Source organism: Phalacrocorax aristotelis, chromosome 1 (genome assembly GCF_949628215.1).
Source record: "Phalacrocorax aristotelis chromosome 1, bGulAri2.1, whole genome shotgun sequence".
Taxonomy (NCBI): domain Eukaryota; kingdom Metazoa; phylum Chordata; class Aves; order Suliformes; family Phalacrocoracidae; genus Phalacrocorax; species Phalacrocorax aristotelis.
In genome coordinates this window covers 85,960,847-86,200,232 of record NC_134276.1, presented here as the reverse complement: position 1 = coordinate 86,200,232, position 239,386 = coordinate 85,960,847, and the positions used below count along the sequence as shown (strand labels likewise).

General features: G+C 40.6%; 3 protein-coding genes, 1 long non-coding RNA gene and 1 other non-coding gene across 10 annotated transcripts; 3 read left to right on the top strand and 2 right to left on the bottom strand.

Moving 5' to 3' along the window:
- Nucleotides 1–4,504: 4,504 nt before the first annotated feature.
- Nucleotides 4,505–35,186, bottom strand: PPEF1 (protein phosphatase with EF-hand domain 1). The gene is made up of 16 exons (XM_075096518.1): nucleotides 35,013–35,186; nucleotides 30,342–30,469; nucleotides 29,502–29,553; nucleotides 23,689–23,858; nucleotides 21,858–21,972; nucleotides 19,754–19,800; nucleotides 15,634–15,800; nucleotides 14,060–14,096; nucleotides 13,432–13,581; nucleotides 11,101–11,301; nucleotides 9,475–9,660; nucleotides 8,706–8,848; nucleotides 7,975–8,081; nucleotides 6,819–6,982; nucleotides 5,931–6,015; nucleotides 4,505–5,457 (listed from the first exon to the last, which is right to left on the bottom strand). The coding sequence occupies exons 1-16, from the start codon at nucleotides 35,074–35,076 to the stop codon at nucleotides 5,264–5,266; spliced, it is 2,010 nt and encodes a 669-aa protein (XP_074952619.1). The 5' UTR covers nucleotides 35,077–35,186; the 3' UTR covers nucleotides 4,505–5,263.
- Nucleotides 35,187–46,790: 11,604 nt separating this feature from the next.
- Nucleotides 46,791–46,863, top strand: TRNAV-UAC (transfer RNA valine (anticodon UAC)). Its single transcript has one exon. It is a non-coding gene; the product is annotated as a tRNA-Val (tRNA).
- Nucleotides 46,864–52,502: 5,639 nt separating this feature from the next.
- On the top strand, nucleotides 52,503–67,410 carry RS1 (retinoschisin 1). Of its 2 annotated transcripts, none has more exons than XM_075081940.1 (6): nucleotides 52,503–52,568; nucleotides 60,768–60,803; nucleotides 61,111–61,216; nucleotides 65,639–65,780; nucleotides 65,924–66,119; nucleotides 67,258–67,410. In XM_075081940.1, exons 1-6 carry the CDS (start codon nucleotides 52,518–52,520, stop codon nucleotides 67,408–67,410), a joined length of 684 nt encoding a protein of 227 aa, XP_074938041.1. In that variant the 5' UTR covers nucleotides 52,503–52,517. The 2 variants fall into 2 exon arrangements, with proteins under 2 accessions (XP_074938041.1, XP_074938042.1); XM_075081941.1 differs by having other exon boundaries at nucleotides 52,518–52,569; nucleotides 60,778–60,803.
- A 4,405-nt stretch (nucleotides 67,411–71,815) lies between these two features.
- On the bottom strand, nucleotides 71,816–214,022 carry CDKL5 (cyclin dependent kinase like 5). 5 transcript variants are annotated; one of them, XM_075096438.1, is made up of 18 exons: nucleotides 213,872–214,022; nucleotides 162,169–162,400; nucleotides 161,581–161,615; nucleotides 129,357–129,402; nucleotides 126,327–126,463; nucleotides 123,177–123,297; nucleotides 121,474–121,533; nucleotides 115,268–115,358; nucleotides 110,608–110,797; nucleotides 106,260–106,340; nucleotides 102,238–102,398; nucleotides 98,879–99,905; nucleotides 95,362–95,467; nucleotides 93,242–93,365; nucleotides 85,229–85,331; nucleotides 81,381–81,503; nucleotides 80,120–80,239; nucleotides 71,816–79,048 (listed from the first exon to the last, which is right to left on the bottom strand). In XM_075096438.1, exons 2-18 carry the CDS (start codon nucleotides 162,230–162,232, stop codon nucleotides 78,662–78,664), a joined length of 2,976 nt encoding a protein of 991 aa, XP_074952539.1. In that variant the 5' UTR covers nucleotides 162,233–162,400; nucleotides 213,872–214,022; the 3' UTR covers nucleotides 71,816–78,661. The 5 variants fall into 5 exon arrangements, 4 of the variants coding, with proteins under 4 accessions (XP_074952539.1, XP_074952548.1, XP_074952557.1 ...); XM_075096447.1 differs by lacking the exon at nucleotides 213,872–214,022 and adding an exon at nucleotides 198,281–199,418; XM_075096456.1 differs by lacking the exon at nucleotides 81,381–81,503.
- On the top strand, nucleotides 213,275–219,077 carry LOC142058750 (uncharacterized). The gene is made up of 3 exons (XR_012661098.1): nucleotides 213,275–213,806; nucleotides 214,736–214,983; nucleotides 218,329–219,077. It is a non-coding gene; the product is annotated as an uncharacterized LOC142058750 (long non-coding RNA).
- Nucleotides 219,078–239,386: the final 20,309 nt, after the last annotated feature.

Below are 239,386 nucleotides of genomic sequence, written 5' to 3'. Positions count from 1 at the left end.
GGCATAATTGCCACCCTTCCAGTGCAGCGTGAATTTATGGAAGGCTTTGATGTTTCTCTTTGTGTTTTGGGTTTTTTTTCCCCCCCTTTCCCTTTTTATTTTTTTTTTTTTAAGTTTGAAGTTGCACTTGCCACATGTCGTTAGGGATGGGCTGCCTGGAAATCTCCCTTCAGACAGTTCCCGAGTTAGTGCCTGTGCCTTGAATCTCTCCACTGGAAAACCCAGTTTCTGTGGCTGCTCTGAGCTGCTGCAAGGAGAATAGGTGTGTCCTGCAGGGAAATGGCTCCGTGGCCATTTAAACTGGAAAGAGAGGTTGGCTGCCTCTGGAGGGGAAAAGCCTGCTTTACCCCAGGCATCGGCTGCAGTTTTCCTTGTGCCAGCACTGCTGGTTTTGCCACCAGCCAGCACACGTGTGGCTGACAGCTTAGGAAAATGGCTGCAGCTTCAGCCTCTCCCACAGCCACGGCTCCCTCAGCGGCGTGGAGGCGTGCTGGCACTGCCGCCGTGTGAGCAGAGAGGATCAGAGCAATTCTGTCTTGCCAGGTAGAGGGGAAAAGAGCAGATGTGGCTTGTAAAAAGTATGTATTTTTTGTGCTAATAAGCCTGATAAGCATATTTCTGTGAGACGCCCCCCTCCACTCCTTCAAAACATTAACTCTGCCATTTTTACAGGATTTGGAAACTTTTTTTCTTTTGTAACAATAATACGTGGTGCTTTTGAGAACGAGGTGTTTGGTTCCAGTTTTATACAGATATCTGAAATACCTTGATGAAAGGAGGGAAGTAAGCCCGTCTCACTTGCCAGTCACCAGCACCCACGGTCCCGTGGAGGCTAAGCTCCCGATGGCAGCGCCACCCCGCCCGCTGTCCTTCTAAGGAGTCGCTGCTGCTGTAACAACGTCTGGGCACTGGCGGAAGAGAGCGAAGGTGTGGGAGGCCTTAGGAGGTGATTTTGTGTTTTTGCAGAGACGGGGAGTGTCTGGCAATCCAAGGGCCTAGGAGCCTTTGGGCGGGATGCTCCGGGAGAGGCACGTACTCTGTTAACCACTGTGAAAACTGTGGGCCTGTTGAGGGGCTAGTATAAAGGTGCGCTTCAGGTACGATTAGCACTTGGTTGTGGAAGTCATTTTATTGGCACGGTGCCTGTTTTGTGGGGTTTTGCCTTCATTATGTTGGGGTGGTTTTTTTTCTCCCCATTTTCATGTGTGTTGTGAGAGATCACTTAGCTTGCGCCCCAGTCAATGGAAGTAAAATCCTTTGTCTAGTTTAAGCAGACAGATGTGACAGAGCAGAGTGTTGAGCACACAAGAGCCTGTGCGATGGTTTCTTGTTCTATCCAGTGTCATACGAAAAGTGAGCAGTAGCAGTTATTTTTGCTTTTCTTGTTGAATCCTAGATTACGAGAGATGCAAGATGATGTTCCCTCAGACTCTTATTTATGTTTTCTACCTATAGTGTGATCTTGTTTGCAGAAACAAGAAGGGTGATGTAGTTGGTTTTACATGCCGCTGCATTGAAGCCTGAAGCAATCGAGCCTATGGCCAAACATACCCGGATGCCCCTTAACACATGTGGGTTTTTTTATTAATGGGAGTGTCCTTAACTTGAAATACATAGCATGACTTAGGTTTTGGTATATTTATGATCATAGTGATCAGTTATCACACGGAGTGCAGGCGCTTGGAAAGTATTTCTGTGGCAATTTGAAGAGTTGAGGTAGCTGTTGGTGAAGGTTGGGATTCTGAAACACAAGGCTGATAGAGGGAAACTCATGTTACGTCCAGGTCGGGCGCTGCTGCGTTGCTACTCAGATGGAAGAACTCTTCCAATTGCGGAGTCACATCTTAGTGCAAACCTAATTAAGCAAATAAGGTTTTATATAGACCCCTTGCTTCACTGAGGGTCCATGTGCACGTGGGTGTGTGAAGCTGTTGCAGAGCTAGCATTTGTGGTGTCAAGGGTGTGCTCCCAGTTAAAATATGTGACCACTTTGCCATTTTAGTGGGGCTGAGCTAATTGGCAGAGGCTCAGCTGGGCTGTCGGGCTTCCCAGGGGAGCCAGCAGAGGATGACATGGCCAACTTGTCCCTGGAAGGTCATTTATGGGAAGAAGGCAAAGGCAAACAGACACGGTGAGCCTCAGAAACAAGGGCATTAATGAATTAAAATAGACCTACCTGAGACCTGGTCGTTCCAGGCTGACGGGCACTGCTGCCCTAAGCAGTTTGCAGCTGCGGGGACAAAAGGACCTGCACAGCTCTGGGGGGCAGCCAGGCGTGCCTGCAAGTGGGAAATGGGGCTGCTTGGGTGCACTGGCCAGAATAATGAGCTGTGTCCAGCTCGGAGCACGTACCGTGTGCTGGCCCCAGCTGGGCTCCCACAGGCCAGCGTGCCCTCCCTGCTCGCTGCCTCACGGCTGCTTCCTTCTCCCTGCTGCTGTGCGAAGGACACGAGTTTGTCTAACTAAACAGACCAGAAGCAGCATCCATCCCCCTCAGCTGCTGCTCCTACAAATAAATGTGAAAAAGTCATGGTTAGGGTACAAAGTTTGTCTGCCTTCTGTCCTGCTTACTGTGATCTCCTTGCTCAGGGAAAGAGCCCTGCTTGTTCCTGGGAGGCGAAGGTGAGCCACACAGCCCCTAGCACGCCTAGAAAGGGGTGGTCACTTTCCGTGGTGGGTAGTGAAGCTCCTGGGCTGCACCGCTGCGGGCACGGGGCCCCGCAGGACTGTTACCCCTCCAGCAGCAGCCAGGGGCTTGAGTGAAGTAGCAGCCTGGGTCAGTCCAGGTCCAACACCGAGCACACCTGGTGTGGTCCAGATGTAGGAGCAGGGTTGTCCTGAAAGTGGGAGAGGTGCCACCAGTGCTGTAAAGGCTCGACTGTACCTGTGGGGCAAGAGCTTGGGCACACAGCTGCAGGCTGAGCCAGTCCCTGCTCATGGGACTGCTCACAGCTGTCATTAAACAGCCGCTGCATAAAATTGTGGGATTAAAAAAAAAGATTGGGGGTGGGGGTTATGGAGGAAGAGCCTCAGCTCGAACAGTTTGGCTGTAAGTACAAGTAGCCGGGCTCTCTCTCCCACTCCCAGTTTTAGTCTCGCGTGGCTTTTATTCCTGGCATCCAATGTTTCACAGTTACTCCCCCCGCCACCCCCCCTTCTTCTGTCAGGGGTAAGGGGCTCCTGCGTGCAGCTAGCAGCCGGCAGGGGAGGCTTTTTCCTTTTTCGGCTCGATGACTCAGCTCCTCTCACACTTCAGTGCTGCGTCCCTGAAAGCCTCTTCTCTCTGCCTACTGCGTGAAGCATTGCGTTGCAGCCTTCCCTTTACGGCCCCTCCCGGGAAGTGATCCCTCAAGGCGAGCGTCCTTCATGATGGGGTAGCCGCAGGAGTGTGTCGTTAGCGGGGGCATCGAAGCTGGAGGCTGTCAGCTGTGTTTCTGAGCTCCCACGTCTTACTGCGCACCCCAGTTTTGCCCTCTCTTCTGGGTGGGGGTGGTGGCAAAGGAGGGCTCCAGGGCCACGCTGTCCCATTCCACCTTGTTGCTTCATGCCCACAGCAAGGAAGTCGATGGTGGGAAGCGAGATCCCGCCCCACACCGTGGGGTTTGTCCATCTTAGGTGGCGTCTTTTTGTCCCTCCACTGGAATAGGGTGGGACCGATTCTCCCCCCAGGCCATAGATCAGAATAAAGGCATGTTAATAATACTACCTATACCATGAAAATTTTATTGTAAATTTTGTTTGTATTATTAAAGTTTTTTCTACACCCCCCCGGCAATAGACATAAGTGTGTGCATGTTTGTTCACTCATCTGTCAAGTTAAAAAAAATACTTCTGGAGACATACTTCAATTGTAGAAAATAAGATTTAAGAAAAGACTGCAGTACCTTAAGCTTGGGCTGCTGTTACATTCTGTGATGATAAACGGGGAAGTATGGGGGTTTTTAATGTACTTTCAACACTTTATTTAATAAACCCCAGCTACTTTACCCGGCTTGTCTTTCGCCATTAAAATTTAAAGCTGGGCAAGGCTGGAACCTTGCCTACCCAAAAAGCACTTTGTGCACATTGTATTTACTAAGGCTGAATTGGGTAACTCTGTTTTCAAAAAGCTCACGATCTGGCTGCGCTTTGCTTGATACGGGCGTGTTGCTCTCGGGGTGTAATACGCGGGAGAACTGGGTTCAGCTCTCCCTACCCTCCCTGCCAGGAGCAGGATCGGGAGCACTGGCTTGCAGCCTGGGAGGGGGCTGGGGGCACTGGACTCTTCCATCTTGCGGTGTTCCAAAAACTCAGTTTCAGAATTTCTCAGTTTACTTGAGAAAGCACTTATGCTTAACTGTATCCAAGAATGTTTAGGTTTGGCAGTATCAAAATTTGTTTACCTTTGTGTTTTTATTCATCTGTCTGTTTTAAAGACGTCCAGTTAGTTAATCTTCAGGAAAAGCATGTTGCGCACTGTGTCGGATATGAAAATGCAGGCAAAAAGACACCCCCACCGACATGTCACTGTGAAAGCGAAAGCTTTATTGTGTGCTTTATCGTACGTTACATTAAGCATGCAATGATTTAGTCTTCATTAAGGTGACGAGTGATGACTGTTGCTTAGCTCCAAACCCCAACACGCACAGGCAAAAGTAGCCGGTTGCAAGAGGAAAGCTAGCGCAGTGCCTGTCAGCTAAGAGCCTTTTAAGTTGTGTCTGTAAACTTCAAGGAGTATAGACAGTGACCTGGAATGGTCTGAGCTCACTGCATCATGCAACGAGCAAGAATAAATGCAGCACCACCTATTTTCTTGACCGTTCTTCCCTCTTTTCCTCTCCTGGATTGGATGCCACGCCTGTTACATCCTCAGGAAGAGGCTGCTATGTTCTTTGGTCATCAAGGCTATTTCTCAGCTGTCTCTAAGGGCCGATGACAGAAACGTACCCAAGTTTCTTTTCCCGGGGGCTTGTAGGTGTGACCTTGGCAGCGCTGACGGATTAGATCGATGGGGAAGGTGCCACCAAGGGAGACAATCAGTTGTAAGGTACTGATGTGGCAGTGACAGTAATACTGTAAGTAGCGGGGGTTTGTGTCTCCTGTCTTATCGCCAGCAGGTATGTATCATCCAGAAGGGACTAAATAAAGGCTTACGCGGTGATGGCAATGCTTACCATATCGAGCAGCCCGTTTATTGTCAGTCTGGAGATCAGTTTCCCAGACTGCTTATGACTAATGACAGGAAAGTGAGCTTCCAAAATAGCCCACAAGAAGTTCTGTCATTTCACGAGTTTGCCTTTTTCTCTAGTCTATGAACCACGTGAAAGGCCTCTAAAAATTCATTGAAGTCAATGTGGCCATCTTTGTTGTAGTCTATGCTGAGGACTAACTTGTCAATGTCTTCATCATGCACATCGATGCCCAGGTGAGAAGTGAAGAGTTTCCACGTCTGGCCAAACTCCTCAAGAGAAATCAGACCTAAAGGCGACAGACAGCAGATTGCTTTTTCCAGCGCTGTTTCCCCTCCCCACACACGCACGCATGCACACCCCTCCACTGCAAGAAAGTTACCGGCCTGCTGTGGCTTTGGTGTGTTTTGTGATTTCACAACTGAAGTACATTTTTATTTCACGTGACGATCTAATGCCTTCAACAGTGGAACTGAGAAAGCAGTAAATACTGAGAGTGAGAGGGGAAGGGAGGAAAAGCCCCCCAAAAGAGCGAAGCTGGTACTGGGGATGGGATACGTGAGATTTTTTCTCAAGTTCGGCTCTGTGCACTGTCCCTTATACGGTTACAGCCTGACTGCTTAAATTAGTCTTCACTAAACTGGAAAAATGACATCACCTCTGGTTCCTCTATATTTAGAAGCCTTAAGGAGGAAACACAGCAGGGAAAGATAACTAGTATAGGCGTCCTAGAGCTGGTGCAGTGAAGTTACCTGGACTTACCTGAGTGATCTTTGTCAATGATGTTAAAGATGATCTCCAGATCCTTTCTGTATCTGCACAGCGTTTCCACCAAAGCGGGCTGAACCTGGTTTTGAAATTCCATACAGGAAACCATTCAGACCTTGGTTTGAGTCTGAGAATATGTCCTATCCACAGCTCTGTTCCCAGTTTAACTTCTCAAATGTTTTAAAAAAAACCACCAAACCCTTATGCTCAAGTTCCCTGGAATGATACTTTGTGGCTTGCCCTGAGGAATAATCAGCTGAAACCTGTCACTTTCAGATGACGGGGCATGGGGGGAAGGAGCCCTTCACACCTCCTACCTTCAGTAATTATTTGTGGAAATATGGATAATCTAGGGAAGATGCTGTACACCATGCACGCATAGAAAGCTGTTTAGAAAAATGACGGAGACAGCGCAGTACCAAAGCACTCTGCAGCCGCTCAGTAGCAACTGGAGTCTGTAGAAGAGACCTCAGCTACTACTAAACATCTAAAAGTCCATCCACGACTGTGACTCCCTCCTACGGGTGCCTGAACTGGCTCTGGAGCACATTTGGAAAGCTCATCTCAAAGAGTGAGGGTTGAGTGCCCTGGGTAGGATTTGTTGCATCCCCTCAGCTCTGTTATCTAAGCGCCCTTGAGAGTCAACGGGAAATAAGGAGCAGTTCTAGCATGTGATTCATCCAACCTATTTTAAGCATCTACCTTAGCAGGGAGCAATGATTCGTACCCTAGCAGTGCTCATTTCCCTCCAGTGACTATAAAAGGAAGCTCGGCAACTAGTTCAGCTGCAGATGTCTACCTGATTGGCCAAACCACTGTCTCATGCCTCAAGATGCACCAAAAGCTGTTCCTCCAAGACTTGCAAGGAGGCGTTTTCCTCACCTCTTTTATAGGTTGACCTATTTTCAAATCATAAAAACATGACATGAAGTCAACTCCTCCATCTGGGTTCATCTGTACTAAGTGAGGCCGCAGCATCCTCCAGGGCAGCTCCAGCTGTAGGACAGACTCCATCACTGCAGCCCAGTCATTGACAGAAATCTTACCTGCCGGAAGGGGCCAGTTCATGGTTACGACTGGTACGTGACACAGCCCAAATCAGTCACCAGCATGCCTTCTGCTGTTTTTAATAACAATTGCAAAACATAAACATTTTCTCCGAACCCTGGGATAAAACCCTTCATAACAGTGAGCAGCAGGGTTGGACTAGACATTTCCACAGGTCCCTTCCAACCACAACTACTTGGTGATGCTGTTACGATGTTCAGCACATTTTAATACCTTTTGAGAAAACCAGATTATGCCAGAAAGAGTGCTTCAGATGTGAGCGGAGCTGCAAGTATAGAGACCTATGTCGCTGAAAACCCAGCAAGACAGAAATATGCTAAACAGTTGTTCAGTGGCCAACAGAACAGTACAGTCACTTTTTGATTGCCCTTTTAGGGACAGCGATGACAACCCCATCAAGTGAGACGCCATCATGAGGAAAAGTTGTATTCGTGCTACAAATCCCTAACTCCTTGCTCCTACGTAAAAGGTTCATGTATCAACTTAACCACTGGCTTGTCTGCAGCTGATGGGTGAGCGCGTGTCTCCCAGTGGCATAGCCAGTCAACTTCACTCAGCTATTGCCCAGACTCAGAAGGCGAGCCCTTCCCCCTCACCTGAGACCCCAGTTCCTCCGTCTGACATCTGAAGGTACTCCTGAGTGAAGGTGGTGATCTTTGAGCTTCTGGAGCGGGACTTGCCCAAACTCTCTGCCCAGCCACAGCCACCATTTCCTTATTTGCCCATGTGTTTCAGTTGTTTTCTTTCACCTACTTAAAGCTTCATCCCCTCAAGTTGCTTTCTGGGGCTGAGCGCTTGCTAACACCTGTCCTCCTTTGTAGTCAGGAAGAACATAAGCTCAAACAGCCTCTGGTGCCCTCCAGCCTGACACTGGCAGGCAGGACCCTTCTCCGTGGGGTTTGTCCCCTCTGCCCCCAGGCGCACATGGAAGCTTCCCCGTGGCAGCAACAGGGCAGAGAGGTAGTGTTACCTGTGCCGTTGAGGTCATACTGTGCAAAAGCCCTAGTGAGTTCAGACCTGTGAGCATAAATCTTCTCTCGTAAGGACTTTAAGGCAGATGATTCAATTGTACCCACCCTAGGAGGAAAAAAATGCAGAGCAGATCAATAAAGGATTTAAATCCTCTAGCACTTCATGCTTTTCAACATTCATTATCAAATTCTTACATCCCTTGAGGTGTAGTACGTTTAGGGTTGCCAAAAGACAACACTGGGGGAGAAAAAAACCCCACAAACCCAAACCCAACAAAACCCCCTAAAAATAATCTGAATTTATGAGATAATAGAGTTTATGCAGGTAAGTCTAAGCTGCTTTGCTTTAGTAAATCTGACCACAGTGCTAGGCATGGCAAAGCTGTCATGATAAACTTTTTGGACTCAATTCTTAACAGGATTTGTCCAGATTAATGATGCAGCATTAAAGCAGACCTGACAGACAGGGGAGGCCCTTTACTAGTCCCTGGCAATTGTCTGTTCTAACCGCTTACTGCGTCTAATTACCTTTGGGACTCTCTCAGGAAACCAAGTTAGAGTACTTAGAACATGTTTTGTCTACTGTATCAATTTTTGAATTGTAGAACAGAAAAACAAAGACGACCAAGGAAGATGGGTGCCGATTCAGTTATTCAGTCAAACTGTAGATCTGTGGCAGGTACTCACACACTGAGTGAGTACATGCTGACTGCATGCAACACAGCTTTACCTCTCCCAAAGATTCTGCCTGCGCGTGTACTTGCTGACTCGATACTGTACAAACCGAGGAATCAGTTCAGGATTCAGTTTGATGTATGCTCCCCGGTTGCTCCCTTCTTCGTAATAGTTAGAGGCAGAAAATATGGTGATAACCTGATCATAGAAAACAAAGAAGCTAAAACAACCCTTCTTGAGACTGAAACTGATCCTAGGAAAACATGCAGGTTACAAAATTAAGCATCTGCATATAAAACCTGAGATCAACAACTATGTCGTTCAGATTGCTTGTGCTTTTTGAGTCAGAGCTCCAAGACTGTATTTTTGGCCTGTCATAGGAAGACTTCAGTTCAGAGGGCAGTGTGATATAACATGCTGTTAAACAGAAACCTCTTAGAAGATGGACCTGGTTCTTGGGATTCTTGCTGGCCACCTGATACAGCATGTCAGAAAGCAGGGCCAGAAGAGAAATGATTAAGTTGAAAGGCTTCTAGAGCCTTAGAGCATCTCTTGTGCTGCATTTACACACAGCTCTCCTCTGGGATGTTGTTGATGTGCATTCGTTTTCACATGAGCAATAGGCCAGTCCCCACTCCCTGAAGTTGTAAAGCACTTTGTTTGTCAGAACTCCATAATATGTTCTAACGTCTACCTAGCACACAATTCCCCCAAATCCACTTTAAAGAAGTCACTCATATTTTAATGAACTTTGCAGACAAACCTACTGTGGATGTGCCTGTGAAATTCACAGGAGAATTCTACTTTACATGGACGCATCTTACCTTCCCATTGTGACTGATCTCATAACCTTCTGGCTTAAATTCATGAGACCTGATGAGCATCTTCAGATTATACCTTTTAAACAGCTTGGCAGTGACATCAGGGCCAAAGTAACAACCTCCTCCTCGACCCTTGTTTGGTCTACAACCGTTTTGGCTTCGTGGATCACTCCAGAGAATGTCAAGGATCTGTAAATAGCAAACTCAAGCACATGAGGACTGGGAGTAGGTGAGGACTGACAGGCTATGCTGTCTGAAGTACTGGCCGTGGCAAAAGCCCCACAGTACAGGGAGAAAACGCACCTGAGCTAACAACGAGGACTGCTGTTTTCTTCCTTCCTTCAGCAGGGCATTCTTTTGGGCTGAAACTTGTTCTACCTTTCTTAAGAAACATTATCTAGATTTTGAATGAACCTCTTTAGATGAAATATTCCAGAATTGTACCTCCTTTTACCAGCTGAGGTTTCCAGACTGGGGTAGGTGCATCAGGAATAGTACCTGGTGCCTGGGCTATTTCAAAGAGAGCAATAGATGCCGCCTTCGCATGTAGGTGTGAGAGGCATTTGCTATTTCCCAGCACAGACCTGATAATCACATGGGTCAGTGGCTTTACCTAAACTAAGCTTGGGAGCGCCTGCTCTAAAGGTGACAAGAGTTGCCTTTGGCTTTATCATCTTGGGTTAGCTCATGTTTCAAAACAACATTTTACAGACATGAGGATGAATTACCATGGTTTAAGGTCACCTAACCTAATAATTCTAGTCAGTATTAAACATTAGGTGAAATGTGTTTGTTTAAACCTCACTGCATAAGGTTTGCACTAACACATTCCACTTCTCGTTTGTGAGCGTGGCTCAGTGGAGGCTTGGTTAGCTGGGGGAGTGCCAGATTTCAGGGGTTGCTTGTGCCCATTACATCAGTTTGTAGGTCAGATATGTATCTTGGGAAATAACATTTTCAGAGACAGATTCGCTTCTTCAGAAGCAAAAAAAAAGTGTGTGCCCCTTATAGCAGCTGTCTGAAGAGAAGCTCCGAAAAATAAACTTACACACAACCCAATTTTGAGCTTCTAAATTGCTGTGAAAATTAAGCTTTTCAAATTGTCACAATTTATTAAATTACAACATGACAAGAGCTTCATGTTGCCTCTAATATTCAAGAGGAAATGAACAGCCAGAGGACAAAAAAAAACCCACCCCTGAGTATCAGCCTGTATGTCTCAGGAGTTGGGTGTTTTGGGGCGGTATCAGCACTCAGCTGCCAAAACCACAGCCAAAAAAAGGTGCTCGCTATCACCAACAATTGCAGTGTCTGACCTATTTAAACTGACAACCACGTATGTACCAACAGATCTAACCACATGAGGGCATGCAGACACATCTCATACCAAGCAGTTTCCTCCGCCTAACAGCTAAGAAAACACTGGGTAAATTGTACTTGGAAGGTATAAAATCACAAGCCTTTATTACCAGGTCTACAAAAAGCATCCAAAGAACTAATAGCTGGCTAGTGTACGCCCAAGGTTTCTTATTAAGAGAGTCCCTTCAGACTCAACACACTCCCTGAACAGAGCGCCTGCCAGGTTTGTGCAGGAGGGTTCAGTATCGGTCTGTCTTTGGTTTCACCTACTTGTTTCCATTCCTTCAGGGCAGGGTCTGAAGACAAAGTCGAGCCTGAAGGCTCAGTGGAGCCTGATGAAGAGATGTGTTGTGTTTTTCCTGTGACATTCTGGTTGACAGTGTGTTTACTGGGTCTGGTTGTGGGAATTCTCTCCTTCACTTGGTCCTGTCTGTCTCTTACTGATTTTGGTGGCCGCATCAAAGATTTCAACTTTAAAAAAAATCCAAAACATTGAAAGAGTTACCAGAACAAAAAGACAATACAGAGATACGTGAAAGGCACATCGGTTCCCATTCCCTGTACTAAGCAGTGAACTCTCATAATGTCCTGAACTCACAGGTTTGGTGGGAGCTGCAGGTGTTTGGCACTTGCAGAAACTTTGCTTTATATCTATCAGCAACCAGCCTCTTCAGAGCTGCTCTCGTACCGTTATCAAGACATATAGACTCATTCGAAGCCAGTCAATCACAAGGTCTCACTATACAGCAAGTAGTGTCTGGGCTCAGGGCAGACGCTGAAGTGCCCAGCTTCACTGGAAACTGAAAATATACGCGTACACTGTACTGAAAATGAAACGGCATTCACTACTGCTCTGACACAGTAGCATGCTGCTAGGTTAATTTGGCTGAAACCAATGGACTGTCACAAGGATAACAGGGAAATTGAGGAAGTATTACGTCAGGCCCTTTTATTGTTAAATCAACCTCCTCCAATATGCATGGGCTTTTGCTTTTTTGGAGCTGTGTGCTATGGCTCCATGAATTCTCGTTAAATACAGACACTTCTCCAGGGAGTATCTTTTCTTCTCATTTGAAATTTTCTCATGCTAGTTCATTTTTTGAACAAAAAAAACCCCAACAACAAAACACCCCCCACGCCAAATTCTACTCTTCAACAGAAAAGGACTTCTGCAAAACAAAACACAGAACACTGGGTTACTCCCCAGGGCACTGACCAGTATTTGAGACCTGTCAGTTGCCAGCTGTACCAATTAAAATACATCAGCTGGCCTTGAGTGTTACTTGCCCTGAGTTGTGGCACACACACGCCTCATTAGCAACGCTCTCCTGGGGCAGCAACTTTGACCTGTTAATTCTGCACTTCACAGGTATCACATCAGTAACACGCTGAGCCCAGCCTTGGCAAAAGCGTGGGCAGAACTCAGCTCACAGTTAAGACACCTACATCTGTAGCTAGGCACCCAGTTTTAGTGTACGGTGGTATAGCCAGTGGAGCCTAAGACTCAGGCGACCAGAAGTATTCATTGCCCTTTTTAACATCTTTAAGAAACAGAGATACACCTGCCTGTCCTGTAAAGCAGTTACTTCTGTATTAGAAAACATGAGGATGAGAGAAATATCTCTGGATTCCACAGATGCTAATCACAAGGTACACAAGGTTGCTTAAATATATGTATCCTGTGCCATCTGGGATGCTCTGCTATGTCTGTGAGTTAGAGTGAGGTGGGCAGATATGAACCAGACCTAAAGGAGACCGGTAGAGGAGACCTGCAAGAAGACTTTCTCCAGAGGCAGCCAGAGGGGCCATTCCTCAGCTACAGGGTGCTTCCACAAACAGCACTGGAGACCTATGTCTGAGCAATGGTAAGACCTGGATCTCCACCAGGTCTCCGGGATCTCCATTGATTACAAGGGACCTAAGCACCCCACTCACAAGCGGACATCTTGATTTAGTTGTCCAAATTCAAACCAAATCCCACACCATTTTCCACTATTTGAAAGAGCTGTGTTTGCTCACCATTTCAGAAAAAAAAAAAAAAAAAAGGATGTTTCTGTCTTCTAAATCCCTGAAAAGCAGTAGTTTCCGTTATCTCAAGGCCAGGTCCTGAAGTTTGATCCTGCTGGAAAAGCTCTCCCACATGTGCAAAGCTCAGCTGCTGCCAAGGGAGTGCCTCACAGGTGGAGAACTTCCCCCACACCACAGATGGCAGAAGCACAGCCCCAGGACAAAAGGCAGTGCTAAAAAGATGTGTCTAGATTGATTTCTAAAGTGTTTAGAAATGCCTGAGAATTAAGCACTTTTCATCCTTTCTGGCTAATGCGTCATCATGGCAGGAAGGAGGCATCTAAAGTGTTTTTAGCTATTTTAAAGTCAAAGGACCCATGTTATTTTACAGCAGCCAAACAATTGGCTCCCAACATCTACCAAAACCTTCCTTCCTAAACACTGATTTTGATGAAAAACAAGACTCTTTTTTTCCTGATGTGCCTTATACAGCAGCCATTTCCTTTCCTAATGCAAACAATTTGATATCAGCATTTGTACTGCAATTTTTTTAAAAGAAAACAAAATCACCCCCACATGAATATGATCTCTGACCTTATTTCTCTCAAGAGCATTCAGGAAATCCAAATCTGTGGTGTCTGAAATCCCTCCGTGTAGGATAAGAACTTTGCTATCAATTATAGTGGCAAGGGGAAGCCAGCTAAAGACATCTCGCAGAAGACACAAAATCTGTTTCCCATGGTCCTGTAAAACATACTGTTATATTAGAACCTATTTGGCAGATTCTGTTGCTTCTAAGCTCAAGATTTTGCTGAAGCATCTGCCACAGTCCGTATGAACAGTTCCATCCAGGTGACACCCTGAACTGCAACACTGACAAACATGTTCTGACATTTACTTTAGGGCCATTTGGTTGTCTCCGACAATCTCCAACACCAAAACAACATTTTGTTTTTCTTTCAAGTGCACCTCTTTTTGTGTTCTTGAGTCACCTTACGGATGTCTCCTATTTTATCCCAAACATCTCTGAACATAAAAGGCTAACAATTAAAATTGTTTTGTCACTTATTCCACTGATAATCCAAAATAATTTTAACTACATTACTAAAGTAATTCTGTACTTCACCTATATAAACCGGCTGGAAGTTTCCTTACTTACACAGGTCTCATTTTACTGTGCAAGACTACAAAGAAAATATAGGGGAAGGAGGAGGAATCCTACCTTGTACTTCTTTGAAACTTCTTTTGTGAAGCCATATCTGAAAATAGGACAACAATGTGAACTGGTTTTCAGTATGACCCTTCTGCATCACCTTCTGTAGTGTTTGCCAGGAGTTTTCTATCCTTTTTCTCCTGCCATTCTGTCTCGCCTCTGTTTAAATGTACTTTCTTCTGCTCTGCCTCAATAATTGAGTTAAACTGGTTTCTTGTACATAAAAGAGATCAGGAACAGAATCGTGACCAATAATTAAGTGGCCTTTTCCCCATCTGAAAGGGAATAGCTTAGCAGTTTTACCTTTTAGATACCACAAAGAAATTTCAAAGGAACCTAACTGATGATAGGCAAAAATTCCCACAAAACCTCCACAGGGTTTTTGTTCTAAATCACTCAACTTTACTAGACAGTGTCATCTGTCTTGTCTTTTGCCCCACAAGAGACAAGGATTTCGACACCTCAGTCTTTTCACACCAAGATATCCTTGGTACAAGGGGCATTTTCACAACACACTGACTCTCGGCTTTCAAAATTACCGATGTGCAGCACTGCTAATCCAAAGGCCCGGCAAAGAGCCATACACAGGAACGCATCTTTGCACTCCATACCATCACAGACTTAGTTAATATTTTCCACTATTTTGGGTGGGAATTTTCCTACCTTGTAGATAAAGTAACTGATCTGGGGTTTTTTTGATTGGGTTTGTTTTTTTTTTTAAAATTAAGTTCTGAAAAAGGAAGTATCATGTGAAACTGATTCTCTTACGTGGATCTTTAATAGGATTTGAACCCAGGTTTATGCCTGGACTAAAGAGCAATATATTCTGTGTGCACGCATCAAATTATAGAAGGGCTACAGCAGGTTACACACCAGTCAGTCACCAAAAGACCTACTGGGGCGGCTGAGAATTGTAGGGACTAGGACTGAGGAGGAGTTCTATCATCTGTGAAATGCATTTGTCTGCAAGTCACACTTCCACTACAGCCAGAAACACTGACTGTGCCTACTGCCTTGGCAGTGCGGTACAGCTGAGTGCAAATACCTGTACTAGAAAATAGGGTCTCAGCTGTTCCTGCAATGGGGTAGACTGCCACCTCGCAACTAATGGACCTCCATGGTGTGGAAGCTAGGATATTTACCCACCCTTTGTGTTTGGGAAGTGACATTTTATTCAAAAGTTAAATGAAATACCAGCTCCTAGTTTACTGGTTCCATTATATTGCATACTATTATGTCTGTTGCTATGCTGTGGAAAAAGCCAATGCTTTAACTAAAATATAATCCTTCCATCCATCTCCTTTCCCCAGATTTGGTACTCTGGATGGAAGCTGCGCTAAGCCCATTGACTTCAACGGATTGTGATTAGGTCAGAGACAAGATATGACTCCCTTTCAAGTGCCTGTGTGTAACAGGGATGTTCTTTGCTCCCCTCACGCACCTTGAAGATGCAGACTACACCGGATTCAGAATAAAACATTATTTATGGTTTAGAGTGTCACAGTAGGTAAAGCAGCATTCAAAAGCTCCAACATTTCTAGTGAAAGGCCAGATACTCCCTCCCCCAGCCCCCTAAAATCTACCTCAGGTTCATGATGTAGTCTTCATGGTTTCCTCTATTCAAGTGAAAATCATTGGGGTAGATAAGAAGAAATGCAAACAGGATTATAAGTATTTCCATAGAATTTTTCCCTCTGTCAACAAAATCACCGTTAAAGACATAACGGTTTTGTTCCGAAGGCAGACCATTCTGCAGAAGGAAACAAAAACAAGGACATTTAGAGACGCTTCTGTGCTACTGTAATAAAGGAAATAGCATTTCAAATGGGATCATAATGCTAGAAAATCTGCAAAAAACCTGCACAAAACAGAGATCTAAAATGCAGCACTTCTTTATTTCCACCGCTTAGAACAAAAATCTCCTTATCAATCTGTATGAACGACCAGGGAAGAGGTGACCTCTCTGACTGTTCTTATGATGCCATCTCTAATCCTCTCCTCTAGCTATTGAAATATATTGAAATGGACCAATAGGAACATTATTATTCTATTAAAATATACTTTTCTGTTAATGCAGCTGCTGCCAGGAAGTTAGGCGCTTGCAAATAGGACGGACTCGTTCATTTTGAATGGAAGACAAGAAATCCATGAAAAATGATCTTCTGACACAAGTCTGAAGGTTCTTACGTTTCCTTACACAGTAAGAAAAATGATTTAATATATTTACATTGTTTGCAGTGTATGCTTCTAAAACTACTGAGAAAGACTATAGTCCAGAGGATGCCAAATCTTAATCCAGAACTCTGAAGACCCTGGATTGCAGCTGCTTTAATCCTGAAAGCAATACTTGAATTTTATTCACATTACACTTTGCCCCTGCCCAGGGCAAAGATATACTTGAGTGCTCACAAACCTGAGAGACTGTACAGGTATTTCTTACCTTATTTTTTTTCTGAAGACATAAAGCAATGTTTTACTATGAATGGTGACTTATCAAAAACTAGTATTGTGAATTGATGGTGTGTTTCATTAGATTAGTTATCAACATGTCAATGGGTGCCATCAGCTTACAGAAAGTAAAGCAGCAATTACGTGTAGCTACATAATTTCTGATCATGAGTATCAGAAATCTTATTTCAATTTTGACTTGCCAAAGAAAGGAAACCTCTGTTTTCACAGTAGGCATACACAAGAAGTATCAATAGAACGTCTATAAAATCACATTACAACTGTGGAAGCCACTCTACACAGGTTTGGCAATGTTGCAAGACATCCCACTCGCTGAATATAGCTGCTGCAACAGTGTCCAGCACTTGCTATGTTTCTATGGCATTCCCTGGTGTACTGCCTTAGCAGGTTTATTGCCGGATGCATGATTTGGCCAGAGACTCAATTAAACGTTGAATTTGAATCCATTAGGAAAAATCTCTTTCTTGACCCAGTCAGCGTCCCATGCTGTTATGTCGCATGCAGTAGTGAATCCTGCTCTCTCAATTCCCACAGCAGCACAATCCTGACTGTTGTAAATACAGCTTGCTTGGGTTTTGCCATAGCCTCTCCCCAGCTCTTTCTAAGTTAACTTAGAAGATGCACGTGCCTGCTCTGCACTTACAAGAGCGGCAATTTGTGTGACTGTGCAGTGAGTTGTAGTGGTTTTAAAAAAGAAAGGGTGGATTTCAGGAGTGGAACAGGCAGGAGAGACTCAGCAGCAGCTCCTGGAAAGATGAATTAATAAAAGCTTTGCCTTTTAACCAATAGGCATTTGAATCATCATCAGATTGTCAGTATACACACAGCTACTATGTAACTGCAGTCCTCATGGAAAGACAGATCTACTGAAGCACTCTCCGGACTCCATCATTCTTCTTTAGGAAAAGCTTACCCACAACTCTTAGTTTTAAATAAGAGTTTGTTTTGGACTTCCAATTGCAATGTGACATTTTAATTTAGTTCCACACTCATGCAGTTTTTATTTCCTTTTCTGTGGTTTTGACCAACAGTAAGCACAAAACTAGATTAAAGGCTGTTGCAGCCTCTGACATGTCAAAGAGGCGAACAAGGCCCTCTAATGTTTAGCAACTTGCTGCTGGGCATCATTACAGTATCTGCTGGGTTAGCGATTAATTAACTTCCGTTTGTCGTTTGCATTTTCTACAGCTTCAGGCTATTTCTACCCATAGCATCCATTTAACAATCTAACTTAGCAACACATAATTAAAATTCAAGGGTTTCAAGGAATTTCAGGAAATGCTGTAATTTAATGGAGATTAATGGAGGGACTGAATGAACCTTACAAACTGGCTATTGAGAAAGAAGTAATTATCTTAGCCTCACCCAAACCAGGTATAGGAATTATGCACACTATTACAAGCAGCGTTGTATCGATAACCTGTAGATTGCTAGCTTCTCTGTGTTTGCTATTGGCAGTTTGTAGAAGTGCTGTGATAAAGGTTCCCTGGACAGAGCTCTGCGCTCAAGGGACCCGGTCTGCATGCAGGCCTCCAAAATGCTTCAGCAGCCATTTCAGCTCTGGACAGACCTGATCACTACACTCTTCATGGCACTGTTTAGGATTACACCCTCTTTTTAAGGTTACAGGTGGTTCGTACCAACTTGGAGGAAGAAATCCCTTCCACTGAAACAGAATTGGGGAAGCAGAAAAAAAATGGATCCCAGAGGCTGACTGGGTTCACTGCTTGGATGAGTAAACTGCTCAGAGGGGAGAGAAAATACTGTGTTATTTAATTTGCTTCTAAATAACTAAGCAGCTCTATCATGTGCTCTCTATTTTCTCAACCACTGTGAAATGAAGAAAATATTTGTCCATTTACTCAGTTTGGTGGAAGGACTCCCCATGAAGCTTAACAGAGAATGACTTGGAGTAAACATTAGTGCCTGAAGTCAGGGGGAGTTTTGGCTCCGAATTTACAGAAGTCAGGATCTAGTCCTTGCTTAGAGTTTTTTTCTCTTGGTAACATCGATTAGAGAGGGGAAAAAGAATCATCTCTCATTTACTCCAAAAGAGTAAAATTCAGGTTAATTGCAGTTCTAAATATATCCGAGCATTTATCTTCAAAATAGCTTTTTTTCCCATTCCAGGTCCCATGTATGAAACCAATCTTTATCATACTCTTATTCCAGTTTCAAAAAGGAAGATTGTCTAATTAAAATAACAGCTAAAAGACTAGAAGCCAAGGGCCAGCTAAACGTAATCGATTGATTAATAAGAAAAGCAGAACTCTGTGAAAAGGTCTGATTATACTTTGACAGGCTTCGGGTGTGCACTTGGGCAAAACAGCTGAGTTTCTATTCAACAAGTGTCAGATAAAGTGTAACAAAGTTGGAAGCAAGGGGGAATTGCATCATTTAAACACCTGGTTTAGCTCACTTCAGTCTCCATTCAGTGCAGATGGATGCAAAAGGATCAGACATAAACCCTTTCCCCCGGAAAGCTCAAATCAAAGAGAGTATCTGCTAAACAAAAGGTGGTGATTCATGCTAAAGATAAATGTGAAACTAAATATAGGAAATTCCCCACATCTTCACAATTGTGGAAAAGATAGCCTGGAGCTTAGGTTTTTTCACATCAGTAAAACAGAGCTATGCTTTTTTAGCATTAAAAAGTGAGCAGCTGTTCATGGATACATAAAGGGTGCCCAAGGTACTTCCATTTTGTGCAGACTATGAGATTGCTTCCAAGGCTTAAAAAGCTTTTAACCAGATAGCACTCTTTTTGTGTTTCCTGTAAGCAAATAATAATAGAAAACACTTTGCATGTATCAATGGAAGGCCTCAATGAAAGCTTCTGCATTTTTTTCTGGAGGGCCAAAATTATCCGTAGTGTAGTGTCACATCAGAAACTAAGTTAGCTCCTGATTTTAGAAGACTTTAGTCAATATGAAATATAAAACAGTGGCAGGACTTTGGAGACATTGCGAGGGACCCTCAAGTTTTGGTTCATGCTCCTGTTCAACATTTAGGAAGAGAAAGATCTCCTGGATCTCCTTCTTCACCGTGAGCAGGAGGATACAAAGAAAGAAAAGCTACAACAAAGACACCATTCAAATTGCTCCAGGATTTGTGTGTGTGGTACGTGCACACCACATGTACAATTCTAACAGTGATGAATCTATCAGACATAAATACGTGTTCTTAACAACAAGTCTCGAAGAGAAAATGCTACACCACAGACTGCCTACTTACCTTATAGAATATCAGCAAAAGATCATCCAGGTTTCCATGCAAATCTCCTACAGGAAACAAAAACATTTTTTTCCCCTTAATTTTTCTCACAAAGGAGATAAAAACTGGAATAATAAAACTAGAATTAGTTAGCCCTAACAAGTTTTACCCCATGTTTTCCTTAATTTGCCTTGTATTAGGATTAGCTTCATTTTAAGGAACATGCTGAAGCTGCTGGCAATTAAATACTCAATAGAGTATACAATTGTCTTGCATAAAGTTTTTGTCTTTTCTTTGCGGCTGGACCTGAAGATCAGACCAGTCACACAGCCAAAGGTCCACTCAGGGAAGTGAGAGTAAGATGAAAAAATACATTATGAACATGAAAAAAACAGGAAATTTCACTAAAAGACATTTAGAAATATGATAAAACTTCTACCAGGTTTAAATTTCCGAAGTAGCCCACTACATACAGCACAACTGACATCTGTCTGGTTCAGGGCCAGGTTTTGATTATTACAGGCAGGATCTGGTGGAGGGTGTCAAGAGCTGTCCGTGTTTGTATGCCTCAGTGCTAAGGCCACAGGAATGACAGATTTGGCCCTTTCCAAGAGGCTTCTTTTGGAGCAGGCACGGGGGTTTCACCCCAACACAAAGGATCACTGCAGCATAGCTTCCCTCTGCATATGACTGAATTTCATGCTCACAAAACCAACCTTCTCATGTCTGTGACTCACCAACACAAAGTCACAGAACGGTTTCAAAACCTATCTTGTGATAATATGATTTCACCACCAATGAGTAGGAAAGGAGAGAAGTGACATTTTTACCCTGTCTACATGTTTTCTGTGCCACTTTTTATTAATTATGAGCCTGCTGAAGTCATTCTACGGAGTCCTTCAAGCTATGATAGATTTTCATCATGTATGTGGGTGCAAACATTTCAGGTGCGTATTTAATCTGCATTATTAATTTGAAATTAAAATAAAATGGGAAGAGGGATACTTTATTTTACGGAAATCAACTTTTTGGACCAATTATGTCTAAAAATTGGTCTTTCATCTTCTGCAGAGGATCTTTCTGGTTACAAAAGCTATTAATTTCAGCGGCATGAAGGGGACCACTTTCGGTGCTGGTTACATAGTGCAAACAAAATACAAACATGAGAAGGTATGTTTTGCTTAGTAAGATCACCCTGTGTAGCGAACAAGTATGAATCCATGTTTACTTGGTTTGGAGAGAGGTTTTGTTGGTTTGGGTAACAAATTAGTTATACAAAACCTCATTTAACCCTTTCCAGTCAGAGTAGGTGCATAACCACATCTTAAAGAACATTATTTGTTTTGCATGTGTTGTACTGTTCTTCCTTATACCACCCCACTATTACACACAGCACGCACTGCTAGCTGTCAAGAGTTAATGTCACCATTACTGTTCTGTTTTGCAGCTCCTTCACTCTGTGGCAAGTCAGGGTACTGCATCTCTATCTATAATTTACAAAAGCTTAACAAAACGGATAGGCAATGAGCTCTTAGTTCTTTACCTTGTGACACATCACATCATTCTGTGAGACTAATTTGTTGGTCGTATAAAGACTGACCCATCCTCTTGGGTCCCTTTAGAAACAGAGGTTTATTATAATTTCAATTTGTTCTGGATAGTCTTGCTGTCAATGGAAGGTCTTGTTTGCCACCCCTATTAAGCCCTCACTAAAATAATTACTGAGTAAATTATTATGGTTAAGTCTTTTTCTCAGTAAGAGGAGGAAGTGGTGGGACTTGCAGCCAGTGAGCAAAATACTCGGTGGCATTTTAGAGATGGAAGTGCAGGAATGTTTAAGCTATACTGCAGTGTTAGCTGAATTAATACTGACTCATTCAGAAATGTTTAATGAGAAAAAGGAAGAGGAGGCGAGGGACTTTCTTAAAATACACTTAGTGTGACTCAGAAACTTTTTTTTTTTTGGTTTGTTCCAATTTATTCATTTGTGGGGGAAAAAAAGAAGAAAAAAAACAGCATCCAGAACTTTCTTGTAATGGCAGCATTTGGAAATGTTTGTGTTGTTCTCTAAGCACTTGGAATATCAACCCATAGCCCAAAGCTGTTATCTCCTCTGGCACCTTACCACAGACAGTTATCTCCCTGGAGTAGGAAGTTGAAAGATGTGTGATATTTGGCATCTCCTTGAGAACTCTCCTAGTTTCATGTAAGAGCTGCAGTACATAGCGGGCATGAAGCAGCTGTGAGAAAAAAATGCAAGGAGAAAAGGGACACTTATTAGAAGTAGCGATATGTCTGTCTGCTTTATTAATATCAGTCACGTATTGCCAAGATTATTTATACTACAGACCTCCAGACATGATTACAGCCTGTACGGTTTAGTGCTGGGAATTAGAAGTGTTCATAGCTTTGCACTTGCTTCCTGGTGAATGGATCTACAGCCCTTAGTGAACTTGCTTTACATATTTTCCCATTTTATTTCTAGCGTACTCTTTCTACTCTTCCCATCTACAGAAAGGATAAGAGACTGAGTAATACAGCACTCGGAATCATTGCATAAGGTCATCTGTTCAAAGTAACTGAGGGGAAAAAAAAGGGATGTAGTTCTAGCTGTGAGTTAAAAGGAAAAAAATGAAACACCCACAAACCCCCCAAAAAACCCCAAAGGCCATAACTGATATTTCAGCAAATTGCAAAAATAATGAGAGGGGAACTCTGGCAAGGGTTGCCTTGTTAAGAGCTATCTGCCGGTTTGCTGTGAAGATGTTCTGAGAATGCAGCCTTGAAGCTTCTGGTCTTCTCTGCTAATGCTTTTTACGATAATTTTGTCAGTCAGTGATTTTTAAGGCTTTTAATTCAAACACAGCTCTTCAGAAGTTTGGTAGAGGAGATAGATGAGTACCAACTGACTTTTCAAGATTCATGCTTCTAAAGCAAACAAAGCAGGCCAACTACATATAATCATTTCCTTAATAAAATGCCAACCATAGTAAGAGAGAGAGCTGACAGTAAGGTGAAGTCTGGGTGGGCTCATTTATCATGCTACTTTTAAGATCAGCCACCACAGAAAATTACAGCATAAAACCCACCACCATTATTTAGTAAATTGAAAAGCAAGATAGATGCTTAGCCTTTCTATACAGTATATTGTTAAGCACAAATGACCACAAGTTCAAACAAAGCTGTGCCATGTAATGCCTCCCTGCCCCATCCACATCTTGTAAGAGGGCAGCAAAGGGTCTTGCTCAGGAACACAGAGAAAGAATCAGCAACAGCCTTCTCAGTGCCTTGGCAGCTGCAGCAGCAAGCTCCTGAGATTTGTGCTATCACCCTGTTCCGCTACATTAGCGATGCTTTGTATTCAATCTTCCATTATGGTGGAATCTTGTACACTGGAACGAGGTGATTAACCCTTGCACCTCAATTCCTCTAAAAAGAACGGGTGGGGGAAAAAAGAGAAGAGGACCACACAAGGAGCACTTCCAACCCAGAAAAAGATGATAACTAGTTTCTAGGTCAGCTTAGGACATCTTCCCCAGTCCTGCACCCTCACTGATAACCCCTGTCTAGCAGCTGCTAAGGGTTTCCATTTCATGATCACTGTAATCTCAGTGCTAGAAGAGAAGGTCCCCACTAGTCCCTGACCCTTCCCAGTGCTGCCTCTGGTGGTCATGCAGCCAAGTAGTGAATCAAATCTGGGAACTGGTCTGGCTGAGAACTGACTGCTTTTGATTTTGTTGTGTTAGCTTCCAGCCAGATTGGTTTCTCCAAGACAGCTCACCATGTACCTGTATGATCACATGGGGCTAGGTGGAAAGGGTAATGGCATGGAAAAGAAGGGAGAAATATCTCCTTGGGTACCACCTTAGCCTTACATTGGATTCAACTGATTGTGGAGCTACAACTTGAGAGAGAAGTAAAATAAGTAAAAAGAAATCACACTAGTTACAACTTACCTGTTCATTCCTGAAAGCATGAAGAAGAGCATTGGCATCGTCAACAGTAAGGGGAAATGAGAGCCGTGGTCCATAATAGGAATCTGGAACATCAATCTTTTCAAAGTCTGGTAAATATAAGCCTTCATCTACTACCTGAGAAACACGAGGGCTGGTGAAAATGTGAGAAACTGGAACAAGAGGGAAGAAAAACAACAATGTATTAACTCCACCGGTCCCTCATAGGGCTGTAACAGCATGTCCAGAACTGGTTGAATGTAACTGATGCTTTACTTGCTGCAGTATTACAGTGGCTAACTCCTGCTGTGTAGAGTGGACGAGCTCCAGGTCTCCCCAGATATTTTCACAATACTAAAAACAAACAATCAAACAAAAAAATCCAAAACCCAAGCAAATGAAAAAAACAGGTAAAAACTCTGCCCAACAGCCAGTATCTGTGGTCAGGGTACAAAACATTTTGCACTGAAGTTGTGAAGCAATCTGCTATCATAGGTAATGAGAAACATAACTTGTTATAGACTTTATTCTCCTTGCCCCACAAAGCAAGGAGATTCAAAAGCCATGTCTGATCATTCAATGACCATCATGTGTTTAAAGTCCAATATTACACTTTTAATACAGGTTTTAAAGATTCACTTTTACTGCTTTTATTTTCTATGTAAATTTTTTGGGCTAAATGCCAGCAGGCCAGTGATTATTTAAAAAGTCATCAACAAAATCCTATTTGTTCACAGTGGATTGCAAAGCATTCCTTTCTGATACAACTAGGAGACAATGCCAGCTTTTGGTTGGCTGCCATAAAAGCATTGGATGAAATAAAGTAAACAAAAACATAGTGGTAAAAGTAGAGCAGAGCTTCTAATTTTCCTGGAACATGGAGAAAGCAGGAACATTGCTAACCGCTTCAATCAGGTATTTTCTTGACATGGCCTTGAAATGTAACTGAGTGAACAGTAGATTTCAGGTTTTTTTCTTGCAGATTGTCTTTATCATATATTCTACTAAAAGAAAGAACGAGACCTTAGAGGACAGTGTTCTGGCAGCTGCTGTTGCAGAGCTGGTCCTGTGAGATGACTATTGTAAACACTTTTTGCTGGGCTACAGGTAAGTTTTCTGTAACCTTGATTAGATGCAAATGGAAATAAAAATGTATTATTTATTGCTGGAGGAACACCCGTGGCTGTGACTCAAAACTCACAGCAGCCAAAACCAGCATGAGGCCTCATAAATTATGAGATTCATAAAGGGCAGCTTGTCTTGTAACTCGATAAAATCCATATTAAAGAAAAAAATAGATAAAAATACACTTTTTATCAGCTCTGGATTACGAAACCCCCCTTTTTATCAGCTCTTCTGCTGTTAGCTGATTAGCACATTCAGTATACAGCCATGTAAATGGATTAAGGCATCAAGTAACAGCAAGGTGATCAGGGTTCACCGTTTCCCACAAATACAGTCTGATTTTCAGTCTTCCACCACAGTTACAGTTTTGTCTGGCCAGATGCCAGAACATCACCCATGGGCTGAAACTGCTCAGTCCCACATACTGATCAGCCAAGCACATATGCACCAAGTCTTGTCCCAGCTCTAGCAGCAGGTCTCTGGATGGCATCTCCCTCTGTGCTCTACTTCTCAGGAAGTAGGTGGCTGCAGACCATGAAGCCCGTTCCTCAGACCACCCCAATTCCTCATTGCTTGCCTGTTCTAGCCAGAGGCTCTCCTAATCTGACATGACTACTTCAGAGTCGGCAGTCTCCTCAGCATTTCAAGCCAGGCAGAGGCCTGCCTATGCCTGCTCCTACCCCAGCCCTCCCTTCCTGCACACAGCAGGCTGCCTTCCCTTTACCTCTGAACATGAACCTGCCTTCCTCGCAGTCTTGCTTCCTTTTTGGCACATGCCCAGGCTGAGAAACCCAATCTCCTTCCCTGTAGTGCATATCTCTGCAAAGTACACCCCATTTTCCACTTCTGGATGAGTCGCCAAAAGCCACTCATGGTCATTAGCCTTAGAGTGTGCTTACACCTCCTCAGGCAGTCTTTCAACTGTCAGAGGAGTCAGTAATGGATGCCCTAATGCAGAATGGGGATTTGTGTGTTGGCCGACAAGTACCCTAGCTCACCACAAGCCCCACGCAGGACTAATTCTGAAGGATTTGGCACCCTTCTCATTTTAGTCATCTTCTAGTTGAAGCTGTCAAGGCTATTTCAGTCCATATTGAAAGACAGGGACAAAAACTCTTGACATGCCTAGTTCAGGCACCCATCTTAAGACAGAATGCAATACAGTCTGCCAGTACCTGCATCTCTCCACCGACTACAGAGAGTGCAGGGAATGACCTGCTTTGTATTCTGACACCAGAAGTCTAGCCCAAGCACAGTGAATTGAGCCTTCGCTATTAGCGGACTCCACACAACTATCCTACAGGACAATAGCAATATTCCATGTTAAAAATGAAAGCCCAGAGCTACATGGAGTCAGTTTCACCACAGAAAGCCCAGGGACCTGGGTCTCCTGACAAGACCACCTCACCATAAGAGTTGTTCAAGGCAAGACAAAGACGCCACTGCCAAGAATGTATTCACAATCAGGGTAACAGGGAATCAGCTATTTCTGCTGCTCTGAAATAAGGTCTGTTCTGCCACCATCCATGTGCCTTCAGACTAGCCACTGGGGTACCTGAGAGCACCTCTGGCTCCTGAGGAGTGCTCTTACATCTGGCAGATACTGATCCGCAGCCAACAGGTCACAGTCAGATGGACCTTGAGCCCAAGAGGATAAAGATTTCTATAATGCTCCAAATATTTATTCCTTCACTCCATTCCTGGCGCTGTAAGCTGCAAGCAGCTGTGACTTATTGCCCACTGCAAGAATCACGCTATGCAAAAAGCCTTTGAAGGGTGTTAATGCTGTAAGGAAGGCATCACGGGCAATGAAACTGCAGAAAACAGCACCTTCTCTTTTTTTTCCCTTTTGAAGGAAGGCTGCAGGAGATGTGGCTCCTACCCTGGTGACCTTGAGAGGCATAGCCAGGGGTGCCTTGGACTCCCAGTCCCACCACTTTGCCTAGAACATGTTTGCAGCCTTCTCACCCTCAATATGCCAACAAAAAAGTGAGTAAATAGGTCACCTTTTCCTGGAAAAGCAGTTTCCAGCTGTCTCTGACCAGAGATCTTTCAATTGAAAGGCTGAGTAGGTATGCAGATTTTTTGGAGGAGGGAGAAAAGAGTAAGGTGGAAAAGTTTTTAATTCTTACTTCCCACAAACCCTTGGAAAATAGCCTTTAATCAGAAGCAGAACAAGAACAAGACACGGCTATATAATATCCCAATCACAACTTAAACTGCACTGACATCTTAAGCAGGATGAGAGGATGAAAAAAGCTTCAGGGTACAACAGATAAACAATCACATCAAAAGCACTACTGTGTTAATGAGATGGTGGCTGCTTTCTTTCTTTGAAAAACACATTCTGAAAAAGATTAAAAAGAGGAAAGTAACCAGATGAATAGCGGAGTCTGAGTGGTTTATAATGTAAGGAAAAACACCGATCACAAAATCTTCAGGTAGCTTTCTCAACACATACTGAGAAGAAGAGGCAACCTATTCTCTGGTAAGAATATTATATACTGTCTTCACAGAGAGAGCTTTTGAACCATATGCTATCACTGTAATTTAAGTGAGTACTCACCGATGAAAAAAACCACAGAGAATCGTGGGTTTAGAAAATGCTTGGGAATAGCAAAGCCCATTTGAAGCCTCTCTGCTTGTTATGTTTACACTTATCATGGCTCACATCTTAAAACCATGATTCAGCAGAATTGGAAGCAGTTCATTACGAATCACTTTATTCAGCAATGATTTTGCTTAAATCAGTGGAGCTAGCATGGGTGCTGCAAAGGTCACTTAGAGGGGCAAGCAATCAAAAGCTTGAAGTAAGGAATGCACAGAGTCAGTAGCTGGACAAACATAACCAAAACCCGCAAATTTGATAAGCAAATCCTAAAAAAAATCCCTCAGTCAGCTCCTTGCATAGGTGGCCTGGGCCATCTCACTATTAAACATGTACCTTTCAGAATCTTTCTGTTTCTTTTCAGGTTCTGGTAGCTGCAACATGGGGTGTTAGAAAGGGGGAAATAACAAACAAAGACAAAAATACAGCCTTTGGAGCAGTTATCAATTCTTAACAACTTCAGCCCTAACAGATAAAAGTTTTAAGCAAGGAAGACAAAGGGGAGCTTTACCATAAACCATACACTTTATCATGTGTTTCAGCCTGAACCACGTCCGCAGCTCCCAATATCTGCAAGACCAAGACACAGGTCACCCCCACAGTGGTGACAAGGGGTAGCCCTCAGTAACCTCCGTCCCACCCCGTGCACAGGTGGGGCCTGGATCTCCATCTGCCCACAAACAGCCTATGCATGTAGCAGTGTGCTCTGTACCCCAGCCACATCCTGAGCCCTAGCAAGTCACCTCACTCACCCTTCTTCCTTCTGTCAACAGACACAGTTAAGAAAGGTGGATAAATCATATCTACAGTGAGCAGCTGTAAAATTTCCTTTTATATTATAATGAAAATAGAGATTAATACTATTTTTCCAAATCTCAGACCTAGCGCTACTATTTTCTTTCCCACTCAGGTGGAAAAGCTGAACTGAGGTGTGCTATCAGCATGCAGAAGAAGCAGATGAAGTGAGCAGTGTCTGATTTTGTTCAAGTTTGCCAATTCCTTCTCAGGAAGTTAAATGACTAAAACAGATTTTTTTGCAGAATACAGTAGTAATGGAAAAAATCAAAGGAACGACTATTGTATCATCTGCCTTGGCTTTGGAGCAAGGCTCAGACATAATTTCTTTCTCTGCAGAGCACAGAGAGCATTAGGCACTCTAAAGTATTTAAGAGAGAAAAATTGCCATTTCTAATGGTTGTCCTTGGAACACTGAACCACTTATGGTTTTGATGGTGGTTTTATCCTGCTATCAAAGTGTCTTGTGCAAATTTTAATTGGAATAACCTGTGGCTGGACCAGGTGAAAGAGAAAGGACATTCTCTTGTAATTCAATAAGAACGGGACAGCCTCCTTTTTAACTCTGGTGGGATTAGATCTATTCTCAATTTGTTCGGGGAAGTCATGTTTGTTTTCTGGACTTAGGAAGTCACTTTCAGTCTGTCCTTCTGTTGAGCCTGACCTCAAAAGTAAGTTTTGTCCAAGGATCTCAAAATACTTAAAAAATTAAAGGTTATTCTTTGAATTGAGATGGTTCCTACAGATTTGTCTCCAGCAGTTTAAATTTATTTCATTTTTAGTCATTTACATACTGATAAATGTTTTGCAGCAAAATCTAGAACAAATTAAATTTCCGGCCCTTCAGGGGAGGAAAAAACCAAATCAAAACAAACAAAAGAAGAGCAACTTCTCTGATTACATCTGCCCTAAACCAACTAGACACATTCTTTCTGGATAATCACATCTCACAGTTTAAGAAAACATGCACAGAAAGCTGTGAAAATTGGAGTCAGGAAGACTGCCATGAGAACAGCTTTAGGGCAGTAACATATAAGAAAGCACTCTGAGCACCTCTGAGTATTCTCATAAGGACAACAGGTATCTGTCCTGTCTTACATCTTGACTCACTGAGTAGATATTGAGCAGAGTCAACACTTACAGAATCAAATTCTTATCACAGTATTTGGGAAATCAAACCTCAGTCCCAGCAAGTGCCATAGGCTGTAAACATCACACTAAAAATTAACTTCCCTCACATCAGGTTTTTGAAACAGAATCTCCGTATTTCTTTGATTTTTATCCTTACCTGAATCAGGATGAGTACAGTGATCCAGCATGAAAGTAAAAAAGTTGGACAGCTGAGAATGGAAAAGAAAAGAAGAAACACACACTGATCAGTTTAGGGGATCCAACAAGCATTAACATCCTCCTTCCTTACTCAATTACTAGCAAATTCCCATTTAGGGGGAACTAAGACACTACTGTAGCATCAGCCCACAATGATGACACAACTTGTGCCCTACTTCAAAAATGGCTTACTCCTTTCCTTCTTTGCTGCAAATTAGCAGATTGACACTATATGAATACGTACAAAGTTCCAGGGCTGTATCAATGCGGCTGACATTTTTGGGTGTAATTCTTCTTGCCATCTTGCAGACGATTTGTCTAGATTTCCTTTGTAGTCAATAGAAAGAAACTACTAAAATGCACCGATCTGACTTTAGACACTGGTGCTAGGATGAACACAAAGCCCTAGAAGTTCCTAATTCCCTGTATTGACCCTGAAGGAAGACTGGGCTGTCATGCTGAGACATTGATATCTCTGTTGCATGTATTTCGCCTCACAGCCACAGTTAAGATCACTCATGTAGTGGGATGACCTGCAACCCCTAGCTAACAGAGCTGTTCTACAGGAACCTCTAACCTAGGTATTGTTGTACAGGCAGAAGAGCGTTCTGCTGCTTATGTAGTTATATATATATACACACACAGAGGCACAACTTAATTAGTTCATGTGTGAGGCAGGGAAGCAGTTTTATTGTACAGGACAGAGCTCCGTAGGTAGAAATAACCACATACCCATTTTGTTTGTGCAACTTCAGTCTTCTGGGTGTAACATGTACAGGAATAATAGAAGATTACAAACCTGTAGTTGATCTTGCTCATCAGCATATTCAATTGACTGAAAGATACTCAGAGAATAGCGGCGCTTCATCTCTAGCCGGGCCATTGTAAAGCGGTACCAATTCTGTATGAGGATAGCAGCTCTGATGACTGTCAAAACAGAAAGCAATGGAGCACACGTGGATGCAGTGTAATCTACAATGAACGTACACACGCTACCTTTGCAGAATTTTGCAGACAGATGACAAATTCAGTCCATTGTGCGCGGTTGATATTAAGATGAAGCTCTGTAAAACTGAGACTTAAAAAGCATTTTCTGATAATGAATACATGGTGCATTTAGTGTTTCCCTCTTTGAGTACAGATCCCAAACTAGCTGACTTGCTCAGGCCTTTATTGTTAGAAACCTTCCCCATTTCATTGTCCTGAAGACAGTACCCATGTAAGAAGTCAGCCATGTTCAGCTGATGGGCAGTATGTGGGTTTTGGGAAGGTAAATAAAAAAAGAAAAGCAGTTTGGCCTACCAACAAAATGCATTTCTTTACCAAGCTGCTGTAAAAAGCTTCAGCAAGCTGTAACATGAGCATTGTGTAATGACAGAGTTTGTAACAGCCTCTGTTAAATGAAAATTTTTGCCTGCACAGCTTGTATCAGAAAGCCAGCAAAATGCAAGCCTTAGCGTAAAATGTTAACAAATGGTATTGAAGGGCAGATTAGATGCTTAAGTAGTTGCCTAATCTTTGGCTAGGTTGGTGAACAAAGGAACACTCACCCCAAGAATTCAATGGGACATGTCAGAAGACTATTTTGAACTATGTGCAGAATACATATCCCACTCAGTGCTTCAAGAAGTTGTGTCTACTATTGTCCCAGGCTGGAAAACTGCTGGAAACTTCACTGAAGGACAGTGGCCAGGACTGGAGCCTGGGGTGAAGGACCTGCTGCCTACAGGCCCCAGTCACACCACAACCAGATCACATTCCCTTAGCTGCTCAGATAAGAGGCTCTGGGGAGTGCGTTGCCCTGTGGGGAAAGCTCCTCCCACCTCTGCCAAGCAGTTAGTGCTGCGTGAACAGTGGCCACAAGTGAGAGCTGTGCAGGAGGACAGGAGCTCTGGGAGCTGATGCCCACCTGATCCCTCTAATCCCCCCTGCTACTCCTGGCACCCAAAGGGCAGCAGCTCTCAGGAGACAGGGCATGAAATGTGGATGGCAGAAGGACTGCCAGCAGGACGACAAGAGGAAAGGCAGGCAGGCATGCACTCAGCATTACAGGTGATCACTGCAGCTCTGACAGACCTGGACGGAGGAGAGAAAACAGAAGGCTGGAGGGGCTGTGCTCAGCCTGAAATAACCATGGGCTTGGGAGAGGAGGAACAGATGAGCTCAGCAGTAATGTCTGCTGTTTCACAGAGCTGTGACTCTCTAGTGCTTTAAGATGCTTATGAAGAAAGATAAACTACCTTTGCAAAAAGAATTCCTCAGTTGTTTGTTAACTGTTTTTGTTAAGATAGCTAGAGAGGAATAATAAATGCACGATTCATATACTTAGGCATACGTAAGCATGGATTTATCATCCAGAGGAGGACACCATTTACTATACAAAAAATGGAACAAAATGCAGCTACTGCCTTGAAAATTTAGCAGCTGAAATAATGGCAAATTCAAATGTAGTAATTTGCTCACATTATGGTCCGAAGGGGACTCTGTATTAACATGCTTAGCCCTACAGAGCACTAACAGGGGCAGTCAAGAGGCATTACATACATCACTGCATGACAGTGAGAGGAAGACAGGGGTATTGGATCCTGCACCTGTTCCAATGCAACCACATCACCACCACCATATTGTTGCCTGGTAACAAAAAAATACAGTAAGGTAGGAGGCTGCTCTCAAGAGATGTCACATTTACTCACTTAAAGTTGAACATAATTCTTTCTTGACTGGTTCCTTACCTCTTTCTCCCTACCTTTCTCCCCTTGTATTGTCAGCAGGATACCAAATAAGTAGACAGGGCCAGAAATGTCAAGCTTTTGCCTCCAGCCCTACAGCTAACACCTCACTTCAAGGAGTTTCCTAAGGAACTCAACCCTGAATAGCTCAGCACAGGACACAGAAAAAAGGTCTATGCTTCTGATCTTGCGAGACCAAGTCAAAGCAGCTGCAGGGCAACTCTATTGAAGGTACAAGGACCAAAGGAATATACTGATATCTCCTGATGTTCCCAAGAACTACAGCTCATTTCTGAGCAGGTGAACAGACGACCAGGAAAAGCAGGGAAACAAAACTGAGACGTTCTCCTGAATTCAAGAGTTTGACACAATCACCACTGCACAGTAGTGCAAATTCATGAAAAAGAAAAAAAAAGAGGAAACTAAAACCAACACTAATGTCTTAACACAGATATGCTTACATTTTATTACAGTTGCCAAAATGAACAGTTGATACTGAAAAACAAAACAAAACAAGAAATAACAACCAACAATCCATACTAATGTGTTTTCTTCCCCTGCAAAACAGCAAAGAAAAGCTCTGTATTAGAGGGACAACAGCTTACACTCGTCAATTATTTTAGCTGATCACAGATACCAGGGATTTTGAGACTAGGATGAGTGGCACCCACTGAGTGAGAATGATTTTTTTCTTAAACTGACATTTATGCAGGTAAAGAAAAAATTCCACGAAAAGTGAGTCTATTAATAAATATATGGAAGCTTTTTTATACAAATGCTTACAGGTGCCATAATAGCATGTTGTTTGCTTATTTCACCATTAATAAGTACACAGTATAGTTAAAATGGTACAGTTTTCTAGTCCAGACAAGTCCAAAATCAGTAAAGGCTCCCATCCTACAGATATTGCATCTGTCCTAGAAAAATCCTCCTGCCTGAAGGAAATGTAGTACTTGTATGACTAAGAGCATCCTTGGTACCCTACATAAACTCTGAGATATCTTTTCTGTCCTTTCTGGAATCCCCACCACCGCAGACCTGAAAGCCTGACACATCACAGCAAGGCTGTCATCAACTTTTCTGTTTAGAAAGAGTACCTAAGGGGCAAAGAACAGCCACCAGCACAGAAACTGATTTCCAGCATCAGAACCATTAAACTTCCCATTAAAGCCCCCCTGGGTTGCTTAATGGTCCTGAGCACTTAACATGGCACAGTTCCACTGGCATCACATAAGGCAGATACATATCGACCACTATGGTTAATGTTGCAAATCTAACAGAATATTTCCTGTCATTTTTTTAAATTGTACTTATTACAGCACTGTTGTTCTCAGGACTGAATCAGACATGACTTTCACACTAGGCTAAACTGCGTTTGTAAAAGAAATTATCAGTTGCAGAAGGTCTCTACACCAGCAAGCACCTGTTAAATGCATGTTATTGTTGCATTAGAGGGATGTACAGCCTCAGGCTGCAGATAGAATGATGGTTCAGCATCATTTGACTACTGCTGAAGTACAGAAAGAATACCATCCAGCAGCTGGAGAGAATAAAACATTGTCAAACAAGCACACAAAATTATAAGCCCTCTTTGGGGTAGCAAAGCCTGGCTCCATATCAATGTGTATTGATGGTTGTAGACTGAGAAAGAGTACAGCTCCTCATGCCCACTCCAACCTACTGGACCCTCAGAAATATTCCCAGCTAACTCATCCCCGAGGCCTTGCAAGGCACACATACGTGTAGCATGCAAACCCAAAGAAGAAGGACCGCTTCCCAGTTACAGTTAAGTCTAGGACCCCAGATGTTTCCATTCTACTTCCACTGCTGTGATACAGCACTGACGCTGCTGTGACTGCCAAGTAGCGTACACAAAGCTGAGGGCCACTTTTAGACCAGTCAGCTCGGATCCCTGTAACCATGATTAAATAGTCCTGCTTCTTAGTCACCAGTTTCCTGTGACTTGTATCATGGCTTGGTAGCCAAAAAGAGCCTTCCTTTTCAACCATGGCTGTTCAGCGTAATAATCTCCTGAGACTATGCACAGTGCCATGTAACAGGGCTCTCGGCAGATCTGTAAATTCTGCTTTAATGACAAACCTTGAAGGAGGACACAAAGGTCTGAGCCAATTCTGGAACCCACCTGCCTGTGCAAAGATTGGTGTGTTCACACCAGGGCATGGTATGATTAAAAGCAGGGGGATGATGCATTAGTTTTTTAACTAAACATTTAACCAGGTACTGTGGAGACTTTCGACTGACAGCCTCAGTGACTGTCAGGGAGAATTTCAGGCCAGGCACTTGATATGGCAGAAAATTGATTCTGAGAGTCATTGTAATAGCTCTGCTTTATAACACTTGTTTCATAATCGGGGCCACTGAGCAGCAGGGAAAATGGGGGAGTTTCCCCAGGAATCCTGTGCTGTGAAAGGCCATGAAAGGTTGCCCTCAATACCTTACCCTATATGCTTTGCCAGTGACTGAACGAGCACAGACACATTTGAAATTTAACTTCTGTCCCAGATGATGTGAATCTTTTCTAACCCAATCTCCAGGTGTTAGAGGTGACCTCAGCCAGCATCTAACAGCTATGCACTCTTTTAAAAAGAAGATAAATAGAAAATATTTTTTTCTGAACAAGTATTTTGACAACAGGACTAGGAGGAAATGTTAGCTTGCAATCCTCTTCTGCTGTTACAGAGGGAGCAACAACTGACCCTGAAGGCAAAGGCAGTACTCACCTCTCTCTGACCTTCTGTCAGCTACAGAACTGCTGCACCCCATGGTTCCAATGATGCTGCCCATCAATTTTAGTTGCTGCTGATATGAAGCATGTTTCTCTCAGCTCTTAGCATTTCGCACATTTCCTGTGTTTTTCCTTCCGTGATGAGGATTACACCCTCCTGGGCTCCTCAGCTCTTCCTAGCACTCCTAACAGGGAAGGGATTGGGAGGGAGGGAAAGGGGACAAAAAAGAAAAAAAACCCAAGTGCTTCACAACACAGAATCTAAAGTACCTACAGCTCATAACAAATTACTGTACAGCATGTGCTACACAAACTGGACCTGATGAACCATACTAGGTTTCTTTTTCACATCTGATCACTCTCAGCTTCCATTCAAGACAAATTAACTCTGTAAGTAATACAGTTTACTCCTGACACATTAGCTGAAAGTTAATGTGCACCAGTGACTTCTTAATCTGAAGCGTAGCTATATAAAGCCTTACTACTAGGGACAAAGGACTACATAGGCATATTTCTGTGATTTGAAAATCAGAACTGAAGAATTTTAAGGACTTTAAATTACATCTGATACTACTGCTAAAAAAAAATCCCAAACCTCAGCCCTCCTAACACTCCATTGATTTGAAAAGCTGCCCTATCACCCCATTTGTCACTTTATCCCTCAGGAACACCACCATCAAATTTACATGGAGACAGTGCCATAGCAAATTGCTTCATTATCAGATTTCATTTAAATAAAACATCAAATTTTCTGTTGCATTTCTACTGAAACATTCTAAAGAAAAGATTGGTTTCATTACATAAATGAACAAAGTACATTTTGCAGTGTGGCCTTTTGCATTTTTCTCCTGGCACTTGCTCAGCTCTTCACTAACTGGTAATATTCACTAAAGCAATACACTTCCTCCTCAACAAGTTCAAATGAATACAATTCCTCTGAGATACAAAATGGGTTTATTTCCAAGTCTCAAGAAAGTCACTGATGCTCTTAGAGAGACTGAACTTTGTTTTAGCTGAAGATTTCTTATATGACCACACTAACCCCTCTCCCTGTCTCCAGGAATACATGTTTCTCTCTAGCATGCCTGACATGTCTAAACTATTGTATTTATTGTTTACTGATATTAATTTTCTGTTGAGTTTTAAAACAAAGAAGAAATTAATCAGCAAAAAATGAATGCTTAACTCCTATTCTTTTCCTTTGGCTTTACCAGCAGAAGTAAAAATAACAGGAGGATAAAGGAGAGGAAAATATAAATGCATAACTAGCCTATTTTCAATTTCAATAGTTAAATACATTTTTTTTTGTGGGACTATATACAGGTTTTATATATTCATTATTATATATTATATTAAAATCGCACAACTGTTTATAGCTGTGGGACTATATTCAGGGTACCACAACACAAGGGTATCTGACAGTTGAGCTGGGTCTGTCATCATCTGAGTCAGTATTTATTTCAGGAAAGAAGGATGTTAGGGTTTTTTCCCCACAATGGACTGATTTTCCTGCCTCTGAAGGAGCTATCATGAAATTCAAAAAAAGTGCTGTTACATTAATTTTGAGCCAATCAAAGGCTTTGACAGCATCAAATACAGCACTGAGATTGCTAATAGCTCAGATTTGTCTTCTCTCCAAACAATTGTTGTTCTCTGAATACCATCTCCTCACTTGCCCTCTTAGGAGAATCTCAAGTCTTCATTAGTCCATCTCAAACCAGCCAGCCATGACTTGAATTGTGATCTGAAGACTAGGACCAAGAGCAAAACAGAGCTTACAATCTAAGTCCTACTGCAGTGAGACCATCTTCGTTAAAGGGCAGGTCAGCATGTGCCCAGCAACCAGGCAACGGGAGCCCCAAACAGAAGCATCACGCCTCTTGGGACTCCACCCAAGCCATAGCAAACAATGGGCTGACCCAAGAAACAGGGATCTGAATCACTATCACACCCTACTTTCAAAAACTTAAGTCTTGCCCCAGTCATCCCCACTCTTCCCTCCACTTACCTCTGAATTCATGAACTTCTAGCACCTCCTTGAGCAATAATAAAAATGATAAAGACAGAGGAACAGAAATTTTATGGTGATAGTAGTAAATGAAGCCTGAAAAATACACTCAAAGTTTGGAGGAAAACTTGCACAAATATAGCCTATCATCAAACCTCATAAAAAGGCCAAATCTCACCATCAAAGAGCTAGTCCAGGAGAATAATAATCCACATCAGTCAAAAATGTCTCCATCTGAAAGTGGACATGGTGAACATTCAAACTACTACCCTATTTCCAGATGGAAATATTTCCTATTTCCTGTTGGCTTCTCAGGTGGCTTACAGAGCTGTCATGGTTTTAGCTGGAGAGCCAACCTGCATGTCCAGACTCCGGACCAGCCACACCTGTTGAAGACTCCAGCAAGCAGGGTCTCCACCCAGGCCCAGCAAATGCACTTTATGCCCTTCTGGTCTGACTTAAGAATCATGAACAAGGGCAACAAGCCACTGTGGAAAGAGCCAGTGTCTCCCCCAGGCCAGGGCTTTTCATTGCTCCTAACTGAACTGCTCCAAAGAAAGCAAGCCCTCTCCTCCTGCCCCCCAGGCATGTTGGTCCAAGCCAATTCCTGCTCCATGCCAAACCCTGCCTCCCTGGGCAAAGGCATAGAAAAATACCAGGCAGAGGCCTTCCATGGGCAAGAAGGTTGAAAAAGAAGCATTTAAAACATTAGAGTAATTTCTGTGAGCTATTTATCATGCAGTGTAGCAATATCTGGTGAAGAATCATTTCCCGTTACAAAATTCCCCCAAACGTTGGCTGATGAAATGGAAAGCTGGGCTTTTACCAATGTATTGAAAAAGGCTTCAGAGATACAAGGTAGCTGGATGAGAATGTGGGACATAATGCCGTGTTAGCATTCTGGATACTATACCACTGATTTACCCTTCAGAGAGCATGTGTCATGTTCACTAAAAAGCTGACAATAACTCAGTTTCTCCAAGCGGTGATCTGTCCCATTTTTAGATACAACTCCAAGAAATTGCTACATTTCTCTCAGTTCAACAAAAAGGCAATTTTGCGACGGACAGGCACTGACTACACAGCCCATCCACTGAAGCAAAATAAAATGTCATTCCAACCACGCCAATAGACATGCACCAAACTACACTGGAGTGGTACATGCTGCTCTTTGAACAGGAGTCACTGAAGGTTACACTGCAGCAAGTGCTCAGAAATTCGGGTTTCAGAGCCTGAGCTGTCGAGAGCTTGATTTACAGAGATAATGAATCAGCACCATTTGATCCGGATGTAATAGGTGCTGCCCAAAATCAATCATGTCTTCAGTTTGTCTGCCACATAAAGACCAGGCTGCCTCAAGAATAATGGAAATCTTGTAAAGATTTATAGCTGACTTTTAACGAAATCAGGCTGCAGGTCCTTTGGGCAGAGAGCCATCCTTTCAAGCATACCTTGTCTTTTAAAATTAGATGAGCTGTGCTACTGGCAGACAAGTGTAAGCTAGGTCAATCCTGAGGATAAGGAAGCCAAACAAATAGGAGCCACTAGGCTTTAACTTCTTATTCTTGCTTTGTTCCATTTGTTTCTTACCTATGATAAACAAAGAATGAAAGGTTCCTCCTTCTATTTTTGTTGGTATGGGATTTCCACAATTATGCTACTTCCCCCACCAGTTGTTTCAACACCTGTCTCCAGCAACATGCTTCCTTTCCCTACTTGACCCTTTCTCAACCATGTTTGTGAACAGGTAGTTATGATTGCCTCCCATGACACATTTTAGAAGGTACACATGGTCAGAGAGATGATGAGATAGGGACAGTCTTCTCAATAAAGATCAGACGCAGGGATGGGTGGATGCTTCCAAAGGGGCTTTCCTTTGATGTCTTTTTGCTATCAATTCTTTAATTTTCTATGACTCATAGACTTCCCTTAGAGTTGTTTTCCTTTGGAAATTAGGACTGCAGCAGACTGAGAAACAGATGCTATAACATGGGTTTATGATGGATTTGCTCTTGTGCATTACTGAGGGAATGAAGCAGGAAAGAGTAAAATACCCTAGAGAAGAGAACCCAGAGATTAAATCACAACACACATGTTAGCACCTGCAGAGGGACAACTCTGTCTTGTTTCCAGAGATGGGATTGTCAGGGAAGGGAATCTAGAGATGAGTTAAAGACTTCATTAGCTAAAAGACCAACCCTGCAGAAAATGGGATGAAGCAGCCGCAGCCAAATAACAGAGCGAAAGAGAGCCTGCTTATGGCACACAAGAGCTGTAATTTTGACACCAATGCTGAATTTGGTCTGCCAAGGGGCTGATATGAGAACATCAAACATAAGCAAAGCATTACATGTTCAGGTCTCTCTTATTTTACATCCATGGGACAAACTGACATTTCTATTAAGTGACTTCCAGTGATTATATACATGTGAAAGAAATAAATGAGAAAGCCTTTTTGTTTACAGATAATTTCTTCAGCCTTCTCAGAGAAGCAAGGCTAAGCTTAATATAGAACTGATGGAATAATTTCTAGCAATGGCCGTGTTAATAGATCTCAGTGTTTGGGCCAGGAATCAATAGGGAATGGATGTAGTAAGATACCGCAAGGCCAGCAAAGCCTGAAAGAGAATAGGCTGAAGACAGACCAGCTCATTCAGGTGAACTCATATTCCTGAGCCCAAAAATACACTGCAAAAGGAAATAAAAGCAAAAGCTGCAAAGGTGTGAACATGCAGAGATTTTTCAAGCAATCACTGAGTTCAGGAACTGCATGCAAATCCAAAGAGAATGCATAGAAAAACTATGGAAGAAAGCCAGCTCATGTTACAATCAATAAATGATACATTTACAAAAAACATTTGCACTTTTTTTTGTGTAGAAAATAAACAAACAAAGCAAGCAGCCTCATTTTTTGTGCAGCAAGCATGTTTTTATAAAAAAAGGAAAAGGAGCAAATGCAAGTGCACAAATGGGGTGCAGATCACCTTTAAGTATAAGCAAAGCCAGCATATCCCTTTCCAGAAGCATTGAACGCCTCTAGGGGGAGATTCCTTTAGGACACAAGGAGAAAACTAAAAATCCTGAAGCAAAGTTAGTTCTAGTAAACTGGACCCAACCAAGGCATAAAATTAAACAACAGTTGTAGCTTATTATCCTGAAGAAAAAGGAAAATCTGCATCACACGTCATCCTGCAGATAATGAGCAGGGTCCTAACAACATCACATTTAACTCTCCTTACTTGAAGGGGGAAAGTGGTGAAAAAGCAAAGCTCCAGAAGAGAGTAAATACGTGTCAGAATCTGAGCCAGCTTAAAAATTAAATTCATGCTTCAGCTGAAATTTATATTGGTTTTAATAACGTCAAGCATCAGAACAAGGCTCAAAATCATCATAATAAAAATACTTTTTCCTAAAACAAAAAGTACATGAAATGCAATAGTCTCAAAGCTATTTGATCTCATCTGTCTTCAGAAGTACTGTATAACTGATCCAGTCCAGGTCAAACTTTATAGCTTGAAGCACACTGGTTTTTGTCAGGGTAAAATCATAAATAGTCCCACATACACCCGTCATTCCCTACACAGACTTAGGATGAAGTCAATTTGCTCTTTAAAAGTGACCTTTTATACATATATATGTATATACACCCCCCCACCCAAGGATATTACCTGTTTTTTCTTTCTGCTTCAGCAATACCGAGTTTTTTTCCACAAGAGTACCTTTAGAAGATTCTTTTTTTGAGAGCAAGCAGCCCCTTTTTGGAAGCAGAACTGCACAATGAGGGGTGCAGTTCTGCAGAACAGGTGCTCCAATTCTCTCTGGAGCTCAGGAGCTGCAATGCACTTGCTCTCCACCTATTTATACAGCTTCCCGAGAGGAAATTTCTTGAGCACCGCTCTTCAGAAACAGTCGGGGGAAAACATCTTTTTCATCGTCCAGCCTGATGTGAAAGCTCATGGCTGCAGCCCTCCAGCTGCACTGTACACATGTTGTTGAAGAGCTGTTTTGTCACCATGCCTCCTGAATCTCAGGCAGGGAAAGGGATGGGCTGAAGTTATCTGCTTCACATCTGAAGTCACATGATCTCTTTCAAGAGGAATGGCCTTTCTGCTGTGTTGAGGCAATGATTTGCATTTTAGCAGATCTAGCACACTGGAAAAAAACATAAGGGCTGTCCAGGTACTTGGTTATCTGATGTGACTGGCTTGGTTATGAAAGCCCATAAGGGAAAAAATACTGAATTTACCACAAGGCTTTGTATCTGCGTGCAAGTGTTATAGGTGTTCTCCAAAACACTCAGTCATACCCAGATAATGTGGGACAAGTACAAAGCACTTAAATCTTGCACTCAGAAGCACTGCACTAATGCCTGTACATTTCATTTCTTCATGTGCATGCACATGTTCTCCCCATAAATGTGTGGCTGGAATTCAGTGGACTTGGTTCATGTTTCAGCTTGTCCGCTCCTCGTTCAACTACTGGAAAGGGATCAGACAAGCCAAAAACACTGCAGCATTGCTCCCCTGTGCGGTCAGGAAGCCGTGGTGCTGCATGCTTTGAAATCAAACCCTGACCCCTGGCAGCAGGGCCTGCACCTTGACCTAGTTCCTTGTCTTGCTGACCAGGGGCTCTCAGTCACTGCACAGGTGCCCAGGGAAGGGCAGAGCCATCAAGCCCAAGGTGATTTGTTACTGCCCACTGCTAGCACAACAGCCCCTGAGGAATCTGCTGCTTCCGGCATGGGGCAGTATATCAATAGCACAGGGACACTGTGACTTTGAACACACAACACCGAACCACTCAAAAATATCTGGTGTCTGTAGAAGTACGGTGTTGTAATACCACCAGTATAGGTTTGGGCCCAGTCCTCAGCACCACTCATCCTATACTCCACCTTTACCCCCAGTCTGTCCTTCCACCCCTCTATGAAAGCTGGTGAGGGGCTGCTTGCTGCTGTGCAAAGTGACAGAGCACAGCAGCCACTTCTGTGGGGTCAGTGGGGGAGGCTGTGGGTCCAAAGAGGACCACAGGTTATAAAGCATGCTGTGGTGGGAAGAAGCTCCACATGGGTGGGCACAAGATGGGGATCACCATGCCCCTTGCTCTGCTGCCTCTCCATGTGACGGAGGCCCACCAGGACTGGATAGGGACCAAAAGATTTCTGAGAGCAAAGATAAACAAAGCAAGATCTTTTCCCTCCTGCCCCTGCCTCAAAGGCCTAACAGTACTGTAAGGTGGTCTTTTCAGGAAATTTTTGCCATCAGACTGGTGACAGTTCTAAAGGCATCAGCCACCACTGTGAAGGACAGAGCAATGAAACTGTCTTTTGGGACAGACTTGGATACACTTATTTAAAGTGTCAAACCAGCAAAGCAGAAGGCACTGTGTGAATGCACTGGTTTGACTGACTGAGACAGTCCTTTGAGGTTCTGGAGTCCCAGACGCAAGCTTCCACTTTCAAAGCTGTTCCTCTCCTGTGAGACGAGACAGTAAATGGAACACATACCAGGCGCGATAATTCTGCATGACCCAGAAGAGTTTTGATGTTTGTTTTTCTGGTAGGATGCACCTTCCCCAATCAGAGCTACAGTAGCTAATCATTTATGTATGATCATGCTGTTCTGCCAAAATGCATGCAAGCAAAAACACATCATAACCTCTTTCTACTGCACTCTGGGGATACACATTATTTATAAAACATTCACGGTACCTGATAAATGAATCCATATTACCATTTACCAAGATCTCTGCATAATGAGAGGCTATAAGGTTTGTTCCAATGGCCAACAAATCCATCAGAAATGTTTCACCCAAGATCAATGGGAGAGGGATCAAACCCTTAGATGTTAGTTCTGTAGGACTTAAAGCCTCCACTGCATGTTTTCTTTTGTTATTCGTAGAAGTTTTTCGTCTGTCCTCTGTCTCAGTGGTCTGACATGACCAGGCAACCTGATAAAGAGTCAGTCTTGCCGGGCTGAGCCACCTCTCCAGTTACCTATGGGGATCACAATAACATGCAACTTGAGGAAACAGAAATGTGCTTTCCAAGTTAACCTTTCCCATTCAAGTCCAAGGACATCGGCTGTACCAAACAAGACCATTCTCCTTTCTACATAGGGCAAAGAGAACACACCAGTCCCACCACCAAGGTCACACATACTACCGCTTTTTTGTTCAGCAATCATGTATCACACGCACACTTAAGATGCTGAAAAGGTTTTCAGCAAGCATCAAGAGCTGCAACAGAAAGTAGGCCAAAAATTTCTGATAATATGTTGTTGAGCAGTCTAGCATGAAAAAAACTGTTATTTTGCTAGTGCAGAAATCGGGACATCTCTTTACAAGCAGGCCTTCTTGATGTAATAGCACAGATTCTGTTTTCCAAATACTTTGGAAACATTAACTTCCTAAAGAAGCCTCCACGCAGGCATTCCACACACATAATTCAAATTCTGCTTCAGATCTATTTCTCAGAAGCACCCACTATGAAGAGATGTAACTGATATTTTTCAGAAAGACTGAAGATAATTATAGTTGAAATGAATATGCTCTTTCTGAGCCCTGGCTGTGGTTCCCCCCTCCTCTTACCCTACCAAGCTCAAAGAAGTATTTTTAGGTGACCCAACAAGGTATTTTAAAGTACTAGCCACGAGAGACCCAGATGTCCAGTCACAAGCAGAAAGAATAAAAAGAATACAAGAAATGAAGAAAGAAATAAGTGTCCAGAATAATTTTAAACGTTGTCTCAGTCAGTGAGATGACAGAAATCTGTTCTCACAAATCAGGAGTAGGTTAATTTGGGTGAACAGGAGAAGAAATCTCACCCCCACTGACAATTCTGGATGAGATGATGAAAAAAAGACATAAAAACTAGCATCCTTGGCAAAAAGAACACAAAATCAGAAATGTCAAAAAGGCAGCTGTAAGGCCTCCAAACTCCTGAAGGCCAAGCAACTAGACCAGAACACTATGAAAGCATCAGGACACCTTCTGAAAGATGGGAAAAAATTTCTTAAAAGATGAAAATTTCTCGAATTATCATCTGAATGCAGATTATTCTGGGAAGCAATGACTAATGACCTAATCTGCACAACTCTACCTCCCTCACAAGTTAGCTTCAGCCTCCACTTAGAGCCTATAGAGACGATAGCTATCTACAGTACTCAGGTTTTGCCAAATCTTAGTAAAGCTATATGAGGAAAAAAGAAATGGGGACAAGAATTGCCAATTGCCAAGACAGCTTGATCTGCATTTTGTTGGTCTGGTGAACCATAAGCTGTAAAGACAGTGCAAAACCTACATCCTGAAGCCTCAAGCCGACCAGACTGTCTCTTACCAAAAGGCACCTCTGGGTTAAATCAGGCTCTCCAGGTCAGGAGGTACACAAACTTGACTCACAGACTAATGATCAGTATGTAAAAGGTTTTTTGTTTATTTTTAATTGTTTTTTAAATACTGGGAACTGCCAACTACTAAGTGCAGCCATCACATACATGGTAGGGGGTCAGCAAAGTCTATAGAAATAATTTTTTTCACCTCTATTTTCATCTTATCTTTATGAAATTGCTTCTAATGACAAGATGACAAAATATTCTACCTTATAACAGTAAGTCTGCTTCAGCAACATATAATTAATTTCATCTGCTGCTTCAGCAAAATACTATTAATTTCAAAAAGTCAAGGAAACTGTGATATTCAACTACAAACAATACATTGTTTTGCTTACAGGCACCACATGCTTCTGAAAATTAACAAACACATATTTTATATTCCAAATAATGATCTACGTTCATAACTTTCAACCACAGTCTTGTAAACACTGTACAGGTGCCTTAATTTGTACTTCTATAAGCTGCTCCCTTTGGGAGGTGAGGATTCAGTATGGTGAGGACTCAGGATAGTGCAAATTGCACAAAACCCCAGGTATAACAAATGAAACAAGGCAATTGTTGCATGGTCTAACAGATGAGACAAAAGTTCTGGCAATGAATGAATACCTGATGCAGACAGGCACAAAACTGCACAGAAACAGCTGCACTGCTCTGTACCTTCAAAGAGAGTCACCTGCTGCAAGCAGACACACCATGAATCCATAAGCTGAGTAATCTCGGGGATGGCTGGATGGAGGTGGGGGGTGAGCAGTTAGCATGAGCAGCTCAATAGGCTTCACAGAATCATAGAATCAAGGTTGGAAAAGACCTCTAAGATCATCAAGCCCAACTGTCAACCCAACGCTACCATGCTTCCTAAACCATGCCCTGAAGTGGCACATCTACACATTTTTTTAACACCTCCAGGGACGGTGACTCCACCACCTCTCTGGGCAGCCTGTTCCAATGCCTGACCACTCCTTCAGTAAAGAAATTTTCCTAATATGCAATCCAAACCTCCCCTGACACAGCTTGAGGCCGTTTCCTCTCCTATCACCGTTAACTTGGGAGAAGAGACCGATCCCCACCTCACTACAGCCTCCTTTCAGGTAGTTGTAGAGAGCAATAAGGTCTCCCCTCAGCCTCCTTGTCTCCAGGCTAAACAACCCCAGCTCCCTCAGCCGCTCCTCATAGGATTTGTGCTCCAAGCCTTTGCCTTTAGGAAAGGCACACCTACGAACACTTAGTCCTCCCCGTGCTACACCCACGTGTAACAAAACTTTTTTTTTTTTTTCCTTTTTTTTGCAAACACCCGGTTGTGAAGGAGCGACGCCCCCCGCCCCCACAGGGCGGGCCGCCCGCGGCCAACCGCCGCTGTCCGGGGCCCTGTCCCGCGGTTGCGGCGGCCAGCGCCGAGCGCCCCCTGCTGGCGGCGCCGAGCCGCCCCGGGGAGCGGCCACAGCCCCACAGCCCGCCTCCGCCGCGCCGTTCCCGTCCCGTCCGGCCGCCTCCGCCGCCCGGCTCCGAGCCCCCCCAGCCCGCCCACCGCCCGCCCCGCCGCCGCGCCGGCGGCAGGCAGGGGTTTTACCTGCTGCGCGGCCAGGCGCAGCGGGGTGGGGAAAGTGCCCTCTCAGGGGCCTCTGCCATGTGTTTGAGGGAAAAACCCTCGCTCCTCGCCGGGTGGATTTTAGGAAACAAATAGTCTCTCGTTCACGGCTCATTTTAAAAAAAACTCATTAGCGTGTCCCGCGGTGTGTCCGAGGGGATAAATCATAACTTTCGCAGGGCCGTTAGGCACCACGCAACGCCTTCCCCAGAGGCATTACCGACACAGACCTGAGGCTCTGCCTCCCCTCTCCGCGCGATATTTTAAACACCGTCTCCTGCGCCGAGGAAATCACCTACACCTTCCTCCGCCCCGTGAAAAGAGACGAAGCACCAAGCAGCGGAGCGCCTTCCCGAGACCGATTCACGCGGAACCCACGCAGCCGGGTTCCCCCGAAGCAGCGGGGATGTTGCTGCCCCTCTCACGGAGCTCAGCCTGCCGTTCTCGCCGGGGACCGAGCTGCAATGCGCCAACCCAACGGCCTCCGTTCTCCCCTTATCTGGGAGAAGAGAGCAGCCGAGCAATCCCAAGGAGCAGCAGGATGGCGCAGGAGGGCTTGGCTGCCGTGTCCCAAGGGGGGGCCACAGGCAACGACGTTAGGAGCGCACAGGCTGAAAGCAAAGTTCTACCGAACGACTGCGTGTGCGGGAAGGGAGCGTTCGCAGGAGCCGCTACGCGCGGCCTAAGGCCGTAACGGGGGTCCCTCGCCCCCCGGGCTCGGTACCGGGGACGGAGGCACGGCGGCGGTTCGGCGATAGGAGCCGTGCCGCGGGGGCTGGTTTACGTGGCGGTTCCATAGTGTAGTGGTTATCACGTCTGCTTTACACGCAGAAGGTCCTGGGTTCGAGCCCCAGTGGAACCATCGCCGAACATTTTTTCCAGCCCATGGTTTTTCATCGTTTCTTTTAAAGAGATGAGGCTCGGTTTGGTTTTTTTTTCCCCCCCGCAAGACGGGCAACCTCGTAAGCACGTAAAGAGAAGCGCAGGGGCGGAGAAGGAGTAGCGTGTAATAAGGGGAGCAGAAAGGCCCCTCAAGCAGGAAACCCCAGCCTGGCAGGATCCTTTCCACAGCCCTGTGCAGTAACACATTTTTCTAAGAGTATGAGCATAATTTAGACCATGTTGCTACAGCACTTGCTTTTTTCCCCCTAAAAAAACTATTTCCTGAAAGAACATCAACCAAAATGCAGAGAGACCCGTCAAGAGCTGGCTTAAGCCAGCACCCCGATGTGCTGAAGCAGCCTGTGCTCTCTCTACCTGCCTGCCTGGTGCGGCTCTGCAGGGCAGGATTTACAAGGTTTTAATTTGGTTGCTTACCGTACCGTACTCCCTGAGTGCCATTTTGTGGTGGCCGGTAGCCCCCGTGTCTGTGGTGCGGAGGGGAGGCCCGGGGTGGTGCAGGGGCTGTAAGCCTCTCTGTGCTGAGGCCATGCTGAGCTGCATTGCCCAGGCCGGGGAAGGGGCAGCTGGAAGCCTAATAAAAGTGTCACCCTGCCTTTTAAGCCTACCTGACCTACAGGCCGTTTTGCCTCTCCCTGCCACAGGTCAGAGGCTTCGCCCTTGGCGGGGCTGAACTAAAGAAGCCTTTCCCCACCAGTGAGGGTAAAGGATCCCTGCCTTACTGCAGTCCCTCGGCCAGTTACCCAAAGAGACCAGAGAGATCAGAGGCAGCCATGGCGGGACTGAGGAGAAGCCACGGCCTGTGACTCCTCCCAAGAGGCACCCATGCGGCAGTGATGATGAAGGCTGCCATCCCCAAGGAGGTGTCTCAGCAGGGCAGACTGGAGCACTGTTGCTTTCACCTCTCTGTTTGGGGAAGCGTTTGGGCACTGGGGAAAGGCCAGCACTTTTCACAGCGCACAACTAGTAAGCACGGCTAACTCCGTCCTTATTTTCCCTTGTACTGTGTGTAGTGTTGGTTTCATTAATTGGGAAAAAGAGCCATGTCAGCATGTCTCGGAGCAGCTTAACTTCTGAATTATAACATGTAGTCTCATTTGCAAGTGCAAGCCTTTAGAAAAAGGTAACCCCTGGGCTTGGATGCTGCCACGGTGTCTGTCTGTGCATGGGAGCCCAAATGAGTGCTGAGGCCAAGGCGTTTCTGCAGGAGGAGGAGAAGGAGGAGGGTCCCTTAGCTCTGATGAACTGGAGTTTTCTCCTCAGTCTCTGCAGGATCAGAGCAGGAGGGCGTGATTTGCCTATCTTAAAGATGAAAGAGAGAAATTGGCTTAACTTACTTTAATCAGGATCTTATTAAGAAACTTACCTTAATCATCATCATCTTAAGAAAACTATTAACCTGTGTCAGTGCTTGATCTTACTAAAGAAACACTCTAGGGTATGGGCAAGCTGCAGTTAGAGATTGCGGTGCAATGCAGGGATACCTGGGCTAGGTTGTAAAAGCACTTTTGGGCAGAAAGCACCCATATATAACATAGTGAGACCTAGCAGGATAAGGTCATAACATTAAGCACTGTAATGACACTAAGGGCCTGTGCATTCTGCAGCCTGTGAAAACACAGACATATGTAGGCCTGGCTTAGCTTGGTTAGTGGCATGCGCGCAGCCTAGGGGAAGTGCAGCCAAAATTACGTATCCCGCTTCTCAGGTAAACTGCCTTCCACAGCTGCGGTCCTTCAAGGATACAGGCTCAAAGCTGAATCAGCTAGAGCCAGACTTCTAATGTAGTGTATGCAAGCCTTCAGTGTAGGTATTTCCCATCTAATGGGGATGGTGATCCCCTGGTGCCTACCCTGCCAATGACAGCCACTGCTCCCCCAGGTGCATGCATTACAGAAAGTGGGCCTGATTCTGGTGGCCAGCACTGGATAACTATCCGTGTCGTGTTTTCTTACATGTAGGAAAAAAACTCCTTTACAGAAGAGGACTTAAGCTCATACTTCACACTCATGGAAAGAATATTTTATTTCAAGAGCCAAATCTTCAGCATGTGTAGACCATCGTAGTTCCATCCATTTCAAGGGGATCCAGCTCCTGATGGTTTGACTCAAGCTCTGAAAGCGTTGGCAGCCTTGCTCTCTCGGCATGTCAGTATCCTGCTTCTGAGAGATGCCTGTGGTTCACACGTACATGTATAAATGTGTACATTCCCTAACTGTGCTAAAACCAAAGCGCGCCAGTCACACATTTGCGCTGAGACATTGCACGTCGTGTGTGTTCAGCTCCCAGCCACATGAATCCGTGCGTGCCGCTCTGATTTAGCTGTCTGGCACTCTGACTTTGGGAGAAACACGAAATCGCTATGTGGAATTGCACTTCTCTCTTGCACGTGAGTGCTTTTGCCTCCTGCTTCCCCTCTGAGGGCACATGCTTGTGCATGCTGCCGGTCGGTAAAGTTCCAGGGAGGGCTCTGTGCCCGTGTGTGTGTTTTGAGAGCTCTGCCATGCTCAGATGCAAATGCATTTCTCATAAAGAGAAAGCTATAGGCAGAAAATATTAAGTCTGCGCAAGATGCTAGCATGGGGCTCCTCAAATGGTGCTGAGCTATGTCTATACCGGTTAACAAAGCAAGGCCAAGGTACGGACTGGAGCACTGGCCTCTGGTCATCCATGCTATTTAATTCTTAGCAAACTCCTGGAAAAATTGTGGTTTGAGCCAGCTAACCCAGCTGGAGAGGGACACGTGCCAGGGAGCATCTCCAGGCAGGGTGTAAAACAGCCTCCACTCAGCTTTGTTCCCCCTGCTGCTACACCAGGGGCTTTGCACCCATATGTACCCCCGTGCCTTCATGTCGCACCCCTGGAAACACAAGCTGTACTCTCAACCTCATGGACGAAAAGCATCTCAATGCTGTGGGGTGGCCTTTGTGTTATTTCCCGCAATATGGGGGAAGAAAACACACCAAGGTATCAGAGGGCCATGAAAGCATACCAAAATGTCTTAAGGCCAATGGGACACTCACTGGACCTGGAGAAGATGTGTGACCAGAAGAGTGAACCTGCCCAGGCAGTTCCTGCCCCTGTTTTATGTAGCAGTGTGGATGTCATCAAACTGTCCTACATTGGACTGTTTGTACCAACCACAGTTTTGTTCCATAATCAATGCCAGGCTAATTTTTATCCTTTTTTAAATTTTATTTTTTGTGAAGGGCAAATGTAGCCCTTTCTGGTGCTGTATTGTGTACTGGCTTTAAAATGTTTTCTGTCTTCTGCACCTGAAAGTACATTTGTATGCTTGCTAGGAATTAGCTACGTGATACATTTAGCAATGTTGTCCGCAGTGGCAGTACAGTTTTGCTGTTTACAGTTATTAAAATGAAGGACCATCAACACCAATAGACACAGAGGGTCTGAACTGCACAGTATTTATACAGAGTTTAATTTTAAGGCTCTTCTACTCTTCATGTGAACCAATTTGATTTTTTGAGTGCTGCAGACACATTTGTAAACAAAGGCTACCTTTTTTTCTGTGGGGAGGGAATTTTGTAACTGCAGAGCCACCAGTCTTGAGGGTGTCCCTTTGGATGAAATGTTCTTTGATAATAGCTGTGCTATTTCTGAACATGATCCCTGAGCTATTGCATTTCTTACACAAAATCAAGTCCTATTTGAAGGGTGGGGCTGACTGTAAACCAAGCTGATTTTAAACTACCTGGGGTGATGGGTGAGAATTTGGTTTTGCTTTTTTAAAATACAGGAGATGATTTCACTCCGGCTGGGCAGCTCTGCCTCCTGGTGACCTGTGCTTATGACACCGTAAGGTGAGAGGCTGAAGCCCTGGTCTGGTTTTCCAAAAGATATGTGGATGAAGGTATTTAGGGATTTTTAAGCCAGGATATTCAAGCCCATGGGGTTTAAATATCAAGTGCTCATCGATGCAGAGAGGGAATAGTCATCTGAGTGTCTTCAGCAGCTCTGGAAATCTCTGTCTCTGTGGCAGCCCATTTTAGACCAGATGGCAGAGAGGGAGGGAGAGAGAGCCTTGCCTGGATACTGTGTAGAGTCTGGAGGGAGATGCCACACAGCAGCGGATGCCCAGAGGCTGCCCTGGTATCTGTAATGAGGCTTATGTTTATTCACCCGCTAGCTGGGCCTTCTGGTGGGTCTCACTGCCCCGAGAGGGGTGCTGCATATGAGCATGAGGCCTCTGAGAAAAAATCAGGAGCAGTCCCCTGCCCGTAGTAAAATCACCCCGTTCCTGGTGCCTGGGACAAGCCACCCTGCTTGCTTGCCCTACCATGCATTGATGCTCCCCAGTGTTTGGGGTGAGCTGGCCCAGGTCCATGAAGCAGTAAGGCCATGTACATGCAGGGCTCTGCTTGTGATAACCCACCCTCTCCCTGAAGGTAGATTGAAGTGGGAAAAGTGTTGGGTTGAGGAGATTACACTGCTCGAGGCTGAGCAAAACAGTCAGCCCCCTTGGCAGGAGACTCGTCCCATCCCTATCGCACACCCTGGTGAGGCCAGGACACATTGGCACTGGAGGTGCAACTACAGAGTGATGCCGTACCTGGCATCCTGTTTACAGGGCATTCCAAATTTGTGGGTATTCAAAGGCAGGTGAGAAAAATCCCGCCCAGGGGACTGTTTCTGAAAAGTCAGCATCCTTGTTTCACATCATTTTTTTGAATGGATGTAGACCAGAAGGCTATAGACAGGTCTAGGTTAATTCAACAGCAGCCCACATGATCTGTGCATCACTTTAATCTATTCCCTGTGCATACAATCTGAGATCTTTTGAAACAAAGGAAGCTGCTTCTGAAGCAATTGCTTTCAAAAACCTCCATTAAAAATTCACTGCTAATTGCACATAATTAACAGAGATTGGTGGAACGGGTGCAAGATCCACTGGAATCACTAGCAGTCTGTTGTTGTCCTGAATCTTTCAGTCATTTTAAAATCAAATGTATAACTCTTTTTGATGTAAACTGGTTGAAAGGATACTATAGGCAGAACTGTTAGTAAAGGTAGGTTTACTTTTTTGGTTTGATATTTTTACAGCTCAGGAAGTAAACAACTGAAATGTGCTATTTCTGTTTGATCTACTAATAGCAGTTTTCAGCCCCTTGCAATTAGGTGGCTGAAAGAGCAGTAAGGCCAGGGCAGATTTCTACACACAGCTATTTTTAGGAAAGGCATTGATAGTGTAGAGGTAAATAACTGGGGTGGAAGATAATGAATACATACTGCATACAATAGACAATATATGCTACATATATTTTATAAGCGTTAGACATCTGCATTTCTATGGGCATATATGTGGTTTCTAGGTAGGTATATCCTTGTTTATTTGGACATATGTCTGCATATGCAATCAGATTTGCACTCAGAATGTCAGTACCTCAGTACTTTTTACCTTTTAAAAACCGTTACACATGACACATCCTCTAGGATGGAGCTTGACAGAAATAATTGTGTGGTTGGCTTGATGGTGCTTGATAAAATCATGAGAATGGAGGAGAGTAAGGTGCTTAGGCAATGCTTAAGTTAATCTCATGCCTTCCCAGCATGCCAAACAGCACATTAAGGAGCTATTCCCAAAAGAGGAAGGAAAAGATGTGGTTCAGGATGGGAAGCGTCCTGCTGTCTCTTCTCTTCTGGTACAAAGGTACGCACTTTGCCTCCTGAGAGGCACTTTCAGATGTCCTTCTTTGTATTTCTTGTTTCATCCATGCTTCTTTCTTCTGCCAGGGGCTGTGGGCTACAGAGCAAGCTCTTCTCTATGTTCTCATGGAAGCATAATAATTAGGGGAAAGGCAAAATTGTGGAGGAGATGTGTAATTTATGTACGTGAGTGAGCAGCGTTCTTACAGCTCTATGAATATTCAGTAGTAAAACTCTGTTTCACAAAATAATTGCAGTGTAAAAAAATTGCTATATAATTTGTCAAAATATGAATTTGCAAAGAAAATTGTAGTGCAGCTGAGCCAGTGAGTAAATAATAATGCTGATTTGAAAAATGAGGTACAGTATAACATGAAAGACTGGTTCTTCATTAATCAGAACTCTTGATTAATCAAAACTTGATCATTTTCCTTAGCAGCAAGACATTGCTGATGGAGATCTGCCTTTTTTAAAAGGCTCTTTCAGGTATTTTGGCCTGGAAAAGACTTCCAAAGGCACTTTAAGAACAAAAAGCAATCATAAGTCTGTAAAATGGGAAAAGTATTTCTCCATTTTTAGGCTTTCTTAAATTTACTTTTCAGAAAAGTAGCAATGATAGCAGGTAGGAGCTAGGAGAAGCCAGAAAATTCAGGGTCATGGTCTCCTTCCATTTTAATTAACCCAGCTGTGGAACAAGATGATCATTGTCTGGTTTGTGTTTGAACTTCTGGCTTCATCGAAGCCAATGGCAAAGCTGCTATTATCTTAGACAAGGCTGAGGTGCTCTTGCTGGGCATTATCTGCCAATATTAACGTGCGAATAGAGTATGATCTGTCAGAGTGTTTCCCCCATGGATGTTGAATCCTCAGTGTTTTGCTTTGTCTAGGTTTTTCTATCCTCCTCTGTTTCCATTGAATATTTTGGTCTACCAAATTTCATGGGTAGGGAAGTGTTCCTCAACTAGCCATGCCTTCATTTCATCCTGTTATGCTTGGCCGTAGCCTGCTCTCTCTAATTAATAGGTCTTCCCTTTCATCTTCCAGCAAATATTTGTGTGTTCTCCTTATACCTTATCTCTTCGCTCTCCTTTGTTTTACTTGGTGCCTGAGCTTCTTGGAAGGCTGTTTTTACCTGGACTCCAGCGCTTTTTTCCCAATGGGTGGCGTAACTGCAATTAGTCTTTGGAATGAGTTCATACCTTGCTCTGAATCCCAGACACAGCTTGCTTTTAATAGACACCCACACATCAGGATATTTGCGGAGGGCCTGCAGTGCAAAACTACTTGCAGGATCACTTTCCAAGCATTGCTCCTTTGGTATTTAATTTAGTTTCTTATTTTACTGTTTTTCTCTGCTTCATGGTCCAAGCGTCCTCTTCTGGATAAAGAGTGAGCAGCGACCCTTTGCCCAGGTCCCCCTCACACTCCTGCCTCTCCCAGCACGGAGGAGGTGCCACTAGGTCAGTCCTGTGAGCCACATGCACTGATGCCGTGATAAGCTCCTTAGCTTATTTTCTCTGGCAGAGCAAGTGGCTTACAGGAGCACCCCCAGCCTCTGCGCCTTGGCTGGGCTCGTGTTTGCCGGGGACACCACCGCAGCAGCAGCAGCATATGGTGCAGCAGGCAGACTCCTGTGACGAGAGCCGCAGCAGCTGCCGGGCCCCCTCCATATGGTGAGGGGGAGCACCCCAAGCCCTGGATTGACATGAATATGCTTTTAGCACATTGAATGTGACATGCCTGCACTGCATCACTCCATCCGTGCTCACTACACGTTGGGGAATAAGCACGTCTCAGCAGTTTAAAAGCGTGGATTTCTTTTTTTCCCCCTCTGTTTTTTGCAGCTTTGAGAAAAAAACCCAATATCAAAGGCCCAAACCCGCCTTTGGATCACAGTAAATAACATCTTTAGTGCCACCCTTTGGCATAATCGATAGATCTAAGGAAATTACTGTGCAGGCAATGTTCTGCAGAGCTCTAAGCAGGAAGGAACACACATGTCGATAAGATCAGAAATTGCCAAAAATTTTCAAAGGAACACTTTGGGAAAAAAAAGATAATTGTACATCTCTTAAGAAGAAAAGGGGAAAATGTTGATTTTTTTAAAAAATTTTTTTTTTTCTTCACATATTTTCACAACATAAAAAAAATTTATAGAAACATTATGGAGACAGCAGGCATAAAAGACAAATTAATATGAATTAAATAGGTATAATTGTCATTATTTAAATATGTTTTTTATGACTTTCACGCAGTAAATACTAAATGAGACACAATACAAATGAATGAAAATGGAAACCAAATAAAAATAATTCAAATTAAAAAAAAAAGAAATGGACATGAAAATAATAAAACCATGAAAAATCCCCACCAAATGAATGAGGAAAACAGCAAGCATGTTAAAGCATGAGAGAGGAGCTTAACACGAAGTACAAGCCCTTCTCCCCTCCACAGGCTGATGCTGGTGCTGGTCCTCTTGCCTTCAGTCTCTGGCTCAGACCGTGCCTGTCAGTGATCAGCAGAGATGAGCCCTCGCAGGCTGATGTGTGCTGGGGCAGTGCCGCCCTCCTGGGGGGTGCCAGGGCCAGAATGTCATCTGCAGGGGAAACAGGCTGAGCGTTTGGCCCAGTGCAGCTTTAGGTGGTGAAAGCCCCTGGATGAGCGGCTTCCTTTCAGCAGGCCAGCCTGGCTCCCACAGCCTTTTGGTGGACACAGGTCTGCATATGCCCTGGGGGGTCTCTGCCTGCCAGCATAGCCCCCAAGGACCATTTAAAGCCTTCACTTTTTAGAAATAAAGGTACTGTTTGCGTGACATGGTCCCGGCAGATCCTGCTTAGCATGGCCACAGGAAAATACCCTGGGGGAAAAACAACAAAAGCAACCATGAAGCAACTGGGTGAGGGGGCTATGCCTGCCAAGGGGAGCTGGGGACCTGCCACGGCTGCAGCAGATGTTCCTGGGGCCACTGCCACTGGCGTAGGGGCAAGGAGAGCTGGGGAAAATGCCACGTGCGACAGTGGCCAGGGACACGGCAGCTTCCCCAAATGTACCCTGCTACTGAGGCTGGTGCAGCCTGATGTGAGTCACCTCGCTCGCCTGGCATGATTTCCAGGGCTAGGATGTAAAAATAGCCTAGATTAATAATATAGCAACCCACAAACTAGCACCTGATGGGCACAGAGGTATCGCAATGCTTTTTTTCAGTGTCTCAGCCCTCTGTGTTGCTTACATACCTCTTTACCCGACTCGGCTTCCTGGTGCTCTCTAATGTGGCACTCAAGAAAAACAGGGACTCACAACGGTGTGCCTTTCGGAAACCGTGATAAAACCAGTGCCATTCATTCCAGTCACTTCATTCATTTCTGTGACAGCTTTTCGGGGGCTCCAGTCACATACTGCTGGTTTTTAAGCTGCTTTCCTTTCCCCTGCCCCATGGGCCGTGGGTGCAGAAGGGAAGCAGGTGACTAGCTGCGCAGCAGGAGCCACCATGCCGGTAAAAGTGCTGCATCACGGAGTGTGTGCTCTCCACTGGGAGAAGTGGAAAGATAATAATTTTGCTCATCTCCCTGAGCTCTGTTAAACTGAGATGTTGCTTGCAGAGATGAGAGATGAAATTAACTATTTTCCAGCTGAAGCTTCTAGGCCACCTAAATCAATGGATAAACACCAATAAATAAACAAAGTTATTAACATTTTTCACATACTTTGCCTGCAGTTATCAGGTTTATGTGAACTTATCCTGGTCAACCAAGTGACTGACATTTATTCTGTGTTATCTTTTATTTCTCTGTTTTATTTTATAATGTGCTTTCTCATGCTTGTACTTCTGTCATTAATTCTAGCCACACTAAAAAAAGGTGGATTGTTGTCATGGCTCTACAGTCAAGATATTCAACATGATTTCTCAGAGTTGACTTTATTGAAATGTGCCCAGCCTTTGGCAGTGTTACTTCTGCCCTCACTTACATTCCTCCTTTCTTTCTCTTGTTTAACCACATTCTTAATGACCACAAACTTTCTGAGACATGTAGTTACCTATTCCTGTCATTAAAATGCCAGCAGCTGAGCCTCCTTACTACCACTTGCCCCTTCCTTTTCCCAGGTAGCCCAAGTTGTGGCTGCTGCTTTATCCCACCTCCACCTCAGGAAAGCCATATCCTCCCAATCCCGGCATCCCAGGACTGCCTTTTCCAGCTCTGTTCCTTGTCCCCCAAACCTGGGACAGTCCCTGGGGTGTCTTTCCCCTCCATCCTGCCCAGCGGTGGGTGCCAAGCGGGGCCACCCTGGTGTCCATGCTTCAGCTCAGACCCACTGGGATGGGTGCTCCAGCACAAAAATCATCCCCTGGTGTTGCCTAAGCCCTGGTCCCCAAATCCTGTGCTACGGGGTGGCTTTTGGGCATGGCAATGCATTGGATGCACCACACTACAGGGCAGGATGGAGAGACAGGAAAGGCACATCCTCTATCTCCTTGCCTCTCACAAACATGCACAGATAGTAATTTGTATCACTGAATTGATGGTTTGCTGAATGTCCTGGGGCACTGCAGGGGCTGTAAATAGGGCTTTTTCCTTTTTAATGTTTTGGGGTTTTTTTTAAAGTCCTGTACTTTTAACACAACAGCCCCCGGCAGCCATGCAGGACTTATGACTCTCCCACGAATTGTAGCAATTCGTTCTGTCTGACCTACAATTACCAATTATCTTTGTAACCTTCCTTGAAGGCAAACACGCTCACTATAAAAGCATGCTGGCCATCACATTTTTAGACTATTGGCAGCCAGCTTTCCTCTTCATTTCCTTTGTAGGACAGGGTCCGTCACAGCTGTAAACATACCAATATATCAATTACTACTTTTTCCAGCTGAATGCAGGCAAGGACATCTTTTTCTCTCCTTTCCTCTCCCGATGCCAAGGGTTATCAGGCCACGCTGTCCAGGTGGGATGTTTGGCCTATCTGCTGCCATGCTTACCCCTAGCCAAGTCTGCCGCTCCCCTGTGCCACAGGCTGCGGCTGCCGGCAGTCAGAGGGCCGAGGTGCTCGTGGGAGCGAGCCCTTAGCAGATAACCTCTTCTAGCTCAAAAAGGCAAAACTGACCTCCGATCTGAGATGCCAGTGAGCAGTGCAGCGAGGTGTGGAGGCCCCCAGCCCACCGGGGATAGCCAGAGGGGCGGCATGTCAGCACCCATGCCCTGGCACTGCCTTTGCACCACTGTGTGCCACAGGGCTGACCCAATAATACATTGCATTGAAAAAAGGGCTTTTGTGCTTGAAATTCACACCCTTGCTTGATTTGCAGTGATCTCCCCTGGCTGACAAGACTGAAAAATCTAAAAGCTGCTCTTGTAGCTCAGGAGCAGGCATCGTTGGCTGGCTGCAGCCACCCAAGCAGCGCTGGGTTGGCCAGGGTAGGAGAGTTTATTCCTGGTGGTTGAGTAGGTGCTAGCTTACACCCACTCACCTGAAAACTATTCCTTTTTTACCTGTTGTTTCACTCACAGCTGTTGGGTTTCCAGCTGCATCTCTCAGTGAGGTGCCAAATTTTGATTTTGGCTCTCAGATACCTGGGCAGGGACTCGGGAGGTCTGCTGAAGGGCTCAACATGGACTCGAAGCAATACCCCTACATCAGCCTGGTAATTCTTCACATCCGCCTTCCCCACCACAGGCACATGGTGCTCAAGAGTAGGCTTCACCACAACACAGTCATGTTGTGTAAATGTACGTGACACACATGTAAGTGATCTGCCAGAATGCACTGGAAGTGAAAAGAGGAATATTTTATTCCTATACAAAGTATATTCATTTGCTAGTTTGTTTACCAGCTTTTCTCTGTAGACCCTAAAGCCCCGCTGCAGCACCCAAGGTGCTGCAGGGGTGCCAAGGCAAATATTTATGCAGAGAGGTGCAGGCACCTTTTCTTTCACCCCTGCGTGGCTCCGCTTACTTCTCAGGTGATTGCCAGGCCAAAGTGCATTTAACCACTGGGGCAAAAACAAGAAATGTCCCACAAAAAGTTTTCCACAAAAACCAGTCTTCCAAAGGTGAAAACAAAGAGGTTAAGAAACATGTACTGAGCACATATCTCTAAATGAAACCTGAACACCTGCAGGCTGGAGGAGCCAAGGCTGCAGCCCTGTGACTTCAGACCTGGGCATTGGGGTTGCTTGGGGGCTGCGCTGGCTGATGAGGCAGGCTTCCAAATCCCAGGGTAACGAAGCTAGTCCTTGCAGCCAGTGCTCCCAGAGCAGGGCACCTGTCCTGCAGGGAAAGGCCGCAGTGCCATGGGCTGGAGGGACAGAAGAGGCTCCCGTTGGCCCAGCTCCCATGCCCCCCGTGCCAGGGCTGCTCCAGCTTTGTCACCAAACAGAATGTCAAGCAGGCAGGAGATGTGCTTGCATGGTTTTATTGGCAAAGGCAGTACAGTTTTGATAGTTGAGAATGTCTTGGTTTGTAGCATATTGATCTGACGACAGGCAGCATTAACTTAAACCACCCTCATGCCGTGTGGCACAGTGCAGAGGTGGCAATGCGCTGCGTGGCCTTGGGCTTGCACCTCCGCCTTGGTTTTCTTGTTGCACAAGAAGTCATGGGATGTGGCTGGGAAACACCTCTGTTGGGAAAGGTGGAGCGTGGTATTGCGCATGGACCCCAGCCTATGTTTTTCAAGAGGCCAGATCTGGAGATGTGCACCCACATTTTCCTGCTGAGCTTGATGGGGTCTGTGTGCCCCACTGCCTCCCTCTTGGGTCTGACTAAAAGCCACGTCTTGTTACTGTAGGCTGATGTTTACTTCTTCCACCAGAGCCGATGCCTTGGATTAATTCAGTAAATTCCTTATGTCAGAAAGGCTGCCCTGGGACACTGAAGTGGAGGAGACCATCTCTGCATTAAAGAAAGGAATTTTTTTTAAAAATTTCTTTATTATTTTGTTCTTTGCTGGGGTCTTTCTTTCAGATTCTTGATACATTTGGGCTCATTGTCATACCCAAGGAGTAGTTGCATTTCAGTAATAAACAGGGCTTTGTATACAGTTTATATTTCAGCTGATTATAATTGCCCAGTGTTTTTTGAGTCTTTTGAGATGAAACTTGCTATAGAAACGCGGGATGTAAATTCCCAGCATTAGCTGGAGCTTCCTAGGCTCAGCAAAGCGACAGCATATGAATGAATAACTCATAACTGGATTTCAGTGAATAATTCAGCGTCTAATTCGTTTGGTGAAAAGATCCTCTTTTCCTATTCACAAAACCTCTGTTTGGAGATGGTGGGTTTCTCATGGCTCCTCTATGTACGTTTTTACCTGCTCAATAGCTTGGTCCTTTGTGGGCTGCAGGTTCCCTAATGGTATTGAAAACACAGTGTTTAACGTTTGACTTATGTTGATAAGTTATCAGCAGTCATGGGACTATTTTTTAAAATTGTTTTATTGTCATAGTCATCTGAGCACTATTCTGCCAGTCCAAATGTTATTAACATGGTCTGCTTTGGACTTCACTGGGAAGAGGGAGGGCCCTTTCAGCAAGGAAAGGGCTCAAAAAAGCCATTGCTCAGTGACTGGTAGGAGCTAAAACAGGTCAGATGTTACAGAAATAGCAGCTCTTCCTCTACAGCCACAACAACTGGTTTTCTCTAAGAAAGAAAAGAAATGGGAGTGTTGTATGTAAGATGGATTGGGAAGACCTATTCACATTTCATTTTCCTCCATCCTGTCCGGGGGAGTGATCTCAGGCCAGGCACCTCATGGGATGCCCCATCTCTTCTGAAGGTGCCAGTGGTTTGTGGTGGGGCCAGGCTGGGATTTCACCCTTGGGGTTCATCAGTTCACATTTTAAGGGCAAAAGGGGGAAGGGAAATTGTGGAGCAGGAAGACAGCAAAAAGGGATACAGGCAAAATTAGGGGGCTGGCATGGGTTTCTCCTCAGGATGTTTCAGGTGTATCCAATCAGAAAGAAGAGATGCCAAAGGCATCAAAAAGAAAACACAGTGAGGGAGTAGCACTGGCATGGGCACACACAGTGCCCTGTTCCTGCCCATGTCCTCTTGCTTTCCCCTGGCAATCACCTTGGGGATATGTAGTAGATTTGACAGTCCTTCCTTGATTTATTTGTCCCCCACTCAGGAGTAAATGTTCATTGCATTTTCTGATGTTTGCTTGCAGCATCTTTGTTTCTGATCTCTCTCTCTTCTTCCCTCCATGCCTGCTGCCCCAGCTGCACTGGCCCTCTCCCCAGGAGAGGTAAGTCTCTCCAGCTGGTTTGGCTGCTGGGTAAATGCTGGGGGCCCAACACTGCCTGGCTCCGGTGCCTTGGGGCATAAGGAGGCATGGCACCTGGGCCTCCAAGGCCAGGAACATGCTCTTACTTCTGAATCCAAGGCAGGGGGTCATCCCACCTTTTGTGCTGGTCTGGCACAAAGAAGGGGGCTCAGAGAAGGTGCAGCAGCCTGGGCAGGCATAAGTGTCTGTCTAAGCTTCAGGATTCAGCCTCATGTCACTATTGTCAATGACAATGTTGATTTACTATTGTTTTTTACCTTCCCTTTAGGATGAGAGACTGGAACTGTGGCACAGCAAGGCTTGCAAATGCGATTGCCAAGGAGGTCCTAACTTGGTGTGGTCCAGCAGGACTAACAGCTTAGAGTGCATGCCAGGTAATGGGCCAGCGTGCTTTTAGCCATGTTTGTCTGGTGATCTTCAGCAGCTTCCCCCGATGCACCCTGCGCTGCCGAGGTGGCATGTTATGGTGGTACTTGTTCCAAACACAGCTTCTGGTGGGGCCAGGGGAGCTGCGCTGGTGGGAGGTGCGAGGTGATGCTGCACCGTTGGGCAGAGGGGCAGCAGCAACAGCGACTGTGTCTGGGCCTTGGGAGATCACCCAGGGTGGCCCAGGCTGGCTGGTGCCGGAAGGCACTTGCCTGCCCCGTCCCTAAAGCCCCCTGCGCTGGTGCTCCCAGAAACTGCCGGCAGCTACCGCTGTGTGCAGGATTTGCTGTAGGAAACCTTTTGTGCAACTTAGGCTGATTCTCGCTTGCTATAGTTTTATCTGTGACCTCTTCTCCTCTCCCCAGGTGTCAAGGAAAACAGTTTATTCTTTCTTTGAAGCATAGTTTTAAACAGTGAAAAATCACAATTGTGTTTCCTTTGAGTTTTCTCTGGGTTGCCTATGCCCAGCTCCTTCAGCTGTTCCTCACAGACCATGTTTTATAGGTTTCTGATCAAGTTCTTTCCTTGTTGTTCTCTGCAACTGTCACATTTTCCCTGACATGTTGCCCCAGCAAGGCTTTATCAGTGCCCAGCTGATCTTCAGGTTTGGCTCATGTGTCCCACAGAAGCTGCACTCTTGTTCAGGCCTCTGTCATGCATATGTTCAGAGGTGTTTGCCCTCACTGGGCTAGGTGACGAAAGTGGTGCCTGCCTCATGCCTGCTAGGAAGCATCTCTTCCCAACTCCTGCAAGAGGCTGTGCAACAACTTGAGGTGTGTTTTGCTGCTCAGCATTTGGCATGGCTGCCCTGAAGGAGGAGGTTAAATGAGTTACCCTGGAAGAGCTCTGAGTGGAAACTAGGGTGAGTTAGAAAGCAAATAAAAATGAGTATCGACAGGAAGATATTACACCATTGGCAGAGCTTGCAGGCATAGCAAACAGAAATGAGAGGGGGAGTAAATGCCAGGCGTTTCTATCCCACGCTTGTGTTGGACCTGAAGGGTTTCCTCCCATGGCACAAGGCAGCTGACAAGCACAGAGGTTTCCAGTCATCCTTGCTGGGCCGTCTGTTTCCCTTGAGCTCTCCTTCCATGCACCCCGCTCCTGTGGAGGCCGTGTCCACCTGGGGCTCGCCCAGCTTGAGTATTGCCCATGGGATTCTTCCCTGCCGAGAGAAACTACAAGGAGAGGATTCATCCACCATGCATGGGTGGTGTGTCGCCCCCGGGGCAGTGGCCCCAGTCATCCCCAGTAAAGGGTCACGGCTTCTCAGGCTGTGTCCTTCCAGTTTCTGCAGCCAGTATCTCCACAGGGCTGCCTGCCAGGGCAGGTGTGAAGAGGAAGAAGGCATTTTCTGGAGACAGCCCCTGTGATGCAGAAGTATCACTTGTAGGAGCCTCAGAAACAACACTTTGTATCTCTTGTTCTGAGGGTTTCCTCCAGTCTTCTACGAAGGAAACCCACATGCACTGCGTCAAACATGAGTCTGAGCTGGCATGGCTCTGCCTGAGCTCACTGCTCCCTTTCAGAGGTCTGGCCACCACAAGTCTTTTTTTGTTGCAGCACCATCACGAAGCCCACCTGCAACAGGCAGGTCCCTGCAGTCCTTGCATCCTTGTCTGAGTCTCTCCGTTTGGAAGATGCCCCCCTGCACCTGCGCATCCTCCACCTGTAACTGTATCCCTTTGCGTGGAGCTGCAGTAAAGCATATTTTTGACAAATGGAGATTACTGCACACTCCAGGTCACCATGTAGCATCCCCTTGCTTCCTGCAGGGGAACCATTGCAGCAGAGATCCTCAAAAAAACTCTTGGGAAGTCCTTCTTCTCATGGTGGCTCCCTACCAGCACCTACACCTGGCATGCCAGCCTGGTCCTGCTGCACGTTTTCTTGCTGTTTAACCTTAACAGTGTACAGTTCTCCATCTGAAGCCTTGTTACAGCCTGGTACCACCCTGCTGCCGCTTGCACCAAGGAATCACAGAATCACAGCATGGTTTGGTTTGGAAGGGACCTTTGAAGATCATCTGGTCCAACTCTCCTGCCATGGGAAAGGACATCTTTCACTAGACCAGGTTGCTCAAAACCCTATCCAACCTGACCTTGAACACTTCCATGATGGGACATCCACAGCTTCACTGGGAAACTGCTCCAGTGGCTCACCATCCTTATCATAAAAAATGTCTTCCTTATGTCCAATCTAAACATACCCTCTTTCAGTTTAAAACCATTGCCCCTTAAAGGGAAGGGAAGGAAAGGAGACAAGGCAGGTTTGGTCGATCGTCCATGGCTGAGAGAAACCTGTGTGAGAGGAGCAGCTCTAGGTTTCCTGCCCAGGCTAAGTGTGAGGGGTGCCCTGACGCATTAGCATTATGTAGCTCAGTGATGAAGGCATCTTTCTTGACTAATTAAGGCTGTTCTCCTGAATAATGAATGTTGTCATCATATCTCCCAGCTGTCTCTCTCCCCAGGCAGGGGGGCTTTTCCCTGTCCTCACCCAGCTCAGCCACGGTGCGTGGCCTGGCATCCCAGCTGCCTGGGGACGGTTTGCCGAGCAGCCGCGCTGAGGTGTTGCCGAGCTGGCACGGCTGGAGGGCAGCAGCCGGTCTCGCAACCGCTGCATGAGTTTTCTCCAAGTTGGCAGCAATGGTGTTAAATGACTTAGCTGGCTTGGCTGGGTGGGCACCAGGCATCTGTTTTGTGAGCCCCTGCGCGTGGCGCAGCCAGACATGCCAGAAGGTGACCTGCTAATTGCATTGCGGTTGTGTGGTCTGCGGATTAGTGTTGCTAAAAGTAAAGTTACGTGGTGTTTGAGATAAGCCTGCCAAGTAGTAAACATGCAGGGCCACCCCAGCCCAGCTGCCCTCTTGCACAATGGGAGCAAGGGTTTTTAACGCGGTAGAAAAGCGTGATGTTTCCGTGCCTGGAGGAAGGCGGGACAGCGTCTATGTGTTTTTGTGAGGAAAAACATGTTAATGGGGTACCAGCTGAGCAAGATATGTTAATGAGATATTGATGCATATGATATCGACCTGGTAGAGCTTGCTAATGAGACATTGACCACGCCGCTGCAGTGCTGGGGCGTTGCACTGGGAAGGCCATGGTCACGCTGGGTCCTGGGCACCTGCTGTTGCTCCTCATGTGACAGTCATTTTTAGCAAAAAGCATCACGCTGGTCGGTCAGTCATGGCTAAGGCGAAGAAACGTCTTACCCATGAGTGAACCCGCACAGAGCTTTACTGCTCCTTTATTGCCAAAACCCATGAAACAAACTACACTAAACTGGAAAATGTGACAGTGACCCTTGAGGGACCACATGTGCTCCACGGGCCACAAAATTAGAAAAATGCTGCCCATAGATGTTTGCCCAGGCAATTCCCGTCTGACACTTGTGAGCACCTTCTTTATGTGTCTAGATACATAGTGATAACCTGCTCGCATAAAAATAATCAGAACAAAACAAAACAAAAAAACAACTAGGTCCAGGTAGCACGCAGGTGCTCTGCATGGCAGCATCACCAAAGGCTTGCCTTCCGGAGCACTGTGTGGTGACCCACCGCAGAAGGTTTAAATAATGAATGAGTATTTCTGCCCCTAGTGGTTTTGGAGCCAGCGGGAGCCTTGCTGAACTTCTTGCTGTCACAGAAGACAGCTGTGGGATCAGGTTTGGTAGCCTGAAGATCTGAAGGCAAAAACTCAGGAGATTCCTGAGCCTTTGGCAGGGCCAAGCATTACACCTCACTGCCACCAGAGAACCCGCAGGTTTTCCACAAGGCCATACCATCTCCAGATACAAAGATAATCCCTGTAGCAGAAAATGCAGAAGATCTGAGGATGCTTGTGGAGGGACGATCAGAGCAGGCTCAGCAATTTTGCTGTGCAGGCGTAGCCATAAATCAAGACAGTGAATGGTGGAGCGGAAGGAGATACAGCTCAGCAAGAAAAGCCATACCAGCCATTTCTCGAGGACCAGGCAGAAGCTGACAGCCTGGAGGCTGGATCCAGGTCAACAGATCCAGTCTGGATTTTCTTCTATGTGCTTGCAAGAAGCAGACTCGGACTGCAACATCTGAATAAAACCTTCCCCCCAAAATGCTGCAGACAGCACAGGTTTATGAAGTTTGAGAAAGAGAGAGAAGAATCAGAAAATCATACAAGAAGAGTTAGAAATTAAGACCCCCGTGGCCCCTGGGCAGCAAATACTGCAGGGGTTGTGGTCTGGATTTAAGAGCATTCCCAGCATCCTGGCCAGGGAGGACAGGGAGCAGCGAAGCCACAGAGGTTGTTGACAACAAGCATGCAAATACAACCAGGAAACAAAGCCAGGCACTCGTGGCCTTATAGTAGCATGTATTTTCCCTTTTTCTACAGAGTGTCCCTACCACAAGCCCCTTGGCTTCGAGTCCGGCGCTGTCACCCCTGACCAGATAAGCTGCTCCAACCCCGAGCAGTACACGGGCTGGTACTCCTCCTGGACAGCCAACAAGGCCCGCCTAAACGGCCAAGGCTTCGGGTGAGTCCGAAAATGCCTCCACAAGGGGTCCCGTGGGCAGGCGGGTGTCGGAGGCTGGGGCACCCCCAGCAGCGCGGGGGCAGGAGGGACCACCTGGGAGGGCAGGGGCGGAGGACGTAGCGGGGATGGTGGTGTTCCCCCAGGTGCGCGTGGCTCTCCAAGTACCAGGACAATGGGCAGTGGCTGCAGATTGACCTGAAGGAGGTGAAGGTGATCTCAGGGATCCTCACGCAAGGGCGCTGTGATGCTGATGAGTGGATGACCAAGTACAGCGTGCAGTACCGCACTGATGAAAATCTCAACTGGGTTTACTACAAGGATCAAACTGGGAACAACCGGGTCAGTAGACTTTATGCCTCAGCCGTTGGTGGAGTGGGGGGCACATTTGGTGACACAAAAACACTGGGTCTTGGCAGGGAGGTTCTCGCCCCAAGAGGGGTTTCCGTGGGAGCAGTGGGGTGGATGGGGCCTGGCGGTCACCCCACCTCTGGGGGCAGCATGGAGAGGGGTGTCCCCTTGCCATGGTAAGAGCAAGTGCCATGCTGAGCAACTGCAGAAGGACAAAATACATTTTTTGCTAATGATGACGGTGGAGTCTAGACTAAACTCAGCAGGACAGAGCCGACATCGCAGGGGAAGCGGCACCCGCGTGATAAAGCCCCTTTCTTGGCCAGAGACACACTATGCCAGCTGTGCCTGGGCACTGCAAAAAGGGGGCTCCTTCTTTTGCCCTAAGTCCAGGGCTAGTGCATGATAACAATGCAGAAGAACCCCTGAAAGAAAATCTGCAGCTATTTAAGTCACAACCCACTGAACGGTACACATGCTGTACTTAGTGGGTGGTTTGAAGCAAAAAATTGCACAGGGGAACATAGAGTGGTGGCTGTGGTCCCTGTGCAGCCGAGGCAGGCTAGGGGATGCCATGCCTGCTGCCTCCCAGGCATCGTCAGCGTCCATCCGTGGGGATGGCCCTGTCCCAGCATGGGAGGCTCTGGTGGCTTTGCTGAAGCACTGGTTCCTGCAGCCCTGGGCGGATGCTGAGCTTTCCCAAAAAACAGGTCATGGCAGCAGGAGACAGGGCAGCATGGCCAAGCAGTGGGGAAGGGCCCCCAGATAAATTTTTTTGTCTATATCAGCGTGTCTGGGAGCCTGGCTTGTGAACTGCAAGCAGCCAAGGTCAGCCACGCTCACTCCAAACACATGGTGCCTTGCTGCCCAAAGACAAATGAGAGAGAATGGGGAGAGATTAAGTCTAGCCTAACCAGAAAAAGCAGAGGAACAATGTGGGGAAAGTGACTTACTCAGAAAACCCACTCAGTGTGACAAAAATTGCCTGTGTCTGGCTATTATTAGTGTCTTTTATTTTTTTTTGGGGGGGGAGGGGGACCCGCCTCCTCTTCTGCCCTCCACAGGCACCCCAAACTCATGGGGCAGGAGTTTCAGCCCCCTAACCACCTGCCCACACCTCCCTCCCCAGGTTTTCTACGGCAACTCGGACCGCTCGTCCTCAGTGCAGAACCTGCTGCGTCCGCCCATCGTGGCCCGCTACATCCGCCTCATCCCACTGGGCTGGCACGTGCGCATCGCCATCCGCATGGAGCTCCTCGAGTGCCTGGGCAAGTGCGGCTGAGCGCCTGCCCGCCCCACGCCGCCTCCTGGGGTAGATGCAGAGGTGTCCGCCTGTGCAGTCACCCCCTCCTTGCCACCGACGCTGGCTGCAGCCGCGGTCCTGCGGTGTAAATGCCCAGCCTGCAAAGGGAAGGGCCATCTTGAATAAAATGTTGTTTCACACCACGCCTGCTGATAAAGCTAAACCCTGCTGTGAAGCTGACAGGTGTTTATGGGGCACATGCTGGGGAAGGCAGGATGGTTCATTGCTGCACCTCTGATCCTGTGAGATGTGGTGCTTCTGGCGCTGGGTGTTAGGCTGGGAAAAAATCATCATCACAGCATGCTGTGGAGGCCAAAGTAAATGCAGATGTAAGTCCAAAGGCAGGGCTTGGACGCCCTCAGGGAGGGCAGATCTGCAAGTGATTATTTGTCCCTGAGCCTGGGCATCCCCCGCCACCCCACTGGAGCCAGGGAGGGATCTCCTGCCGGGGCAGACATCTCACCCTGCTTTTCCTCATGCTCCTCCTGCCTGTCTCTGCCACCCCTGAGACAGGGTTGGGGCCAGATCTGGCCAGTCCTCAGTACAATGGGCCCTGCCTGTATCTCACACTCTCAATCACCTTGTGTCCCCTTGTATCAGGTACCCTCTGGCCCGAGCTACTGTGGCTGGTTTTGGGACAGCCATTGATCCCCCGTGTACTGGGTGGCCAAACCCTCTCCATAGCCTCTCTGGTTTTGCACTGACACATCCTGGGGACCCCAGGGCACTTTGCTCTCCGTAGGCATTTGGGCATAGGAACATTTAACATTTAACAGGAACACTTGCTCCCATTTAACTGTCTTGATCTCGATGGTCCAGCCCCTATTGGGTGCTGAGTTCCTGAGGCATCTGGCGCATGTGGAGGCTTGGATGAATCCATGTCCCTGGTGTGACCTGGGTGGTGTGGCTCATGTCCCTGCCTCTGCCCAGGACCTGATACCCAGCACACCCCAGGTGGGGGCTTGTTCGGCTTGTCATACGTCTGCAGCAGAAACCTGGCAGGCACCAGAAGCCTTTTCCCTTTTTTTTTTTTAGCAATCCATGCATCCCAAAGAGTCACGGAATTGGCACCTGAACTAGCTCTGTGGAGAGAGGAACAAAGAGAACGGCACCAAGGCAGGCCATCTGCCTCTCGTGCCCTCTTCCTACCCCTATGGGGAGAGAGGTGAACGCTTGGTGTGCAAGGCAGGAGATGAGATGTGGCTAAAACCAAATGAGATGTGAGAAAAAAAAACATTAGAAAAGTCTTTGGATGTCTGTGCAGTTTGTCACTTTTTATTCATTCAGGAGGGCAGATGTTTCTGCCTTGTTTTTTCCTGTATATAAAGACAAATAATAACTGTCAGGGAAATATGCTGTTTTGGTGAGTCTGAAGGCTTCTGCTCCGCTATACCAACAGTATGAAGTCTACAATCCCCATCTGCTGAGGTGACTGTTATTATGTCACCATCACTCCCTTGCTTCTCCCCACACCCCACAGGAGTTTTGCCTATCCACAAATGGGTGTAGGGGCACATTTTCTTAACAGGAAAGCAGCGAATCTGCATGGCTCTCTAACAATTATCAGTCCAGGCAAGCCCTACTGAAAACGTCCACTGAGCTGGAGGCGTGTCCTCCATGCAGCCAAGCTTTGGGACTAGCATGGGCTAACAGCCTCCCTGGAGGGGAGACAAGGGCTCTCCACCAGCTGTCATAGCTCTCCCGTTAGTGACACCAACACAGAAAGCTGAAGCATTTCTAGTCCCTGGACACAGTTGCCACCATGTTAACATGCTGCTCTTCCTTCCCTAAAAGCAGCCCAGGCAGCTCTGCTCCATGGCCTGGTGGATGGTGACTAGCAGGGCGGAGGCTTGGCGCTGCTGTTTTGTTGCATGACTGAGGAGCAGTGGGGTGGGGTTGGAGGGGTGAAAGGATGGACTGGGCACCAGCTGATGAGTATTTGTAGCATACCACAGCAGTTAAGCTTGACTGTAACCACCCAAAGCCGTGGCTGTGACTGGCCTCTGAGCTCCCACACGCACTCCAGGGTTCTGAAAGTTGTCTGGTTTTGGAAATGCACCCTGTGGCAAGGGCCAAGGGTTCCCACATACTTTGGAAGAGCTTGCAGGCTTAATCCACAGCCTGAATGGATGGACCACACGCCATTATACACCAGGGCACCACACTGAATTATGTGTCTTCACTTGACTGACCCAAGGTATAGGATATAATAAAACCTTGGAGGGAGAAAAGACTGTCCAGGTAGTAAGGACCTGCGCTATCACTCTTCCAGCCTCCCAGCTTCAAAGAAGTCACTAGACCCTTTTTCCAGATTGAAATGTACAGCGCTAAATAAGGAGGGACTAGCTGGCATACACTGAATTTCACAGTGCATTTGCTTCTTGCCTCTCCCTGTCTTTTGCCTGCAGTTCACCTCTCCAGCTTGCACAGGGAAAAGACCTACTTCTGGCTTTGATCTGCAATGTCAAAATGGTTCCTGATAAAGCAGGAGTTTCTGTTCTGCTCCTGGCTATGCAGCTCCTTTGCTAATCGACCTTTGGAAATTCTTCTTAACCTCTGCCTCTTTTATCTAAAAAGAAGGATGCTGAGAAGCTTAATTAATTAAGTCGTCCTAAAATGCTTTTAGAATTGCACTTGACTTCCATCTCTACATAAATGCGGAGTGTTGGAGTAACAGTGCGACTGAGGGCATTATGAAAGCGGGATAGAACCAGCCAAAATACAATTAAAAAAATACAAAGCTTTTCCTCATAAAGCCTAACTTTTCCTAGCATATCACTGTCATTTTATTTTAGTGGCACAGATGCCTCCAATCGCAATTAAACGGAACAGAGGCAGTAACTGATGCTGCAGGAGATGATGCCAAGCAGCGCTGAACAAGCATTTATCTTCTAGGAGTGAAAATCCTGCAGGTATTTACCTGCAGAAGCAGGGAGACCAATGCATGAATTTGCAACCGTGTAAAACCCGACAGGTTTGAAATAGGAGGCAGGACCAAGAGCTGCCTTCAGCTTCGTGACCTGAATTTTTAGCCTGGGATGCTTGCAGAGAGAAGTGAGGAACCATGCTGAGAAGTCAAGCTTGCCCAATCTAAACTATGTGATAAGAGACTGTCTCAAGCCTCCAGAGCAGCCACACCATTTTAAAGTCAATAGCCCCTTTTTCTTAGTGGATACCTGCAGGAATTATCCCTTTACAGCTGCCTCAGAGGAAAACGCCCACACCCACTCTGCTCCCCATCCCATGGGGGACCAGTGCTGACTGCACTGGGGCTACCATGATGAGGTGCTTGACCTGTTCAAAGAGGTGGCCACTATAATTTTTGGGAGCCCTGCAGGGAATACAGAAAAGGGCACCGAGTGCCTGGGGTCACTACAACAAGATCCTTGAAAGAGTAAGAGTGAAGTGAGGTTGTAGAAGTAAAGCCAAGTCCCCAGAGAGCTGGGCACCCCAAAGAAACAGGCATTTCAAACACATTTCTGGCTGGTGCTGTTGAAATGCTGGACCGCTTGTCCTGGTGGAAGTGGAAGCCGCTAGCTCAGGCCAGCAGTTCCCTGCTTGGGAGGTGATGGGTGCAGCTCAGTGAAGGCACCAGGCAGTAGCCTGGTCTCAGAGCAGCTGTGGCTGCGGCACACCCCACCAGGCAACTGTTTGGGAAGGATCTGAACAGACTGCAAGTCCTGGCTTTCAGCAAGTCTGCTGCTGGAGCGCAGGGAAAGGAGGGAGGCCAAGGTAAAGTGGTCCCTACTCCTCAGTTTGTTTCCAATTACCCTGAAGAATGAGGGACCAGCAGAAAAAATATTTGAAGTGTTTTTAAAGCTGCACACCATAACAAAAAAAAGTCATGGCCAAGACACATTAAAGAGGAACGCATCAAAAACTGTATCGCTGACACCTGAACGTTTGCCTAGAAGAGTCTTGGCTTATGTCTGGCAATGGTGAAACGCCAACATGCCACCCAAATGGTGGATCCCCTTCTGCAGCAAAGACAAATTAACAGCTGGAAACTTTCGGGGCCTTTTAATTTCTAGCTAGTGCCTGCTGAGGGGATTGGTGGGTTGATACTATTCAAAAGGGAGAATAGCAGAGATACTTGCTCTGAAAGGAAGAAACCCTGCCTAAGGCCAGCAAAGAGACTACAGGAATGGTGGGCAACAAAGCGCTTCAGAGCTGTTTTGCCCGTGCTCCTGTGGAAACACCAGGCTTGTGAAGGGATACAAGCTGGCTTCTCAGATGGGGAATTAGCCAGGACCTGGCAGCGACCTGTCGGGCAGGGTTGTCCTGCTGCGGTTCTGGCCCGTCCTGCTCATCTGAGCCACGCTAACGTATGGGGAGGCGCTCTGGATGCATCAGGAATAAGATCAGGCGTTGAGCAATGGCAGTGTTCTAGTGCAAAATCTGCATTTTTATTAAAGACATATTTTGGAAGGCCCATTCAAAAATACATTGTGCTCAGTAAAAATTAACCATTTCCATGCTGATAATTAAGGTTACCACAGGATTTTTTTTTCTCTTTTAGAATATTTACAGCAACAATAGAAATTGTACAGAAGTTAAGAATGGAATACATGCCCAAAAAAAATTTGGTAAGGTGTACCAACAACATGATACAAAGGGTTGTATACAAACACTTTACAAATGGTTTATTAACTTGCATGAAGTAATCCTTAAATATTCAACACATTTTAAAATAAATTTGTATTCCAGGATTAAAAAGGTTAACACCACATCACATCCCTTCCACAACAGAAAGCATGGTAGATTTAAAAGTTTGTGCGCTTTAGATTTCTAGTAGCTGTTAAAAAACATCGGGGAAATCTTATCCATAAATTTAGAAGTTTTGAAAGCTACCTCCCCAGCCTGTTATTTTTGGAATAGTCTGTACTGGCAGATTGTGAAAAAAAGATCACATTTTTCTAGACCTCGTTCTTCCTTCCTCCTCCCAAATGACAAAAATTCAGAATTCAGCATTTCACAGTGGAGATCTAAGCAGTCCTGGAAGTCCTTAGCCGATTAACCAGATTTTAAAATGCCTGCATAGAGTTTCCAACAAAATTATGGTTTCATGGAAGATTTTAGCTTATTGTTCCATATAAACCAAATATACAGAGATGTTACTCCTTTCGATATCCTTCAGTAGTACGAGTCCAAGATGTGCACTAGCAAACAAAAAAAAAGTAAGAAGTCGAGACAGTCACCTACACTTAAAGTTTTGCCTTGTTACTAAACAGTTAAAAGCTCTGCCACTGCATTTATATGTCAAGAGTTTACACCAAGAGGCTCGTATCCTACAGGAAACTTGAATCGCGGCTTGTGCTATGAACATGCTTTAAGCTTGCTAAAGGAAAGCTCTAGGAAAGCAGCTACTTCACAACAACGCATTTCTACGGCTGTACAATTAAGATGCCACCTTGCATTTCTCAGAACGGATCCAGAGAAACAATGCCCTGTGAAAACAGAGACCTGGTGGAACAAAGCACGTGTTTTGGTGGGGGCACGACGAGGTAAGGTATCTCACCCGGGTGAAATGGAAAATCAAAATGAAGAAAATCCTGAGCAAGTCTAAGGATAGCTGTTTGAATAAAACAGCAAACAGGGTGGAGTAGTAGATAAGGCCTCTAACTCCCTGATAATCTGCACTAGAGAAACAACAAAGAACAAGGCAACTGCAATATCTGAGAACCACAAGGGGAAGGGCAAGGGAAGACTGCGAAGCAGTGCAAAGGATGGCATTGGGATTCTAGAGGGAGAGCTCAGATGGCTTGGAGGTTTCAGAATTACATCAGATGAAGGCCCATCAAGATCTTATTACTTGGTTGCTAACAGTACCTAGAGGAAGAATCTTTTTGTATGTCTCTTCAAAATTTGGAGTCAATAATAAACTCAGAACAAACAAACCAAACCTCGACCACATTCTGCAAGAGAGAGGAGGTAGATTGACTTGCAGAGAAGACAAGAGATGTGTAGAGTCGCTCCTAGCCTAAGTCACAAATTCCATGTTCAGACCATTGGGCCACGTCTTAAGAGCCACGTTTGCCCGGCTGCATATTTTGAGCTGCATTCTAAAAGAGCCTGAGAAGCAATCTGATTCGGGGGAACGAAAGCATCCAAACACAGCAGGGCTGGTCCTCTCACTTCTCATGCATCTTCCACTTAGTTTCTCAGATGCCAACTTTTGCACCAAACAATTGGTTGCACACAAGGCGAAAAATAAGCATCCAAGCAGAACATGGAGAAAGTCAAATTCAGACCTAATCCATCAGATTTACCTACGCTGTCTCATGCAGTAGCTGTTAGTCCACTGAGAGAACAGGTGACCTACCACAGCTTTTCTCTTCAAACTGAGAGAGCATCTCCTATAAAATTTGCTTTGCTTAGTTTTCATGAAATTTGCTTCATGCCTGCAGAATGAAAAATCTTGTTTCAGTACAACATCTGGTCCAAGTGATGTGCACAAGCCTTCACTTGCCTGATGAGCCTGAGCATTGATGCACTGCTGCTGTTGGACCCTTTGAGAAAGGAGCCAACATCTAGAACTTCCAAACTCTGTTATATTAAAAGGGCTTACTCAAATTGCTCCCTTTTTAACAAAGGCCAGAAGTTAAATGGCTTTTCTCCTCCTTCACTACAAACCCAGTTAATGAGTGATTAATATCATGACACCATTAAAGAGAGCTGTGTAGGGAAAGGCACCTGTTCTTCAATGGTGTCCTGATTTGAAGGTCATTTAAAAATGGTTAAATAGGGCACATCAACCATCCGATCATCTTCTGTGACACTCCTATCAGATTTCGAATGGTGGGCCTACTCACACGACCAATAGCCCAGTTGCATGGTTTATGATATAACCCCATTAAAAGATGTATTACGTATGCTAGCTGGAATGGAAAAAATAAACATTCATTGCCACCCCACAATTTGCAGTATATTATATATGGCTATCCTTTTCAAACTCTTTCTGTAACTGGGATTCAAATATTCTCCCAGCTCTACTCTGACAGTGTTCAACACATACAGAATTAATTACATGCAGATATTTTTGAAGCATGTCTCACTACCAAATCATTGTAAGACAACAAAAAACTGAAACATGAATAAAAACCCCAAAGAATTCTAGAGCACAGCTCCCCTCAAAAGCAGCTGCGTTTTGCCATCGCTAAATAGATCACGAAAGTTCTTTCAGAGCTGTGTAATCTGTATGCCCTTTCCTATCAGGGAGGTCTACAGCACTGAACGGTTAAGAAGTCATAGCTTTTTCTGGGTGAACACAGGAGTCTACTCAGCTAATACCAACAGCAGCTTTTGAAGAAAAAAGAAAAATGAGTTAGTATGTAGCTTTTTTTACTAGTAAGATTCGTCTGTTAAGAAACCTAACTGCAATGACAAGGAATGGCTAAAAGCCTGTCACAGGACACTGCTTCTTGAAGAATCACTCCAGCTTTGCTCCCAAAACCAGGTAGGGGGAGCAGAGAGAAAGGCGATAAGCCTGAGGACAACCTGAGGGCGTCTCGTACATTTGGAAGTTCGAAGCCTGCTAAAAGAGCGAGTATCTGTAAATAGAGTGGAATCAGGACCCACACATTCAGGTGGGTCTGACTTGCTATCAGAAATCCAAACTTGGTGTCCGAACCAAGCCCGGTGGGATGGGGAACGTTTTAGGAAGAAGGGACCGAATCTGAGATCGCTGACTTCCTGCCAAGAACTCTGCCTGGTGCTCTGTGCTGGCGACCTCTCAGAGGAGCAACGAACCTTGGGTTGCGATAAATGGAGCAAAGCGTTAAATAGCTCTAAGGGACTGTGCTCTGTGGTCAGGCCTGTTGAAAAAAATGTGTTGCTTCAGGTTAATACATTTACATGGCAGCTTAAAAGGACAGCTTAAACACATATACAGTTTCAGTTAAGATGAGCTTAAGGTGCTTCTTTTTCAGTTAACAAGAGCTCCAGAGCTATAGTAAAAACGTACAGACAAGTTTAGGCAGCTTGAGTTCTGCAAAATGACTATGATTCATTTCTGAAACCTAGTTTCTGTACTATTCACATCATTAATGATGCCATGAGGCAAAACAGACTGCCAAAGAACAAAATGCAGTTTAACTACGACACTTTGTACTAAGCAAATCTATAGAACATGTAGCACAAGACTCACAGACCAGTGAAGAGGAAAGCTCACACTTACAAAATCGTTCGCTCTGTAATTCTCTTCCCCTTTATTGAGCCAGAAAATCTCAGCTGCTATAGTAAGACTCCTTCAGAAGCAAAATTACATTAGCGATATTCTAAATATTGGGAAGTTATACTGGGTTAAAAATACACAATCTATCCCAGCACCAGCTGGCTGAGCTGCTGGAAGTTCTCTCCAACAGAAGGAAGAAAATACTAGATACGTCCAACACAATTTAGTATTCAACTGAAATCTACTACGGTTTGTTGAATGTGAGAAGAAAATGCAGTATGAAGTAAAAACATCTTTCTGTAAATATGGGCCACCAAATACTTGAACATTCCTTGGGTCACCCTTGAAGCTTTGCTAACTACTTTAAACAGCTATATGTACAGTCAGAGATAACTCTGATTTAACTTAATGGGTACTGAGGCAAAAAAACCCTTTGGAAACTTTTTTGCTTGCTAGAATTCGGAGCAACCACATACAGCCCAGTATCATCAACCCCAGCATGAGGCTCTTACCAGCAAGCTAAAAGTCTTGCAGAGGCGAAAGGATAGGTATCCACAAAGTACGGAAGAGTCTAGTCTGAACGCTCCCTCGGAGACATTCAAAGAGTACTGCTTAGAGCCCCACTCTCAGACGCTGCTTTTGTGAGGGATATCAGTGGCATCGGCCTATTTCAAAGCAGAGAGCAGGACTAACCTGGTTGTGACCAACTGGTGAATCCAAAAGAGATTGCTAAACTATGCTGCTAAACTCTAATAGCGGCGACTAGGAAATGCCACAATGTCTTTCCTGGATGCCCACTGAGTTTATCGAAAACCGAATACCCTTTCATGTCTACAGTATTTATATATGCTATATATATGATATATCAACACAGTATATATCATATATATCTAGATATCATATATCATATATATCTATAGAAAGTCACATGCACATTTCTTGCAGGCAATGGACAAAGAAAGAATTCTTATTTTGTAATTTTTCAAATTTACCAGACTGACTTTTAGCCCTAGACAAACCTGATGCGACGTCCTTCCATACCGTACTTTCTGACAAAGATTTTGAGAGTAGTGCTGCCAAAATTGCCGTTGTTAGAACTTTGGTATGACTCGAGAGCTACTGAACAGCACGTCCCGTTTGCATTGTTATCCCAGTAGGAAGCTTGGCTCTTACTGCCTGGCTGCTTCTGTCAACTATATCTATGGCTAAATCATCAGATTTACCTTCAGGTTAATCTCTTTTTGGAAAAGACAACGTACTTGCAAGTGCAAGTCTCTTATGAGGACAGCATCTAGAAAACGAACTATGCTGCAGAGTAATGAGGGAGTTGAATGAATGTGTTTAAAAAGGAAAGACTGTATTGTTCTGACACTACAGGCCTGACTCTCCTCTTATTGCACAAAGGCGAGACGGGCATAACTCTTTTGACTCCTCCAGGCTCACCTTTGATTTAGTTTACCAGTAGCGACAGAGGAATCAGGTTGCGTATTTGCCACACTTGACGTTCACCAATGTAAAGGCAGTTTTAACAATGTTGTACAGGAGACTGGAACCAAAGACCTAGTATTTTGCTGAGACTGGTAACTGAACTGTGTACGGGAATATTCGGATAGTAAGACCTAAGGAGAAACCAAGCTGCATGACAGTCATCTCCCTCAATATCCAAATATCAGATTTGTAGCTTTAAATACATCCTGAAATATAACAAAAAGTGCAAGAGTAGTTTAAATTTAAATACAGTGTTTATCTTATTAGTTAACAGATTGCTAAACAAGATGTAAAATACACATATGCATAAAAGCTTATACCATGATCTGCAGTGCCATGCTATGCGTAAGTGTCAAAGTTTGGCATTTCACTTGCAATTCATGCTATGTTTCTTTGGTTTTCACCCCTGCTATTAAGTGGAAGAGCACCTGCTTTAGCTTGTAGTCATGGGGCACTGTATCTCTTTAAAGGAAACAAAAATTTGGTACTGGGGCTCTGTGCTCTTGATGCAGATGCAGAAATCCCATTAATATTACTAGGAAAGCTAAGGACACAGGGGAGAACATACCACATTTAGATTACTGTACAGTTCTGCAGTCTCTTACGTTTAGCCAATACTTCCAACAAATTAGACCATAATAAGCTTGGAATTGAATGTTGTCTTTTGTTTGTTACCAATAATGCCTATAATACCGGGCTCTCATAGCTGAGCAAGATTCATACTGTTACAGTCACGTTTATATCCACATCCAACTTCCTTTTATTAGAAGTATAATACTGCACTTTATATCACAAATGTATAAAAATATGGCAGATAGTGTCATAACAATACTTTTCTTTTAAATGAGTATATTTAAAAAACAGACAGTTATTTTCCATTTATATATATATTTATATATAGAATAAAATACTCCTGATGCAATATATAAATGTTACTGTTAGTTTTTTATAGAAACTACTGTAGCTGTTGCACTGCTTCACAATGTTTCAAACAGCTCAAAATAACTTTACATTATAACAGAAAAGATATGATTATAACAGTACGATATTAGGTCATCATAAATAAATATTACAAATCCTATCAAATATGGAAGTTTAAAAAACAAATTTAAGACATACAATTTAACTTTTAAACCCTTAACAGGGATACACTTTTATCACATAAACCCCACTGTTTTAACTAGGCAGCAAAAAATGTAGTAAGGGCATAGGTCTAGACATGAACGTTTTCACCCTTCTAAGTGCCAATACGTACCAGAAGTCTCCCAGCTTTCAGACAGGGATGTGCACTAAGCTGGAATGTAAATGAGAGAAAACGGCAACCCGTTTTTCTCCCTGACCGGCACACTCTGCCTGGCATCCAGCGACATTTCTGATGACTGGTAATTCGTACTTCGACTTGGTTTACTGTATAATCCCTGACTCTCGCTGTGGTGCCAAACAGCATAGTTCCACATGTACACATTGCACACCTTAATAAAGCTGAAAATGCAGTCTTACCATCACCGGAACCACCACCACTCCCCTACGCTGATCTCCACCTGAACTGGCCTACTTTCTGGAGTGCAATTACAAGGCTGTCTCTTTTAAATCATTCAGATTTGGCATTCGCGATCGGTTTGTTCGGTTGTACGTGTGCCCGTTTTGTCCGCTCTTGGAAGGCAGCTGATCGGAGTAGGGAGGCCCGTCACTTGCGCTCCTGTTCACCGGGGAGACATGCCAGGTAGGTTCCAGCTGGCTCGGTATCTGCAGCGTCGGTCTGCTTTTCGGCTGAGGCTCTTGCCGCGCGTTGCTGCTGCTGCTGCTGGAGCTTTGACTCATGGGGTGAATTCGCACCTCAGAAAATGAAGCTTTGGCTGGCTGACTTGGTAAGGGCTGGAAGCGGGGCTCAGCAGGGACAGGATGATTTGAGGAGGAGAGGTGTAAGAGCTTTCGAAGAGATTTTAATGGCTGGCTCTGAAAGACATGGGGAAAAGCGCTTGACCTTCTGCTCTCCACCCTATCAGACTTCCTATTACAAAGCTGTCGTATCCTAAACTGAACATCTTGAACTTCACAGGACTTCTTCACTTTTAATTTGTGTTCATTTGGAATATTTCACTCCAAGCTATGTAAACACACCTGAGATAATGTCTTCTCATTATGATTCAATCTATTAGCGACCTGAAAAGATGGAATCTTTTCTACATTGGAAAAAAAAAAAATGATCCCATCAATTATTTTAACCTTGTTTCCTATGAAAATGGCGGCATAGACAATTGCATTAGCTGTCCATCTGTCACTACTCCTATCAGGTTTAGAACCTCAGCCACATTTTATGAGGCACAGATAACAGAAATACAAAGTTCCTAAAAAATTTTTTGAAGGTCAATGAGGGGTTAAAGAGTCTTGAGTAATCATCTGCACTGAAATAAAAGCTGGCAGAACTCCGCAGTTAGATGTTTTCTTTGCTGGCAGCTGGGTCATAAGCTGCTCTAGTCCCTCACAGCTTCTTTGACTGGTGAGCAGGCTGAAGGAAAATGCAGACATGGGGTTATTGAAATGGCTAACAAGAGCCTGGGGAAGCCTGAGTACAGCCTGTGCCAGCTGAGACACAGCCGCACTGTAACGTGGTCACAATGCTCTTCCTGTGACCCCATCAAGTATCAAACTGTGTCAAGTAGCAGTGCATCCTCAGGTTGCACCACTCCTTGCAGAGCTAACCTCAGGGCTTTTCTACAGCGCTGCACAGCTACCACGGACATGCATCGAAACGTTGCTGGCCTCTGATACAAAAACATAACCAGTATTTTGAAAGGCTCCAAGACTGACACAGCGACATTTAGTCTCTCTTCTTTCCCTTGTCATTTATGCCTAGATTTTCAAAGAATTATGCAGGACTGCTGGCATATGATTTTTCACATTCAACGAGTGGGGAATGGGGAGGTTGGGAAATAATGTCAAATGCAATTTTTCTATTCACCAGTGAAAAAGCTGTCAAGATACCTCAGTGATGCTAAACTACAGGGAACTGATAACGCCACTTACATGAGGCTGGATTTCTGTCATCTTCTCAGGATGCCAATCCTTCTGCCTGCTGCTCTGGTGATTAGAAGAATGGATGGCTTTCTGTAATGCCAAGAGATCCTGACCGTCACTGCTAGGCATCTGCAACAAAATATTAAGATACTGGCTTCCTAAGATATTCTTAAGAATAGCTGTACATCATTTCCCCCTGTTAATTACAGAACGCAAGTGAAGCCCATTACTGCAGCGGAACTGCAAAGACCTTTCAATATTTGTCCCCATAGTAAGAGCCAGTGGCTGTGGACATCATGCAGATTTGCTGTATATACCCTTAGCCCCTAAAGCATTCGCATGCTGTTAGTGTTATATGCTGTAAGAGAAAGCAGTTAAACAAGGCTTCAAAAAATAAAAAAAGAAATTAAAAAAAATTGTTAAGCCTCATCTTCATTTAAAAAGCATTCCATACTGCAGTTAAGACCATGGATCAGTTCTATAAATTTGTTCCTGCGTGAAGCAGACCACAATTTCTCTAAGCTGATGTCTGGCTGATTTTGCCATCACAAAACCAAGAGCTTTTCCTTTCCCCATCTTTCTCCTCCTCCACAAATATCCCAAACTAAAGCAAAAAACAAGGAACTCCCCACACATCCCCCCATCCCCCAACAAGCTGAAATACGAGAATATTTATGGCAGAAGGATAATTTTAAACTTAGAGTGTTATGCCATTTTAAGAATTCTAAGCAAAAAAAGGACAGTTAACATTTAACCTATTTTTAATGCAAGCTGTCTTTTATCATGAACAATCAGGACAAATGAAAATGCAGCAGAGGCATGAGCTCAAACTTAGTTTTCAGATAATCTGTTGTTAATCTTTAATTAATGAAATTTATATATAAAGGAGCAGTTTGCATAAAAAATGTACTTCCAATATAGCTAAAGAACAAACCAGGTTATTTTTTTCCTGATTGAAACAGAATGAGGCAGTATAATTTTAAACGTACATGATTTCACAACTATTCTCCTCCTTTAGGCTTAGTCTCAGGGCTCATTCTCTCTGGAACTGTGTATGTTACATTTTCAGTATATCAAATACTAAAAACCCCCTACCTTTTTAGGCACAATCAGAAATGCCAATTTTAAGTAAAATTTATTGAACTGGCCCAAGATACTTAACTGGCATGAAGAGAAAGTGATCCCATGAAAATAAAACACATGCTGCTGTAGTCAGTAAAACATGTTTACTGGAGCATTTGACAGTGCTACTGTACTTAAAAATTAATACCATGGGTAGAGTGACTACAGGAAGCTTTTTCAAAGAGGAACTATGCTTTAAATTATTCTTTGAATTAAAAAGAGGAAAGAGGGATTTCTTGATGCTTGGATTCTCCCCGTTGGTTGAGTCTGTCTGCAATATAAGATACAAAAACTAAATGCATAGTATTTCCATTCAAGAGATCTGTCCTTACTGTATTAATTCTTTTTATTTTTAAATTCTGACAATATATGGTATCAATCCTATAATTTGCTTTGGGAAAATACAATAGTGATTGAACAAAAAAAGCATATGGAACAAATTCAAGGAACTCAATGCATACAAAGCACGTAAAAAGAGATCAGTACACCTATTCTTATATCCATGTTCATTAGGAATGCTGAGTGCATTTCAAAGCTTTTTGGAAGCAACTGGTAGATCTTGTTGACTTTACTGAGCTTTGGATCAAATCCTGTAATTCTGGCAATCATTTGTCACTTATGATAATGTCCTCAAGCGCTATGACATGTCTTATTTTTATATAAATAAAATATCAAAGATATACTAGCAATAATAGCAATCACTTTTAGAATGTGCAGCTGATAGTTACCTCTAGAAGAAACAGAAGTATTCTATTTTTAACTTGTAGAAAGAGTTAGGGCTCCAAGATTAATTATTTCAGTTCTGAAAAAAATATGCCTTCCGTAACTTCATGTCTATCTGCAAGGGCACTGGCTGTTTTATTTTAATTTCTGTAACACCATCAAAGGGCATACCAATGGATGCATAAACAACAAACAGAACTATCAAGTATTAAAATTAATAACGGGACTATTTCTCCCCTGCTCAGGTACAAACAAGCCAGGACGCATACGCTGTGTCTAGCATTATTTTGCCTACCAAAAGAGTATAATATAATGAGTATGTGACTAAAGAGAATGATGGCTGCACTACCAATAGCAAGGGTTTTCAAACAGCTTTCTCAGCTTCTAGATTCCATCCAAGTTAATGAAAGACAGAGTCACTAATTAGCATAGCTTGTTTAAGAACTTTATGGTCAGAGGAGTTTCCTGTCTGAAGTAAATCAAAAAGGAACTAAAGTATCACTAGGAGGAATGCTCACCTGCGACTGTTTTTTCCACAGCAGATCATTTCTTCAGACCCACAGCTTGTAATGTGTGCCAAAAGCTGCAAAACTCGGGCTCCTCTGTAGATAGTGCTTATTGACACTCTGCACAACCCTCATGGATACCAAGATGTTTGGTGGCAGATGACAGAAAAAAATTGTGACTCTAGCAATCCTCAAAACCTTTTGCTACCTTACTAAAAGACTCCAGACAAGATGAAAAGGAGAACGGGTAAGAACAGCTCTGCAAAACACTATTGCAAAGAATTCTCATAGCAGTCAGTAACGACTATTATCCCGCAGGGAACTAGTGGAGAACTATAGGGAGAATGATTAATGGGAACAACTCTGCAGGAGGAAGTGTCAGGAATTGGGATCAGCACTGAGCTATTAGAGATTTTGAGAATGACATTATGAAGAAGATGTCTTCAATCCAATTCCAGATACCTTTTATGACTCTTATGACAATCACCAGCAAAATGAGACTTGCCAAAGGATATCAGAAGTAAATAGTAGCTAGCAGATGTGATATTAGCACTCTCTTAACAAACACTAACTCTATGACATGCTTCCCAGCATTGTAACAGTTCTCCAGCCTAGTTTGTTATTTGCTGCAGAAAGTCAGTGTCAGAGTAAATAAGTGCAATTACATACTTCTAGGACTCCATAAGTATTAGAAGCCTCAGAAAAAACCTTGGGTGGTCACAAGCTATATGTTAGATTTTTAATATGAATTCATAGAAAACACTATTCATGTAGTTGAAGAGCTAATATTACAGTGCTGTTAAAAGCTTTTACTACTGAAGTCAAACTTGGTGCTGAACTGGAATTAGTAATTTTTGTTTGTGCTGGAAGATCCTACTGAACATCCCAATGTTTGTTAGGTAGATGTCCTCAACTAACAGACGAAGAAGAGCAAAGAACAGTGTCTGAACCAGACACCTGTACACACATTGGTGGGTACAGTCTATCCCTAGATGCTGTCCTGTTAAACAGCTCTAAGTAGAAATGAAAAGAGGTTTTTCAGTCTCTGTTTGGGTCCAAAAATCAAGTTGATGTCAGCAAACATCTAGCTGAGGATGCAAGAGTTTTATCACTATCTCATTTCACTAATTTATTCATCTTCCTGTGAGATACTAGCTCTAACTAGCCAACATAATTTTCCCTTATGCAAATCCTCTCTCTCACCCCCTACCCTTCTATCCCTCTTCTTGAGAAGAAACAGGAGGAAGGATTATGTATAAATCTGTCCTGTCTTGTAATCAGTGATGGCCTTGGTAGCTATAGATCAAGGTACTTGTGATTTAGATGTTTTGGAAAGTGCTGGATTTTGAGATGCAACGCAATACAGTCTATATTTCCTTCACACAGTTTAATCTGGAAGCAGTTGATACACCATCTATCAGCTGGGCTTCTGAAGTGTTCCGGTGTTCCTTGCCACTACGTCTGAATGGCTGCCACCAGAGTAGACTAGAACAGTGAAAATTTAACACTTTTGGTTTTTTGCAGGGGAAATGCATCACTGGAAACAACACCCTTAGGTGCACTATCCTTTCAAGGACATTTTGATATCAAATAATCACAGAGTTATAATCTAGGTATTTTGTTCAGTTGTGTAATGCAAAAGATCATATTTGAACTGGGTACAGGTATCAGGATGAACAAGTTCAGAAGGAGAGGCAGATGCCACTGCTCTAAAACCTGACCAGCAGAAAGGTGAGGTGCATTTCTGAGTGCTAGTTAACACACACATGCGCATGTCCCATACAGTTCGGTTCAAATAAACAAAACAAAAAAAGCATCTGATAATCACTCCTCTCCCCCAGTTTTCAACAGATCAGACCTCTACCAATACCCAGAGTCATGCCACCTCAAGATATTTTGATTTAGTTATGCCTTTTTGCCACGAGTGAGTGTGTTTTACTCCATTCTGAGAACATTCAAACTATAACTACAGTTACACTTGCAGAAACATTGCAAGTTTAGATAAATGAGATTGTAAATATTTCCAGAACTGTCATTTGAGAATGAGACGAGATGATGTCTAGGTTACTTCAGTTCTTAGGGAGATTTTCATTATAAAACTTTGTGACATTTAATATACCACTGCTCTCTGATAAAAGAAAGTTGTTTCTCCCTCCCAAAAACTAGATGAAAACGTAAACCTGTACAAAAGACACCAAAGGCTTATACCAAAAAAACAAAAGCCACAATCCATTCTCCCAGTAAAACATGAAATGTTAAGAATGGTTAAGACACATCATCCTTATTCCTGCCACGGGGCAGAGGAAGAAGATGGAGGCTGTTATTGAGACACCGCCATGAAAAAGACTGGAAAGAATTCTCATTTATAACAGTTTGATCTCCTCTAACTGGTGTCTGAAATTATTCAGTCTCTGAGGACACACAATAATGCATTTGCTATTCCTGGAACGGTATCACCATATCCTGCAAAAGAATTTCCTGTAACATCAGCTTAAAATGTGCATCAAAACTGGCTCTCAAAGGGTCTGAATGAAAACAAAGATGCCAGGACTAGTAGCTGAAGAAATATTTGAAAAAGCAGATAAATAAATCCTGAACAGGAAAAGAATTAGACTTTCTTTTAATGAAGGGAGAAAATAAAAGAACAATTAGATACATGTGGGCATGATCACAAATAATACAAAGGTACTGTACTAAACTAGCATCTTAAAATGGTATAATTCAAAACTGATAAACATATTCTCTTTTAGAAATACTGTATACTTACGGTTTGAGATTTCTTCTTTTTCTTTTTTATGGCCCTGAAAAAACCTTGCTTTTCTTTCTCCTTGAGCTGTTCTGAGTGACTGTTAAGGTTTTCAGGACTCTTCCTAAACATGAAATAAGGTATTATAAGAGAGATTTTATTTTGATATTATGTAAATTCTGTGTAATAACGAGCTCTTATGCCAAAGAATGCAAATTATTGATTAAAGCAAAGAGGTTCTTAATGTTTTAGCATTCGTTGGTTTAAGGGTTACTTCGCAAATACCAGATAAATAGTCTTATTAAATGGGATAGGAGGAACACAGTGTTACGGTAAAATGTTTAGTTCAAACCAGTGAATAGTTATTTAGGGAAAAGGAAAGCATGCATGTCTTTTTTTTTTTTTTTTAAGCCAGAGTTTAATATTCAAACCAAAATATCACACACAAGGTCTTTTAGAAAAATGAAAATCATATGTGAGAGAACATACAAATGGTGATGAGATATAAAAGCACAGGTCCAGTTTATCCATTGCTTGCTGGAGAGCCAAGAGTTGCAAAGTTCACCAGAGAGCCCCAATTTCAATCGAACTTCCTGACCTTTGCTGACATGGTTCCAAATTTATCACCGGGGAAGCTGGGCATCTACTGCTGTCCATGTCAACTTAAAAACTTCAGTTAGTTTGGTATGCGTGGGCGAGACAGTGCTGGCAAAAGAAGATCACCCGAAAGTGGAACAGGTGACTTGTCTGAAGATTGAATTTCCACCTTTTAACTCGTCTACACAGCTGAATTAACTACAGCTGATAAACAGGAAGTTACTTTAAGTATACACAGTAAACTATGTACGTAAAGTACCGATACGGGGTAAAAAGATGCTTTACGTAGGACATTGGTGAGACATAACTGAATGCAGTTCTAGTGCCCTTTAAAAGAGTTTGAAATTTGGAAATGGTGCAGGAAAGTGTCACAGCAATAATTTCAGAGATAGAAAGAATGTCCTACGTTGAAAAAGTCAGAGATTTCAATCTCTTCAGTATGCTAAAAAGCACAGCCAAACCAGCTCCAACATTTAGTTTCCTTGATTGCGGCGCACAAGTACTCATCCAGGAAGAAATTACAGAGTACTAGAAGGATCTTTAAAGTAAAGGGCAAAGCCATAACAAGAACAAGTAGGTGGACGATGAAGCCAGAGAAGTCATATTAGAAATAAGGCACTGATTTTAACAACGAGAATCATTAACCGCCAAAACAAACTCCTCAGTGAAAGAAGTAATTTCCCATCTTTGACATTCCAAATCAGGACCACGTGCTCTTCTGGGAGATACATGTTAGTCAGGTACGCTACTGGGCCTCGACCCCAGAGAACGGATGACTTTTAATGGCAACTAACATACAGAAAATCATACTGGGTGATTTAATAGCCCTTTTTCAGTCTTAAGTTGTATGAAAACGAAAATGAAATTATTCCATTGTCTTGACAAAAAACCTAAAGGAAAGCCACAGTTCTAAGGGCTCTGGATGACAAACAGGCGCAGCTTTTCTTGGAGTAACTGTAATGTAGCAACATTTAGCTGTCTGCTATAGTTATCTTTGGCTTCTAATTCTGGCTTATAAATGCTATGCTATCAGCTGGTGATTCAGCTGCTACTACATGCCAAGCTGACATTTTTTTCCAAGCAAATGTGAAACCCGTAATTGGGGTAGGAACCACTGGAGTCATCCTGCTTTGATGGGTATTCTTTACTCTGATAGGTGGTTTTATCAATTCCTCAGCTGCTACACAAAACCACCTCAAGCTTGAAACGTTACCTGGTTCTAAATAGAAATGCATGCAGTAATAAAGTGCAATTGTTAAATAAGAGAAAGGGCTTAGAAGAAAGGTTTACAGGCAGACAGGATGGCAGAAATTTTCCTAATTTAGATTTTTGGAACTGCCATCTAGATCCAGGAAATACATTCAGGTGCACAACAACATAGATTTCATGTGAAAATAACAACGCTTAATAATAATATTTTAAATACATTGGATTGCTAAGGATTCCTGTTACTGTCATGTTGCTGTATTTGGTACCACTACATAACAGCAGTAAGGCAGTCTTGTATGAGTCAAAGCACCAAGAAGAAAGCCTGAGAGTAAAGACTACTAACAGCTTTACAGATTCAGTGAACTCATGAGACTGATGTAACACAGACCAAACTATTTGGTCTCTTTGGAAGAAAGCATGCACCCCAAGTATCCTGCTTGTACTCTGGAAGTCATACGAATGGAGCTGAGAATCTTCCAAGCTTTTCCCCAAAGGAGCTACTGTGCCTCCACATCTGCAAACATACCCTAAACCACAACCCCAGCACAGATTACCAACCCAGTAACTATGTTGCCTGCTGAGGAACCAGTGTCAGATCATAAGGAAATCCCCATACGGTTACTCTATATTGTCCTTTAAAGTTTTTCAATGTCTGGCTGTAGCTTTTCTGTTCTGAAGCCTATTCGAAAACGGAGATGCTGTATTTTTAAAGGTGAACTTAATCTTCAGAAGAAAGTTTGTGACAACTTTTGCCAGACTTTTAGAGAAAGATTCGCTAATATGTAAATTCTTTACTTTGGTCCAATGAACCTGGATGAGAAAACTGCTCCCTACAGCAGATGAGCAGAGAGGAGAAAAGTGAAATTCTGCACCATCATTTCCTCTTTATGACTATAGTGACCAGACAGAGGAGAAAAATAAGGGGCTGAGAAGTCTGCTCATTTTCAATTGCTGCTTACCCAAAAGCCAGTGGTTTTACACCGACTGGTTTATGTCATTAAATCCTATGACTCATATTTCAGTAGTTGTCTGAAAAAGCATTGACCTTGAAAAGCAACTGCTTCAAAACACATGCTCATTATGTGAAGAGAGTGAACATATATAGCATTATAGCAGGAAGCTTCAGCACCAGGATTTTGTACTGAGTAAAAATAGAGCAGAACATTTTGATCGATGACATGAAACACTGGGATATTTTAGGCATCCCAAAAGATGATTTTCAGACAATGGACAGTACAGGAAAAAATTAGGATTATCAGAAAAAATCTGTATGGTATAGTCACTCAATACCAAACTCTCACTACATAACTGGAAGTATCTTGGTATTTTGCATAATGCTTCAGCTCTTGAAAGCAAACAGTTACACCAGAATCTGTTATGCAGTGTCTCTCTTACTAGCAAGTAAGGCTAGCCATAGAGAAGAACCCCCACTCAGAGAGCTCGCCCTCAAGCAGAAACCAAAGGCAAAACGTGCTGTTCTTTTTTTTATCTTTGTGTGCCTTTTGCATGCTTAGGACATGTAACGTAGATCACATCGATTTTTCTGGTCCGAGACATTGGGAAAAGGCATAGATATAAACAGAAATTCTGTGATTATCATAGCTTTTATTGCCCCTGGGCAGGAAAGGTATCCAACTTCATGCAGGAACAACGAGGTGCAGCAGCAAACATGCATGGGGCAAGCAAGCTGATGTGCTTTAATATTAACTAAAAAGAATAAATATGAAGCACGCTGCATTCATGCTGCCATAGATTCATATTGCAGACAGCTCTTTTTGGGAGGCAATTCCTCATGCTTGTTTCAGTTATTCTTCAGCAACCCTAATCTCAGCAGGCAGCCTGGCTTGTAAATCCTTTTTAACTGCCAGTATCCTACTCCCTTTACTGAACCACCAACAATTAGACAAGGAAGGATTTTGGTCTAATGGAGGAGTTACTGAAATGGCTGAAGCTTTCTTCGGGAGATAAATGAACAAACACTAATTCTCCAAGCTGGCTTTTGGTTTTGCTTAAAGCAAAACCCTTGGCAGTTGTAGTTACCATAAATGAAGGCAAGAAAATGTCAGAAACCAGTGAAGCACCTCAAATAGATGGTTTACTTAAGGTAAGAATCTCAAATGCACAAGCTGAAGCCCATAGTAAAAGTTCTTGGTCTACAAGCCTGGCATTGAATGCTTAAAAATCAGAGATCAAATCTGAACTTTGCTTGGAGCTGCAAATGTTTGTGTTTTTTTTGTTCATGTGGTTTATTAACAGGAATAAACCCCAGATCTACTATCTTACATACAGAATGGCACCCAGAAGCCACTAGATCACCTGAGGTTAGGGCATCAGTAAAATAGTACACGTACATATGTTTTACACTCCCGCCCCAGTATCGTTCAACAATAGTAACCATAAAAATGTGGAAGTGGTTGGTTTTGTAAACTCATAAAGCATATACTTCAGTAGGCTTGTTTTTTGGACAGAATATTGACGACTACAAATTCTGGAAAGCTTCCTTGCAAATAACATTAGTCTGCATCATCTAATTTTTAGTACAGAACAAAACCACAGATGACTGGGGAAGGGTCAGGGAAGAGGCACCAGTTACTAGAAAAGACTGGCAGGGAGGCTTACGTTGCCAAGCAAACATATTGGATGACAATGCATATGCAAGAGTGTTGTGCAGGAAATGTCAGAGGGAAAGTTATACCATTAGGAAGGTGAACGTGTTCAAGCTATGCAGAACAGATTCCTAAAGCCTCAACCAGTGTAACATAGGTGATTTTTAAAATTGCATGTTACAAATTTGTGATTTCCTGATATTTTCTACAAATTCAAGAATTCTGTAAATTAACTGGGAAGCATTTACAATGCAGCAACAGTTGTACTGCAGACAGCCGAAGAAGCTTTAAACTAGCTTGCTCAGATATTGGTAACCTAGTTTCAGGAACATTGTGACTACATTGTTACACTGATACAGCGATATTATAGCCAGTCATGTAATGTTTCCAAAATACTGTGTTATTCTGGTGTCATGAAAATTAGTCGTAGATAGATAATTGTAAGCCTTTGACACTCCTAAGAGCAGGATGTTCTCTTTTTTCTTTTTTGTTATTTTATTGAATGACAGTTTGTGTGTGTTTATATATATATATTATATACATATAAAAATTAAAAATTATATATATTTCCCCTTTTTATTATTTTTTCAGGAAAGTATGACACATGCTAGAGAAGATATGACAAGCTGTTTGTCATAGAATGACTACATTTAAATGGACATAAAAGGTCTAAGTAACAAAGCTTTCCAGAAGCCCCCGGATATCTTGTAAGCCATCAGTGCAAACACTTCCAACATGATGTGAGATAAAGCACTGCATGGAGGAGTTTATTCCAGAGAGAACCATAACGATGGTGAAGATAACTCAGGCCAACATTTTGGCACACTGGCAGAACACGGTTAAGCATCTTGCCTATACCTTCTGATTTTGCCCAGCTCAAGACAAAGCTCGCACAAGTGAAAGAGAATAAAACCCATCTACTCTGGTATCAAAAATGAAAAATTGAGCGAGTTCAAGGGCATTTATAGGAAATTAAACTCTGGCAAAGATTTTCTAGAAGGATGAAAACTGCATTTTTTTCAAATCAAGTTGTCTAAAGTTCAGACATGATCTAATCATTTAAGAGTAAAACCTGATGACAAAAGTCGAGTTTATAATATCTTTATTTTTAAAGAGGCAGGACAGCGGGGACAGAGTGGAGAAATGCACACAAAGACAAGGGAACATCTGTGACAATTCAGTCTAGCAAACATTCACAAAATTTTTGACAGAAGAAAGGCAACACAGAGCAATAGTATGAGAGAAGCAGTATTTTACAGTAGTGGCAAGTCCAGGTGGAATACATGTCACTCATAATTCAAGATGAATTGTCACATACCAGTTATGTATGTCAGTCAAACATCAAATATTTACTTCATCATAAAATTGATGTAAGCAGAATCACATTCCATTAGAGCTTTCAACATTTTCATAAGCATTTACACAACTTCTATACAGAAAATTAAGTAGAGGAACATCGACTCTATGTCACTCAGGAATCTGATTAAGCTGCATTTATGGCACAGAACAATTTTGCAACAACATTAGACCAGTTGCCAGGACAACTTGCACAGAGTTAACATGTAGAGCTGGGCAGGAAACATTTCAGGAAAATAGGGAGTAGGAAAAGCGAAGAGAAAGAGAAACACATGCCAAAATAGCAGTAACTTGGTGTTGCAGGCACTGCCATTCCTCCCATTTCACAAGAAGAAATGCTTATTCTTCTGTGGGTTCTTCTCTCAAAGGAGCTGTTCCACTTTGTGAAAATATTTGAGTACATTAATTGGAGCAAGGACTTAAATCTAACTGCCTTGAAGTTAACGAAGGGCTTTATTCACTAGGCCATATTCAGCATCTCTGTGGTCCTTTCACTATTTCAACAAGATGAAACAGCTTCAAGAGAATACATTGAAGGAAACGGAGAATGTGCTCCAGAATAACCTCTAACTTCTGGTTCAGGGCGTTCACTTGTTAGATCTAAGATCTTGGTTCAAGCCTCTGGTTTAAATAATGAAGAACAAAGGCCCTGCACTCGAGTTCCTCACATTCCAAAAAATAATGCTGACCCCAGAATATTTGCTATTTTGAGTGTATCTCCGGTTTTGACTGGGAATTCCATCCTGGAGCTGAAGAATCCTCCCAACAAAAAGTTAGTGGATATTAGTCTGTCCCTTTGAAAAGTTTTGGTTTTGATAATTTGGCATTGTAAGCAAAACAATACTTAGTAAAAAAATTCCCAACCAGCTCTAATAACATATGCTATTATTTCAGTTCAGAGCTAAAATAACATTACATGTTTCTCTGCAGTGACCACATAATAAAAGGTAATATATTGCCAAATGATATATAAAGCAAAACAAGATTCCAGTTAGCTTATGTTATATGCAAGATAGAAAGATTCAGACATGAAGGACAACAAAATATGTAAAAGGATTCAACAGTAGGAATAAATACCTTTAGCCACACAAGTCACAACATAAGTACCACCTTTTTACATAAATGACCGGTTTCCTCAGCTAACTTCCACAAAATGGATGTAGGTGGAGCTACTGAAGGACAGGAAGCAGACTCTAGTGAATCAGAGCAGGCGACAAGCGTTCTGGAGTAAACATCTTCTATTACTGACACGGGTATATAACCTGAACACAAGCTGAAATACCAGTTGTTTCCCTTCCCCACTCCCTCCACCCTCTTTCTTTTTTAAGCAGGTAATCCACAGGTTGTTCACATGAAAACACATTAGGTCAACAAACTACTGAAGCAGTTCTTTAGATAGCATGACTTTATCGCACTTTCAGAGAGCAGTGTTTCAGACAGTAGTACAAAGCATAGTCGAACCATGCGAATGCATACAGTCCATTCCTCCCACCAATCCTCTGAAGCTCCATTTGCTTTTTTTTTTTTTCAGTGTGCTTTATTGTGATTGAACAGAGAAGATTAAGGGTATTTTAGAGCTGAACAGCTCTCAGAGCAACAAAATTAAGGTATTTCCCTTTAAGTCCTGCAAAGCTATGCATATGCCATCATTCTATTAGCATAATCATAGCTAATTGTTCTATGTTATATAATGGAGCCATGTGATGCTTTTAATCTTTTAAAATCAATATACACCATTAAGATGTTGCTTAGTCCATTTTCCCATAGAACGTACTCATTTCCTTCTGTAGGGCGTAAGCAAAAAGAGCAGCAGTCCCCACTGCAGGGTGAATATCATATTCTTCATTAATACAGTCCTATTTTATATATGGAAACATGCATTTTGATATTTTTTCCATTTGTCTGACAATTCATGCTTCTGGAATCCACAGATGAAGCTACAGCCTTGCTATCCATACTCTATGCAATACAAGCACTTAGTATTATCTTTAACCGAAGATTAATAGTGGAAAAATATCAGGAAAGACTGAAGAAAAGTATATAATCTTTAATGCATTCAGTGTGATGGTGTAATGAAATATTTTTTGTTGCTCAAAAGGGGACAGCAAACATGCAATGCTACACCAGTATAGTCAGAGTAAGCAACTAAGCATGTATAGACAACTGCAAATTTTGAAAAAAATGTGGGGTTTTCTTTTCCCCTCCTGTTAAAAATCCCTTTTTTTTTCCTGCCATTCTCTACACATCTGTGTAAGTAACAACTCACCAGGTGTCAAAGGTGGTTTGTCTCTTTGAGTGGTTTCCCACCGTGCTGCTGTCTGCTGGTAACACAGAGGCTCTGTTTGACACATTGTTTTCTATGTAGGTACTCTCTGGACGCGGAGATGGAACTGAACAGAGAAACAGCAAACAATGTACACTGAGCTCTGCCAAAAATCACATCTTTCACTTGTCTGCTTCCACTCTACCTCTTTTACAGAAACATGAGTGTGAGGACACAGTTGTACTTTATGTATGACTGAAAAAATGCATACTACTTTACAGTTTGGAAAGCTGTTGTTCTGTGATACTTGCAAGGTTATATTAGTTGTAAAATGAGACCATCATCAGAACTTGGGTAAGTGGTTACTAGATTTGAGAACATTTCCATCTGTAGGGAGCCAGAAGTGCAATCAAAATTTTAGAACAGTTAACAGAATAAAAGGTTGGAATACTGTTATTAAAGGCACAAAATACTACAGTTTACACTGTCTTCACTTAGACCTTAAAAAAAAATAGTACCCATCCTGAGAAAAAACTGAAAATATCAAAATCAGATATTATATATTTTTCAAACCGACATACTATGCTTTTTAATATAGGTTATACATACCTAGAACATACATTTGTTAGAATTATGAATATCACCAGAAATACCTGTACTGGATTAAAAATTGATTGGACACTAGTTGCAGCATTACTGCAGCATCGCCCTATACTATTTATCATATCGAATCTAAGGCTTTGTTTAAGCTGTAGTACAAAAAATACAAAAGTGCATTCTAATTTTTAAATTTAAATATAGTATCATTTTTCCTATGCAATATTTAAGTCTGCGAACTAAAATATATGTTTTTTCATAGATATAATTAAAGAGGAAGAAACCTCCCATTGATGATAAGGAACTGAATGCAACCCCAGACCTACAGTTTCCTTAGCACATGACTTATGGAAAGTCATTCTTCCTTGGCACTTCTGTTTCACTATGTATAAAAAAGAAGGATAATCCATGTCCAGCTTTAGGACTGTTTTAAGGATTAATAAAAGCAGTCAGGATTGAGGATTCTTAAGGATTTTCTGTTGCATGTGCTACAAAACCTTACACTCAAAAGCACTGCTCAAAACAGTACAAGCTTTAATGTTGTTCACAGGTTTTAATATTGCAATGGGACACTTGCAAGGATTGGCAGATTTTAACATGTCTAAATCAGGTCATCAGCCAACTGACCAACCTGCAGAGGATCAGAGGGAGATTATGTGACTCTACTTAAGGTTATTAGGTGACTCATAATCGAATTTTAGCTGATTGGGACTTCTTAAGGTTCAGGGGACCCCCAACAAGCCTCCTAACGCTTGCAGGACAGCAATCAGCTTCTTATCATCCTTGTCTTTTTCAAAAGGATTAGCCAGGTTTAGCCATGAGGCAGCTGCTCAGAAATCACCACCTTTTGTGTACCGTAATAGAACAATATCTGTGTGTATGCACACACATACATATATACATACATATATATGCACATACACCATCCTGTGTTATTATTTATGCTGAACTGGGATTATGTAAGTGCACTTTTACTTGTAGGAAACCCTGGTCTTTAGTAAGTCTGAACAAAAGAAATGAATATAGGTTTTGAGCAATGGAAAACTAGCATTGCAGTTCCATGCACCACAGTATCTGAAATAGATAAGTAAGTATGTCAATGTGTTACAATTACAAAGGTTTTTAGCTATAATGCTAATAAGAACTTAAAATAGGAATTAAAAAACATTAACAAACTGTTCACTCTGGTAATATTAATTTATTTCATTAAACTGCCCCTGATAAATTATTTTCTGCTTTACAAGGTACTGCACTGGATATACTTTTCAAAGTGAGTTATCATTTGCAAATAGATAATATGATACTATAGATAATATGATATATGATAGTATAGATAATATCATACTAATACAGTTACTGCATAAAACCTAGCAGGTCAACCCAGTCTCTGGAAGTGGTGTAACAATTCTTTCGCCAATAAACTTTTTTCGTTGTTCATCTTAGTTCTCTGTATCCATTTCCACTACTTCATTTATATTCCATGTTAAAATTCTGGTTTAATTTTGAAAGATCCACCATAAAATTACCTCTGTAAAAGCTGCCAACTCTTCTTGGAACAGGGTCATTATACAGAATTCTATTTTCCTTAGTAGATGCTCCATCTTCTGTGTGTGGATCATGATATGCTCCACCCTAAACAAAAGAACAATTAACTATTTAAAATGAAAGACTATAAACTGATTTGCAGTTTTTAACCAAAATATATAAGCAAGAAACCCCGAGCTTAACCACACACAATTTTCCTTTCATGTTATTAATAACTGCCAATATCAAATGACAGACTACGTAGTCAATAATTCTTTGGTTTTGCTGTTTGCTCGCTTTTTCCAAAATGGCATTAACAAAATTTTGCCTCTCATTTGTAATTCTAAAGACTTGAGCATGATTCAGACCCTCAGATTTTTGCCATGAATGAAATGCAGTTGTAACATCTCTACAGGAATCTTTTACTGGAGGCCTTGTTAAATTAATTTATGATGGAATCTGGTCACTCTGCTACTGGCAAATTCTAAAAAGCAAACAGGAGATGCATACAGTTTGTGATAACTGCAACACCAAAGCACTGTCACTTGCCAGCTGTTATATGGTAGTACCTAGAGGTACCAACAGTCCCAAAATCCATTGTATGCAAAATAAGAGGTAGTCCCTGAACTAAGAAATCTATGAACTAAATAGTTAAGTCAGGCAGGATAGCAAAAAGAATATCATTACCACTAATTTACTGTTTTCCTGAATACAGTACTTCCTAGAAGGTACTTCAAGGAAAAGCTTAAGTATGCCCTTAGAAACATCTATATGCATGTAATTTGCCACCAAATATGACCGAACTCCACTCTTAAGTGAGCCAGATGCTGAAATTTTTCCCACAGTATGGACTGAGCAGATGAAATGCAATACTCTCTACAAGACCCCACAAGAACTTATACTGAAACCCCTGTGTGAATTTAAATCTAGAATGTCCAAGAAGGACAAAGGTTAAAAAACCAAAGCCACAAAAAACCCAACCAGAATTAAAAATTGGGATTTGAATTCACTCTATGAATGATTTGCAAAACCTATTTTGCCTTTAATTAATGAAGATCTGGCCTCACTGTCACAGATGAAACAACCCTTGAAAATGTGCTGAGACAAGAAATGGAGCTAAAACAATGCTTTAAATCACAGTTTGATTCTTCTAAGATTTACAAGAGGCTGAAGCATTTGATTAAATTACCACTTGTGTAAGATACCTCTTTTTTTGTCAGCAGTTGCTACAAATATGAGACAGTAATAGCAACTTGTACTTGATTTTCTTCTGCTTGCCCCCTTTTTTATTTTAAATTAAACGTACACAAAAGAAAGCCTAAAACACGTGTTGTACTGAGACTTGAAAAGTCCCAAAACTAACATGAATGTGAATCTTTTTTTTTTCCTTTTTTTTTTTTTTAAAGTAAGATTTAAAGCCTGGCAAAAAAAGAGAATGTTTTTCTTTAAAAAGACTTTATAGAGCTGAAGAGAAAATCAATCAGAAATTAGAAACATGGAAGTGAGGTAACTTCACAAAATATGAGCAGAGAGAGAACTGGTAGAACTGAATGGAAAAACTGATAGGAAAACAATAAAGAATCTTTGAGAACACTTATGTTAATCCTGATTTTTTTAGTTCAAAAATCCTGAGGGAAGTTAAATTTTTCTGATTTCTAAGTCAAAAGGAAGAGGGAGGGGGTAGATAGGAAGAAGCGAAAGAATGACTTCTTTGTGAAAACGCCTTTATGAGGCATAAGAATATTGAGAATTTAATTCTGATTTGTTACTGAGAGTAGTATAAATGAAAAAAACCCGGCTTTGTGAATTTACAGACTTGCCATCCAGTTCAGGAGAGTATTTTTCCTTTCAGACTCCTGATGGTTGAAATACAGATTTAAAAGCATTAATTGAAGACTTAAGTTTAAAAACACTGATCATAAGAGATAAAAAGGCAAGTTCTTTACAAATGATTAGACATTCCAAAGCAAACCAAAAATCAACAAAACCATAAGCACTAAGACACACATCAATTTTTCTAATTAAAATAAAAATTTGTCAAGCAATTATCCAAAGACAAAGAATTATCTAATAAAACCAATCTGCCTCTAGATAATAAGAAATAAAACTACTTATTAAATGAGTGTCTGCTACATAATGCAGAAAAAGATCCTAATGCTCTGAAGATTACAATATAGCAAGGGCTTCTGTTATCAAAAACTCAAATGTTGGTGTTATTGCCCCTCTGCAGTAACATCTTGAAGAATAAGTAACATTTAACTTGACAGAAATGAGAGAGAGAGAAAAAAGACTATACAAAGGAAAAATAACCACCTGATTTTGAAATGGAGCTGCTGTAATCCTTTCTCAGTACCTTTTTTTTTAATTACATTGTATTTCTCCTGTTTTGATGGGATCTTTTCTCATGTGTGAATACATGTAATCCTGAATGGAGGAGTTGTGGTAAGTACAAAAAAAAATTTATGCCTTTTTTTCCCCTACTGGACTGAAGAGGCAACCAATACCTGAAAACTCTCTTTTATGATACTTGTAGACTGCTATCAAGTCAGCTACACATTTTTCTTACCTAAACTAAGGAGGCAGAGTTTTTTAGTCTCTCACAGTAAATCATAATTTTTAGACCTTAAATAATATTTGCAGTTCTTTGACTTCCTTCAATTTGTCAGCCTGTCTGAACTGGATGTTCTCTCCTTAGAGGTCACTTTATCACAGACCCATGTATAAAGAAACAATTAAGCATTTTTTGTACTTCTCTCTGCACCATTTTGCTCCAATTTGTATCAATGGTATAGCAATTTAAAGATCTGGGCACAGACAGAGTCATCTTTATACATCTGATGTGTAAAGCATCAGATAATTCAGAAGTGTAGTGCAAGGACTGTAAATCAACACCAGAACTAGCCCTTCCTCTACTCATTAAATAATGCTCACAGTAAAACACAACAAGATATCTAGTCACAGTAATCACTGTAAGGATTCAGTTTACCCGTGGCTTTTGCAACATAAAACCTCTAGACTACCCCAGCTATTTATCATACTAATCAAGAGAAATATTGCAAGTTTTTATATTCCTCTAGTAAATGATGGCATTTCAGCAATAATGTCCTGCTATAAGCGAGTGAAAAGCTCACTACAAAAATTAGCAATAGCATTCGTAACAGAAAGACATACAAGAAAAGCTAAATAAAAACACAAATGAGAAGGTTAATTAAGCCAAACCAAAGACTAGGAACTACTGATAAAATTTTAGCTTCAGAGACAAATTTTTCTGTTGTCACATTTCAGTATTTTAAGAGAATGGTATTCATAGCCCATTTTAAAAAGTTATGTTTTAAATAGCCTCTCATTTTGCACTTCCGGAAAAAAACCCCAACACCCCTTGCCTTGCAACAAGACAAATAAATAAATAACGACGCAAACTAAACAAACAGAAGAGAGAAAGCAGGACACTGTCTCCACATGAAATAGCTGAAGGTAAGCTAGGTAAGCTTTCCATAATAGGCAAAATTTTGAACTAACCCTATTAGTATCTTCTGTACAGTCTTCTCGTGACGAGCCAACAGATCTTGTGAGTGACTTATGCTGCACCTGTGGAGATAACAGTTGCAGGCTGTTTGCTCTGGCTGCCATCCCTTGCCCTATGCTTAAGCCACCCTCTGAGCCCTTTGACCTCACTCTGTCCCGGCTCACATACATAGAGTGTCTATGAGGGCGCTGCTGTGAAGAAAAAGGACTGGTATAACCTAGACCATAGGAAAAAGATTCATGTGGAGCAGACAGAGAGTGGGAATGGCTTCCATCCATGTGATCGGGCAGTTTTAACTCCTCCATTGTTTTGGAGTGTCTTGTTGATGGTCTTCGGGTATCCAGGGTACCCTCGCTGCGGTTATTCCTCCCGGACGGACTGAGCAAAGTTCTGTTATCACCGTGTCGGGGAGCAGTTGGACTGGTAGGAGAGTTCAAGTCCATACAGCTGGATGGAAAATACCTACTGCTGTTTGGTTCTGCAGCTTGGGCCCTGGCCTCAGAAAGGTTGCCCACGGATTTCGAGTCTGTCAGAACCCCATGGCTCTTTGACTTTGTCCGATACGAAGGACTCTTAGAAGACTGTGGGATAGTATCAATATAGCTGTGGCGACTGTGCTTATCGCCAGGCTGCAGTGTCCCAGTTTTGCTCTGAGAAGTTTCCATGAACGAGTGCCGGTTCTGCTGAGATCTGGTGTTAGACTTCAGATACTTTGTGCCTGGACCATCAGAACTTTTTGGGTCCACATTAAAATCAAATTCTGTTTTTGTCTTTGTTTCCTTTGGGCTGAGGAGATGCGGCATGTTATTATTGGCTAGATCCTTGTTGCCAGATCCAGGTGCGTTGCTTGATTTTTTTGTATGCATTGGACTATGTGCAGCTCCAGGAAGGTTTCCATTTAAAAAGCTTTCATTTGCTGGAAGACCCTCTTCTCTTGGGCCGCCAACCCCTAGTGTCTGTATATCCTTGCTGTTTGATCTGTGGTGTGACTGCAAAGCAGAACTTTTGCTGGCTTGATTTCTACATTAAAATGCATAAAGAAGCATTAATATACCAGATTACATATTAATGTATTAACAACTTCAACAAAAGTACACTCATTTCAGAAGGGGGTTGCCATTTAAAAACACAAAATTTAACTGCAGTTAAGATCAAATACTGCCAACTAGGCATCAGAAGTTCCACTAAAATAACAGACTTGCAAATGTTAGTACATTGTTGTTTCTTTCTGGTTATATCCTGATGGACAAACTCAGCTTTGATTAACGGATTTTGCTGACAAAAATAATGAGGATATAAAATCCAATCATAGAAATTCCAACATATATTTACACATTTATGCACGTGTGTGAGTAATATATGTGCACACCAATAATGTAAGCACTACATTATGAAAATTAGCTGTATATCCACTGAAAAAAAATCTTAAATACACCTGGCACATCAAAGGGAAGGTAGAACAATAAAGTATGCCAGCCCTGTCAAAAAACCCCGCTACAATCAATGCTCCAGGCCATTTAATCTATGTCTGATTTGTAGGGGGATGGGAGAGAAGGGGGAGAAGAGGATGTTGTGCTGATAAGGACATCCAGATGGAGTGAGCCTGAGCTCAGTGCAGCAGAGCAAGCCATTAACACCAAACCCAAAACCAGATCTACCACAGGAACCCCAACTTTTTGGAACTTGGCACTATCCCAGTTCTTGGCACTAACTTGGAACTAACTCATCCCCAGAGCTGCACCCAAAATGCTCTGCAACAAGACTGACTTGGTGCAGGGCCACTTGGTGATGTTCTTAACCTCTACTCTACTTTCCAGCTCTCCTGGTTTTGGGATTACGGGACTGAGATACATGTTGGCTTTGCAAACACTCAGCCTGAATGTATTTGAGCAGGATTTATTATCTCCGGTTTTCTGGCATAAAATCAGTTCTGCTTCTGGACTTATGGTATCATTGCAAACTAGCCATGACTGAGCAGTAATGTAGCTGTACTTGTTAGCCTTGACGGACCTAGGCTGGCTGCAAGCAGTTAACTTATTTCTGTATCAAATGTATGATAATGTAACTCAGATATATTACTGAGGGTTAAAGTGAGAGCTCACTGTACAGATGAGTTTTTACCTTTGCTGGTAATTATAATTGGATAATGCTAGCCATTTTTATACTCAGGATTTTTGTGTTACCCACTTTCAGGGATCTAATTATGTACTCTATTACAGTTTCTAGAAATTTAGCAATTTTAATGCCAGTTTAAAATACTTTTTAGTTAAAAGGAAGTATATTTTTTTAAATCTTAGAGATATAAGGAACCTACTAATTTTAAGCCAAGCAGCTAGGCAAGCCTTTGTATTAGACATGAGTTTCCCATGGATCTAGGTTTTCCTTTTTGATGCCACTTCTCTAATGGTATCCTAAATACTTATAAGGGCAGCTAAAACTTTTTGGTGTTTATCTCCAAACAAGTATAGATTGTAAACGTCATCATTGCAAATCTTAAAATGAGGAGTAATTTTTTGAATCTCACAGGAAGAGCTGAAGAAAAACATGGCTAGGATTAAAAGCCACTACCATTCTGCATGCTTCAGAGGGCAACCTTTAGGAAAGCTTTTGTCAGAGGAATACCATGAGGCTTTTGTACTGAAGTATTTTATCCACCAATAAGCCTGGTTCGTTGATGTATTAAAATCAAGTGGTTTCTCTCAAGCTATGTTGGTTCAACAAGGGAGAGTCTCTGAGCAAATACACCCTGCTTTAAATTCAAGGAGACTAGACTTGATTCATAACTGCAACTGCAGACAAAATTCCATTCATCCCCAATTTGGAGCATGATCAATAAGCACAGTTTTCAGGACATTTACCTGATAAATATCTGTGTGAACTTCGAACTTTCAAATATTGAAACCTTGAACAGATTTGCACATGTACAGTAATGGTGGCATTCCAAAGAAAAGAGCATTCCTTTGGAATCTCAGGCATCCTCCAAGCCACACAATTCCTACTGTTCTTCAAGAAAAAGGCTAACATTTTTTTAAGATGGGTAAGCCAGCTTATTTTTCCTTTGTCATATGCAGAAATGACTTGAATGTTGTCTCTGGTTTTTTTTTTTTTTTTTCAAGAAGCATTCAGCCTGATGCAGAAAGTAAAAATTTCAACTTGAATAGCTATAATACAGTAAAACTGTGGCTACTTCCTTTATTTGGTGAGGCAACATGGAGTATATATGTCTCAACATGCCTAAACTGTCAAATGACTACTTTTCTTTTCTTGTAGATGATGATGTATGTAAGCACGATGGCAACTCACTCATTGGCAGAGCAAACATCACTGATGACGGTGACATGACTACGTTTACCTGTTAGATAACGTGTTGCTGTCTACGTGGTAAGGTTTTCTCTTAGCTGACCGTGAAGGTGAGCTTCCACAGCGATCCAAGAGTCTTTGGGTTTGAAACGAAGGATGGTTCAAACATTGTTCTGTCAAATATCTGTCTGCTGGATCTAGCTTCAGTAAGTTCTTTGGAAAACAAATCCCAGAGTTTAAATGTTAGTATCTGATTTCGCATCAGCAAAAAATATAATAAAATAAAGAACATTATTGGGATAAATTTTTAATCTCCAAAGTTTCTGTGATTAGATGTAACTGCTAGAATAATTCCATGTTGCATTTAACTGCATATGTTACAAAATAAACCCTTACAAAATCTATGTTCTACTGAAGAGATGGAAGGCCTCAGCCTTGCTTATTATGAAACATATATATGTATATTTATATACTGAATATATATACACATACATATACAATTATATATGTGTGCTTAAAAGAAAAATATCTAAAATTTTAAGAATGTTTTATGTATATACCTATATATGTTTAAAATATATGCATTTCAAACATATATTTCAGGCTATAGATTACAGCAATATTGTTTAGAATGAAAAATATGAAATCTACCAATAATAAAATACTAAAATGAAATAGGCTTTACAAACAAATAGAACAAGCATATGGGAACATTCTCACATAAACAAAAATAGTCTCTTAAAGTTAGTATTTTTAAAATTATACAAATATAGTAGTTCTGTTTTTTACTTCTACAGTTCAAGTCCACCCATATTTTTAAAGAATCAGCTGAACTGTTTACAATGCACTCAGAATAACATTTGCCTTATAATTCTGGTAGATCTGCTGTGATTCTAAACAAACACACTTTCTGACATGCAGAAAATATTTAATCACAAAACTGAAAACTAGGAGGTTGGGTGTTTTGGTAAGTTTGAAAGGTTTCTTGCAGGAACAGGGCAATACAAAACTTAACTTGGAATATTTGAACATGCACGATTGTCAGCAAGGATAAAAGTTTGAATGGCTATTATGTAAAAAGAATAGCTAGTTTTTAAGGGTTATATAGGTTGCATAGAGAACAACTCTATGTGTAGATAGGTGTGTGCATACACACACACCCCGCATATCTGTGTATGTATTGAAAGTATTCAGCCACTTGACCACAAACTGGTTTTCCCTTCACAGGATCCCTGCACTTCAAAATAGAAAATGCTCAGGAAACAAAGCAAGTGGTAAACTACGTTCCTACGTGGTTTTGTCATACAGTATGCAGCATCTTCCTTTCTCAAGTGACAAACTGTGTACTGAATGATTAACTTTTTCTTCCCCCCTTTTTTCTGGTGCTCATCACCACAGTGGCTCAAATGGCCCAAACAAATAATAGAAGGGCACAGGTGATTTTTCGCATTCCTCCTCAGAAGAGAGGATAATCAGAGGCTTCCCTCAGGTGCCTGTACACTAATTTGCAGAGCTTGGACCACAAGCAAGGAGAACTAATAGTCCATAGGGAATCACAAGGCTGTAAACCTGCCTGGAATCACAGAGAAGTAGTGGGACAGGGCTCATGGCTGAGGCATGGTCACTGATGGGTACAGCTGGCTTCAGAAGAAAGGGGGTGGGGAGGGAGAAGAGTGACACTCCATATAATTGAGTTCCCAGTTGGTATCAAATGGCAACATGAAACATCAGGTATATCCATTGACAGTCTCTGAGTCAGCATTAGAAGGGAAAGTAACATTTGTGATGTTATGGTGGGGGTTTGCTACCAACTACGCAGATGAAAAGCATGAGGAAGATGAAGAGGACAACTCTCTACAACAAGAAGCAGAGGTGTCCTGATCACAGGTCCTCAACCTCATGGCAGACTTCAACTATCCAGACATCCAGCCTGTGTAGATGATCCAGGAGATTTCTCAACTATGTTGGTGGCAATTTCCTAGTGCAGCTGCTGGAGAGGTAAATCAGCCAAGGGTAGGACTTCACTCTACGTGACCTGCTGCTCACCAACAGTAAAGTACTGGTGACAAATCTCTTCAGAGAAGACAGTCTGAGCTGTAGCAACCAGGAGATGATTACAATTACGATTCAACAAAAGGTGGGAAGATAGGCACCAGGACTTCACGAGAGCAAACTTCAGCTTCTATAGAGAATTACTGGGCAGAATCTCCTGAAAAACTGCCAGAGGAAAGTTGTCCAGGAGAACCACTTAAATTTTTGAAGAAAGTTTCTTGAGAGTTCAGGGACAAAGCATTCTTATCGTACAGAAGACCACAAAATTTTGCATAAGGTCAGGTTGACTAAACAGGGAGTTTCTTAATGAACGAAAGCGCAAAACAGGAGTGCGTAAGAACTAGAGTCAAGGACAGCATACAAAGGTAGACTATAAAAGCACTGTATTAGCACAAAGGATAGGCCACTTCAGAAGGCCAAAGTCCAGCTGGAGATAAGGCAAGAGAAGAACATCAAGGGTAAAAAGAAGGAGTTCTACATGTTCTATTCTAGTAGAACAGAAGCTCAGAGAACATGCATGTCTGGTGCTGAATGGGGGAAAACGACTGAATGACAGATGATATGAAAAAGACTGAAATACTTGGGTTTTTTGCCCAAGCCATCACATGCAAAACCAGCTCCCAACTCTCAAATGCATGCTTACAAAACAGCATGATCTGTGAAGGAGAGGGGAGAAGAGGAGCAACAAAGCAATTGGGCCACATGAATGCTTCTTCATTACGCTAGTCCAGAAATGCTCTCTAAATAGATATAAATCAAGTACTTATTACTTTAGCTGACATAAGTTGAAGAGTGGGTTTTTCGATAATTTAATAATCAGACCTGAGGTTCCTGAGAATGCAGATAATGAGGAACACACCAAGCATGTGTGCCATGACATGTGCCAGACTGTCCAGCATCTGGAGAAGAGACAGGCATACAGCAAAGTATGTGCAGCATTTGTAGCATGCAACTTAACCACAAGTCTCTTCTGTTCTCTTCTTGTATCCTTTTGCTCATTCTTTGGTGGATTTCTGCTGGCTACATCAATACTGCTAGAAGGAAGTAAACACCCAAGTATACCACAAAGCAGACAACCTCTGGTTTCCAAGACAACTGCCACAGACGGTCTTGGGACCACACAATTAATTTGGATTTGATTAGCCATATCCACGCTTCAGATTTGTCCCAGATTGCCTTTAATTCTTAGGTGTACCCCTGTTATTCTAAACCTAATTTTTGACACTACGACTTTTTTTTCTTCAGCTTACTGTGGATGAAATAACAGGAGGGTTGTACTGCAGCTTACCAAGGTGACACTTTTATAGTATAATAATAAGGACAACAATATGTGTTGCACACCCAGGAATACAGCACAAATACATAGCACAATGCTTTACAGTGTTTGGCCATTTTGAAGGGAGCCAGCTTCTCCTGATCCCCTGTAAGAAACTATCTCAGGACCATATCCTACTTTGGCCATGGGTAACTTGCTGACTTACTCCAAAACAGGACTGAAGAGTAACTTAACATACACGATGTGTAGAGGTGAGTGATAGCAAGCAGATTAAGTACTCAGGTTAAAAAAAATTACTGCACATCAACTTTGTTTTTGACAACTGTCCACATCCTCATGCTATCCAACAACAAATGAACAACTCAGGTTAGCCTAACACACTGTGGATTTATCTATATTTCTTATGGGTTGACAACTCATACTCCAGCATTATTAAGGTAACCTGTGCACCTGAATATATGTCAGTGCAAATGTGTATTGCTGCAAATGATGGTGATTCTTTTGTCTGGACTATGTATTGTTTATCAAATCAGTCAAATTTGAACCGCCTCTTCTGGCATTTGCAAAGGATGTTTCCCGATTCCTAGGAAATATCAAGCCTTGCTACAAACAATAGTGATATCAAAATATCTCAGAAGGAAGTTAAGAAGTACTTTTAAGATGTATTATATTAGGAAACAAAGATGAAAAGTCACTTAGATCTTTCCCTACACAATACAGACAGAAAATAAAATACATTTTCTTACCTTCATAAGATCAAGCAAAACACCACTTAAAATTCCCAGGTATCTTCTCTCTAAAGACTGTGGATGATTGACTGCTGGAAACTGTAAAAATAATATAGCATAAATATACTGAGAATGTGAACAAGGTGTACATGAATACAATGTTTCAAGAATAGAAGCTACACAGTGAATAAAGGCATGCAGTTAATAGGAGTCATACACACTGAAAAAGTTAGTGGTTTATTAAGTATTACAAAACATTATAATGAAACAAATAACTGTTGATGTATGATATACATCTAGTCAACCAAAGAAAATCATCTTATTAGTAGGGCAGTCAAGGAACCTCTCTCAAATGAGAAATAATCAACTTAGACTGATAAATGTGTTTCTGGCGTTATGACTGACAGGAAGTGGGAGGTTTAAAACAGATTCAGAAATAACATAAGTAAAATATACTTTAAAAAGGGATTAAAAATAGCTTTGAGAGAATTTGAGAGTGCCAATACAGTACTAAGTGAAAACCAAGTATTAACAGACAATTCTAAAATGTTTTTAGTGAAAAAAATCAAACCCCCAAAGGTTTAAGGTTCAGGATTACTCCTGTGGTCAGGCTGCAATAAGAACTGGCAACACCATGAGAAGCAGTGCACATTGCTGGAGGGAATCTTTTGTCACCTAGAGTCTGGACAAAACCTGATGAAGGCAGTATTTGAAGCTAATCCTGTCTGGGAAGAACAGGACAGGCATGGATGATTTGAAGAAAATAAAATAAAGCACAGAATTGTTGTGGGGATTTTTGTTTTGGGTTTGTTTTTTTTTTGCTTGCTTTGTAAACAAGGCAAGTGTCAAACAAATTGAAGACAGAATCTCTTCTTTTTATCAAAGTAAAGAAAAAGTTGCTCAATATTTCATTGCTATAACATAATGTCAAGTATAATGAGTTGAAAAGAAACCGAAAACAGAGATCCATTTCCAGACTGTGGCACATGTTGAACCAACAGCAAACAAATAGATAAACTCATTTCAGTGAGGTAAATCCAAAATTTAAAACTAAACAATATGCCAGGGTTTTCAGAATTAGAAATTAAGGCTGGGTTTCCAACAGAGGCATAGAAAAAACCTCATGGATCCAACTTATGCTGATTTTAGAGGAAAATTATGCATTTGAATACCAGAGAAGCCTCTGGAAAAAAGCAAACCAAAGCAAAACAACAATCATCCAGTCTCTTGGCATTAATCAGTTTATCCAAAACTATGCAACTGAGATCCAGACACTTTGTTAGCAGTTCCCAGGGTCATGGAATTTGCCTAATACTATGCAAGTGTTTCAATTGCAGCCTGGCTTGATCCCATCCACATCTATGTTTTTTTTCTGAGGAGTTCTCTTAAGCTAACGCACCAAAGCAGGAATACTGACAATAGGAAGCACGCAGTGTTCTCATCTACCGGTACATAAAAGCCATCACTATATGTCCAGATAGGCTCAAGTCATCCATAAAATATAACCTCATAAAATACTGCCTTATAGTTAAAAATCACTGAAAATACAAGAAAATGGCAAAAATTAAGTCAGGATTAAGACAGACAACAGCAACAAAAATAATCAGCAAACATGAAGATAAATGAACGTTTTATGTGGAAGTTCGCTATAGTATAAAACCATATGAGAACTATGTTTGGTCTAAAATATCAATGAGCAGGAAGTCTTAAGAACTTTTATTCCTTTACTTTTACTTGTGCATTTTTCAGCTCTCCCTTACATTTAGGTATTGTAACAGTTAGGTGCATATATTTATATGTTCATCTTCCTCAGATTAAATACTAACTTCAAACCTATGCTTTAAAGAGCAACCCACTACAAACACCCATTTCCAAAAATTCATTTTATTTGGAAGCAAACTGCATTGCATGTGCACCATATGCATACAAGTGTTAGAACACTACGAATTGCTGCCCACCATTTGTATTTTCGTTACTTTCCATAAAACACATTATGTGAACTTTGAAGGAAAATGAATGAACATTTGTTTGAATGTGTTTGTTCCTAAATAGTGTCTGTATTTTTCTTCTTACTTCGCTTTCTTTTGAAGTAGCTTACTAATGATTGAGAATTTTAAGTCCGAGTCTGCTACGTTGATCTTAGATAGTAACTTAGGTGAACCAAGACTTCCGTGCCTCCACTTTTAACATGAACCAAATGGCAAAATATTCTTGTCTTCATACAGAATGACCATCATAAAGAAGATTTTACATCTGGAATGATCAGAGAAAGGTGAAAATGTGCCGAAGCCATGCAAAGCAGTAATATGAGATGACTACTCACTGTGATCGTTCAGATTCTCCAACTTGTGTGTCTGTGTGTATATATATATGCATGGAGGAAATGAGCAGGAAGAGAAGACAGGAAGTTTGCAAATGAGCATCCGTATACATGTGCATGTGGTGCTGGAGCATGCATATTAGAATTTTTAAAATCCTGTCCTACAATATGGTAGTACTCACAGTTACAGTAATGTAGACATTCACAAAACCTAAACATATGGATAAACCATTCCACATCATGGGCTAGTTTCTGTCTTGTGAACACTCAGCGCCAGATCCAGCTTGTAAATAATAATTTGATCACATGATCACAGCATACCTTCTATCAGCTATGCAACAGAAAATCTTCTGCTATTAAGCACTATGATACATTCACAAAAATGTACTATTAAGGTTGTCTTATAGCATGGAATAATTTTTTCCCATGAGATAACTAATGAATATCACATTCTGAACCAACATTTTTTGGTAGTATTTTTCATTTTTAAGCCATTATTCAGACTTTGCTTCAGTACTCAAAAACTACTCTCTATTAGAAGGCATATGTCACTGTCGTCATCATTAGTATCCTGACTTTACAGATGGGGCTAAGAAGGCAGGAACATGTCTGAGGCCAAGTAATAAACCATTGATCCAGGATGAGAACAGTGACATAACTCTCAACTCTGTGCTAGTCATATTAGGTCCATGCTGTCTTCTTGAATTACTGTATTTTAAAGCTACAAAATAAAGATACTTCATTTTCATCCTAAGACACTACAGAGCATTTATCCAAGTAAGATTACACTGCACAACTAGAACTGCTATGAAATAATGTTGAAGAGGCAGTAATTTATTTTGCTTATGACTTTTAAAGCATTACTTTCCTGATAAGGGGTATAAATTTTTTAAAATAGAAAATCCCATCCAGCCCACTGTTCTAAACAGGATCAAATACACGCAGGACATTGCAAGAAATGGTTGTCTAATCTTTTTTTAAACCCTACACTGATGGAGGTTACACAAATTTCAACAAAAACTCTTAGGAGTTAGCTATCCTTGTAGCTAAAATAATTATCCTAAAACCTTAAGCAACTATTTCTTTTCTTACCACCATCAGCTAAACCCAATTTATGGTGATGATTAACATGTCTTAAGACTACTAGGTCCCCCTCTTTCCCCTTCTCATTCTCTAAGTTTTCTCTCTACAGAGTAAAATTCAAACCTCAAGTCCTTAGCACAGATCAGGTCTCCTAAAGCCTTGGTATGTCTTCTTTATAGGATTTTACACTAACAATTCCAGACCATTTTACCAAGATCATAAATTCACCTTTCTAAGCAACATTCATTAATAAAAAATGACCACCAAAACTGAGTTACAAGAAAACATGAGTACAATCACTGACCAGGTATTGGTTAAGATAACAGAGCTACTACTTTTATATCACTTCTGGGATTTTGCCATATCGCATGTCCCAACTTGGCCAGTTTCTCCACACTAGTGAGCCTCTGTCATTACATGGTACTGGCAAATCCCTGCAAGGAGAACAATGCTGTCAGCAGGAAGAGCTTTTTTACTCATGTGGCTATACCAACTCCCCAGGAATACATCAAAAGCCAAAAAGCTCTTCTGCCATAATAGCTGCATCTATGGCCCAGATTTTTCCAACATACTAGCCTGAAGACAGCAGGCATGAATTTTCCACACCCTGAACTGACAGAGCTATGCCACTAAACTCCACAGTGCAAACCTGGCAGGGTAATGCTAAACTGGGTTGTAAATGCTAACTTGCATGCTAAAAAAGTCAAAGAAATGAAATTTTTTAATCAACAGTTAACAGTAAAACAAAGGTATTTATACAACTCAACACTAGTGTAATCAGAATTTTACTTCGAATTATGAATGCCTTATAATCTAAGTATCCTATACTTACACAGAAACACATGCAATAGATAATGCACAACATAAATGGAATGAACCTTCACAGCAACAATGACAACAGTGTAAATATTGTGTGAATAAAAAAAAAGAAAAAAAATTAAAAAGAACAAAGCTTTCTCTTACCCGCAAGCCATGGAAGCGTGGGTTGCTGTAGAAGAGCTTCATCTGCTCGGCTGGCAGCGGGCCTAGCACCTTCTGAATGGTAAAGAGCTGGTCAATCTCGCTCTCACCAGGAAACAAGGGCTGCCCGTCACTCAGCTCTCCTAGGATACAGCCTACAGACCACATATCCACAGCCTTTCCATAAGGGGCTCTGTAAAGTGAACATACAATGTTTTTCACCCACTGACACTGTTTCAATTTATTGGCCATGTTTCCTATGGCCTGCTTCCTTACAACACAGAAGAATAAACTTTGATATTAAAGAAACTACCTCAAATATCAAGCCCTCTGTTTCTGCCCTGGATTGCCTGATGTATCACTCCTTGAAAAGGCAGGAGAGGAATTCTCAAGTACCCCAGGGATCTGGTTACCTTTGTGAAAAAACTTACATAAAAGAAAATCTTTTTGACTGAGAAGCCATTACTATTCCACGTCAAACTAGCACTAACTTCCCTTCCCTCCAGGGGTTAATGACTGTGCTCTATTTCTGCATTACATTTCCTTTTCCATTGTGCTTAATAGGTGGATAAGCATACTGGGTCTGGCCACTGGGAGAACAGAATTGTAGGAAATCTTTGTTTCAGCATCCATGCAGTGAAAATTTAATTAGAAAACAGAATGCCCCTGAAAACTATCCCTTAAAAAAACACAGGTAAGGAAGCAATGACAGCATCATAAAATAAGTAATTCCTGTTTTGGAGCAAAGCCACAGGTAGGGTTTTTGGGAGAAATTCTGATGGATGGTCTCCGTGTATGCAGGCAATGTTGTGTGGTGGGGAGAAGGGCACCTGGTATTTTAAACTGCTCATGACAAAAGAAGCTAAGTCAGAAATGAAGAGGTAGAGTAAATTAATCAGAAACAAAACTGAATGGCGTGAGTGTTACACTGACCAGGGATATACCAGCTTTTCTTGAGACTACACACAAGTGTATTCAACGGCAGAACAGGCAATGTGGGTGCTCTAGTCAGGAGAGACTACAGGCTTGTGGATGGCTTGTAAGACATGTAGGGCAGAAAATCAAAATACAGAAACCAGAAGTTTGTATGAAGAGGAGAGAGTGGTAAGACTGCAGAAATGTTCAATCTAAAGGCACGAACACTGAAGAAACACAGTATCTTTTTGGACAGTTTCTGATTTTCACTCTAAGGTTCTGTTCCTTGGCAAGCTTGTTTAGGCCCCTACCTCAGTTGTGCAGCAGCTAGCGCATTACATCCTTTTGGCTTTTCATTGTTCCTACTATAGACTGAAGCAACTCTTTCTGTTAGCACAAGCTCTTGCTTGTTGAATTTGAAAAACTTCTGTAGCCTCCAACCTATTCCAAGAATCTATTCTGGATGTTTAAGTTTTGAGCAGAATGACTGGAAAATTCTTCGCATTTCAAAGAAAAAGCATATAAAAAGAATAAAGACTGGAACAAATACTGAACTGAACACGTATTTCACTAAGTCTCTTCTTTTTCAAACGTGTAATCCGTCAACTCAACCTCTGTTTCAAGAGATTTTTGAGTTACAGCTGGCTTGCCTATTTCTGCAATAACAGAGCACCAGGAGTTGCAGGTGACAAATCCTGTCCTAAATCTGTTCCCTATGGTGCTTCCTTATGCTGATGGTTAAAGATGTTTAGAGAGGGAACACCCAAAAAAAAAAAAAAAAATTCTGACTTTTCCCCATTGATTACTCATGATAAGTTACTTCAGTTTATGGGAGGGCATTTGACCAGGGGACACTGTAACCCTTGTGATGATTTAGTTAGGTGAAGGTGAGAAAGCATTTCTAGCTGGACAATAGCCTGAGTGAAACTACAGGCCGAGATGCCTAGTGCAGGAGTCTATGGTAGTGAGGACAGCTGAAGTAGGACACCAAAATTTCAATAACCGCTTGCCCTTCAGGATCTGCCATGAGACATTGCAGTCCTTTCAAACAATAACCACAAAATCAATGTTTGCCCTATTGGAATAGCTGCTGACAAGCAACCATCAGTGGCAGAGCATGCCAAAACTCCTGAAGTACTACCTCTACAATGGCTCTGTGGGTTCATAATTCCTCTACTAATCTTGCGTAGTGACTACTTGTGGGTGTGCTGAGAGACTCAATGTTTGTTCTTTCTGTGATGCTGCCAGTCCAACCCACCCGTTAGGTCAGGTCTGAGTGACAAGGAAGGACTAGTTTTTCTCCATGCTGCAAAAGGCAACACGGATGAGAACAGACTCTAAAGCTAAAGAGCTGCTCTTAAGTTATTTTGTGCCTGTACTGGAGAACTGAGGGTCTGTAAGCGAAAGTTCGTGAGAGTGCAACTAAAAAACCTACCTTTTTATTACAACAAAAAACCAAGCACATCTTATTTGCAACCCCTTTGATCAGCAAGTTTCTCAGCTGAAATGTGAAATGGGGAAAAGGTTGCTGTGTGTTGGGGCCTTGGAGAACAAGTTAGGATTACAACTGAGGAATAGGCTGAAACTCCTTCGAGGCAGGGACTATTACCTTTCCTCGCTCACAAGAATAAAGGAAGTTGAATCACAGCTTAAGAAGTTTCCACTATTTACTCTGTAGAACCAGAAACAAATCAGAAAATGCCCATTTCTTAAGGCAGTGGCAGAGTAAGCTGCAACTTTTTTGTTTGAAAAGGCACGCTCAAGACTCCTGTTCCACTGACTCTCAGGATCAGTCTTGTCAGATCATAACAGGCAAACAATGCAAGAGTGATGTGGCTGGATAAATGAAATAACTCCTGTAGGACAGAGACCACAAATCAGAACTACTAGAGTCTATTCCTGCACAAATTAGATTCTTCAAAACATGTTTTCACCTAGTAATTTGGTGTGCCTTTAAATCTACTGGCTTTTAGCAATATTTTGTCATCAAAAAGTGCAGAGTAGTCCACTAACAGTTACCTGAGGCTCTCTGAAGTGAGTTGACTTTGGATGTTCTGTGAGTAATTAGGCAGCAATTTCTTTCCTCTCCTGAAATTTAAGCCTCGAACTTTATTACAAAACAGAAACCTCCCTGGGACCCATTTTAAAAATAGGAAAAGTGAAAATGTATTTAGTAAAATGTATATATTTGATAATCCTGGGAAGACCTTTGAATATTAGATGCTTATAAAGATTTGGTAAATGCAGTGGAAGGAGGAATGGGTAAGATGAGTGTCTGGGAAATAGAACAGGATTGCCAAGAAACAGACATCACTTTGTGCCAGAAAAACTTGGCATTAAAAACATACACTAGCAAAGTTGAAGTCATATGCATTAAATACACATACCCACTCCTTTCTCTACAAGTTAATCAAACAAATTTAGTCAATTACGAACAGATGTGATTCCTGCTAAATTTCCTTTGGTAACAAAACAGTTTTGAAAACTACAGGTTAGATTAATACTACATCTGTCAAGCTTTTCAGATCTTTCCTCCTAAATCCTCTTTACTACTATAGACACAGAGTAAAATGTGGTGTAACTAAAAAGGCCACAATTGATGCTTTCTTTCCCAGTCTTTTTTTCTACTTTATATATAACACACACGCGCGCACACTTTGCTGGAAGCTTAATATCTGTTTTCTCCAAAATACAAAAACCTGAGCTTTGAGGTTTTTAATGGCAACTTTAACATACTATTTTACATAAAACAATGCAACTGCCTACCAATTTTATTAAGATTATCACCGCTCTGGGAATACCAGGATGACTTTATTGATGGAATAATTATTACCTAATGCTTTACCTATTCAAGAAATGTCTAGTTCAGTGTGGCAGCATGGAACATTTTGCTTAAAGAATCTTATGAGTGACCAGTACTTTTTTGATTCATCCTGTGGCTAACCATTCCTTATTTCTAGAATATGTATATACAAATACATATATGCTATACATACAGGAATTGTATTCTATGAGAGTGATCGTGTAGTTTAGCATAATGCAGTCAAGCTTGATAGTAATGGGAAGATCACGTTTAGTAGATCTACAGTAATTTTTGTCTCTTCCTTTGCCCTTTTGGGTCCTACGAATTTGTTCATACAGTATCTGAAAAATCACTTCAACCTTGTGAGGTAGTAAAACACTCATTTTACAAATTAGTAAAAGAGTAAAACTAAATTGTCTAGCTGAGGCTAGACAATATAACTACTGCTTTCACAGACAATGCAACACTAACTTATCAGTGCTTTATTAGCAACACCCTTCTGAGCCACTTCAGCAGTGCTGGTAAAGGGTAACTGGGAATGAAAACCATAGTTTTCATAGTTGGTCATAGTTTTGACCAAAGGATGAAAAGAACTAGGAGTGTAGTGTGGTGAAAGCTGGGCTGCCATTGCTACGTGATGTCCACTAGGCTGATGGAACACTTCAGGCTGCAGGACTCCCGTGGAAACCTCTTCCAAAGGGAACGGAGGGGACAGGAATCTGAAGTACATTTGTGGTAATTCAGCTTCATATTTTAATCCGTGAAACACTGCTCAGCTCAAGACAGGTCAACATGTCAATGATTTATGCTGACTTACTGGAAGCCGCTTAAAATCTTCCTTTTAAATCAACCACAGCTCTCCACGGGTAAATCTTACAAGAGGTTCTTGAAAAAAATGTAAAGAAGCAGTCAACTTACCATGGCAGTTCTACAAACTTTACTTACCCAAGCAAGAGTTCAGGTGAGCGGTACCATCTGGTAGCCACATATTCTGTATAGTTAGCATTGCTTCCTTCAGAGAGATTACGAGCAAAGCCTGTCAAAAAACAGCGTGAAGGATTATATCCTATTTTAAATACAATATTTATATCAGCACTGATTTTGGCAGTAAGATCACACCCATTTATATAAAAGCAAATTGTTTACAACTCTTAGTGCAGAACAACTTCTCCAACAATTGCTTGTCTACTGAAATGCAAGCTTTTATTGATACAACAGTGAAAGTCAGCATGTCTGCTTTAATGACTTTACTTGTGTACTCTTCTCAGAAGTCTATGGGGTTTTGCTATTACTTTTGGTGCTTTGCCATAATCAAAACAGATTGATGAAGGTTACCTGTCAGTATGCCAAGCTATTGAACTATTGCCACTAAATTTCACTGAGATGCTGTTTGCAGAAGACTCATAACATCAGAAATGCAACGTACACATGGGGAGTAGACTCTTCCACTGATCTTAAGTACTACACTCTCACTGCATTCAATTTTTTAAACTGGGCAAGAAGCTGCATATTATTCTCATCTAAGGACACCTAAGGACACCTGACCTGGCAAGGAACAGGGTTACGTCCCTAAAACTACAAAAGGCAGGAGTCTACCAAAGATCAGCAAAACTGATTTATATCTGCATTTGGTGCACTCCACGTGTCACTTCCCACCTGCATTAGCATCACATTCATAACAAGGTTCTTAGTGAATTAGGATCAGAAATCAAGTCCAAATTAACTTCCTCCTCGACATCATTTCATTAAGAATTTTTTAAAAAGTATACTTATTTGCAATTGTACCAAAACTTAACTTCTGTCCTAAGGCACAACAATTAAGACCACCAACCATGAGAAGAGTGCATACACTGGAAAACCCAGATGTGGGAGCAATTTATATTTTTTTTATTCTCCTCCATTTTTAAAAGGTCAGCCGAGCACCACAGTAATGATGTTACTGGATTCTTCATGTAGAATTACTCTAGGGCAGATGCTGGCAATGTTTTCAGAAAAGTATCAAGTGTCTTACTATTTTCAAATAAATGGTTAATAACAAGGTGAGACAGGACAGACAGATCTCAGCAGCAAGACCCCAGATGCATAAGATCCTTACTAGAGCTCAAATCAAGACAATTTTTGGGGACTGAAATGCCAAAGCAACATTTTCACAATGCTTTCTTACTGGGAAGTGGCATTAAAACTTGGTCCAAAATTCTCTTCAGTGAAATCACCATGAGTCTTTTCCATTGTTGCACAAATGATGAAGAAAGAATAAAAATTCCAAAGCATTGCACAGGTCTAAGGCATAATTTCATTTTCAGAATCAATAAGGCTACTTAAATGTAATAGTAATTCTTCTTTATATCTGATTTGTTACGTAGAAGCTGCCAAAATTGCTTTTCCCTCATGACTATGCTTGTAAGGTTGTAAAAATTTATTTTTTTTTTTAGTATTCTGAAAGTATATCTCATTTGGCAGCTTAGTATGAGCCCTGCTCACCCCCGTGAGGTAAAGGTTTGAATGAGATTATTATTATTAAACTAATGATTTGAGAAAACAATGATAAATTTGTTACTGACAGAGGTTACAGCTGTTACTTTTTGCAAGATACCTCTACCTTCAAGAGTTAGTAAACTAAAAGGCATGTAAGATGAAGAACAGATAATTCAAAGTTGTCCCAAAATAATAATAATTCTGATCTGTTCCATAAAGTCTAATGAACATTACCAATGCTGCTGGAGAAAAGCTGGAAAGGAATTTTTTATTACATGTAACATTGGGTTTGGGTAAATTTCTAAACATTACTATATTTAGAACTGCTTAGGCAGTCCTGTTTCTGTTTCAAATTACATGACCCATCTGATTAATCTTGTCAGCGAGAAATTCATTCATATATTTAAAGAAGAGAGAGAAGATAACCAGGAGCTACACTGAAGGCAAAATGAACAGTGGGAAGTCCCAAACTGAACTGGGGGGACGGAAGGAGGAAGGTATCACATAATACAAATAAACACATGTGCTGACATAATGCACAAGGCTGGCAGCCCAGCAGCCCCTGTGCACCAGAAGAACCAACAAGTCAAGAATGCATCCTCCTCCCTCCAGGCCAGTCTACTGGAACTTGGTCACAGTTAGCAGCTACTATGTCCAGAGATCAGCAGCAGCAGCTATCATAGCCTGAAAAAAAGATCAGCTCCCAGCTTTACAGACTAGGTGCAGAAGAGATTTGATGTGGCAAGACAGAAAGGAAAATTATTATCATAGGCTTCAATGTCACCAATATATTGTTGGGTGATGTAAGAAACCATTTTATGGATTCACTAGTGCTCTGACTCTATGACAGCATGCTGAATTAATAATTCAAGAAAGCATAATACTGTTCTAAGGGCACAATTACTTTTTTTTGTCATGGTGGAGCTAAGCTAGCTTATTGTTCCTTCCTCCAAATTATGCTGGGACAAATTTTTTAATATAAAAATGAGAAGGTAATTCCAGAGAAGATTAGACCAAACTCCAAACAGTGAGAAGGAACAGATTAGAACACAAAGATAGAAGGCGATTTGGGTGAGAGCAACTATGAAAGCAATTGAGCTTACAAATGCATCACGATGCAAGGAAGGAGAACAAGTGAAATAAGAGATTTCAAGAAAGGACTTAAAAACAACTCAGAACAGGGTAGGAGAGATGTCAAGGAAAAACGTGTGAGGAAAGAAGGAGTTTCTTATAGAGAAATAAATCAAATTCAAGTTAGACAAAGTAAAGCATTCTAACGTTAATGACATGTAAGTACTTGAATAGGTGCCTAGGAACATTAGGGAACCTCCATTACTGAGAATTTTAAGAATAAGCTAAAGAAACACCTGTCAAGAATGACACAGACATGCTTAATCCTTTCTTTGAGTAGGTGGAAGAACTAGACAATTTCTTGAGGTCTTTTCCAGGCCTGTGTTTCATGATTTCTACACTTACGCATCATACAGAGATTAAGAGATTGCTAAAACAAGTAATTTTGAAGCCCTGGTGTTGAAAAAGCAGACACACTAGTTAGAAAGCCTAACTGTTTCCAACAGGAATCAGCATTTTGTACTGTTCTCTTTTTTTACTTCTATTGGCAGAAATGACACCCACACAACATGTGTCCAGGCAAGCACCACATTCAATCTAATTTTTATCTAGCACGATATGTACAGAACACATGGCACAAGGTTTTTGAAGAACTATCTTGTTAAAAATTTACAAACTTTTCTATTCAAACTGTTTTGTCCACTAGGCTATTCGGAAACACCCAATTACTTCAATATCTGCATTGGGATAGATGCACTTTTTGCATTTGTTATCACATGAGGAATGTCGCACTGTGTGCGACAAGCACCTGTGTTCCAAAACATGATTTAAGTTGGGTAGGCAGACAGCATACATTAAATCATGTTAAAAGGTGAATTCTTATACCCTAATCTGTACATGTTCAGGAAACACTTGTGGCTAATATTGTTCTGACAGACATTTTACAGTGATAGCTTAAGCTACTAGCAATAATGTCAATTAGCAACAAGACTAAAAAATTAAAATTTATCCCAAATTATAAGAGTTGTTTGGAATTTTAAATTCAACTAAACCTGAGAAGTTGATCAAAATTCAAACTAACCCACATGAACAATTAGAACAGCAGCAATTCCCATAACTTAATTTTCCTTCCTCGAGGTTGTGCTGAGCACTGTAAGCACGTTGTGATTGCATGTCTTTTCCAACAGCAGGAGAATGTGGCTGGAGCGCACAGTGTGAGCAAGCCAACACATGAGAACATCCCTGCTGACAGTGCTCACATCAGTGAGAAAACTGCTGTCCAGAACACGATTGTATCATTTGTTGGGCTTTTTATTTTCTTGTAACACTTCTGCACAAAGGATGAGTTCACACGGCCCAAAGATTTGTTAGCTGATGGCATATGCCAACTCTAATGGTGAATGTTACTTTCAGGGTGGACGTCCCCCCACCAAAAGACACTGAAGGGAGGGCAAGGGCCATGGCGGACTCTGCCCCATGGTCTGTCAAGACCCACTCATGCCCCTATTGGCTGTTCCTGCTTGTGATGCCTTTAGCTCTGATTGGAGCACACATTGATCGGGGGCAGGCGCTTCCCGTTGACTGGTCGTTAAGCCCTGTGCAGGGCAGCGATTGGGTCCCCTCACCTCCCAAAGCTGGTGCAGGGAGTGACGGGGTGGAGGGGGAGCAAGGCATATGCCACACCAGCCTTCACCCCTGGGACAGCCCTGACCCTGCCAGCCCCGCTGGGGGTTGCTTTGCACAGGCCAGGGCCTGCACATAAGTGTGGTGTTGTCCTGGTTTTGGCTGGGATAATTTCCTTCATAGCAGCTAGCATGGGGCTACATTTTGGATTTGTGCTGAAGGTGGTGTTGATAATGAGGAAATGTTTTAATTGTTTCTATGTAGTGCTTACGCTAGTCAAAGACTTATTCAGCTCCCCATGCTCTGCTGGGTGCACAAGGAGCTGGGAGGGGACACAGCTGGGACAGCTGACCCCAACTGGCCAAAGGGATATCACACACCATATGGCGTCATGCTCAGCATATAAAGCTGGGGGATGAAGAAAGAAGGAAGGGGGGGAGACATTTGGAGTGATGGCATTTGTCTTGCCAAGTAATTGTTACAGGTGATGGAGCCCTGCTTTCCTGGAGATGGCTGAGCACCTGCCTGCCCATGGGAAGCAGTGAATTAATTCCTTGTTTTGCTTTGCTTGCATGTGTGGCTTTTGCTTTACCTATTAAACTGTCTGTATCTCAAGCCATGAGTTTTCTCATTTTCACTCTTTTGATTCTCTCCCCCATCCCACCGTGGAGGGACTGAGCGAGCGGCTGTGTGCTGCTTGGTTGCTGACTGGGGCTAAACCACAACAGGTAAAGGAAAAATCCTGCCCCACCAGCTCCAGGCAACGCTGCCAGGGCAGCCTGGGCACAGAGCTGCCAGGGGAGGGCGGCCACAGCAGTGCAGGGAGGAGGCCTGTGGATACTGAAAAGGCAATGGCACCAGGGACACCACGCAATGGTACCCTGGTATTCTGTCAGAGCTGTGCAGTTCCTTACACTGCAGAATAAATTGCTCTTAATTCCAAGAACTCATATGAACCAAAACTTCTAAGGCTTTCCCTAGAACAGTTATTGTTTCTGAATGCTTAAGCAAAAATGCCTTTAGGATTAAAAGAAATAAGCAGCACTGCAAACGACAAACGCCTTTTTTGTCTTCCTAAAAAACTACTTCAATCTATTTTTTAGCAGTTGTTCTTTTCATTCTAAATTGCAGAGGTTTGAAATGACAGCTTTCAAACTGCTTTCAGTGAAAAGTGCCCATGGGTAGCACTATGGAATTGTTTTTTATTTACCAAGCCAAACTGTAAGCTTTTTAGAGGGAACAATATTTTATTCTGGTTTATGTAGCATTTAGAATAAAAATGCAGATTGTTGGAACAGTGTATACTCTGCCCTGGTGTGTTCTGGGGATTACTCACATGGGCAAAGTTCGCCTTGTGCTTGGGTGCTGACTCTTCAGAGCCTGAAAACTGACATTATTAATTTAGGTATTAATAGGTCAGGAAACATCGAAGTTAGCATGACATGTACAACTCTCTCCTCCAGCCATTCTGTCATTAATCATATGTGGACACATGATTCCCCGATTAACATAAGAATAAAAGTTGACCTACTACACGCACAACTGTCTATGAAAGCCAGTGGTTCAAAAAGTACACAAAAAGTATAAGTCTTTACTAAACAGGAAGAACCATCTTTTATTTTAATATGCCAGCCAGATAAACCTACAGTTTTGCTAGCATCCTAATCAGCTTATCATCTGTGCTGTTCTCAGCGGAGTGCCAGTAACACTGCTAGTAAAAACCTTGTGAAATATAGGAAGAAATAAATGTAGCATTTCTATTGACATGTTAATACAGGTATTTCACAGGGTATGCGAATTAAACCCAGAGATCTTTTAAATTAAAAGTACTAGTCACAAACCTGAAGAAGTAATCAATTCTGACCACTAAAAGGATTTGAGACGGTACATACTGTAGAACTCTTTCAATAATAAGGCAAAACTCCAATGCAAGAGATTTTCTTTAAAAAGGTAAGAAGCAGGTATCTATCTCTTGAACTTACCAAAGTCACACAACTTCAGAACATCATTGTGGCTTATTAGGAGATTCTCTGGCTTTATATCTGGAGTATCAGAGTGAGACAGGAAAAAAATTAATGCTGTTAACGTCTCTTTTTAATTTTGAATGTTGTCAACAAATATTATTTCATTATAGCATATTTAGAGATATTCATGGAATCATAAACGAAGCATTACAAGAGCAACTGCTGAAACAGCTTCCAGCAATTCAGTTTGTGAACATGCAGAATTAATCTTCTGTCTTTTGAAGTCTTTTAAAGTGTTTCCCAACAAAATACAGAAAGATAAAAGGTGCTTACAGATACTGCTGGGCAGCAAAGCAATATGCAGAATATTGCATATTGCAAAATAATAAAAAGAACTGATATTTAATTACCCAGGTAACCAATAAAATGTTAAGTGTGTTCTGCTCAACATTTTCAATCGTGATGATCTTCTTGATCACCTCTTATTCGTTTAGAAAAAATGTTTTGTTTAGTTTTAAGCCCTTGTTTTATTCCTATATGGATATCATGGTATCCATATATGGTATATTTTTCAAACTATATTTCAAAAAATATTTTGACTCTAGCTTATGTTTCATCAGTCTCAAATATAAATAGCATATTGTATGAGAATTTTAATTTACTGGAAACATTGATTAGAAATGTTACTCTTGCAAAGCCACAAAGCAAAATAAAATTCTATTAAACCAGGATAAAATATGTAAAACTAGATAAAGTCACACATCAAGATAGGTACTGTAAGTTCTTGAAGTTTAGGGGAGAAAGGAAATATACAGAGCTGAATGCATGAAAATTGAGAGGAACTGCCTTAAGAAGTAAACCACAGGGGACCAAGCTTTAAGTTCTGGGTTATTTTTGTCCTTATATTCTAAGATTCAAAAGTGAAATGAGTGAGCACCATGAAACGTTTAAAAAAAATTCCTTTTCCTTTGGCAACATTTGTACTGCAGTTTCACTTTGCTGTGTGTATGATACAATCTTTATTCATACCCCAAGGACAGCTGACAGCAAGCTTTATATGTAGATGAACTTACTTTTAAAATGATCTGAGGTCATGCAGCAGACTTCAGACCCAGTCAAATTTAGATTTTTTTTTTTCTCCTGTTGATAGAGGATCGTAGAATTGTTTAGGTTGGAAAAGATCTTTAAGATCGAGACCAACTGTAAACCTAGCACTGCCAAGTTCACCACTAAACTGTGTCCCTAAGCACCACGTCTACATGTTTTTTAAACACCTCCAGGGATGGCGACTCAACCACTTTCCTGGGCAGCCTGTTCCAGTGCTTGGCAACCCTTCTGGTGACGAAATTTTTCCTAATATCCAATCTAACCCTCCCCTGGCACAACCTGAGGCCGTTTTCTCTTGTCCTATTGCTCGTTACTTGGGAGAAGAGACCAACACCCACCTCACTACAGCCTCCTTTCAGGTAGCTGTAGAGAGCGATAAGGTCTCCCCTCAGCCTCCACTTCTCCAGGCTAAACAACCCCAGTTCCCTCAGACGCTCCTCATAAGACTTGTGCCCTAGACCCTTCACCAGCTCCGTTGCTCTTCTTTGGACACAATATAAAGCAATTCCTTATATTCATGTTAAATGCAAATTAATTCAAGCTGTAACATATTTCCCTTTATAAAGCAAATTTCTACCTGGGGCTTGTTTCCATGTGGAGATCTACACACTTACCTCTATGAACAATATCATTCTTATGGCACCAATGAATTGCTTTAATTAGCTGGTAGATATAGCTTTTCACTTTTTCTGGTGGAACTCCATTTGGCATTTCTTCTAGCAATTCAAGCATATTCTAAATGTTTAAAAGACACATTATTTAAGAGTTATATTGTAGTTGCTAGAAGAATACATGCTTTCAGCATTCTGAAGTAACATAGGCCAGCAAGCCTGGCTATGAAAAATCAGTAGTTTAACATTCAAGGAGTATATTTTAATCATAAGCATACTACTAGCTGTTTTCATTCTACAGAAAGCACTTGTGAAGACAATCCTTAAAGGTGAACCACAAATATAGCACAAGTCCTTAAAACACTGTCATCAAACCACTTAGCCTAAAACTTCTAAAGAGTCATTCAGTTACAAAAAGTTGCAGGTCAGTGTGGCTATAGGAAAAGTTTAGTAGAGCACAGCATTTTGTAAATATACAACTGTGCTTTAACGTACCCTTTTCTTCATTATTAAGGTAGTTCTGCTGCTTTGACATAGCAAGGGCATGAATAACCACAAACCGTGCCTGTATGTGAATGGGTATAGTTAAAACAACACAAGCCTGTTAGTGCAAATGAAGTTAAAGATATAAAAATGCCTCATAAGGGCATAAGTAATAACCTAGGGAGTATCCTATAGCTATGTATCAGCTACATTGATCTTAGACATATTTGCACTACAGTAACTGTAGCCATATCAACTATCTTATGGATATACCTAGGGAAGAAAATAAACTGTTTGTTTATACTAGTAAATTTCCTCTTTGAAAAAGGACATTTATATTCCCATTATGTTAGCAAGTGTCTCCAATTTTGCACAATTAGAAGTACAATGGAGCTTGTACTCTGAATCCCAAATGAATAATGGGCAGCAGCAGCCCACTTGAAGACAGAAAGGTCTTATTTACTGAATACTGAAATAGAAATAAGTTTTTGTTCTGCTATATTGCCTTAGACAACTCATTTAATTATGGATTTAAGCATTTGTAGCTTTTTTCATTTAAAATACATTTACCTTGTCTTTGATAAACATTTTCTTTAGCTGTATAATAAAGTTTTTGAGGTTTCTCTTGTTAGATATAAGACATATACAAATATAAGATATACAAATATAAGACAAAACAAATGGAGACTTTGATAATATTTGAAAACATTTCTAAGTTTTGTAATCTGTGAATAAGTACTGGAACTGATGTGCTGCTTCTGCAACAGTAAGAACTGCTTCCAAGTTTCCTTAGAAATACACTTCAGATCTGAGAAAAGGAATTTCACGTTAAGGAGCAAGATTGATTTTAGTTAGACTCTTGTCCACACAGAAGCCTGGGGATCTGGATAAGTCAGTCAATAAGTTAGTGTTACAAATACAAACTAAAATAGCAGCATAAATGCAGTGAGACATAATCCCATACGAGGACATTAACTGAGGGGATCATGAATAAAGGAGATTAGACTAAATGCGTATTTAAGTAATCTGGATTTGAATATTGCAGAGCTAAGATTCCCTAAAGGACACAACGTGCTCATCACCAGCTAAAACAAAAATTAGCCTACTATGCCACATTGTATTTAATCCCTTCTACTCTTCCCTCACCCAAAAATATAGAAATCACCCTGGTCTTCAAAGAAACTGTTGCAGAAACTATTTGACATATCTGAAAATGAGAAACATTCATGGACTATGAAGTCTAACTGAAAGTAAAGGTGACCATTAATACAGAAATTACATTAGGCACAGACTATACTTGATGTCTACCTTTATCATCATATCCTTTTATTCTGATGCAAATGTTAGATATTGCAGCTTGTTTTTACCAGCGTTATGGAGTATACTTTAAAAATTGTTATCAGATCAATTAAATGTCTTTTACTTATACTGCTCTTCCAACCCAACAGTGAGCTTAGCCAAGTCAACTATAATACAAAATTAAATGTATGTTGTAAGTTGGTGTGTGATCAAAGACATTCCACGTGTCTGAAACAGTTACAAGGAACATGGGTGGAACAAGTCAAGCTTTAGATGTTAGATCTAAGCAAGATCCACCACATCAGAAGTTACTTATCTGCTGGTGAAAACCAAAACTGATTTCTGCCAAACTGTGGGCTAATATAGCTCACCTCACATTATGCAATAAAGTTATACAACATCATAAATTGTAAAACAGGGTAAAGGAGACACAGTATTTAGGGTGAGGAAACTTTACACATGACAGAATTGACTGAAGAGGACTAGCTCTCAACTAGACTGCAACATCACACTGGCAGGATATTAAATGAAAATTTCAGTTGAGAGAACAACAGCTCATGAAACCTACAGAGATACATATATTTAAGCTTGCATTTGTTTTTACTGTGTGTATCTGACTGCCATCTAATTATTTCCAGGAAGAAATGCTAAACGGTTAGAATACAGAGAGAAGGTCTACCTTTATCATGAAAGTTGCAAAAATAACAAAAGACCTATCTGTTCTAGGTTGTTTCACCCTGGAAACAGACCAGGATGCTTGGCAGTAGTAGGCCAATCTAAGGAAATTTTGGAACCATTTCAAATGAGGTCAGGATTGGAAATAATGACAGTGATCTTTGCCAAATCTCTCTAAGCAACTATTGATAGTGGCCTTGTTACAGAAATATACAAACAAATCCTATTTTTAACAGGGAAGTATGGAGAAAGTTGGAATAAATTCTAAGGTCAAAGGTCTACGAGCTTGTTTTGAAAGACTGTGTCAAGATTCATTATACAACATAACACAGAACAGTTAATCAGCTTTACAATGAAACTGGACTATAGAGTTTGGATGGAATTTTTTCTTCAAATGATATTTATTCCCGACTACATACTTTGAACACATTTGTGTCCATATATAGATTTTTTTTCTTTTAAAGACCAACACAAGTAGTAAAAAAACAGTAAAGTTATCAGGGTTGCTTTCTCACAATAAATGTCTACATTTACAATTTACATTTACATTTAATACAATTCAGATTGTATTAAAGTTTCTGCTGTTCCTCTTTATAGATTAGAATAGCTTGATTTTTAAAAGTTATAGTAATTTTAAAGACTTTTCCAGTAAGCTGATGGTTTAACTGTGGCAAGGATAGTATAAACTCAACTCACTTTTTCCACATATTCAAAAACTAAGTACAATTTTCCTCTTCTTCTGAAGGCTTCCTTCAGCTCCACTATGTTCTCCTGTTTCAAAGTGCGAAGCATTTTAAGCTCTCGTAAAGTGGTTTCTTTGACTTCTTCATTTTCTAGAGCGCAAAGTAAAAATGACAGAGTAAATCCTATTAAAACCAAAACAAAAACCCCAAGTAATAAGTGTTATAAATCTTTATTTTGAACCCCGGATTAAATTCTCTGTTTCTAGATATTACAGAGGAAAAGGCTTATTATCCACTGTGGACTGACTCTGCTGCCTGGATGCTTCTGCTCAGTACGAGAGGTAACCGAGACTGTGCTATCATCATGCAACCCTCACAGACTTTGTGGCACTACCACCTATGTTTTCAGTGGAAGAAAAAGTCATAAGCAGCAAATAATTTGTATTTCTATCTTTTTCATTATGAAAAGCATTAATATGCTTCAAAAAATACGCATAGATGTGTGCAGACACATCCTCCACCCCACAAATATGTCACACGCATGAAGGACTGGTAAGGTTAACACATCCTCAGCAGAAACACTGGATGCAAAGCTCATGTTTGAGCAATGTCTGAGAAATCTACCTGATTCTAAAATAATTTTATTCTCCAAAAGCCAGACTGAAGCACTGATCTGTAAGTCCTGTAAGTTTCCCCATGAGACTTTTAATGGAAATTGCAATGCAGACCAGTGTAGTGGCCACAGAGGGCAGCAGAGCAAGTATTGATTCAATGAAGCCTTGAATCTGATTCTGAGTCAAATTCAACTGTTGTTTTGACAATTTAGTTGTCTGAAAGTTGTTCAAGAAAGAAGGAGTGTTTTACTAGAGTTTTGCACACTTCTTATCATCATGGGGCCCTGAACTGACTGGGTTTTAGAGCATACTAATGTCAAGTAAACTAGATTATGTTAGGCTTTATTTTTCATTTAGTAAAATGAAATCCATTAACTTGGTAAATTTGCCCATGCACATGTAGAAGCAGGGTTCTTAATCTCTCAGAACTGTTATCCACAACAGAGGGATATTAAATGGATATATTGCATGACTTCAGAGCCAAATCACGTTTGTAGGTCATGTACCACAAAGACAGTCAGAGAGAGAATAAGAAGACAAAGGAAGAGAAATTGTTTTTCCAAGCAAGCAAAAGGCAAAAACAGGTTTGCAGGGGAGAGAGAATACACAGGTCATGCAAATGCATATAATCATCATCAGAAGAGAGAGAAGGAAAAAAAAATATGAAGTGAAGCAGGAGGGAAGAGGAAATCAAAATACTATCATCACAAATGTTTTGATTAAAAAAATATATAATTTAGAGCAATTGAAATCATTTCATTTTAAAACTGAGTGCTCGGTGTTGGCTTGCATCAGCCTGATTACATAATTTCATCTATAACTAGACACTCTCTTTCCAGTGTATTTAGCATGCATATATCAAACAGCAAAAATTCAGTGGAACAAAAATGGCAATAGAAACAATTACAGTATATTCAGACTTGTAATGAACTACCATATTAACAAGACAGATGTGAAATGGGCTGAATCAAATCCGTCAAAAGAACTTCTGTCATATTTCCAGAAACTTGTAAACAACTAGCTACAACTCTAAAAAGCAGTCATCAGTCACGTAAACTGATATTACGTAATACTCTTGGAAAGCCAGACCTAATGGCAGTGTTACATTTTTTTCTTTTCATTTTTTGGTAGACAGGCTAACATAATAATCCTGTACACCACAATTAAATTATCTCCTACATTCTTTAACAGGGATTTAAAACAAATTTCTGAATAGCAGAGCTAAAAGATTCATCAAAATTACCCTTCAAGTGTCTGGCAAAATCAGTTGCAAAGCAAGAGTTTGCATTGCATAAAACAACAGACAAATCTGACTTTTGTGGGTGTAACTAACTGAAAATTATGGCCCTTGTAGCCAACCACACCTCCATGGCCACCAGCAATTCTGTAAGAATAACAAAAAAGAAGAGTTTGCTAAAATAAAGTTCCTGCTGTTTCTTTAAACCACATTGTTAGCTTTCAGCTAAAGCCTTGGTATACGGCAAATCATAGCAGTGACGCCTCAGACTGGGGTGACTCCTCTTATTGCTTCATACTTGGCCTCTCCTTCTGTTTGTCCTAGTCCATTAGGGATCAGGGCTAGCTCCTGGTCTACACAAGGCAGACAGGTTGCTCTTGTGGTTGATTGCTAGTTTTGCCTATGATAGGATTCACTGTCCCCCAACAAATGCAGGTCAGAGACCCAGTCTTGTTTTATATAGATCCTTGGTTTTATTACTGCTGGGTGAGGAATAGGTGTGTGCCGCACTGGCAATAATTTCCATGTGCCCTGCCTTCTGCCGTCCACTTTGCCAGCAACAGAAAGCCTTGCAGGAGTCTGCTCTTCCCTCTTCCTCCCCAGCAAACTCACCAGAGTACACAGAGGCTGCTGTGAGGGGGCAAAAAGCAAGTTTCCTGTGGAGTGTGGAGCCTGCTGAAGGGAGGGCAGAGCTGCTGCCTCACCGCCCAGCTCCCTCAAATCCTCCCATGGATCCCCAAGAACTCCCAGATCCCTCTTCCACCACTGACCTTCTCAGTGACTTCCCTCAATCTGCTCCATTTACCCCTTCAAGTCCCCCTAACGTTTAGAACCCCTCCACACATGACAGGTGATAAAGCCCAAAGGATCTTGAAGCTGCTACTACAAGGGGAGTTTTTGCCATTTTCTGATCACAACCAGTTTCCAAGTGATAGATCTTTCTACCATATGGCACCACAATCTGAGCCTTATTAAGATAGATGCACCAAGAAAGAAAGGTAGTTATCTAGTTGGAGTGTATAATGCAGTCCCTGGGCAGGCACGACAGATCAAGTGCCTTGAATATTCACAGAGCTAATAAATCATGATCGTTTTTAAATCATGTCTTGATATATCAGACTACTTATTTTAACCGGAGAGATATTAACAATGAAGTTATTGACATGAAACATTATTCAGCAGAAAAGGTTACCTTCACTGTCTTTGAATTTCTTGATAGCCACAATTTCATGTGTCTCCTGTAAAACAAAGGCAAAGAAAGGGAAATGAGCAAGTTCTGTTTTCTTTTGGGGTTTATTCCCCACCCCCCCCCGAGTATCAGACAAATAAAAAAACAGCCAGAAAAGTTTCACAATGCAAAACAAGATTAATTAAATATCTGGTTAATACCTCAGTGACCAGGCCAAATGCAATACAAAACCACACATAGCAAATACATCACAATTAGGAACCCCAGTATGAAAAAGCAAAGTCAAGTGCCAAAAACTCATATTTAAATACCTTGTACCAGATATCAATTACATTTTCAGAAGAGTTGTTCCTGCGACTCTTGTTGGTTAGTTATTCTGAAACTCCAACAATCTTTTATCTCACCAAAGTATGAGTGTGGGTGCTTATCGCTGTGAGCTGAAATGAAAATACTGTCCCAGTATGTGGGTAAGGCTTACAATGAGACCTTGTAATTTTGTTTGCCAAAAGCTTTTGGGTTTCAAAGTTCAAATATCCACAAAGAACACAATTTTAAGAAAGTAAATTCTCTGTGCCTCCTTAAAATAATTGTCATCTATCTAAAACCAGAATCACTAATTGCATTTGAAAGTGTTAATCTGTGCTTACTTTATGTTCATAGGAGATGACACCTTAATGCCTGCCTGCCTTTGTATTCCTCTGGTATTCTCTATTCTCACCAAACCTGCTCATAATAGGTCATGTTCTCTTAAATGAAGATGTTTCTCGTCATGTGCGCGGGAATGCATTTAGCGCATGGCCAAAATGTCGCCAACATGACATGACTAGTGCAGGTCTGTTCATAAAATGATGAAGCACCTGAATTTTAGTAACATGATGGGAAAGGAGCTTTAAGATCAGAGTAAGTGCATGTGAGCAGACGTGCAGTAGGCTACCTGAGTTATTTGATGAGATAGATCTAGCTTACATGCCTTTTCCAATCTTCACAGTTTGGAAATATCCCACTATTAATAACATACAAAGGCTGGACTGGAGAAAAGCAATTAAAAAATGAAGCCCTTGTGGAACACCTGAAGACACATGCATAACCAAGTATTAAATAACACAAATGTCTACTCTGTTTTTCACTTCAAACCATCACAATACATGAGCCTGTAAAACACTTGATCCCATTTAAAATAAAAACACCTGGAAAGACTACTGTAGACAGTGAATAATACTTTTTAAGGCCTTTAAACGAAAATCAGTACTACTATGAATAAAAAGCTGGAAAGTATTATAACGTAGGGCAAACTTCACCAGGCTGAGAACCTTGTGGTTTGTCCAAAACAAACATGAGAATATTTACGTGTGTGTGTGTACAATTTGCACGTTTTTAGTAAAAAAAAAATTCCTTTTATCATCACTCATAACTTCCATCTGAAAAACTGGGAACATTATGTTGTGTATTGTGTTAACTGACCAAACTATATCTACCCCTCTCTGAAGGTTAGTTCAGTAGAAGCGGCACATGCTGCTAGCTCTTAGAGGGGACTTGCGTTGCTCTTCTGCTACTGAAACCTACCCTTCATACACACTGGTCTAATACGAAGGCTGATAACTTTACATAAATTCAGCTGAGACACTACAAAGGTCCAAGCACTACCCTTTGCTCTGCCAATTTTACAGAACAGAAAAGAGAGGGATGTCAAAGCTAAAGAGATAATACACATTTCGGGTTCAGAGTGATTGTGAAAGGCTTGTCAATAGCTTTTATGTCAAATATAGTTCCTACATATTTTTGTTTTGGGAAGCTTATAAACTGGATAGGTCTAAACTAAACTGAACAGACTACTAATTATATTGTTACTACTAAGTTATAGTATTGTTATATTTACTAACTATAATAATAACAGCAATAGTTACTAGCACTATGAAGAAACACTGCTAAGAGAGCAAGTACATTTAGCTCACTGTTAGGTGTTTTGGCTAATTAAGCCTCAAAGGTTTTTCAGAAAAGGAACACCATAATTGCTCTTAAAAGTCAGTCAGTCAGCCAGCCTCTGCTGACTGTAACATGCCTATGTTTAGATAGCGTGCATGCACCACTTTGCAGATGAGCCAAATTTATCCATTAGCATTACATTCCTATTTCACATGAAGGAAAAGGAAAATCCATAGATGTTTCAGCAACCTTCGAAAGGCTGTATTTTTATTCTCGAAGTAATGGCGAAGTACACTGAAAGAAATGTAGGAGTTAAAAGCTCTTGCCTCACACAGAAGGCAATTCTGCACTATTCAAGAAAGCTAGTCCATGTAGCTTCTCTGCCATATGCTGCTATCCCTGATGTGTACAGTGAATGTGATTATTTTGGAAATTAAGTTTTAAAAGCTCTTGGGTCACAGTCTTGCAAAGACTTATGTAAGGTATGCTATCAAACGCCCTGTAGGATTTTGACTGCTCACTGCATTTAAAGCACCAGTGGCTCTCTGAAGAACAGGAACATAAAGACTTTAGCAAAGAATCGCAGAATCATAGAATGTCCCGAGTTGGAAGGGACCCACAAGGATCATCGAGTCCAACTCCTGTCTCACTGCACAGGACAATCCCAAATTCACACCACGTGTCTGAGGGTGTTGTCCAAGTGCTTCTTGATTATTGTCAGGCTTGGTGCCATGACTGCCTCCCTGGGGAGCCTGTTCCAGTGCTCCACCACCCTCTGGGGGAAGAACCTTTTCCTAATACCCAACCTAAACCTCCCCTGGCACATCTTCCTGCCATTCCCTCTGGTGACCAATGACAGGACTCGAGAGAAGAGATCAACGCCTGCCCCTCCTCCTCCCCTTGTGAGGAAGCTGTAGACCATGATCAGGTCTCCCCTCAGTCTTCTCTTCTCCAGGCTGAACAAACCAAGTGACTTCAGCCGCTCCTCATAGGGCTTCCCCTCCAAACCCTTCACCAACTTTGTGGCCCTTCTCTAGACACTCTCTAGTAGCTTTGTATCCTTAATGTTCTGTGGCGCCCAAAACTGCACATAGTACTTGAGGTGAGACCAGACTAGTGCAAAGTGGAGCGGGACAATCACCTCCCTCAACCGGCTGCAATGCAGTGCTTGATGCACCCCAGGACACGGTCGGCCCTCTGCTGCCAGGGCACATTTTGGGATCATGTTCGACTTGCCGTCAATCAGAACCCCCAGGTCCCTCTCTGCGGAGCTGCTCTCCAGCCTCTCGTTTCCCAGTCTGTCTGTACATCCAGCGTTGCTGTGCCTCAGGTGCAGAATCCAGCACTTGCCCTTATTAAACTTCATATGGTTGGCGATTTCCCAGCTCTCTAATTTGTCTAGATCACTCTGCAGGGCCTCTCTGCCCTCGAGAGCGTCAACAGCTCCTCCCAGCTTTGTGTTTTCAGCAAACTTAATTAGTATTCCTTACAGTCCTGCATCCAAGTCATTTATGAAGGCATTAAAGAGTACTGGCCCTAAGATGGATTCCTGAGGAATCCCACTAGTGACTGGCCAACTTAGCAACACACATATGGAAGAAAAAGTTATCCAAACAATTCTAAATAATATAACATTTAAGAAATTTTAATTTGAAAAGCTTTATCACTTGTATTATTTCATTAAACTAATTAATGTTGCCAAAATTAAGCAATCAAGAAATTACGCATAACGTATTCCGCACCTTGAAAAAAATCCCCAACAAATAATGTATTTAAACAACTTGAAGTGAAACAACACCGAAATCCAACTAGACAGTAAGTGCTTTGAGGAGTTGCACTAGTAACATTTTGTCCCTCCTTAGGGAGGGACATTCTTGTGTAGGTTTCTTGGAGGACCTCATCCTACCTAATGGCATCCTCTAAGAATCAGCTACCGGTGAAGCAGTCAATCCAAAGCTAAAGGGGATACAGGGACACTGAAGATTACTGTGCACAGATTTTTAAATAAAATGCACCTGTTTGTCAAAAAATCTGTAACTTGCCTATGACGTGGAACACCTCCAAAACTGTAGGGTTTGGGAGTGCTCCAGCAGGCAATACAGAAAATTGAAGCTGAGTGCACGTTTCCCATTTCTCGGTCGAGTATTCTAAACCAACTAAATAGTTTCTATGAGGTGATGTAAAAAATAGTAGCTCCTCATTGATCATGTTTTAAACTAGTTTCCAAAGGAAGAATCCATCTTAAACACCCTGTTTGTCTGTCTCTCTGTTTGCCATCACCACTAGTAATTTTGAACTAGATGTCCAGTTTTAACCAAATTTTACAGAGGAATACGAGTTTTAAAGACAGAAAATCTCAAAAGAAAAAAAATCTCAAATTTGTCAGCCATATATAGAATATCCTTCCTTGGGGGAAGAAAGGAATAAGAACTCAATCTCCCGTACATTGTATGATGTTGCAGACAAGTAGCATATGTAGACTCTGCAACGAACTAACATGCATAGCTTTTGATCAGCCATTGTACATGACTCTCATTTACACTAACTAATACAGAATGAGATTAGAAAACATAGAGTACATTTTGTATATGGACCAATACAGCAAGCATATAGAAGGGGTGGTAAGAGTATGCTGCCTGGATTAGGAGACAGATGGTAGCGCTCTCAGATGATTCAGGCCCAATCTGAAGCTTCAAACAAGGACTGACACGCACGTGGTGCAAAGCAAACAAACAGCACCTCGCTAAGCCCTGAGAAGATGGACAGAATTGAGGGTATGAGGAAGCGCTTTGAGCAAAGAGGGAATTCAACAGTGAAAATGCAGATTCCTGTGGCAATCTGAAAGGTTCTTTACAGATCAAATTTAGACTATGTTACTTAAATCTTTACTTATAAGTCCTTTTGGAGATCTGAGCTCTTTTGTGGATCTAGTTCTCTGCTCCTCAAAAACAAGCCAAATTGCAATTCTCCAAAATAAAACTGTCATTCTCTAAAATATCTATTTTTTGCATTTCAAAAGGTTTTTTTCAAGACTGTACTCTGAAACAGAGCAGTAATATTCAGTCTGATTGCAAAACCCTCGTCAGACAATAGCTTAGTATCCGACTCCTAGCACTGAAAATTCTCACATCCAACTAATATACTGTCTACATAGATAAGCTGTTACTAGCTGATTCAATGTTAGAGACTTCAATGAATATCACAGAAAGAAAATACTCAGGTATCCTAAATATTCTGTGCTCTTTATGAAACACAGAACACCCCTTCTGATCTCTACTACTAGTTTATATAATGAAGTATAAAAATTTTAGTTCACTTAGCTGTAGTTTTACCTCACTCAACTACATTTATTACTAAGCATCTCATTATCTTGCTCTACTAAAAAATTCTGGCCTCAATATTTCACTTTACATTCTGAGGCAACAGCAAATTTGCAAATGCACGAGTCAAATCTCTGTTAGCATTGGCACGACCTCTGCTTACTGAGCACGTATATTATAAACATTCTATGTTATAAAACTATAAGAAAAGCACTGTTTTACAGTTAAGTATGCAATAACAGATAAATGTTACTGAAAAGACTTTGTGTAAAAGTTAAGGATGTACACAAACTCATTATTCAGATTCTATGATTACAGGTGTCTAAAATGGGGCAAAATCTCTTTCCCATGTACAACTCTGCTAATACCATTTAATGAGGGTAAGACAAAAACGTCTACATCTGGGTCTGTTTATTTGCTTTAATATAGAGGAGGAAGGAGATACCTGTTCACAAGAAAAGGATATCTCCAGTCCTGGAGATGGGAATGACTCCATGCTAGGGCTCAATCCTCTGCTTTACCTAAAAATACACACGGGAATTGCTTCTGCAGAAAACATGGGATTTACTGTCTGTCCACTCAGCCACAGATGAGAGATGATTATCCTTATGGGAGCTGAGCAGTTCCGACAGCTCTTCTGCTAGGTACACAAAAAGATTCTTGAAAAATAGTTAAGATTATGTCCCTCAGAATGTTACATCATTAAGCTATAATTTTACTGCCTCACTGTATACAATTACAAGAATTTCTCAAGCATGGAATTTTTTAAGCAAATGAAAGAACAAATGTTTATAAAAATCAACCAACATGAGTCAAGATAGTGAAAGTCAAATACTGAGCAAGAGCCGTGGAGAAGCAGCATGTTGCTGCCTTTACTCAGGCAGTGCTGCTCCAGCAATATCTAGTACATCACACCAGGGTTTTATGCTGATATATCAAGTGGCATATTAAGATATGATGTTGCATGTTATATGATTGGCTCACATGTTCCATCTGTACAAGGCTATAAGGCCCAAACAGAAATGCATACTTAACTTCTGCTAGAAAAAGTTAAAGGAATCGCATTCTCTACTCACAGATAATATTTACATTTTATAAAAATAATTCAGAAGCAAGCAAGCAACTGTGATTTGATCCTCACCAATGTATAATTATACTCACATGATTTAATTTGCCACAAAGACACATATTTTAAAAAGTCAATAATATTGACACAAACATATCCTATGGCTAACATCTCTTCTGAACAAAGTACGGTTTTACTTTGACTTGCATAGCATTATTATTTTCTTCAACATTTAAGTATTTAGAATAGATCTTTTGGTAATCTTGATTCCAGCAAAAATCACTGAATATTAAGCAATCACGAGCGAGACAACAGAAGCCCATGAAACCTTTACAAGACAGTAAAGCATTTATTTTTCATGAGTCACTTAAAATGAAACCTTAAAAAAACCCAGCAAATTAATTTTTCAAAGTTATTCTCAAAACAAGAACATAAAATATTAACATTTTAGTCAGTATCAATCAACGTATCATAAATGTAACGTATGCCATCATAGAAGTCTTTAAACTTCAGCCAAGCTACCTCGCAATGCAAGTTCTGAGACGTAACAGGCATTGTTACCTGCATGTAAATCAGGTCATTAAGACATTGTCCAGACACTGTCCTGACTCCATTTGCTTTCTGCCTTAAAACACTGCTACCTTTGGACAGCACTATCAGATCAGAACACAACTTCCTTTCTTCTCAAGACTTCTAACATTAGGTCCTCGCAGTTTTGCAACATTACTTTCAAAATCTAGTGGAGTATCTTAGAATATTCTCTGAAGAAAAAAGAGTGTGCAAGATGATGGATTCAATCTATTTTTTCAAGCAGTTTGACATTGGGAAGTATAAGGCATAGCACTGCATATTCTTGTACACCTAAAATACTTTGGAGAATTTCCCTGAAGAGGTATTTCTCTATTTTAGTCTTACATTTCTCCCTTGAGAAAATTGTAATTCTCCTATTTTTCAGTTTAAAAACCCCACACTTGGTTTACCTATGACATATCACTCTTATCATAGGAGAACTTTCAGGAAATTACTTCCTAACCCAAGAGCCCTATTCAATTTTAGGGAGACAGAGCTTCTGCAAAATAATGACAGAACAGTAGGTCTGGGTTACCACAATGTCTTTATTTACTGGAAAATTGATAAGAAGTTTTCCAACACATACATGTTACAGTTTACTTAAGAAGCATCATCTAGAATGAATTACCACAAATCAATTTTGAAAGCAAAATATTATTTACTAACCAACTAAGAGCAGGAGAAGACTCTTGATGGGACAAAGATTTATGTACTTCCCATGCCCATTTTAAAGAAGATTGTCACACTGTGTCCTAGCTGAGGAAGAACAAAAGGAGGACTAAAGAATACTTAAACCACTCTGGACCTGCTAGAAGATTTCCAAAGGGGTGCAGCTATAAAAGCTCAGCTATTCCACTGGGTGATGCATAAGAAAAGGATGAATCCTGCAGCTACCAGGTTGTCAGGAAACTACCAGTAAGTATGTGCAATGATGAAACGAGACTATTTAAAAAGATACAAGCAGATTGAAACTGTTTCTCCAATTTTTTTGTCTTTCATAAACACTTACAACAACTGTTATGTCTGTTCAGATCTTACGAGTAAATGCATGCATAACCAATTTTACTCATCTGGTTTACATCAAGAGTAATTTAAGGGAATCATAAACTGCAAGCATTTCTCACCCAAGCATTGGACAAATCTGTAAGCCAAGTGCGTGGCCCATCTGTATCCACAGGCTCACAGATTGGGGTCCCCCCTTGAACTGCCCCAGCCCCCATGGCAGGCTTGAGAGACACCAAAGGGTCCCTCCTTCCCTCGTGGCAGAGGCTCTCCAGACTGCAGTAAGTTTACAGGCTTGCAGGATGGTTGGGGCTGGAAGGCACCTCTCAACCAATCTTGAATGTCCCCATCCCTGGGGATATTCTGAATATCCTTGGAGATACTCAAAATTCACCAGGACAAGATTTGGAGAAGCCTGCTGTAGCTGACTCTGCTTTGAGCAGCTATTAGGAGGCACACCTGAATCCCAAGAGGACTGTGTTACAATGTCTGCATTTTATATTCTTCAAAAACTTGAATTCTACCAATTTATGGGGTTTTCCTCCTTGACGTTCCACAAAAGTTACAAAGACCAACCTTAGCCTTGCAGGCTAGTCCCCACCACTTTCATTTAAGATCAGCAGAGGTGCACAGAGTGATTCAGAGCAGGACTAAAGTTAAGGTGCCTTCAGTCACCTCTGCATAAACAAAGGAAGCAACTTCCCTAGACTTCCAAGTAAGCCTAGGGCAGCTGATCCCTCTAGACTGAAGCTGGCTCTGTGCAAGTCCTCCCTGCATCCTCTTTTACATCATGCTGAATGCTGGCTTTTCTTAAACATCGGGAATTAGCAGCTTCTTTAACCCACGGTTATAATGTTAGCAATTTGAACAGTCCTACAACCCTAAAATACTACCCTGAGAACAACACTTGAAGGAAGTGAACCTACTCAGTATTTTCTATTAACCACTGGGCTGATGATAGCGGTTAGCATTGAAAATGTCATTCCAAATGGGTTTTTCGTATTTACTTACAGTTTTCTCCAAGCAAAAAAAAAAAAATAAATATATATTCCCAAAGAATCTGTACAATAGTGTAATGAAAAGGATCTGGAATAAAAAGCAGCCTTTAAATACTATAAATGAAGCTATACTGGCATTTGACAGTAAACTAATATTATTGTAGCAATTTTTTTTTTATAATCTGGCCTTCATTTCATCCTATTTTAGCACTATTGTAACACTAATCTATATAATTTTACAGTTTGACAGTATTGTTTAACCCCAAAACAGAACCCAAAATCAGTAAATAGCTATGATTTTTTTCAGATTCTGATAAGTCAATAGTCATTTCAGTTTCATACCTCAATCCTTTTCCTGCTCAACTTGATATTTTTTGCCTCAGTCTAGAAATTGTGAAAATCTAAGGAATAAAAATAAAGATATTTATAAATAGCATACTACTGCATTGGGCAGATACCAGTATTATTTAATGACTCCTTTAGTAAAATCTTGTCACTTGGAATACAAGTAATAAAGCAAAAAAGCAGGAAGGCAACATGTATTACCTTTACAGCTTCTTTTAAGATATTGCTGATTTTTGTAATTACATTGTATTTATTAATTCTTCATAATTACTCTAATGTAATGCTCCTTCCCTGGACACCTCATAACTCAAGAGTAGGTAGAACTTATCAGAAAATACTTCTTTGTTTTCTTTTGCTGTGGTTTTTCGTTTGTTATTTTTTTTAAACATGCATGAACATCAAAATCTTCAATGTTGTTCCAACTTTGAGCATCAAAATACTCTCAGTGTGATTGGCTAAATTTCAAGCTTTAATTCTGAAATCTTTACTTCTGCAACTGATAGAATCTATTTTTTATCTGGTACTTTCACTTTTTAAAGTTCTGCCTTTTTTCTTAACAACAACCTGACAGGCCTTTTTTTATTCTGTAAAATAAGACCTACTATGAACCAAAGGCAGACTTGTCAAACAGGTTCCTGAGGCCAAAACTCTAGGTGGAATTCAGTTTCAGATTAATACATCTAAATTCTGATACCTGTATGTGAGTTGGGTGTTCAAGTTTCTACTACAACAAGCAGAGCCAGAGAGCTCTAAGTTGACTAGTCACTCGAGGCATGATTCAGTAGGCTAAACACAGGCATCTAGTAGCATTTAAGATTCCCTAGGTATCTACAGCACTCACGTGGTATTGGCAGAAATGACAGCAAATTTAGATAGAGATGTACACCTCCTAGAGAGGAAGCTAGAGGTGGAGTTATAACATCCCAGGTATTGCCAACAGCAGCAGGCTTAGGCAACTAAAGCGCATTGTTTATCGCCAAAGAAGTAGGAATTGAATTTCTCTCTATTCCTTAACTAGATTTTCATTGACTATATTGGGAATTTAGACACTTGTACAGATGTATACATATATACCTAAATTTGTATCCTTATTATGTCACCTTTCCAGGTCTAGCAGCACATGAAAAGAAAAATCAAATCAAAGCATATATTCAGCTTACACATGTATGGAAATGCATGAAAATCACATCTGGATTTTCCAATCGCATGTAAAATCAGTTGGAGTGGTTTGTTGGTTTTTTTTGTTGTTTCTTTCTTTTAATTAAAAAAAAATGTTGGTTTCTTCTGTTTTTATCAAGTACCTCCCCCAGTCTCCACAACCTTCCAGAGACAATCAAGAGCTGTTCTGCTGCAATGACTCAGTACCTTTGGATGCTCCCTGCCTCGTCCCATTAAACTGTATGGGCCGATTTCTCTTGTGTAATTCCCAACTCAATCCTCACCCACTACATCATCTTCCTCTACCCTTTCACTAAGCAAGCACAGAGACCTGTGAGACTTCGCTGATGAAAACCAAGGCAAAGGCGGCACTGAGCACCCTGACTTTGTCTGGCTCTTCTGTCACTAAATTGCCTGCCCCGCTCAGCAATGGGCCCACACTTCTTTGTTCAGCCTTTCGCTTCTGAAGTATCAGTGGAAGCCCCTCTTGCTGTCCTTGCAAGTCTCAACTCCAGCTGAGCTCTGGCTTTCCCGATAGCACCAACATCTACCCCAGCAACATTTCTAAATTCCTCCTTTGCAGTCTGTGTGTGCTTCCACTTCCTCTATACTGCTTTTTTGCATTGGAGGTCCATCATGAAGCCCCTGTTTAGCCAAGTCAGTCTGAGAAGTCTACTTGCTTTCCTAACCACTGAGATGGTCCATTCTTATGGTTAGAGGATGTTGTTCTTAAAGGACTGCCAGCTTTCCCTTGCCTTTTAGAGCTGCCTCCCATGAGCTTCCCACCTACCAATTTCTTGAATACTCTCTGTTCAAGGTCTGTACTCTGTCTGTTACTTTTTCCCCCTCAAGGTACTCATGATCTTGCACTCCACTATTTCATGGCCATTGTAGCCAATTATTACAAGAATCTGGCTGGCCCTTCTAGCACCTATATCAAGAAATTTTTGCTGACATCCTCCATCAATCTCTGGGATCACTTACACTGCACCACATTGCCCTTCCAGCAGATGCCAGGGAAGTTAAAAGTCTCCCATGAAAAAAGGTCTGTGATTCAGAAACTTCATTAGCTGTTTAAAGAAGGCTTTGTCCACTTTTTCATGCTGATCAGGTAGTCTACAACGAAGTCCCAATACAGAGCCACAGTTTCTGGTCTCACTTCTAATCCTGAACCACAAGCTCTCAACTGTATTGTAATCCACCCCAGAAAAGGCCTCCATATATCTGAAACACTCCTTCGCACAAAGGGAAACCTCACCCCTCTTTGTCTTTTGGTCCCATCATTCCTGAAGTGCTTGCATCCATCCATCACAAAGCTCCAGTATTAATTTTATTTTAATAATTTTAAAATACTAAGTAAATTTTAATTTTGGAATGCAAGCTAGAATAGGATTTCCCAAGCTTAGTTTGCTCAGTTTACCATTATCTTAGCAAGGAAAATTGTCTATCTTGGTGCTGAAGGAAAAAAAAATAAAAATAGTAGCAGCTGCTGTCATTTCCATGCTGCAGACTTACATATGAGGTTTGCCCTAGCTTTAACTTTCCCTCTTGTGTGCAAATGGCAGCAAGAACTCCTCTGTATTCTGGAGCAGGCCTTAAACCACCAAAGGTGGTCATCATCTATTCAGGTAACAAACAGCCATTTCAGATCTGCTGTGGAGCAGAAGCAAGAGCCATAGTTGAGGTTACTTTTGGTTTTAATACATTAATTTGAAAAAGAGTATATAGTAGTAGTGATAAACTTCCTGCGTCTGGGGGAAAGACCAAGCTACAATTTTGTTCCTGTCTAGAATCCCAAAGACCAGAAGTTTTATATTTAGTGCTTCCAATTCTTAAAATGTTTTAAGCTGAACACTTTTTCCCCCTGCCCATTTTGGGCACACAAAATAGTGTAACACTGTTTTGTCCACAGAGTTCCATAGGTAAAAGGTGTTACTGAATGTAACACCTGGTTAATCCGGTCTCAGCTCGTTGGTAAGTTTGGCTATAGAACATTTCACAGATGTCTACATTAACCCTAAGAGTCTACCATTCCCTGTCCTCTCTATCATACAGTATCTCCTTTCTCCTCAAGTAGGACTAAGGCTCACAAACATCCCTTTCACCTCTTTTGGATCTTTAATGATAATATTTTTGTGTTGTTCTCTAGCAAAAGGGTGATAAAATTGAACAGCAAATGTCACCTTATTTTCTAGCCTCGGTTTGTTGGCTACTTCTTCCATTAGACACCACTATTATGGAGAGAAACTAATTCCGCATACACACACCCCGCCCAAGGATTTTGTGGCATTTACAAAAAGACATCTTCTTGCTCTCTAGGTTCCTCCCCCCACCAAATCAAGAGATATTTTTGCTGATGTTATGCTCTTTTCAAAGCAAAAATCTGGGGTAATCTTATAACAGGGAAAGCTCTATAAGTGCAAGTTGTTACTGTTTTCTTGTCCTAATTTTTTAAATTGTTTTAGCCTTATAGATCAGAATAATTTTTCCTGACATTTTATTGATGAGTGCTCCTCACATCTGGCTCTTTCCCTACCAGCCTGATGGACGCTCTACAGAACTGTAAAATCAATGTTCTTCCCTACTTCCCTTTCAATTTAGATACTTTTTTAAAAATATTTTTCAAGTCTGTATATGGGTCTGTATGCATTTCAGTGGACACCATTTCTTCTCAAAGTTTCTACATTCAGGTTTGCAGAGAAAGAAAGGCTTTTCTTCTCTAGGATTACACAGACAGTACATTCTTTGGATAATAAGAGAAAAATTCTTGTCTCTTAAGAAAACTGCCATTTTGCTCTGCCAAGCATTTAAAAATGCATTCCTTTTAGAGATTTTTCTCCTCTTTATAGGATAGCATTAAGGAATAAAATTAAATCCAAACTGCTTAAAAAAAAAAAAAGACAGCAGGGAAGATTCATACCTCACACATACGGGTTTTATAGATAGCTGTTGCAGAGGTCAGAGGAACAGGAGGGCTGCCTCTACACAAGTTGCATGGTAATTTAGTTAACGAGAAGCAGAATGTACATGAGAAAATAAAGGAATCTGCACCCAAGGAAGGCTTCTGTTACTACTAATAGATGAAGAAGAAATGGCAGCTAAGTATTCATAAAAATAACATTTCTACAGAAGAGATCTCAGTTTTGAAGCTAAATTGAAAAAAAGAGTCTGTGGACTTATTTCAGACAGTTTCTGCAGCATCCAAAGACTCATGACTAGATTGGTATATTTTCTCTTGTATCTCAAAAAGGAGAAAAAAATCTAAATGTCACACAAGTTCCAGGAAAATTAAAAAAAAACTACTCCAACAAAATCTGTCCCTACTGATAGGACTATCTGACATACCCCACTTTTAAATCTTGCACTCACACACGCACTTTTGAGCCAGGAATAAAAAAATATCATACAGAATTTAGCTTCACTGTGAAAGTTTGCCTAAACGTGACAAATGAATATTTCTTGGAAAAAGGGGAAGGAAAACAGTGTCTTGATCTCACCAAGTTTATTGTGCTGAACACTGGAAACAATTTGTGGGGAGAGGGAATAAAAAAGTGCAGAAGGAAAAGCTGAGGGCCAGGGAAGACATAGGCTAAAGGCACTAGGAAGAGAAGGCAGACAAACGCAGGCTGAAAACAGACTGGAAGAGGGAATTGGGATAAGGCACCTGGCACCAGAAGTTAGTATTAAAAGCAGAATAACAAATAAGCAAATGAACCTGTGAACATCTAAAGTTTTACTGGAACCCAATTTTACTGAAGACAGAGGAATGGTGAGAATTCAGAAATAGCTGCAAACCCACTAAAACCACAGATGAGTCTCATTCCACAGCATTCTGGTACGCATGGGGGATGAAGGCAACAGGTTACAAGCTACACCATCTCAAATACTAGAGGCTGACAGCTGTGTGACAACTGCGTGGGTATCCATATGGTGTTACATGATGAATTTTGTATTTGAGAAGTCTAGAAAATTACATGCAAAAAAGTAAGTTTATCACAGCGTATCTAAGCAAAGCAGTATTTGAGGCGAAAAGGTAGCATTCTTTTATTAGTACTGGTACATGCAAAAGAAACTGAAGCCCTTCTCCAGGTCTGAAATAGAAACAGCAATCTCCAAAGCTAAATTTAAACTGAGAACAAGTATATTCTGTGTTTAAAAAGACTCAATAAATCTACAGAAAACCTCAAATATTTCCTAAGGTAGAGTCCACCTCATTTAGCTTTAGCCAGCTAAGAGTTACGTATCCAATGTGCGTTGTCAAGGCTTTCCCCGCAGCTAGTAAAAGCAGGGGAGGGAGAGAGGATCCAGCCAGAAGGTTACTGATTTTAATCATTTCCAGATGGTAAGAATTGCTTTTTGCATGTTGGACAATCGCAATTTATACAAAATAGGGAGATTGGTTACGCAAGACCTACGCACTGAAGCAGCGAGTGAGATTAATTCCACCCGAGTTACTTGACTTTGCAACCCTTCTGCCTGTATGTTATATTTTTTCATGCACACACAAACTTACATGCATGCGTGTTTTTAAGGTACTTTTCAGAAATAGCAATGAACAGTAGTAACTTCAGAGATATTACCTCCTCTGTATCAGTATTGAGTTCCATTGCTACATAAATATCATCCCAGTCCACTGGATTGTATTTAATACACAAGCTAGAAACACAAATAAAGTATTCCCAACTGTGCTACTGAAGTAAGAACATCTCCTTTGCCAACGTAACTGTGCAGCGTCAATTCTCACATCCCACAAAGCAATCTGGCATAGCTAGTGGCAAGACCAGAATTTCTGAAGCTCATCCTTCTTTAACCTGCACATTAGAGAATAAAGTACATGTTCTCTGGTGAGCACCTCCATTAAGCTATAAATATCTCTGCTACGAGCTCTGCATTTCCTTTTCCTGGTATAATTGAAGGTACTACCTAAGATCAATATAGCTTTAAATAACTTGCAAAGAAGGTCCCATTAGAAGTAGCTCCTTTCCTTATGTTAAGCTTCCAGGAGAATGTTTCAGAGAAGATCCTAGAGTATGAGCACAAAGATTAACATGAGAGGTTATCATAAGAAAAATACGGATTTAGAATTATGTTATAAACCGATCTCCTAGAGCTGTATTTCTCTCAGTTCCAAAGCACTATAAAGATTCAATTAAACAGAAGGGGAAAAAAAAGTTGCACTTGGAAAAGCTTTAAGATTCTTTGTGGAGTAAAGGTTTCAGATCTTTTACTTAGTAAAAGTTCTCATTAATATTTAACAACAGCACTGTTACTTCAGATTTGGCTAGGGGGATACAAAACATTTAAAATTACTGAAAGAATCTACAAGCTAAAACTGTACAAGTGAGCTTGGAGCTTCATTGCAGCACTTGGTCTAGACTAGATGCAGGTATGAAAAGCAAAGCTTCTTTAGAGGAAGGCTGCCTTCTGTCCTTTGTAAACTGATATAGTAGCAAGCCTTTTGCTGGTACAGAGCATAAACAATAGCTCTAACGGGAGTTTGTTGACTAGCATTTGTGTATGAATACACTAAATCTGACTTGGTTCCATTATAACACAATTCTGGATGTGATTTTGGGTTGTTTTTTTTTTAATGAAATTTCAACATAAGATTATATAGCCAAAGCTCTGGGTGTGACAAGTAACATAAAAGAAAGTTAACACGTGACTCACTAATTAGTCTAAATACAGTTAAAATACTAATTAAAAAAAAATGAATCAGTCACCTCACACAGGTTTCATTCAGGTAGCACAGTGTGAATAGTCAACTATGGCCACCTCTGCAAAAAAGAAAAACGTGGCCTTGCAGAATGTTAACAATTAACCTACCCTAACCTAAGAATCAAGAGGAGAAATAAAAACAAAAACAGGAACCATGGACAAAAGATCCCTGGACCTAATTATTCCTCTGCTTTTGTCTTTCCACAGATTTACTCTTTGCAAGAATAAATGATGGCCTCATAATTTGATTACTAGCCAGATATTTTCAGAAAAGGCATGTTCTCCCATTGAAAAATTCTAGGACTTATTGTTTACCATAGAAATAGAGCTATCAAAATTAAATAGACCCTTCATTTTCACTTTTTTTTAATAGCTCAGAAGTGGTAAAAGATTGTCTTCCTTAATGCAAACATGTTTAGGGAAAAAGCACAAGATGCTTTAGCAATAAGGATAATTTTTCAGAAACTTTCTGAAACATGATCTTCATCTGAAGAGTGAAAGCTGAGAAAATATAATCACAAGACTTCCGTTGTGAAGTTTTTTATTCAGATTTTGGTTAAATACTTGTACACTGCTGCTGAATACTTGGATAAACCAGAATCATTGCCATTCATATTTCATATTAAGGCACAAGTGTTCAGTTCTCATATTCATAGAAAGGACCAGCATAACAGTGTGCAAACTAGTACTTAAAAAAAAACCTGCTAAGATGCAACAATAGGAATGGGCTGGTATCAGTTTCTAAAACTGACCAGGAGAGACCATTTGCTGTAACTCATTAACTAAACAAATGTGTGTATATACACTTGTGCAGGGCTCTGTACATGTACACATGTGAAATTGAAAGGATGTTAGTCAAGCAATAGAAGCCCATCTTCAGTAACATAAACTAAAAACTATTAATTTCATTGAGAACCACAGTGAATAGAAAGTGAGAAATACTATAGACAGGCCTATCTCCCTGGATTTGTTTCTCTGATACTGACACCATCTGAAAGATCTGGTTTGTAGTCTCTATTTTATGTGGTCTGGGGAACCTGGATGAAGGGGACACACTACTTCCCAGAATTTCTAAGTATCACGCCTCTCCCTGTCCCCTCACCCTTTTTGTTTTTTTAAAAACAAAAAACAAAACCACACACACAAAAAAATTAAAAACCACACACACACCCCCCACCAACCCTGCTAAAGTCCATGGGACAAATGTGGTTTGGCCTCTCTTAAGCCTTCCTAAAGGTCACTAGTGAAGTTCCTACTGATTCTCTTTTGCTCCCCAAATAGTTTTGATTTCTTAGCACCACAGCAACATTTAGAACAGTGGAAGCATGAAGACTTAGCAGATTCAGAGCCCAGGCTGCAATTCCACCAGATACTATCTTGTATACATTTCTTAACACCATTCTTCACTAGCTGGTGCTTGGGGGGGGGAGAAGGTATGCACCACTCAGATGAATTTTTCACACAAACAGTCACAGGAAATTTGATCCTGTAGAAGCAGCAGCTAGTCAGCTTTACTCTGCAGATGGCATTGCCTGTAACATATTTCTGTGCATAAACATGGCATTACTCCATCTCTGTTGGAAATGTTAATTGATTTCAAGAAAATAGCTTGCCTCCTGGTCAAGATGTGTACTGTAAAAAAGAAGAGGTAGGTGTATCCAGCCAAAGTAGTTTTTTTGGTCCTACAGAACTTCATCTTTCCACACCTCAGTGCATGATTACACTTATAAATGTCACCTCCCTCTGTTATACCTGAAAACTTACAATGTAAAAATAGTCTCTCTACACCCAAAAGGAAAATTGATAACTATGGCAACCTTGTTCAGCCAAGGTTAAGTCTAAGAAAACTGCTTCGCAATTAATTTTCAGCACAGTGTATCTGTGGTAATCTTCTGTTATTAGAACTGTATGTAAAAATACGCTCCATAACACACACTTGGGAAGCAGTTGTTCTCAGTATTACGAAGACTGTTTGTAGTCTGAAAGATTAGGAGATATAACGACACCCAAACTAAGCTTTCCCTCTCGAAGCGTTTTATGGTCAACTGATACTTAGTTGTTCAATAAGGCAGCACAACTCTATACTAAGAGCTGAAAACACAATAACAACAAACTTTCCAGAAACATACGCATTTGCGCACCTTGTTTCTGCTGCAGAAGTATCTAACAGATCAGGGTAAGAACAAATAGGATACTGGGGGGGGCACTGAGAGAGAACGCACACAAGCATGCACAAGTACGAGAAAAACTGAAGAACAAGGTTTCAGGAATAATTTTTATTGATAACAGAGAAAACTGGATGGTGCTCCAATAGTAAAATTGAGTAAAACGTTATGCCAAGCCCAGAAGATTGCAGCACAGCTGACTCACAGGCAGACCCTGCATCCTAACAACAGGAGGACAGCAAAAAGGTTGCAGATTATAACATATACCAGCCTTTCTCCTGTTAGCCCATCAGGGAAAGAGATTATATACATGTCTTTCAAACACAAATTCCAAACAAGGAAAACCAGATAACAGACTCATGGAAGTTGAAGTAAGCAAGACTGAAGCTAAAGACCATCCCTTAACAACAGATGACTTCTAAACATAAAATACATACAAAAGGTGTAAGAACTACTTTGTCATCACCACCACCAAGAGGAACTCCAGAGTTGTTGTGGGGACTTGACAGCTACCTACAGTTGTCCTCCATCCTGCACATTGGAGATACTGCCCAAATCAGATACTGCCCACGTGGACACACACCCCCTCTTTATACTTCTAAGTGTGGGTATGAGGGTACCAGTGAATTAAATCATGGAAGAATGGGTGTTGGTGAGTACAATCATTTCACTTCAAGAACCTGCAAAAACTCACCTTCCCCTTTCATCAGATTTACACTGAATTTTGTTATACTAATCTTTCTATGCTACAGTACTCTACAGAAATTAGTATTCATATGGAAGAATAAATAGAAGATGCGTTATCAAAGTTTTTAAGGTACAAGCAACTATAAACCAGACAGGAATGTTGGTATCTGTTTCCAACCTGTGCTGCTCAGAAACAAATCCCCACTTTGCTACACATCTGGAAAAATGAAAATAGGATTCCATAAAGTGGATGATTTTTTGTAATGGGCAACGTTAAGCCATTATGTTGTAAGGTGTTAGAATTTAAAAGGGACTTGCATGAAGATCGGTCTAATTTAGCAATCTAAGCTAAAATAATTCAGGGATAATATAATAAAAATGCAAATACTTTATAAATCCAGAGTGTGTTCTGGTTTTCCTATTAAACTAGAAGAAGCTCAAACAGATACCCTTCAGGAGAAGTTAGCATGCAATTGGACTATTCTTTATCAAAATCAAGCAGCAGACTCATCGAGCTTTGCTGTCCAGGTACAGCTAAATAGAGCAAAACAGAAGTATGTGTTCTAGAGAGTTTCAGAATTGTAATATATGTATGAGGGATAAGATAGCATAAAGAATGCTTCCAGTTCTGTGCAAAACTGTAACAATTCCTATCAGTTGAAGAAAGACTAAGCACTATGCAGTTTTAACAAAATGGCCTCTGTTCTAGAGCTCAGTCTGGCCTCCCGCTGTATCCAAAATTTCTTGATCACCATACTCTGATGCCAGGCTTGTCTAGTCCCTTAGGCTTTTAGCTGAGATCAAACATGACATACAGTAAGTGCAATTATTAAGTTCTTTGTAAGAAATTTTACACATAGGTACACATTTTAAACAGCTGTAATGTTATAAGTGGAAACTACTTTCCTTTTTTCCCCCCATTTATTGTTATCCAAGCTTTGAGAAGTAAAGACCACTATACTTGAAAAGAAGTTACCTATTCCAGGAATTTTTATTCAAAAAGAATAGAAAGTTTTCTATATTTTTAGAAGGATGTTCCACCAATTAGGAATTACATCCAACTGGGTATTCATGGAAAATTAAATTACTTTAACCAGGACATTCAGAAAGACAACTTACTAGTTAAAAAGACTGTAATACTTTTTTAAATATATATATATATATCTCCTGATGAAAAATACATGTACCAAGAGAGCCTATAGCTTTCAGACAAAGTGAAATGCTGGAAAAGTTTTCATTGTTATTGTACATAAAACATCAACACTGTCAAATGTTCCTTTTCCAGGACTCCTGGCTTAAAAAAAGAGGTTTTAAATTCACAAAAAAAACCAATTAAGAAAATAAGACAATGTAATTGGCATATCCAAGACACTCTAGTGTTATGTAGTAACCTTTTAGTTCAACTTGGCTTCTACAAATAATTTTTAAAGCCAGCTAGATAATCCAGATCCATTTTTACCATGGTACATTGATCTACATCAATGATCTTCCCAAACACTGAGCTGTGCTCTATTTTACTGGCCTTTAGTTAAACACACGGAGGATCCAGAAATCAGTGATTAACCTAGAGCTCTTAGAGCTGGTCACATGTCCTACAGAAGTTTAAGAAGTCCACAAGAACCCCTTGCATGAAAACAATTAGCCTAAAATTTAGAAATACAATTTTCTTTGCATCAATTATGCTACACAGTAATTTGCAATTTGATGACAAGACTAGACTGTAATCCAATATTCAAGCAAGTTCATACTACTGCAGATGTAGTCCTATAATTAGCCATATGTTGTTACTTCTCCCATATATTAATTTGCATTAACTATAAATTCCCTAGTCTGCACCACTACTTTCCTAATGATCCAAGATCCCTACAAGAGGTCTCAAATCCTCATCAATCTAAGTTTCTTCTGCTGCTGCTTTTAAGAAATATTGCAGCCAGGTTTGTAAACTTTAATTTTCAGCATAAGAGTTTCAACTTTTTGCAAGAAAGAATAATATGTATGGATAGTCTTGCTTTGTGTGCTCACATTACACTTAAAAATAAGATTTCACTTACAAGTGTATTAGAATAAGATAGCACTAAAAGCTGTTTGCAATTAAGAGCCATTAGGGACAGCCACAGAACACACTGCTGCAGGTCTGAATATGATTCCTGTATTATTACAAGTGTAGTGACATATAATCCATTTGCAGATGGGAGTATGCAGCAACTACTAAGCAGCATGTTTATTTATTGGCAATATTCCAAGGAAAACTGTTATTTGCAGCATAAACAGTAACCTTTCACTTAGTCAAACCAGTACCCATAGCAGGAATTCATGCAACATATTATGTAAGAAACTATCAGAAAGACACACAGTTTCTTTAAGAAGGAAAAAAAAAAAAAAAGAACGAGTGCAACAGATGTCCAGTTAATCTAGAGCCATTAGTATGACAAACTGGAAGAAGCTGTGTGACTAGAAGACATACTGATCCGAGATACCATGACTGTAACGGATTACTTATCTTTGACTTAATTTAAACTGAAAACCATCAGTAATACCTTGGGAAGGATATGTGAAATGTAAGATGATCCACTCTTGTAGTTTTTAATTCAGGCTTCAATGCCTCCTTCAGTTACCCGCATCACTGAAGTATAAGGGTGATCACCTGTTTCTCTCCCTCCCCCCCTTCTTGTTTTCAAGATCACCTGCAATATCAGGTCTCTGCATCCCAGCTTTGTGCTGCATGAAATTCCATTACCCAATGTTATAACAGCCAAGCCAACTGAAGCCATCCTAATTTGTGGCACTGAAAGTAACACCCTCACACTGTCCCGCTTTAAACTCAACACGCCTGGAAAAAAAAAATCTTAGTATCCCCTTCCACAGCAACTTCGTTTCTCCCCACTGAAAGCTCGCTCTCATCTTTCCCCCGCACCTTCCATTGCTAAATTAGCCTTTGGGGAGAAAGGAAGGAGGGAATGCCAATTTTGAATACTGAATACTGCCCACATGTGAGCAGGGTTCATCACATGGCAAGTAGAAAGGAGGTGGTAAGGGCAGGGACTGCCCTACAAAGTAGCTTTCATACAGCCATCTGGATTGTCATAAAGAGACTCAAAAGGGACACAACAACTGCTGGCATCAAAGCAGCACCATTCCGTTGATATAGCTACAGGCAGACCGACCAATGCGAATAATGAAAACCATTAAATTTAATACTTTTTTTTTCATGCCTGCTTTGTATAGCCATGGCCAGGTCCTCTTAAAGAAATCGCTGTATGTGACTGAAAAAGATACCAAGGGTTCTTATAAAACCAGATTTTTAAAAATCCTTGAAATAGAGCATACCGTAGCAATCTATAGCAGAAGTAACAGACAGAAGACCACATAATGCAACAAAAGCAATCAAAAGGAGACCTGGGACTACTCTACTTTATCCTCTCATCCTATATAGCCTTAAAAGTGTGAAAAATAAATGTTTACTTCAATTAATCCCAGGACTCAGACTTCTAGGAAACTGGGACAACACCAAACAGATCTAATTTTTTTCTTTTCTACTGGAGCAGGTAAGTAATTTTAGAGTTGGATAGCTTCCTCAAAATTAGTGCTTTAATGGCTTTTATTAAGAGATACCTTACGAAACAACTCTTTGAAAATAAATAAAAGGCAGAAAGAGACAGATTAGGGAACAGGACTGAGGAAAAGAAATAAAAGGCACCAACCCACCTTGGGGGTGGGAGGGGAGGAGAGACCAAACAGTCAGCTGTCTTCCTGACCTGTGGGTTCTCAGCAACTTTGTTTCTAACCTCCATTCTCCATAACTGTCTCATCTTTGGTGCAATAATAGTACACATATGAATCTTCCACTTATTTAATACAGATCAGGGCTTCATTGACATCAATGACATTTAAAACATATTAATATAATGCTAATTATGCTTAGACTGTTTCCCCCTGCCACAGGAGACTGAGAGGACTGTGAAAGAGGTTCAGGTATAGACAAATACTACAACACATCAATGAGAAAGGAGAGCTTTAGAAACTTTCAGTACCACATTAGCATCTACTCTGCATAGCAATTACAGATTATACATTATAGTGAATTAGCACTAATCAAGCTTGCCTCTCACTGCACTCACGGGAACGCCATAGAAGCAGAATATGGAAACCCATAAAAGAAATACTATATTCCTAATACTTCAAGCCAGAATTCTGTAAGGAATTCAAAAGGTTATTCATTGCCTAATGGTGAAGTTGAAGCAAATGGTTATTAAAGAGTTAATATGATTTTGCAGCACTACAGCTTGCCTAATAGCTCTATTTTCCTCACATAGCACTCAAGACAGATCTCAACTCCGACTGTTGCAAACATTTACTACCAGCACACTATTTCAGAAGCTCCATACAGGTCTCATGTTGTTCACTGTATGTATTTCACACAAGTTTTGGCACAAACACACATCAGTGCGTTGGTGCTTTAGCCAGAGGAACAACAACATTAAGTGCAATAATCCTCCACAGGTAAGCTGCCATTACTGAAATAAAATGGTATGCTGCACAGACATTTGCCTTCAGCCATGATTAAAAAGAAAAATCTTGCCACAGAGCCAAAACACATTTGATTAGTGGCAAAAATTAGCAATGCTGCTTTTAATTACATAGAAAAAAAAATCAAATAAAAAGATGAGCAAAAAATTTGAGGATGTAACCAAATAGAGGCAGCAGTGAGACAGCAATAGTAATAATGAGAGAATGTGACATCTTAGACTTAAATCAGTAGGATTTGGCACTGTACTTTTTACCTGGTTTTAGGTGAAGGATACTTATATGTAAACTGACAGTATATTAAAAAAGGCATAAGGACAGAACACTTTACACAGTATTCAGAAATATCAGTGAAAACTTTAAAGAGTACACACAGGCAAGCAGAAGACTTAAAGGATCAATGGCTTTAGGCACAGGATAAAGTAATAAAAAGTACACTGCTGGCATAATCTGTGCTAGAATATTCTGGTGATAATGACCTTCCAGCAGCACTGACCAATTAGAGACTGTGAATACTGTGGGGAGTATCACAACATGCCTGCCCTATTCTTCATCTGTTGTTTAATTCTAGAAAATCACTTTTAAGGTACTGAGCTAGCTGAACTCATCTGACTCAAAATGACCATCCTTGTGTATATCAGGGTCGTAGACTGGAGAAAGTCTATGCACTACTCAGCTTTCAGCTTTACTCTGAAATGATAAAACTGAGTCCTCAAAATGCTCCTAATATAATTCCAATTTTGCTGGAAAGTTCTAATTTTGAAAGTCAATTGTATATGAAGAAATACAAATATTTAAAATATGCTTTGCCTGAATTGAATCACTTGTCACGTAATGCTAAGTGCTGTCCATTATTATCTTCTATTGCTTACCACTGCAGTCTGTTTTCCGTAACTTTTAACAGCAGTACTTTTCATATTTACCTTCAGATCACTCATTAAAATGTTGAATAGCAATACTGTACCTAGTATCTATCTCTGCCAAAATCAGATAGAAATACCTCTCCTTAACTCACAGTATTACAAAACATTTAGTGAAATACAAACACCAAGAACCAGAAACTTTCAGATCAGCACAGATAGTGTTCCGGTGTTCAAATACCAGACAGTGCTAGCTTACTCTCTTCTAGAGTAGTCAAAAATCTAATCAGCTCATACTACCTCCATCACATGAAACATTATAACATTGAGGAGAAAAAAATGCAGACAGCAATCTGTGCTCATTTTGAAAACTCAAAGGTTTTTCATTTATTCGTAATTTTATTTCTCAGTCATCCAAACAAGAACTACTGTCAAATTAGTCAAATCTGAAGTAAAGAAAGAGTTGTATGAGTTGTATCCATTTCAGTACTGTCCTGGTTTCAGCTGGGATAGGGTTAATTTTCTTCCTAGTAGCTGGTAGAGTGCCATGTTTTTTATTTAGGATGACAATAATGTTGATAACAACAACTGAAACATCAGTGTGTTAAGTAGTGCTTACGCTAGTCAAGGACTCTTCAGCTTCTTGTGCCCTGCCAGCGAGAAGCTGGCAGGGGGCACAGCCACGACAGCTGACCCCAACTGACCAAAGAGCTATTCCATACCAAATGACATCATGCTCAGCATATAAAGCTGGGGAGCAGTGACCATGGCTCGGGAACTGGCTGGGCATTGGTCAGTAGGTGGTAAGCAACTGCACTCTGTTTCACTTGCTTTGTATATTCTATTATTTTTATTTTCCCTTCCTTTTCTGTCCTATTAACCTGTCTTTATCTCAACTCACAAATTTTACTTCCCTCCCCCATCCCACTGGGGGAGGTGGGGAGCAAGCGAACGGCTGTGTAGTGTTTAGCTGCCTGCCAGGTTAAACCACAACTAGTACAGAAGATAATACCAGAAAAAAGTTGAAGATAAGCCAAGTGCTTGGACTGAAGAATACAGTTTGTATTGCAGTTTAACACATGCTGAAGTGTTAAGGAACCTTGAAAGCCAGACCTAAAGCAAGAATGTCAGAAAACACAACACACTAAAGATAAACACAATTTTTACAAACAAATACACTTACTTTTTAATTTTGACACTGAAGAGAAACTCATATACAAAAAGAAGTGTTAGCAGATTTCCAGCGGGAAGAGTAAGACAATGACAATAACATCAGCAGATATGAGGTGGAGAAGGGATTGTAATATCTACCAGGCAAATTCAGAACTCTGTTTTTATAACATCAGGTGAGACCCCAAATCTTCCATGACTATGAAGCTCTCATTCCGTCTGTGAAAGCAGCATGACAATGACCCCAGGTGCCTGTACACAAAATGCAAGCATCACGGAAAAGAGACAGGAGGAACTAGGAGTCAGCCAGTGCAGTTATAGCAATATGCATTATCTGAACTACCTGTCATCCTAGATGATGAAATCACTCATTAGGATTACAGTAAATGTGGTGAGATAGCTTGCATGACCAGAGCACTGCCACAAACAGACTCAGGATATTTTCAAGAGGACAAGTTAAGAAGGCAAGGAGATTCTTGCAAAAGAAAGGAAGGCTTGAATGCATGGACATTTGCTTTGGAATAGGCAAGAAGCAAGTCAAAAGTTTTTGCATGAGGGCTAGAAGACAGAGCAACACAGATGACATTAGGGTGGGCACCTGCTTCAAAGCACCTGATCAAGAGAGCAAAATAGATAAAGCCTTCTTAAGGGAAGCCTTACAATAAAGTCCAGTTTTCACAGAGAACATAGAGCAATCCAGCATCTGCTGCAAGGGTAATACAGCATGATGAAGACAGAGGAGGTTTTTGGAAGATGCAGAAGGCAAGTTCTTGACACAAGTTACCAATGAACCAATAGGAAAGTGAAGGTTGACGATAACCTAAGAGGCAGTGACAACGTGCAGTCACCCTTACCAGATGATCATTTTACATAAAGGAGCGAGTTAGTGATCCACATGAGGGTTCACCTGAGGAAGCCCAGGCCTGTGCCACACAAATCCCTTGCCCGCAGGACAAACTCACCCAGCTTGTCATAACAGAGGAGCCTGCAGGCAGCTCCCGCTCAGCACCCGCAATTACATCACCTGCCTGGCCTTGCCTTTAATCCAAAAGCACAGCAAGAAGCTCACACATCAACATCCCTTCTGTTTGGCAGTACAAACAATTAATAGAGTTTTATTGTAAGAAAATCCTGTAATAGTTTGAATAATGAAAACAGGGTAACCCCTTCTTACAGACATGGTCTGCACAGTACGCTGCACCCCAATCAGAAGCCCATTTGGTGCTGCACCACTCAAGGTTCCCAGCGTCTAAAGGAATGTAAGATTACCTGTACTGTTTTCATTTATTAAAGCTAACACTATAAAGAATTAGCACTTTAAATTACATTTTACAGAGTCTGAGTGCCCTTGCTATTGTGATTACAAGAGACCAGCATCTCCTGATGCAAAACACCATGATATAGCAGCACTGAAGATTCTGAAAGAAATAAGAAAGAACAACAATAGAATTACAACCCTGGACCTTCAATAGAACAGATTTCACCTTGTTCAACGATCTGCTTAGAGACAGCCCTAAAGGGTAGAGGGGTCTAGTAGGGCTGGTTGTTCAACAAAGACGAACTTCCTCAAAGCACAGAACAGCCCACTGCAACACACAGAAAGCTGGGAAAAAGTTTCTCGAGTTGGCTAGCATTGGTAAGCAGGGAATTCCTGACTAAGCTCAAATGCAAGCAAGTAGTGCGAAGAGTGCAGAAGTAGAGATGGGCTATCTGGAGGAACAGGAAAACATTGGTTTCAAAGGGAAGACTAGGGAAACTGAGACCCTGCTGGTCAGTAGGGGATCTAGTGATAAAAGACATTGAAAAGGTTGAGATACACAAAGGAAATATGATTCTGTTACATACACATATCCATTATATTTTCTAATGAGTAAACTATACCTTTCTTTAAGAGGTCTGTAAACATTTCTTTCAGATATTCTGAGACACACACAAATCTTATCAGAAGACAATGCAAGAATATTACTGAAGGCTCAAACAAGACAAAACTAAATACTGGGCTAAGAGGAAATTGCCTGGAAGCGTTAAGCCTATTAAAAAGGTTATTCTTCATTATTCTCTCCAGACACACCTCTAAAATAAAAGACAAAAAAACCCATCTTATTAGGCAGGAGATATTGTACATAAGAACAACCAGCATTAAATTTTGAGATCATTAAACTGTATCCCCTCAGGTTCCAAGGGCTCTGATAACACACAGCACATAGCAAGAGAAAGGGTAAGTCTAAGAGAATCCATAAATTTCTGCTGTGCTTTTAGAGAACCTGCATTACAACACACCCTCCTGCGCACCTAGCTAACCTTAAAAAAAAAAAAAAACAAACAACCCATCCATAAATTTAAACATACAGATACATGCAAGCAGGTATCCTTCCTTTTGCATATTTTGAGTGTTTTTCCTGCAAGCTTCTGCCAGCTCCCCACACCAGCAGGTCTAAAAGTGGAAAACCATCAGCTACCACAGTTTGTTATTTGTATGATCAGCTTTAGGTGTCCAGGTGTTTCATGCTCCCTTCTTCAGATGCAGCCTATTCCTTATTTGCCAGATACTAATGCAATCCTGCAGCCTTCTCAAACATTCACCTGAACATTGATAAAACCTTGGTTAGATAAAGCAAACCACTATGTGTGCTCTGTGGATGGGAACTAAAACAGATATTAGATTCATTGCTTTCAAAGCAGTAGTGGAACAGCTATGGTTTGACTCCCTGCTAGTACGCATCCTTCTTCATCTCTAGCCTGGCCCTGTGGTGAGCTCTGCCTCATTCTAATGAATGACCCCTGGGTTCCAGTGTCATCACCTTGTCTACCTAGACACAGCCTCCACTTATCTCAGTTGTCCAAGGATGTATTCACCACATTTCTACAAACTCCTACTTGCAGCTACAGTTCTCAACATCCCCGCCTTATATACACAGTTTATTATCTCACAGTGTATCAATACATTCCCTTTTCATACTTTCAGCTTAATTTTTTCCTCCAGGCTTGCTTCTTCAGTCTGCCTGCCTTTGGACACCTATGACTTTCCCACAGCACCTTGCTATCATTTTACTGATTTTAAGTCACAATATTGTCCTATTAGCTTTGTATCTGATGCCAGAGTCCTCCTAATATTTGTGCCCAAGTCTTTGTTAGCAAAGGATAACTCTACGTGAAGCTGCAGGCCCACATTGCAAAGTAAAGGGGATAGTGGTTTTATTTAAAGATCAAAAATTTGACAAGTCTTAAACATAAGCAAAGATTCTTCTCCTCAGCCATGATCTCTGATGCTGCTGAACTGTTCAAGCAGCTTTTCTTTTCAGAAAACATAACTGAGGTCCAGTAAATAAGCTAAGACAGCCTACTTTAACAGTTTATGAATATAAAATATATTCACAGTATTTGCAAACACAATGTACTCCAGTATATTCCCTTACGAAAAGTCTTCTCATCAGAAGAAAACAAAAGAAAAAAGCTTTACATAACATCAGAACTGCTTTATCTCAACATTATTGTATTAGCTTCACATCAGAAAAAACCCTGATAAACAAGTGATCTTTATGCAAAAACCACAATTAGCAATAAAGGATTTGTGATAAAAATATGCTGTATAATAATGTAAACACAGTCATTCTAGAGGAGCTACTTTAGCTTTTCTGATAATGTTCCCTTAGCAAAGAAAAACGCATATAATAAGGTATTTGTTCCTTATGCCATTCTCTCCAATTTAAATCCATATACACATGCCAATGAAATAGACTGGGGCAAAAAGCTACATATTTATTGAAGCACTAGTGGATTATATGTTGGAAAATTGTTGCTCCTAATTTCACACAAAATCTACCCTCTCACCAACACAACAGAGATATATTCGCTTACAATAGCTGAGAATTTTATCCTGGCACGTTACCACTATTTATAATACTTCGGTATTCAAATTCAACATAATTGCTACCTTTGCACAAAAAGGAAAGCCGTTCATGCTGAGGGAACATGACCAAGGATAGCCTAGTATATACCATACATAGATTAAGAACACTGCAACATTCTCTAGTTTCTATGCTGTTTCTGGACTACTTAGGTGGTGCTGAATAGACTTACTGTGTAACGCACTCAAAGATCAACTCTGCTACCTGCCGACTGATCATGTGCAAGAACTTCCCACTTTCTTCATCCATACTAAAAAAGTATGCCCAGCAGCAGCCAAACAGCAAAACCCCCCACATATCCTTGCATTTCCAGTTAATTCTGTTGAGACTTCATGAAAATTAATTAAATCTTTGTTTTCCTATACAAATAGTAAAGTTGTATTAAAAAAACCCACAGTTCTTGACTGAGGAGAACTGCACATACCATCCTGCAATATGTTTTCTTCTTCCTTTTATAAAAGTAACTTTTCTTAATGCACAATCTTTGTTACCATGGTTTGGTAGAAATTCCCATTTGAAGCTAATTAGTGACTAGTTTTAGGCCTCACCTAAAACCCACCCCTTTAGTTTCTAAGGTCTTTGATGTCACAGGAATAATCATCTTCTCCCCTTTTCTAGTGGCAAGGGGAAGGGAGAAAGAAGGGTGTTTATCTACAACTTCAGTTCTATCACATTCATTCTAGTCAATGATTAATATCAGAGCCTTAAAATTTCTGTCTATAATTTGGATCTTTCCTGTCTTAAGGTAAATGAAAACCTGGAGCAAAACAGGCAGCATCTTTTTGCATCGTTAAGCTCAATTCATACCGTCCCTCCAACTCTCCTCCTTTATAGCCACTTTTCCTTCATATTTAAAAGGAATGAGCCAAGTAAAAATATAATTAAATATATCAAGAACATAGAAACTAGTAAATAATTCTATTTATTATGATGCCTATAATTAAACATAAACTTGTGGCAATTATCAAATGTTTTCTTAACAAACTTGTATATCTAGGCAACAAGCAGGACATGTCTGCTCTGAGTATGTGCATAACCTTGCAAAAGTGCTGGGGACAGGTGTCTCTCAATGTATTTTACCAAGACAAAAAAGGAAAAAGTTAAGATAACAAACAGCCAGGGGAAGAACTGGAAAAAAGATCCATGTCAAAGTTAAACTTTTAGATAGTTATTCTTTTTTAGTAAAAGAGAGAGCCTGTAAAGTCATCTGCTCTTAGAGGTTGGGTGCAGTCATTTTAAGTAAGCAAGAATCATAAATCAGTAAACTTAAAACAGCAACATATCTCGCCTTTTCTTCAGATCTCCAAATACTGGAAAGCCTAGGTCTCAGTAAATCCACTTGCTAGAAGCTTTAATAAATACCACTTTGTTTTAGAACTTCAATGCAGTTATTTCGATTAAGCTTGAAGCTGCAGGAAAAAAATGGTGCGTCTACCTAAAAACTTCGATCCTCACAAGCAGTTCAGCATCCTTACACAGGCTGTAAGAAGAAGCACCTCCCTCTACCAAAGGAAAAGCCTTTCCTTTCTAGTCATCTGGTGTACTGCAAGGTATTCTTATAGGAACTCAGACCCTGCCATTACACTATACTATTGGAGTACTGAATTGTTTTGCACAAGGACATGACTAAAGACATGCAAAAGAATTTTAGACATAAGCTTAAATTTCACTCAGCAATGCAGGAAATCCTAGAAACTTCTTGAGTCTTGGTGAGGTCACCTTCCATAAAGGAGAGAGCTGCCTAGTATAAACTGTGTTGTCACCACCCAGGTGGTCTCCAACTATTCACCCTGAATTATTATTCTGTAACTATCCAAAACTAGCCAACCTACCAAAGCCATTCTGTTGAGCCTCACAAGGCTTCAGCTTGAAACAGGATCTTTCCAAGTTCTAAATTGTTTTTCCTTTTTTAACTTTAAGTCAGTGTAATAGTCTAAGCCACTCCAAGTATAACTATATGTCCTGTGCAAAAGTCCTTCTGTGTGCATGCAGGAACACAGGCCCTCTGCACAGTATTAACTTTTTCTAGAAAAAGATATAAAAGTTTTTGTATGGAGTTCATACATTCTTGGATCACTACAAATGAATCATTCTATGATTCTGAAATGTTTTGCTTCAGAGAAGTAGAAGTTATTTTGTTATATGACTACACTACAGCTCCAAAGACAGCAAAGTAGTTCATGCCAGAGTTCCCTGTTGATGACCAGCAAGTTCAGATACATTCAGCTTACACTGTAGTTAAAGTAGTGTAGACAGGTTGCCAGACTTCATTTTTGTCTGAAACAGGGTATTTTCTTTCCTTTTTTACTCCTTCCTCTTCCAAATTAAAATCACGGAGCATAAAAGTTGGTGCTTTTTTACTGCAGTTTGATTGTTCAACAGCTACAGAAATTCCACATGGATCCTACTCCCTCTCTCTCCCTCCCCAAGACAGGTAAGTGCTTATACAGCAGTGTTTGGCGAATAATTTCATATTCTAATTGAGGCTGTCTGAGCATAAAATGCATTCCAAAACAACTTTTCCTCTTTTTTAAAAAAAATCTCAGTTGAGATTAATGAAATGTTAGTATTACTTCATATATTTCAGACAAATATTAAACACTAAAAAAAAAAATGGAGGTTTGGTACTAGGTGTAGCCACTTCCTCTGACAGCATTACAATTAAGAAAACTCAAAAACCTGAATAACTGTCTGCAAGGAAAAGCCGACCCCAGCCGCCGCATCTCATACATAGTAACATCTCAGTTCTCATCAAAAGTCATTGTTTCACCCAAATAGGAACATTTGTCTCTGACTTAAAGCAATTTACTTACCTTGTGTCTGCATTTAAGTACAACGCCATAGGCTCCTGAAACAGAAAAGAAAAAGAAAAAAAAAAAAAACAAAAAGAGAAAAATAAACCATCTCAAAACAGGAAAAATGCAGCAAGGTAACACAGTCTTCTGGCTATAGAAGTAATATTGTTCCCAGTATTGTTATCCAGAACTTGTATATACAGGGACTGTACTAAATTTCTGTGCACTCAAACAATTTTATAAAAATTGCTTGAAAGTAAATGGATTTTAAAATGCCAAAATCATTTTTTTAAATATACTAGCAGAGTATTTTGGTAACTTACACCTCCCTACTATCACTCAGAGAAATTAATATAGTAAACTTTGAAATAAAAAACAACACCTCCTCCCTAAACCACAAAACTGTTTTGTTTCTCCTCCTTCTCTTTCACCTTCCAAGCTTCTCCTTCCATCTGAGAATGGAATTAGAAGGAGCTGTAGAGAATAAACTGATATTTAAGATTTTCATACAAACAATACTTAGCCAATGAAAACTTACTACCCTCAAGAGAACTAAGCCAAATCTATATAAAATTCTAATTATTTTTTTTTTAAGATACTACTTACCTTCACCTACAACCCCAAGGATCTCAAATTTATTCATCACATTACCAATGTTAGGAATCTTCATCAAGACAAATTCCTCTTACGGTGAGAGCCACAAAACATGGCACAATGGGGAACGTCCAAAGATTTTGCACAAAGCACTCGTGAAAAGGCTCTTGGGGGGAAGAAAATTCCACCTTGATCAACCAGACTTCTCACACCCTTTCTTAATTTCTAGGCAGTCGGTAGCTTCCTGCAGAAAGAAAATAATTTAATTAGTACTTTATTTTATTTCAGTAAGAGAGTGTAGTGGTATATAAGATCACACCAATATAATTTAACAATTGCAACAGACAATTTATTTCTACATTTTATGATCAAGAGAGCTTAACAGCATGCATAACAGACGCATCCTATTGAGAACATATATCTGATGGAACAGCTGGCCTTGTCATCCCATACTTAGGATGCCTATTACAATAACAACTAACTTCAAGTTCTTCTCTACAGTACAGAAAAACAAAAATGTTAATAGGAACTACATCAGTGAGCAAAAATACATCTATAATTACTTATGTTCTCAGTTTGGTATATGTTGACAGCTACGTATAAAAACAAATTGTGCTTCATCAATTTATTATTTGTCCACTGTAATGACAAAAAGGATAAGGTAGAAAGAACACTAAACAATAGAAAAGTCTTCTATTTTCTGTGTTTGTTTTTTTTTTTTAAAAAAGGAAGTTATTTGCTAGACTAGCAATCATCTTTAGAAAATTATTTTCATTATCAGCTTATTTAATTGAAATGTAATAAACAGGAAAAAAAAATGTTTTCAAAGGTTTTTTTTCCATGTTTCACAAACATTGAAGTCATCTGTCAGACCAAGCAACCATACACAGGCAAAAGAACAAAGTTTTTTGTGTCTGTTTTAGGCTCACCACATCTCTGCTATAACCTTAGAAATCTGATAAACTAAACACATCAAAGTTTGGTTTTGCTAATTCAGACTGCATTTCCCCTTCCCCCCCACCACCCGCCCCTGAGCATTAAAGGCATACATCCCACATTCAGAAACGGGAAAAAAGCTAAAATAGCTCCACCATGAATTGGAAATATGTCATTTCCATAGTTCAGTGCTCCAAGAACAGGACTACTCATGATGAACAAGGTGGCAGGAGAGAAGTGAATTCATTTAATTAATTTGTGTAATGGGTGAGCATGACCTAATGATATTGGGTTCGGCTCACACAAATGGGAAGTCTCATTGCTATTTCACTATAAGCTAGGGGTGCTGGCCAAAAGCCCTGCGTTGACTAAGTCACACATAACAAAAAGGACAGCTCAAGGGTGGAGGGAATTCACAGCAACACTAGCCTCAAAGCCTCAGCAAGACACGGGGACATAAGCTGGGGGGGTTCTTATTTTAAAAGCAACTTCAGAGTTAATCAACCACAGTATTTTGGAAACAAACTTTGAAAATAAAGCAGTGACTTCCGAATTAAAGGGATGGTTAGGGGCTTGCTTGGTTTTTTTTTTTTTAAAAGTCACCCACTCCTTAATGGATTATTTCAGTGGTTTAATTTACTGTTTTAATTAACCAACTTTTTCTTCACTTGATAATTGTATAAAATACTCTTTTCTTTCCCCTCCATATACTTTCCTCCTCTCACTTGGCATCTCCTTCTCACAAAAGCCTTTGTGCTGTTTGTCCAGGCTTTCTGGTTACAGTAACGACCTAAAAAAAAGAGCTCGTGGAAAAGCAGGAGCATCTGCTCAGTTGCACCCATCAGCATGAGAACAGAGCCTTCTCTGAGCTGCTTTGGCTTTCTATTGAAAGAGGCCGGTGCCAGGCACACAGGCGCAGCTGGCTGTCCCTGCGCTCCAGCTGAATGATGGCAACAGCGCTACAGAGACCTTGAAAGAGCCATTAATGCCACAGTGTAAACAAGACAAGAAAACAGGTCAGCCACATTCAGAACAGGAAAAATACTTGCCAGAAAGAAAGGAACAGTCAGAACACATATATTCTCATTGAATAGTGCCAATACAAAAAACATCACCAAATCCACTACTTCAGTTCTCAATATTATTCATTGACAAGCCCTTCCAGAAATTAGTTTGTGATAACATTTATTATTTATCTGCTAATGTTATTACCAAACAATGTCTTCCTGCCTTGGAGTGTACACAACACTTTTTGGATCCACAAGAAAACAGTGAAGCAGCTTAGGAGATAATGTTTCAAAAACCCAACAAGATATTTAGATGCTGTTTCCTCTTTCCCTGATTAATAATTTCTAAATTTCTCATAAACTACCTAAAGCTATACAAGCCTGCAGCTTGTGATCCACTATTTTTAAGACTTCTGCAAGTGTATTCCATACGTATCCCATTTTTTATTGGGAAATAAAGATTAGATTTGCAAGCAGCCGACCTTCCTTTCTGAAATTCAGCACTACCCACCTTCCTCTCCCCACCGATCATGCAGTTTCCCTTTTCACTTCATTAGAAATAAGAGCCACAGAAAGCTGATCGCTTGTTACACTGGTGCTCCTGGCCACACGGCACCTGGAGCAGCATTCACATATAACTCCCTAAAGGTAAAAGACTGTCAACTCACGTATCGATGTTCCTTCACCACCAGTGACACACTTCGACTGGCCCAAAGAAACACACAAACCAGCTCCTCGAATTCTCCCCAAAGTGCATCACGACTGACAGCAAAAGTAATACAGATGCATATAGGAGGACTATATAGGATGCATATAGGGGGACTCCCAAAAGAAAACTGCGCTTGAGTGACCCACCTGTTCTGCACTAGCTCCAGAGTCACCTTTGTGCATAACTCCACTGAGAGCACTTCACAAGAAGTGAAATGAAGAGTAGAGCAAATGAAAAGACAAGTGGCATGCAGCAGTAGGATGGATTCATACCCAAATGCTTTTTGCCCCAGCTCTTCTGCCACATCTCCTCAAGCAGGGCAGTAACTGAAACTAGTTCTCTCCTGCAACATTAGTGAACTCAGACTAGCTAGACGCATCTGATCCCTACGCAAGATGTGTATACTTGTCTGAAATCTTCGCCTTCAAAAGCTCCTGAAAGATTGAGAAGAAGCTGCTAAAAATACTTGCTCAGTGGCAGCACCCACTGAACTTTCTGGGATTTTTCTGCTTTTCAAAAGGCACTGGCCTTGTTAAGACTGCTTTTAAAATCGCTGATTCTTGCAGGGAATCTGATAACATGGACACAAACGTCACGAACGAAACAGCCTTGTGAATGGCAGGAAGAGTAACTGTAATAACAAAAATAAAGAATAAAATCTGAAAGTTTTAACCAGTAAAGTAATTTCAAGAAAGTTACCCATAGCAAGAATTACATTATTCTGTAACTTAGTGAGCTGGAATCTTTCCAGCTGAACACTGGAAATAGCATGAAAAACCTTATTAATAGCAACCACAATTTTGTTCCTTGCACTGAGCACCATATAGGTCTGTTTTAATAAGTTGCCTGCTGGCTAGGACGATAACCCTTGCAGAAGAGGAAATAAGGCCATTCTTTACCTCTCAAAGGTTCTCAGCAGGGACATAGCACTCATTCTCCTAACATCCCTTTCTGAGGCTGCCAGATTCACAGCGAATCAACAACTTATGAACTAAGCCAACAGATCTCAGATGGTCTTAACGCTACCATAGCATTCTACAAAACACAGAGCCAACTCAGCAAAATGAAACATCATGAAATGAACAAGAACAAATTAGTTTTACTTAATCCAGAACTATAACAGTGTGAGATTTTAATACAAACATAGTTGTTTTTCGAGAGCATGTAGGGCTTGTATATAAAAACCAAAAACTGTACAAACATTTTGGGAGTAACATACAGACTATTACAGCATTATGGTACCTGATCATTTGCATTTAAATTAAAACAATGGGGGAAAACCCTAGCTCTTCCCCAATTCCTTTTCCCTTCATGACCATTAAGAATTCTAGAGCACTCAAAAGCATCCATCTTAACCACTCACTCCAAGGCATCAATCCTAAATCAAAATGCTATTCATTATTTCAGAATCATCAATAGCTGGGGGGGGGCATTTTTTACATAGTTAGTAGAGACATTTAGTGAGAATTATAGAAAACTTGAGGTAGACATTTTTCTTCACAAAATCTGGAGGAATAAAATTCTGTTCTAGAAATACAGTTAGATTCACATATCAGTATATTGTATATCATGTATACAGTTCATTTCATATACCAAGACAGAAAGAGTGCAATTTGCACCCTGCTGAAGTCAGTTTCAAGCTTCTAATTGACTTCAAAGTCATCCATCAACTTTTAAACAAGCTCCCTGCCAGTAGGTAAGACACCCCTCTTGCTCTCCCAAAACAAGCAGTAAACTTAATCTTTTTACTTATTTGTTTATTCTTTTTACTCACTGAGAAGATACAACTAAGAATTTCTTGAGGCTGGGTACATTTTCATCTGCTCACTAACAAAACAGTGGGTCACCAAACAGATGTAAAGAACTTATACCGTATCTGTCTTTGATGGTTATGCATCAATCCAAAATGCACGTCTTCTGTCGTACAAGGTACACACATGGAAAGAAGCATTAACTGCCTCTATTAGTCATGATGTATCACTGCTACAGCACCTCTTCCCTCTCCTCCCCTTGATATGTGTAGTTCTATTACTGAGATTCTCCAGAAAAAAAGCCTAAATAAAGTTACAACCACCTGATTCAGTGTTACAGCAGAATATATAAGTGACAGGATTAAGAAAATAGTTTCAGAAATTTTTCAGGATTTATTGGTGCAGAAGAATGCGCCAGAAATATTATAAGGAATTACAGATTAGGAAGAACCAATTCAGTATTTGAAAGGCTGCGACGAGGAAGCTAGTAGTAATACTCTGACTTTAAGAATGGAGAGAAAGAAAAAAATACAATCATGCGCTAGTGAAGTTTTGTCAGTCTCACTCCTGCATTTGGAAAAATCTATCCCCTGTTGTTTTCCCGTTTTATGGGGGGACAGTAGACCTTCTAATGGGACAACGTTCTGGAGGAAGATCCGTCAAGATTTTGTAATATGAAGAAACATACAATGTGGAAGTTGAAAAAAGAAAATCCTGAGCAAGAGATAAAAAGCAACAAGAACTTGCAATTATGCAAGCCGTTTTTCATACTGCAAGCTTCAATCTATCCTCCTCTGCTCATAAAAAAAATTAGGAATGAAAAGAACAGCTGATGAAAATAAATACAAAGTTTAGAAAACTGTCAAACTTGAACAAATTATGTAAAAGCAAAACACCAAGGCTGCTTGCACAAGCTCAATAGGTTTTAAAATTCAGCTCCGGCAGGCTTTTAACAACATTGCTAGTATCATTATTGGAACTTGACTTCACTGTTGCTGGTTTTGGAGGAGTTGTTTTGCCTTTTGTTTTTTATTAATAGCTGAAAACTGCAAGCTCATCTAGGTGAGTTACATATCAAGGGAAGTCACTGTCACATTAACTGGCCTAAAAGCCAGCATGCCTCCACAGCAGCAGGGCCAGGGGTGCAGGGAAGCGTGGAGTGAAAGAACCTGAATGAAGTTCCCATCCAGCAGAAAGCATACAACTGGGAAAAGGTTTGAATCAGCTCCCAACTATTACAGATACCTGTTTGGTTAAATTCCTAATGGCAAACTGAGGTTGAAGGCCAGGGCACAAATAATGATTTGGTTTGTTTTATCTTGTTCTGGGAGTGCTCTTCCTTTTGTATGCAAGTACAGATTCAAAAGTAAATTCAGCCCATCGTGGATACAAGAACTAAATTCACTCCTCAGAGTTAAAATGCAGGATTTATGAGCTTCTCTAACAGCTGTGGCCAACTCAAAGGAGTGGGTGCTTAGCAGGATGCTTCTAAGACCATAGTGACAAATAAGCAGACTGATTATCAAAGCATTGAGCACAAAAGCAGCTCCCATGAGTCATAACAGAAGGACAGGAAAGACAATTTTTCTTCCATTTTAGTAATCTTCTCCAATAAGAACCTTAAATATGTCTACTGTGGGTGTGACAGCTTCTTACGCAGTTTCTGCTGGCCCTTACGCATGCTGGGCTGTCTTTGCCATACCTGTAGCAGCTCTGAAGGAAAACACCAGAGTTCAGAGGATAACACTCTCAACAGCAATTTGTTAAATCATCTGGCGCAAGGAGCCCAACACTTATGCATTCACTTCTACAAAATGGAAGTGCCCAACATTTGTACTTGAAGTAAAAGCACACTTCTGCTTACTGAGATACCCTTAAGGCAAGGGGGGGGGGGGGGGGGATATTTTTTTTTAGATAAAAGGTCTTATATAAAAGGTCTTATATAATAGAATATCTTCCTATGGAAGAAGCTAATGATTCTTTGACATAGTATTTGTAATGGTCTCCTTGGAAGCTGGTTCTTTCGTTTTAATCTTCCTTTCTCTCTTCTCACAACACCAGTCTCCAGTAATATCCTATATTCATTTGTCATGTTGCTTTCCATTTCATCCCATATTATCTTTGACAATCTGCCATGAACTTTAAATCCCCAGGCTATAAAATAATATTACAGGCATAGCTTTTTCATCTTTAATAATTACCAAAAAAAGCTACTATTTTCAAGGAGTTACACGTTAGGACTCACTTTGTGACTCAATCCCCACATTTATGTTTAAAGACTCATGCTTAGAAGAAAAGGAAAAAAAAAAAAAAGTGTTGAGTATACAAGTCTTCCTCCTTTACCACAGAAAAAGGGAACATGTTAGAAGCATTATGGCCAGTCAGTTGAAGGACTGCTCTAAAGTTTGAGCTCAGCAGGTTATCTGTGGAAAGAAAGGGCCTCTCAAGTTCTTCCATCATGCTCTCTGGTCCCTCTATTCTCTGGCAGCCTACTGTCAAAAAGCGCACCGCTAGGTTCCTCTCCACAATGGCAGCAACCACTAGCTCTGCACCAGCAATCCTATACCCACCATGCTGTCAGCAGACAAAACAACAGAGGCAGAAGACCTGGCCACTTAGAAAAACATCCTCTGATGCACTCTTAACTGGATCAGCCACCAAATCTTTCAGACGTGCACACACAAAGCACACTGGTGATTTAAAAAGATTGTCTCCCAACAAAAAAAAAAGACCAAAATTATTTTAATCTGACAAACTTTCTCCCTCCTGCCAACCCAGTTTTGTCTTCATTGTTCTAAAAATAACTCCCATTCACATTCTAAAAGTCAGATGTTCCTCTCTGCACTGGCTTTGGTCGGCATGGAGCCTTCTCATAAGAGAACAGAAAAGTAAAGGTGAACATAAAGTATTTATAAATAGTAGATGAATGCTGAAACTAAATTCCGTGGGCATTCCAATGCAGATCAAAATAACTGCAATGACTACTCTTCCTTGTAATCTTCAAACATACCATTAAATACAGATTACTAGTTCACTATCTGAAGTCCAAAGAAAAAACCCTGAAGTCGTCACTTTTTCCTTTAAAAGGATAAACCAGAGATATAGAACAAAAAAATATGAGGGGGCAGCCCCCCAAAATTTAATATGTCCCCCCAAAATGAATTAATAAGAAAATAAAATACCTGCAAATTAACAATTATAATCTAATTACACTATAAGATTATTTATCATTTCTTCTTGTTGTGTTTTCCAGGCAAATAGTCAGAGGCATTTTCTTTAAATAATACTGACCTATCCTTTAAAAAGTTAACCTTGCAAAGAATGCCATCAAAAGCTTTCAGTAAAGAACAACAAGAAGCTACTCAATTACTAAATGTCCTAACAACCAAAGACAGGTAATTTCAAGAATAATTTCACATTAGTATGCAAGCACATGTGCAGGAAACATTTAAAGAAACAACTCAAAGGCTTCTCATTACTGGTTCTTTCACAAAAGTAATTACAAGTGATTAAACCACATGGCAGGCAAGTGGTGTACAGCAGGGGTTTTTTGGGTGACTGTTGGGTTCTTTGGGGTTTTCTTTCCTGTTTGGGTTTTTTTTCTTTAATTAGAAGAAGACTAACTCCATCAACCTCAAAACAGCTTGCTTCAAAAAAAAAAAACACCACCAAATAAATTGAAACCTATAAACACATCTCTCCATATAAAGTTCCATCTGAATTTGAAGGTATTGCTACTATTTCAGTGTGTGAAAGCCTATAAGACATTTCCTCCAATTTTACAGATTTCAGAGATAATAGCAAGTAATTAATACTGAAGATATCTTAATGTGCTTATTTTAACACTTTATAGAGTTTTTTAATTATGTCTATTATCAGCGTAACCGAACACTAACCATGTTTAAATAAAAGGTGAGTTTTGCCACACTTTCTAGTTGAAGAAAACCCCCAACATCAAACTTACACAGGTGAACAAATCAATTAAGCAAAATCCAAGTCAAGACGACTAATGTCCAGTCCAGACTAATACTGAGACTGCATTAAGACCTTATGACCATTATAATAAGCTGAAGTTCAATTAAAAAATACACATTCCAAATAAAGAAGAAAAAAGAAAAAGAAAAGAAAAAATACCAACAATTCCTCTCTCAATTAACATACACTTCCTTGAAACAGAGGATGAAAGCTTTGAGTCTTCTGGAATGCAGCACCACAGAAGTAGCAATGTATCAGGTACCAAGGGCAATTCTAGTGAGGACTCTGAACACAAAACTGAAAACCCTGAAATAAATTCACGTTTAGTGCAAATCCACTGCAGAGAAAGTACAGCAACACAGCAATCAACTTCTGCTGTTATGACAGATGCCCTCATGATGAGCCACTTAGAACACCTTCAGGTAGGAGAACTTCAATATACTACGTAAATTACTGCAAACATACTTGCAAGATGTATTAAGGTAGCCAAGACAATTTGCAAAATGTGTAAATAGCTTTCCTGTGGAAGGGGGGAAGAAAAAAAAAAAACAACCCAGAAACAAAACCAAAACCACAAATTTAATTTAGTGATCTCGTCTAAAAGCAGCAAAAATCGACTTGAAAACAGAGTCAGGCAAGAGCAACAAAGACCAGAATATTATCTTTTGCACAAGATCATACGCTTATTTCCACCACTAACTACATCAGTGAATGGATACTAATGAAGAGTTCAGCTGTATACAAGAAAAAAAATACACTGGAAGCAACACTTACTCATATTTATTCATGTACCATTTATTTGACCTAAACACAAAATTTATGTTCTATTGAAATTATAGTGAAACTGGTGGTGGTGGTGGTGAAAACAGGCTGTTGTGATTTTTATCTGCTTTTGAATCTTTGTGCTCAAGAATCTCTTCAATGATCAAAAGATCCACTTTCACCTCATACAGCATGAAATAAAACTACTACAATCAGGATAGGTCAGAGCTTGACAGCTTAAAATTATAAAATCTAGTGGTTGTGGATTTAAAACAACTAGAGCATTAGCTAAAGAAAGATTTTTTTAAAAACTTTTTCCCCTTCAGAAAGAAGCAAGTGAGCCACTGCCGTGCTTCGAGCCGCCGAGTTGGGAGTGAACTCCCAGCTGGAAGAGGTACACTTGCATTAGTACGCTACAACGTAGGGGGCAGTTCTGCTACAAGGAAACCAGTAGAGGCACTGCCTTCAGTAATGATGAAACTGAGAAACTAGTAACATAATTATAAAGGCTGACAGTCTGCCATCCTGTAGGTATTACCCAGGGATTGCGGTGGGTCACAGCAAGGCTGAATGGGAACCCTGGGCAGGCATGGAGCACTCAGAGACTTGTTCCCTTAGAGAGACTGTTTGAGAAAACTACTGAAGTTTATAGAATACTTCCCGCTGTACACCCTTCCCTCTTACACTCAGAATTTAAGCTACAGTGGTAAAATTATTTGCCATTTCTAAATTTGGTATCTCTAATTCTATATTAGAGCAGATGAGATTCTGATTATTATTTTATTTCTCAAACTTAAAGGACTCCAAAACCCCCCTAATGAAACCTAATTGCAGAGACTTGTAATTTCTTATGATATTCGCTCTTCCTCTCCTGTTTACTTCAAATCTCAGATGCATTCTTGGGTCTTGTCTTTAATTAGATATTAAGCTCTTTGATAAGGAAACTTTTTTGTTATGTCGAAGGCCTCTGGGTGTTGTTACAAAATAAGTTATAAGGATGTGATGTTTGAAACCATGCTATGGTACTGGTTCTTTGCATGAACAGGATTGCTGTGGTAAAATACGAGTCTTAATATAAGTGGAAGTCTCACCAGATGACTCAGGAAAAAGCTTCAAAAACATTAGGAGGCAATTTGATTCATCTCTGGAAACAGGATGTGGTAATATTTTTTTTTTTTAATAATAAGCAACATTGTTTCAATGCCAGCCTTCATAATGACTTTACAAAATAAAATCAAGTAATAGCTTCTCTTGCAATTTCAGCCTAGTAGTTTTCATTTAACAGTTAAAAGAAATGTTTAAATCTCACATAACATAAAACCTATCCTCATAACTAGAAATAATGGATGTTCAGACAAACTTTCTTAACACAAAATGCAGCCTATACTTATTGTCTACCTTCATCCACTGCCATCAATATACTGGCAAAACATATATCCAACCAACCGTGCTTAACTAGTATTATTGTTAAAAAGCTTCGTATTCAAAATAAAAGCCCAATGAAAGAATGCTGCAGCACTATTCAACATTATTATTCTGGCAAAAAGGTCTCTACACTTAATAGAAGAGTTTTCTACTGAAAGGCACGAGCTACCTCAAAAAAAGAAGTGAAAGACTTGTATTTACAAGGTAGTCCCTATAATCTAAAGTGAAGAATCATCCAGATTAGTTTATGTATCAGTGGAAAAAATATTTAAATAAATAGGAAATGGCAGGTACATCGCCTTTCTCCCAAGCAGACTGCTTCACAAGTACCAATAGAGCTTCTCTCTGGTACGCTGATGACTTCTTGCATGGGAGATTCCCATGGCAGCAAAAGCATGTCTGGATATGTAAGTGACCCAAAAGAAGACCTGAAAAACAGGTCTTGAGAAAAGGGAGATGCATCTAAACAGTAAACAATGTTGGCAGGCCTTCCAAAGGCAAGGTAATAATAAAAAAAAGCTCATAATTCCAATTTTCATCCTTCATGTGTTCCTGTATCCTTTGAGCCTTCTAAGTTTAATTATAGAGTGGGGAAGGTGGAGGGAAGAGAAGGGAAAAAAGAGGGAAGGCAGTGCCTCTGGCAGAGGGTATGAAGGGTGGGTGAGGGAGGAAAGGAAGGGAAGGCTGCTCCAGGGAGTCACAGAAGATGACAGTGAAAGGCTGGCATATGAAGTAGTTCTGGAATGAAAGGAAAGAGGAAAACAAAAATCTAAGATGATGCTTCAGGCATGAGCAATGAGTTCATCATGAGATTTGAGATTTATATTAGCTTACAGAAAAAAAAAAAACAGATTTGCAGCACCCAAAAGTCAATATTTGCATAACTGACTTTCCTGTTTCTAATATATCTAGTTACTTCTTGTACAAATAGTCTTGTAACATTAAGGGAAACAGAAGTAATTTGGGAAATCTGAGCACAGAAGTCTACTCCCAGCGAATCATTATTCTTTATTTCCTGTAAGAGGAAAGTAAAAAAAAAACCTAAGGAAAGAAAAAAAAAAAAAGGGCTGACAAAAGTATAGGGCATACCATGTCTCAGAGGATTAAAAAGAACTTCCAGAAGCTCAGTTATACCTAGTGACAGAGGCTGCTAGGGAGCTTCCAGGGTGACAGACTTTAAATCAGAAAGATGGAACACCTGTCTCTTGTTTACAAGCAAGCAAGTTGTACAAAACCATATACAAAACCACAAAAACATATATATATGTGTGTATATATATACACATATAATGACAGGCCTAAATATTGGTCATCAAGAAACTAGAACTGAATGCGCACGTATCGAGACATTTTATCACCCACCACAGGCAGGAATCACAGAGCAGCAGCACACCGACCCTGTGCCTAACCCAGCACACGCAACCAGAGAAGCCACTGCCCAGCAGGTAGGGAGACAACACATAAGATTACAGTTTTAACTGAACGGAAACATTTCTTTCCACTACCATTCTTTTTGTACCTTTCTAACATTGGAAGAGTAATCTCCATTTCCCTTTGTAACCCAGGTAGAACGGGGGATATGCTATTGACTCAAAAACTCAGAAATAATTCTTGTAATCTTTGGATTATACCACTTCCTTTGCTGCCGAGACTCCATACTAAATGAATCTGAATCCAAGTTTAACACTTACACCTCTTGTGGTGCTAGATACACATTTCCTATTCCCATCTACTCACACCTCAAAAAACTACAGCCAAACCAAACCAAATCTACCAAAACACCAATTTACAGAGCTGAATACCTACTGCTAAAAGGAGATTTTTGTATGTATAGGAGATGTCCCTCCCACCCCCAATGAGCAGAACTAAAAGACCATCAAGTAATATAAAAGTCTTCATTCTGAGCTGGAATTTCAAACATGGATGTTAAATACATTTCATAGTCTATTTACATCCATTTTTCAACCGATCAAAATACTTAGTAGTTTAGAACAACTCCATTTCTCTGCTAGCATGCTCAGATTTTTTAAAAAGCAAAATACTGTTAAGACAATTTGCTTAACAGCATTTTGCAACAAATCACGGCTAAAATATTTTTCCCACTGCAAGGTATTTACTAGACTGCAGTAATTCTCTCAGCACTTCTAAAGCTTGAAACACACCTTCTGTCGAATGCTATGAGTCAGTTTTAATGACAGAGTTATGTTCTATTGCTCTGTAGCTTATGCAAGAGAATGAATTTGCATTAAGTACCCAACTTTAGAAGCCACCTTCTCTTTTCCATTGTTAATACTGAATAATGGTAAAAAATAGGCTATATTCCCTGCACGCTTTCTTATTGTTTTAAAAGAATAAATCTAATTAGCTGTCTGTAATGTAAAATGGACACAAAATTTGTTACTGTCACCTTATGGATATCTAATTTTTCTCCAGAAGGCTAGTATACAAAAAAAAAGAAAGAAAGAATAATTATAGTTTTCACATTTAGTAACATTTCAAAATTTCAACTGTTACCTGATTACTGTTATTCTCCTCCCTTACCCTGCTTGCAGGAAAATTTACAATGATACCTTTAAGTGGCTTCATCTGGAAGAACACTAACTGTGAACTTCACAAGGAAGAGGATAAAACAATCCAACATGATAATTTAAGGGAGGGGAAAAAAAAAAAGGAGTAAAAATTATCAACCAGTTTATAGATCAGCTTCTGAAGATTGTCACTGCTGTCATCGGGGGCAGCATGCAATAGCTTTGCCTTTTTCAAGAAATTCAACAAGAAAAAGTTATAACTCGACATCTCTTGCTGTCATAGGTCTTTTAGTCCAAACAGTGGTCCAATCTAAATATGCTTTTCCTTAATTGGCTTTGTCCCCTAATTCAAAATCCCCCAAGCCTCCTACCTCTCTAGAACAGCACATTATACTTACATTGGGGCTTTTTTTTTTTTTTTTAATTGCAAACATGATTACATTTTGTTCAGCATGTCAAAATGAAAGTTTGGCTGATTGGTTTCGAGAAACATGGCTGGCAAGTTTTTTAACTGGTTCTCATGCAAACCAATGGTCAAAACCCCTCACAAATACACTCACAAGTAGCTATACAGACATACAAAGTTAATGGGGTTTTTTATCTCTACATACATAGAGAGAGAAATGTACATACACCTGCTTCTAATGACAGAGGACAAATTCCTCCTTCCAGTAAAGCTATTTTCTTAGAACTTCAGATAAGGGATCACCCTTCTTTTCTTTACGGAAAATGAATGCAAATAAAACAGATTACCTCTTTCACTCCCTCTACTTTCTGGAAATGAATCATACACAAGCCAACAGCTTCTTCCAAATGAAAACTTTCTCTCTTCTTAGCACTTTTAAACAGATCCCAAGTTGCCCAAGCAGAAAGAGATCATTTAAGGTTGGACTAGATCATTCCTGAGGTCCCGTCCAACCTGTGATTCTGTGATTTCATATATTTAGTGTAAGTTCACAAGATGAACTCTACAAGAAAGAAGAAAGGGTCTGATGGGTATCTTCATCCATGGTTGGAAGGTCTGCTATGAAAGGCTAAGTCATTACAGTAATAAATGACACCTTTTCAGTACACAAAAAACACCAAGAAAACCAAGAGAAAACCATAGCCCTCCCACCCCACCCCCCTGTGGACTGGAAGACTGATACAGACAACTGCTTTCTGAAAGCTGTACATAGAAAACACATGTAAAATAAAGCAACACTTCAGACTGAAGAAACTATACATTTACAAACCTGTAAAGATAACAGCTCATGAATTAAAGGAACTGCACCTGCATGAGGGTATCACACCACAATTTGCTAGAATCTGAGTAGCAAGAGATCTGCCCAGCGTATTGGAGAACAATACTCACTTTAATGAAGACAACTAAGGAAAATGTCAAGTGTCTCCACCGCTACGAGGCAATTTCTCAAAATATGAAGTCTGTCATTATTGCCCTAAGATGTGAAAGAAGATTATACTGGCATTTTTATTAATTTGCAATTAAAAACAGAGATGCAAAATCTAATACCATTCTCATCTTGTTTGGGGGTGTGAGGAGGAGGTATCAGCCTTTTTCTTTTACTTATGTAAAAGCAACCCTTCTCCTGGCTTTTTTTCTTCCCTTAGAAGAACTTCTCCTTATAGTACTTGAATCTGCTCCAATAATAAGCTCTCAATTCACTTCAGAAATATATTCTAGCTCTCAAAGTTCAATTACTTGGGGGTAAAGGCGGGGAGGAATCCATCAGCACATTTTCCAACTATTAGAGATTTGTTTCTTGGCAAGCTGAGAACTTGGCCACTGAGAACTTAAATAATTTTATACCCTTAGCTCCAGTGGTGGTGAAATGCAATGATCATACTTCTAATTCAGCTTGCAAGCAGCAGCAGCTAAGGAACACTAGAAATAGAACATGGAACGTGGTTAACTTCAGGCATTCTGAAAGACTCCCCAGCACACATTAACACATACATCCATCTCACAAGAAAAAGGTTAGCAAAATATTTAATCCAAGATTCACAGATACTCATACTGCAAACAAAAGCAACTATTTTAAGCCTGCTGAAAGAAGTGCTGATGGACTTTTTCTAAATAAGGTTATGTTAGTTTGCGTTCAGTATATAGTTTTATTAATAATTAAAAAATAGAATGTCAAATGTCATTATTAGGAAGACAAATATATTTGCACCCAAAAACCTGAAGCAATGAGATTTTGCAATACTTGATTTTAAAAACAGAAGTAAAACACTTCTTATCTTCACCCACTTTTTAAATACACCATGCCACCAAGAACAGTTTGCATCCTCTTCTTTTGTAGGAGAAAGGGAAACCCCCTTCCCAGACACTGTCCACAGTCAAGCTCTCCTCAAAGCTGTTTGTAAACTGGTGTCTACTTCCTCAAACATGTTGAATGAATGTTTAGTAAAAATAAAAAGCAGAAACAGTATTTAAATGCATTTCAAGCATCCAGTTAAAGTGGCAAACCATTAAACTTTGAAAGTGCAAGAATTTAAGAGACAAAAAGTTTTAGGCATAATGCAACACTTATTTTAGCTGTAACAGAGGTACTGTCAAGTGCCCACTAGGCAAATATAATTCACACAAAAACCCAGAGCTAATTTATGTCCTTTTAGCAGTTCTTCACCCAATTTAAATTTATCCAGCTTAGTCTATGTAAACTGTTTGGACACAGAATGTGCCAGTTTGAATTTGGCAACGAAAACATGCTTTTTTTAACGTAAAGCCTGATTTGTTTTCATTTCTAACCTTATTAGTTAAAAATAAGTTTTGTGATGGTAGATTTACACTAATCTAAAAATCAAGATTTTCCCCAATAACATTTATACAATATTTAAAGGTTTCAAGAATATTTTAATGAAAAGCTACTGCTATTAGAAGTCAAACCTGTCTAGTACTGAAAATATTCTCTGTAGTAAGATTATGTAAACTACTTAGGAAGAGCCTACAAACCAAAGACACCACAACATAAAGCATCAGCCACTGGTGGTGTGTTCCAGTTCACTCACAGGTGCAGAACTATAGCATTCACTATCCTCACTAGCAAGCTACCTACCAACAGGAGTAAGGACCCCAGCACCCCCATCCCACCAAAGTATATGACCATGTTGATCTCAAAACACCATTTCTCCTCACTCACAGAGCTTCAAGTACAAATGGGGAAAAAAAAAAAAAAAAAAAAAAACCAACCAAAAGCACCAAAACCCAAGATTACTTCTGTTTTTCTTTTTGATCTAATCCAAGCCAGTTTTTGAGATGATAAATACTTTTCATCCTCAAAAAAAACCTTCTCATGAAGAGTGTTACACCAACTCTGCACATAAATGAGCAAGGGACCACTAAGAACTGAAAAGCAAAGCACAGCCTTGTCACTGGAGGCTCTAATGTCTATTAAGTTCCACAGAAGTGAAACCAAAACCTTGACAACCCTCCAATTAACACCAACCAATTAACTTTTGCATAGCAACTCAAGGTAACAGGAAACAAGAGCACAAGGCTGTAGCCCCCTCCATTGCCACCTTCACTAGACAGCCAGGGTCTTAGTCCCAACATTCTGCTAGGCCTCTAACCTCTTTATCACAAAGATTTGCTGCAGTAAGGAAAACCAACTTCAGAAACCTAGCTTTGAGGAGCCATACAACCTTAATATTCCCCTGAATAAGCTACTTTAAAAGTGACACACTAAGAGAGGTTTTGGGTGGTGGGAGTACAACAGTAGTAGAGTTTTACAGCACCTTTAGAGATTCCATCCAACTTGATATCATGTCATTAGGGCACAAGAGATAAGAATCGATCATTTCAGTACGATAGCCTCGCATATTTTCCCCAGAGCAAATGAGGAAAATCTTTCTAGTTCTGTGCACATGTAGATACAAGAAAAGGAAAAACAGCAGTGAGACCACACCAGAGAAATGTCAGTCTGCCAACGACATCTTCACTGGGAGTAAAAGAAGTACCTATGCTCATGCTTGTAACCAAAATACCAAGCTTCAACAGCTCACCTGATCTGAAGAGTAGAAAACTCAGATAAGAGTTTTTACAGCTGGAAAGAAGGAATCAACATCTGTTAAAGGCTTGGCTTCCAGAAAACCTACACCTACACTGAGCTTCTCTTTCAACAAGTCACTTAGATCAGCATGCTTTTCAACACTCATTGGTTATTTGGCATCAGTATGTAAACTTGCTACACTCAAACATACTACCTTAATTAAAAATGCTCACCTTTATAACATGTAATTTAATTCACCAGAAAGCACTCACCAATTTACTAACCAGCTTCTAAACACCCGTAACTGAAGCTGCAAGTATCAGCTTTTATATAATAAACTCTTGACACTACATAACTTGTCAGACATTAGAAGCAAAGATTAAAGAAGCTCTAGATACATCAACCAAGTGTTAGCAGCCAGAAATGCACCACTTGTTATATATATACAGTATATATTTTTATACAGGCACATATATATTTATAAAAATATATACATACTATATAGAACATAGTTATATGGAAAAATAATAGGAGAGAAAATGTAAAGAAGCATCTGTCTCTCATAATGTCTGGATGTTTCCAGAAGTGAGCAGCAGAGCTATGATGGAGGCGGTGTACCAGATTAGAATCACAGAACAATTCTGTCTGGAAGGGACCTGAGGAGATGCCTGGTTTGCTCTTGTTCAAAGCAGGACAAGAGCATTCAATCAGGTTGCTCAGGACTTCTAGTCTATAATCCTTATTAGGATTGCAGAGCGTTTCTAACAAGACAGACTAGGACAACATGATGACAGAAGTGGTTTGACTGTAGCAAAAAAATAATCCTGTATCACATTTACAGCCAAATCAGTAACTTGTAGGAAACAATCCACACAAAACCCAAACCAAATCAACAGATTTAGGAGTGCAAGGATGAACAGATAATTATACAACAGTCTCAGGGGAACTTCTGTACTGAATGCTCTTGTATTCACAGATTTACATGTAATAAAAAGCTCATCCAACTGCCCAAAGTTTGTTGCTTTTTTGTTGTTTGTTTTTGTTTTTTACTTGTTGGCACTATCTCCCAATACCACACCAACCTATTACAATATGCCTATGATAAGAAAGCTGAAGTCTACAAAAGTACTTCTAAGTTTCATTCCATCTTCCCCTCTTAAAAGCTTCTCTAACAGCACCCAAATAGTCTTGGAAAATCTCTAAAGGAAAATCAAGTTTTTCTTCTCTGCAGTGATACGAAATTGAATCCCATCTATTTTCTTTAGTGCCGTTCTGGCCGATGAATTTCTTTTTTACACTCAGGTAAAACCTCAGTAGTCAACTAGGAACACCTCCAAGCTTGCAAAACAACATGCAGAAAGGAAAGGTGCTTACCAATCTTCAGAAGTACCTTTCTAAAAAGCCTTGTGCTTACCTGTTTTTTTCTGTTTAAATGAGTTCAGTACACAAAAAACATGTTCCAGAAGGATAAGTTAGGGCCCAGGTGAGTTGACTAATCAAACAAGATCAAATGAGATTGTGGGACACCTTCTCGGGCATTCCCCCAGAGCTAGCAAGTTTTCCATAGAACTCGGCTCAATCCACCTGAATAAGCCACAACAGAAATGGACAACCGGAAATTCCACACAATATTTTATAAAGCCTGTACTTTCTCCAGGCCCAAGAAAAATAATCTGCCTTTAGTGTTTTCATGTTGTTCAATCCAAAAAAAGTAACATTTTTTTTAAGGTAATCTTTTTGTCTACCTAAAAGAACTTAAGAATTGTGCTCTAAAATAACTTCATCAATAGCCAGAACAATGACTGTAATGAGGGACTACAGTAAAGTAAATTCAATAGGTATCAGTAAGCAAAGGCATTGACAAAGTTTCTTTTCAAAAGAACAGATGATATTTTACAAGACATATGGGATTTATTTTTAGACATTAGTCATACAATAATACTACAGATTTTCTTTTTCTTGAAAATAGCACAGTATTTTATGTTGAGGTACTTTGCTGATATTAATTTTGTTCAGCTTAATGTTTATTTTTGCTGTTACAAAGTGTTTGACTATATTTTTCAAATCATTAACACACTATACATGGGAAGAAATATTTAGTATACATATAGGTATGCAGTGCACCTTTTAAAAAAGAAAGCTTTCATAAAAAAGCAAAACTGAATTCAAACACAGAAGGAGAAAAATGCCATATGCAAACACATGCCATTTTTTTAGTATCTATTACCTTTTCAATCAAGTCTCCAAAAAAAATCTCATTATACATGAAACAGCAACAGATAACTGGCTTTGGATTGCTGTAATGACTGTCAGACCAGTACAGTGCAGGCAAAAAGGCGTAAAATAGTATCAGCAACAGATTCCATCTGGACTTCAATATATCCTTGTTGACTTTATCTAAGCAAAAAATGTTCCAAGGCCTTACAATTTTTAATATTCTGATCTTTTATGTGAGAAAACATATGAAGGAACATATCCTGTACTGATTATTCCCCTTAGATTTCAGTTTATGTGGGTTTTTATTCAAATCAACACATTACTTTTCCAGTCATTTCAAGGATATTTCAAAGCTTATTTATTAGAATTAGTATTAGTATTAACTCTCAGTTAATGTAATGTATATTCTTCAGGTGAAGTTGTTTAGGTATTGTCTACATAAATTTGGTATAATTTATTTTCAAGTCTTCACCTTTGTTTTTTCCCCTCCTCTTTCCCTAACATACTCTCCAATTAAAGTATTTCAGGGCTCTACTCTATGAAAACTTCAATGTAGCATCAAAAATAACTCATAGGACTACATTATCTATTCCTTAAAGGAAAAAAAACCAAAACAGCCCCACCTAAAAAGCCCTCTGTGCCAGTTCTGGCTGGGATAGAGTTAACGTCTTCCATAGTAGCCTGTATGGGACTATTCTGGATCTGTGCTGAAACAGTGTTGATAACGCAGGGATGTTTTTGTTACTGCCGAGCAGTGCTTACGCAGAGCCAAGGCCTTTTCTGCTCCTCACCCCACGCCACCAGCGAGTGGGCTGGGGGTGCACAAGGAGCTGGGAGGGGACCCGGCCGGGACAGCTGACCCCAACTGACCAAAGGGATATCCCACACCATATGGCGTCATGCTCAGCATGTAAAGGTGGGGGAAGAAGAAGGGGGGGGGGGGGGGTGGGATGTTTGGAGTGACGGTGGTGTTCGTCTTCCCAAGTAACCATTACGTGTGATGGAGCCCTGCTTTCCTGGAGATGGCTGAGCACCTGCCTGCCCATGGGAAGCAGTGAATTAATTCCTTGTTTTGCTTTGCCTGTGTGCACAACTTCTAGTTTACCTATTAAACTGTCTTTATCTCAGGCTATGAGTTTTCTCACTTTTACCCTTCTGATTCTCTCCCCTGCCCCACTGGGGGAAGTGAGCAAGTGGCTGTGTGGGGCTTAGCTGCTGGCTGGGGTTAAACCACAACACCCTCATCCCAATTCAAAGAAGAAAACCTGACAAAAATTTGTGAACCTTGCAGAAAACTGAGTTTGTTGGTTTGTAAAAGCAGTACTTTCAGGGGTCAGCCTGCTCAGAGAGAAGATAACAGAAGTTGGCTGAGGCCTCACCATTAAAAATCACTCTCTACCATGGCAAGCCCAGCATGTGCTTGAAAGAGTGAAACATGCTAATATTATTTTATGGTGTTTGAGCAGGGTTTTGTTTTTCCTTAGGTAAGTGTTATAGAAGCCTGTAGAGTACACTAGGGTTTTTTTTGTTTGAGTTTATAGAAGGTCATAGAATTGGAAACCAAAACTAAAGTGTCCACAAATACTTGTGAGGCAATATTAACATGTTTTAGGATACAATCAGATACTCAAGTTCTAGCTTCTACTGATCCATATAAAATTATCAGCAAATCCAAGTATCCATAGCTGATTGCAAATCCCTATTTCTACCACCTCTACCACTCCAGGCTCAACAGGCAGTTCTTTAAGTTTTTACACTAATTTATTTGTTTTAATAAATATACATATTATTGAAAAAAAGGAAATTGAAATTAGATACTATTTCCAAAAACTTTTGCAGTAAAACTACTATAGGTTGTTTTGTTTTGTTTGGGTGCCTTTTTTTCTTTTTTTTTTTTCCTGTCTTAAGCCCAGAGAATTTTACACAATGAATGCAGAGTAGATTCCACACACTGCCCCCCACCCCCAATGTTTTCCTATCCCTTTAGGCCACCATCACAGCAGGCTCAAGGGGACACTCACAAATAGCTTTGCCATCTGGATCCCACGTCACCAGATTAATAATGTTCTTTCATACAATGACTCCAAGCAAAGAGACCAAAGCTTTTACAGAATCCTGCCACTGTTTTCTCTTGCTAGATGACAATCCCAGCCTCATGTCACTAAAGACAATTCACAGATCAAGCTACCTAGATACATGGATTCTCACACACCTCCTCTTAACGCAGCCTGGGTTAACATTTAATATTTCAACACTAGAAATTCATTCAAGTTTGTCTCTTAACTCTGTATCTAAAAGAATTGACTAAGTTTCCATTGTATTATTAACAGATTAGTAGCATGACAATTTTTTTTAGTAGCATGACAACTGCAATGGTAAAACACATACCTGCTGTTTAAAGAGAATAATTGAATGTTTGTGTTCCAATGCAAAGCAAATTAGCTTGAACAAAGATTGAGAAAGATGGAAGTACTCTTAAAGAGGAGTAAATGCACTTAGTTTTAACAGCTAGAAACGTGATTGCCATGTCACATACTTAAATCTGGGTATATCATTACCTCACAGTGTTTAATTTAATGCCTATGGATACTAAATATAGATCATTAAGGTACTGTGATGGCGGAACTGGAGAAAGCAAGAAGAAAGCATAACAATTGATCAGCATCCCGATAAATCTATACAAGAATACGTCTACAAGGTAACTATCATCAAGACGCAACACTGATCCCTCCCTTCCTAGTGTAAGGGATAACATTATTCTAGTACTTGAGGTAGAATATTCTTATGTTAAGTTCAATATTGAAGAGTTGTAGAATTATATAAATACACTGAAGCATTATGAATCATCCTGAGAAAACAGATACATTTTGTTTTTTTAAAAAAACCTTACAGCATTCAAAAAAGTGGAAGTTTATCTTTTCTTCTTTATTCATGGTGAGTTAAACAAATGTATGAAAAAAGTCTATTTGGAACACCACCACTATAGGCAACCTATTAAGGAAGAGCCAAATTTCCTAAAAATCATTTAAGAAAAATTAAATTATCTTCACCCTCCCACTAATTAACTATACCCTCTAATAAACTAAGGAATTCAGCACAAATAAGCCAGTTACATGGCCAGGAAGTTTCTGGAATTAAGTTCAAGAAGCTCTAGCATGACAAGTAAATAAATTTAATTATTTCCAAACAGACTACATTGAAACTCCATAAAACAAATGCTACCAAAAAAAAAAATCTGTACAGCATGGAAAAACTCTTCTGTCATTCTTCCCTGTGTTCCCATCTCGATAGCTCAAGCAGGTTTTTCCAAGCATGTTTACCACTCATGGCTGCAACTGATTTCAAGAGTAAAAACAAAGTACTGAAGTAATAAAGGAAATGCTAAAAACTGAGATATCTAAAATAAGATACTAAATACTAAAAAATGTTTTAAACTTTGTGCCCATTCAAGTCTGGCCAAACGGGAGCACCCACCCTTCCAAGTATAACACAAAATCAGAGATTTGTACCGAGTGCTCATAGCATACAGTGATCAAGGCACTCAGAGCCTATGAGAAAGCAAACAACTTTGCTTTCCTGTCAGTGTTCAAACACTGTAAATACTGTTTTCTCTACCATTTTGTTCACTCTGCACAATGTCCAATGCTCACTTAATAATAAATTATTGAATGTTTAATTTTTAAAACTCCTGCTCAGTGTGGGTATGCAATCATATGATTATTGAAAAGCAAATATAGTAGGCTGCAAATGAAGAAGACAAAGGCACCTCAGTTTTCTCATTTATTAACCGAATACTCTAAATATATTAGAGTAGCAAAATAATGATTTGCCTATGTGCACACATGCATACCTCTATGTAGGTTCTCCAGATTGCGTGCACAGAGTTGAGGAGCAGGTTAAGTAATTTTGCATGATGCTTGTAGATAGTTGAACAGCCTGTCAGAATCTCTGACTGCCCCAGACATATTGTCATTCAAGCAAAGTGAGCTTTCACAAGAAGCTTTGCAGAGGTGCCCAGTGGCAGGACCAGAGGCAACAGGCACAAACTGAAACAGAGGAGGTTCCCTCTGAACACCAGGAAACACTTTTCCACTGTGAGGGTGACCAAGCCCTGGCACAGGTTGCTGGGGGAGGTTGCAGAGTATCCACCCTTGAAGATACTCAAAAGTCCCCTGGACATAGTCCTGGGCAACTGACTCTAGGTGGCCCTGCTTGAGCAGGGGGTTGGATGAGATCGCCCTCAGAATTCCCTTCCAACCTCAACCGGTCTGTGATTCTGTGAAGAAACAGCACTAGAAAGGGATAAGAGACATACTTTGCTACTGTGCTTCACAGCAGAGGGTGAGTGAAGAAATTCCCTTCCAAAATCTGGCATTCCAGCAGGCTCCAATTACTATAATTTTCTTCCAACTTTGTTCTCTTCTATCCCAATCTCAAGAATCTACCTCTACCTTGTCCTCAAATACCTTCTCTTCTCCTTCCCTTGCCCACACTGTTATCCTATGCCTTAAGTCCTGTCAACATATCAAGTTAGATCAATTCTCCACTGTCCTCAGGATTTTCATCTCTGGATCCGGCGACTGCTAAATTCCAAGCAGCAATAAGCACATTCAAACAGGAATTTTAAATATATATATTTATAGATATTAAAAAAAAAAAAGGAAAAATACTTAAGTGTATGAAACCTGGACAGGTTTTTACCATTATTTGTGAAAACTTGACCAAATACATAAACCATGAGAAGGTGACCCTTCCTTTCCTTATTAAATATTGTAACAGTACTGAAGGTGTTTAAAAGACACCTTTTCATTTTTTCTTCTGAAGTAGCTTCTTTCTCAACAATTAGCTGTTTTGGCTTGAATTAAATAAGAGTCAGAACCAAACCACATGTAAATCCATAAAATAATCAGGCTGAGGCAGTCATCCAGTATAGGAAGGGTGGAGAGAAGAAAGGAAAAAAAAAAAGAAGCCAGCCCAGACACATTTGGCAGAAGTTATAAGCAATTTAAAAGCTGGGTCTTAAAGGGGAAGCTTTAGGAACCTTAATTACAGATAGTAGTTCCTGACCTGTCTACTAAAAAAAAAAAAAAATTATCACCCCCACCCCCACAAAAAAAAAACACTTCAGCAAACCAAAAAACACCAGAACAACCACCCCCACACACAATCCCTCCTCCCAAAATGTAGTAAGACCAGGTGTTTCAATGTCTTCTTTTAGTGCATTTGTTAAAGAAACATTTTTTTTTAATAGGCTTAGTAACTCCCATATATATCAACATCTATTCTAAGCTAATTGATCTAACATTTTATTTCTAAATCTGTATATATCACAGAATCGAAGTATTGTTACAGTATTCAATTATCAAATTTACCAATTTCAAGCTAACAACCATTATATTGATGAAGGATTTGTTCCATTTAGAGCAGAGATTGGAGACAAAGAGAAAGGGTTGGATTCAGTACGATGTATATAGTGTGGAACTGGTGGTTCCCTTGCTCTTAGTGACAAAACTGACACTGCAAGATAAGACTGCTTTAAATGTATATGCTTTGATCTTTGAAATAAAAGAAGTTCTTAAAATGAGCCTAAAGGTTGCAAATCATAAATAGAGTAGCCAGTGGTCTCGAAAAAACAAAGAACTAAAAAACCCCACACCTTTGCAGAAACATTGAAGAAGGATCTGTGTTTTTTGTTGTTGTTTTAATTCCTGAAACTGTCTTCTGTTCTGCTGTTAGTTTAAGACCATATCAAGAAGCCCATATCAGTTACCCAAATGTTTCTCTCCTGCACAATAACTCTTCTTCAGAAATTTCACTTAGTGAAATGAAACAAAATGGGCTAAATCAAAAGAGTTCATGCAAAATCATGGATACACTAGACTTCTGCTAGATCTAATAAAGGAGAGAGACCTGCAATCAAGAACAGATGAGTTGCTCCTGGTGATCAGGAAAGGCTGAAATAACGAACTTTAACAAAACAAAAGCTCAATACAACAGGAAAAAAAAAAGGAAAGATAATGGGCTACAAAATGAAAGGCAATTACCCAAGGAAAGTGTTTCAAATCCTACTTATGGGGTGGGGGGAACCACGCCCTTCTGAAGTACTGCAATTCATTAGATATGGCATAGGTATAATTCCTTTACCACAAAACTTAGATCAGCAAACTGATACAGACTTAAAACAGATGTGAATATAATTTAAGTTGAAGACTGCCAGTTGCTTACCCAGTAGGACATTTTCAGGATTACCTGAAGGGAACAGAAGTTTCATTAGTAAAACTGGCATTTTCTAGAATGGTAACTGGAATAAACCCCCTCAAATGCTAGCCTTTTATATCCATTTTTAATCACAGCTTCTTATTACTTGAACTTTCTAGGATTTTTTAAGTGAATGGGTTTTTTTTCTGTCACAACAAGAAAAATAAAATTCTACAGCTTGAGAAGATGCATATTAAGTGTTTAATATTGTTTTGTACTAAGTACAGGCTCAGCATACCAGAGCCTTCACAACTCATTTCTGGGTGATGCTATGTTGTCATTTCATTACCATGAAAAGCATTAACAAATTCTGCTTCCTGGATTAATGCTACAGATTAAAATTGATAATTGGATTTACATATCTTCCAAGAATATGGTCATTCAAAATACTTATTTCTCTTAAGGCTTAGCATCATTCGCTGTATCCACGTGGACAGTAGGGACCATGTAAGAGCAAACGAACAAGTTACAAAGAAATGCTTAATTGTGACAACACGCTTTCAGAATAAAATTTATAACTTCTACTTGTAATGATATAACTTAAAGTTATTAGATTCAGTTTTGGAACTACCTTTGTGTTCCTGTGAAATGTTACACAAACAATTAAAGAATGGCATTTGGGACCGGCGTACTTAGCAGTTAAATATTGTTTAAATATAGATCATGGAACCTGCTTTGCAGCTTAGTTAAACTGAAACTAGAAGTGAAAGCCTTGGAGAAAAGCAAAATATATTTGACCATATACACGAGTTAATTACTGGCAATACTGTTTTCCACAAACCCAAATTTCAGCAAAATCCTGAGTTTCATTTGTATCTCAAACTGTACTGCAGTAGTATCTCTCTCAGTTCCTACCTCCTTGGGCCACTACAATTTGGTAGGCAAGCCAGTTGCACACAAGGAGGTGAGCACTAAGCCTGCATTCCATCCAGTTATCAGTTTTAATAGGAGATTCTTCAGCATTCACATTTTTCTCTACATTGCTTTACCCTGAAAAAAAAAAAATTAGGGATCCCAATAATCACCTGTCTTCAAAATAATTACAGATTGTCCTGCTCTGGCATGATGTTCACCTTTAAAACCCAGTATATAAAAGTAGTCATCACCTCATTAATTTCAGCACTGTACATACTCATTTTACAGGTGAAACTATAAACTTCTGAGAATGTAGACACTATGTTCTTTTTAACTTGGATATTGTTAATGATAAGAAACCAAACCACTGTTAAAAGGCTTATGTCTCCAGCATATGTGCTGAGCTTGCCCATACAGAGCAGTAACAATGGACTTTATAATACATATAATATTATTCCCCTCAGCAACTCTAGCATGGCCACAGTTAAGTCTAATTCATTGCTTATATATATATATATATATATATATATATATATAAGCACTTTTGCTGCATTAAATCCCCTTCGATATGATCCAGTTCCATATATCTTTAACACCTACTTTAAGGATTACAGAGCAGAACGTTGCAACAATAAGTGAACATCTAAACAGATTCATAGTGCAACGTTGCAATCAGAATACTAGGAGTTACTTTTTTCTGTACCAACAGCAGCAACTGATAAACAGAGTATTGTTTTGACCTATACTATCCCACAATAACAGTGATCACTGCAAATACGCTGTGGTTTGTAGAGACAAACATAATGCCTTGCAAGTCAGCTTCAGCAGTAACAACCAAGTTGCAATAACAGCATAAAAGTTCTCAGACAAATTGCTGTAGCAATAGGAGATAATTTAAAAATGTTCAACTGAGTGTGAAGTATTTCTCATGTTACATTCACGCTACTTGGTTTGTATGCATTTAGGAGGTACAGTAGAAATGGCTGAGAAGGTCAAATGGTAAAAAAGGCTTACTTAGAAGCCTCACAATTCCAGCAATGGCTGGCAAGTGCCGCAACAAAAGACAAGACACTTGCAGAAGGCTACGCTGAGGTTAACTAGTTACTCAGACATGCACCACCAGCACCTGCAAACTAAGGTACACCATAAGCTCAAATACTAGCAAGCATTAGTTAGCCAATTTCACAGTGGCAGAATAACACCAGGGCTACTGTGCTCTGCCCTCTGCAGTTTTAACAACAGTAGAATCATACTGGCAAGACATGAAAAATCCTGACAGCTTCGGATTAGCGGGGAGTTCCCAAATTCCCATTTTCTCCTAAGCTCATAAATTGAAAAAAGGTATTTCTTCACTGTTCTCCACAACCTACCTGATCACCATGGCAATCTCACAAAAAATAACATTGCTTATTCATGACTAGAGTCTTTAGCAACTCACACCTCGGAGATGAAAAAAATCAGCATGCTGCCACAGACTAATCCATTTGCTCTCATCATCATGATCGTATCAATAAGACTGTGATGTTCTCTTGTCATTTTGTTAATTCAGAAGCTTAATCCACGGAAACAGAAAATAAGCAGAGTTTACCAATGAATTAGAGAGGAACTGCTTGAAGATAATTAACCAGCTGCAGGTTGAACGTGTATTCACGAGACTGAAAAGGATATGGTAGCATCTTGTGATCAGATTATAAGCTGCTGAGCAACATTGTTTATAACTGCATAAGCAACATCTGTGAACCTCACTGATGGCTGAGAGAGAAAAAGTGCTCAACATTCTCAGTCATTCAAAGCACTTTCAGAATACAAGCAAAATTAGCACAGTTCATCTCACAAGTTGGAGAGCAGAAACTTTTTTCCTTTAAATCTGAAACCCAAATGAAGTATAGCAGATCAAATGTCCTTGAAAAGTTGAGAGTTAAAGGATTTTGTGAAGTATTCATGTTTTTTTCATAAATATGATTTAAACTTCAACTTTCATTTTTTAAAATCCCTCCTCTTAGTAAAGATCCATAAACACAATAATGAGATTTATTTATTATTAAACAAAATTGCTCTAAGAATCAAAACAGTGAAAGTTTTGATTAAAAAAATCTAAGAGGCAGTATAAATTTTAACTACACAAGCCCTCAACTTGAGATGGTGCAACAGGAACTCCAGGAATGCCTGAGTCTTCAGGGTGGTTTTAGGAGTCAACAGCACTCTCCATACCCTACCCTAGGGTGCCAAGGACATTGGACAGGTGACCAGAGGGGGATCTTACCAATGTTTAAGTGTCTGACAGGAGGGTGTAAAGAAGATGAAGCCAGATTCTTCTTGAAGGTGTCCCTGAAAGAACAAGCAGGAATGACATGAACCACCACAAGGGAAGTTCTGTCTGAGCAAAAGAAAACACTGTAACAGCGAGGAGGGCTAAACACTGGGGCAGGCTGCTCTGAGAGGTTGCGGAGTCTCCATGATGGAGACACTCAAAACACGACTGGACATGGACCTTGGGCAACCCAGACTGAGAAGGGGGTTTGGATTTCCAGAGGTGCCTTCCAGCCTGAAGTACTCTGATTCTTTGTCAGTTTCGGAGTTATCTCAAACTGTAACACATGATGTATCTGAGGGTATTACATGACAACAGGAAGGCATTTCCCAAATTCAAATAGGAGTACAAAACTTCAAGTTACCCCTTTTTTTCCTGTAGTGTCCCTGTCTGTGGTTAAGTCTTACATTTTAATTTGCCATAATTCTCCTTAGCCCCGAGATATTCATTTGCTCCCGCCCACATTTCAAGGAAGCTAGCATTATTCCAAACATGTTATCCACTGTGCCTTCAGATGTGCCTAAATTAAGACATTTCTTAAACTTAGTATTGCTTATCTTAATCTTAGCTCAGATGCTTATTCTGCCACAAGTGAATTGCCTGTTCTGTCTTTCAATGCAAAGTGAAGTGTCTCCCGAATCTTCAGATGATGCCTTTATAGATTCCTATTAAAAAAAAAACTTTGCTTCTTTGTTCACCGTATCTTCTACATTAAACCAATTGTTATGTTGTGTAGTAGAAGACAGCTGAGACAGCGATATCCACAGCAGTATCAGCAACAGAAACAGTTACTTTGGTGAACAGAAATTCACAAATGCCCATGAATATCAGGGATGGATCAGCAATTACAACTTTTGTTTTGAAACTGTTTCAATGATACATCGCCAAAATGCTAATAAAACTAAGGCAACAGATTATTCATCTACACAATGCCTATCAGAGGCCCCCAGGAATGGGATTATTTCACTGGGCTAACTTCCTATACTGGAAGAAGCAACAGGAGCTGTGCCATCTTCCTTTGGGACCATAAAACAAAACAGAAATGCAAGATGAACTTTAACTTCCCTTTAAGATGCTGCACACATCCTGAAGTGACTCTTCAAGACATTCTAGGTTACCAGTGTTTGTCTCACCAGTGGATTATCCCTCCTTTGTGATTTTATTTGTATAGCAAGTGACTTATTAGCTGCTTAAATTCCTTACTTTGTATTACAAAGCGAAGACTGTCAAGTCTAAAAAGCCATGACAGAACACTGTGGAGTGTAACTCAGAGAATACTATGATATAATGCTCTAAATCCTACAAGCAGGACATTGATCAAACTGTGAAGCAAACATGTAAAAATGCATCACCATCTCAGGTTCTCCTTAGGATTTTAGCCTTTTAATTTGCTGTGGAGATGCAAAATGATGGGGAGAAGTTTACTAAGAACACTGAAGAGGAAAAAAAGGTTTCAGTGAGAAGTTACTGAAAGGAATCAGACTATTTTCGTTCCCACAAGAACAGGTTTTTGTCTTTCCATTGCTTGCTTAACTCTAAGCATACTTATGATTTCTCTGGAGCGTCCAGCGCTAAGGAACAGTTGTTCAAATTAGAAAGGATAGCCTCCTATAATCAAGGAAGGATGATTGGCTTCTATTCTCTCTCATACTCACCACACTGAATAAGCTGGGAAACTAGAGAAAAATCCTAGTTTACAAGGTCCATTCCCTCTAAAATCCCTCTCCTACTTTCACATAGGGGACAGCCAGCCTGGCACTCAGTAAAAGACATAGCTCTAAGAAAACAGATTAAGTTTCTTAACTCCGTTTCAAAACGTATGCCTGCACTATTTGCCTTTTATGATTAGACTCACAAGGCACAATTTAAAGGCTCCCAAATCACATCCATGTATCAAAGAACCACTCAACATCTCTTCCCCCCAGTGCGGCCCTAGGGGAGGAAAAAGCCCAAATGAGCATGTCCATTCAAAGACATCATGTGCCTATTATAAAATTTAATACTATATCAAATAAAACAATATAAACCAGGAAGGAAAGATAATATTTGTGGTCCTTTTCCCAGGTACATAGTTTAAGTGTAACTGGCGTTGAAATCTCTGACCTGCCTAAGGGTCTTCCACCAAAACAATTTAATTCATCATAATGGATTAAAAAAATAATCTCTCTGTCTCTGAGCTCCTGAAGTCTTCAGTGGCCTCAAATTCCTCCACCTTGTTCACAATAAAATGTGATCTGCTGATGACATCCTCTAAATGTTGACAGACAGGACAGCGAAATTATTTTAGTGCACCCTGGTTCTGGTACAATACAAAATCATGCAAAAGCAAGTAGAGGCATGAATAAAAACCTCCTCACATGGCTATCTGCCCACAATTTATTAATCTGTCCAAAACACATTGTTTTATTCCACGTTACAAATGCAGATTATGCAGTATGCAAAAAAAACTAATTTAAGAGCTAAACAACTGTCATTACTGAATTCCTTATCTAGAATTGCTTGAGGAGTTTTTCTGAAGGCAGATACACTACTTCTCACCACTAGAAAAATGGAAAATATCTTGCTATCACACTCAATCATTCAAATATTTGGAAGAGACGGGCACAAAAATATATACCTTCCTATTTAAAACAAAACTGTCATAAAACCAGTCATTCACACAGTGAATAGCCAGGCATAAGACTTGCAGCTTAAGCAAAGGTTAAGATGCGTACTTCCAAACATCGTAGTGAAAAAAATAAAACAAAATGCCTATTTATTGCTGACCTTCCAGTTAATGAGCAGGGAAGGATACTGTTATTTATTCCTCCTCTATTTGCTTCTAGTACCGGTTCTTCCCCCTTCCTTGAGAGTCACCTTATGTTTTACACAAGTCAAAAGATTTCCTCACAGCTACCAGTTCAGATTTTAAATGAAGAAGATAAAAATCCCATCTGTAACACTAAAAAAAGTGCCTGCTAAAGACAGAATCAGACTAGGGATCCAAGATCCAACTAACACATCTAAGTAATCAAATTTTTCTTTTAAAAACCCCTCCCTAGCCCTCCCAATCAAGTAAGAATACAGGCAGTCTTCAAAAAAGGCGTTACGCATTTTTCATAAGCATAGGGTCTGTGCCTTTAAAAGAAGCAGTGGAGGCTAGATATCTTTAGATGCTCTGAGTTTATTTTTTAAACCAAAAGTAGATCATTAACACTAGTAAGACCTGCAGACCATACGTATTTTAAAGATTTGCAGAACTGTTGACATAGTATGAGTCTCTGTGAATTATTGTTATCTGCCTTAAAGAAAAAAAAATAATTTTTACTAAGACCCAATCTGTCAAGAATATTAAAATAGTTAAACTTGTTTGACCACAGGTCTACCAAACCAGCATCTGGTTTCTGACAACAGCCAGGAGGGAATACAGAGTATAGCATAAGAATGCTACAAGCATGTAAAGGCAACGCTGAGCATTCTCCCAAAGCCTCTGCCCCATACAAACACCCACTCCCCACCCCCTGCCCAAAACATCCTATTGTCCTCACTGTGTTCCAGTCAGATAATCTCTTCCTCGGATCTAGATTTCAGTATAGGCCTGTTCAGTGCACTTTGACAAAACAATATCTATTTAGCAACACAGCCCAAAAGCTAAAAAGGGCATCATTTCATGCCATATTGAAAATAAGACAGTTGTAACAACAAGAGTCATTTAATACAAGAATAATTTACCTAATGTGGATTAGCAAGTAAAGACTAGTTTAGCTCAAACTTGATGTTATCATCCTTACACACAAATTACTGGATGGAGTTTTAGAAATCGGTTTGTAGCAGACTAAGGCAGTTGATTACAGTAGTTACTCCAGGACTTAAAACCTGTTAGCCTTACCTTGTGATAAAAAGAATATAGCTCTAAGGAACAGAACAAGCTAAAAAACAAACTGCTTTAGCTAACCAAGAGTCACAAGAGTTAATGCAAAGAGACTGAGTAATATTCAGCCATATGTTCAAAATAATTTTTTTTTCTAAAAATGTCACACTCATTATTAAAAGGCCACAAAGCATGTAGCTTGTTTGAAGAACCTGAACTGGTTACACCCAAATGTCAACATAAAAGATTAGGATCCCAGAGAAACTAAAAGGGCTATAGGATTTTTCACCTACAATAGCTCACATGGCGCGCAGAACAATTAGAGCACTCCAGTTCTACCATGTCTTCAGATTGCTTTCACTGAATATTGAAAATAGTGCCAAGTGGTACCTGTCTGAAAGAACACAGGAACTTAGAAATTTCAAAAGTTATGAAGTTATAGCTGTAGTCACAGTTTATCTGTGTTCTTATGACTGCATCTAGTCAGGAGCAATTATTTTCATTTTATCAGCCAGTGCCGTTAAGTGCAGCAATTCAGCTATACTGATGAATTAGAACTTTTACTCCAAGAAAGGGAGCTGAACAGGGCAGGGAGAGAAGGAAAAATAGCACACTTTTGTAGAATTGTGTTTCAAGTCAAAAAGACTTCCCTTTCTTCCTCTCAATTGTTCCAAAACTCAAGAGATTTCAATATTGTAAAATCTCATTTAAATTTACTAACAGAAACAGAACTTCCCTTATCTGCTCATGACTTCAAAGAATTCTCTTGCCCCTTTGGTTTTTGCAGATTTGTAACATCCAAACAGTAACTACCTTTTGACCTTTGCCCTTTGAAATACACCACTGTTATACTGATCTGATAGCTATTAAGTGTAATATCCCTTTTCATAGAATGTCCTGAGTTGGAAGGGACCCACAAGGATCATCAAGTCCAACTCCTGTCCCTGCATAGGATAGCCCCAAATTTACACCTAAAGGAAGGAACCCTGACCACTAATATCAAGTTAGTACACAGCAACAGTCCTATTTGTTCTTCTTTGCCTTTTGATTTATTATCAGTTTAAAGGGAATTAGAATGAAAAATGAATATGGTGTGTTTTCAGTACTCCGAGGAATTTGGATTACTTGATTCGTTCATCTCAACACTCATTAAGATTTGTAATCAAATTGCTTTAATTTCTATTTTTAGAAATACAGGGGTTTATATTTAGAAATTGTAAACAAAACATATGAAAGTCTTTCTGAAGAGACACTTGTTCTTTCTGGTTTAAAAGCAACTCTAACTGATCTAAAAACACAGAACAATAACGAGTTTCTTATATTCAATTTTTTTTTATCTCCTTCAATGTATTTCCATTGATTAACAAACACGTGACATTAACAGAACCCTATACTCAAGACCAAATAGAATATCTGTGCCTTGTAAAAAGAGTTGATCCTAAACAACACACCTTTTCTTTACTAGATCTTGTATATGCCATAAATATGCAGAGTGAACAAGTATTACACAGACCCAGTTGTAGAAAGACATTGCTAAAGCACTAATATTGAAGATGGTCACATGATCTTATGCTGTAAACCAAATCTTATAGGCAGTAACAGTGAATTTTTATTCTCAGGCAAGTAATAGAAAGTAAGAGTTCATACGCGTATGAGTTCCACCTTGATATCAGAATTAAAAATCTCCTTAATACCACCATGCTTTAAGATGCTAGCCACAGGGAAGTGCAGCAGAATAACAGTAGAACTTCCATATGTAGAAGATCACTAACAAAGTGTAACTTGCTACACCTAATACTCACTAGCAGAGCCTATTAAGTGGTGTTAATTTTACATATACATCTCAGACTTCTAGAGGTGAATGAATTCTTGTGTGTTCCCTTCTTTCAAAGTACCTGACCAATGCATTGTTGTCTCATCTGAAACAAGAAAATGAGCACCAGCTTTTTCACTTAATTTGGGTTAGACTCCCTATGCAAAAATAAGATTTACTATTAAAACACCTTGCATCATTCTGTGTTTTCTGGGATATCTGACAGCAAATAAGACTTTGGGGAACAGCTCTGGTTCAGTATTTCATTTTATTACTGTTGCCATTATGGATAAGCTACCATAACCACATCTTTAAACCAAAATAGTAAGGGGTATTGTAAATATCTAAAGGTAACTGTCAAAAAAGCAGGAGGAATAAATGACAATTAGCTAACTAGTTTCAGTCCCTTTTTTGTTACTCAATTGATAAAACATAGTTCACCGTGATTTTCAAAAGACACTTTCCTAATATTAGAATTGAAGAGCTTCAAAACCATACTTGGGGAACAAAAGTGGGCAATGTAAGACAAAACCAAAAAGATCAAAATCTCACATACTATAAAAAGACTTCTTCCAAGAAGGTCACCTTGCATTTATAAACTATACACACATAGCATTTCTGTATCATAGAAGTAAACTACTTGTAAGAATGTAATCATCTAACCTAATTTGATAATGGGTATTACAAAACTCAATGCAATTCTATTTAAGAGTAAAAAAAAAAAAAAATAGGTAGGCTTCACTTCAGAGTGACAGAACTTCAAACTTCAGAGAAGCAGAAATGGATTGAATCGAGTTTACACATGTGGTTTTTTTCTCTAGTGAACATGTATGTGCAGTGCAGACTGACATTTTTCTCTATTTCACCTTCACACAGCACACAACTGGCACCTAAGCATGAAGTTCTTAAATTTTATTGCTAAAATAAACACACCAGTATTGGGCTTGATATTTCACCATGATTTTCTCCCAACCGAGACTTTTTTCTCCCTCTCCCTAATTTACTGCAACATTTGCAGAAGTCCCCCAAAAAAATCAAAAGCGTAGAAGCCTACCCAACAGAATAACCCATACTGGAAAATTCAAGAACTACAGAAATTGTCTTTAAAACAGAGTGTAAGAGCAGATCTCCCTAGAAAGTGTATTTCCCATTGTTGAAAAAGCACATTGGCCTGCTGTTCCTGAATTACAGTATTTGTAAAATGTGTTTATAGCTGTACTACAGCAAAACATTTCCCTCTCCTCCCCCAGTCTCACAAGCAATGCTTCCCCTCTTGGTAATTCCACATTCTATCTCCTCATTTGTTAATTATTGCTGAAACCCAAATACACTCTACTGCATATTTTATAAATAAGAGATTCTCTTTAACTTCATTTATTTTCTCATATGCAAGAGTGCAACTGAACTGCAAAGCTAGAAATGTAAAGTTTACAAAATTATGACTCAATTACTACCAGGCCTTTAGTCTTCAAGAGAAAAATATTATCAAGATCGTACAGGGGGTTTCTGTCCGAATTAGAACAAAACTGTTAAACGTATGACGAAAACATGCATTACACAGTTGAACAACTCATACTAAATAACTGACGGGTTTTTTTCTCCACTTGAGCATATTATATAAAGGACAGCTTGAATTCTGAGGCGCTCACAATAACCCAAATTTAACACCTTCCCTCTCACAGCAAACCATGTTAAGCGACTATTTTACTGAAGAGTCATGAAAGAAATGCTTTACCTTTGCAGAAGATGAGAGTATTGTAACCTAACCTCCAGATACACAAAAACTTTTGAACACTATATGAATTCAGGACTCCAACTTCATTTCGTTATGGTGCTGGGGTAGTTATTCGCTTTTGCAAACCAGGATAAATTAGGTAATAAATCTCAATCTCTCTCTGCACAGAGAATTTGGGTACAGAATAGCTGAGATCCAACTCCTAACGTTTGCCGCATTTACTAAGTAAACACTCACTGCAAATAGAGTTGTTAGAAAAGAACTCAAAGGTCTATGGCTGATATTCACTAAATACACATTACAATATCAAGGAGAAAGTCTACAAAAAAAAAAAGGCAAAACAAAACAAAAAACCTTAGTTAGATCCTAAAAGATCAGCTTATTTTCTAGAAAAAGGACTACTATCCGCAAATTCCCTTCAACAGTAATTCATCATAGTCTCAAACATTTCTACAAGTCAATGGTTAAGCTATGAAAAGCATGTAAAAAGCCATAATAAACAAAACCAGAAAAATGTGGCAAGTAACACCTTCATTCTCACATTAAAATAATTGTTAATACATAAAACAATCCCCATTCACTTCCTAAACATACCATATTCAACATTTGCCCTCCATGGCAGCAATCCTAAAATAGAACCATGACACTAAAGAGGACCATTTCTACCACTGATCCTCATCATACCTTTCAGAGGTTCACTGGAAGACACACCAAGGTCCTAGAAAAAAGCAAATTCGTTCAAAGCAAATCACAGCATAAAATAGTAATCTTCATTAAAATGCATCACTAAGCAGTTAGCCATTTATAGTTTGAGCAATATTTCCCAACAAGAAATGAGAGCCTGCAAGATTCCATGAAATTGCAACAGAGAACAAAAAAAAAAACACAAAAAAAAAAACCACAAAAAAAACCCCAACTTAAAACGTACACTATCGCAAGCAAAACCCCTGAAGCACCATCCTAACCTTTCATCTCATTAATACAAATGGACAAAACAGTGAAGGACATGTTACTGGAACTTCTAGGGAGAAATGACAAATATCACTGAATACAAGAGCTCAGCATACTTCAGTATTCTATCTTAAAAGCAGTCTACAACCCAGGGAGTCTTTTTTGTTTTGGTTCCTATTCAGTAATCTCAAATGCTGAGCCAATGACTCTACAGTCCTTATAATGAAGAAGAAAGTTAAGTTCCAAACAACTTCCTGTATACGGAAGTAGGAGCAGTGACACTCTGAGGTCTGCTCAAAAGACCCCACCTCATGTCATTGACAAAGCTGCAAAATCTACCTAAAATGCTTTCTTAGTATATCTACCAGTGAAACTCATTCCACTTAAGCTTTGCCTTCAGGTTTCTTAAGTAGAATAGATGAAAACTTTTGCTGTTCGCATCCTCCAGCTCTGATTCAATTAAGCTGTGCCCCAACGGCAAGGCATACAATACAGGGATAGCTTACAGTATTACCATATAATTTGGGGGTGGGAAATCATGTTTGTTATTTTGCAAAAGCGTTACTTGATGATTATACCCTTTAACTAAAAGAATCATTGTAAATAAGTGTCAGTGGTGTCTTTGACCACTTTTCTACCTTAAAATTGTATGAACAACAGCATATGAATAGTGGTGCATGAAAGAATAGAGGCACCACCCTGAATAGAGCCAAGCAACAAAGGCTAAAACCACACAGCAAGTTCGGATACAGCCCAGAATATTCACAGTTTCTACCAAAAGGCATAAGTGTGCTATAGATTTCTGTTTTCTCAAATTTTGCTCCAATTTGTATTTCTCCAACTTGTTTCACAAGTCTCTTAAAATAAGACAAGCAAAACAAGGAAATTAAATAGGCCCATTCGTGGAACTCAAAGTATTGTTTCAAGTCATGCTCACCACAACACCTTATACAGCACAGATTTTTAAACCAAACCTAGTTTTCCAACCCTTTCCAAATTTAATATATTTTATTTACTCCACTTAATATCTTTGAACAATTGGTTATAGTCATTTATACAATGGCACACAACGCTTTATTACCTAAACTCCTTGAAGGCACGAGGGCCATTAGAAAAAAAAAAAAAAGACATAATTATGCTTACTTTATGTCCCATAATCTTGGTAGAATTTAAAACAAAAAGCTCAGACTACTTGTTTGCAAAACTGACTCTCAAAAGTGCTGATAGAGGAGATACAGCTTTCAACATATAACAAATTCAGGTAAATAATCCTTAATTATATGGCAATTTAACTGATCTGTTTCACAATACACAAGGACCCGGTCCTGTTTTCACCTAATCCTTCTCTTCTGAAAGGGAAGGGTCTTAAGGATGTACATTTAATAGTGTTTAGATTTTAATTTGGGTATGACATTCACAATATTTTAGAAGCAGAGTAATGAACCAAAATAAGCGTTAGTCAATGGCTGCACACTAGAACTCTTATCCATCTGGAATTTAGACCAGTTGCTACCTTGACTTATATACCACTTTTTCAGCACTCCAATCACAGCTGTACCATCTATGGCTAGCACTGGCACATGCACAGTATTCTCTCATGCCACTACCAACATCTTAACTCAAAATCAAATTGGATTGTACTGCAGTGCAATTGCTCAGCACCTGCTCTCATCTTGTTTTAGATTAGTTTGAGCTATGTTTCTCCTCCTCCGATGATTTGGTTTTGCTATTAATTAAATGGCAGTATTATTTTCATCAGGTGGAATTATTAGAAAGCATCTTAATGAACTGTAACAACTATAAAACTGATGAGCACAACATAACATTACATTATTCTGTATTGTTAAGGAACAATATTTGAAAGAGAATATCTACTTGTTTTCATTTAATCAGAGAAAATGGAAAAAGACTTATCAAACTGCAGAAGCTAGTGGAAAAAAAAAAATATAGTATGCACATATTCCAGGAGAAGACTTTCTTGAAAATTATTTAAAAACACTTCCCTTCATATTCCAGTATTCCATATACCTTTCTGGTAATTTCTCTTCAGTTCATGTATTTTAGAAGCATATTGACATTTTTATTTTATTTTAATTATTATCTGCGGCCTTTGTACAAGTGCTTTCATTTTCTAAAAAAAACAATCAGGAGAAAATAAGCTGTTAGCACGGTATCGTTTTCTCTTTTTCTTAAGATTACACATCAAAGGTACAAAAGGTATATTCCTTGTGTTAAAAAATCCAAGCAACCAAACAGCATTTTCCCAATACCAATACATCACCATTGGCAGTCCCACATAAAGGATCATAAATACTATGGAAGTGGTCCATATGAGAATTGCTGCCATGTAGTAATACTAGAAACAGCAGCAAGACATCCCTAAAAGCTACTTTTTAGCCAAGCTAGATTAAATATAGTATGAAATAAGGCTTCTGTAATTTAGAATTTGATTTTGTAAAAAATAATTTGTTTCATTTATAATAAAACTATACAGCATTAACGGTATATTTTGTATATTTTTGTACTCTTAGAGTCAATCTTAATGCAAGCATCATAGGAAATTCTCTAGCCTACAAATACATACGTGCCCAGCATCATTTGCTTTTCAACCACTAGCCCTACAGAACCTAAACACAAGCACGTACTATGCTACAGTAATATACTTGTGCTTTTGCTTGCAAAATGCAACTAGACAAAAGTATTTCATGCCAGTGTTATTACACGTTAAAAAACGATCTCGGCTTTCATATTTTGCTTCTAGATCTAAACTCCAAGTTAAAGCATACTATAATGCCACTTCTGCTGTGGTATCATGAAGAAAATCTGCTCTGTATAACTACCAGGCATTGGTAGACATTAAGCCATTCACATGACGTTCAAATTTATTTCTGGTTTTCGGCAGAGGAACTTTACCACCACAGTCTGCCATATGCAATGAATATGAAAGCCTACAATTTCTTTTAATCTGTCCTGTAGTTCCTCAACAAAATGGTAAATTCTATCAGGCAAGGAAAAGGCAGTTAGGGAAAATTCACCATCCATCTCACAAATGTAATTGATTCTAGAGGTCCATTGTAATCTTCATCTATCATTGCACCTGAAATAAAATCCAATTATTTCGGCTTCACAGGTGGACTGGATTTGCATCCCAAGAGATATGAAGGGGCCATGAAATGATAAAGCCTATAAGTTAACATTGCACAAATTATATATCCTACATACAGAGCTGTGAAATCCCACACTTTGAACACTAAACTGAATCCACAGCTCCCCAGTTTAAGCCTTTAGCATGACATAACCTCTCAAACATTAGTAGCACAGCACAAGGACTGCTAGCCACTGAATAGTACCATATTTGGGTAGTACAGCTTGCCCAGGTGGTGTTTCACCTCAAGGAGGAAGGCACAAAGCTAGTGGGAGCCCAATCCAAGGGGGCAACCTCTCACCACAGCACTGTGCCAGACCCTTCTCCATCACACGGCCCAGCATAAGGCACTTAGACTCCACGAGACCCAGCGCACAGGTCTCCCAGCGACAGGGCTCCAGAGCAGATGAAAACAACATGTAAAAACAAAACAGTCTCGTTTTCATCCCTGCCTCCATTCCACTACTGCAGTCTAGATTCCACTATTTATTTCTCAACATTGTATGCAAAGCCACCTTTAAGGATAGGAAAGATACCGTATTTGCCTTCCTAAGTATTAGTTACATTCAAAACAGGTGGAAGAAACTGGAACTGGTCATTTATCTGTACAGCAACTTCCATAAGCAGAAATTAGGATAGAGGTCCCATCATACAGCCCCTACCCTCAAGATTCATCACTATAAAACCATACTCTTATTTTCATGCATTACATGCCCTAAACTGTCACCCTTGTTCATTTCATGCTACAAGTCAGTCCGCAAATTTGGGGGGTACATATGTCTGTTGCATGGTAAAGGCGCACGGGGCTTGGCAGCTTGTGCATTTTGGTGGGCACCATTCTGTTCTAACTATTGCAGTACTTCACAAGGTAAGGAGACCAAAAATAAAACTAATGATCAAAATTAGGAAGTGAGCAAGAAGTTATATTAAACCCTAAGCAGTGTAAGAAAAATCTAGAAAGGAACTGGATAGTCACAAAGTGAAAGGTACAACCATTGTTAAGAAATTCTGTAAAAAGCTGAGATACTCAAAGTGTAAGAACTAGTATTAAAAAGAATAGCCATTGATTTTAGAGGGGGAAAGTAAATTTACCAGAGTAAAACTGTGTATTCATATTTTTTATAACTGAACAATCTTTTTTCACTAGCACTGAAGCTTTATGTAGTCTAATTATTTAAAAGGACAGCATACTTCCTCTTTGCTAATTTCTTTGAAGAACAGCAAGCTAACAAGCTTGATCTGCCATTCCATTTTCAGTGAAACAGCCAACAATAGCTCAAATGTTATTTTAAGTGAATATAACTGGAACAGTCAAACAAAAGGTCACCCATTTTACTGGTGTGGAAAAATACAGGATAGGCCTCCTAGCCTCCCAGGGCTGTTCAGTACTTTGTACAATCAAAGACGAGCAGACTTTGGCCTTAATACAAATATCTTCCTGTCTCCCCTCATCCATACATATTATTTGCAACACAATTTTAGTCGCTGTACTTCATGGTGACTTGTATAAACAAATTTGATTTATCCCACAAGAAAAATAAAAACACAAAAAACAAAACACCTCCCAGTACCCAAACTTAGTTAAAACAATCTTAAGTTTCAAATACATTAATTAGAAATACACACAGACTGTTTTTCTGTGAGTTATATCACATAATTTGAGTCAGCAGAAGCAGCTGAAAAACAACTAGGTTAACAGAAGTAAGGACATGATTTTTTTCAAATATGCTGTTCACTCACAGAGCTTTAGGCAACTAAAATGTCAATGCGTATAGAATTTACTGAAACAGATTTAATGATCTCCAAATGACAGGAATAGCTATTTGGTTAGCAAAAGCAGAGTCAAGGTTCACCTTCTGAAAATACTGTTTTGTTACTATTATTGTGGTCATCCCACACCGTCACCTTCATACTGAAATCTGTTTTTATTTATAGCAGTAGTACAGTTTTTAAAGAAAGTCAAGCAACCCATTTTTTGTGTTGAAGTTGCAGAATTCTTGAAATCTTAAACTGAACACAACATTTCAGCCCTCCAAGTTTTTCAAGGAATATTTCAGTGATTTTGATTTGTTTTGCTGTGCTACAGCACCTCTTTTCTTTCTAATCCCCTTCTGTTATATATACGAGGTTCTATAGTTGAAGTTCCACCTAGCTGGCTGCCACTCTCCTTCCTGCATCAAGTTCATATTTCTGTCTCTGACTTTGCAGGCTATGTACAACCTCTTATCCACATACATCAGATGACATGTTTTCTATTCCACCTACAATTCTCTCCTTTTTCCTTGCTCTTTAGGATAGGTTTAAACTGAGCAGCTCTTCCCCCAATTCATTTAAAGATAGGAAATTCACATAAGTTACACTTCTGCGTGACCTATATCAGGGACTGTCAAACAGGTCTCCCACAACAACTCTGCGCCCCGTGTCCACCCCTTACTTCCCTCCTAGAATTTTTCCCCAAATTATTGCCCCCGTGATATCCCCTCATTAAGTGCAATGCAATAACCTATGCCATCAGCTTCATGGCTCTCCCTTTCCATGCTACCCTTCCTTTGAATGCTAGCCTGGCAAAAGGCAGCAAATGCCATTATAGGTATTACTACAGGCTGACCAGAGAGACAGAACTGAGTTCCCTGTTTCTTGCCCAGTCTTTTCGCTAACCATCTGCCTGTTTCCATAAGACCTGTATGTCTGCAACAGAGCTGGACAACACTGCCCCCCCACCAAAGCTGACTGGGAATTGAACGAGTGGTTCAGAAGTTAGTGGCCAGGTGGGAGGACAGGCTAATGGACAGATGGATGGACAGATGGAACAATTGCATAAGCAACCTTCCCTCAAACTAAAATAAAACTTTGAAGTCCCACCTGTTCCACAAAGCATTTCATCAGCACTAGCCACTCCCATTTCAAGGTTTTCTCTTTTATAATAGGCTACACTGCATAAAGTAGTAGCTTTCGTCTATAGACTTACCAGATCAACACATTACTGACTGTACATCACGATGTACAGCTACAGTGCTCCATAAATAACTGTCTTTAAACACAAGCTGTACCCAAACAAGATTTCACAGTTAAGTAGAAAAATAATGGTTGCATAAAAACGTTATAACAGCATGTAATTTAAAACATCCTTCGTAATAATAATGCCAACAAAAAAAGGAGAAAACAAACACAAGATTTGGAGTGGGGCTTTTTAGGTTGGGGGGGTTGTGTGGGGATTGGTTTTTGGTTTTGTATTTTTTAAAGAAATACTAAAAGATGTCAAGAAGTAAAAATAAAGACTACTACCAATTAAAGGATCTGCAAAGGCGTCTTGCATTTAAACAGCCTAAGATTGTGTGAAGGGATAGAGAAGAAGCTGTGCTAGATGAACAGATGGATCAGGAAAGTGTGAAGAGGTCCATAAGGTAGACTCAAGTTTTTAAAGTACAAAACTTCTGAAGCGAGCATAGACTCATCGTATGTGTTTCCATACAAGGATTAGTTAGGGTGAGGGATTTTAAGGGTTTCTATTGGCTTTTTTTAAAAACTTACTGATGTAGGTAGACAACAGCATACTACATATGCATGTAAGTGGAGGATTTGGGGATACTGCAACTCCATCCTTGCCTGACAAGCAAGGCAAGGAAGACTGGAAGCATTTTGCAGACGTTAAGCAAACAACCAGATGGTAACGTTGTGGATGTGGCAGATAAGAGTAGAAACAAAAAAAAGGAGGGAGATCAGAGTCAAAAGGAGAAAAAAACCCCAAACTGCTGGCACCAAAGACCTTTGCTTCATTTTAGCTGGAATTGTCTTTTCAAGTGCTCAAGATAATGATCAAAAAGATAATGCAGCAGTGTCATTAAAATGAGTTAAGTATAATGAGAGGAAAAAAAGATGCCCTGGAAATAGAAGAATTATTTAATTTTACACAAATTCTTCCTAGTGACATTTTAGGAATAATTATATTTTTAGGAAAATACTGCTTTTGAACAAAGGTCTAACTAGACAACCTCCTGAGGTCCCTCTTCCATCCCTGACGTCAACTATCACTTCAAAATACCCTAAGCAATCCTTTTAAAAACAGCAGCAGAAAGTTGGGGAAGAGGTATTCCATATTTATTAATAGATTCAGCCTCACTTCAGTGAACATCCATTTTGCAAATAAAAAAAGGATATAATTTTAAAAGTGTATGTTCGAGGTTCATAACTGAAAATTATTAACATCTATTGTCACTGCTGCGACATTTGCCTACTCTTTGACTAATAGACAGCTTTAACTTTTGGATTAATAATTCTATATATAAAGTAAATCATACGCAAATTAAACTTTTTGATCTCAAATGGTACATAACATAAAAAGCAAACTTGTTCTCAGTTATCATAACTATGTCCATCCCCTATTTTTCATCCCCAAAGTATATTCTAACAACACAGAAAACACTTAAGAGCTGCCAGTGCATCCACCAACTATTTTGAACATGAATTGGAAATATCAATTAAGATGTAAGATTAAAAACAATTTCATATACTATATGAGGCGCTGTATGTTTTGACATTTTTAAGACTTCTCCACCTCTGAAGGCGGTCACATAAAACTGAAGTCAGATGGGCCCCAATCCTGCATACTCTTCTACATAAGCCATACAACTGAAGTTAAACATATGTTTAACTTATTACATGAGCACAAATATTCACAGAGAGGGCTTAAGTGACTCCAGGGAATAAACAAAACGCTGCCAAGTGTTCAAAATAAAAAACAGAAGAGGAAACTTTTCCTGCAATTTGTTTTCAGCTACTGTAAAGTTTTACTGAACACAGCAGGCTGACAGGAATTTAGAACAAGTGTAACAGCTCTGACAAGAGAAGCTTTACAAGGAGCGGTCTATGACATATCCCCACTTTCCATGCACCTCAGTTTTGCTATTACTATTTCAGATAACAGCCAAAAATGCCATCTATAAAAAGCCCTACCATCTTGGAAGATGTGGAACAATCAAACTACGTTACATTTATTCATGGAAAACCACTCTGATGAACCTGCAATTAACATGATACGCTGCAGCACGCAAGATACTCTTACTCTTGAAATTTGTTGTAAGAGCCAGAGAGTAACATCCAAATTGTTCCAGCAAGCTTTTGAAGCTTATCTACTACAGCAAGTCCAGTGGAGAACTACCAAGATGATCAGGGGACTGGAGCATCTCCCTTATGAGGAAAGGCTGAGACCTGGGTTTGTTCAGCCTGGACAACAGAAGACTGCGGGGGGATCTTATCAATGTTTATCTGAAGGGCGGGCGTCAAGAGGATGGGACTCAACTCTTTTCAGTAGTGCCCAACAACAGGACAAAGGGCGATGGGCACAAGTTGGAACACAGGAAGCTCCACCTAAACATGAGAAAAAACTCCTTCCCTGTGAGGGTGCCAGAGCAGGGGCACAGGCTGCCCAGGGAGGCTGCGGAGTCTCCTTCCCTGGAGGCATTCAAAACCCCCCTGGACGCGGTCCTGTGCCCCCTGCTCTGGGTGTGCCTGCTCAAGCAGGGGGCTTGGACAAGATGATCTCCAGAGGTGCCTTCCAACCCCTACCCTTCTGTGATTCTCATCAGAACACAGTTTCCTCTTTGCCATCATCTAGAAATGTTGTCCAGATGAAAAGGGAGAGGAGAGAAAAAAGCAGTGCATGCCACCAAGCATCGTGAGCCTACAACATTCAGGGCACACTGGACCTTCTGCTCTACCGACACAGCATAGTGCCAATGCACATGTAGGCAAACACTGGGAGTTTCAGAGATGTGTATTACACAAAAACTAAACAAGACCTGCTTAAGATTAGGAAATGTAGCACCAAGCAGGAAGCTTATAAACACAAATTTACTGTGCTCTCAAGTTTAATTCAAAAGTTTCTATGCTTTAAAGATAAATATTTACATACAAAGTCCCACTTGTGGTACAAAGCTTAAAAAAGTTACCAGCTGGCAGCTATTTTGCTGACATGAAATGAGATTGTTCTAACAGGTTAAAATGTCACCGAGTCTATCGCATACAGGCCAAACAGAAAGCTCTACCTTCTCAAGGTCAGAAAGGGATGAGACTGTAAAGCAGTGAATTGTACACTCAAGCAGCTACTCACTTACTTCACATGTAAGTGGAGCTTTACAGCCGAGCAGTCGCTCATTCATAAGCGCTAAGCTCAAAGTAAACCAAATGTACTGAAAAACTCTGAGTGATTCTGTGCCAGATAGTTATCCCAGATGACCACAATTCAGCAGGAATTTAAAAAAAAAAACATTTCAAGATCACAACAACTTCTACAAGTTTGAAAACTAAGGGTTTCCCCACAAACACAAGGGCTTCACAAATAGTTGTTAGATGATGAGGTCAACCAAAATATAGCTCTAAGGAGCTAAGCTAAATAAGAATTCTCCCCTATAAATAAATCATTGCGATAACTATTTCTCTGAGTTCACTAGGAAACATACAGTTCCTACAATACATGATGACTTTTAAACACTGACACCTAATTATGAAGACAAGTGGAGGAGGAGGTGAAAAAAGTTGTTTTCACATTCAAGGTCCAATAATAATAATTATTATTTTATACTTAATAGTTGAATAAATATTTTATTCTACTGAACCTTACAGCCACATCCTCCCTTTCCTTCAGCTGAATGAAGCAGTGTATTACCATTAACATCTGTACTTCTACAACTATCTGTAAGAAAAGGTTAACAGAGACAGCAATACAATTCACCAAAATAATGGAGCTCTATGCGGCTGGTATAATAAATTCAGTTTAGAACTTATTCACATTTTTGTTTTTCAGAGAAGTTTGGGGTTTGGTTTGGGGGCTTCCCCCCCCAGTCTTTATCTAAAATATTGCCAGGCAAGTATTTTTCATGAATGCCACCCCTGGGAAGATTACCTTCTTTTTCCAAAGTAAGAGTCAGTGTTAATTTAAGTTATCCTACTGTTAAAAAAACATCGACTAAAGGATTAATTTTCACGACATTAATGGGCAATTCCAACACTAGGAGGTTCAACCAGCTTAGAAAGGGAATACAAATCTGAAGCCAAACTGGAACACACTGACATCTCTTCTGGAGTAATGTTAGAAAAATAAATCTAATTGCACTAGAGCTAGAATTAAAAGCTTCTGGAGACAAATGCTTCAGCATCACAGATAAATATTACCATTAAAGTTCATATATAATGACTTTCTATCCATTTGTTCCATACACATTTTAAAACAATCTTCATACAAACAGAGAAGCAGAACACAACTCTTACTTGAGAACTCACATATTCATTTCTGAAAGTTATTTTGCCTAAAGGAAACAGGCATAGAAGTTCTCTAAAGGCTAGCTTATTCCTAGGAAATTCTCATGGTTGCCTCAGAGAAGGGAGGAAAAAAAAAATATATGCAACATTTCTATAGCAACAGATTTTAAGACATGCAGAACCTTATAAATTTATTTTGTTCTGTCATTGTGATTTCATCAAGATATTTAATACAATTATTTCTGACGTGCTAAAATATCTTAACACAGTGACAAAGAAATGCATTAGCACATTCTAAATAAAAAAAGCTTATTTTTAAAAGCTGAATGCATTAGTGTCATGAACATTCAGCGGTTTAACATTTTTCCTTCATCCATATTTGATATTATGAAACTGCACAGACTCGGCAAGAGGGCTGATGTCGTAATAGTGATTTCCTCAGTTTACTTATATATTGTTTTAATGCTCATTTTAATTTATATAATGACATTAATTCTTACTACTTCCAATACAGAAAGCTGATATTGCAATTCACAAACAAATCTACTAGATACTAAAGTATTACAGTTAGAATACAGAATTTGGAACCAGGAAATAAACTCTATTACTCATTATATTACATACATTCTTTAGTGACAGCAAGTCACTGACCATTCTCATGCCTTGATGTCCTGATGTAAACACCAAGATAAAAATCTAGGGTTGCTAGGCTTAGCTCATGAGCAGTGCTAAAATTCTTTAAAGTTCTCAAATAGACATTATGGCAAATGCAAGCCACTCTTGTTCCTTTCACACGAGGAGCACACACAATTCACAATGACTTCGTTTATCCTCCATGTCAACACATTTTCAGGGTAGCTCCCTCTCATTACTGTTTCATGACCCATGTTCATGCTCTGCTCAGCGTAAGCACATAAGCTCAAGAAAATTCTTATTTATAAGAATTCATATCCCACCCAGAGCTTAAATAATACCTAGGAGAACCATTGGTTGGTTTTTTCTTTCCAGATTTCTACTGCTGAGCATTGTGCGTTCAAGAGAGAAAAAACTAATGCTTATATGTGAACAGTTTTCAAGAGCATCCATATATAGTCAGTATTATAAATAGCTATTTTTATAACAGAACTGAACTAGCTTTTCGTTATATATAGAGGAGGGTGTTTGCTGCATACAGAAATTATTCTTTTATTCTACCTTGTACTTGCAGTCTTTGCTCTCCTCCCACTCACATAGTCCTGCTCCATACAACAGAAATAGCCACCGCTAGTGTCAAACCATGCTGGCACTATAGTCAACTGTACCAGTGCTCCAAAAATAGTTTCAAACAGACTAGCCCAAAACTCTTTTTATAAAGAAGTTCTCCCTATATTGACCATGCAGTTTTTTACATTTTCCTGTAGCTCTTTCACTAGTAAAAAGGGCTTATGAAATTGATATTCTCAAGGGTTTTCTGAGGAATACAGAGCTACAGTAAGCATTTCAGTATTTGAATCTCAGAATGTATTTTTTTCCTCATCATTATTACACTAAACTGAAAGGATCTATGAGAACATTAAAATGGAGCTGTAATTTCTTTGTTTCAACACTTCAAGTTTTGAAAACTAAGCCAAAGCGGATCAGCTACAGCACTAACAGGCTTGTTACAACTCTCATGTTAATGTCAGACAAAAGGAATCAAAACAAATTTCTAGTTTCAGCTTCCAGAACGTCCAAATCTAAAACACTAAAAAAACCACCCAACTTTAAATAACATAAAGCAGCAATAGATTATGTATCAGATTCATTAAAACTGTCAGCATTCAAATAAAGTTAGAAATCAGGCATAATTGCAAGCATTTTTACATGTGTGTTTTTGAATGATGATAAGTGCTTTCAACTGCAGGTCTAAGCACTGGCTGAAATTAATTCAAAGGATCTAGTTCCAAAATACGGTATAGTACTCGCTCCTTGCAGCACTTGATTGCTACAGCTTTAGATTTCTCCCCTTCCCTGCAAACTGTGGTCTTTCACCCATTGTAATGTATCATCCAGTTTTTCTGCATGGCAGAAAAATCTAAGGGGCTAAAACATGGCGACAAAGATTTTGATACAATTTTGATTTAAATCTCTAAATACCACAGTTTTAGGTAAATACTGACAAACAAGGCCATACTCCTGAGAGTTATTCAATGTGGAGGCTTCTTTAGGCAGAGAGGTCTCTCCTTGCCAGAGGAGAGCATCTTGCCAGAAGTACAAAGGGGGAGATTTTCCTTCCTATTGCCAAATGAGCAAAATGAGAGAAATCTTAAAACACCCACACAACCAGAGGTAGCATTTAAGCCTGTACAACAGAAAAAGCCAATACTTCTCTTATTCAATCCACCTATTAAAATGGGGCTTCGTGTTTCTACTTCAGGCAGGTATATTTCACAAAAAGCTTGCTTTTCTTTTTTTCCTCAACTGCAGATCTCCTTACTGTTAAGTCAGAGCACACACACATACAAAGACATGAAAAAAATCTTAAAAATCATGTTGTTTTAGGCAAACCCAACAGACTGTGTGAAATGTTAGATTTGACACCCTTACGCTGAGATATGGGAAAAAAGATAATGAAGTGTCCTCATAGATAGTAAAATGAAGTGGGAATTGTAGGTTGTATTAGCCAAGAAACCATTATTAATGGGCAATATACGACTTGAGCACTCGTTATACTCGAAGCTGGCGGTGCTCAACATCTCCCTGAAAATCAGCAGAGAGGCAGGACAACAAGAGAAACTAACAGGACAATTTAAAACTTCTGTCCCGCAATACTGCAGAATCTGAAGGCCATTCATGATCTGCATCTATCGGTATGCCAATGGATTTTCCTAGCCCTCCTCTGTTTTATATTTTCTCACAGCCTATTTGAGACCTTCCAAATCTTTCCTAAATAAATATATATTTGGAATAAATAAGAACTCTTTTAGGTATACGTGTAGACTAATGTATTCCCATCTTGACAAGTCTACCGAGCAGAAGTCAGGTAATATCTTCCCTCACCCCAAGGCACAGCACACAGGGATTTGCATGATCATTACTGATTTCACTATGGCAGTTTTACGCTGTTGCTGTTTCAGACAGCTACCTGCCGCAGCAATGGTAGGCAGTGCACAATGCAGACAGAAGGAGGATCTCTGAGAGCGAGGCTGGAGTAGTTCAGCAACAGCAACAGCGCACAGAGCCCTCGCATACACCAGAGAGAATGGAATAGGAGCAGAGCTTCTTGCTCCTCCAGCCCAGGAAGAGGCATTGCTGCGAACACACAAAACCCTGCTTGAAATAAAGCCTTTTCCCTTCCACATGCTCAAGTCCAAGGATAGCAACCGAGTTTTCCCTGCTCACCGACCATTATAAAAGATGTAACCTGGGAGGAGAATGAAGGAATATCCCAGCAATGGGAATCCCGGCATCCCTCTTCCTCCCAGCAGCTCTAACTGAGGAACAGCCTTCTCTCCTGGGTGTTGTCCCCTCCGATGCTCTCCATCACCACCTACCTACCTGGTAACAACTAGTATATTTTCTCATAACTGGCACAGAAAATGCACAAGCCCAGCGACGGTGTGACCGATTTAAAAAAAAAAATTAACCAACAACCCAGAGAAACACTCCTTCACCCAAATCACAATAATCTAAGGGGTATCCTTTTTGAAAAAGCCAGGAGCCCTCCCTGCCAGAGGGAAGGGGGTGTCAGGGAAGCAATGGGGAGATCCAGCCCCAGGCAGGGAACACAGGCGGGATCCCGCAGCCGCCCCCCTCCCACCACCACCTCCCGGGGCACCTCAGCGAAACTGCGACCCGCGGGACCGCGGCGGGGCCGCGCCCGCGGGCTCTGCCCTCTCCCGAGCGGGCACCGCCGCCGCCAGACTCCGCCTGGCACGGTGGCGCCGCCGCCCCCCCCCCCGACCTCACCGGCCGGACGCACCTGGGCTGCGGAGCGGGGCGGGGCGGGGCGCGGAGAAACCCACCGGCCCCGCGCCCGCCGCGGCAGCGCCCGCCGGGGAACGGCTCCCGGCGGGATGGGGGGGGGGGGGGGGAAAGGAGGGGGACGGGACGGAGCCGAGGGAAGCGGGTGAGGCGCAGGGCTGCCCCGCCGCTGCCGCCGCCGCCGCAGCAGCAGCAGCAGCAACGAAAAGCCCAACAGCCGGGAGGTGACAGGTGAGGGCGGCGGAGGGCAAGGGACGACCGGCCAGCGCTCGCCCGGTCCCGCGCAGCTCCCCTACCTCCGCTCCGCCGCTGCTCTCCTTACACCCGGCGGCGCGCGCGCGCGCGACAGTCAGTCAGTCAGTCCGCCCGCCGTCGCCCCCTCGCTTCGCTTCGCTTCGCTCCGCTCCCCCACCCGCCGCCGCCGCCGCCGCCCCTCCCTACCGCCGCGCTCAACCGACACCACTAGCCGCCCGGCCCCGCCCCCAAACCTGCACTGACACCTCTTCCCGCCAGTAGCAAGGAGCTAGCTGGCCCCAGGCCACGCCCACTCCCTCCTAGACCAATAGGAGCTAGCCATGATCCTTTCCCCCTACCCCCCCTCCTCACCGGCACCGCCCGCATCCTCGGCACCGCCCGCCCCGGCGGCAGGTTCGGTTGACTCGCAGCTGCTGAGCAACGGGCGGCGGGGCCGGGCCCGGGGTCGTGCCGGGGGACAGGCGGCGGCGGGCTGCGGCGGGCTGCGGGGGGAGGTGTGGCTGCAGGGGAGGTGGCGGCAGCAGCGGCAGCGGTAGCTGTGAGCGACACCTCCGGCGGCGGCGGCGGCGGCGGCGGCGCAGGCAGGTGGCGGTGCGGGGGGCAGCCCCCGGCAGCAGGGCAGGGCAGGGGGGCTGTGAGGGACGTGGCCCGCCCCGGACAGGGAGTGGGGCAGGTGGCCTCTCGTTCCGAGGGGGTCGCCGAATGGATGCGCTTTTTTCCATTTTTTTTTTAATTTATTTTTTTGGCATGGAAACCGGTGCACGCCCCCGTCACGCAGCGCCGTTAGTCACCCGTGTGGGGAACGGGGAGGGGGCGGGGAAGGGCCGTAGGAACTGCCTATGGAGGATGGAGGGAGGGAAGGGCGGCGGGGATGCTAGAAATCACTATCTCCTTTTTTTTCTCAGTTCAGCTCGTGAAGCGTTGAACATGTCCCCAGCACTCAAGTGTTTCTCCAACCTGTACAAAACCATAATCTCCACTCGCACTTTGTGTTGCTGGCGTCTGTGAGGCTTGCACTTACCAGCTTTGCTCACACAAATTAAAAATGCAGTTAACTAAAGCCACTTTCAAGGAAACATCAAATATCAGACCCACCATGGCAAAATGCTGTTCTGCAAGTTATGGATGCTTCAACTCTGCTCCCATTTTTTTGGTATGAATCACAGAATCACAGAATGGCAGGGGTTGGAAGGGACCTCTGGAGATCATCTCGTCCAACCCCCCTGCTTGAGCAGGCACACCCAGAGCAGGGGGCACAGGAACGCGTCCAGGGGGGTTTTGAATGTCTCCAGAGAAGGAGACTCCGCAGCCTCCCTGGGCAGCCTGTGCCCCTGCTCTGGCACCGTCACAGGGAAGGAGTTTTTTCTCATGTTTAGGTGGAACTTCCTATGTTGCAACTTGTGCCCATCGCCCCTTGTCCTGTTGTTGGGCACTACTGAAAAGAGTTCAGTCCCATCCTCTTGACATCCACCCTTCAGATATTTACAAGCATTGATAAGATCCCCCCGCAGTCTTCTGTTGTCCAGGCTGAACAAACCCAGGTCTCTCAGCCTTTCCTCATAAGGGAGATGCTCCAGTCCCCTGATCATCTTGGTAGCTCTTTCCTGGACTTCAGCGGTTATTTAAATTAGAAAAATGTCATGAAGCTCACTGGACATAACATGCCGTAGGACTCAGTGATGGTTGGGTATTGCTAATCTAACACTAACCAAAGTATATTTCTTTTGTAATGATATGAACCTTAAAAAATCTGTGCAGACAGATAACAGAACTTAAGGCATTGCAGTGCATAAAAATCAGGCTAATCATTTCCATTTGTCATTCCACACAGACTGTTTCATGAGCCTTGGGGCACTTAAGTGTTTTAGTTTGGATCAGGGATGCACTTTTGAAGTAAATGCTGTCATCATCTCTGCTTACAGTGCTTTGATTCACAGTGTGGAGTGGAGTGCATGAAGTAGATCCCATTTGAATGAAGCTAAACTGGCAGAGGTACTCCAGGAGTGCACCTAATGCATTCCAGCCACAAATGAGCTATTGGTGGGACTCAAACTGAACTAGTCGAACACGAGGAACCCCTGAAATGTGTATAGCTTGGAGATAAGGTCCTCAGCACCAACCATTGCAGGTCTTCTGTTAGGCCTTGGTGCTTTGCTAGTATAGTCAAAGACTTGGAGCTTTGTAGTCAGAAGGAATGTCCCAGAGGATTTCTAATGTAATATCTGAAAGACCTGATTCATGGTTCACAGCAGGCAGTCAAACTCATATTCTGAAATTTTGATGCTTACAAGTCTGCCAAAGCTCCCATATTGCTCTGTCAGGAGTACACCACATATTCCATAGCTATAAGGATAACTTGAAGGTCAAGATGTGATGCTGTTGTCTAAAGGGTAGAAAATGCGCTACCAGTGTTGCTACTCCAGATTTTGTCAGTGGCTTTTGTGGTCCTTAATTATCCCCCTGTGCCTGTAACTGATGCCAGGACAGAAGGCAGTGGTGCCACAAGTTAAAAATTAAGATAAATGACTAGGTAACGCTTTAATGCTTAAAAATAACTAAATAAATTTCCGGTAACATATGCTAGCAATTAAAACAATTTTTTAATATCAGTGTATCTTGTCATTTTAATATGAGCCCAGATTGTAAGTGATGTAGTACATGGTGAATTTTTGAGAGAAGGCATAGACAGAACCACTGCTGTGGCAAAATCTGAGCAGAGAACTGTGGGTTTTTTGTTATAACGTACACAAAATCACTTATCCTACACTGCTTAGGATAAGAAGCACTTCTCCTACAGTGCTTCTCACAAGTAACTGGTTTCATGCACTGACATGATGTACTTACTCTTTTTACTAAGATCTGCCTTCTTTTGGATGTTTCTCATAATATGGTATGTGATAGAGAAGATAGAACACTTGATAATAAACTTTAATCTTGAGCTTTGCTTCAATAAGGACAGCAGTCCATAATTTTACATGCCTGAAATCAAAGATAATAGCTTGCTTGTCTTCTGGGTTTCTTCAGGATTGATCATCAGATTCTTCTCCCTCATCCTGTGGTTATAACAGAAATGTTAAGAGTACAAGAGATTTTTGTTCACTGCATCCAAGAGTTTAAGGCTAATTTCACTCAACTAAAAAGACGGGGTTTTCTAATGTGAAATCTGGCAAATCAGCATGGCTGTGGAGGCCAAGCCCTTTTTCTGTGACACACACATCGTGGTCTGTAATAGAGATTTTGTTTTGAGAAACTAGACTAGGCTCCACCGCATCACTAAAATAAAATAGAGGAAAAAATATGATTTACCAGGTAAACCAAGCATATATGACTCTGAATACAAATAAGTAGCAGGTTTCATTCATAACAGGATACCATTTTCAGACATTTTTCCCCATAAAAAGAAGGGGAAATGCCCAAGTTTGGGCCACCTAAGTGTTTTTTCCAGGGACTCCTACGGGGGTTGCGGAGTGATCCAGGCCAGAGACAAACACTTGAAGGCAGCAGCCAGATTGTCTTGGCTTCCTTTTTTGGTCCCACAAGCTAGCTGGCTCGGTGTCAGGCTGGCCCTCCAGTGCAGATCAGAGCAGTCTGATCTGTTCTGCTGGAAACGGCGTGAAGTGCCAAGTCCTACATGTGTCTTCTCTAGGAGCGCCTATGAGTCATCGTAGCAGCCAGGCGTACAGGCAGCTACTGGTCTGATGGCTAACCAATGTAATACAGTCTCGGTAGGAAAGAGCTGCTTACCCACTGCATCTGTATCAAGCCACTGACACTAAGAGCCAAGCAGGAATAAATTTGATGTAAGCATCAGTGGAAGTGGATGGCAAGAGGGTACTGAGTAAGTAGCATTATCCATACGGTTTAGACAGGTATAAATGTAAATACATGGGGCAAGATACTACCACAGTGTTTTAGAAGAGCCTTTAAACAGGCAGAAATCAATGGCAGTTTTGCCTAGCTGAAAAGTGCAGAAATTGGCACATGGATAGGAGCAGATCATTCATTTATTCTTTCTTGCAGTGACATTTCATTACACAGAGAAGAAACAAAAACCATGAAGAAGTGAATAGATATTGTTTCCTTCCTAGGGTCTTGAGAGAAAACAATGCAACAAAAGGGAGTGATGCTGGTTTTATTATTATTCTCTCCAAACTGGCTGTTGCTTTCCCAGGAACCAAGCTCTCAGCTGAGCAAGCAGTAATTTACAAAGAATTTTATCATGAATTTTCTATACAGCGTTGCATGTTTCATACATACAATAAAAGGCGACAGTCACAATTCTCGGGTGGTAGAGTTTGCTACAACTGCACTGACACCCTTTTACAAAGCTTTTCTTAAGATCTATATTTTAAAATGTGTAATTTGCAAGTATTGCTCTTGAATGGGATAATTTAATTTTGAAGACTGGGCTCATGATCAGAGAGTTATGGCTTTATTCCTCCCTCTGCAGTCATTTCCATGCAAGGGCTACAAACTAATTTTTTCCTCCTCCATTTAGTGGCTGCAGCAACCATCCTTCACCGAAATGGCAAGTGGTTCACTCCACAAGATTCACCTGGTACGGGAGTTTGTGGGGATGCAATTGGGATGAGGCTTTTTTGCGCATCCCCACCACAGAACTGCTAGCTGTCCTGTCTGCCCAGCACTTCTAAGCCAAACAGAGCCCTGCCTGGAGGAGGGAAGTAACAGAAGCAGTGGTGCTTGGTCTGTAAGAAATAGTTTGACTGTCTTATTTAACAAGACTTGTTTAGGCTATGAAAAGTACCAGTGATCTAGAGCTTACCTACTCTCTGCCTCTTAGTTTAAAAATAGGTTTTCTGTGCTGCTTAGCCACCTGCTGTATGCATTACCACTGCCCTTTCTTCTGGCTTCCTAAAAATATGTGGGTAGATTGCAAGATACACATTCTGCTTTTACAGAGCCAGGGCTCAGCCTAATTATAACCTGCAAAATCAGGATGTGACTGTTTTGACTTGCAGAAACAAAGATGAATAATTGAGTTGTTTACATTCAATTTGTTTAGATACTCTGACCTCAGTCCACTTTTTACTGTAATTAACTATGTTTATTACAGTGCTGATACCTGATGAAACAACCTATCTGTGCAAGCCATCATTTGCATTGTATTTTCCGATGAAGTAAATTGACTTTTAGTGAAGTAAAACCACTTTTGTTGTTCTTTTGTAATTCTAAAGTCAGTATGTAACTTTTCCATGACAAGAAAATAGTACACAGAATAAAGTTAAATAATATTTCTTTCCAGACTACAGTAATTCAGACAATCTGACATTCCAAAGAACTGTACGTCTTTATTTCAATAATAATGACCAGTTATGGTTAATGGGTTTCATTCATCCTAATATCTCTTACTGTGTGTAATAGGCACCTGCGGTGTGTACGTAGGTAGCTTTGCCCATGAGGTATTTTATCCTTGAGCATAATTCATAGTTTTATGTCAGCATTTGGTTGGAACAAGATGGGGTAAGATGACATGATTGCAGGGTGGCTTCATGTTGCAGTAGTCTGTGTCTTAAGTTCCGAGGGCAATTCCTGAATGTCTAGACCCATCAACGCTGCAGTCCTCGGCTCATCTCAGGATAATGGTACTGGCACACATCATTACAGTCACACAGATCACATTGCCTTCAACCCCCTTTTTCCCTCGCGGAGCTCTGGTGTCCCTAGCAATGATGTCAGAATGAATACAGATAAGATAGGATACCTCACATATTTTTCCAGTGATTATTCTCTTAAAATCAGTTCTCTTTTCAGAGCATTTGTAACTTTCCATAAACAGTTTCCCAAAGCATGCCGTTCTCATATTTAAATATTTGATTTTCCTTCTCTGACTTCTCCCTTGTACTCCTTTCTCTCTTGGTTGCATTTAAACTTTACTTAGTATTGTTTTCACCTATACCAGCAGTATCCCTCACTTGGGGCTCTTTTGACCTATTTTCTAAGACAATAGGTTTCCATAGGAAAGAAGACTCACCCTTATCACCCTTCCTCTCTAGAAGAATTAGAATTTATTAACTATCTTACTAAGCCAAGCCTAACAGAGAGCCTATGCCGCTACGTGTAGCGTCTGTATACAGAATCCCAAAACTTTATGCACAAAACAGTAATATGTGAAATATTGCAATGCTGGCATTGTCCCACCAAATGTAATCTTCACTTATATCCAAGATATAACTTGGTTTTAGTGTATTTTTAACAAGGGAAAAGATGCATATGGCTTTTGTAGCCTGATGTACGGAAGATTATGTTCTAAAATAGAAATTTAAATGCAGCAGAGAGAGGGGTTGCACAACAATATCAACACAGTTGAGATGTTACAATTTCTACCTATAGTAACATGTATTGTCATCGCTATTGTTCTTAAAGAGTCCTACTCTTGGACAGAATTCTTATTTAGGTGGATCACTTGTCATACAAACACACAATAAGATGATCATCCCTGCCTCCAAAACCTTATAATTCAAGAGGTAACAGATGAGATAGTGTTGGGAAAGGATGAGGTAGTTCACACAACATGATAGACAGTTGCCTAGACTTAACCAAATCTGTAGCATTGTGGCAGAGGTGAATTTCAAATAGAGATTTTTAAGGAAAATACTGAAGTGGATTGGCTGACGTTTATGAGGAACTCAGCACATGGGAGCAGTATGGGAGATAAGGTGGATGTGCATACCTGGAATTTTAACCAGCAGATGATAACTATCACCCTGGGTAGGCTGGATGTAAGAGCTTGAGAGATTATATGGTGGGGATAGATTGCAAATGGACTTGAAAATGAAGGCAGTGTACACTGATACTGTAAAGATGGGGAGAACAAAGAAAGGATTGTAAGAGAGGACGATTTAGAACTTACCAACTCCCTGAATGAAGATGAATTATTAAGGTAGTGCATGGCATGGGTAAGGAAACATATGTTGCAGCAATCAATGTATGGCATAATGAAAATTCGGATGAGTTTTTAGTATGCAGATGAATGCAAAAAGCCTTCTACTAGAAATGTTAGAAGAAAGCCATGTTAGGATTACAGCATAATTTGGCTGTAAGAAAAAAGATGGAGGCAGAAAGTGCAGGTCAGTGGCAGGCTAGATATGATTTGTCATGTTGACTGCAAAGGAGATGCAACTGGAAGTGTTGTTTTATACATACTGTTCTTGGGGTCACGTCCCTGAAGAACAAATCTGAGCCAGATTTTTTGAGACTTTCCTTTGAATAAAAACAGGCAGATCTGGAGTGAAGGGATGAATATTCAAAATAATCACTAAATGTCATAGGGTTAGATCATCATAAATGCTGGAGGTGGGTCGAAAGAACTCCAAATGGCATGAAGTGGTAATGGACAGATGTACAGAGGGAAAACAACAAAAAAAGACAGTCACAGAACCTTAAGGAAGACAAGGTTTCAGTGATGGTTTATTATTTTCCAACTTTGGTCAGCTCAAAACCAGTGAGGGACACAAGTAAGAGCAGATTGTGTTGTGCCTAAGGGGAGAAGGATAGTTTACAGAGGTTCTGGGATGAAACTGGAGAAGAGATATGTTTAATGAGCTTGGAGATGGGAAAGAGGAGGAGAGCAGTCTGTAGCTGGTGAGAAAAGGGGATCAGAAAAATAATGGTTTTGGTAGGAGCATTAGAACAGAAGGAGGAGTGAACAACAGTTTGCTCAGGATGGAAGAACTGAGGTAAATGGAGGAGTTGGAAAAGAGAAATTCTTAATATATGACATGGAAGAAGGAAAGGAGTTACAGAACGAGAAGTGATGGAAAGCAGATGTCTTCATGTAGAAGACATTGGTGAGATCCCAATGTGGAGAGCGAAGGAGAAGCAGGAGCAGGGTAAGAGGGAGGGTGATTCAGGGTAGCAAAAAGCCTACTTGAGATGACAGATGTTCTCCAACTGGAGAATGGAGAATTACTTAACTAGGAAACTGGAAAAACTGAAGATGGATAAAACAAACTTGTAGCTGGGAAAGACAGCTTGACTCAGAGCTAGCTGTTTTGGAGTAGGAGAGAGGCAAAAGAAAAGGGTGAAGAGTGAAGCAGGCAGGAACTGAACAACAATCCCTGAGATCGAAGGAGAAAGGAAAGAAAAAATGTGGGAAAAGAAAAGGGAGACCAATACTGATAAATACTGATGACCTGGAAGTTGTGGAAAGACTGAGTGACAACGCATGAGGGAGAAGACGACCTTAAGTGTGAAGCTGAAAGATACATGATTGTTGTTTAAAAGGAAGGAACTCAGCACCGGAGATGTGAGAATATGGCTGATGAAAATGAGTGCAAGACAGTAAGATTCAGTATAGGGTGAGCTGAAGGAGGAATGCCGACTGAACACAGAAGGGAGATGTGGGATTGGATGGATCACCAAAGGCTTACGTGGGATACAGTAAAAAGAATGCCTTGAGTTGAAATCAAAGAACAAGGCTGAGGAGAACAGCTGTATGGTGAGCAGACAGCACGAAAATGATAGGGGCAAGTGGGGAAGGGTTGTATCCAATGCTGCGAAAAATGGAGAAAGAGTATAAGGGATTTAGCCAGGGAGAAGTATAGGCAGGGAGAGAGCAAAAGCCCAGTGTGGCTACCATGAAATGAAGCTGGGGTGAGAAATGCGTGGAAGAGAGAAACCTCTGAAAAAGAGGGAAGAGAAACAAAAGGATCCAGGACCTGGTGAAGCTGAAGGGAGTGACATATGAAGAAGTCATGGATGACAGGGTTTTTTACAGAGACAAGGAGAGTGGGAGGAAAGAAGGGTGTGGGTGTGAAATTTGAAGCTGTGAAACAAGACAGGTAGAAGCAGGAAGAAAGGAAGATGTAGTGTAAGGCAAGACAAAACTTTCAAACCTAGATGATAAAAATAATGGTCCTAAATTCTGTTTAGCCATCTCAGTAGAAAGTAACTTTAAACCATAGTCCCTCAAAACATTCTTCTATTTTCTTTCCAGAGATCATCTGCAAATAGTTGCTCAAATATGTGGGCTTTCCCCTGGGGAGGGCAGAGAGAAATGAACTACTGATTCTTACTCTCTCCTGTTCAATGTGTTTGTTAGGCTGGTGGAAAGGCTGATAGAAACCATACCTAATAAAGTAGCAGGTGATCAAGTTAGCTGAGAGAAGGCATAGATGTTAACAGTGTAATTCCTAAACAGATTTAGATCTTTCTGTTTCATCACATTAGGCAGGTCTGGTTGGACGATGTCTGTACTAATGCTTAATATGGACTTGAGCTTGAATGCAACCTAAATGGCTGAGAGCAGGTTTATTTCAGCAGTCTCCACTGGAGAGTTCTGCTGCTTGATAATGGTGTTGGTTTCTGTCTTAGGGACTTTCCTGTTTCTCCAGCTGCTACTGCAAATTAGCAGCAGCCATAAAAAAAATCTTTCGGTGTGAGCTTTGCTTGGAAATGGATACCTTTTTTCCCTGGATGTGGCCCTTGCTGCTTCTCCATGCTTCTATCAACTGGAGCTGGGGTTCTACAGAGAGCACTCCATAAAACCATGCCCAGAGATCAAGAGGGAGGTTCCCCCCGTGAGGGCAGAATGCCCACCGGCCGAGCAAGCTCCTCCTAACGTTCCTTGCAGGCAGCCTTGGCTCCTGTGAAATTCAAAGCGTGTGTTTTTACATGCACTGCAGAGCTTCCGGATGGGATCCATCTCACATGAATACGCCGCTCGCTCCTTGTAAGAGCTCAGCAACTGGGGTTCTCCGGGCGAAGGGGTCCTTCTCTCTCCTATGCTGGGGAAAGGTCTGTTGATCTCACATCTTGCATGCTCAACAAGGTGCTCTCGACCAGCATTCATATTTCAGTCATTATGTCTACAAAAGAGCCTGAAGCTACAAAGCCTGTTTCCAAGATAAGCTTTCTCCTTCCTGTTTTTGAAAAGGGATTTGGTTGTTAGGCTCGGGGAGCTGTGGCAGACTGCAGTTCTGGTTTGTTTTCTAGGAATGACTAAGAGAGGAGGAGTTTGTACGGTCTGACTAAATTCTGATGACTTTGTTAGCAACTGCATTTCTTTAACTGTACAAGAGCTTGCTGAAAGTATGTTTTTAATCTTGTAAAGCCCTCCTCAATTTCTGATGTTGCTTCTCACACACATCCTGTTATTTTCCCTTTTTAGCTTCAGTCCTTCTGTGTTTGACATACAGGCATTTCCAGGAATATTTTAAAATGTTTTTTTTTAAACTTAGTAAACATACTACTTTCAAATCTTTTCACTGTTGGCTAACTTCTGAAGATTTATTGTTTTAAGTAAAACCCCTCAACACCAGTTAAAAACAACATTTTGCTTTATTATATGAGCAGCCAAGCCACCTTAAAAGTGAAATACATTAAATCAGAAAAATGAAAAACTAATCTGGTAGACATTCTGCTTTCAAGTTATAGCAAGAAATGCAGAAAGAAGAGTTCAAATCTTGATCAGAATAATGCATACATGGGATTAAGGACTTGTTTGGAGGCTGCATCAGAGAGGAGGTTGTGGTTTGGGTCCTCAGAAGCAAAATGAAGTGCATGATAGCTGGTTTTGGTTCAGAATGGTGATTGTCCCAGATTGGGTTCCCTGATAAAATTTCAGCTGCACCCAGCAATGTCAGCTAATAGTTTTTTGTGTTTGATCCCCACAAAGAAACAAAGGCATAAGAAAAAATTTGGATCTGAGGACTGATACTCAGTGTTGCTGAAAATCTGAAGGCGTAAGGCTGCAGTTCTCCATTGTGGACCACTCCCTGGTGAAACTCATAGTATCCTTTTACCCAAAACTGTGTTGGAACTAGTTGTCCTGTACTGCAGTGACATCTACTGAAGGAAAATGAAAAAAGCCTTAGGAAAGCAGTGTTGGCCTCTCTTAAATATAATGCAGTCATCAGAGCTTGAATATATTTTAAATACCAAAGGGTTTCATATTTTTCCCTTTGAATATTTCAGAGCTATCATTATGTGATTGTTACTCAGCACCCATTATCACAATGTTTCCAGACTTTAAACAAACACATATCTAACTAATGTATTCTGCGACTTGTTTTGTATGCAAATATTTAATTCCTGAAAGACAGTGTTTCAGTTTTAGTATATTCTTCATTTGAAAATGGAAGTGAAGGGATTTTTTTTGTCACTGAAGGAGGGGAGAGATTAGAATTTAGGGGGCTGGCAACTATACAAGGTGTTCAGACAGAGATGATTGTGACCTGCATGCCTCAGTGGGTGGGAAGAGGTGGAAAGGACAAGGACAATTGTCACTTCTGCTATTAAGGTGAACTGCTTGTATTTGTATTACATTTAGGTAGAGCATATTTGATGATGTGTTTTCTTTATGCTCTCCTCTTGCCAGCAAGCACTATTTTATACTGGAAATAAAACTGAACCCCTGGTTTATTTGACTAATGACTCCTGTTGTGTACAGTGGCTGGTAGGGAAGATCAGCCTTGTTTGCTGGGGAAGGTTTGTGGTCTGTAGCTGCCCCACCTGGATACCTCCATCTCTTTCTTTCAGGGGGCCAGATTATGGGATCTAATCCTGCTGCTGGCAACAGTGGTTGCATGTCTCTGGATCAGGAGGAAAGTGGGATTCATGCCTGCTCCTCCACCTTCTGAAGCTGATAACATCACATCTTTTTAGTTGTGAGACCCACCTTGAAGGGATAGCTCCACGCAGAAGAAATCCCGTGAGTGCATGCATATATCAAACTACCAATGAACTAGAAAAAAAGGCATAATGAGGCTACAAAATGTTGCTTGATTGAGATTACTGTTGTTTGAAAAAGACCTGAAAATACTGATGGGAACGTTTTATGGTTCTGCTCTCTTCTATATTTTTTCTAGCCTCCCAGCATGCAGCACTTGCAGCTTATAATTAAAACAGCTTGCTGCTATTTGCATTTGCATGAAAGGAGCCTCTTCTAACATACCACTCTTAAATCTCCTATTTGATATTGAGTGAAATTTAATTTCAAGGCTTTCCTCTTTCCAGGTCATTTAACTCTCAGTGGCTTTTCAGCCTAAATCTATCTCTGCTACTCTCTGAGCATGCATGTCTCCCTCTCCCTCTATATGTCTCTCTTCCTCATTATTTGTTCACCTTTAAGCCATTCCAAAGCTATTGGAAAGACAGATTGCAAAGACAGAAGCCTGAATTTTGCTATTATGTTCAACAACTCTGGCATGAGTTCCTACACACTCCTATTAAAAATATGTCTGTAGCCAAAAACCCAGTGAGGGAAAAAAGGGCTTCGGGCTTCTTATTAGTTGGATAGCTCTGTATGGCACTATCTGCACATAGGAGTCGTATTTATAGATTTAGATGAATAGTGGAAGAACAGTGCTTGGCACAATACTCTTGGAAGTGCTGGATTTAAGGACATATACAGAATTAAAATACTCTGCATATGCTAAGTGCTAGGTATATTGTGCAATACAACTGAGCAAGGCATCCCTTAGAAAAGTAATAGCTAGCAGCAAAGGATGTCTAGCAAGTGGAATTTTTTGTTGATTCTCTCATTCCCTTCCCTATCTTTCCTTTTCCTGACAGAAACAGATGGAATTTTATTTCTCACAATCACTAGGAACTGAGACTAACAGCTCCTAAATTGGCAGTGAGGAGGTGGAAAGGTGCAGAAAGAAATAAAAACATGCAAACCCTCAGTAACAGTCTGAACAGCGACACAGGGGTACAAACCTTGCCATATGAATTAACCATGACTGGCCTGTGGCTTGTGGATTACACCCAATACGTATGCTCTTCAAATAATTTATGTATGTTAAACAATAACACAGTTCTGTTGTCCTTCTGCTGATGATTAGACCTTCCAAACTATTATGAAAAAGAGGAGCACTGCCTTGTTATTTACCTAGTGTTGAGGCCTGCAAAGGTTTTTTTCAGCTTTGAAATTATTGTTTAAGCATGGTCTATATAGAAGCCATTGATTTTCTTAGAACACTTCCTTTAGGTTCCTCTTTGCTGAGTTTCATCTTTTCCCAAACTCTGTATTTTCTTTTTGTGACCATTATCTTAATTTTTAAATTGTATTATTTAATCACAGGGGCGGGCACAATGGTACTAAACTCAGTTTAAAATCCACTCCAGCTAGCATATGGAAAACTTGTGAGAAAGCAGCCACTTGCCTTTCTTGTAGGCTAGTTCTTGAGATAGTCTAGATGTGCCCCAGGTACTGGCCATGATATGATTGTCTGACACACACCCAGGAGTCACACAAGGACTTCTTGTCCTTGTGTGCTACAGCTATCCTTAGTGCTACCCTGTAGTGCTACAGCTATCCTTAATTTTGAGAAAGAAGGCTCTCTAAATTGAACAGGTTAAATAATTTATCCCTTAAGCAGGCTATATGGAAATATGAGGAAATTAATATTCAGAGAAATAGAAGCTGCTGAAATGCCATTTTATAAACCTTGGCTGAGGTGTGGGAGGGAAGGCCTGATCCAACACTCAGTTTTGCTCCCGAGGAGGATCCCAGTGCAGATTTTCACATGTGTAGGACCTGATCCCACAGTGGGGACTGCACACTGCCTGAGCTGGAGCGAAGGTTCCTCTTCAGTGTGAACAGGGTGAGGATATCCTCTCAGGCGAAGAGCAGTAAAGGAAGAGATTTTGTGCAAGGGAGAGAAAATAGAAAATTATGCAAACAAGCATCACAGAAAAGGTCTAAATCTTGGTGAATGGCACAGAGAGAACAACCAGCAGAGAGGACCGACTAAGGAAATACAAATTATGGGCTAATTTACCTGGTTATTATGAGAAGCCAAAAGTCTCAACAGACTACTTCTTTTTCCTGGGTTTAAATTGGTCTCTGATGAAGATGTTTCGGATATTCTGGGTTTCCTAATTCCAACCCTGGCCAGTTACCACTGTGCCAGTATGGCAAGGCAGTAGTGCCAAGGCCGGCACCTGCTGTCGTGCCTCACTCAAGGAAGGAAAAGTGCCACTTTTTCTGAAAAAAAAATGTGATGACCTTGAGTGCAGGGTCTTCACCAACTGTCTTTCCCTCTCCACATGCTCATTTTTAGAAGGACTGGGGAGGAGAGGGCTCCTTCGCTCCTGAGGCACTTGACCTCAGCTACAGTTGGGGTCTGTTTCAAGGTCAGTTTTGGCTTTCCTACAGAACCAAGATCATGCTGGTCCTGAGTACTGGCTGTATGTTACTCTAAGATCAGTAAATTCATTTGAGTATGATGGACTTTGCATTTGGTACTGATATTGCTGATCATTACTTGTTATTTCAAGAGCTGGAGGTCTCTGTATTCTTGGTAGTGCTTGTATTGATCATAACCATCCCTAGAATTGATTATCAGTGCCAAGTGATCAGGGTTACTGCCTGTGGTCTGACATATGTGTGTCCCGTCCTCTTTGCACACACACGTTTGATTCAGGCTATCTGCCACTTAGCTTAGCCTGCAGTGAAAAGCAATAGACCCAGAAGCTGTCAGTGATTCCTTCTCATCACCAAGGAAGCTGAAATACAGAGGTTGCTGATGGTTACATACCTTAAGCTTAAGCAGACCATCCGGGAAGATGACTGTGAAGCATAGGATAAGAGATGTTGAATACACTAAAATTATTCAGCTATATATTTTCTGCCAAGCTCACCCTGAAAGTTCTGGGAGGAATGCCAGAGTGATGCTGGTAGACTAATGTTTCTGAGCCATCTTGTCCTTGACTGCAGGAAAGCAGCAGTGTTGTTGGATCAGGATATTTTTTATGCTACCCGCTCTTTGTTTTGCTTTTCTTCATATGGAGTCTTGTTAAATACCAGGTCAAAAATCTTAAGAGTCACTTTTGATGGTGCCCTTCCCATGGAAAACCATGTGTCATATTAAGCTTTCAGCTATGCAGTTTGCACAGATTGCACCTTATTTATTTCATGGTTACCTCATACCAGTATCATATGCGTTTTCCTGGGTTTTCTGGGTTTCCATTGTTTTGCTGATTCGCTGCATACAGCACATTGAAAATGCTTTGTATCCTTGTGAACACAATCAGCCTGATTCACATTCCATATATTGCGTGCTCATTTCATGGAAGATCCAGCTTCAGTCTGCTTTAGTGTATACAGCTGTGAAAGGTTTGGCCCAAGTCATATCTGAAACCTCCCTCTCGAGCATTTGCTCAACAGGATTCTGCCCTTTATGTTGTCTTGTATTTTGGACTTTTGTGCCTGTGCCTAAAGGCAGTGGCTATGGAAATTTGTGCCATGGTGACTGCTTTATGCAGAACTGGCCTCTGAAATGTGGCTTGTTTGATTCTTCCACTTATTTTTCTTTACCTAAAAAGTTAAAAATTACTGCCACAGTTGATTATGATTGTTTGAATTGCAATCTTTGCTTCTGATAATGTTGATGAGGCTGGAATGTTTCTAGGCAATGATGCATCTTTGCTATGCCTTTTTTAGCACCTTAAATGTCTTTACTGTTATTGTTGTTATTATTATTACTATTACTGCTATTGTTACAGTTCTAGAGCTTTCTTTTCTGTTCAGCACAGACAATGCAGAGAAATTTTTGTTTCATGTCTGCCATTTTTCTGACATTGCAACAGGATGAATTCTTTCTATTTGACTTCAATGTTTTACATTGATTGATGTTTTTGATGCTCTCTTTCATGCCTTATTTCTAATAATTGTAATTGCACCTTCAGTGAAACACTCATTTCACATTAGCTTCTTATACTCCAGCAGGATTTTGCAATGATGCAGAAAAAGGTCTAAAAGCTGTTAAAGAAAGATCGGCCAAAATAAAATCTTTTCAGTTAATTTTTGAAGCATTTTAAAATTTTTGATCCCTGTGAGAACTAAAGTAGCCAAACCAAGTATATACCAAAATATTAAGCATTTTTTATTCTCTAATATATTGCTATGTGAATAGGGGCAAGAAAGTATGCAGGAGATGCTGAACACATAGAAGTCAGTTGGCCTGTAGTAATAAATGTCCCACTCAATCTGCACAATGCTGGATTTAAAGTAATTGTTAAGAATTCTGGATTATATACCACACTAATAGTTCTAAACATATATATCTCTGTCTGGGGTTTGCAGATTTATTTGATTATGCTGGGTATGATGCCCTGAGCTGAAAGAAGCCCACTTTTTCAACAATAGCTTCAGAAATGGAGCCACCACTGAAGGACTGTGCCAAATGTAAGGTACTTCTGCTACCCCGTCTTCTGCTGAGTGGTGATGGCAGCTGAAAAGCCCATGTAGAATTAGGGGACAGCAAAAGAAACACTGGTATGTGACAGAGCCAGGAGGCTTTATTGGGTTGCTTTTGGGGAGGCAGGCTTGGAACTGGGGAGGAGACCAGCTTCCTCCTGTGCTCAGGGCAACAAGGCTGTGTGAAGTATCTCTGTACACTGCACTAAAGATAGCACCAAAAAAATACTCATGTAATCAATGACTGATGGAATTAGCATTCTTCCTAGTGGAAATACCCTCAAAGGACCCACATACTGACTAGCCATGTGGTTTAAGGGACAGTAAAATAATTTTTCAACCCTAAGAATGAGTGCAGCACATCACTGTACACAGATTATCTAAGGAAACCATGAGTGTTTTGATAAATACAAAAGTGTTGATATGTATGGAAAATGACTGTGGCATATAAACTTCAAATGCAGCTAAAGGAAAAAAAAAAACCAAACAAACCATGTATAAATCTATCTTTTTTATGGGTTTGCTTGTACTCAGACTGAAGGTGGGGTCACCAGGACCTGTAACATCATGCATGTCAGGGCTGATATTACATGGGAGTTGTTCAGAGCAATGTGATTCAGAGTCAGTGTTGTCTGAGGCCACATTACCATAGTCCTGACTCACAAGAGAGAGAAAATTAATTTGTGCTGGATCCTATTATACTCCCTGTGAATGCATCTTTGTTGGAATATATGCCTCTTTTTGACCAAATTCAGTACCTGATTTTCAAAGTAGTCCTAGTTTACCTCTTTTTTTTTAAGATGTGCTAGGCCAGAGTGATGACTTTTCAAAGTTGCAGAAAGAAAACAGCAGTTCTTCTCAATTCTGTTCAGTCTGCTCCTTTTTCCTTCTGATGGAACATACACCATCTCACAAAAGCTTGTAGCCCAATCTTCAGGTTCAGTGTTTACCTTTCTGTGCCCTGTGTAACTGCTTTGGCTTTTCGGAATAAGGTAATTTTATGTCCTCCTGCTACATTTTCTCTACATCATTGTTTCCTTAAGCTACTGAAGCACTGAAGATGTGCACAAAAGGGTCTTTGATTTCATTAAAGGGCAGTACACGAGTTTAATTATAAAAGAAGAGAAACACTGTCACTTCTTTGTGTCATCTCTGTGCAGTAGTCATTTCTCCAAATGCCTCAGGCATCTTGGAACAACAGTTTATTAAACTTGGATCAACAAAGCATCCTAGGGCACCATGTTGCAAATGATGTTTTATTACTGAGTTAACATCAAGAAACATTGAAAAGAAAGGTTTGTGACTTTGTCTATTAAAATAAACTGAGTTTACAAAATCTTCAGTAGTGAAAACTTTCTACCTTCAAAAGGTGTTCCCTGTGACCAGGACTGGATAGAGTAGTGATACATGGATGGGGACAGTACGGTGGCATTACTGTTTTCCCATCCCATGATCTCAGAAGCACTACTTGGGCATTACAGCTCTCTCTTTGTCCTTCAACATCCCTCCTTTAGTATCTACACTGGCTCAGATCAGAAAAGTCAACCAGATAAATCACAGCTATATGCTATTCCATGGTGGACTCTTTTCAGCTGGAAGCATAAAACATCCCAAAATGTGGGCTCAGGTCCACAAGAAAAATTGATCACAGTCCCCATGATTTCTATGGGCTAATGTCCTGGCACACTTCCAGTATGTGTGGGATTTTATAAATCCATTTAAGTGACAGCTGTCAGCCAAGCTTTATGAATTAAGAGGGTACTGTAACTCTGCTGCTGCTGTTGTGTGTCTGACTGAGTATGACCACAGCTAGCTGGCCATGGCCAAAAGAGTGGCAGGTCGCATGAATACAGCAATAGTGACACAGACTGCAATGGTTTGCTGTGAACACAAGTCAGGGGTATAGAAGGCCCTATTCCACACATGGAAACAAGCCAGTTTGAAAAACAAAAAAAAAGTGGGTTTTTAAAAATCTTCGAATACTTTAGGTGACCATACACATTCAGTAGTTATCACAGGGCTGGTGGCAGGGGACTGGGAAAGAGTGGAGTTTTGTGAAATATTTTGGAAATCCAAAATAACTAAACTTTCCATTGTGACAAAGTAGTTGTAAGTAGGACATCAGTAATTTGCTATTTGTTTACAAGAGAAAGATAATCTGTAGCCCAACTAAGAGAGGAAAAAACGCCCAAACCCTCAAATAAAGTCTGTCCGTGCAGTGGTATGACATTAGCTAAGTAATCCATGTCTTGTCAGCGTATTACCCCAACTTGTTCTTCACTTGTCACAGTTAGTAAAGAAGGTCTTTTGTCTTGTGCAAACAAAAAGACATTTGAGTATTTCTAAGTACAACTTTGAGAGAAAAAATATTTGCTTGAGACAAACAACTGTTTTGTGACAGAACTATTTTGGGTAAGAAGAATGTAAAAATCTAAGCAATGTGTCTCTGATGTATAAATAAATGCCCTGTAATTGCCTTTGCTAAAAGTGGAGGTAATGGTGTTGAAACAATAGGCTCCATTGAAAAATGAAATCCTGTATGTGATAAATGTGTAAGGTCAGCTGAACTATTTGAAGGTAAACCATTTTTCTTTCCTTAGCTACTGGCATCTTTAATCTGAGAAAGATGATGTCCAGAAATTAACTCTGTGTGTCCCACAGAGGTAGGAAAAGACCTATAACAGGTATAGGAACACACCTGCCACTTCACTTAGGGGGAACCCCTTCAGTACACTGCCTCTTGACTGGACCAGACAATTCCTAGCACAAAAATGTGCAAACTGTGCTCAGACACGCTCAGCTCTTGCTAAGACAGTTTCACACAGATGGCTGGCAAGACTGATGAGACCAATGCATTTCTGACAAACTTGCGGCCAAGGGGCTAATACTTCACATTCCTTTTAAGAGGTTAGGGTCCTTTAAAGAGGTAATGGGCAAAACTCCTCTCATATACACAAAGAAATGCCAGATCAGTGGGCCCAAATCCCACCCTGAGCTCCCATCTGGAGAGAAGAGCACTGACCAGTAGGTAGTTACAGTTTAGGCGTGCTTTGAATATTCGTACAGCTCATACGGATTGCCGTAACAGGCAAAAATGGCTAACAGCCTCCAATGGGCTGCACATACCAGGTAATGCCACCAAGAGTGGAGTACAGATTTAGCACTGCAAAAGTGGTATTGCACCTTATTTCATGTCAGTCATATGGTGTACTCGTGCCATACTTTCTCCATTTCTCAGTTTCCATTTCACTTTCCAGCCATTCCCAATTCTGACCTCTCCCAGCTCCCTCCAATTTTATATATTTTTTACATATATAAAATACTGTATGTGTTATACTGTGTATACACATATCTGCTACGTACATATCTATACAGCACAGCTGCTGTCCCAGGCAGCAGCAGCGTCCTGTTATAAAGAATTCTCCACCCAAGCACGTAAGACAGTAGCAGAGCTCAAGGATTCTTACCGCATGTATAGAAACACTCCAGCTGTGATGGGAACATCAACCTCTGCAACAATAACTGGGTGAAAGCGCAGAGGGCTTCATTTGAAAAGGTTTCGGCTCTGTCTCTGTACTCATATCCTCCTTTACTTTGAATGCATGGGGATTTTTCCATTAGAGCTTACTTTATGAAGTTATTTTGGGAATAACTTCACAAGCAACTGAACAAGAATAAAGACATAGCACAGGAATAAAGACATAGACAGTGAAAGAATAAAGAAAAAGCTGTTAATGCCAAGTGTGTAAAAACTTATACTCACAAAAAAGAACTACTAGAAAGAAAAATGCTACGTTCTGATAATTCAGATATTTGATATCTTACTTCTTATGCAACTCATTTTCTTTACATCCCTGGTGTTTCCATTAGAAATATGATTCTCCTTCCCTGCCTCCTGTTCAGCTGGTATTTTGGTCAATGACAGTTTTTCATCTTTAAGAACAAAGGAATTTTTGTGCTTTATAAGATCAGAGGTTCATGCAGTCCCGTGACTTTCCTCTGACAATGACAACCCGAATGATTGCAGAAAAAGTATGAGCAATTGTTATAGGCAAAAAAAGAATTTTCTTTCTTACCCTTAGCAGATGTCAGCTGCAAAAGAAAAAAACCGAAAGGATGCTCCCTATTTAACATTATCTCTATTATTATCATCATAAGATGGTCAGGCCTATTTTAAACTCTACAGGTCTATTCCTTTGTGATATCCTCTTAACTCTTGATAGCAATGTTATATTGTGGCAAAGGGTTTCATAGATTATTCTGGTTTAGCTCTTCACATTTCCTGATAGTCAAGTTCAGTGTATGTTCTTATGTTTGGAATAAAAAACTACATGAGGTTACATTATTTGTATTTTTTCTTTTTTTTTTTACAATGTATTTATTGCCCCTCGTTCATATCTACATTAATCAGCCCCATGTATATGGTCTCTCTTTGTATAAAAGTCTCAAGAGAATTTCTAATTTGTTTCATCATCTTTTTTTGAAATAATTTTATTTGCATTGTTTTGAGATGGAGAGGATAAACCTAGACACAGTAGAAGATATACCTCTGATTTAAATAATGTTTGTATATTGTCAGTGTTATTTTTGATGTTGCTTATAGGCTTTTCTTGATAATAATTCTTTTATGCAGACACTTCCAAAGTGTACCAGGATTTGCCTGAGGGAGCATTGGCATCTTTGACCCTTTGCTGGGAAATGTTTGAAAAAAAAAAAACCTTAGGCAGAGAAAGTATTCCTAACAAGTTCCTGAGAAGTATCTCTTTGTTTTGCCTAAGAGTGCATGCATATTATTTTAGCTGGCTCACCATTTATTTCAAAACTCTTTGAATGTACCATTTAACCCTGAGGACTTGTCCTTCACTTTATCCTGCTATTTCAACACCTCTCCCTCCGATTCCTCAATCTTCATCTTTACTAGAACAGAAATGGTGTAGGGCTATTCTGACATTTTCTTACTGTTTCTACTCTCCTTAGCACCTAAGCCTTAGTCATATTCTCATATTTTTGACAAAGAACATTTACATAATCTTTTTTTTTTTTTTAATATGTAACACAAGGGAAAATCTGTTAAAATTGAAAGCTAGCTAAAATAGGTGAAACACTTCGTTTTCTTCACTCAAATGCTGAAAGCTGGAGGTAAGGTGGTATATATATGTGAATGGAAAAGCGTATTATTTTTGTATCTTTGTAAGAAATACTTCAGCTGCCATAACATTGCTTCTTACACTAACAAACTAAACTATGTATTTGCTCAAAGTATTTAATAGTAATGTTTTGGCAGAGAAAAGAAAACTCCATTACCTCTATGTACTGCTGATTTGGGGTTGTCTATTATTAATTCAAACAGTTGCCTTGGGAAAAATAATCCTTGCTTATGAATATTAATAAGAACGCTCCATTTAGCACTCTTATTCTGCTCCACAGCTTGAGACATTCCATCCCTCCCTTGCTTGGTCTCATCGCTGCGCAGATGAGGTGCAGCCCCAAAGGAGGGCAGGGACGGGTGGCAGGAGATGACCACTCTCGCCTTGCAGAAAGGGAAAGACAGAGGTGCTGGCAGCCGCTCCTGGCCCTTGCCCTACCCCTGTTTCCCAGCCACCTGCCTTTTTGCTCTCCCTCCACACCCTCCAGCAACAAGGGTACACCCTGGGGTCTTCTGCGCTTGGCAGGGCTCCATCCCCAGGACACTGAGAAAGGCTGTGCCTGGCAGAGACCCCAGCATGCCACCAGCACCCGTGTCACTCTGAAGGTGGGTGTCGAGTGCCCTCCTGGGCAGAAGCATCTATTCCTAATAAAGCTGAATCAACTAAACTATAAATCAGTGAATAAATAAATGATTGAGAAGCTGAATAAATGAAACGGCACTTTATGGATCCTGTGTAAACCAAGCTATTCTGTTTACAAAGAACAACGTTCTAAGGAGAGCAGAAGTTACTGGCGTTTGTGAGCTTGCAGGCCGAGAGCTGCAAGCAAACTGCCTCTGTCATCATTTAAAAACGCAACGCTGACAGATCTCTGACTTGACAGTAGCACTAAACAGGATTAACCGCTTTGGCATCTCAGGTTTCACTGCGCTGAAATGGAAATAAGTGCTGTTCACATGAAGAATGGCATTTGTCATATTATTCACGCCTGCGGTGGCCTCTCAGGGTGTGCGTGGTTGGTCACACCATACCAAACAATGTACGACTTGAAACTAAACTTTCAAGAGTGCTTTAATGGTGGTATTATCAGTTAATTCTTCTTTTGGATCAGGGTACTAATTAAAAGAGATAGCATTCTGGCTCAGACACCCTGATACACCTGGCTTCAAGAAAAGCACAATTTTGGTTTTATTCTTATGCAGCACGTTTATTTAGCAGCTAGCCCCTCACCCACCCATGGCACTCCTAGCACTTGCATTTCATCCCGGGCATGTTCACCAAGGGCTGTAGCAGCCATAATTCAGAGGCCTGGTTCATTTAATGGTGAATCTGGGATCCCTTTGCCAACTGGAGCAGCTCCTTTCCCTGGCTCTCCCAGGTCACAGCTGCCGCCCTGCCCCAAAGGTAGCCCAGGCAGTGGCCAGCTTGTGCTTCTGGCTCACTCCCCCTCCCCACTCGCCAGCTGGGCTCCCCCTCGCTACCTCGCTTGCTCAGAGTCTTGGCCCCCTTCTGCCTCCTGCCACGCCAGCAGGGCAAGGAGACAAAAGAAAATGTCAGGGAGCTATGGATAGCAAGTGGCAAATCCCATGGCAGAAGGGCTCGGTGCGGTGGCATCACAGATATTGTACTGGATGTACTGTGGGATCACACAGTCCAAAGGCTGTGTATGAGAGAAATTCACCCCTCACACGTACCTGTATGACCGTGCCCGATTGCATAAAGATATTGGGAGACAACAGTGCATTTGCTTAAATTTGTTAATTTTCTCAAAGCTTTCCCACAACTGGAAGAGCTGGATTTTTATTTTTTGTAAACCACTCAGAGAGCTGTCAAACCTCTTCAGACAGACCTCCCCACTGCATGCCTGGGGCTGAGTTGGGCAGGATCCCCCCCGGACAGCTGGATAAGACCCGGTGGCAGCAACATGGCAGTGTTAGCACCAACCGCTTAATTCAAAGGGAGGGATTATTAGCACTTCATCTTGTTTGCTCTCTCTCTTAGGGAAGAGGGCGCCCTATTTTACTTGAATTTCCTTTTCACTTGTAAAGACCATCCAAAGGAGAAATGTTAGTATATTAAAGAAAAGGAGACTTTGCTTTTGTTTGCCAAAACGTGAATGTGGAGCCAGAACAATGCCTCAGTGGTAACTAAAGAGCTCAACCATTCATTACCCTCCTGTTGGAGGACGCTTGCAGTACCCCTTGAAGAGATTCATTCTTACCTAGGCACGCAGAGAAACCGATGCATTATGAGAAAAAGGGGTCCGCTATGCCCCTTTCGATACTGTTTTGTGGAGCACCTCAATTGAATGAGAATCATTAATCATGACTATTAACTGTTGCAAAATGAATCGGAATTTGGGTCAAGTGCATTGCTAAAATATTTGTTGATGCATCAGGATCGGTGACTTAGGATGTGTATTGTAGCTTTTGTGTTTGGCCCCCTAATAAAAACCACGGATCTGGATTATTATCACCCAGAAGTAGAAGTTTTGTTTCCTGGTAATGCTGCTTTATTTCAAATCCCATGTTCATATCCATTCTGTAAAATCTTTTCTCCCATTTTATTCATGTGTTTTAGACCTGTTGGAAAGCTTCCGACTATGTTTACAGAAGTAGTTCTGCTTCACTGAATTTGTCTTCAGTAAAGGGATGATTTTTCTGCCATTCCTAGATCCAAACAAACAAACAAACAAAAAGGTTGGATATTTTAACTCACAAAATAGGATATTTAGAGCTAAAAGTTCTCAAAATGTTTAATTCACAACATTTCAGTTCAAATACAATGCATTTTATGTGAAAACACAGAAAGGAAGGGTCAAAATGGGGTATTCAGAAAAACTGACACAAACCATTTCCATTTACTGAAACAGTTTTGCTTGGCCAGCTTATGAACATATTCAGGATTTTGATATTTCAGCTATGGAAAAAATACCATAGAAATGGAAAATTCATAGGGAAGGAAAAACAATTTTCTGTCCAGCCCTGCATATAACTTATCCAACCAAGAGGCAGCAGAGAACTTGATGGATGTCAGGAAAAGAGCCCCCTCACCACTTCAGATTTTATCTTTTTTGGAATTACAAAACTATTGCAGGTTTTTGTCCCCAACATTTTGGGAATAAGCATTTTTTTCTTCTTTCTGCTTGTCACTGTGCAGGAAGCACTCATTTTAGGTAATACAAAACCAAATAAAACAAATGTGCTTTCCCATGCTGGAGCAATTTGAATCACTACCCATCCAACGGCAAGAGATTACCCATAGCTCACCTGACGGCTTACCCTATCTTACCTGAAATTGGTTCCTCACTGCTTTTCCCCTACAATTCAATTTCTAACTAATACAGTAAAATATTTTAACAAGTTGTGTGGCCGATATTCTGTTCCCACTTATTTCTGTGAGCTTCCTCTACCTCACAGAAGTTCTTTTCTGGTTTGCAGCCATGCAAATGAAAATACCATAACTCCTTTTCTTTCAGCGTTACGAGTTCCTACACGCATGTCTAAACACCTTATGTATATACTGTAATGTTAAGGCATTAAATGAAACTGCTTTAGGATGTCTGAATATTTTTACTTAATATAGTCACAGTGAGTGTTCTTTACACTTGTCATCTGCAATTATTCCTGTTCTTAATCTACACAGTTTTAAAATTGTGAAGGAGGTGATGGCATTTGCTACAAGCAAGCAGGAAAAAAAAAAAAAGAGAAAAAGATGTTATTAAAAGAGTATGTCATTGTCACACTTCAGGCCTTGAAGGACTTCTGAGGCTGTTCTGGAAAAGGTAAACTTCATTCTTGAGAAAGAACGAAATGTTAACTTGCTGTCAGATAAAAATCTACAATTTCTCTTGAATTCACATAACCGAGAGCGGAAGGCAGACCTCTTTATGTCTAAATTACGGCTCTCTTCAGGTAGCGAAACTGTATCATCTCATGTATCTATAATATACTTAGTTATATAGCACAATCATATTGTGACAGCTTGAAAGAAGGAGGACTCAGAAAAGAATATAGGCAAGCAGTTTAAAATTCTTATTGAAACAACTTATTTTTGGAAGCTAGCGGCACACTCATTGCAGAAACAATAATACCTTTTCCCTGAGGAAGCTGATACTTTCCAGTGGCCTTACAGAAAGCTTACATTCATTGAATCGTGTCGCCGGCAGGGACTGTGGAAGGTGACTGAGCCCACCCTCTGCCCAGGGGCCAGCCTGCCTGTGCCAGCTCTGACCGATGGATGGT

Coding starts and splice junctions, on each gene's coding strand:
- PPEF1 (XM_075096518.1), bottom strand. CDS start 35,076: ATGGGCAGCATCATTGGAACCATGGGGTGCAGCAGTTCTGTAGCTGAC. Junction 30,470..35,012: donor TGACAGAAGGTCAGAGAGAG/GTGAGTACTGCC, acceptor CTGTTTTGACAG/TCATCAGAGCTGCTATCCTC. Junction 6,983..7,974: donor GTATGACCTCAACGGCACAG/GTAACACTACCT, acceptor CCCTTCCGGCAG/GTAAGATTTCTGTCAATGAC.
- CDKL5 (XM_075096438.1), bottom strand. CDS start 162,232: ATGAAGATTCCTAACATTGGTAATGTGATGAATAAATTTGAGATCCTT. Junction 129,403..161,580: donor TACTTAAATGCAGACACAAG/GTAAGTAAATTG, acceptor TTTGTTTTACAG/GAGACACATGAAATTGTGGC. Junction 126,464..129,356: donor GAAATTCAAAGACAGTGAAG/GTAACCTTTTCT, acceptor TTTGCGCTCTAG/AAAATGAAGAAGTCAAAGAA.
- RS1 (XM_075081940.1), top strand. CDS start 52,518: ATGTGGTTCAGGATGGGAAGCGTCCTGCTGTCTCTTCTCTTCTGGTAC. Junction 52,569..60,767: donor CTCTTCTCTTCTGGTACAAA/GGTACGCACTTT, acceptor CCCTCCATGCCT/GCTGCCCCAGCTGCACTGGC. Junction 66,120..67,257: donor ATCAAACTGGGAACAACCGG/GTCAGTAGACTT, acceptor CTCCCTCCCCAG/GTTTTCTACGGCAACTCGGA.